Source organism: Odocoileus virginianus, chromosome 24 (assembly GCF_023699985.2).
Source record: "Odocoileus virginianus isolate 20LAN1187 ecotype Illinois chromosome 24, Ovbor_1.2, whole genome shotgun sequence".
Lineage (NCBI taxonomy): Eukaryota > Metazoa > Chordata > Mammalia > Artiodactyla > Cervidae > Odocoileus > Odocoileus virginianus.
The window spans coordinates 8,806,305-9,094,662 of NC_069697.1; the positions used below are offsets into that span (position 1 = coordinate 8,806,305).

General features: G+C 38.0%; 1 protein-coding gene and 1 pseudogene across 1 annotated transcript; one reads left to right on the plus strand and one right to left on the minus strand.

Moving 5' to 3' along the window:
* The first annotated feature begins 55,081 nt into the window (after positions 1-55,081).
* On the plus strand, positions 55,082-223,753 carry OTOGL (otogelin like). Its single transcript, XM_070454260.1, has 58 exons — positions 55,082-55,349; positions 56,336-56,375; positions 57,319-57,367; positions 64,022-64,088; positions 65,751-65,849; positions 69,950-70,104; positions 75,430-75,551; positions 79,103-79,308; positions 85,197-85,324; positions 85,684-85,790; positions 90,979-91,085; positions 91,824-91,949; positions 93,234-93,342; positions 94,426-94,472; positions 94,944-95,089; positions 96,184-96,307; positions 98,760-98,937; positions 103,011-103,135; positions 106,305-106,514; positions 109,636-109,801; positions 110,570-110,644; positions 113,147-113,199; positions 115,035-115,197; positions 128,854-128,961; positions 129,687-129,825; positions 141,004-141,138; positions 146,155-146,304; positions 147,248-147,367; positions 152,492-152,608; positions 153,450-153,606; positions 154,636-154,662; positions 160,370-160,537; positions 164,233-164,511; positions 166,512-166,629; positions 172,579-172,658; positions 173,021-173,062; positions 178,940-179,013; positions 182,493-182,670; positions 183,083-183,225; positions 183,476-183,499; positions 183,592-183,684; positions 189,544-189,733; positions 192,060-192,274; positions 194,983-195,124; positions 197,873-198,058; positions 199,468-199,680; positions 200,128-200,232; positions 200,853-200,960; positions 202,344-202,445; positions 203,293-203,397; positions 203,483-203,523; positions 208,489-208,552; positions 209,728-209,906; positions 210,472-210,576; positions 212,769-212,888; positions 214,274-214,319; positions 221,486-221,565; positions 222,456-223,753. The coding sequence occupies exons 1-58, from the start codon at positions 55,271-55,273 to the stop codon at positions 222,654-222,656; spliced, it is 7,035 nt and encodes a 2,344-aa protein (XP_070310361.1). The 5' UTR covers positions 55,082-55,270; the 3' UTR covers positions 222,657-223,753.
* A 41,939-nt stretch (positions 223,754-265,692) lies between these two features.
* On the minus strand, positions 265,693-266,421 carry LOC110124661 (large ribosomal subunit protein uL30 pseudogene; annotated as a pseudogene).
* Positions 266,422-288,358: the final 21,937 nt, after the last annotated feature.

A 288,358-nucleotide genomic window follows, 5' to 3' on the forward strand; every position in this document is an offset into this window, starting at 1 on the left:
TGAAAAAAATTCCAGAGTGACATTCATGATTTTCACTTCTTGTGAATGTAGAATTACCATTTTAAGGTGATATGAAAACTATTATTTTGAAGTAGTTTGTAAAGTGGACATTCATCACCTTTTTTGTGACATGTCAGTCACAAAACCACAAGCATATTTCATCATTGCTCAAGTACCACTGAAACTGCAGTGTCACAGAAACAGATGGCCTTCTCTAATTATAGAGAAAGTGACTTGCTTAAAGGCAAACAGTCTTCAAATTTACATCTAGCTCCTTTTTATTTAGTGGGTCTCCTTGTAGCTAGAGTGGAATTAACTGTGGTAAATACACACAAAGACACCTGTATTAGTGCCTTTAGAGCTGCCATAACAAAATACCCCAGATGGAGTGGCCGAAGCAACAGAAATTTACTGTCTCTTGTGTTTGGAGGCTGTAAGTCCAAATCAAGTTATGAGCAGGGTCGGTTCCACTTGAGGTCTGTGAGGGAAGGATTTGTTCTAGACCTCTCTTCTTGGCTTATAGATGACTATCTTCCTTATGCATGTCTATCTGTGTCCAGATTTCCCCTTTCATGAGGGCATCAGTCATACTGGATTGGAGTGTACTTTTATGATCTCATTTTAATCTGATTACCTCTTAAAGACCCTATCTCCAAATAAGGTCACATTTTGAGGCACCGAGATTTAAGGGTCTACCGTATCTTTTTTTTTGGGGGGGGGATACAATTCAACCTGTAAGAATACTTCCTCATAAGTAAGGTATATTCCTATGACTCAAGTGCTCCTAAATCCCACTTCAATATAGAGAAATATTAGAGAAAGGCTCGGGAATTTCTTGAGAACTAGATAGAAAGCTTGTTGGTGAGCAGATATAAGGATCTCCTGGTTGGTAGGCAGGCACAGCTCTTTCAAGGAGGAAAATTGATAATAATTGAAAGATGATTATTTGCTCAATGAGTTTGCTTTACTTTTAGAATAAAGATATTATCTTCAAAAAATTAGAGCCTGGATACAACATAATTGTCTACCTATGATTAAAAGCAATAACTTTGATATGGAAAATTTTTTGAGAGGTACTTTTATCTCATTTAAGTATTTGTCTTAACTTTTTATTTTGTTAATTGTAAGTTCCTATTGACAGGGCTTTGTCTTATACTTGAAATGTAGTGAGTTTGTCAAGTGAATGAGTAAACTGATGAGCAAATGACATTGTTATATAGCACTGCATTATCATTTGGGGGAAGAATAAGGAAGAGGAAATAAAAAATGAATAATAGAATCCCATATAAATAGAATTAAAATATCATATAACATTATAACTTAGAGGTTTTGGAGATCTTTGTAAGTGGAAAGTTTATTTCCTCCTTTTATAATGGAGAATTGAGGTTCAAAGATGTCAGTGTTTCTGAGACCAAGTTAGTAACGTGGTGCAGGCATTTTGAAATCAGTTTTTGCTGTTGCTGTGTTTTTTTTTTTAACTGGTAATCATTTATTTTCAAGTTTGTAGGCCAACTGAGGGTTGACTGCTCTCAGCTGGACATGGTTGGTGGTTCTGTTGAGACAGTCTGGGCTTTGCTCACACATCTGGAAGTCAGCTGAGCTAGGCTGCACTTGACTTTGATTTGACTTTGCTCACCGTGTCTCTCATTTTTCTGCTAGCAAACTTGAGTATGTTCTCATGGCAATGACAGAGGAGGAGAAAGCCCAATTGTGCAAGCTCTTTCAAGCTTTTGGTTAAGTCATGTTGCTAATATTCCATTGGTGAAGTCAAAGGGCTGAGCTCAAGGTGAAGGGATGGGATGTATTTCCCCTCTTCAGTGAAAGAAGCTGTGAAGTTACATGGCAAAGGCCGTGGATATGGGGGGTGTTGTGAAGAATTGAGGCTTTAAACTACTGCAAGTGACGAATGTTGGAGAGGGTGAAATAGAGGGTGGGAGTTCGTGACTTTTTTTTTGGCTAAGAATAAGGTACATGCAATCTTGGCTTTACTGCACATTTTTGAGAAAATTTGCTGTCCTCAGTTTCTTTATCTATGAGCAGGGATTAATGATATCTGTTATTATTGGATAATTGTAAAAAGTAAAGAGGAAGCACTTATAAAATATTCATCATGTAGTATATTTTGAACTTATATTAGGTCCCTTCCCTCCTTTTCAGGGTAATTTAGGGGTACATCCCTAAAAACCAAAAAGACCATTACAAAGCAAAAGGCAAATAGACACACAAGGTACCAATGTACAGTAGTGCTTTAATACCGAAGAGGAACAAAACAGGAGAACATTTTCTTGGACTGAAGAAGACATTCAGTGAAGATTAGCAGAGAGGACTGGAGAGGTATTCCAAGGGTTGAGGACGATAAAACAAAATGTGGGGATTATGTCAAAATGAACATATTTCCAAGATGGTCTCACTCCAGTGTTTTCCCCCATGTGGAAGACTAGAGAAAGAGGCCAGTCCCAGGTGGGTCCTTGAAAATGTTTGAAAAAATTCTCTCACTTCCTCTGGTCTGTTCCTTTCCTTTCCTAGGATTTTTTTAGGGATTTGTGAATATGAAGAGAGGACTCAAGGAGGCTGGGTTCCGATGTGCTTTGTTTCTCTCCTGTCTGCTGATCTTTTCTCACTGCTTATTTTAATCCTTGCTAAGAATCAGTGTGGCATTATTTGTTTTTATTTGTAAAGCATTTATTGATGACCGGCTCTGTGCCAGGCCTTGTATCTAATGCTGAGTAGAGGTGATGGAGTAGTGGTGGTGCTGGAGGACATATTTACAGAGATGTCTGAAAATGTAGTGTTGGAGAAGGCTCTTGAGAGTCCCTTGGACTACAAGGAGATCCAACCAGTCCATCCTAAAGGAGATCAGTCCTGGGTGTTCATTGGAAGGACTGATGCTGAAGCTGAAGCTCCAATACTTTGGCCACCTCATGAGAACAGGTGACTCATTGAAAAAGACCCTGATGCTGGGAGGGATTGGGGGCAGGAGGAGAAGGGGACGACACAGGATGAGATGGCTGGATGGCATCACCAACTCAATGGACATGAGTTTGAGTAAACTCCAGGAGTTCGTGATGGACAGGGAGGCCTGGTGTGCTACGATTCATGGGGTTGCAAAGAGTTGGACACGACTGAGTGACTGAACTGAACTGATGAAAATGGTTTCTGCTACCAGGGGCTGCATATTGTCCATTTGCCAGCCCCCCTCCCCCCGCCCCCGATAGTCTCCACTCTTTCCCCTGCACTATCTCTTAAGACTGATGTCCGTTGCTTTCTGGCCTCCAATGGAGTTCAGTCAATAACCTCTTCAGTTAGCAAGAGGTCAGAGACTGGGAGATAAGAGAGTTTGGTTCCTGTTCTACAGGCTTGTCAGTTGGCTTTGGCTACACCCCTAACAGGGCTTCCCTGGTGACCCAGCGGTAAAGAATTCACCTGTGATGAAGGAGACCCAGGAGACATGGGTTCAATCCCTGGGTTGGGAAGATCCCCTGGGGGAGGAAATGGCAACCTTGCTGGGAAAATCCCATGGACAGAGGGCCCTGGTGGGCTACAGTTTATAGGGTCACAAAGAGTCAGACGCAAGTGTAATGACTGAGCACACAACTCCTTAAAGTCAGAGCTCCTGTTCCCTTTCCTAGGAGGTGTGTATCCAGCTTCTCCTGAGTTCTGATAATTGCTCCTTCTTAGCCTTTTAGACCTAAAGCTGGTGATATTACTCAGTGTTACTAACCCTGGGGCGCTTCATCAGTACTTGTTGGTTAATCCACCCACACCTTTGCAGATGCCCCTTCACTAACCTTCTTCACTTCTGATTATGTCAGGGTCCCTCAGAACCCCGACCAATCACCTTTCTACTGTAAAGTCAGTATGAGAGACAGCTGGTGCCAATGTGCTCTTTCCAGAAGGAAGCTTTGCTGAGTTAGTGATATCCTATTTTTAAAAAACATATTTCATACATTTGCCTTTTTGCCTGGAAAATGCTTTCATCAGGGCTATTTGTATTCTCTGAGAGAAGATAGCAGGTACTGTGTCGTATAGTGGCTTTTCGCTTCCCTTCCCCTACCTTTCCTTCCTTCCTTCTTTCTACCCTCCCTTTCTCCATCCTTCCTTTCTTCTTCTGTTTACTTGCTATGTGCAGAAAGATAAAAGAGATGACATTTGAAATCTAAGCAATGTTTGTACAAAACTATAGAGCTGGTGTTTTGTGGAAAAAAGTCATAATTTGGTTCCCATTTTCTATTAGGAAAATTTTAAGTGCTGGTATTTCTATTTATGCATTATACTGTTTATGACATACTTCTAACCTAAATACCTCACTCTCAATGACCTCCTTGCCCCCTTGCAGTCTGTTGCCAAATTTTATATATATATATTACTTCTACAGTATCTCAGGGCTTCCCAGGTGGAGCTAGTGGTAAAGAACCTCCCTGCCAATGCAGGTAGACATAACAGACCTGGATTTGATCCCTGGTTCAGAAAGATCCCCTGGAGGAGAAGATGACAACCCGCTCCAGTATTCTTGCCTTAGAATCCATGGACAGAGGAGCCTGGTGGGCTGTAGTCCACGATATCTTAAGAACTGATTTTCTTTGATTCTATATCTACATTCATCTTAAAATCTTTTTCTATGGTGCATTTGAAATAGACACAAACTTGAATGTATGATGACTTAATTAGGTTTTTTTCTTCATAGCCAAACTCAACTTAGCTCACCAATCCCATGTATTCTAGCAGAAACTCATTCTTAAATTCAAGGGTAATGCAGTTATGCCATATATTCCTGGATGGGGTATCAGACAAGAGCCTCCTCTGGGGTCTGGATTCTGCCTGCATTGTTTCCTGTCTCATCCTCTGATGTTCAGTCACATGGGGCCAGGCTGAGCCATTTGCAGGTCCTCAAACAGTGCTGTCCCTGCCTCTGCTTTCAAACACATGGTTCTTTCAGCTGTGTAAACCATGTTCCCCTTTCTGTCTCATAACTCATCACTGCAAGTGAATGAACAAATATCTAGTCTCTTTATTTGACCTCTCTTTCAGAAAATTCAATAAATACCTAGTTTACAAAAATCCTATGGAAGGGAAGTTATTCCTATTTCAAAGGTGGAGAACCTGATGTTCAGAGATATACTCAGGATCATAAAATTGATAAATATGTGAGTTGTGCAGATGGAATTGAAATTTCTGCTTCTGACTAAATTTTGTGTCTCACTCTCTACTTACCATAACCTATTTATTCATGTAGCAGATATTTGTGGAACTCCTCATAGGTATAAATCACTGGTATACAGGGACAGTTTAAAAATTCTCACAGTTCAGTGGAAATGGTGCATATGTGGAGAGATAAGCCCAACGACTGGAGAATAATTAAATGGCAATAGAATTAGAGGTAGAGAAAAGGAAAAGTGCCCGCCCTCTGGGAAGGTGTGAGAATACCCCCAAGAGAGGTAACATTCCAGTTACTCTTTAAATGTAAGTAAGCCTTTCCTAAGCTGAATGAAATTCAGGCAGATGGTACTTTATTTAAAATTTTGGTAGTTTGTTTATTATGCATTGACTTCCATTTAAGAAAGCATTTACTTATTTGGCTGCATTGGGTCTCACTTGTGGCACACAGGATCTTTGTCGAGGCGGGCTCTTAGTTCTCCAACCAGGTATGAAAACTGAATCCCCTGCCCTGGAATGCGGATTCTCAACCCCTGGACCACCAGGGAAGTTCCTTGACTTAGATTTTTAAAAATATTACATTAAAGTATTTGTCTTGAGTTTTTATTTATTTATTTTCTTGGTGCCCCTTTAAACTTTGTGTTTGAAGTAACTTTTCCAGTGAAAGATGACAGTTTACGTTTGGTAGAGTGAAAAGTGCGGATTGGTATCAGTGATGGGGAGTTGGAGACAGTCCAAAGATAGGGTACCTGCTGGATTGTGAAGTGACTGAGTAACAGATTACAAATTCTGGTTTTGATTTTTTTCAATAGTCATTGGAAGTTTTTGTAAAAATTGAGAGTGGTAAAATCAGATTTAAACTTTGGAAAATATCTTTATAGATTACTCAGTGAAGGGGGCAAGATTTGAACATGGCAATAAATTAACAGTTGGTTTCATTAAATAAGATTAATATTAAAAATCTAAATAAAAGCCTAAAAGATAGTTATGAATTGGGAGTAATATGATCTTATATTGTAATTAAAAATTTCTCTTACTAATTATATAATTAATTCTTTCTTCATGGGATGCTAATTTGTCCAAGATTTTTAAAAGAAAAACCATCTTATCTTCTACTTTTTAATATTTTATTTGACTCTAAACTGTAAAATGATGGCAAACTGCAGCTTTACATCTCCATCCCCTAGTATCTTATCTCATGAACATTGCTTTATGTGTTCTCAAAAAAATCAACAGCATAAACCTCAGAGTTGATATTGTTTAGCATGTGACCACCAAGTGAAACACACATGCATACAAAATAAGTGCAAAAAGCCTGAGCAATTGAAAGTATCTCCCAGTTACTCAGGAGTTGCCTCTCCTAATACTTTACAAACTTTTTCAACCCTAATGAGTAGAAGGCTCCTCCACCACATGCATGTTTAACTAATTTAGTCTAGTTTTTTCATTTGTTGACTTAGCAACAGTCTTTGACTCTGAGAGCTAAAAAAAATACATGCTATAAGCAGTAAATGCTGATTTACCTAACTAAAGACAATTAGTTCAAATATAGGTCAACCAGAGTATGTCATGTTTTATTAAGTTGTGCTGATTTTTTTGAGAGGGTTCTCAGAGTAACTATACAGAAGAATTAAGATAAGAAAATGCTAAGTGATGGCGGCATCTACTGTTCCCAATCAGTTTGCAACATGTCATCAACAAGAGTCATGCAATAAAGGTATGAAGTTAAAAGAATGGAGCAAAGGCTAAGGTAAGTTCTTTCCTGGAAAAATATGAATTACTCTGGAAGGTAATAAGTAACTTTATTTTGGTAGTAACTTCTGGCTGACCTGAAGGATATTGTTTAATAGTTTATTCTAAGTTTTCTTGATAGATTTTCATCATGAACCTCAGTGCTAAGTGCCATGTCTTGGATCTTATCATTTCTTTTTTCAGTGGCCAGAGAAATAGTTGTTGAGAAGCCCCTCTCTAGTTTGGTAAACAGACCATCTTTAAGCAATTAGGAAAATGAATATGTATCTATAGCAGATGTTAGTTTGGCTCTGTGATCATCTTCCCTCCCCTTTTCTCCTTTGTTTTCTTTCACCCTTTTATAGTTTTATATTTTACATTTAGGTCTATGATCCACCTTGAGTTTTTTTTTGTATAAAGTAGAAGTTCAGGTTAAGGTAATTTTTTTTTTTTTTTTTTTGCATATGGATGTCCAGTTGTTTTTGCACCATTTATTGAAAAGAAATCCTTTCTCCATTGAATTGTTTACACATTGCCATATACCAGATGACTATATTTGTGTTTTTTATTCTGTTTCACTGACCTTTGCTCTTTCACCGTTACTCTGTTTTGATCATTGAAGCTTTATATAGTAAGTTTGAGAAATCAGATACTGTGATTCCTCCAACTTTGATCTTCCTTTGGTTTTTAATTGTTTTGGTTATTTTAGTTCTTTTACTTCCTCGAAAGCTTTTAAAATCAGCTTGTTTATATTGTCTGGGAAGAAGAATCATGCTTCTTCTGGGTTTTTAATTGAGATTTTGTTAAATTTAGATCAATAAATAGATCAATTAAGAGAGACTCCTCATCTTAACAGTATTCTGTCTTCTAACACATGGATACTGTGTATCTCCATTTTTTCATATCTTCTTCAATTTCTTTCATCTATGTTTTGAAGTCTTCAGCATATGTATTATGCAAGTATTTATCAGATTTACACCTTAGTATTTCATCTTTGTTGGAGTTGTTATAAACAGTACTTTTTAAAGATTTAGTTTTTATTTGTACATTCATAGTATATAGAAACAGGGATGGGTTTTTATACTGATGTGACACTGCTAAACTCACTCTTAATTCCAGGAGCTTTCTTTAAATATACTTTGGGATTTTCTATGTACAAAATCATGTACTCTGCTAATAGGGGTTGTTTTATCTCTTTCTTTCCAAACTAAGTGCATACCTTTTGTTTTTTCCTCTCCTGCTTTTTTGCTAGGGCTGGAATCTCCAGGAATATTGAAAAGGAATGGTGAGAGCAGATATCTTTGCCTTGTTCCTTCTCTTAGCGCACATTCAGTTTTTTACCACTAAATATTATATTACTTGGTATCTTGCAGATTCCATAATCAGATTAAGAAAGTTTCCTCTATTTCTCCTTTTTAAAGATTTTTAAAAAAATATCATGAATAAATTTTAATTTTGTGGAAGGCTTTCCTGCCTATATTTATATGATTGCATGGTCATTCTTCTTTAGTGTGCTAATAAGATACATTACATTGATTTTTGAATGTTGATCCAGCATTGAATTCCCTGGATAAATCATAGTCATGATGTATTATCTTTTAAAAATATTGCTAGATTCAATTTCCTAAGATATTTATATCTACATTCATGAGGCATATAGTTCTATAATTTTATGTTTTGTACTTTGGTACAAAGAAGAATAACGTGGCCCACTTAAATTAGCTTGAAAGTATTATCTCTACTTTTATTTTCTAGAAATGACTGTGGAGAAATGGTATTATTTATTCCTCAGAGATTTGGCAGAATTTGACAGTGAAACCATTTCTGCTTTGTTGGAATGTTTTTGAATTTTATTTAATAGTTGTATGACTATCCAGGTTAGCTATTTCTTTTTGAGTGAGTTTTAGTATATTTCTTATTTCAAGAAATTATTTTCAAGAATTGGCCCATTTTACCTAAATTGTTAAATTTTAGGACATAAACTTGCTCATAATATTCCTTTACTATTAATATTCTTTGAAGGTCAATGAGGGCTGTATTGAAATCCCTCTTTCATTATTTATATTAATGGTTTGTGTTTCTCTCTTTTATTATTCATCAGTTTGGCTAGTGGTTTATCAATTGCTTTGATTTTTTTCAAAGAGTCATTTTTTTGTCCTATAAATGTCCTGCATTGTTTTTGCTTGTGAATTTCATTGCTTTCTGCTCTTTATCATTTCCTTTCCTCTGCTTGTTTTGCATTTAGTTTGCTCTTCAAGTCTCTTAAGATAGACACTAGACCTTTCTTCTTTTCCAAGATAGGCATCTAATGCTGTAAGTTTTTCTTCAAGAAATGCTTTGATTGAATCGCACAAATTTTGATATATTTATTTATTTATTTTCATTTTTATTTTGTTAAAAATATTTTCTAATCCAACCTCCCTTTGCAGCCTCATCTTCTAACACATCCCTCATGTATTAAATACCTTGTGTTGCAGGTATTTTAGTAAAAAAAATACTTTTAGAACTTTAAAAGTTTTTAAAACTTTTTCTAAAACACTGTTTTGTCAGCTGATGAAGTAGGCACTTTATATACTTGTTTGATTTTATGCTTTTGTTCCTTTGCTTTTGATGTTTCTGTTACTGTGAATATCCTTTTTCTTAGTTCAATCTATCAGTCTTATCCTCCTCAAATGTTATATGCTTTCTCTGATCACTTTCTGGTGAAGCAATATTTCTTTTGAGTTCCTGGAGTATATTATGCCTTGCTTATGTCATTTAATACTTATTTCCTTAGAGTTACCCATTTTCTTTGGCTCCAGATCTGTGGTCCCCAATCTTTTTGGCACTAGGGACTGGTTTCATGGAAGACAGTTATTCCATGGACTGGGGCTGGGCTGGGAATGGTTTCTGGATGATTCAGACACATTAAATTTATTGTGCTCTTTATTTCTAATGTAATACTGCCATTGATCTAACAGGAGGTGCTGGTTCGTGGCCCGTAGGCTGGGAACCCTTGCTCTAGAGGACATTGGTAGCTTTACTCTGAGTGAGGCAAACAGTGGTCAGATAAGACAGTTTTCCAGGTTTTTCTGATTGCAGAATTTCCCTAAATGGTTTCTTTGTGTACTTGATTACTCCTACAGGTGCCGAATACCTAATTATGTGGTGGTGATAGAGGCAGCATCTACTGACTCTTCTTTGCCAGCTAAACTTACACCTAGAATGCAGAAGAATATTTACCCTGTTCTTTGCTCAGGTTCCCAGTGATAAAAAATCTAGAGTGTACACATTTGGCATGTTTGTGAAAAATTATGTGTTGCACCGGTAGTCTGACTCATCCCCATGTACCAAATAAAAATCCATTTTCTTCAAGACTTCTCTTTCTTCCTCTACCACTGCCCTTCCCTCCAACACACTCTGCTTTTGTCCTATTTATTCCTTCTTTTGTCTAGCTCCAAGTCTCTACCTCCCTGCCTGTTCAAGTCACAGCCCTGCTCCCAGGAGTTAACAAGGCCCTTGTCTTATTTCTTTCAAATCATAAACTGCTAAGTCACTTCAGTCGTGTCTGACTCTGTGCGACCCCATCCCTGGGATTCTCCAGGCAAGAACGCTGGAGTGGGTTGCCATTTCCTTCTCCAACGCATAAAAGTGAAAAGTGAAAGTGAAGTCGCTCAGTCGTGTCCGACTCTTCGCGACCCCACGGACTGCAGCCCACCAGGCTCCTCCATCCATGGGATTTTCCAGGCAAGAGGACTGGAGTGGGGTGCTATTGCCTACTCTGAAATCATACACTACTGTATATGAAATAGATAACCAACAAGGATGTAATGTACAGTATAGGGAACTATGCTCAGTATTTCATAATAACCTATAAGAGAAAAGAATCTGAAAAAAAATATGTATGTATGTAAAACTGAAACACTTTGCTTTCCACCTGAAACTAATACAACACTGTAAATCAACTATACTTGAATAAAATAAAAATAAAGCTGGGAAAAAAAAACACCAAATCATATGGATGAAGATTTGGCAATGTGAGTCACTGTTCTTCTTATGACTGGCTCTGGAGAGGTAGATGTTGGCTCAAGAGGTGGGGAAGGGTGGTGGATTGCCTAGTACATTCAGTTCAGTTCAGTCACTCAGTCATGTCCGACTCTTTGAGACCCCATGGACTGCAGGATGCAAGGCTTCCCCGTCTATCACCAACTCCTGGAGCTTGCTCAAACTCATGTCCATTGAGTTGGTGATGCCATCCTGCCATCTCATCCTCTGTCTTCCCCTTCTTCTCCTGCCTTCAATCTTTCCCTGTATCAAGGCCTTTTCTAAGGAATCAGTTCTTCACATCAGGTGGCCAAAGTATTGGAGGTTCAGCTTCAGCATCAGTCCTTCCAATGAATATTCAGGACTGATTTCCTTTAGAATTGAGTGATTTTATCTCCTTGCTGTTCAAGAGACTCTCAAAGTCTATTCCAACACCACAGTTCAAAAGCATCTATTCTTCAGCACTCAGCTTTCTTTATAGTCCAAATTTCACAGCTATACATGACTTCTGGAAAAACCATAGCTTTGATTGGATGGACCTTTGTTGGAAAAATAATGTCTCTGCTTTTTAATATGCTGTCTAGGTTTTTCATAGCTTTTCTTCCAAGAAGCAAGCATCTTTTAATTTCATGGCTGCAGTCACCATCTACAGTGATTTTGGAGCCTAAGAAAATAAAATCTGTCACTGTTTCCACTGTTCCCCCATCTATTCGCCATGAAGAGATGAGACTGGGCACCATGATTGTCATTTTTTGAATGTTGAGTTTTAAGCCAGCTTTTTCACTCTCCTCTTTCGCCTTCATCAAGAGGCTCTTTTGTTCCTCTTCACTTTCTGCTGTAAGGGTAGTGTCATCTACATATCTGAGGTTATTCATATTTCTCCTGGCAGCTTCCTGCTTGTGCTTCATCCAGCCCGGCATTTCACATGATGTACTCTGCATAGAAGTTAAATAAGCAGGGTGACAATATACAGCCTTGACATACTCCTTTCCCAGTTTGGAACCAGTCCATTGTTCATGTCCGGTTCTAACTGTTGCTTCTTGACTTACATACAGGTTTCTCAGGAGGTAGGTAAGGTGGTCTGGTACTCCCATCTCTTGAAGAATTTTTCACAATTTGTTGTGATCCACACAGTTAAAGGCTTTGACATGGTCAATAAAGCAGAAGTAGGTGTTTTCTTGAAACTCTCTTGCTGTTTTGATTATCCAATGGATGTTGGCAATTTGATTTCCTCTGCCTTTTCTAAATCCAGCTTGAACATCTAGAAGTTCTCAGTTCATGTACTGTTAAGCCTAGCTTGGAGAATTTTGATTATTACTTTGCTAGCGTGTGAGATGAGTGCAATTGTGCTGTAGTTTGAACATTCTTTGGCATTGCCTTTCTATGGGATTGGAATGAAAACTGACATTTTCTAGTCCTGTGGCCACTGCTGAGTTTTCCAAATTTGCTGGCATATTGGATGCAGCACTTTCACAGCATCATCTTTTAGGATTTGAAATAGTTCTACTGGAATTCCATCACCTTCACTAGCTGTGTTCTTAGTGATGCTTCCTAAGGCCCACTTGACTTGGCATTCCAGGATGTCTGGCTCTAGGTGAGTGATCATACCATCGTGGTTATCTGGGTCATTAAGATCTTTTTTGTATAGTTCTTCTGTGTATTCTTGCCACCTCTTAATATTTTCTGCTTCTGTTAGGTTTGTACCATTTCTGTCCTTTATTGTGCCCATCTGTGCATGAAATGTTCCCTTGGTATCTCTAATTTTCTTGAAGAGATCTCTAGTCTTTCCCATTCTATTGTTTTCCTCTATTTCTTGCATGGATCATTTAGGAAGGCTTTCTTATTTCTCCTTGCTATTCTTTGGAACTCTGCGTTCAAATGGATATATTTTTCCATTTCTCTTTTGCCTGTCACTTTCTTCTCTCCTCTGCTATTTGTAAGGCCTCATCAGACAACCATTTTGCCTTTCTTTTTGGGGGGATGGTTTTGATCACCGCCTCTTGTACAATGTCATGAACCTCCATCCATAGTTCTTCAGGCACTCTATCAGTTATAATCCCCTGAATCTATTTGTCACTTCCACTGTATTATTGTAAGAGATTTGAATTAGTTCATACCTGAATGGCCTAGTGGTTTCCCCTACTTTCTTCAATTTAAATCTGAATTTGGCAATAAGCAGTTCATGATCTGAGCCACAGTCAGCTCCTGGTCTTGTTTTTGCTGACTGTATAGAGCTTCTCCATCTTCAGCTGCAAAGAATATAATCCATATGATTTGAGTATTGACCATATGGTGATGTCCTTGTGTAGAGTCCTCTCGTGTTTCTGGAAGAGGGTGTTTGCTATTTTCTTGGCAAAATGCTGTTAGTCTTCTACAAGAGTCTTAGAGTCTTAGTTTCTCTGTGCCCTCGGTGAAGCGGGCAGCTGGTTGGGTCTGCACCTGCAGCCCCCGAGCGCCAGTGCCCCCACCGTGGTGCTGCTTGCTGCCTCCCACTGTGCTGCCCCTGGGTCTCTGAGAAGCCCTGGGGCACCGCTCCCCCAGGCAGCAGCTCCAGAAATGCCCTGTGCATCCTGGTGCGTTCTTCAGCTGGGCTACCCAGTTGACACGTGCTAACTGCGCTCACCAGGGGACTGCCCGGGTGGGCCATCTGCCCTGGCTGCCAAGACACTTCTGGGTTCAGTCCACCAGGAAAGCTCTTGGATAAGAATTGGCTCTCCATCTTAGCTCTGTGCATGAAACTCTGTCCCAGATGCAAACCAAGATTCTCAGGAATGGGATTGCTGGATCATATGGCAACTCTATCTGTAAGATATATCAGTAAGATGGTGGAGTAGAAGGATGTGTGCTCATCTTCTCCTGCAAGAACTCCAAAATTGCAACTCACTGCTGAACAACCATCGACAGGAGTCCACCTGGGTCCCACCAAAAAAAGATACCCCACGTCAAAGGGCAAAGGAGACGCCCCAACAAGAAGGTAGGAGAGGCGAAATCGCATTTAGAATCAAAACCCCATACCCGCCAGAGATGTCCAGAGGGTGCAAGCAAAACCTCCTGTGCATCAGGACCCAGAGACTCCACAGAGGTTGAGCCAGACTTGCCTTTTACATTGACTTGCATTTGTTTCTCCCTGGCTTATTTTTTTCTGCCTTCCTTGAGTATTTTCAAAAAGATGTGATCTAACATCATTCATGCTGAGTTCTTATCAATATCTATCTTTTAAGATTTATATACTCTCTTTTATGTATCTCCCAACTCTATTGGCTTAGTCTTGGAAGATACATTATCTAATTACTTTTCTAAATTTCTGTGTTTCTTTTCTCCTACCCATTGACTATAGTGAGCAGAAGCAAAGGCTCTTCATCACATTTGATATTGTTTGTATACACACATATACATTTTTATTCGTGTGTTGCCCACTTATCATTACTTACCATGGTGCTGGACATTTTAATGAATAATATTGAAAATGAATGAGTTCAGTTAAGACACAGTTTAATAAAAAAACAAGTAAAATACCTGGTAAAGTTTCAAAATGAAGAAAATCTAATCAGCTTTGCCAACCTGTTGATGCAAACAATACAGAAGGATGCCTTATTAAAAGTACAAATTTGGCTCCAAATGCATAGAATGCATGAAAGAAGTACAGTACTTATCCAAAATGTTGTAAGTCTATTTTCTATTCACCAAATATATTCTCAGTGGAAATAAAACAAGAAGTATTTAAGTCACTCATATAGATATATATGGTAAAATTAGGTGATATGCAGTGCTTAATTTAATATCTATTTATGAGAATTAAGGCTTTCGAAACACACCTATCATCAAAGTGTTAGAGACAAATTTCTCAGTTTTAGATATGAAGCTCTCAGATGAATCAAGTTGAAAATAAATTGGCATATTAAAATGACTCAGAAAATTATTTAAAACAAAAACTTCTTATTCAGGAAAATGTGCTGAATTGTGTTTTTAAAAGCGAATCCCACCTTTGGATTAATCATGAAAACAACTACTCTCTGAGCAGCTATGGACAGAATTTATAGTACATAAATGTTAAACTGTGAGTGGCTATAAATATATGTTGACAGTTATTCTTTAAAAAAATTAAAAAAAATAAAAGCAAATCAGTGTTGGTCCAAGAAGACTTAACTAAAGTTACTTTGAGCATTGCATTACTCTGTTAGAAGCCTCTCAGATTAAGACTCTTGAGTGAGATTATAGAGCTGAAAGGACTAAGCGTGATTCACATTTTTACTCAGGGGAACTTGTGTGCCTTCATCTAGGAAGGCAAATCCTTCTCTTCATGCATCCTTAGGTTCTGCCCCTAAGTTTTTTTCCACATTGAACACTTCTTTCATACCATGTGTCAGACTGGGTAGATTGGCAACTGCATTTCAGGTGTGGTCCTTGTCTGGGGGTAATGATGGGACCGATATCAAGGTGACTGTTATCCTGGCTTGCTCTTTTAGCTTTTGTCCATACTGAGATGAAGATTGAAGTTTCATTTCAACAACCCAGACATATATATCTATTTTAACAATGGCCAAATGAAGTTGCTTTAAAATAAGACTTTGGAATAATTGAGGTAAATTCTGAAAACACAAAATAAAGCTATAAGTAACTTAAAGATAAGTTTTAAAATAGTAAATATAGGCTTATAAGTGACAAATTACAATCAGTTCAGTTCAGTCATTCAGTCATGTCTGACTCTTTGTGACCTCATGGACACCAGGCTTCCCTGTCCATCACCAACTCCCGGAGCTTACTTAAACTCATGTCCATTGAGTCAGTGATGCCATCCTGCCATCTCATCCTCTGTTGTTCCCTTCTCCTCCTTCCTGCAATCTTTCCCAGCATCAGAGTCTTTTCTAGGGAGTTAGTTCTTTGCATGAGGTGGCCAAAGTATTGGAGTTTCAGCTTCAACATCAGTCCTTCCAATGAATATTCAGGACTGATTTCCTTTAGGATTGACTGGTTTGATTTCTTTGCAGCCCTAGGGAGTCTTAAGAATCTTCTCTAACACCACAGTTCAAAAACATCACTTCTTCAGCACTCAGCTTTCTTTATAGTCCAACTCTCACATCTCTACATGACTACTGGAAAAACCATAGCTTTGACTATATGAATTTTGTTGGCAAAGAAATGTCTCTGCTTTTTATTTTTATTTTTTTTCCCATTTATTTTTATTAGTTGGAGGCTAATTACTTTACAATATTGTAGTGGTTTTAAAAAACTGGAAATAGAACTGCCATATGATCCAGCAATCCCACTCCTGGGCATACACACCGAGGAAACCAGATCTCAAAGAGACACGTGTACCCCAATGTTCATTGCAGCACTGTTTATGTCTCTGCTTTTTAATATGCTGCCTAGGTTGGTCACAGTTTTTCTTCCAAGGAGCAATCATCTTTTAATTTCATGACTGCAGTTACCATCTGCAGTGATTTTGGAGCCCAAGAAAATAAAGTCTGTCACTGTTTCCATTGTTTCCCCATCTATTTGCCATGAAGTGATGGGACCAGATGCCATGGTCTTCATTTTCTGAATGTTGAGTTTTAAGCCAGCCTTTTCACTCTCCTCTTTCACCTTCATCAAGAGGCTCTTTAGTTCCTCTTCGCTTTCTGCCATTAAAATGTTGTCATCTGCATATCTGAGGTTGTTGATATTTCTCCTGGCGATCTTGATTCCAGCTGTGCTTCATACAGCCCAGCATTTCTCATGATGTACTGTGCATATAAGCAGGGTGATATACAGCCTTGACATACTCCTTTCCCAGTTACAATATGTGTACTTAATAATCACTCTTTATTAGAGAAGAGAAAAACATTGGATTGTTTTTAGTTTCCTGCTATTACAAATAAGTCTAACTTCCATCGACATCCATGTGTAAGTTTATGTGTGGATCGATACTTTCATATCTCTTTGGTAAAACCTGTAAATAGAATTTTTCTATCATATAGTAGGTATAAAATACCTTTTAAAGAAATTGTCAAACTTTTTTTCAAAGTAATTGTGCCATTTTACATTTCTAGTACAAGTGTGTGAGAATTCCAGTTGTCCTGGAAATTTTAATGTTAATCTGTCTTCCCCTAGTGACAAATGATGTTGAGCATCTTTTGATGTGCTTATTTGCCATCAACATATCTTCCTTTATCTTTCTTGGTGAACTGTCTGTTTGGTTTTTTACTCCATCTTTAAAAATTGGGTTGTTTGTTTTATTGAGTTATAAGAAATACATATATGTATATATACACACGCATATATGTTTTCATTCTAGATCAATCCTTTATTGGAAAAATGTTTTATCCAAATAGTTTTTGAAGAGTAAAAGTTTCTAAATTTGATGGAATAAAGTGTGATGTTTTTATAGTTTGTGTCTTTTGTATTATATTTAAAAATCTTTGCATAAACAAGGTGATGAAGATCTCTTGAATTTTCTGCTAGAAATTTTTGCTCTTAATTTAAGGTTCATGATCCATTTCAAGTTAATTTTATATAAATTCCCTAACCATGTGGCTATCCAGTTGTCCCAGCACCATTTGTTAGGAAGATTTTCATTTCCCTATTGAATTGCTTTACATTAGTACAGTTGTAGAAAACAAGCTGATCATATATGTACTGATCTATTTCTGTATTCTCTATTTCATTTTTTGAGCTCATTGTCTGTGTTTTCAATAATAGTATGTTGTTATTTATTGTAACTTTATAATAGGCCTTGAAATTGAAAAGATAGATCCCTCAACTACATTTTTTTAATATTCTTTTTTTTTAATTTTGTTGAAGTCTTTGCAGTTTTATTTTATTTATTTATTTTTCCTTTATTTTTTACTAGTTGGAGGCTAATTACTTTACAATATTGTAGTGGTTTTTGCCATACATTGACATGAATCAGCCATGGATTTACATGTGTTCCCCATCCTGAACCCCCCCTCCCACCTCCCTCCCCATCCCATCCCCCTGGGTCATCCTAGTGCCCAGCCCTGAGCACTTGTCTCGTTCATCCAACCTGGACTGGCGATCTGTTTCACACTTGATAATATACATGTTTCAATGCTATTCTCTCAGATCATCCCACCCTCGCCTTCTCCCATAGAGTCCAAAATTCTGTTCTATACACCTGTGTCTCTTTTTCTGTCTTGCATTTAGGGTTACCATTGCCATCTTTCTAAATTCCATATATATGCATTAATATACTGTATTGGTGTTTATCTTTCTGGCGTACTTCACTCTGTATAATGGGCTCCAGTTTCATACATCTCATTAGAGCTGATTCAAATGAATTTTTTTAATGGCTGAGTAATATTCCATGGTGTATATGTACCACAGCTTCCTCATCCATTCGTCTGCTGATGGGCATCTAGGTTGCTTCCATGTGCTGGCTATTATAAACAGTGCTACGATGAACACTGGGGTGCACGTGTCTCTTTCAGATCTGGTTTCCTCGGTGTGTATGCCCAGAAGTGGGATTGCTGGGTCATATGGCAGTTCTATTTCCAGTTTTTTAAGGAATCTCCACACTGTTTTCCATAGTGGCTGTACTAGTTTGCATTCCCACCAACAGTGTAAGAGGGTTCCCTTTTCTCCACACCCTCTCCAGCATTTATTGCTTGTAGACTTTTGGATAGCAGGCATTCTGACTGGCATGTAATGGTACCTCATTGTGGTTTTGATTTGCATTTCTCTGATAATGAATGATGTTGAACATCTTTTCATGTGTTTGTTAGCCATCTGTGTCTTCTTTGGAGAAATGTCTGTTTAGTTCTTTGGCCCATTTTTTGATTGGATCGTTTATTTTTCTGGAATTGAGCTGCAGGAGTTGCTTGTATATTTTTGAGACTAATCCTTTGTCTGTTGCTTCATTTCCTATTATTTTCTCCCATTCGGAAGGCTGTCTTTTCACCTTGCTTATAGTTTCCCTTGTTGTGCAAAAGCTTGTAAGTTTCATTAGGTCCCATTTGTTTATTTTTGCTTTTATTTCCAATATTCTGGGAGGTGGGTCATAGAGGATCCTGCTGTGATTTATGTCGGAGAGTGTTTTGCCAATGTTCTCCTCTAGGAGTTTTATAGTTTCTGGTCTTATATTTATTTATTTAAAAAAAATTTTTAATTGGAGGATAATTTCTTTATAATATTGTGTTAATTTCTGCCATACATCAAAATATGAATCAGCCACAGTTATACACATGGCACCTCCCTCTTGAGTCTCCCTCCCACCTTCCACTCCATCTGGCTTTTTAGACGGACAGAGACAGACGACTATTGACACTTTCGTGATTCTAAAATGACTGAATTGAGTGTCTCAAGTCACACTTGGAGGATAGTCACCAGTTTTTCCTACTGGAGAATCAAAGGGATAAACAAGATGGAACATGAGCATCAGAGAGAGATGAATTTAAAAGGTGGTTACTATTTACTGTGTGACCTTGTACATATTATTAATTTTTCTCAAAGTTTTCTCATCTATAGCATAGGTGATGATGATGGTCTTCATGGGGTACTAGTCTGCTTGGGCTGCTATAGCAAAATACCACAGACTAGGTGGCTTAAAGAACAGAAATTCATTTTCTCACAGTCATTGAGGCTGGAAAGTCTAAGATCATGGTTTTAGCAAATTTGGGTTCTGGTGAGATCTCTCTTCCTGGCTTGTAGATGACTGTCTTCTTGCTGTATCCTCATCTGGCCTTTCCTTTTTTTTTTTTTTTTTTCCATTTATTTTTATTAGTTGGAGGCTAATTACTTTACAATATTGTAGTGGTTTTTGCCATACATTGACATAAATCAGCCATGGATTTACAAGTGTTCCCCATCCCGATCCCCCCTCCTGCCTCCCTCTCCATCCCATCCCTCTGGGTCTTCCCAGTGCACCAGCCCTGAGCACTTGTCTCATGCATCCAACTGGTCTTACATGTAGATCTTTAATCCATTTTGAGTTTATTTTTGTGTATGGTGTTAGAAAGTGTTCTAGTTTCATTCTTTTACAAGTGGTTGACCAGTTTTCCCAGCACCACTTGCTAAAGAGGTTATCTTTTTTCCATTGTATATTCTTGCCTCCTTTGTTGAAGATAAGGTGTCCATAGGTAAGTGGATTTATCTCTGGGCTTTCTATTTTGTTCCATTGATCTATATTTCTGTCTTTGTGCCAGTACCATACTGTCTTGATGACTGTGGCTTTGTAGTAGAGCCTGAAGTCAGGCAGGTTGATTCCTCCAGTTCCTTTCTTCTTTCTCAAGATTGCTTTGGCTATTCAAGGTTTTTTTGTATTTCCATCAAATTGTGAAATTATTTGTTCTAGTTCTGTGAAGAATACCATTGGTAGCTTGATAGAGATTGCATTGAATCTATAGATTGCTTTGGGTAGTATAGTCATTTTCACAATATTGAGTCTTCCAATCCATGAACTCGGTATATTTCTCCATCTATTTGTGTCCTTTTTGATTTCTTTCATCAATGTTTTATAGTTTTCTATATATAGGTGTTTTGTTTCTTTAGGTAGATATGCTCCTAAGTATTTTATTTTTTTGTTGTTGCAATGGTGAATGGTATTGTTTCCTTAATTTCTCTTTCTGTGTTCTCATTTTTAGTGTATAGGAATGCAAGGGATTTCTGTGTATTAATTTTATATCCTGCAACTTTGCTATATTCATTGATTAGCTCTAGTAATTTTCTGGTAGAGTCTTTAGGGTTTTCTATGTAGAGGGTCATGTCATCTGCAAACAGTGAGAGTTCTACTTCTTCTTTTCCTATCTGGATTCCTTTTATTTCTTTTTCTGCTCTGATTGCTGTGGCCAAAACTTCCAAAACTATGTTGAATGGTAGTGGTGAGAGTGGGCACCCTTGTCTTGTTCCTGATTCTAGGGGAAATGCTTTCAATTTTTCACCTTTGAGGATAATGTTTGCTGTGGGTTTGTCATAGATAACTTTTATTATGTTTAACATTCTTTATTAAAATTGTTGTTGGTGGTTCTCTGTCCTTTGAAGTTTTACAGAAATGTCTATGGAGACTTTGTTTGGCATTCCGTTTAATCTATAGGTCAATTTGGGGAAAAATGACATCCAAACAATATTAAGTCTTCTAATCCATGAATATGGTGCATGTCTCCATTTACTTAGGTCTTTTAATTTTTGCAGAATATTTTGAATTTTTAGTGTACAGGGCTTACCCTCATTATGTTTGTTCTTTAAGGTTGCTCTTAAGTTTTGTTAGAATAAATCAGAAAAACTTTTAGTCTGAGGTTAATTTGCTTCACTACCAAAGTAATACTCTTCCGAATACTTTACCCAGTACCCTGTGAATTACAAAGTTTTCCACTATGTCTTATGGGAACTTGAGCTATTCCTAGCCCTAGGTGGGTTGTATTTGTTGTTGTTTTTGCTGGCATCAGGTGGTTTATACTTACATGCATATACTAACCAATACTCAAGTGCATTTTTAAGGGGGGACTTTCTGCAGGTCTTGGGAATGCTCCCCAGTCTTCGGTACTCTGTCTTGCAAACTCTGCCTGTCTCAGCCTGCTGCATCTCTCAACTTGTCCTCTGAACTCAAAGAGATCACCAGTCTTTGCCTGGGATTCCCATCTCTACTCAGACACTAGACTGGGGCAATTGAAATGCTCGATACTGTTTCTCTCAGTGATCACTTTCAGTGTTACCTGACATCCAGTTTCTGAAAACCATTGTTTCATACATTTTGTACAGGTTTTTGGTTGTTTCAGTTGGGAAGTTAAATCTGGTCCCTGTTACTCCAGTTTTGCGAGAAACAGAAGTAATATTACTTCTAAGATATTCCTTCTACCCCTTGTCTTTTAGCATTTGTACATTGAAGAAATTTTTGTTATTTTAATTGGCAGATAATTGCTTTACAAATGTTGTGTTGGTTTCTGCTGTATAACAATGAAAATCAGCTGTGAGTGTACACATAACCTCTTCCTATGAGCTTCCCTCCAACCCACCCCATCCCACCCCCTAAGTCTATCACAGAGCCCGAGCTGAGTTCCCCATACTGTACACCTGCTTCCTGCTCAGTGTCTAGTTTCCACATGGTCGGATACATAAGTCAGTACTGCTCTCTCAATTCGTGCCACCCTGTCCTTCCCCTGTTCATCCGCAAGTCCATTCTCTGTATCTGTGACTCTATTCCTGCCCTACAAAGAGGCATTTGTATGTCTTTATTTTGAAAGTTATATCTCTCTGCCTAGTATGTAAATTATGACTTTTTAATTTTAACTATTGCTTTTGAGGTGGAAGTTTTAGGTCAAACTTGAATCCCAGTAGAGAACTGAGATATAGAAATGGTTGTGCGTTTGAAGGCTTATTAATCACAAAAGGTGGCTTTCTAAGAAGAGTAAAGCAGGTGCGAAGTAGGTCTGAAAATACCCTGAGCCAGCAGGGAAAAGGAGATGGGCTTGGCTTTTACTTTGATTAGGGGGTGGGACTATTCACCCTGGGGCAGGCTTACATGGTTTGAACTTGTGCTGGAGCCAGAGGAGAGCTCTCTTATCAGCTTGCCCACATGCGGTACAGAAGAAGAAGTGGGAGTGGCAAAGCTTGAAAGCTGTCAACACTCAAACATCAGAAATGGAGTCATACTCTTAATTTACAACTCACTCTCATATTTGGCTGATGACTGAAGAGAGTCATGTTTCATTTAATTGAACTTGACCTTTTTAAAGTAAGTCATTATGGCTCTATGTAAGTCTTATAGCCTGAGGTCAGTAAGGGAGGTAAAAGCTTTATTAAATGCCCAGCAAGCGCCCAGCATTGTGATTTTGAGAAGGGAAATGAGTATCTTGATCACTTTCAGTAATGTTTGGAACTCTGATGCAGCTAGGTAGTGAGGCCTTGTACTGTGGCTTTAAGTATTGGCAGAACATGTGAAATTTTAGTTTATATTTTGGGTATATACAAGGCAAGATATTTCCAAAGCTCTTTACTCTAAATAAAGTAAATTAGAGATACCAAGGGAACATTTCATGCAAAAATGGGCTCAATAAAGGACAGAAATGGTATGGACCTAACGGAAGCAGAAGATATTAAGAAGAGGTGGCAAGAAAACACAGAGGAACTGTACAAAGAAGATCTTTACGACCCAGATAATCACAATGGTGTGATCACTCACCTAGAGCCAGACATCCTGGAATGTGAAGTCAAGTGGGTCTTAGAAAGCATCACTACAAACAAAGCTAGAGGATGTGATGGAATTCCAGTTGAGCTATTTCAAATCCTGAAAGATGATGCTGTGAAAGTGCTGCATCCAATATGCCAGGAAATTTGTAAAACTCAGCAGTGGCCACAGGACTGGAAGAGGTCAGTTTTCATTCCAATCCCTAAGAAAGGCAATGCCAAAGAATGCTCAAACTACCACACAATTTCACTCATTTCACACGCTAGTAAAGTAATGCTCAAAATTCTCCAAGCCAGGCTTCAGCAATACGTGAACTGAGAACTTCCAGATGTTCAAGCTGGTTTTAGAAAAGGCAGAGGAACCAGAGATCAAATTGCCAATGTCCGCTGGATCATCGAAAAGGCAAGAGAGTTCCAGAAAAACATCTATTTCTGCTTTATTGACTACACCAAAGCCTTCGACTGTGTGGATCACAATAAACTATGGAAAATTCTGAAGGAGATGGGAATACCAGACCACCTGACCTGCCTCTTGAGAAACCTGTATGCAGGTCAGGAAGCAATAGACTGGTTCCAAATAGGAAAAAGAGTACATCAAGGCTTTATATTGTCACCCTGCTTATTTAACTCATATGCAGCGTACATATGAGAAACGCTGGGCTGGAAGAAGCACAAGCTGGAATCAAGATTGCCGGGAGAAATATCAATAACCTCAGATGTGCAGATGGCACCACCCTTATGGCAGAAAGTGAAGAGGAATTAAAAAGCCTCTTGATGAAAGTGAAAGAGGAGAGTGAAAAAGTTGGCTTAGAGCTCCACATTCATAAAACTAAGATCATGGCATCTGGTCCCATCACTTCATGGCAAATAGATGTTGAAACAGTGGCTGACTTTATTTTTCTGGGCTTCCAAATCACTGCAGATGGTGATTGCAGCCATGAAATTAAAAGACGCATACTCCTTGGAAGGAAAGTTATGACCAACCTAGACAGCATATTGAAAAGCAGAGACATTACTTTGTCAACAAAGGTCTGTCTATTCAAGGCTATGGTTTTTCCAGTGGTCATGTATGGATGTGAGAGTTGGACTATAAAGAAAACTGAGCGCCAAAGAATTGATGCTTTTGAACTGTGGTGTTAGAGAAGACTCTTGAGAGTCCCTTGGACTGCAGGGAGATCCAGCCAGTCCATCCTGAAGGAGATAGGTCCTGGGTGTTCATTGGAAGGACTGATGCTGAAGCTGAAACTCCAATACTTTGGCCACCTGATGCAAAGAGTTGACTCATTGGAAAAGACCCTGATGCTGGGAGGGATTGGGGGCAGGAGGAGAAGGAGACGACAGAGAATGAGATGGTTGGATGGCATCACCGACTCAATGGGCATGAGTTTGAGTGAACTCCGCGAGTTTGTGATGGACAGGGAGGCCTGGCGTGCTGTGATTCATGGGGTCACAAAGAGTTGGACATGACTGAGCGACTGAACTAACTAATTAACTAACTAACTAACCTAGAGTAAGAAATTGTTCTTGCTGGACTAGATGAACAGACTAATGACATTGACTAAACAGGTTTTTTGGGCTTCCCTGGTAGCTCAGATGGTAAAGAGTCTGCCTGCAGTGCAGAAGACGTGGGTTCGATTGCTGGGTCAGGAAGATCCCCTTGAGAAGGAAATGGCAACCTGCTCCAGTATTCTTGCCTGGAAAATCCCATGGATGGAGGAGCCCGGCAGGTCCACGGGGTCACAAAGAGTCGGACACGACTGAGCGAGAAATGTACAAATGGTGCCAAAATTTTTCCAGGGCATCCTGTACATGACGTTTTTGATTGTGTTGGCTTTTGGCTTCCATCCATGCTTTGAGATATCCTAGTTAAAGCAGCAGCCCTTCAGTGAATATTCATCACATGTTGGTATTCATAAAGCACTGTTCATAAATTACAAAAAAACCCACCTCCTTTGCTATTCCCTCAGCTGTTAGAACTGGACATGGAACAATAGACTGGTTCCAAATTGGGAAAGGAGTGTGTCAACGCAGTATATTGTCACCCTGCTTATTTAACTTACATGCAGAGTACATCATGTGAAGTGCCAGGCTGGATGAAGTACAAGCTGGAATCAAGATTGCTGGAAGAAATATCAATAACCTCAGATATGCAGATGACACCACCCTTATGGCAGAAAACGAAGAAGAACTAAAGAGCCTCTTGACAAAGGTGAAAGAAGAGAGTTAAAAAGTTGGCCTAAAACTCACCATGCAGAAAACGAAGATCATGGCATCTGGTCTCATCATTTCATGGCAAATAGATGGGGAAACAATGGAAACAGTGAGATACTTTATTTTCTTGGGCTCCAAAATCACTGCAGATGGTGACTGCAGTCATGAAAATAAAAGACACTTGCTCCTTGGAAGAAAAGCTGTGACCAACCTAGACAGCATATTAAAAAGCAGAGACATTACTTTGCCAACAAAGGTCCATCTAGTCAAAGCTATGGTTTTTCCAGTAGACATATACAAATGTGAGAGTTGGACTATAAAGAAAGCTGAGTGCTGAAGAATTGATGCTTCTGAACTGTGGTGTTGGAGAAGACTCTTGAGAGTCCCTTGGACTGCACAGAGATCCAACCTTTAGTCAATCCTAAAGGAAATCAGTCCTGACTGATGTTGAAGTTGAAACTCCAATACTTTGGCCACCTAATATGAAGAACCGACTCATTGGAAAAGACCTTGATGCTGATAAAGATTTAAGGTGGGAGAAGGGGACGACAGAGAATGAGATGGCTAGATGGCATCACTGATTCTATGGACATGAGTTTGAGTAAACTCCGGGAGTTGGTGATGGACAGGGAGACCTGGTGTACCGCAGCCCATGGGGTCACAAAGAGTCAGACACAGCTGAGCGACTGAACTGAACTGAGTTCCCAAGGGGCTCCTCATATAGCAAAGTGATCTTTGAGAGGGCTGACTTTCTCTGGAAATAAGGCATATTTATATGGCCAAGTACTGAAGGATAAGAGCTGTAGGTAAGACAGCTCCTCCTGGGGGTAAGGCATGCCAGAAAGGCCGGGTTTGTCTCTATCCTGTGGAGACCATTTCTATTTCAGCAGAGAGGCCTTGGGGGCCTCGTTGAGCTTGCAGAGCACTGTATTCATAACCCAAAGCATAATGGGCAGCTGGGTGTGAGGACCATGGTCAAGGCCTGTGAGAGCTTTAGTTTCCAGGATGACCCAGAATTTGGTCAATGACTGTCCCTCTAATGGGACAATCTGATATGGCTGAGGAGGGCAATATTTTACCCCAGAAGTCTGTCGGCAACTTATGGCCATCATGGATGGTCCATAGACTTGAACAGGCAATAGAGGGAGCTGCTAAAGCCTCAATATGGCGGAGTCTCTGGGGGAACACTCAGGAGAGTGCTCTAGTGTTGTCATTTGGGCAGATTCTAGAGCCTTTAGTGTGAGGATGCTCATTCAAGTGGGTCAATTTGGGAAAAACAACATAGATGAGATTAAGAAAGATTTAAGTGAGGAATACCATCAGAACCTAACTAGGCTTAAAAGATGTTGAGCTTGTTTTAGCACGGTGGGTGCCTAGAGGGTTGACAGCTGTTTCTTGACAGTGCTGGGATGGGGTGTTTTTAGGAAAGTGACAGCTGTGGGTACCACAGTGACGACGACTCCTCACATAAGTGACCGACGATAGGTAGTCTGTATACAACAGGAGTGGGCCTGTATAGTCCACAGTGTATCAGCCTTTCTCCTGAGTGCTGTCTAAAATTAGGGCCCACACCTGGTTGAGACACACATCCGGTGGTCAGAGGGTAAGAGTCATTCTCCTGAGTTTAGAGTCAGTCACAACTTATGCTGGAATCAAACTCATGATTCAGTCTGAGATACAGATTTGGTCCAGGACACATGACCCAGGGTCTCTTTAAGGAAGACCCCGAACTTATACTCCTGTCTCTTAAATGCTAGTTTTGACAACTCTCTGCTGAGGTCAGTTAAATCGAGAGGCTCAGCAGGACACGGCAACTGCGGCACAGAGCAGCACAGCTCAAAGTGCAAGCTTGCCAACATGCAGCCGCAAAGCTCAGAGAACATTCTAGAAAGTAGGCAGCAGAGCCAGTTGCTTGATCCAATACATTCCCTTTATGCCAGTTTGCATCAGCATAGGAAAAGAAAAGTAAATAGTACATGGTTACACTGAAACAAAGAGCTCTTGATTTAGTATATCAGTTAAAAAATAACTCTATTACAGTGTGGCTGGTACACGTGGAACTAGGATGAAGGCACAAAAGAGAGTGTAATCATCTTTTCTAGGGTACAGAAGGATTTAAAAAGAAGGGGACACTTGAGTTGGTCTGGAAGGAAGATTAGGAGTTTGCCAGGTGGAAAACTGGGGAAGTAGGGATGGGGTGGATTGGTATTATAAGCTGAAAGAATTGTACCTGCAAAGATGTGCAATAGTACCTTTAAATAATTATAAGAAGCTCAGGATGGTTGAAGCAGACCATTCACAACAGCAGTTAGGCTAAAGCAGAAAATGGAGAGCTTTATGTTTCATTGAAGGAAAATCATGTTAAAATTTGCATTTGGAAGATCAGTACTGCAGCAGTATATGAATGCCTTAGGTGAAATCTCTAGAAGCGGGGAGGCCCAAGGCTATTATTAGCCCATGTGAAACTTCTATGCAAATTAGATAATGGTATCCTGGAACACAGCAAACTGTGGACAATTATTAAAGAGAGGGGAATACCAGACCACCTTACCTGTCTCCTGAGAAACCTGTACTCAGGTCAAGGAGCAACAGTTAGAACCAGACATGCAACAATGGACTGGTTCAAAGTTGGGAAAGGAGTACGTCAAGGCTGTATATTGTCACCCTGCTTATTTCTTATTTAACGTCTATGCAGGGTACATCATGTGAAATGCCAAGCTGGACGACTCACAAGCTGGAATCAAGATTGCCTGGAGAAATATCCACAACCTCAAGTATAGAGTTGACACTACTTTAATGGCAGAAAGTGAAGAGGAACTAAAGAACCTCTTGATGAAGGTGAAAGATGAGTGTGAAAAAGTTGGCTTAAAACTCAACATTCAAAAAACTAAGATCATAGCATCCACTCCCATCACTTCATGGCAAATAGATGGGGAAAAAATGGAAACAGTGACAGATTTTATTTACTTGGGCTTCAAAATCACTGCAGACAATGACTGCAGGCATAAAATTAAAAAACACCTACTCCTTGGAAGAAAAGCTATGACAAAACTGGACAACACATTAAAAGGCAGAGACATCACTTTGCTGACAAAGATCCATCTGGTCGAAGCTATGGTTTTTCCAGTATTCATGTATAAATGTCAGAGTTGGACCATAAAGAAGGCTGAGTGCTAAAGAATTTATACTTTCCATCTATCATGCTGGAGAAGACTCTTGAGAGTCCCTTGGACTGCAAGGATATCAAACCAGTTAATCCTAAAGGAAATCAGTCCTGAATATTCATTGGAAAGACTGATGTTGAAGCTGAAGCTCCAATACTTTGGCCACCTGATGTGAAGAGCTGACTTTTTTGAAAAGACCCTGATGCTGGGAAAGACTGAGGGCAAGAGGAGAAAGGGGTGCCAGAGGATGAGATGGTTGGATGGCATCATATACTCCATAGACATGAGTTTGAGCAAACTCAGGGTCTCTCCCTGAAAGACAGGGAAGCCTGGCGTGCTGCAGTCCATGGGGTTGCAAAGTGTTGGACACAACTTAGTGACTGAACAACAACAATCCTTTCTCAAGGTATCTTATTTGTTAGAAAATTCATATTACCAATTACAGTGGATGTTTTATTGTGAAGTGAAAAACTTTTGTAAAAAAACATATAAATGTATAATGCTCATAAAGTAAATGGTGCCTTTATTAACAATCTCAAGTGTGGTGAATGTGCAGAGCACAAACTGTGCAAGCCTGCATATCTATCATCTGTCAAAGCCAGTAGCAACACCATAAAATGATATAATCCAAGGGCTTGATGATCTATGATTATTCAGACTTGAAATTCTAGATGTAAAATTTGAAAAAGGAGTAGGACTCTTAAGAAGGCTCCTATCCCTTGGGAAATGGGTGGCTAATTGTGTCATCTACTAAAATGAGTAATAAAAAAGGAAACAGGGTGGTAGTTGGAGGAGATATTTTAGGAAATGATTGTTTGGCTTAGTTTTAGATGTACGAAATTTGTAGTGTTTTTGAATTTACCTATAGGCAGTTAGGGACTTCCCAGGTGATGCTAGGGGTAAAGAACCTGCCTGCCAGTGAAGGAGACATAAGAGATGCAGACTTGATCCCTGGTTCAGGAAGATTGCCTGGAGGAGGGCATAGTATGCTCACTTGGAGAATCCCATGGACAGGGGAGCCTGGCAGGCTACAGTTCATAGAGTTGCAGAGTCAGACACAACTGAAATGACTTTGCGCACATGGAGAGGCAGTTAGATATGTTGATTTGGAACTCAAGACAAAAAAAGTAGATTTAAATCACAGATTAAATAGCCACCAACATATTGGCAGTCATAAAAGACATGATAATATGTCATGCTTAATTACAGGAAATTGCATGGCTGAAAGAATCAAAAGTAAGCATGGTTCCATCATCTCTTTCTCCCAGTTTTTTCTGATACTCTCATGGTTCTTGTATGATTTCATCCAGGGAGAAATTGAGTCTCCCAAACAACTGGTATTGGATTTTCATTCTTCTACCCTGATGTGTGGGAACTTGGAGACAGATTTAATTCAGCTTTAGAGAAATGAAGCCCTCTGCCTTTTCTTGAATCTACTAATTCATACTCTCTATGTAGAGGCGACAAAACTTCCTGGTTGAAGACCCTGACTCTGGAGGCCAGTGTTCCTTCAGCATGAGAATGTGGCATCCTAAAGTGGAACACGGCACGTATAGAGAAGAGCCAGCAAAATGGGGATCACACAATGAAAAGGGAACTCGGGATAGAGAAGCAGTGGGTGAGGTGGTTAGGGACCTTGACCCTGAGATCAGATTGCCTGGGTTATAATGCAAGCTCTGCCTCTTACTTGCTATATTCACATGTTAATTCATCTCACTGAGTCAATTTCCTCATCTGTAAGATGGGACAATAATGGAATGACCTCATAGAGTTGTTTTATTAATCATAAGATTCAATGAAGTGATGTGTATAAAACTTTTAATTTAGTTCCTACCACGTTTGTCTTTAGCAAGTGCTAGTGATGTGCATTTTATATAAGGAATTCTGTGCTTGCTGTCGGTGGCTGTGTCTTTACAGTCTGTGTGGAAAATGTAACTATAATTACTTAATTGATCCTTTTTCTAATTTATTCATAAAAGGATTTGATGTGGCATTATCATTAGATACAAATATAAAGAGATCAGAAGAAAAGGACAAGTAAGTTGAGTCATATAGAGCCAAGGAGACACAGAAGCACATGCCATAAAGTCCAATACTATATCTGCAAGTGGCCATAATTCAACTTATCAAAGTAAAAAGAGTGGAGGATAGGTTTTGGGCTGTTCCTTCTTTCCAAGATAGTTCCTGGGGTTATGCCATTTGTATATTTTCACTCTGCACTCCTTGCATCTTGGCAGTAATGTTTCACTCTTCTTAAGAGAAAATGTTTTCAGAAAGTTCTTTTCTCTGGTCTTCCCAGTTTTGATTATGTGTTCTACCATATACCCAACTCAGAAGTAAAACTTTGGGCATATTTTGGCTCCTTTCTCCCTATATCTCCTCCATGTCTTCCTCCTTTGCAGTGCCTCTCCCATCAGATCTCACCTTTCCATTCTCACCGTCATCCCTCTGGTTTATATCTTCATAACTTCCTGGATGTCCTTTATATTATTTCCCTGTTTTTTTCCCCCCCTCCCGTTTGATCTCACCCTATGTTTTATCTCTGTTAAAAACATCCCTACCAGATGTAGCTTCCCCAAACAGCTCTAATGCTATTATCCACTTGCTCAAAAGCTTTGAGTATCACACTCCAAGTAAAAGATAAACACCTGATGTTCAAGGGATGCTCACAGTCTAATCCCACTTTTTATTTCCAGATTTATCTTTTACCATGTTCCAACACATAGCTGTGTTCTAATTACTACCCCGGTGCTTTCTTCTTTCCTTTCCCTGCATGTTAAGAGCAAGGTCTTAATGGTCTCTGTGCTCTGTGAAGCACAGAGTAGAATGCCTTGCTTAAGGTAGAGAGTTCAGCTAAAAGCTGGAGTTTTGTTTTTTGTGAATTCAAAACCCATGGAGTGCTGCCCTCTTTTGGTTACAGTAGCCCAGAGTCCAAACCACCAAATAGGGCATGATGCTGAATGACGCATCTTTTCCTTTCGGTTAGAACCCTCATGGAAACAAATAAGGCAGGGTGAAATAATTCCATCCTCTTCTCTCATTTTATCTAGCTTCACAGATTGTTTGTTTAGGAAGAGAGAAAGAAGATAAAATTCTGTATAGAAAACTTGGACCTCTACTGATTCAAAATCATGTATTATATGTAAACTCAGAGCTGGAATAAAGCCAGTAGTACTTTGAACATTTCCAGAAGTCCAAGAATATTCAGATTTTAACATAGACTTTTATGTAAAGATTAGGGGATAATCAAAGAACATATATTCCCTGAAGACTTTGTAAGGTTAAGGAGAGGCTCTGGATTAAAAGGATACTGAGGCGAGTAGCAAGGTGAGTTTTTCACACTGATACTTAGTGTTTTGTCAAGTAAGAAATAATGTGACCTGCCCTAGAAGATAAACAGTACGTCTCCTTTATTTCTTTAAATTAATTTTTTTCACCGGAGTATAGCTGATTTACAATGTGATAGTCTCTGCTGTCCAGGGAGTCAGTTATGCATATACATACACCCACTCTTGTTTGGATTCTGTTCCCATATAGGTCATTACAGTAGTGAGCAGAGTTCCCTGAGCTATCCAGTAGGTTCTTGTTGATAAAGGTACCTCTGCAGGGCCTTGCTGGGTTCCCAGTTTGTGACCTCACCTGAGACTGTCTCCAAGACCCAGAAGAAGTAGAGAGGGAGAATGACTCCAAGTCTAATAAGAAAGATGGTCATATTTTAAATAAGGGATGACAGGATAATAGATGCACAGGAAAAAGATCCCAAGTGAATAAGGTCTCTTGATTATGATATGAATGTCTAGGGCTCTTAATTTTAGAGCTTTGTAACCATGTCTTTGTTATGAATCAGATTGACCCTCACTAGGTATACAGAATACCAATAGTAGATAAGCATGCACTGTAAAGAACAGGAAATCTCAATTAAGGCAGGCCTTCAGCTTTATCTGAGATGTCAGTAAAACCAAACTTCCTTGGATCTGAAAGGGAAAGGCCTTCTAAAACTGAAACTCAGCGGGTGACAGGATGCTCCACACCTCTCAGAGGAGGATGGAAATGTTGTGGGTTGGTGCCTAATGCAATCTTGGCACCATCTTTGATGAGGAGCTAATGTTAGCAGAAAGATCAGGTGTCAGTCATGACCAGAGTTATTCCTTACTATCTTGAGAAGGTCACCGGATTGCTGCCCCTTCTTTTTTGAAACCTGATCTGGGGACCACAAACAGCCACAATGAGTTGGATCACTGCCACATGTTCTAAATTGGGCTGACAAGGCTGACTCAGTGCCAGGAGCAGACACAGGATGCAGCTTGAAATATTCAGATGGAAAGTGGGTCGGGTTCTTTTTCATTTTTAAGAATGCTATTTGAGGAGATAGGATTGTATAAGAACATCAAAGACTAAATTGTTGATAAATGAGATTTGTCTTACATTTGGGTAGAGGAGGAGATCCACAAAAGTCTGCCCCCTTTCCATGTTAAATTTTAGGTTGTGGATTACTATGCTGTCTTGGGAGGCTGCTGTTTCTTTCCAATGCAGTGGACCTTCTCTTTAACATTGTAAATTTAAAATTTGTTCAAAGGTCTGTAAGAAACAATGGAAAATCCTTCTTGCGAACAAGGATATGTACACAGCCATAAATACAGTTTCTTTTATTTCTGTGTGAATTTTCAAGCAGCACCTCACGAGAGTTGAACTTTTGCTATATAAATAAAGCCATCTGGTGTATCCAAGGAATTTCAGTCTCTAGAGAACAGGATCATAAACAATCGATCCTCCCAGAAATTTCAGTATGTTAGTTTGAGTGATGCTTTCCCACAGCACTACTTTAATCATTTTATTTGGTTTTAATCTTCTAAGGGCTTGATAATTTGGTCTCTCTAATCTAACGTTTTATTGTGGGTATATAAGGAAAAAGTCTGCCCCACCACTTTTGGTAATGTAAAGAAAAATGCATCTTTTCAGGTATTTAATGGATCACAGATACTCAAATTAAGAGAGTTTGGAAGACGGAAGTATATTATTCCATTTTTCTGATGGGAAAATGAGACATAGAAGGGGTAAGTTCAAGGTCTCACGTACCACAACTATTAACTGCTAAACGTGATCCAGATTTTGTGAATCCCAGTTGAATAATCTTTTTTACTTAACACTGTCTTCAACTTGATGTTTATTTTCTTTGAGGGATGAATATCAAGCATGTCTCTTAGTAAAACAAAGAAAATCCAATCTTTGACCAGTTGACCAAATAAGACCCACCAGCTGGGAAACTGGCTGTCTCATAAAAGTGAAATTAGCTTTATTCTGCTTTTCTTTTTTCTTTAACCTCTCCTGCACTCTTTAGTAGAAATTGTTTAGTATTGTTTCATTTCATGGAAGAAATGAATTTCTGGGAGGCTTCTGAAACTAGAATATGTTTGTCTAGAAGACCAAAAGGGATTGATCACAAAAGTCTTATCACTGAATGCTGGCCAGAGAGTGACTGAATCCACAAAGCTGTATTAGAATTTTAAACATGAACACTGCTGCCTGGCCCCACACCCTGAAAGTAACATTTCTTTGGTCAGGGTGGGGCTCTCTAAAATAGTTCTAAACATGCAGGCCAGGTTTGAGAACTACAGTTTGATGCCCCTTATTCCATAGGGACAGTGAGCTTGTGGATTCCAATCTTTCTGCTAGGGTGGTCTTCTGAGGAATAATTTTAAGTGAAGCTAAGAAATCAGACAGCAATATGGAATGAGGCTCCGGAGGGATAGAAAACAGCTGATTGTAGTGAAAAGACTCCCTTAAAACCTGTTTCCACTTTTCCCCTTAGGTTTGACTAGACCTCCAGTAAAGCCTGGGTGGTTGGAAGTATGGAAGGAACATAGATTGACAGGGCCTTCTGACCAGGGCCCCTGCCAGAACTGGCCCCAGGTCCTCCGGCACCATTTTCATAGCAAGTTGAAATACTATGGACTCTACCTTTTAAATTTGGTTGTATAACAATGCTGGGGGCATTCCAGGTGGCTCAGTGGCAGAGAGGCCACCTGCCAAAGCAGGATATGAGTGTTGGATCCCTGGGTTGGGAAGATCCCCTGGAGAAGGAAATGGCAACCCACTCCAGTATTCTTGCCTGGGAAATCCAATGGACTGAGGAGCCTGGCAGGCTACAGTCCATGGGGTTGCAAAGAGTTGGACACGACTGAGCGATTAAACAGCAACAGTGTAACAATGCTGTTGTTTTTATGATTTATTTTGGCACACAATGGCACTAATAGCAAGTATTCACTGAAATTATATTTGGATGTGACTTATGCACACACTATTATCTGCTGAGCTATTTGTTTGGGAACAGAATGTGCCCTGCGTCTTAAGTGACCCATAAAAGAATCTCCCGGGTCCAGTAAAACATATACTTCAACTAGTACAATTTTTAAATACCTTAATGCTTAGAAATAATACAAAGACATTCAAAGGAGTATAAAAAAATAGTTAAAGCTGATGTGTACTTCTTCTTCTGGACAAGAAGATATCAGTGGCATCAGGTCAGTGATTGCAGTTTGGTAAGAAGCTATTCAGGAGTTTATCTAATGCCAAAAGCATGGGCAGAGTGAACCCTTGTAGCTCGGTATCAAGTGTTGTTTAGTGTTAGTATTCTTAGTGGTTCCTCTTTAAGAGCAGTTCTTCCTTTACTTTTCCCAAGCTGGGGCAAAGGGGTCTGGTGAGGCCACGGCAAACTGTGAAAGGACAGCTGTCTACCCGAGGCAGCCAGGTCTCTGCCAGAGACTCTGTGAGCGAACGGACTGCGCTGGGAAGACTGCCCTGGGGGTAGTTTCATCCATAGGCGTGAGACCACTATCTCTTCACTTTTCAGGATAGATTTGTTCTGGCCATAAGACACACTTTAAGTTTATATTTATATTATGGACTTATAAATATTGAATATTGCCAGATACCTGCTACTTTAGAACAAGGCAGGGAAGTGCCAAATGATTTATTTTTTTTAAAAAACCACTCAATGTATTGCTTAATACATTTAAATTTATTCAAATTTAATTCCTATAGATTTGTTCTTTGTTATTTCTCCTTCAAAATGAGAATGCCACATCCAAACAGTTAACCTGTGATTGAGATGGCATATTAAGAACCTTTTTTGACAATTGGTTCTTTAAAGGCTTTGCTATTAAACTAGTTTCTAAAGATTCGTCGTAACACATAACATAAAAGAGTGATGCTCAGGGCCTGCTAATGGGAGTGAGTGGTCCCAGCTCCTCTTCTCACTAGGTCTGTGACATTATCAGCAAATCATCTTGATCTCTGTTCCTAGGGTTATAGAATGCACCGGGACTTCTACACCGGCTTTAAATACTATGGTGCCCTTAACCACTGTTTGCATTTCATTGAAAAAATTCTAAAATGAAATTTCATACAGATTTGCTTTCAAAAAATCCATCTCTGTATAAGTTATTACATTAGTCATCACTTAGAAGAACCACAATTTATACTCAAGAATATGTACCAAATTATTTGTGAAAGAGGTGGCAAGATGGACCCCCACCGACCCTCTGCCCAACCCTCGCTCTTTCCTTCTATGGGAAAGATCAACTCTCCCGGCCTGTGTCTCTTGGGAGTTCCGATACATGATTTTGTCTCTCTTGGATACTCTCAGGACATGGCACGTGGTGAACTTTCTGATGAAACTAGTGTGACGAGTCAGACTCCAGAGCCAGACGTTCTGCTTGCCGATGGCTTCCGTTCTCACAGACCTTGCTTTGCAGCTGGCCCTCCACCTCCAGCAAAGCCTGCGCAGTAACGCAGGGCCCCGGCCTGCATGTCCACTCACTGTGGCCGCACTGGCCTGACCGGGATGGCCTCGGTCCAAGACCAGCCGGTCCCCCGCCTCCCCCACCCACAGAGTTCTCTCTCAGAGCCTTATTCTTAGTCCCTCCTTCTTTGCTGAGCCATATGACCTTACTTTCTCACAGAACTCTATGGGAAAATAGAGGCTACGTGTGTGCTCCACTTGGTTAAAAGTGAATTTCCATGCAGGAAATGTTGCTTTGTCTAAAATAAGGTCCTGGATTTAACATAAAAAGGGAAGTTTCTCCAAGATTCTGTGAAGCATTACCCAACTGAAACTCTTGTCGCTTAAAATAAAAATAGCCTGTTCTCTTAATAGACAGGTCTTTTTGAAGGAAAATGCTGTGTAATCCTATGTGAAAAAGGATATGTATATTTTTGTCCAATGTATTATTACATTTTAAATGAGGGAAACAGCTGTCAAATAAAAAGCTTTGATAATTGATGAAAATAATTAAAACCTAGTAAGTGGCTGTTAGAAATTATGTTTAAAACATTTTAACCATTAAACTCCTAAAAGTAAGCACAGTGAGTATATAGTATATATCAATATTTCATGAATAAAAAGAAAGTTATTACTTTGATAAGCAGTTGAAATTGGAAAAAATGTCCTCTTCACTGTTATACAGTATGGGCTTATTCAATATGATTTTTAAAACATATCTGTTGAGTTTTAGAAAATTTTTGGTAGAGTTATAGCAGCAAGATTTAGAGAATTGGATATCTGTAATGGACCCTCTAACCCCCTTAATCTGGAAAATATAAAATGTCCTCTAGGTGGAGCACCAAGACTTTCCTTTGTTAAGATAAGGAAGTCTTATTTTTGTAAAAGGAACCCCAGGATTTCATATTAAACAGAAAATAAGGAACTTTTTCTTAACTTTGGCATGTATTACCCAGAAAACCTACTATTAGATGAAGGAAATGTTATATTTCAGGCAATTTATCCTTACATGTAAAATGTGTTTGATTTTTAATTCTCCAAGTGAGATCCACTGAGTTCTGGCATGTGCATGAGCCAGAAAAGCTGTACCTGTTCTCTAAAGACTTGAGGGTGAGTGTGAGGGGGGGACGGTGAGGGCTTAGAGCCACAGGGGCCAGGAAATGGCCCTTTACTAGGCAGAAGCATCTCAAAGGTGGCTGCAATGTCTACCTATCTCCAAAGGTCACTGCAATGTCTATTGAAGAAGTAAGCATGAATGTGAAATATAGAAAGGAAGCTAGAAGTCACCTAACGCATTCTTCTCATTTTGCCAAAGAAGAAATTGAGACCTCGAGAAGCAGAAGTCTTTCTTTTAGCCTGATGCAAGCAGATGGGAAAACAATGAAAACAGTAACAGACTTTATTTTCTTGGGCTCCAAAATCATTGCAGATGGTGACTGCAACCATGAAATTAAAAGACATTTGCTCCTTGGAAGAAAAGCTATGACATACCTAGACAGCATATTAAAAAGCAGAGACATTACTTTGCCAACAAAGGTCCATCTAGTCAAAGCTATGTTTTTTCCAGTAGTCATGTATGGATGTGAGAGTTGGACTGTAAATAAAGCTGAGCATCGAAGAACTGATGCTTTTGAACTGTGGTGTTGGAGAAGACTCTTGAGAGTCCCTTGGCCTGCAAGGAGATCCAACCAGTCCATCCTAAAGGAAATCAGTCCTGAATATTCACTGGAAGGACTGCTGCTGAAGCTGAACCTCCAGTACTTTGGCCACCTGATGCGAAGAACTGACTCGTTGGAAAAAGATCCTGATGCTGGGAAAGATTGAAGGTGCGAGGAAAAGGGGATGACAGAGGATGAGATAGTTAGATGGCATCACTGATTCAATGGACAGGAGTTTGAGCAAGCTCCGGGAGTTGGTGATGGATAGGGAAGCCTGGCATGCTGCAGTCCGTGGGGCCGCAGAGTCAGACACAACTGAGCGACTGAACTGAACTGAATTAGTGATATCACAGATAAAATTGAATGAAGCTTTGTGGTTTTAGACTTTTAAAAACACGTTTTCTTCTAAAACACATTTTCCTTTGGGAATTATGTTCCCAGAAGTGTATGGACTCTCACGATGGAAACTGACATGTACCAGGAAATTCCTTCTGTATAGCCATGGTTTAGTCATGTGACCTAATTTTTGAGGAACTTAAATCTTGAGTAGAGTGTTTTGTGTGTGTGTGTGTGTGTTTTTTAAGAAGATAGGAAACAGTGTGAGTTCATTTCTTAGGTAGCCTTATAATCTAATATCCATTTTACTAAGCATGATTCTTTTCTCCCCTAGCTTTACTGAGATATTATTGACTTATCATGTAAGCTTAAGGTGCACAGCATGATGATTTGAAATCCGTATACATTGTGAAATCTAAGCATGATTCTTCAACCTTCCTATTAGTTCTGTGATTTGTCCAATAATCCTTTTGCTTAGGTTGGCCAGAGTTAGTTTCTGATACTTGCAACTAAAGAACCTTGTGATTCCAGCAATTGCCATCTACTCAATAATGAAGCAAGACCTTTTAAATTTAAATCACCCAGCAGAGTTGCCTTAACTACATAATTTAAGAGTATTTAAGACTGATTTGTATAGGAAACATAAAAGCACTCTTATCTAATTGCCTTGACCAGAAACATAATCTGAATATTTTCTTCTAGATCTTTTGAACAATGGTAAAAGTTGAATTCTAGTCATTAACCTGACAACACTACTGCAGTAAATACTTGTTTCCTCAGTAAGACAAGTTTTCCCTTATATACTATTGTACTAGAGAAAGCTCTAAAATTATATTTAAGATAGCATTTACACTCTTTTCTGATGATAAAAGTAATACAGATTTATTTTGCTCAGGCTTTTTCCTAAACTTAAAAATTATGTAAAATGAATATTGCTTCTTTTTCTGTTAGAAATGAGAAAAAAAATTCTCCAAACTGGTAAAGTTGTACAAATAGTAAGCTATAGAAGTATGTGAGTCAGACTAAAATAACAGTGAAATATTATGGCTGTTGAGATATTTTCCTCGTTCAGATTCCTTCTCAAAAGCATTTGGCTTAACCCTGCTATGTCAAAAATGTGTATAAAAACCTCATTTTTCTTTCTAATGTAATTTCTTTTAATATACCCAGCAAATAATCACTCACTTCCACCCCCACCCCCCATTGGCTAGTATCTCAGAATATAATTTTTTAAAAGGAGTTTGATGTTTATAAAAGTTTCTTAGGCTATTATAACTAATCTTTGGAATGATGCAGTATGATATGAGTTATAACCTGACAAGTGTCATGTTTTAACAATGAAATCTGCTGGAAACAGGCCATTCTTATCTTAATGACGTTTTAAGACAATATTTGCAGTTTGGCTCAGGTTGTGAAACAGGGGAGAAGAATGCTGCAAAGCCTGAGAGCAGGCACACTGGCCTGCAAAAGCACACCAGCAGAGGGCTTTTTGGGCTTGCTGCGCGTGCCTAGTTAATGGCACATTTACAGTGCAATTGAAGAAAAATTACCTTATAAAATATAAACTCAGATTAAAGGGAAATCAATTTCCTAGATATAAGCTACCTAATTAGATAGAAAGGCTGGTTGTAGATTGAAATTTATACGATTTATTTCAACCTAATGTTTGACTTTTAATATAACATTTTTTGAAGGTCGCAGTGTGTGTTAATCAGGTAGAAGTGCACATTGTGAGGTCCACTTCTATTAGATTTTCATACAGGTAGTGACTTGCTGTGACTTTAATTGGGCTCCACTGTCGTGGCTCTGGAGCTAGGTCCTACTGACTCATGAAAGACTATTATTAAATTTGCAGGAATTTAATGAGTCAGACATGAAATTAAAAGACACTCACTCCTTGGAAGAAAAGTTATGACAAATCTCGACAGCATATTAAAAAGCAGAGACATCACTTTACTGACAGTGGTCCATGTGGTCAAAGCTATGGTTTTTCCAATAGTTATGTACGGATGTGAGAGTTGAACTGTAAAGAAGGCTGAGCACTGAAGAATTGAAGCTTCTGAAGTGTGGTACTGGAGAAGACTCTTGAGAGTCCCTTGGACTGCAAGGAGATCAAACCAGTCAATCCTAAAGGAAGTCAAACCTGAATATTCACTGAATATTCACCCTCTGCCGACTCACTTTTGAAAGCCAATGTGCCTGCTCTCAGGCTTTGGAGCATTCTTTCCCCCTGTTTCACAACCTGAGCCAAACTGCAAATTTTGTCTTGAAACGTCATTAAGATAAGAATGGCCTATTTCCAGTAGATTTCAATGTTAAAACATGACATGTCTGTTTATAAATCATATCATATTGCATTATTCCAAAATTAGTTATAATAGCCTAAGAATCTTTTATAAACACCAAACTCCTTTAAAAAGTTGTATTCTGAGGTACTAGGGGTGGAAGTGAGTGATTATTTGCTGAGAAGGACTGATGCTGAAGCTGAAATTCCAACACTTGGGCCATCTGATGCGAATAGCTGACTCATTGGAAAAGATTCTGATGCTGGAAAGATTGAACGCAGGAGGAATAGGGGGTGACAGAGGATGAGATGGTTGGATGGCATCACCGACTCGATAGCCATGTGTTTGAGCAAACTCAGGGAGAGAGTGTAAGAGAGGGAAGCCTGGCCTGTTGCAGTCCATGGGGTTGCAGAGTCTGACACAACGTAGCGACATAATGACAAAAATGAGTCAGTTGGTTTCACATTTGTAGCTCAAAACTGGCAACGGTGGGAGTATTTACATGATGGAAATCTTCAAACACTCTAAATCTGGGGCCCTCCTTTCTCCCCAGCTGGTTGATATACATTTACCAGCACATCACGGGATATATTGATTTGAAAAAGGGGGAGATTTTCTCGAGAATCATGCCATCTCATACCATTTTCATGCCCATACATGCCACCACTGTCCAGCTTGGCTGAACGCACAGAAAGTCATTCCTGAAGGTTTGGTTTCAGGGTCCTCAAGTATTGGGAGGTCAGTTTGGCTCTTGCTCCACCATCAAGTAGGTGGGGTCTGGAGATGGCTCTGGAATACCTCTGGGGTTTGGAGGGGAGGGGGCTGGGCGGGTGAGACAGTGAGTGCAGACCTCCGTGTGTCTGTGAGCACTGGACTGCAGCCCCTCTCTCTTCATCCAATGTTTATTTTCTCCCCTCTGATCTTTCGCCGGATGTAGTAGATGAGATTGTCCCAAGTGAGGTTAACCTGTCTTAGCTCTGCCTTGTAAAATGCTGTAACCTTTCTGCTTCACACTTCACATGCCATTTGGCATTGATGTAATCATATTATTTTTAAATGTGGTGGGGCCTCAGTTTTATGAGCACCACACACAGATGTGCAATAAAAAATTAGATTCTTTATTTTTTTCTGTAGCTGACCTTATTATGACCACCATCCAGGGCCTCCGCTTGGTTGGCTTAGGTTAATGTCCTTTAGAATTCCAGTTCCTTCCCCAGCTGGCATCTGGGTGTGGGGTGCACTTGTCTTGGACTGTATTTGGGACACTGACTCTGAGATTTGTGCAGCATTCTCTGAACGAGTGCTGGTCTCTGCTGGGAGTCGCTGGTCTAGACTGCTCAGCAATCTTTGCTAGACAATCAATCTTCTCCCTAGTGTTTTTCCAATGTTTGCAGCTGCTGATGGCGGCTTCTGTAACTCTTGCCTCGTTGCTCGGCTGTTTTCTCTGATGGTACTGGGCTCTACCTCAGCTGTCACTGAATTTGTGGAATATTTTAAAGTCTGAATACTTGGTCATGCAGTCCAACCTGCAGACTTCTACTTCTGAGGTAGTTCAGATAGCTACCGTCTTGAAGGTTCTGAAGTCAGCCTCTCAACAGCCTTCTCCAGCATTCCTGTGGAGGCCTGGTCTCGTCTGTCAAGTGGCATCTATCCAGTGGCTGGGAGACCTCCACTCAGGTCCTCCCTTGACTTATTCCAGCTTGTCGTCTACTTTCAACATGTCATTTGTGGAGCCACCTTCTTTCCTACCATTGATTCTTTCTGCTCCCCACAGTCTTTCTGGATATGCGTGATGACCTGTAACTTCTTCCTCTTGCCACATTGGGAACCCTTTATAAAACTCTATGACCCAGTTCCCCCTGCCCCTCCTCCAAAACTCTATGACCCAGTTCCTTATTCCTGCCTCTTAACATGTAAGAGTGGGAGATAAGTGTCTATACTGTAGAAAATCTCCTTCTTTGTTGGAAAAGCTTGGCTTTTAAATTTATTATCTTTTTGCAGACAAAAATATCCTATTTTGTAGGTTTGAAACTGAATATTATATTTTCCCCCTTTCCCTCTGAATAATATGAAATCCCAAATGCGGATGTATGCCTCCTTCTAACTTGGGAAGGGTCATACACATAAAATTGCAAAAGAGTAAAACATATTATTGATAACATATTTAAAACATTGCCCCCATTATATAATTGTCACTTCACTCACCCTCTGGGTTATACACTTTATGCAAGAAGGCTCTCCTATGGCTCAAGAACAGTTCTCTCCTTTTTTTTTTTTTAATTATAAATTTTTTTTTCTTTTGGCCACGCTGAATGGCTTGTGGGGTCTTGTTTCCCTGCCCAGGGGTTGAGCCTGGGCCCACAGCAGTGAAGGCGCCTAACCACTGGACACCAGGGCACTCCCCAAGAGCTGTTCTCTTTTGAGCAGCCTCTTAGGCTTTGTGTTTTTAGTAACTCCCTCTTTGTGGTTTTATCCCTATCAATTCTTAAAGAAGTAATTGTATCCCTTTAAATAAGCAAACAAGAAACTCTGCATGGGCTTCACATAGGGCCAAACATGCTTTTCCTCTAGTGTTTCCTATCTCTAGTGACATCACCACCCACTCAATCTTGCCAGATAACATCATCCTTTACACCGTCTTTCCTCTCCTGCCCCATGGCTGATTAACTAGCAAATTCTATTTCTCTACTTACAAATGTTTCTCGAATTAATTTCTTTTTCTCACTTCTCACATCTTTCACCCTAGTCCAAATTACTATCATCTCTTAACCATTTCTTAACATTGCTCTCTTGCAGCTGTTTTCCTGCATTTACTTTCATTCCCAATGAATGTAGAGTAATCTTAAAACAAACAGATAAAAAAAATTTATTGTATGCATGTGTGTATATTTTTGTGTATAGATTAATATATGTGCATAAATACATATGTATACATACACATACATATATATAAAATCCTGTTTATGTTACTCCTTTGCTTCAAACTCTCCACTACTTTCTATTCTTCTGAAGATAAAGTTCAAAATTCTTTATTGTTGTTCAGTCACTCAATCGTGTCCAACTCTGCAACCCCATGGACTGCAGCACACCAGGCTTCCCTGTCCTTCACCATCTCCCAGAGTTTGCTCAAACTCATGTCCATTGAGTCGATGATGCTATCTAACCATCTCATGCTCCATCATCCCCTTCTCCTGCCCTCAATCTTTCCCAGCACCAGGGACTTTTCCAGTGACCTGGCTCTTTGCATCAGGTGGCTGAAGTATTGGAGCTTCAGCTTCAGCATCAGTCCTTCCAATGAATAAGTAAGGTTGATTTCTTTTAGGATGGACTGGTTTGATCTCCTTGCTGTCCAAGGGACTCTCAAGAGTTTTCTCCAGCACCACAGTTCGAAAGTGTAAAAATTCTTTCTTCTTCCCAAAGTGCTTGAATGACCTCGCTTTGTGGCTCCCAAATCCCAACCTTGCTTTCTTCTCTCCCTGGCTCACTCTGCTCCAGAGGCACTAAACCTTTTACTTCTTCAAATTTCCTGTTCTCTCTCCTTCTTAAGGCATCTACATAAGCTGTTTTTTTTCTGCTTGGTAAAGCCTTGGTTCTCTCTGGTTAACTCCAGTTCTCAGTTTAAAAGTAGTCTTCTCTTAGAAGTCCCTTCTGACCCTCCCCTTTCCTGCAAGTCTCTTTTCAAGACATCTTGTACTTTCTTTAAGAACACATATTGCAATCAAATAATTTCGTAATTATTTTAATGTTTTTTACCTCACTGAAGAAAGAGACTATCATATTCATTTTTCTGGTTTTTATTTTGCCTAGAATTATAGTGCCCTTTTAATTATAGTGCCCATCAATGAAGAGATGCTTTGAGTGTTTTATTTTTATATGTTTCATCTTCATACTAGCTAACGTAGTGTTTTACCCCGAGTAAGTGTCCTAAAACTTATACCAATGAATAATTATTTTCTCTGTATTTTCCCCTCTGTCTCTTGCTATCTTCTCTTCCATAAGAAAAGGAGAGTTCTTTGTGAGATATTTCTGAAGATCAAAGCAATCAAACTCAAACCAAGAAGTAAGTCAGGTGTTAGATTCTGAAATTTTGAATTCAACTTCATGTAGCAGTTTGCTATCAGAGACTTTTAAAGAAAATGTCCTTTGGACCTTCTGATGGATCTCAGTTGCCTCCAGGAGCAAGTCCCTTATATTTAGCATGGAACATAAGGCCTTCCATGATCTGGACTTTGCCTCCCTTCCTCACCTCATTTTCATCACACTTCATCCTACCCACCAATCCTGCCTCCTAGACCCACGCATCAGGAAAGGGAGATGATCATCAACATCATTATTACTGTCCCCACTAACAATATTTATTAGGAATTAGTTTATATCAAACACTCTGTAGGGCTTGTGGGGACATACAAAGACGTAAGTCAGGATCACAGCTCTCAATCACCTGTTAATCTAATAGAAGTGACAAATATGAAAGATAAATTGCAATATAAATTAGTTGAATAGCAAGTGCCAAATAGTGGTTGACAGCAGGAGTGCAATTTCCTGAGATGCTAACGAGTGCTCTGCTTTGGTTTTATCTTTCTTCAAGTAAATGTGACTCTGGGAGGAGATACTTAACGTTCTGCCCATCTCTTCGAAGAAAAGTCCTATGATTTATCCACTCCTTTGTGTAATCTTCCTTCTTCCTCATCTTCAAAATTATTGTGATCATAATCTGAATTAAGGATACAAAGGAACAGATATTTGTCAGTGACCAGTGGGGCCTCATCCAAGTCTCCTTGAGCCCTTGACTCACTAACTTTACAAACTCCACTTATATGTGGAGAGCAATGCTTGGATTCATTCACATGGTGGAGTTAACATGATCCATTGGATAATGACATGCATTAAAATACAAAAGAAAAGAGCCTTTGAAAACCCTACTTCCCTAAGGGTATTATAGCAGAGGCATGTATTAATTAACAATTAGTTTTGAGACAAGGAGGAAAGGAAGTGATTAAAATGTGTTCCATGCCCTCAAAACCCCACAATAGGTGAGAGAGACCAGTAAATAAATAATAATATATTGTTCTGAGAGCAATGACAGTGGTATGGATGATAGGACTAAGCACCTTATTACTAGAGAAAGGCTACACAGTAGAGGTGATGTTTAAATTTAATCTAGAAGATGAGTGAGAATTAGCTTTGGGAAGTCCCTGGTGGTCCAGTGGTGACGACTCTATAATTTCACTGCCAAGGGCCCAAATTCTCTGGCTGGGGAACTAAGATCCCATAAGCTGTGTGGTGTGGGGGAAAAAAAACTCAAGAATTAACTTTGCTCTACCAGAAAAGAGTGGATATTAGGTCTCCTATGTCTAATCCTGTGTATTTTCCCATCTGTTTTCCCAGAAGGAGTAGTTCTTAGGCATAACCTGTGAAGAAAAGTGAAACTGGATGCTTTCTTCCAGGCCTGGTGAAAGACCACCCTGAAGAGGAAGCCCTCCCAAGTGCTAGCCAAGGACAGACCATATCACCACCTCTAATTGCTCTATTGAAGCACTGAGCTTTTACTAATTCTTCTAAATGATAATATTGTTGCGTAAAACTAACAACCCCAAATCTTATGGCACAGTATGTATTTATTTTTTTGGACCATGTGAATCAGCTCTTTGAGGCCATTTTACACTGGAATCTTCTCTACACAGTTCCTCATTCTCCTTGGACTAGTGGCAACCCAGGACAGATTCTTTGTCTGAGGGATGGTGCAAATGCAAGGGAACAATCCAAAACTCTGAAGCACATGTAACATCTCAGCTGGCGTTATGTCTGCTAACATTATATTGGCCAAAGAGTCATGTGACCAATTCAAGCATCAGTGGCAAGGGGAAATACACTTCTACAACTCCAGTGAGAAGTCCTGCAAAAACACAGAAAAGAGATGACATATGATTCTGTAACTCGGAGAATATGAATGAAGAACTGGAAACAATAATCTACCCAAGGGTGTTCCTACCTGTTGTCTGCATATACCACATAATTTTTAGATGAAAGCCTTCATCTCTAAGCTACAGTGCTGAAAAATGTCTCTCAAATCCCCAGTTTTGTCACAGCTTCCCTGTGTCATTGAAGTTGCCACGACTCCTACCAGTGGAGTACTGTAAAAGAAGTATAACCTAGGGGTTCTCCTGGATCTGACCCTCAGATAGCAGGAGGATAGCTGTATTCAGCACACTGCTTGGTGAAGACTATTTCATGTTGCGTTACTTCTGTTTCTCTTGGAGTTATCACTCATAACTTTCATCTCCCTCTCTTATCTAATGTTTTTCAAGAAGGCTTTTTGGGGAAAATATAACATCTTTGGGTATATGTACATCCTAGTTGAAAGGTCACGCTGACTGCCCCCGCCAAAAAGTCCCAGATAAGTACCGGGGACAGACATCCACCAATCAGCAGCCTGTTGCCAGGCAGACTGATGGACGCGAAGGTGCCAAGACTCCAGCCAATCAAGAAAAACCGACACGGGACAAAAGGCCAATCAGGACCCTAGAGCCTGACTCCAAGCGTATTCGAAAAGGTCCCGCTGCTTCCGTATCCGCCAGGGTATATAGGTGCCGCCTCCCTTCCCGCAGGTTGCAGACTCCCTTTGTCTCTTCACTCACCCTCCCCCGGGAGTTCTGCCCGAGAGCGACCGCCCAATAAAGGCCTTCATCAACGGTCCTTAGAGGTGGCTCTTTCTTCCCGCGGCGTTTTCTAACACTAGTTCTGTAGTTTTTTCCTGTCTAAACAGACAATTTGGGAACCTTGGAATAGTAAACCACACCTAATTTTAGTATCTCTTACAGTTATGGCAGAAAGTGAAGAAGAGCTAAAGAGCCTCTTGATGAAAGTGAAAGAGGAGAGTGAAAAATTTGGCTTAAAGCTCAACATTCAGAAAACTAAGATCATGGCATCCGGTCCTGTCACTTCGTGGAAAATAGATGGAGAAACAGTGGAAACAGGCAGACTTTATCTTTTTGGGCTCCAAAGTCACTGAAGATGGTGACTGCAGCCATGAAATAAAAAGACCCTTACTCCTTGGAAGGAAAGTTATGAACAACCTAGAGAGCATATTAAAAAGCAGAGACACTACTTTGCCAACAAAGGTCCATCTAGTCAAGGCTATGGTTTTTCCAGTGGTCATGTATGGATGTGAGAGTTGGACTATAAAGAAAGCTGAGCGTCAAAGAATTGATGCTTTTGAACTGTGGTGTTGGGGAAGACTCTTGAGAGTCCTTTGGACTGCAAGGAGTTCCAACCAGTCCATCCTAAAGGAAATCAGTCCTTAATATTCGTTGGAAGGATTGATGTTGAAGCTGAAACTCTGATACTTTGGCCACCTGATGCAAAGAACTGACTCACTTGAAAAGACCCTGATGCTGGGAAAGATTGAAGGCAGGAGGAGAAGAGGATGACAGAAGATGAGATGGTTGGATGGCATCACTGACTCAATGGACATAAGTTTGAGTAAACTCTGTGAGTTGGTGATGGACAGGGAGGCCTGATGTGCTGCAGTCCATGGGGTTGCAAAGAGTCAGACACGACTGAGTGATTGAACCGAACTGAACTGAACAGCTGATAGGAGGTCTTTCCCAAGATCTGTAGTTGGCAAGCTAGAGACCTGGGAGGGCCAATGGTATAGTTCTTGTCCAACTCTGAATCCGAAGGCAGAAGAGGACACATGTCCCAGTTCAAAGGAGGCAGGTAGAGACAATGAATCCTTCCTTGCTTGCGTCTTTATTCTGTGCAGTTCTCCAGTGGGCTGGATGAGGCCCACCCTCACTGGGGAGGGCAATCGGCTTTGTTCAGTCTACCAATTCACACGTTAATCTCATCCAGAAATACCTTCACAGACACATTCAAAATACTATTGATATTTAACTGAATATCTGGGCATCCAGTGGTTCTGTCAAGTTAACACATAAAATCAACTATGGTCATCCTCCATTTTCTTAGTGTCTCTGTTTCAGTTATGGATCATTGCATGTCAAGGAATAAAACGCTAACCAAGTTAACTCAAGTAAAAAGGAAGTGATTGGGTAGATGTAGTCATGGAAACTAAAAATGTGAAGCATCCTCACCATCACTTTCTCTGCTTCCTTTGGAACATCTGTTCCATTCTCCTATTTCTTTTTGCACAATAGCTTTCTTTGCTTATTTAACAATATGTACATGACTGGAAAATAGCTGCCATCTCTAATTCTGTGTGACCAAAATGTTCCAGGGCCCACAGCCTTATGACAATATGTGACTTTTGTCTTTATGATTTGTGTTTCAACACCTGAGAAAGAACTGGATCCATTGTAGGACTACCATGTATTATTTTGTTTAACATCCAATGCCTGTCCCTAGTTGGGCTTCCCTGATGGCTCAGAGGTTAAAGTGTTTGGCCAGAGAATGTAAGTGCATGTTAGTTCCTATTGCTGCTGTAACAAATGACCACAGACTTAATGGCTAAAAACAACACAAGTTTGTTATCTTTTGGTTCTGGAGGTCAGAAATCTGAAATGAGTTTCACTGTACTAGAATCAAGATGTTGGCAGAACTGCATTCCTTCTGGAAGCTCTAGGAGAGAATCTTTTCCATTGCCTGCTTCTAGAAGCTCCTTGAAATCCACGGCTTATGGCTGCTTCATCCATCTTTGAATCTCTCTTGCACTCCAATTCTTTTGATTTCTGCTTTCACTGATAAGGACTCAGTGGTTACATTGGGCCCACAGGGAATTAAATTAGTTAACTTAATTTCATCCATAAATCTCTTTTGCAGTGTAAGGCAAAATACACACACTCTGGAAATTAGGACATGGATGTCTTCGGGGAGCCATTATTCCACCTATCATAGTGAGAGTTGCAAAGTTGTGATCCCAATGGAGCAGAAGCTTTGTAGCCTCTGGGAGGAATTCCTCTGCATAAGAAGTGTGGAAAGAGGAGGAAGCAAATTAGCAAATTAAACAACAGACCCATTTCATCTTCCCAAACAAGGGGCTGTTTACTAGCAGGTGATGAGGCTGGCCCTCCACCTCCACTTAATTTTTCCAACCTCTGTTTTGTTCTCCTCCAGGGGATCTGTCAGTGTCTCCATATTTGTAATTCACTTGCATTTCTTTTTTTGGAATAGAATGGACTAGTTTGGTATTTAATCTCCCCAAAGCTAGATTCCCTTTTACAACACAGATGCCTAACCTCCTTAGATTCATGATCAGAAAACACTGAATGTGATGGAGCTGGGTTTGGGAATCTGTGTTTATAATATACTCCCTAGGTGATTCTTGCGTACACCAAAGTTTGAGAACCACCTCTGTATTCTACAGCAAAGTTGATAAACTTATATTGTTAGAAAAGAAGACTGAAAAAAACCTTCCAAGGGAACTAGTATGTTTTCCCTGCAACTTTTGGGAGATAATGATAACAATTTTGCATGTAACTCAGTAAGACTAATTCAGGTTGGGAGCCAGAGAAGAGGTCATGTCAAGATAAAGGGGAAACACTTTTTGGGGCTGATCTGACCTTCATGTGACTCTCAAATCACAATGAAGGGCTTAGGTTTTTTTTTGAGTTATGTTTTCATATTGATTTGTGCTCTGCTGAAAACCACAATGATGCTGTCTCTAAAGGCAGTTTTTCTGTGTTAACCTTGCCAACATAGTAAAGGTAGAAGATGATAAGCTGATGTTTGACTCTCCAGGCTGTAAGTTGCAGTGACTATTGTCATAAATTTTCATCAGGTGACTGAGTTGGAATCTTGGTGTTATATGAAGCCATCCCAACCATGACATTTAAGGATCTGACAGGTTTTGATATATTTTAAATAGTTTGATCCAAGTATAAGATGTTTTGATATGCTTTCTTTATAAGTTTGTAATTGTTTGTTTTGAATAACTTGGATATCATTAATACAAGAGTTAATGAGGTAAATATTTACCTGTGAATCATCAGTTCAGTTCAGTTCAGTTGCTCAGTCGTGTCTGACTCTTTGCGACCCCATGAACCACAGCATGCCAGGCCTCCCTGTCCATCACCAACTCCCAGAGTTCACCCAACCCATGTCCATTGAGTCGGTGATGCCATCCAACCATCTTATCCTCTGTCGTCCCCTGCTCTTCCTGCCCTCAATCTTTCCCAGCATCAGGGTCTTTTCAAGGGAGTCAGCTCTTCACATCAGGTGGCCAAAGTACTGGAGGTTCAGCTTCAGCAACAGTCCTTCCAGCGAATATTCAGGACTGATTTCCTTTAGGATGGACTGGTTGGAACTCCTTGCAGTCCAAGGGACTCTCAAGTCTTCTCCAATACCACAGTTCAAAAGCATCAATTCTTTGACGCTCAGCTTTCTTTATAGTCCAACTCTCACATCCATACATGACCACTGGAAAAACCATAGCCTTGACTAGATGGACCTTTGTTGGCAAAGTAGTGTCTCTGCTTTTTAATATGCTGTCTAGGTTGGTCATAACTTTCCTTCCAAGGAGTAAGTGTCTTTTAATTTCGTGGCTGCAGTCACCATCTGCAGTGATTTTGGAGCCCAGAAAAGTAAAGCCATAGATGGCTCTATACTAAAGTCTAATTCAGTTGAGAATGTATGTTGCAAATATACAGAGTAATAGCCTAGAAAATAAGAGCATATAATTTTTGATTGTTGGTGGTTCTGTTTTTGGCAGTACAGCCGATTAAACGACCTAAAAATTTGTCAGCTATTAAATGCCTGGGCATGCTGAAAAGAAAAATAGTCATCTATTTAAGTGGTTGGATGGAAGTAGGGAATATCACCAGAGGCCAAAAACAAAGCAGAAACTAGATTTGGCATTCCCTTACTTTGAGTCTGGGATCTGAATTTTTACTCAGTACATTGGGAACTCTCAAGTTGAGAAATTTGCATGAAATTCCTTACAGCAATTGGCAGAAGGAGATAGAAGCTCTTTTTTGGAGGAGCACATTTTCACCCTTGGCAGTGAAGAATCATCATAGAACATGTTGTGCCACACATGGACCCCAAATTCAAAATGACAAAAATCTATGAGGTGGTTTACCCTAAGTTTGAGAAGCAAACGTAACCAGGAACAAGGTTAGAAACCTCTTCCTCTTGAGAAATTCAGGTAACTTTATCCCTCAGCAACTGTAAAATATAAATCCAAAATGATCAAAGATTAAAAAAGAATTGAAAACATGAGAAATCAACTTAATTTATATTGTTATATATACATACAGTGCATTGTGTATTACATGATATATTATAAATGCACATGCAATGTGCTATAGTATGTAAGTACTTTAGAAAAAAGAGAACTATAGGAAATACTGGTTTTATATCTTGATGCTTAAATGTTGGCAAGATGAAACTTTAGTTGTAGGAACATTACTTCTTTCAAGATGAAAGATAGTGGCACCATAGCAACTTGAAAAGTGAATGTCCCTATAAAATAATACATTAACTTCTGTGGATGAACTTTAAATTGAAGTTATGGCCAATATAGATCTACTTATGACACACAGTCTGTATTTAGAAAAGCTAAGATAGATGTCATCTGCAAATTAATTTACATGAAATACCAGAAAGTGCCAAGCAACACACCTCTTGAAAGCATAAATAGAACACTGAAAAACTACTTTATAATAAGGCAGTTAAATTCAGAGTGGTTAAAATCACATCAAAGATACAGGATTCTTTTTGCTGCTCAATGATAACATAATTCTGGATAAAATCACTAACCTGAAATGTGTTAGGTTTAGTAAAGCAAGTGAGGAATAATTGCATTTCACTAGTAGAATGTGATATGATGGGAATCAAATGTTATCTATTTTAGATTTGAATTCAATGAATGAAAAATGAGTGCTATACAAATCAGCAAAGAAGTTAATTTTTCTTAAAGATGATAAACTTAATTAAAAATATTCCTCTGTAATTGATGTATAACTGTAAGCTCAACAATTTCCCATACCTGCCAGTTGTTTTTAATGTGATGTGTTGAAGCCAATAGTTTGTCAGGTGTCAACTTTCTAAAGATCATATTCCATGTGGGAAAATGTGCAGTGTTCTTGTAGCAGAAAGGGAACTACTTATCCCATGCATTATGTAGTTGCCTCAGACTTTTTATGAACTTAATATCTCTTCACAAGCAGGCAACTGACTCATTCTTTGCCAGAGTTCCTTTGTCAGGGTAGAATGAAATATAAAAGCTGTCAACTAAATTTTGACAATAATAACTTCAGGTGGCAGCAGTCATAAATTTCTTTTTTGTGTGGTTCTGGGTTTAATCTTTCATCTAAGCTCTCTATTGTAGCTATTCATGGAAGTCTATTTTGCTTATATCATGCAGCCTACCATTTACTGTAATGACTTCATAAAACAGTCATTTGAAAAAGAACTTGGAATTTCTGGTATTGTTTCCTCTGCCATTGTTCATTCTTTCCTAATCTCCCACCTACTCTAAACCTGGATGCAGGAGGAATGGAAAGCCAGCACACACTAAACCTCTAGCTATAAAGGAATGGTCACCCTGAGAAGTCCCACTGTAATTTCTACTGTTTTCTTTACCAGACAAATTAATTTATAGGTTTCAAATATAGAGTTCAAAATAGAATAAGAGTAATAAAAATGCCAGATGATATAGCCTTGGAATTTTCAACTTTAACTTGTGAAAATAGTTGCGATGCTTTTGAATTGGACGTTTAAAGATACTGTATGAAATTTGAGGTGAAAAAGTTGAGAGTTCTTACATTTGAATTAAGTACATAAAGTGTCGAAGTATTATATTAGAAGTAAATACTTTTCTCAGGCTTTATATTGCTGTTACTTATCCTTTCCTCACCAAGTTCTCGTAGTATTTAGAAATAACTGTAAACATTTTCAAAATGTTTCTTTTTTGAACCATGAAATTCAACTTTGGCTGCCATTTTTGATTTGTGAAAAGTTTTAAGTCAAGCAGTTACCAGATTGAGGAAAAAATAATCCTAAAATATGATTTATAGAACCTTCACATTTTAGGTTGATTTTTATAGGAAATTATGAAGCTAAGAGAAACTGTTTTAAATTAAGGAGGGGACTTAGTAATGTGTATTTGTTATATACATTTTCATGCTTTTCAGAAAGAGGTAATAAATATTCTGTTGTAAATAAATTTGGTGCATTGAATTAAAATTTTTTTTGTAGGAAAATTATTGTTCTCTAAACTAATTTCATGCTTTTAAATTTAATTTATTCTGTATTCACATCTTAAGTGTGTAGAATATTAATTTTAATTGTGGTTGAGTAGATACATATTTTTAGACCAATAATTAGAGTGTAACTATAAATAATTAGGCCTATCTGTTTAGAATTATATCAACTTATTGTCTAAGTAGTTTGAGTAATGACCAATAACCTTTTAATAAATATTTATTAAACACATGCTGCACTTTAATTATTTAAACTAATTCATCAAAATTTTAAAATGAGTGTACACATATGTGTGTGTGTGTGTAGGCATAGAGCTACTTATATTTTGAGGGAGTTTATGTGTTTATTCATGCTTAAAATATGAATTTATAGGGAAGCATCTTCTCTTGGCTCATAGAATTAGCAATTATATAGGCAGTGGAAAGGCATTAAAGTCTTGCAAAGCAAGAGTAAAAGATTATTAAGTTTGAGACATAGACAGGAAACTGTTTATATAATAGGTGTTGGGCATGCAATGTATCAGGATATCAAGGATATTTTCACAGAAAAGACCAGGAAGTCACTGCAAAGAAAGTGTCTTGAGTACAGCAAGATATTAAGAACTGCTGTGTGGTTTTGTCTCAAGGTAGTTCTTGCGTGGTTAGAGATTCTCTACTACCGTGTCCCCATCTGCTAAGTGAGTCTGATACTTGTGCAGGTAACTGAGGGGATCTGTTATGGAAATGTGCACTCATTGTACAATCATGGCCTTCACTCGTTTATGGGGCTTAGCTCATTTCTTTGGAGTTCATTGTGAAATATTAGAGCTATTCTCTGATACTAATCCAGGTAATCAGTCACTTCCAGAGAAGAGTACACTTTCTGCTGAATTAAGAAGTCCTTCCTTGTTGTCTAATTGGGTACATGACATAGAGGATGGAAAAACAGTGTGTGAAGGAAGGTTTTCGGGATTAGGTGAGTTACTTTATTTTCTTTTTAAAATCAAATATTAGACTATCATCTTTTTGTATTATTTTCTGCTTCAATTGAAGAATGTTTAACAGAAAGATCTGTGGGCACATGAACAGGTCAACTTAAACTACACTGTAATGAGACTAGAGTTGAAAACATATGCACATAATTTTAGTTTACTTATAAGTCTTAAAGAAAAGTTTATGAGAACATCTAGACATTCAGGGAATGATTGATAGGATTTTATTTCATCTTCCTTCAAAGGACAGTAATTATTTCATGAATAAAACATGGAAGAGATCAACAGTTAGGAATAATGTTTATCTCTTATGACATCAGGAGATAATAGTGTTTTTTGTTTGTTTGATGCTACTGCCTTTAGAAGTCATAAAAGGCTAATAATATAGGCTACGAAGGGTATGATGTGCAGGAGTAGGTAGGGTGTAACTAATACCGGCTCAGGTAAGAAGCTGCCGTGCATTGCTAATGAGAGACTCAGCCAAAGGGTTGCCTGCAAGTTCCAAAGCTTCAGATGCTGTATGTGGTTAGAAAGGCTGGAATTCCTTTCTGAATTCCTTTATTACAAAGCTATATTTATAAGAATTAGAGCACTCTACAAATACTCATACTTCTAAGATGCCATCATAGTAAAGACCAACAATTTAGTTACATTTCAGGGGAAAAGGCTATACTGAAATGAACATTGTGAGAAAACGCAATTTAATGATACCTTGGAGTATATTCTTGCTTCATATACTGCTGTTTTCATTACAAGGTAAGAACTCATATTAAACTTTTACCTTATTTTACTGTTTTTTAGTCTTTCTTGGAAATGGTGGAAACTGCTTCCTCTTATACTGTAAAGCACTTTGAAGTCGTTAGAATGGGTATATACTAAATGATACTCAGATCATTTTATGGGAAAATTTTTAATAATGTAGATAATTTGGAACTTTTAGTTTTAAATTTATGAGTCTCTTTTTTAAATGTTAAAATCATGATTTTATTATGATATAAACTGTACTAGAAGAAGCTCTGATTAAAATATTTGTATAAATTAAATATTTTGAAATTTTATAGTAGACAAGGAGACACTGAGTACTTAAACTTTCTTGATGTCATCAAGTCAAAGAATGGCAAAAGAATGTTTTAAGAAGGATTTAACATTTGAGACTAAGAATTGATTTTCAATTATAGCAAGATATTTATAAATTAATTTTTATAATATATTTTTATGGCAGAAAGCATTTATGTACATTTAGCCGTACATTTATTTAGATTTAATCATTGAAAAAGGCTGTATATTTTGGGACTTGTAGAGGAAGTGGGAAAAATTACTGAAGTGTAAAAAGCTAGCATGGTTACAGACACTATCTTCCAATTTAGTAGTGACTGAAACTCCAAGGAGAAATAGTCTTAGAGTGTTGAGAGTTGGAGGGGACTTTGAAGATGAACTTGGCCCACACCATCATTTTGCGATGTGCTTGCTGAACTTTGGTATTTGCTAAGTGGTAAGATGGGACTAAAGCTTGGATCTCTGTCTTTAAGACTAGTGCTTATTCTACTGTATCATGTCCCGGTATGTACACTGCCCATTCTTTCTGGGTTACTGGTCACCCTGATGGTTCATAAGGAATTTGCTGGTCAAAATCTCAGTCTGTATTTGAGAATTACATTTAAACTTGTTTTATAGTCAGAACACATAGCCAAGATATTTGGATAATTTTTTTCATTCTTATCACATATATTTATCTCTGGCAGGCTGTATTTGTACATCATCCATCTTGACGAGAACATCAAAGTGAGTATTTCTTGTTCTTTATGTCCTCTGAAACATAAAGATAATGGGAATGAGCAAAGCTCAGCAGATTGTGTATCTGGTTTCAAAAAAATTAATGAAATACTTCACAAAACAAGGGCATGAGATGTAGTTCTTTAAACATTTCCACAAATTAAAAATTATTAAGCATTTACTTCCTTATCAATGGAACAAAATTATTTCCTTTTATTTTAATTATAAGAGGAATTTTTGGTGGTATCCAATGACTGTGGATACTAAGCAGACACTATTTTCATTTCAAAAGAAGTTATTAATATATTCAGTAATTTCCTATTGTTATTGTTAGTATGCATCATTGATTAGAAATGTGCAATAGTCTTAACAGATTAAAGCAGTTTTTAATGATAAAAAGAATAAAATGGTTCTAGCAGTCAGTAATGAAAATTATTTTTTGGACTAGACTGATCTGTTTGATGAAAAGCAGAATTCTACCCATTGATTCTGATAATTCAGTTTGGTGTGCTTACTCACAGTAATGTTAATCTGAAGACATGGAAAAGAGAGAGAATTGAGTATTGCATTTGAAAAAAGTGAACCTGCACTTGTCGGATACTTACGAAGTATTTTATGAAGGCATGTGGAGCAATTATCACGCATGTTGGTGCTACAGTGTTACACTATTTTGTTTGTTTCTCTATCTCAAAGTTCCTTCCTAAAATGCAGTTTACATCAGAGACTGAAGAGATCTGGGCACACTCCCGAATTCTGTAAAATGAGACAGCGCCACCACGCAAATCTAACCCCTTCAAAAGGGGGAGGGGGACCTTTTCAGTGTTAAACCAAGAAAGAGCTCTTTGATAAAGTGATGGAAATCGGGAGGAAAACATCAGCTCTCTCTTGGGAAAGGCTTGTTCAGGTTGCCTAGGGGCCTTTGACTATACAAGTTCTTTTTGTTTTCTTCCAGAAACGGGTTTAATGAAAATGGACAGAAAAGAGCTCTTTTAGCAGCCCAGGTAGGTTATGCCTCAGATGGAGAGAGAGGCCGAGAAACAATCCATTCTGCTTTGGGCTGTGCTGTCACTTTAACAATGAGACCTTTGTGGAGGCAAATAAAATGCTGAAAACAAGACAAGAAGGAGGAGGAAGAGGCAAAGTAACTTCTCTAGCGCTGTTCTGCGACCCTCCAGTTGAGGCTTAGTTCACAATTACTTGTCTGTGGTCAAATGCTTTTTTGCTATTCCCCTCAGTTCCCTACTGATAGGCTACCACAATTTATGAGAGATTTAATTTCATTACTTGCCAGAACATTTTAATTGGGTTAAAAATTAAGTACAATATCAGAGGACAATGAAAATAGGACAGATGCGAGCAAACAGGAGCAGAGAAAGGCGTACACGATCTGAGTTAAGTACCACAAAAGGCACCAGAGGTGTCCTAGTGTCCTGACAAACAGGTTTTATACTATCTAATAAATCTAAATTATAGGCACTGATGAAGAAGTAACTTTTCTTTTTTTAGAGGGGTTCAGTAGCACTGAATTTGAGGACACCTTTTTGCTTGGGTCCTTTTATCTAAATGATATTGCATGACATAATCGTAGTATCTTCAAATTATGGTTGGAATGTTTAAATGGGTGGATTTTTAAAAATATTTCTCTGTTAAAGATGGATGGTAAGATAAAGAATCCTAACTCAATAAAGGCATTTCTTTGGAAAGTAATATGACTTGAGTATTTATGTAGCAGACAGCTTATATATTCAAGGTCTTTGTCAAATGCTGAATTGTAATCAATTTCTATTAGCATTTTCTGATGGATGCCTGATTATTTTATATTTAAAGATATAAATATATATAAAATATATCTTTAATATATTTATGTATTAAATATATTATATATTTTATTATATATTGTATATTAAATATATTTAATATATAATTTAACTGAAAGATAATTGAAAAAAAAAGAGATCTGATATGCTGTTGTGACAATTCAGAAGACAGAACTAATTTATCCTCAACAAGAATGACGATCTTTGTACTAGAATAGGCAAAGAATTGTCTATAAAAGGGAAAAACTTTTTTTTTCTTAAAAAGTATTTTGTGTACTTAAGTACTTAATGTATCATGTGATACATTAAAATGGTTTTTCTCTGAGAAATGTTCAGTACATGTTTACCAGTAGACCATGGTAGCCACAAAAAGACATCCACACGACTCAGTAGAAAATTCAATTTGGAGAAAAACTTCATTCTCGTAGAAACTACTAGATTGGAGGACCTGTGAAATACCCCACAGTTGTCATGTTAAGCAACCTATGGATGGGCTTATACTATTGACCATTTTGATGTTTTTAGAATTTGTATAATTTACCCCCCAGAGTTATGTTAATGCCTGCCTTTTGTTAATAAGTGAGAAATGCACTTGTCTTGATTCCTTTTAGAGAGATTGAAGAGCTAGACACTTCTATTTCCTGCAGCTGGAGAACATGCACCAACATTATTTAACATCTGAACACACTTTAAGAGAAGAAATGTTAAAGAAGGTCAATGAGGTTGCAATGATGCCTTGCACAGCTTAGGACTGAAATTTCATCTGTGACAAAGGCCATGCACAGATTCACTTCCCCACTCTAGGAAAACAGACTAATCTGTGCACCTAAGGACTCAGGAATACACTGACAATGAGTTAACAGTGAGCAGAGAAGGGCAGATACGTACTTCTGCCAATGTCCCTATCACTATGCCCTGTCTCTGCACTGTCTCTGTGCTGTCTCTGACTGTCTCTGTGAGTCTCTGTCCTGTCTCTGTGCTGTCTCTGTACCGTCTCTGACCATCTCTCTGCTGTCTCTGTCCTGTCTCTGTACCATCTCTGACTGTCTCTCTGCTGTCTCTGTCCTGTCTCTGTACTGTCTCTGACTGTCTCCGTACCATCTCTGACTGTCTCTGTGCTGTCTCTGACTGTCGTGTCTCTGTCCTGTCTCTGTACCATCTCTGTCCTGTCTCTGTACCATCTCCGTCTGTCTCCAACTGTCTCTGCGCTGTCTCTGACTCTCTCTGCACTGTCTCTGCACTGTCTCTGTCTGTCTCTGTACTGTCTCTGGCCGTCTCTGCACTGTCTCTGTGCTGTCTCTGACCGTCTCTGACTGTCTCTGTACCGTCTCTGACTGTCTCTGACTCTCTCTGTCTCTGTACTGTCTCTGACTGTCTCTGTCCTGTCTATGTCCTGTCTCTGCACTGTCTCTGACTGTCTTTGTACCATCTCTGACTGTCTCTATCCTGTCTCTGACTGTCTCTGTACCATCTCTGACTGTCTCTGTACTGTCTCTGACTGTCTCTGTCTCTGACTGTCTCTGACTGTCTCTGTACCATCTCTGACTGTCTCTGTACCATCTCTGACTGTCTCTGCACTGTCTCTGTGCTGTCTCTGACTGTCTCTGTCCTGTCTCTGACTGTCTCTGTCTCTGTACCATCTCTGACTGTCTCTGACCATCTCTGCACTGTCTCTGACTGTCTCTGTACCATCTCTGACTGTCTCTGTACCGTCTCTGACTGTCTCTGTCCTGTCTCTGACTGTCCTGTCTCTGTCCTGTCTCTGTACCATCTCTGTCCTGTCTCTGTACCATCTCTGCACTGTCTCTGACTGTCTCTGTACCATCTCTGACTGTCTCTGTACCATCTCTGACTGTCTCTGTCCTGTCTCTGACTGTCCTGTCTCTGTCCTGTCTCTGTACCATCTCTGTCCTGTCCTGTCTCTGTACCATCTCTGCACTGTCTCTGACTGTCTCTGTACCATCTCTGACTGTCTCTGTACCTGTCTCTGACTGTCTCTGTCCTGTCTCTGACTGTCCTGTCTCTGTCCTGTCTCTGTACCATCTCTGTCCTGTCTCTGTACCATCTCTGTCTGTCTCTGACTGTCTCTGACCATCTCTGACTGTCTCTGTCCTGTCTCTGACTGTCTCTGTCCTGTCTCTGACTGTCTCTGGCCATCTCTGACTGTCTCTGACTGTCTCTGTACCATCTCTGTCTCTGTACTGTCTCTGACCATCTCTGCACTGTCTCTGACTGTCTCTGTACTATCTCTGACCGTCTCTGGCTGTCTCTGTACCGTCTCTGACTGTCTCTGTACCGTCTTTGACTGTCTCTGACCATCTCTGACTGTCTCTGTCCTGTCTCTGACTGTCTCTGTCTCTGTACCGTCTCTGACTGTCTCTGACCATCTCTGCACTGTCTCTGACTGTCTCTGTACCATCTCTGACTGTCTCTGTACCGTCTCTGACTGTCTCTGTACTGTCTTTGACTGTCTCTGTCCTGTCTCTGACTGTCTCTGCACCGTCTCTGACTGTCTCTGCCTGTCTCTGACCATCTCTGACTGTCTCTGACTGTCTCTGTACCATCTCTGACTGTCTCTGTACCATCTCTGTCTCTGTACTGTCTCTGACCATCTCTGCACTGTCTCTGACTGTCTCTGTACTATCTCTGACCGTCTGTGACTGTCTCTGTACCGTCTCTGACTGTCTCTGTACTGTCTTTGACTGTCTCTGTCCTGTCTCTGACTGTCTCTGACTGTCTCTGACCATCTCTGACTGTCTCTGACTGTCTCTGTACCATCTCTGTCTCTGCACTGTCTCTGACTGTCTCTGTACTATCTCTGACCGTCTCTGACTGTCTCTGTACCGTCTCTGACTGTCTCTGTCCTGTCTCTGACTGTCTCTGACCATCTCTGACTGTCTCTGACTGTCTCTGTACCATCTCTGTCTCTGCACTGTCTCTGACTGTCTCTGTACCATCTCTGACCGTCTCTGACTGTCTCTGCCACTCTCCCTGTGACTGTGTACTGCAGGATTTCTCTGTGCTCTCGCCCTCCTGTGGATCTGTAATCGGCACTGAGAAGGAATGGGCTGTCCTCTTTCGTCAGTTATGTGAATATATGCACCCACAGCTTATAACTTTTATTGCATTTGTGTCACATTTCAGAATTCTTCCCTGAAGGCAGAGGCAGATTGTTTATTAGAGGGCAGGGATAGTTTGCATGTGCTGGAGTGGGGTGAGGGGAGGAAAGGGAGCCCAGGAAGGGAGACAATCCAGCACATCTCTATTAATGAGGGGTCTTCCTGCTTTAAACATCTGGGGCTCAGTCTTGCGGGCATCCCTCCAAGGAACTGTGTAGAGTGTTTTAGAATTGTTTCTCCAAGGAATCGCCTAGCTGGGATGCTTATCCACCCACACCTGCCTCTCACTGGTGGAGGGCAGCTTCTGGGGCACTTAAATCTCCTGAAAGGCATTTCTCCTGTCTGTTCTGCTTGGACTCTACCCTAAGGCAGAGACAAAAAGAAGCTGGTGCTTGAGTTTCAGCATGCTCAAACCCCCAGATGCAGGCAAAGTTCAAGATGGACTAAGAGGATGTGAGGAGGGGCATCAACAGAACGTTTTGTAGTCATGGTTCTAAACAGCTTTGGGAGGCAGATCACTCCCATTTGCGTAAGGTCTATTTTTGGTTCGGTTGGTATTTGTTGACAACTTAAAAGGGGCCGTGCTAGAGATATAACCATGAGCAGCAGTGCTTGTTTTCTAGAAACTCAGAGTCTAGTGGAGGCAGACCTGTAAAGAAGTCCTTCTGTGTGCCTTGTTCATTGAATCGAAGGCACCACCAACTATCTGCTATTGTTTGTATGACATGAAAAATGAAAAAAACCTCCAATTACAAACATAAGATATGCCATTCTGAGTTCAGATCTGTTGTAAAAATAAAAGCTGTGTGTCATGTCTTAGCATTAGTGAAACATTATAATATGATGCCTGGAATGTCGCAGTGAATAGGATATTGTGGTGACCAGGAGGTTGGTGTCCTAGGTAGTCACTGTGGTTTCCATGGAGGAGATTCAGCCTAAGTTGAGTGAAAAACAAATTATATATTTTTGTCTTGGTCTAGTGTTATCAGTGTAGTTACTGTGAACTTTAATCAATTTTTGCTTAATAATATAAGTAGGTAACATATTTACAAAAATTTATTATGAGCCTAGCACCATTCTTGGTGCTTTACTTATCTCATTTCATTCTCACAATTGTGTGAGACAGTTATTGTTATTCCATTTTACAGATTGGGAAACTGAGACTGAGCAGGTTAAGTAATTTGTTCTCATTAATGGGCCTGTATGAGCCAGAGCTGAAGTCAGTGAGACCAGCAAGGATTCGTTGGCACCAATACGAGAAGAGTTTGGTGCCCGGTAATGCTGGAGGTTGTGTTAGGTTTGGGCAGCCCCAGGCAATGTAGCTAAAGAGAGAGTAAGCCTTGTCTTGGGGGAATCCAGGTCATAGACTGTTGTGGGTCTGACTTAGCTTGAAGAGAGAGGAAAGGGCAACAAGAGGAGGCTGAACAGTGAGGACAAAATCTTGGAGGAATGAAAGCAGACCACAGTGAGCCATGATATGGGCCAGAGACTTTAGAAAAGAGCCTTGAAGAGGTGAGTGTGGGTGTCCTTTTGTCTGCCACGGGGCAGCTTTGCCTGTTAAAAGAAAACGTTACCATGTAGAAAGGAGACCAGAATCTGTTGAAAAAGGGCTTTGTACCTGAAATCACATTCTCTATCCTCCTTTCTTCTTATCCTTCACTCTTTCCAGTTTTTCTAACATCCTCTGGTAGTCAATTTAACTATTATGTGGCAAATTTGGGGAATAAGTATTCTTCTGGTGAATGCAAAAATCCTATTGGAAAGGACATATTGCCCCAGATCATACACCAAATTGGCATTAAATTGGAATAAAAAGCCATAATTGATTAGTTTTAATAATCCACAATTATTTACTACTACCCTGTATTAACCTCTCTAAATCTTATAATTTTATCTGAGTTCCTTAGATTAATATACACCTCTTTCTTGCTAACCTTCTATGTGTGAGATGTTATGCTGGAATCTTTATATACATTTATTAAAATTCATTGTTACAGCTACACAGTGAAGTATGTATCATTGTTCCCATTTTACAGACAAGTAAAAGAAGGCGCTAAGCAGTTAAGAAATTTGCCTCAGAGTAAATAGTGGCAGAATCAGGCCTCTAATCCAGAACCTTTTGATTCTATAATTCATGCTCTTAATGAACACCCTGATGTCCTTTGGGCTGTATGAAAAGATGCATTTAACAGCTCTATGAACTTTAGAGTGGCAGCTCTTTGGAGATTCAGGATGTCACGCTCCCACTTCCGCGGCTGAGGCTCCTGTGGACGGTGTCTTGCCCAGATGGGCTGCAGACAGTGGGTACACCTGTCTGTTGGTCCTTCCGTCCTGTGCATTTTCTCCAAACTCATCTGTACTTGGAAATATTTAAAAACTGCTACTTCTGCAGGCAAGGCAGTCAGCTAATGCAAAGATTAGATTCCGACCAGGCTCTTTTCCAAGGAGGGCAGGGAGGCAGAACTGAGGTCAGAGAGGATGAAGGACTTGTCAGATTCAGGAAACAAAACCAAACCTTGAAGTCAAATCTGACTACAACCCAGGAGGAGCCCTTTCTGCCGCTCCAAGATTTTGCCTTAGTAGTCCAAGGAAATATGGAATCAGTCAGGAATCTTTATGATTTCTGTGTTTGTAGCTGTTTTCCAGGTTTTCCAATTTGCATGTTTGTCTTGAATTAAATAATTTAATTCTCTTGAATTCTGATTTCTTTCTTTTAAAGTTTGAAGCAACTTCTCCAAGATACTTCTTCCATGAAGCTATTAATTGGGGTGAGAGCAAAATAAAAGGTCAGTGCTAAATCTGTGGTTTTGTATTTGCTTTCTCAAAAGACCCCTTTGGGGAGTATAGTGAATGAACTCTGTAATTTCCGTATAATGCATGAAGGAAACTGAACTAGGGTGGTAATAGTATTTAGTATTAGTTTAGGTTTACTTCACATACAAATATGAATTATATTTGGAAACAAGCAAGGTTAAACAGACAAAGCTCATAGCTGTATGACCAGGAAAGATATCACTGGATATCAAACTTTTTTTTTTTCCCCTGAATCAATTGATTCTTTGACATTGCTCTTTTCGCTTACCAATTTCTCATTTAGCAGAATGCTAATGGTAGTTTGAAATTCAGTTTGATTTTTTTTTTTTTTTTTTTAAAAACAGGGGTTTCTGACCAGTTTTGTTTTGGTATCTGTTTTCAGGAGAATAAACAGGGTTGTAAATAAATTTTTGAAGGTGATAATTATGTATGCTTATGTAATTACTTTGACATTTATTGATTGGAAAAATACAATATTGTGACCTAAGATAAAATTCGAAGATATATGTATATATGTACCCCCACCAGAAAAAGAGAACTGCATTTAAATTTATGACAAATGTCATTTTTATCTATATTTATGATCAAAATTAAAACAGCTCATTTCTTGTCAGTTAAGATATAATTAGAGAGTTGTATGTCTTTAAAAGTGGAGACATTTTAGATCAATGGATCTTAAGGTGCAAGGATAATAGAGTTTTAAATTCTTGCCTTCTGCAGAGCTGTGGTTAAAATACCACAATTAGACTAGTGCCTTTCATGACCTTACCATACTCCAAAGAGAGCCAGTCTTTAGTAAACACTTGATGGTCACTCAAAGATGTTCTCTAGTTCTCTTGATGTGATGCTTAAATCCTTCCTGTTGAGGTTTGCCAGTGCTTCTTGTCTTCTCCTTATTAGAGGAGGGATTTTCACTGTGATTCATTTGCAGCTTTCAAACTCACTCAGGAGCTCATAGTTTCTTTCTTTCTCTTTCCAACATAATCCTTCGGGGTGATTTTTCTTCCCGTGAAAGAAAAAAAATATTTTTGGTGACAGCCAGCAGCAGCTTTGGCTTCTGCCCCATTAAAATTAGCTATGGGTCAGAAAGGATGCGTCATTTGCAATTAAGCCTGAGGATTAATGCACAACTTCAAATAGAATCTTTAATCGTTCTCTTAAAAAATAAGAATTTCTTTTCTAGTTCTATACTGTGCCTCATCCCTTGAGCTAATGATGGACGTTTGTCTTTAATAACGCCACACTTGCTCCTAGAGAGGTAGCTGATCAGTTGTGCAGCTGGTGCCAAACTCTGTCAAGGGAATCATCTGCAGCCTGTGTGTTTCTGGTTCTCATCATCTGGGACAGGGATTCCTTACATGGGAACTTGACCTTTCAATTGCCTGAAGGAGGCTAACCTTTGCTCTCAGGGTAGTTTGAGATGTGAAAGCCTGTCCTTCTTGTTTCACAGCACACATAATGAAATGAATTAGATAGAGACTTGAGGAGCTTAATTCTTTAGCTTATCAAGGCAGTAGGCCCAGGGCTCTGTTTGAGTTAACAGAGGTTACAGTTAGTCCAAGCTAAATCTTGATAGATTGTGTTTATAAAAACTGATGCATGCCAGAAAATAACTGATTGTTTTTGCACTCCAGGTTCTTGTCCTCATGAATGCCTTAACGGAGCTTTCTGTTCTAAGGCTGGTACATGTGACTGTCAAATATTTCAGGCTCTTGGGACACGGTGCCAGATTGGTAAGTTTCAGGGATACTTATGAGAGAATTATGAGGTGCTACAGAGAGCATGAAGGCATAATTTGCTGTATTAGTGTTCATCCTTTGGGATTTGGGACAATCATATTGTGTATTAACTAGAGTATCCACGATTTATTTCCAGTAATTTTGAAACAATGCGAAAGAAAATGGGTATGCCCTCTTTCACTTCTCATTGAACTCTACTAGTTCAAGTATTTTTTCTGGTTTTAGATTTTTTATTTAATTTTTAAAGTATAGTTGACTTACAGTATTATGTTATTTTTTTCATATTTTTTCTATCATGGTTCAAGGATATTGAGTATAGTTCTCTGTGCTATACAATAGGACCTTTTAGTTTACCCATTCTATATATAATACTTTGCATCTGCTGGTCCCAGACTCTCAATCCAACCCTTTCCCATTCCCAACCACCTTGGCAGTCACAAGTCTGTTCTATAAGTCTATGAATCTATTTCTGTTTTGAAGATAGGTTCATTTGTGTCATAGTTTAGATTCTACATATGAGTGATATCATGTGATATTTGTCTTTCTCTTTCTGATTTACTTTGCTTAGTGTGATAATCTCTGGGTCAATCCATGTAGCTGTAAATAGCATTATTTTATTCTTTTTTTTTATGGCTGAGGAGGATGCCACTGTATGTATTTATCACAACTTTATCCATTCATCTGTCAATGGACGTTTAGGTTGTCTCCATGTCTCGGCTCTTGTGAATAGTGCTGCTGTGAACATAGAAGAGCATGTATCTTTTTGAATTATAGTTTTGTCCAGATATATGCCCAGGAGTGGGCTTTTAGTTTTTTGAGGAACCTCCATACTGTTTTCCATGATGGCTATACCTATTTACTTTCCCACCAATGGAGTAGGAGGGTTCTCTTTTCTCCATGTCCTCTCCTGCATATTTGTTATTTGTAGACTTTTACATGATGGCCATTCTGACCAGTGTGAGATGGTACCTCATTGTAGTTTTGATTTGCATTTCTCTGATAATTAGTGATTTTTGTATGTATTCTTTAGAAAAATGTTTATTTGGGTCTTCTCATTTTTTTAATCATTTTTTTTTTGTTATTGAGCTGTATTGTACATTTGAGCTGATTGTACATTTTTGGAATTAAACTTTTGTTTCTCGCATCACTTGCAAATATTTTCTCTCAGTCCATAAGTTGTCTTTTCTTTCTAAGCTTTCCTTTGCTGTACAAAAGCTTATGTTTGGCTAGGTCCCATTTGTTTGTTTTTTGCTTTAATTTTTGTTGCCTTGGGAGACCGATCTAAGGAAATATTGGTATGATTTATGTAAAATAAAGCTTCGCCTGTGTTCTTCTAGGAGTTTCATGATGTCATATCTTATATGTGAGTCTTTAAGCCATTTTGACTTATTTTTGTAGGTGGTATGGAGTGTTCTAACTTCATAGATTTACATGTGGTTGTCCAGCTTTCCCAACACCACTTGCTGAAGAACCTGTCTTTTCCCCATTGTATATTCTTGCCTCCTTTGATAAAGATTAATTGACCATAGGTGTGTGGGTTTATTTCTGGGCTCTCTATTCTGTTTTATTGATTCATATGTCTGTTTTTATTCCAGCACCACACTGATTTGATTACTGTAGCTTTGTCTGAAGTCTGGGAGGGTTAGGCTTCCTGCTTTGTTATTTTTCCTCAGGATTGCTTTGTCAATCCTGGGACTTTTACGGTTCATATAAATTTGAGGATTATTTTTTCTAGTTCTGTGAAAAATTTCATGAGTAATTTGAGAGGGATTGCATTAAATTGGTATTTCACTTTGGGTAGTATGGCCATTTAACAATATTAATTCTTCCAACCCCAGAGCGTGGGATATTTTTCCATTTCTTTAAATCATCTTCAATTTCCTATATCAGTATCTTATAGTTCTCAGGGTATGAGTCTTAAACTTCCTTGGTCAGGTTTATTCCTAAAGTACTTTTTAAAAATGCGATTCAAGTTTTTTTTTTTCCATTTTAAATTGTATTTGCCTATTAAAACCGGGTTTCCATTCATCTTTCTTTTGTTGTATAAATTAGATTTGTTATTTGGAGCCACTCATTCTTTTTTGACTTTGAATTAATGGAATATTCTGAACATGGGCTTTTCTGGCGGCTCAGACAGTAAAGAATCTGCCTGCAATTCCAGAGATCCAGGTTCGATTCCTGGGTCAGGAAGATTTCCTGGAGAAGGGAATGGCTACTCACTCCAATATTCTTGCCTGGAGAATCCCATGGACAGAGGAGCCTGGAGGGCTACAGTCCATGGGGTCACAAAGAGTTGGATATGACAGCAACTAACACACTTTTTAAAAGAGAGAAATAGTACTGAGAACTCTTCAGAGCAGAGGGTTCTTAAACTTTTTTTTATCCACAGTATCTAATATAGTTCCCTACATCGATAATAAATAATAAAATCCATTTGTTTAATGAGTATTTACTGAGCATCTACTAGATCCCAGGCTGGACACTGGAAACAGTGAATAATACAGATATGTTTCTGCCCTGATGGAGATTACAGTCTAGAGGAGAGGACCAGGATATAAGATAACAGTAATTATATTATGATGTGCTATAAAGTGCAAGATTTTATGAAAATATGCAATAGACATAAGGCATACTATCAGAAAACACTGCCAGAATAATGAATAACTAGCTCTGTATTTTTTCTTGGAAAGGTCTAAGTTGGCCAAAGCTAATCTGTTTACATAAATTACAAAAAGAAAAGATATGATTGTGCCTTCTCTTTATGCTACCTATAGAGTATATTAACATACTATAATGTCTTAATCAATGAATGCTCAGTAAATGTCACTGATTCCCATATTAATTGAGAAAGAAGGGTAGAGAAAATAAAAATGGGCCATCCACAAAGGTGTAAAGGGAGATAGACATGGAGGCAACATGAGATGACTCTGCATGCTGCAAGACAAACACTGCTTACAATGTGACCAGTTTGAGGTCATGAATTCTGAAATTCTTTGGAATTTGGATGACTAATGCTCCCCATTCCCAGGTCCCAGATTTATAAACGTGATTTTTTGGCCAATGGTTAGTTTTCTCTGTGGATCCTGTTATGTTCAAAGAATTGCAGAGACCAGAATATTCTGATGCTGCCAGTGTAAATTTTTAGGATACTTTGTGGTGACATTCCTCTTTTTTAGAGTCATTATATTTGCTTTATCACTGTCACCTTCTTTTACTGTATCATTCTTCCCTCTCTTTCTCTCCTCCAAAGTCTTTGTTTGAAAGCAAAAATTAAGGAAGTTTCTAACATAAATCCTTTCTTCAACTTGAAGACCATGTTTTTCTTCAGGGGAACTTGACAGTTTTGAGAGCTGTTGGTAATTTGATGTTAGGTATTTTTCTCTGTGATATTGTCCACCAAAGAAGTAAGCATTTACTTTAATGAAAATAGAATCACCTACCATGCAGATGGTGACTGCAGCCATGAAATTAAAAGACACTTGCTCCTTGGAAGGAAAGTTATGACCAACCTAGACAGCATATTAAAAAGCAGAGACATTACTTTGCCAACAAAGGTCCGTCTAGTCAAGGCTATGCTTTTTCCAGTGGTCATGTATGGATGTGAGAGTTGGACTGTGAAGAAAGCTGAGCACCGAAGAATTGATGCTTTTGAACTGTGGTGTTGGAGAAGACTCTTGAGAGTCCCTTGGACTGCAAGGAGATCCAACCAGTCCATCCTGAAGGAGATCAGTTCTGGGTGTTCATTGGAAGGACTGATGCTGAAGCTGAAACTTCAATACTTTGGCCACCTCATGCGAAGAGTTGACTCACTGGAAAAGACCCTGATGCTGGGAAGGATTGGGGGCAGGAGGAGAAGGGGACGACAGAGGATGAGATGGCTGGATGGCATCACCGACTCTATGGGCATGAGTTTGAGTAAACTCCGGGAGTTTGTGATGGACAGGGAGGCCTGGCGTGCTGCAATTCATGGGGTTGCAAAGAGTCGGACACGATTGAGCGACTGAACTGAACTGAACTGAACCATGACTGAACTTTGTAAGAAACAGCTATCATTTGTGTTTTATTCTACTGAATATTATCCTCTTTCTTTTCAGTGCCAAACATGGGCAATGGCAGAGATGGGATTTGCAAAACCTGGGGACAATACCACTTTGAAACTTTTGATGGCATCTACTATTATTTCCCGGGAAACTGTTCTTACATTTTTGCAAAGGACTGCGGTAATTTGGAACCTCGGTATACTGTGTGGGTAGGTGATCCTAGGACATAATTAGTTCTTTCTGGCCAAGTCTGTATTTTTAAAGTACTAGACAAATGATGAAAAATATATAGTAATCATAGCATGAATACTTAGAGCTCTTATTAGGGAAGGAGGGGGCTGATTCTGAATGGGATGGGCCAAATCTGTAACTATTATGAGCATGTTTCTATGCAGATGGGGCCTAGGACTGGGAGAAGACTGGTTTGGATCCATAAGGTAGGGACATGTAGGCAATGCAGGAATGTCTGTATCATGGATATTGTAATGTCAACTCCAGTTGATATACTCATTTTTCAATTTTTATTTGATCAATTCAAAAGGAGAGGGTAGCTTCAGGCATCAATCATGCTACTTGTATATGTTTCCTTCTTGGCATTTCCAGTGTGATGGTCATCTGGAGTTTCTTAAAAGACATATCTCAGTGTGAACTGGGGACTGGAGTTTATGAAATGGAATGTATGAATTGCATAAACACAAGCTAGAGGATATGGGGACAGGTAGCTAATTTCTAGGTAGATTTATACTATATGATTGAACTCAGAGTTCTTAGTTGCAGCATTCTTGCTTCAGAAGAATTCATAGGAGAAACATCTCGAAATGTAAGCTTCAGGGAGCCTCTGGCTGATGTAAGGACATCAGGAAGGGACCTTTTTCCCTGCCTGCGTCTTCTGAATTTTCTGATACCTCAAAGCAAAACCAGAAAACTGCAGTGTTGTCCTGTTCTAAAGCTAAAACCCTCCATAGCCATCATTTGTTTGAATCTCTTTTTGAATCTCTCTGACATTTTGGAGTTGCCTAACTCTCCTCCTCTCTTAGATGAGGGAAATATTAAAAATTCAGTCCTGATGCTTTTTAACAGCAACGAATCCCTGTGACCTCAAAAGAAAATGAAGTCTATTGAAAGTTAACTTACGGGACATAAGGGTAAAAAATTGGAGGTCTCTTTAGATAGGGGAGTTAGGGATATGCATTTTTAGTTCATACAGGGCTCCTGTTCTCAGTTCACTGTTGTCCTTTACTCCTCCACTCCGGGAAGGAGTTACTGACTTTATCACTCAAACACCTTCTGACTCTTTCATTGAAATGTTCTTGTCCAGTGTCTGGCCCTTTTGAGGACTGAGGTGTCAACTAGATAATTGGGAGATAACACATAAAGCTCTGTGCTTTCAGAGTTAATAGATATTGTTTCTACTTGGCTCAGTTTGGTGGGTGGAATTTGTTTTCACATCAACAAATCCATTTATTTGAAATGTCATCTTTTCTCTGATTGTAAAGCTGTTCACCTCTTTTGTAGAAAATTGAAAAAATTCAAAGTATAAAAATACTATTAGAATTAGCAGTCAAGACTTACTAGTGCTAATGGCTTCATATATTTCCCTCTAAATTTTTCGTCTGGACTTTATACACACTTATAAAGGTGAAACTTTACTATGTATAATTTTCTTCACCACAATTTCACCTAATATTGTATCAAGAACTATTTTCCATGTCAAATGTTTTTGAGAAACACAAATTTTTTTAGCTGTACTTGTTCCAACTGTGGAGTACTGAAATTAGTTAATTATATTCTGTTTTAGATATTTAGATTTTAAAATATTTCAGTATTTTAAGAGACATGTATTTATAAATATCTTTATGCATATATACTTTTATATTTTTGATTATTTTTCTTTAAATTCAATTTTATTTTTATGAAAATAATACATATATTTAGTTTAAAAGATCTCATCAAGATACATGAAGATGAATAGCCCCTCTTTTTTCACTCCTTGACCCCAGCTAAAATCTGACTCTCCAAAGGCAATTACTTCAACTTTTTAGCTATTTCTTCTTATTTTTACCTAACACATTAAAATGTGCTATTATTTCTTTATTTTTCAAAGTTAGGACTTATTCACTTGTTACTATGGAAAATGGGAAGTCATCTGTCACATCATCCTTCCTGCCTCTACTACACAAACACACACACGCACGCACACATTCACACTTTCCTTTCCTCTTGTTAATGGAATTACATCACTGTTATTGGTTACATCATATGTGGTTTTTACATTATTGTCATTTACATATATTACATATATGAACAACAGCTCTATAAGTATTGTTGAGAGCTGAGCCTAATGTTATTGTGATTTCATTTCTCTTTGTACAATTTTATAGAATTAAGTTATCTCATTTTTTGTTTGCTGCATTTTCTATACTTTAATCATTTTTTTCCTTCAACTCCTCTCAATATGGTCAGATAAATCAGGCAGTCTCGATTTCTCTTTCCTTCCCATGAGTTATCCCTTTCTCAGTTTTTTATCCTCCTGTTCCAATTGGGACTCGTTGCTTTTGAGCCTACTGTACACCTAGCGTTGGGAATTTCTTTTCACATTTTCCTGGTGAGTTTCATTCTTCTCTCTCCTGGATTGGTTTCCCTGTTTCTTGTGCTTAGTCACTCAGGCATGCTTGACTCTCTGCGGCGCTATGGACTGTAGCCTACCAGCCTCCTCTGTCCATGGAATTTTCCAGGCAAGAATACTGGAGCAGGCTGCCATTTCCTACACCAGAGGATCTTCCTGACCCAGGAATAGAACCCACATATGTTACATCTCCTGCATTGACAGGCAGATTCTTTACCCCTAGAGCCACCCTTGTTTCTTAGGTCCTGTGAGATGTCTAGCAATTCTTGAGTTTTTGTTTATAATTGAGACACAGGCTCTGAAAGCTCACTGGATGCTCTGCTCATGTGGGCAGTGCTTGTATGTAGTGCTTTCTGGGTTGAGACACTTGTGTGTGGCCAGTTGAAGGGGCAGGAATCCTTTCCAGTCTTAACCAGTTTAACTCAAACTAGACTCCCCTGACTTCAAGTTCCTGGAAAACAACTTGGGCAATTTAGACTACCTGCTCCTTGGAGTACATGCCTATCTTTTGTAGCAACAATTAAGATGACCTTGATTAGAGAAGGCAAGTGAAATGGATTTGATTAGTGGTTATTCATATCTCAAGAGTGCATAGGAGGTAAATTTTTGAAGTCGGTTATAGTTTGGAAATCACTTTCAGAATTTTAAAATTCAATTCATTCTGATTTCTGATCATTTTGCATATGATCTTTTAAAATTCACCCTCTCTTTACGAAAATTTTTAGTTCTCTTTATCTCCAATATTCTGAGATGTCATGTGAATTGCTTTTTTCCCCCATATATTGTGCTGGGTACTTGATGAGCCCTTTCTAGCATTTCAAACAATTTAGTTTTGGAGTAATATTTATTTCTTAATTTCCTCTCTTTCAGTAATTCTGTAACTCAGATATTGGAGCTCCTGTCCCGAGTGATTCCTTAATTTTCTCATTGATTCATTTCTCTTTCCCATCTTTTTGCTTTTTTGTTTTGATATTTCTTTCCAACTATTAGGTATTTATTTTCCAGAATTCTATTTCAGTTATAAGTTTTTCCTATCATATTATCAATATCCAATCGCTTATTTTTATTCCTTGAATTTCACTTTTAGTTTTCTTGTTTCATGAATGGCATTTTCTCACTTTTCTCCCTGAAGATACCAATTACAGATTTTTGGAAGTTTATTTTTCTGAATTGTTTTTGACTCCTTTAATCTCCTTTTTTTTTTTTTTTGGTTTATTTGGCATCTGCCTTTCATGTTGCAGGCTTTCATCAAATGATCCATGAATGTTTATTCACATTTGAGTATTAGGTTCTAAAAGCTGGTTAGAAGCTCTGAATATGTGGATGGGGACTTTCTTGCCTAGTGGGAACTTGAGCAGGAAACCTCTAGTTTCATTAAATAAGCCCCAGATATTGATATCTGTGGGACTTCCCTGATGGCTTCAATGGTAGAGTCTGCTTGCAATTGGAAAACCCAGGTTCAATCCCTGAGTTGGGGAGATCCCCCGGAGAAGGAAGTGGCTACCCACTCCAGGATTCTTACCTGGAAAATTCCATGGACAGAGGAGCCTGTACAGTCCATGTGATTGCAAAGAGTCAGACATGACTGGGCAACTTTTACTTTCACTTCATTAGTATCTGTGCATCTTTTTCCATTTTGTTTATTCAAGGAAAAGCTTCCACTATCCTGTCTGAGGTCCTATGTCTGGATTCCTGGATACCGAGAACATTTTAGTTATACTTCTACTTTAGACTTTTGCATTTGCTATTCCTTTTGCCTGGAATGGTCTAAATATCCACTCCACATGGCTTGCTCTTGTATTTCCTTCATCTTTATTACTAGAATTTCCTCTTCTCAGTGAGGCTTTTGTTGGCCATTCAACCTAAACTCCCCCCTACCCTGACTGACAACAACCCTTGATACACACACTCTCTGTCTCTTTTCTCCATTTAATATTTCGCCATGTCATTTAGCCGAGTATATATTTCAATTACATGTAATTTTATTTTTTTATTAACTGTTTTCCTCTAATGAAATTTGTTTCATGAGGGCAGGTATTTTTGTCTATTTTGTTTGACTAATATATCTCCAGAATCTAGAACAGTCCTCAGTACATAAGTGATCAGTAAAATTTGCTTATTAATCACTAAATTATATTACATTCTTGCAATTTTAAAATTTTATATTATCATTGGTGATTTTCCTTATCAATTTTATTCTTTGAAAGTTCTTTTCTATCTATGTAGTTATCTATATTTTTTTCAGTTATTTTCTGGTGTCATTATTTGGACCTTTTGAGATTTATGTTGGTGGAGTAAGAGAATCTGATATTCCTCTTCTCCTTTCTTCCTCTCCTCTCTTTTCTTCCTTACTTAAATTGTTTTTTACTGGTAAACTAATTTTCTCATCAAATTTTTGATAATCACTCTTCCCTAAAGTGCCTGCACAATTTTATTTTTAGAGAGTTTTAGTTACTTTTGCAAGCTTTAAACATTACTCTATGTAGAACTCCCTTTGAAACTCTATTTCATGATTTTCTTCTTGAACAGGTAAAAATTATGGACACGAAAATTACAGATGTATTTCTTTGTGGTGCTCTACTGTCTTCCTATCAGAACTATTTTTTTTTCTTCTGATACATATCACATAGTTTTAGACTGTTACATCCTGCATGTGATGATTCAGCTCATTTAAATAAATAAGCTAGAATAACTTGTGCTTTATGAAGTTAATTCTGTTGTCCAATTCCTGAGGTCAATATCTTTTTTTTCTCTTGGAAATCCTAAATGTAGTTATAATTTTGTAAAGGCTCATGGAACTAATGCTTTAAAACTGCAGACATGCGTTGTGGACTTAATAACTCAAATGAAAACATGTATATGTGTTGTTGTTGGTTTCTGTGCTTCCTCTTGTTTTTCTCCCTTGAAGGTTCACAATAGCCCTAAGTGCCTTGGTTCAGTGTATTATTGTTATCGCTCGATCAGCTTGTTCTTTTCAGACCAAGAAGAAATTCGAATTTATGGGCATGAAATAAAAAAGAATGGAATCAGGTAAGATATGATAAATGATATAATGAAAACATCACAGATTAACAGAATTTCTAAATATCTCACTCTGGAACTGAATGTGGAGAGTAGGAAGAGAGGATTTCTTCAGCGGTAACCTTTGAGTTGGGCTTCCCAGGTGGTGCTAGTGGTAAAGAACTCTCCTGCCAATGCAGGAGACATGAGACACAGATTCAATCCCTGGGTTAGGAGGATCTCCTGGAGAAGGAAATGCATGGAGAATTCCATGGACAGAGGAGCATGGTGAACTCTGGTCCATGGGGTCGCAAAGAGTCAAACACAACAACAACCTTTAAGTTACAGCGTTTGCTCTTGTCCTTTAGTTGCTAAGTCAAGTCTTTTGCAACCCCATGGACTATAGCCTACCAGGCTGCTCCATCCATGGAATTTCCCAGGCAGGAATACTGGAGTAGATTGCTATTTCCTTCTCCAAGGATTTTCCTGACCAGGGATTGAACTCATGTTGCCTGCAGTAGCCGGTGGATTTTTTATCACTGAGCCACCAGGGAAGCCCTGAGTTAGAGCATGCAGATGTCAAAATTTCAGTAGCTCCAAAGCTAGCCAGGTAACAAGAAATCTGAACAGTTTAGCTTCCCTAACATTTGTGCAGGATACACATACACCTTTATTGGTAGAAATAAGATTGTTACATCTACTTGTAAGAGAGATTAAGGAAAAAGCCTCATAGTTCAACTCTTAAATTATTTTTTGCTGCCTTTCATAAATCTTTTCTTCTTCTTTTTTAAACAATCAAATTAAAACTGAACCTCTGAAAATCCATTCCAAATTTGTGTAAATGAACTTTAGGTATCACTTAGGATTTTCTGTTAGAGTTACCTGCAATAAATAACTGGTCTTGAATAGATAAGAGAGGGGCTTACTCCTAGAATTGAAACTTTTGGGGAAATGGATGTTAATTTATTTGATAGAAGGTTTTACATTTTAAACTAGAAGAACAGTGTAATAATCTATCTTCCAAGCTTAATAAGCATAGAAATACTCAATTTTAAGTTGCCTCTCAACCCTTGACACATTCTGTTTTCTCTGCTTAATATTTCTCTTTCATGTCATCAAGCATAGTATATATTTTAGTCACATTTTGTCATACATTTTATTAACTGTTTTCCTCTAATAGGGCATATTTTATGATGGCAGGTATTTTTTTTTTCTGTTTTGGCTGACATTACTTTGTCAAGAAAAGTAATTATCTGATAGAACAATTCTATCCATCATTCACAATTCACCAGCAAGTGTCTTAACCATGGGAATTCTTTCTGGTACAATAGCTGTAGCAACCTATGCTTTCTCAATTTAGATTCCTCAAGAGGCAGCAGGTGACAGCAGAAAGGCTTTAGATGAAGCACCAGGGGAGGCAGGCTCTGACCCAGGCTTTGTCATAGTCAAGCAACCCCAAGCAGCCCCTCTTGGGCTTATTTTCTTGATCAGTTGGGTTATGTACTTTTCAATTTCTTATAAAAGAAAGCTTATCCATTTGAATGGGAAAGTAGTATATTTATGTATATATTTCTTGGAGCTCAATTTAAATAGTGGTTCAGGATTTTTATATGGAATTTGGGATAGCATAGCGGGCACCTAAAATTATGGTTTTATAAAACAAAAGTGTCATTCAATTAGATTTTCAAGAATACCAACCCTTTGTTAAAAATAGGAGATCACATTTAAATTTTAAGTTAGAGAAAATATTATTTTGAAGATTTCCATTTGTATAATAAAAAGGAAATGGTTTCCTTATTATTCAGCTAAATTGCTTATAATAATGCTCTTCTTGGCCTAAGACCTATCTCATAGCAGGTGCTAGAGAAATGTTTACCAAAAGGAAATCAAATGCGTGAGACTCTGCACCTCATATTTTACCTTTCTCGATTTCAGTTGCCTCCCCTGTGAAATGAAGGGTTTTGGTACATATGAACCTGTGAATAATTTTCGGAATGAATCTGTGCATTCATTTTAGTTTACATTGTTATTGTTTCCTGCCTGGGTTGCATGGGGTTTTTCTTAAATCTATGGGAGATTATCAAATTTTTAGAATCACCACTCATCTCTACTAGCATCTTTTATGTTATTTTCAAAAATTGTGTACTTAATCAAATTTCCTGTGAAAGAGATCATGTGACAAATGACTAAACCAAGGAATACCCACAACAGAGCAACTCTTGCAGTGAACTCCTCCCTGCAGTGAACATCCCATTGCAATGGAATATCTTTATAAAACATGACTCACTTTTCTCAAGTATAGCTTTTGTAAACTTGCAAACTTAAAAAATATTATTCATACTAACTTCTTCTTCTTATTATTATTCATACTAACTTACCTTCAATTTAAAATGAATTTCTTGTGTTTTTAATTTTAATAAGTATAGATTATGACAGGAAAGTCTTCTTATTTATTCTCCAGTATAAATTTTAGTTATTTTCTTATTCTTAAAATGAAATCTTATGGCTAGATAATTATCTGCAAACATCTTTGTGCAAATGATTACAGACATTTGAATCGTTTCTTTGGGGACTATCCCTTTGTTAACGAGTATTCTTAATCTTATAGTTTTTATTTCATGTAGCCATGTTAACTTCCTGGAGAGGAACTCAATAATTCAAAATTTTTGAGAGAAGTATATGAACTTACCTACTAACCTCTCATTTTACTCACTTTATTGTTTATAATTTTCAGTTAGCATGGCTATTTTAGTAAAAATGATTTTTTTCCTCTCATTTCCTTAATCACTAACACCTGCTCTTTCCTGTAATACTTTCTGATGGACGGAGGACAGTGTTCTTTAAAAAGCATTCTAGGGGACTTACTGTGCTTTAAAGTGCCTAACTGTTTCGTTTTCTTCAGTTCTCTTATGTCTCTCACTTCTCTTGTATGTGTACGTGTTTGTGAAAAGTGGAAAGACTAGACATTGGATCAGGAGTTCAACTATTCAGTGTGACACTTGCTTAAATAGATCAAATTGTATGCAACTTAAAAATTATGAATATAATCCCTATGCAATACTGCATGGAAAGTATCTTTATTCTTAAAGATATACTTTGCAGCATTAAAGCTGTAAATCATAATTAATGATGCCTAGACTTTTTTCATGGGAAAATGGTGATTTGTATCCAGGTGATATTTTGAGGATAGGAGGTCTTAATTCCTTTTAGCCAGTTTTAAAACAAAATTAAACAAAATAACCACTGAAGCAACATGTTTACATACTTTGAGCATTGTTTGTTCTTAGTTTCAAAATTGTTGAGCAGCGTTTTTAGATGATCTTAAACTCTCTTTAAGTATAAAATCTAAATAAGTATGCAGAAATAGGTATAATTTTTCCTGCATTTATTTCAATATTAAAATTTCAAAAATGTTGAGATTTTCTATAGGGTGCTTCCTTGGGAAATCTAATTGCATGGTTTATTCAACAATTTTGAATAATAATTATCTCTTATTTCTCTGTCACTTCAAGAAAGAAATAGATCATCTGTAATTGATGTTTCATCATAATTATTAGATTGCCTGTGTTCTGTTTTTCAAGTTTAACATTGCCTCAGACAATTGGACAGGTTTTCATTGAGAAACTAGCTGACTATATTCTGGTGAAAACAACCTTTGGTTTTTCATTGGCTTGGGATGGAATATCTGGAATTTACTTGAAGCTGTCTGAGGACCATAAAGGGAAATCATGTGGCCTATGTGCAAACTACAATGGCATTCAATCTGATGATTTCATCATTCAGCAAGGTGAGCAGGTGGAGGAGAAGAAATGGGTGGGTACCTCTGAGGTCTTCTCTCTGCACTGATCACTCTGTTTATACACCCAGAAGGGTACAAAACTTGTTCTAGGTTGGGTAAAAAATGGTAGCTATTACTTGCCTGCTTACATGATTTTAAGTGACATTTGAACAGGAAAAGGTTTTTGGTCATTCTTGAAATCCATGAGCTAATTTACATTTGTTAAATTAATATAAGTCAGGTGTTACTCATGTAACGAATACTAAGTGAGCATTTACTTTGTGTCTGGCCCTGTTGTAGGAGCTTGGGATATGTCAGGGAGCAAAGCAAAAACTCCTCCCTTCTTGGTGCTTATATTTTGCCCCATTTGGGGCAAACTTGTCTACTTTTGGGCAAAACATATTTTGCTTCTAGTCTGGATAGGAATAAATTAAATGACTGCCACACAATAGTTTTGTGAATGTAATAAAATGTAAGCAGAATTTATAAAAGTTGAAAAATAACTTGGAAAGGTTTTTTTTTTGATTATGTATGATGATGTACACATCATTCACTCAACTTCATTCTAAGTCATGAAACTAATCTCCGTGAGCTATTAAAAATAGGTTCTGTTTTGGTATGGGTGCTAGTGTGCAGTGGCAACAAAATAAGAGAATAACAGGACTCACTCATGATTTAAGCCGTATATAAATGTGTAATAAAAAAGAATGCTGTGCTTAGTACCAGTGGACCTGGCTTTGAATCTTGTTCTAAGTCTTACAGGTTTTATAACTTGAGGCATCTCAATTAATCTCTCTGATTCTCAGTTTCTTCAGCTGTAAAATAGGAATTAAAATAATTTGTAACTCACAGTGTTATTAATAATCATAACATAGATTCATACTATTTATAGTAATAGTTGATATGAGTACATGGGCTTCCCAGATGGCTCAAGAATCTACCTGCTAAGCCGAGGACATGAGTTTGGTCCCTGGAGCAAGAAGATCCCCTGGAGAAGGAAATGGTAACCCACTCCAATATTCCTGCCTGGGAAATCCCTTGGACATAGGAGCCTGGCAGGCTACAGTCCATGAGGTCAGAAAAAATTGGACATGACTTAGCGACTACACAACAATAACAATATGACCACATAGCTACGTTATCCCTATCTCTTACAACATCATTCATGTAAGTGAAGGTCACTCAGTGATGTCCGACTCTTTGTGACTCCATGGACTATACAGTCCGTGGAATTCTCTAGGCCAGAATACTGGAGTGGGTAGCCTTTCCCATCTCCAGGGGATCTTCCCAACCCAGGAATTGAACCCAGGTCTCCTGCATTGAGGCAGATTCTTTACCAGCTGAGCCATGTAAGGTGGGTGGTATTTTCTTAATTTTACGATGAGGACACAAGGTGATGTGCCCGATGTAACATGGCTTACAAATGGTGCTATCAGAATTGAGTTATAGTTCCAACTCGCTCCCAATGCTATGCCTAGATAAATATGAGAGATATATACTTTAATCTGTAAAAGTGCTATATAATATTTTTTGTTTTACATTATAAAATTAATGAGAAGAGTTGCCCATATGTTGAGTTTTAAGGGAATGAAAGTCCTACTTAGAGTGTGAGTTCTGGAATCAAATTCTGCTTTGCCACTTATTGAACTTTCTAAGTTTAATGGTATACAAGTCGTGTGTACTTCATAGAGTTGCAAGGTTTAAATGAGATAATCCGTGCAAAATATTTAGTATAGTGCCTGGCGTGGCACATTGTTAATTACTGAATTATTTACTATTATTTATTGTTAATTACTGTTAATTATTTACTGTTATTATTAATTATTGTTAATTACTGGCTAATTTATAGCCATCTCCAAGTGCTGTCAATAAGCCTATAATGGAGCCAACAGGAGAATGTTTGACTAAAGACATTGCTTTAAGAGGCCCTTGTTAATATGCTAACATTTTCCTTGTATGGATACTGCTTCATCAGTGTTAGTTTACTAGTAGCTAAAGAGCAGGGCTTCAAGGAGTCAATTTTCTTACATAAAAAATGGAGATAATAATAACCCTGAGGCTTTCCCAGATTGTGAGGATCTAATGAGAAAATGTAAACCAAAGTGTTTAAAAGTGAGTACAATACAAATATGCAGCTTAGAGATCATCCTGAAATGGTGTTTTGCATCCAGTTGGGTATTTGGAAATGAGAGAGTTCGCAAAGTTGGCATGTTGAGACTATATTGGGAAGTAGGGTTTTGGACCCAGGCAGAACCAATCAGATGTTAATTATTGATTTCTTTTTCTTCTGTATCAAAGCTTTATGAGTATTATTGAGAGCTAGAAAAGAGTTAAAGAAGACTGCTATGGGTAACTTCCCCGGGGACGTTTAGGGAGCATGGTACAGAAATTGTGGATGGAAAATAGCGTCTGCTCTTGTTAGAGGCAGAGAGATTCAGATTAGGGTTTGAGTTAAAAGTCAGACAGACTTTGATAACCTGGAACATGGAATGGTTGCTCGCAGTGACATCATTGGGCTGCATGTAAAGGACTGTTAGCAGGTTGTTGTGGGAGGATACCAGAAGGAGGAGATTTGACTGAATTATGGCTGAGCTGGCAGTAGGCAAGAAGGATCCTGGAAAGTATGTGGAAGAGAGATTTCAGCTTTTTCACAATTTTATTTAGTGTGTACTGTCAAGCAGGCTTCCTAGGTGGCCCTAGTGGTAAAGAACCCGCCTGCCAATGCAGGAGATACAGGAGACGCGGGTTCGATCCCTGGGTCGGGAAGATTCCCTGGAGGAGGACATGGCAACCCACTCCAGTACTCTTGCCTAGAGAATCTCATGGACAGAGGAGCCTGGTGGGCTACAGTCCATAGGGTTGCAAAGAGTTGGACATGACTGAAGTGACTTGGCATGCCTGTACATAGTGTAAAGCAGAATGATTTAAAGAACTAACTTACAGTAATTTATAAGGATGTGGCTAGAACCTGCCTTTTGATTTTCTTCCATACTGTAATAATGCAAGAAGATGTCCGCAGTTGAGCTGTGTTACCTTTAGCTTAAAGATGCCTAGTATTCATATATCCCCTCCCTTTTGAACCTTCCTCCCATCTCCCAAATCTATACCTATAGCTGATTCATGTTCAGGTTTGACAGAAAACAAGAAAATTGTGTAAAGCAATTATCCTTCCAAAAAAAATAAATTAAAAAAAAATGCCTAGTATTTCCTTGAAACTAATCAGCAAAGTCTGTACTTTGCTGATTAGATAAATCTTTAGAGGCAGAGCAGTAGTTTGACTGAATGCCACTGAATTCATTGTTTCTTAACAGTGATTAAAATTGTATTTCTCTGTGCATTCCTATGCATTCTTCAGGCATGATTTCACAAAGAAACGAGCCTTTTCAGAATTTCTGTAGATATAGAAAGATTTAAGTTTGTTTTCTAGTTGAGATTCTTATTCCATAATTCATGTCTATAGCTAGCTACACACATCATAGAACCCCTGATTTTCTCTTGTTTTTCCCAGCATAATAATTAATAGTGTCTCTCTTTCACTCTCAGAAGTGTCCCAATATGGACAATAAATTACTTCATTTGTAGCACATTTTATATGAAGCATTTTAGTTTTAGTTTTGCAGGCTCCAGGACCACCAGTTGGTATGAATTTAAAGTCTCATAGTAATGCAGTGCAGTGTAATAAAAACAGCTAAATATGTGGTTAAAAGTTGGAATAAAAATGACCTCTACAGGATTGCCCAGGTTGTTTAGTTACATTAAAATTTGTGTATAAATACGGAAAAAAGTGGGCCTCTAGGAAATATTTTTGATTCGTCAGACCTTTAAAATATGCTGGAGACTTCCCTGGTTGTCCGGTGATTAAGAATCCACTTTGTAAAAAAAAAAAAAGAATCCACCTTGCCGTGCAGAGGCGCAGATTCGATCCCGAGTGGGTGAACTAAGGTCCTCCACGTGGGGCAGCTACGCTGGTGCATCACAACTAGAGTGTCTGTGCACTACAGCGAAAGATCTGCAGGATTCAACAAAGGTCCTGAGTGCAGCACAGAAACCCAGTGCGGCCGAATAAATGAATACATATTTTCAAAAGGACCTTTGAAAGAAAAACTTATGATGGTGCTTTGAAATGAAATGTGACTACAAATGTATTTAAAAGGAACATTAGTTTCCCCTTTTAAAAATTAAGTATGTTAGATCCAACCTATGCTTTGCTGAGTGTGACACATTTCCAACACTATCAGAGAATGAGGTGGACCAAACATCTAGGATTCTAATAATCTATTTAATAAACATAGCAAACTTCCTTGTACTTATTTGTGCCCTTATTTAGCAAATATATTTTGAGCACCCACTCTATACAAGATAGTAATCTAGGGATCTAGCAATAGGATGGCTTAGACAAGCTCTCCCCTTTCATTTAGTGGAAGGCAAAGTAAATAAAGAGACAAATTAAAGCACAATTTTTTGTGAGCAATGGCAGCCTTGGAAAAAAAGGGGGAAAGGAGACTGATAGAACAGTGTTTGTTTAGAGGGTCTAGATCACGTGCCGGAGAAAGCTTCTCTGAGGAGGTCATACTGAATAGAATTCCACGTGAAGTCAGGGAGAGAGCAGAGGGAAGGTTGGGGGGAAGAGTGATATTGAAGGAGGAAATGCAAAAGCGAAAGCAGAAACAGGGTGGGAATGAGCATGAGTGAAGAATGGTGTAAAGCCCGAGTGCTTGGAGTAGGCTGACCAAGAATAGGAGTGGAAGATGTAAGACAGGTGGGGCGGGGTAGAGTGGATGAGGAGGTGGGGAGTCGGGGAAGTGCAGAGGCCAGATAAGAAAGTCTTTCAGGCCCCAGTAAAGTTTGGGATTTTATACCAACAGAGCAAAGCTTTCTTAGGGGTAAACTTCCATGATCTTTCCAACAATTGGTAGTAGTAAGTAGACATCTTCCTATCTGGAAGAAACTGAGAGTAGTGAGCCATTTGACTTGTTATTTTTGATTCTCGTGGTGCAGTAACTTGTGTTGTACGGTAGACCTGTGGCTGTGTGTATCTCAGTGGTGGAGAAGCTAATTCAGACATGAAGGCTAGCTGTTAGATGAAACTTCAAGATGTCATCTTGTTTGGATCTGCTAAGGAATCATGGTTTCAGAGTCAGCCCTTGTCTGAACGTGGGGCAGAATTCATGTTCACGCCAGGCCCTGGACTTGTCCTCGGACGGACAGAAGGCCGAGTGCTCTCAGCGACTGTCCGCTTGTTGCTGCAGTACATTAGCTCCTGAATCTTGCTTCAGAATACTGCCGGGATGGTATCTGGATTCTTCATCTGTCCTGAGCATCTTTAGAAACACTATTCAGTATAGACACATGAAATTAATTCACTTCTTAGTCCCCTCTTCTCCAGCTGTCTTTTCCATTTTTTCATTGTCTGTATGTCCATTCTCTGAAATCTCCATGAGGGCTCTAGGTACCCCTAAATGGAGCTACAATTTTAGTAAGGTTCTGACTAATGTCAAGTAGAATGAAAGGGCTGTCTGAAAATTTTTATGCCAAACATTTACTTATGTTTTTAGTTTTATGCATATTTTCCTACTCTTTGCAGTATACACTGCAGGCTAATTAGTACTTTCCTGGTGTGCACGTGGTGCCACTCACTTTCAACACTCCCACATGCTCCTTCAATGGAGCTTCCTTTTCTACTCCAAGGGTATTAGTGGTATTTGGTACTTAAACTTTTTCAATTTATTTTTATGGATATTATGCTAAAGCAATTCTATAGTCTACTATCATTGGTTATAAAGTTATAAAGTTACTGAGTTTAGCTTTTTGACCAGAAATTTTATGTTGGTGAACTGTGTGTTTGTGGAAAGTGATCCTATTACACATACTTGTGTGTGTGTGTTTGTGTGTAATAGAGGACTATACAGAAGACATTGCTGTGTTTGCAAATAGTTGGTCGGTGCAAACTGCAGATGACACCAAATGTGTACCCACACCCTCAGATTTTCCAAATCCTTGCTCCAGCGGAATGCCAGCATTTGAGGTAAATATGATGTGAAAAACTTTGGCATGTTGGATACAGCACACGTATAACTGTATTTGTATATTTCACACTAAGCATTTTTAGTGTAAATATAACATAATTAAATGCTATTAAATTCCAGAAATGTAATGCAAGAAGAATAAATTTGTGTTTACTTCCAAAATGATGAATGCAATGAGCTTCATAAAAGTGGTGCTCGTTATGAAAATAGTTAGAAAATGTTGTTTAAATTTGTAAGCCTACATACCTTCTCTTTCCTAGTAAGAACAGAGAATCTTGCAAATAGATCAACAGAACGAAATGAGAGTACATGCATATCATTTAGTATGTGCTAGTGACTACCGTCTTTTTCTGCATAGGCAATCTTCTTCAAGTGTCAGATCCTCTTGCAATTTCCCTTTTTGAGCTGCCATGAATATATTGATCCATATTTATATATTGCCAGCTGTGTTAATGATCTTTGCAAGTAAGTGAAATAATTAGTATTTATAATGAAATTCTTTTATCCAAAAAGAAGAGCAAAAGCCATTCTATAACTTTACTATCTCAGCAGTTGGGATGTAGTGGGAAATGTAAAACATAAGCTGTACTAACAGCTATTAAGAATTTACTGGGTCATAGTCACATTGCACTTGAAAATATGTGATGATAATGATGATGATGGTGATAGTTGCTCAGTCATGTCTGACTCTTTGCGACCCCATGGACTGTATAGTCCATGGAATTCTCCAGGCCAGAATACTGGAGTGGGTAGCCTTTCCCTTCTCCAGGGGATCTTCCCAACCCTGGGATCAAACCCAGGTCTCCTGCATTGCAGACAAATTCTTTACCAGCTGAGCCACAAGGGAAGCCCCAAAATATGTGGGTTATTTTCAAATATCTTTTGATATTGATTTCTCACATAATTCCACAGTGATAAGAGAACAGACTCTGTATGATTTCAATACCTTTAGGCCGTGAAAGTTTGGCATCTTGTATTATGTCCCTGGATATGTTCCAGTGTCTCCTAGTTTATAGTCTATGGGAACTTGAATAGAATTTGTATCCTACTTTGTATGAAAATTGTATAATCTTAATTATTTTTCATTGGTTCATGGTGTTTTCCAGGCCTACCATATCCTTCTACTTTTCTGTATATTCATTCTATTAATTTTTGAGAGTTTGATACCGAAACTCCAACTAAAAAAAGAGTATAAACAATAATGAAAATATGAAAAAATGAGACATGAGTTATATTGATGATAAAGTTACAGATTCTGCTAAGAACATTGCCTTATGTATTGCCTATGTGTGTAACTGAAAGAAATGCTAAATATAAACAGAAAATTAGGGAAAATAAACATGTAATATTTTTCACACCAAGGTTACAGGCTCCTGCATTCACTCCTGGGTTAAGAACACCATACAAAGGTGGTTGTCTAGGGAGTAAATTCAGTGAGACTCATCATAGTATGTTCATCAATATAGATTACCATTATTGAAGTCTTTATTTTTTCAAAAATTTAACAAGTAAAAGATGCATGCACACCAGTATTCATAGCAGCACTATTAACAATAGCCAAGATATGGAAACAATTTAAGTGTCCATGAACAGATAAATGGATAAAGAGGATGTGGCATAAGGGGACATATGAATGTATGTGGCAGAGTCATGTTGATATATGGCAAAAACCAACACAATATTGTAAAGCAAATATCCTTGGAGTCAAACTAAATTAAGAAAGAAGATGTGACATATCTATATATACAAATACTACTCAGTCATAAAAAGAATGAAATAATGCCACTTGCAGCAACATGGATGAACCTAGAGATTATCAGGCCAAGTCAGAAAGAGAGAGACAAATACCATATGCTATCACTTATATGTGAAATCTAAAATACTATGCAAGTTAACTTATTTATTAAATAGAAACAGACAATCATAGAAGACAAGCTTATGTTACCAAAGGGGAAGAGCTGTGGGGAGGGATAAATTAGGAGTTTGGGACTAGCAGATACAAACTACTGTATATAAAATAGATAAAGAACAAAGTCCTACTGAATAGAGCAGGGAACTGTATTCAATATCCTGTAATAAAACATAATGGAAAAGAAAATGCAAAAGAATGTGTATATATGTATAACTGAATCACTTTGCTATACACCAGAAACTAACACAACATTGTAAATCAATTATACTTCGATTTGAAAAAAAATTACCAAATGTATGTGATTAGCAGTCTTGAATGTTAGAGAGTATCTCAAGAAATTTTTAATATGCTTTTATTTTTTAAGTATTCCAAGAAGTATAAATGGTATATGGAAACATTGTTATGAAAGACCAGACTAATTTTTGTTTGAATAAAAGAAAATAGGAAATTAAATCCTGGTAGGTTGTTAGGAGGTTTAAGTTTACCAAAGGTGAAAACAAACAGGAAAGTTTGAGGTAGTGTGAAATTATGTTACTTATAATCACTCTGCCTTTAATTCAATTTAACACATATTTCCTGAGTGTCTATTCTGAGCTGAGCATTATGTCACATTATGTCACATCTTGGTGCATTAGAAACAATTTATTATGTTTATTTTTAATTTATTTTATTTTACTTTAAAAATTTTTTGTGAAGTATAATTGATTTACAATATTATATTAGTTTCAGGTATATAACATAGTGATTCCATATGTTTATGGATTATTTTCTATTTAGAGTTATTTTAAAATATTGACTATATTCTCTATGCTGTACATTACATGTTTGTATCTTGTTTATTTTATACCTAGTAGTTTGCACCTCTTAACCCCTATTTTCTCCTATTTTGTCCCACCCCACTCCCTCTCCCTACTAGTTTGATAGCCACTAGTTTTGTTCTCTGTAAGTCTGTTTTTCTTTTGCTATATTCATTCATTTTGTTTTTTAAAAATTTGACCTATAAGTGAAAACACACAGTATTTGCTTTCTTACTAAGCATAATACCCTTCAGGCCCATCCATGTTTCTGCAAATGGCAAAATTGTGTTCCCTGTTTTGACTGTGTAATATTCCATTTATAATATGGTCTTTATCCATTCACCTGTTGATGGACACTTAGGTTGCTTCCATATCTTGGCTGTTACAAGTAACGCTTATGTGCTAAGTCGCTTCAGTCATGTCCGACTCTTTGCGACTCTCTGGACTGAAGCCTGCCAGGTCCTCTGACCATGGGATTCTCCAGGCAAGAATACTGGAATGGGTTGCCGTGCCCTCCTCCAGGGGATCTTCCCAACCCAGGGATCGAACTCATATCTATTATGTCTCCTGTATTGTCAGTTGAGTTCTTTACTACTAACTTCCCTGATGGCTCAGATGTAAAAAAACTGCCTGCAGTACAGAAGATCTGTGTTCAATCCCTGAGTCGGGAAGATCCTTTGGAGAAGGAAGTGGCAACTCACTCCAGTATTCTTGCCAGGAAAATCCCATGGACGAGGAGCCTGGCAGGCTATAGTCCCTGAGGTCACAAAGTCAGACACGACTGAGCAACTAACACTTTCATTTTTAGTGCCTCCTGGGAAGGATGGCAAAACAAATTTGGGGTGTTTACAGAACACAAAAAATGTGGCTGGAGCGTGATGAATGGAAGAGAGAGAGGAGATGAAGTTAGAGAAGTAGGCAGGGTCTAGATCCAGATTACCTAGAGTCTTAGGGCTCATAGTAAGGAGTATGAATTTTTGCTTGATCTTATTTCATATAACCTGACTATTCTCAGGAGAACTGAATTTGCCTTTTGCCTAGTTTCTTAACTTCTGCTTATTCCAGGTAGGTTGACTGTGTTTTAGCCTAGATTATGTCAGAATGTCAGTTAATTTGTTTATAATGTAGTAAATCAAGGGGGGAGGGGGTATTGCAAAGTGAAAACGCAAGGCCCCTTGTTAAAGAAAAAATTGCTAAGCGTTCAAGACAGTGTTAGCAGAGCGTGAAACGAGTGCAGGATCCAGCTGAGCGACAGCCTGTTTGAGGGCAGGGCCTGTGGGGCCGACTGCACAGGCCGCGTTCCCATGAAGCTGGCTCTGATGTTGGTAAATTTTGCTTGAAAAAAATGAATGCCTTCTACTGATGAAAAAATAATGCTGCTGTGAACGTTGATAATAAGCATGTATCTTTTCAAGTCAGTGCTTTTGCTTTCTTCAGATACATACCCAAGAGTGGAACTGCTTGATCGTAGGGTAATTCTATTTTTAGTTTTTTGAGGAAGTTTCATTCTCTTTCCCATAGTGGCTACACCATTTTCCATTCCCACCAGCAGTTCACTTGAGTTCCTTTCTCTCCACCTCTTCACCAGCAATTTGTTTTTTTTTTTTTGACAACAGCCATTCTGACAGGTGTGCAGTGATATCTCTTATTAAAGTTAACATCCAAAATGGAAAAGTAAGCTAATTTTCCTGTCAGTAAATAATCTGTTGCCCAACTGTTGTTTTTATGCAATGCCATATGTAAAGTGCCTAGTACAGTTCCTAGTGTAACATAGACACAATAAACGATTAGAATAATAGTTGCATTATGTTGGAAAACCAATATTCAGTTACTTTATTAGCTTTCAAAGCCTCCCTTAATTGTAGGAAAAATGCATATGTTTAAAGTAAATCATAAATTTAGCATCTTTCTAAGAATTCAACAGTTTTAACTTACCCTGTTTTTCAGAGACTTGTTTGGAGATTTAGAATATTTTCTATGCTTCTGAAGTCTTCAGTCCTTTTTTTTCTTCTAAAGCTTAGTTAATTGGACTAGATAATCTGCACGACTCCAATTACAGTAACACAGGATAAGGGCAATTTGAGATCAGTGGTTTTTACAGTAGAAATACTGAAAATGCTAAGGTTCACAAAATACAACATTCCTAAGGTTGTAAAGATATTTAGCTATTTAGACTTTCAGTTGGGTTGAAAAACAAGCCCACTACCTTATAAACACTGTTGATTTTATAGATGCCTTGTTAATCTGCTTTGGGAGTTGGCTGACCTCTTATATTTGTTTGGGGGAGTTTCTAAGGTGATTATAAAAAAATACTTAGGGATTATTCACTCTTGGCAACATTAGCAAAGTAACTGGCTTTAGTAATTTAAACCTGAAAGAATTAAAAATCTTTTAAATCTCAAATGAAATGCTATTTATTTAATCCTTCACAAGTGCTTATTATTAGTATTGATTTTATTCCAGCATGTAAACTATCAAAAGCATGGTATCTTAGAAATCATTTTCATATTTGATGTTTTTGTTGTGATAGAATTATTAAATAGGATTAATTAATAATAATATTGATAGGATTTATTAAATTTTGAAAGGTCTGGGATGCTTTGTGTGGGAGCAAAATAATAAAAAGATTCTAGAACAAATGTCATAATTAAAATAGAAATCTTTTTCAGTATGGTACTCCTTTGAGTCCAAAGAAAAATGGCCAAATTATTGAAAGACTTAAATGAAACAATTTACTTAGTCTTTACAGTTTACTTTTAAATCTGGGGTCCCATGTTTCTATGTTTTCTGCATTATTATACATTATATACATATACATAAGCTGACATCAACTAATATTAGAATATTCACCACATAGTCAGCATTTCTCCAGAACAAGAGCTCAATGGCATAGTTCCTGTCAATATTTCCTGTATGACTTTTGATCTGTCTTTTCACTTTCCAGAACTCATGATGATGAGACCTATTGTCGAGCGGCCACTGAGTATGCTAGAGCCTGTTCCCATGCGGGCTACCCTATTCAAGATTGGAGAGATGACTTTCCAGCATGCAGTATGTTTCCTTAGTTTCCAGCCATGTCTGTGTACTTCTATTAATTTTAGGCTTATCCTAGTACTCAAAACTTACCCTACTGTTCAAAACTAGTGAACTGCAAAGACTTGTTATTGATGCAATAATATTGGTAAATCTTTGAATACTTTTAAAGCACTCTAATCTTTGTCTTTATCTGACTTTCTTCACTCATTATGATAACCTCTCACATATGTTGCTGCAAATAGCATTATTTCATTCTTTTTATGACTGAGTAATATTCTAAGATAAATACCATACAGATAATGCATACATGTGGAATCTAAAGATAAAAAGAAACAAATGAACTTATTTCCAAAATAGAAAGAGGCTCACAGACACAGAAAACAAACCAAGGGGAGAAGAGAGGTGGGGGGAAAATAAACTAGGAGGCTGAGATTAAAATATACATACTACTAGGTATAAAGTAGATAACCAATAGGGACATACAATATAGTACAGGGAACCATACTCAATATTATGATATAATATATAAGGGAAAATAATCTGAAAAAGAACTTGTATATATAAACTATGTATGACATATATTTTATATATATATATAACTGAATCACTGTGCCGTACACCTGAAACCTACACAATATTGTAAATCAGCTATACTTCAATAAAAAAATCAAAAAAGACAAAAAAAACACTGCAATCTTATTCAAAGAGCGTTGAGTAGCACTGACGTCCTGCTCACCTGTTTGCCCATTTTAGTTGATAAATGTGATGACAGCTTTGTCCACCGGGATTGTATCAGTTGTTGCCCACCAACCTGCACATTTGAGAAGCAGTGTCTAGGGAGCAATCTCCATTGTCTCGATGGATGTTACTGCCCAGATGGTAAGTGCTTCCTGAAAGAAACCGTGTCTGCACTCACTGTGGTTGGTACCCTGTGATCCAAGAGCCATGCCTTAGTGTCCTCTCTTGGGATGTTAGGGCTATTGCAAATTTTCTCCCCTTGTAGGATTTGATCCTTGAAGTGACTACAAGGAATGGATGCTTTGCTTTAATTAAAGGCTTTCATCCCTGGGTCAGGAAGATCCCCTGGAGAAGGAAATGGCAACCCACTCCAGTATTTTTGCCTGGGAAATCCCATGGACAGAGGAACCTGGTGGGCTGCAGTCCATGGGGTCACAAAAGAGTTGGACATGACAGCGACTAGACAACAGCAATGATAATTTATATATTTTCATTTTTTAAAGACAAAATCAAATTCAGAAAAAAGTCTTCATATCTTGGTAGTACAAGATTTTAGTCCTGATGTAGTTTTAAATATTTGTAATTAGAAGTGACATAGCAAATGATAGAGATGGGATTTAAATCTGCAATACAAATTAATAGATATTTATAAGAACATTGAGGATTTACTCAAACCCTTTTATTTTTGCAGATTAAAAAATACAATCCCAGAGATGTTAAGTGTTTTCCTACTGTCGTGTACTTAATATGAGTGAGGACTACTTAAAATCAGGTCTGTTGACCTCAGTCCACTGTTCTGTCAATGCTCCTCAAAGTCCGTTGGACCAGTGCCAGGCCTGAACTGTTTGCTCCCAGTCAATGATGGGATAAGGACTTTGCACCAGAACATAAATCCATGCACCAGAATATAATTCCTTTGACCAGAAAGTCTTACTCTGGAAAATGATCAGCTGAATCAAAGAATGTGCTTAGTAACATTGGTTCAACCACCTTTACTCGTTAGAAAGAAGTAACAAATGTGGTTCTACCATACTAGTGCTTTGCGAAGCATTTTCTGGCTCTGTAGTACCTGTGTGATGATAATGTAAATCTCTCACTTTCACATAAACAGAAATTAAACAGGATAAATTCAATACTTTCTCCCTCCTTTCCTCCCCTCTTCTCTCAAAAGCAAAGAGACATTAGTTGCCCTATTTCTGTGTTGTGAATCTTAACATTTTGATAGCAGGTAATGGGATAAGAAAGTTGAAAACCGCTGAAATAGTAGCTGCTGATTGAGACAGAGCCAGGCTCCTTAAAAGTAATTTGGATTTCTAGCACCAAGTGAAGGCAAGTGTTTGATAAAAGTTGGCCGAATCATTTTATTCAAAGGATATAATTCTTATTATTTCTTATGTGCATTTGATATATATTTTTCTTAAATAGGCCTCATAATGGAAAATGGGACTTGCATCTCCTTGGAAAACTGCCCATGCAATTTTCATGGATTAGCATATTCAGTTGGCTCAAAAATTGAACAAGAATGTACTGAATGGTATGTGATCAATTACAGCTAACTATTTCTGGGTACCTGACTAGGGGACAATTTTACCTTAACATATGTTTAAAGAGATATACTTTTTACAGATTTTTCTTCCAAAAATTCCCAGACTCAGTGTCATTGTATTTAAAGCCTTTACAAGCAACAGTGGAGTAGGAGGGACCATCTATATTTTCTTTTATGATGTAACTTTTCTCACTTCTGTTGGTAACTCTATAAATTTTTATATCCATGTGATGAACTATTGAATAATCACTAATTTGCACATGCTTTTACTCATAGAATTTGACAGTTCTCTTGTCCTTCTGTATTGAGTACTTTAAAAAGTGACTCTTCATATCACCAATTTTGGGCCATGATTAGAGACTTTTCAACATTCTTAAACTAGCTAACTAGTTAGCTACTATAGCCAAAGATTAAATCCCTCCAGGGCAGTCTAAAAGGAAATAGAGGTATAAATGTCATTAGGCGATTTTCCCTTTGCTGTCTGTGTATATAACTGAAATACAGTTGAAAACTAACCCTGTTCTTAGACACTGATTTAAATTCCTGCCTTTCAGAGATTATTTTTTCCTCCAAAATGCATTATCTGTTTGATGGTAGAAGGCAGAATTTGTCTTACAAAGGGGATATCTTTTCTCTCTCTTTAATGTCTGATGATCTTCAAAGCCAACTTTAAAAGTTTTAAGTAGATGCAGTGACTTATTAATCTTAACTCGTTATTTGTATTTCTCTAATGATACAGGTAAATGCTTTATTGTGTGTGGCCTTTCTTTTGGTTTAAGCAGTGAGGGAAGGAAAGAAACAGAAGTTCTCTGCTTAGTACTTTTGTTCTTGACTAATCTGTATTACTGGTGTATCATCTTTATTGACTTTTAAATACGGCATGCAATAAATATTAATTTAGGTGCTGGCCTAAAAGTTCAGTTAATTGAACTTTTGGAGAGCTGTTTTTCAAGTCACATTATTCTGAACCTAAGAAACATGATACATTTGCTACATTAACCAATACATTATTGCAAACATTCATACAGTTTCTCTGTGCAATTAGATTAATATTTTTATCATTTTATTTAGTGTATGTGTTGGTGGAGTTTGGAACTGCACTGAGCATGACTGCCCAGGTAATCTTTTAAAATGTTTTTGAAGAAAATGTCTTGATTTTCTTGAAATTGAGGAGAAAGCTAGCACTGATATTCATAAGGTCTTCTCATATATAACAAGAGATGTAATGCTCTTTAAATCCAGATAGTCAGATGATAAGAGGAAAATTGAATAAATGATAGCTCTGAGCAGACAACTTTGGTAAAAATTTATGAAAATTGTACAAATATTATAAACTCTAAAAAATGTGGAACAGCTATAATTAAATTTAAAATTTAATCAAATAATATAATTTAGCGAGTTTGTCAAACTAGTAAATTTTTAACACTTTAACTATTCTTTTTGATACCTGAATAGTTACTCTAAGTCAGCCTACTGCTTTTTTTTTGACCTACTGCTTTTTAAGAATAAACATAATTTCTTCCTCCTCCTTTTCTCCATTTTTCTTCCTCTTCTCTTCCTCTACCCACCCCTGCTTCTCCTTCTTCTAGTTCAGTGCTCCGTTGTAGGTGATTCTCATTTTACTACTTTTGATGGTCGACATTATTCTTTCATTGGAATGTGCCAATACATCCTTGTAAAAGGAACTGGAAAAGATAAATTCACAATTACTTTACAGAAAGCTCACTGTGAACAGGTAAGCGCATTTCAAAATGACCAGAGGAGTGTTCATTTTTTTTGGCTCAAACTTCTTATCTAGGTTAAAAATAGTAACATGAATAGGTATAGTTGTTTTCCTCAAAAATCAGACACCATTGATCGTTAAGATGCATCATTATTCTGTATACCACAATGAAAAAAACATGTTGATGATTGATCTATGTATGCTATTAACTATATCATGTCTCCTGATTTCAAAGATAGCAAAATATTAAAGTCTTAGATTAAATATTATATATTTATTGCATTTTTTCTTAAAAATGGTGTTTGTATGTACAGATTTTTGAAACATTTCATGCACGACTGCATAATAAGATTTTGTTGCCTCAAAACTGCTATCTTAAAGATGATTTTTGACAGAATTTAACAAGTTTCACATCATTCTAAATAGATATGATGGCTTTTTTTTTTTTTTAGCATGTGGGAATATTTATTTTAGACCTTTTCTTGAAATAAACACATCTATTATTTGTAAACAAAGAGACACAGGTCTTTCATTTCTCTTTCTAAGTCAAGTAGTCACAATTTTGCCAAAATCTTTTATTCTACTTTTATTCCAACATAAAATGGTTGTTTCCAACAAAATTCCAATCTAGTTTATAAGCTTTTTTTAGTTTGATTTTTTTTCTCCTGTGCAGTATGTCAGAGTCTTAATTAGCTTTCTACATGGAATTCTAATTCTCTTGGTTCTTCTCTATACTGAATTTTTTACATCTAAATACCACAGATGAATTTGGAAAGGTACATTATGTCCTATGGAAAACATAATTATTGGCCCTTTATTGAAAACATTTCTATTTAATAACGCATATATATGCATATGATGTATTTAATGTAAAGATATATTTTGTTAGTAATGGGGCTACATGAGATTCACAATAAAATGTGAAACTACTTTATAATATTGCTTATTCTCAAGTCTTCTGTATACCAGAAATCTTTACCTGTGCGCACTCTCTCCTTTCTTCTCTCCTTCATCTTCTCCATTTCTCTCTTCCACTGTCCTTGTCCCTGACTAGGTCTCTCTTTTCCTCTCTCATTCCTTTAATCGATAATTTGATTTTTATGCAGAACCTTGGCTTGGTCTGCCTTCAGTCTGTAAGTCTGATTCTGGAGGATGATTTTAACAAACAAGTGACCGTCAGTAGGGGAGGACAGATCCTCACCAGTCCTAACCAAGGCTTCAACCTGAATGGTAAGAAGCAGTGCTAATGGTATACTTTTCTTACATTAACAATAACAGCAGCACTATCTAAATGGAGTCTTCTTCCATTAACTGACAAACCTAACATTTACTGATGCCTATGTGTTTCCAGGTCCTCAGCCAAACTTAGTGGAGACCACCGCGTTTATGGGGCTTAGTGTTTATCTCAAGGGCACTAGTGTTTATCTCAAGTGTCGTATGGGACAGTGCAGACACAGAATATTTCCATTGTTGCAGAAAGTTCTACTGGGTAATGCTGTGCCTGATATTTTCAGTTTGGATTTGATGCTGAAACAGTGGGAGCCATCTGAAAACCACTGAAAGAGGCTGGGGATCTCAACTGAGAATGGAGACAACTTGAGGTTTGAAGGTTGGCTTCCCTGATAGCTCAGTTGGTAAAGAATCCTCCTGCAATGCAGGAGGTCCTGGTTCAATTCCTGGGCTGGGAAGATCTGCTGGAGAAGGGATAGGCTACCTATTCCAGTATTCTTGGGATTCCCCTGTGGCTCAGCTGGTAAAGAATCTGCCTGCAGTGCGGGAGACCTGGGTTCAATCCCTGGGTTGAGAAGATCTCCTGGAGAAGGGAAAGGCTACCCACTCCAGTATTCTGGCCTGGAGAATTCCATGGACTGTATAGTCCATGGGATCACAAAGAGTCAGACACGACTGAGCAACTTTCACTTCACTTCAAGTGGCCTAGAGTTTGGAAGGGGAAAGATGCAAGTAAATGAACACTTAAAGATATGATAAACTCAAAGATATGCATAGAGACTTTGGGAGTCTAAATGATTAGGTGTATCTCACCCAGCACTGGGTGTGCTGGTGTGGTCAGGAAGTTCTTCTTAAAGAAAGGATATCCAATTGAGCATTTACAGCTGAGGAATTGCCAGGATGAAGGAGATGGGGAAAGTGTTCTAGGCATAGCAAAGAGGAGAACTATGTAGTACGTTAAGGGGAACTTTAATTAGCTTGGCATTGCTACAGCATGAAGAAGTTAAGTATAGAATGTCCAGAGATCAGAATAGGGAAAGAGATGGACATTAGAATGAGGAAGGCCTTATTTTTTTGATTGAAGTATAGTTAATTTACAATATAAGTTTCAGGTATACAACACAGTGCTTCAACATTTTAATAGATCAAAGCCATTCCAAAACAATTGCTGTATTTCCTTTTGCTGTACAGTACATCCTTCTTGCTTATCTATTTTATACATAGTAGCTTATATCTCTTAATCTCATGGGGAAGGCTTTATATACAGGGCATTAATACTTTGTAATTTTCCTAGGAGGCTGTGTTCAGGCCCGAGTTCTAGTGTAGTTACTTATAACAGTCACTTTTGCTTTCAGAAGTACTTGATTTGTATTAAAAATTACACGATCACACTCAGTGTCATCCAAGGGTATTGGTTGAACTTGATATGAAACTGATATACAATTGTTATCATTTGACCTTGTTCGTGTACAAAGATGACAATCTCATATGCTTCAACCAAATAAGCAACTGAGTTTAAATGAGGAGACTGACAGTCTTTTTTTTCTTGGTAGACTACTATAACAATGCTATGGACATGGACTTGAGAAATGTTAGAAAGGAGACATGGAGAATAGTTAGGACGTTATTAGAGTAGGGCATAAGGATTTGAGGAGGAACTTATACAAGGCAGTGACAGTAGAGATGGAAAGAAGAAAACAGATGGAACTCTTATTTAGGAAAAAAAGTGTTATCTACTCGGCGATGGAAGGGCAATAAGAAAAATGATGTGTTCAAAGAATAATGCTCAGATTTCTGGGTTTGGTGACAGACTGATGACAGAAATTGTGACAGGGAGTGCAGGAAGAACTCTTATGGTGGCAAAAGTCAAATTCGATCTTTCTTTTTAAAACTAATTCATTTATTTTAATTGGAAGATAATTACTCCACAATATTGTGATGGTTTTTGCCATGCATCAACATGAATCTTGCACAAGTTTCTCTTCTGTAAAGATATCTCATAAAATGAATGCCTCGCTAGTGCTGTGCCCTCTTTTTCACTGAATGTCTCGAGGGAGTGGGGAATTTTTGAAAAAGTGCCACTTCCTTGTTGAATCGTGACCAATTTGGGGGACATAACACACACACACACACACACACACACACACAAGTAAAGGACCATAGATCCGATTTTAAATGTCTGACTGTCTATCCTCACCCCATATGAGATGCTTGCCAACTGAAATTACATGTAAACCTGACATTCTGTTAAAAATATCTGCTCTCCTCCAGAAAGAAGGACAGAAGGGAAATGGAAGAAAAGAAAGCAGGCACAGGGTGGCAAAAATTGGCCCTGGGGCACAGAGAACTGGGAAGAAGTCTTTTGGAAGCAGATCCCTGATGTTGTACATCAGCATTTCAGAGCATTGCCTGTGAATCTCAGAGCTGATTTATGTATGTTCTTTTCCTGCAGGAATTGTTGAAATTCAGACTCTGTCATCCTTATTTATTCTTCTAAAAACCACATTTGGTTTAAAGATTCTGTTCGCTGTAGATGGGGAAAGAGTTTATATTCAGCTATCTAGTGCGTGGAAAAGAAGAACATTAGGTCTGTGTGGCACATTTAACGGGAACATAAGGGATGATTTTCTGTAAGTATGATCTCTGAACATGACGCGATGACTAGTAATTTAGAGGATATAAATTCTCACATTAAAAATGCTTACTTACCTGATAATAGCTTAGTCATTGCTGTTCCAAGAGCTTGACATGGATCATCATATTTAAATATTGTAGCAACCCCCTAATTGGTAACTCCATTTTATAGATAAAGAAGCTAACTGACACCAAAGTGACAAATAGCTCAAAATCACTTAGCTCAAAAACTCTGAATTTAGTTAGCGAAACTCAGAGCCTGAGGACTACCCATGGAATAACTTCCCACTATTCTCTCCCTGCCACCGATCAAGCTTAACAGTATTTTATTTTTTAAAAACTGCTGCCTTAAAAAAAACTTAATATCATTTGGTGTGAATGACAGTAAATTATACTTTAATAATATTGATATCACTTGGTATGAGTGATATCTCTAAAGCAACATTGTGGCATCTAAGTTAATTGGATTTTGTCATAGTCGGTGTTTTATTAGGGAAAAAAAACAATAAAATACGTTTATATCCCTTGTATTGACAAAGCACTTTCACCTGCATATAGAACAGCCCAGAGTATAGCTTAATATAAATGCTTTGCACACCTGTTATTGTGCTAAGCACTGTGGGAAAATTAAGGTAGTAACATGTGGTCCCCATTCTCAAGGAGCTTATGTTGCAGACTGGGAGGGGACAGCTATCTTTAAGAAATAATTTATTCAGAACTTCCCTGGTGGTCCAGTGGTTAAGACTTCACCTCCCAGTGCAGGGGATGTGGGTTTGATCCTCAAACTGGGAGCTAATATGCCACATCTTCATGGCCAAAAAAACCCAAAACATAAACCAGAAGCAATATCGTAACAAATTCAACCAAGACTTTAAAAAGGTCCAGGTAAAAAAGTTTTTAAAAAAGGAACAATTTGTTCTAGGCAAGGTATTAATCACGCATGCACACACACACACACACACACACACATACACAAACGCATAAATCCTGAGGTAATTTCAAAAAGTTAAGTGCTGACCTGTGTGGTCATGGCTAGTAGCACAGGAGAATTTTAAGTAGGCACGTGTGGATTGGGTAGGCAGGGAACATTTCCTGAAGGAGCCATTTTCCAAATGCCATTTTTAAAAAAGCACTTCTGTATATTCTTCCTGCTTTGGGAATTTCCCTTCCTAATGTTTCTCCTTAACTCCTATTTATTTTTCAAACCAACTCAATCATTATTTGCTTCAAAAAGTGAGTTTATATCCCACCAAAGTTAATTTTGACTCTGTTATCTATGAACATCTGTCATTGATTTGTCTGATTTCTACTTAAAACTGCAAGAGCTTTGAGAATAAAGACCACATCCTTAATAAATTCTTTATTCTTAACTAGCATAGAACCTTATATGCCTTAGACAGTTGAGTTGAATAGAGATAGGACCTTTGATACAGTACCAAGAATAAAAATTGGATCAGCAAAGAGAAAGAGCTTTAACATATTTTTTAAATTTCAAAAGAGAGCTTCTTTTATCTTTTCTCATGTGTAATTTATTTACTTTTAGGTCATTTAGGTTTTTGTTTCATTGATAGGTAGGTCAGAATATTGATATCTTTATCACATTTGTGAAACAGAAATGTATTAAGTGCCTTGGTTAAGATGTACAGAGGCAGCATTAAGCTTTCTTTCTCCTCTTGTTTGTCAGAATGGGTTAGTAGTCAATGTTTAACAGATGGTAGATTTGTCTGCCTCTTTCTAAGGCACCATGTATAAACATTCAGGCTTGATAACAGTGATGGATAATATTTCAGAGATAATTTTCAAACATTGTTTAGTTTTCCAGCATACGCAGTTAAAATTCCTTGCATCACAAAAGTTAATGTGAATCTGCAAACATAATGGAATGTAAAATATTAATTGCTTGAAAGTTTATTTTGTATGCCTTATTTTAGTAAGTTAACCACCGTGAACTGAAAGACTATTTTGTAAAATGAGATGCCATAAATAAATGGGTCTACATTTTAGCTCCTGTTTTTTGGTATTTATTATTTTAAGTGAATTAAGTGAAATAAGAGAGCCAAGCTCTGAGTCAGTTCCTCCTGGGACCCCTGAGTACAGCCGTCACCTTGACCAGTTATTTTATTGTGCTTTGTAGGGTGGAGAGGAGTGGAGAGGCAAAGAAGGAGAAGACCTAGTTCAGGTTATGCCATTTCTGTGAGTCTTTGTGTTCTCGTTGGAACAAAATGAGATTTTGGATTGGGTGTTTGTTATCATTCTATATAGTTTAGAATAGTTTCATTTTGAGGGAAAAGAAAAATAAGGAAAGTGAAGTAGCTCAGTCGTGTCCGACTCTGCGACCCCATGGACTATAGCCTACGAGCTTCCTTCATCCATGGGATTTTCCAGGCAAGAGTACTGGAGTGGGTTGCCACTTCCTTTTCCAGAGGATCTTCCCCACCCAGGGATTGAACCCTTGTCTCCTGAATTGCAAGCAGATGCTTTTGCCATCTGAGTCATGAGGGAAACTAAAAAGAAGGAAAGGATGGATATAAGGAATGGGGATTGGGGAGTGGCTTGTGTGGCTCCCTTTTCTTCTCCTGTCTCAGTCATTGTGGTGAGAAGCTCCATATAGCTTCGTAATGGTGATTGAAATGAATGGTAAGCAAAGTAGTTATGCTTACTAAGAAACTAAAAGGGCCAAGATAAACGCTGGTCTGCTATTTGGCCATGCTGTAGCAATTAATGCAGTTATGGCTTGCATTGGAGAAGGCAATGGCACCCCACTCCGGTACTCTTGCCTGGAAAATCCCATGGACGGAGGAGCTTGGTAGGCTGCAGACCACGGGGTAGCTAAGAGTCAGAAACGACTGAGCGACTTCCCTTTCACTTTTCACTTTCATGCATTGGAGAAGGAAATGGCAACCCACTCCATTATTCTTGCCTGGAGAATCCCAGGGACGGGGGAGCCTGGTGGGCTGCCCTCTATGGGGTTGCACAGACTCAGACACTAGTGAAGCGACTTGGCAGCAACAGCATGGCTTGCATTAATAAAGTTTTGCTTGGTCAGATCTTCCTACAGGAAACCTAGTCCAATCTGATTCTTTAAGTGGTTCTGACAGTATTTGACACAGTTCCAGTAGGGATTATCTCCCAGTATCTATCGTCTGAAGAGTTAATAAATCTTGATGACTGCTGGAGGGGGCGTTTTAGTGTCAGACTCTTAAACATTGTTGTGGTTTATAAGCCTGAAGGGTAGATATTTCTATTCCATTTTGGTTTGTTGATTAAACTTGGATGAAGAGTGCCTTTTATACCACTTCTCCTCAATTTTCATTTGGTTTGTTTGCCCAACTTCACAATGGAACCTCCGTATTTCAGGCCTCATAATGAAGTGTCCCAGAAGCATAGACTATGTATTGTTTAGGACATTTGTCTTTACCTTGGAAAGAATCACGTGAGCTCCCTACCTCCACCTCACTAAACACACTGATGTTTTGGTTGTTTGCATTTTCATTAAATTGGTGTGAATTACATTTGAATCTCCACTCTTCAACACTGAGTGTCACCAGCTGAGTGAACATTAATATTTCTCTAAATTTCTGCTTTTCCTTCTCTCTAAAGTGGGGATAGAGGTGTTTTCTTCACAAGACTTATTGAAAGTGAAAGTGAAGTCGTGTCCGACTCTTTGTGACCCCATGAACTGTAGCCCACCAGGCTCCTCCATCCATGGGATTCTCCAGTCAAGAATACTGGAGTGGGTTGCCATTTCCTTCTCCAGGGGATCTTCCCGACCCAGGGATCGAACCCAGGTCTCCCAGATTGTGGGCAGACGCTTTAACCTCCGAGCCACCAGGGAAGCCCAAAGCTTATTGAAGTGATTATTAAATAAAATTATATATATCCAAGATTTGACATGTTGTAAAGTCTTAATAACAGGAAGCTAAAGCCATGTATATTTAAAAATGTAATAAAACATTTCAAACTCTAAGATATTTCTTGTAGATTAAAAAGTAGTATTCTTTTTTCAATATTTGAAGACTCTGAAGGAAGGAAATAAATGGGAGAGACTAAGAGAATATTTGCTTTCTAGTTCTCCATCAGGCATGATAGAAGGTACCCCACAACTTCATGCAAATGCATGGAGAGTTTCTTCTACTTGTTTTGCACCTGTTCATGTTCCTATGGTGGACCCCTGCAACATTAATCAACAAAACAGTAAGTCTTTCTGCATGTCAACCTAGGAAAAAGTTCTCTTTATTACTATAATTTTGTAAAATTAGCAATTTTAAATTCTCATTTTCTTCATTATGATAAATCAATGCCATTCCTTATGTATATTTGTTTAATACATATGCCTCTTTATGTAATCTAGGTTACTTTAAAAAAAGAACTCCAGAAAATGACTATTTCATTTATTATTTTGCATTCATAAATTTCCTTGTTTTAGGTGCTCAGAAATCCCTCAGTTGTTCTCAAATGTGAGCTAGCATTTTGTGTATTTCAGATTCTTTAAATGCTAAAGAAAAATCTCTGGAGTATTATAATGCTCATATAATCTTGGGATGTTCAGTTTTGGTTCCATAGCGTGACCGTGCGTGTGAATTCTTCTGTTTATTACTGACACATGATGAGTTCCTACTCACAGAACATATTATTGCTTCATAAGCAGGAAGCCAGTGATCCAGAAAAGCTTTGTGCCATCAGGTGTGCAATAATTTGAGACGCTCACACTCCAGTTTCAGTTTACAGTGAATAGTGCAACTCACATGCCAATAATTTGGGGCTGTACTTTTTTTTTTTTTTTTTTTTACTAAAGCAACAGCAGACCATGGGAAAGGCTAGTTTACTATTCAATAAAACAAGGCACTATTTTTGGTAAAATCACTTTGTGAAAAAAGTTGATGTGCATGCTTAAATAGACATTTTTATAATTTAAATTGTTCCTTTAATTATTTTGGCTAGTTTACTGTTATTTTGTGGTGGTTGTTTGGAGGGATTCTGTATATTGTTCTGTGGTCCTTATTATTAACTTGTGATTTTAGTGTCCTGGCAAGAACACAATTTTGTGTGTGTGTGTGGTGGTGGGGGGTGGCGGTGCTCAGTCATGTCCGACTCTTGGCGATCCCATGGACTGTAGCCTGCAAAGCCCTCAGTCCATGGAATTTTTCCAGGCAAGAATACTGGAGTGGTTTGCCATTTCCTACTCTAGGAATTTTCTTTTAGTACTGGATTTTTATCTAGGTCAACTTCTAAACTTAAGAAGTTTGTTAATATCTTGGGTCATTTTTCCTGACTGTAGTAAAAGGAATAGACTCGAGTCTTTTGCTTCCTATGATTTAATGATTTTAACCTCATTTCCATTTAACAACACTTTCCTTCCCATTCTCTCCTCAACGTTTTACTAATAGATTTAGTCCTTCTCATTTCATTTTTCCTGCTCAGTTTGTTTCTAAATTTTTCAGTTCCTTCCTTGATATTTTGATAATTTTATTTTTAATGTTCTTATTAGGATGTATCTTTTATTTATTTATTAAGCTTATCTTTTATTCCATTACTATGTTGCATTGCATTGGTTATTTTTAAATACTAAACTAAACTTCTTTCATAGGATAAACCTTATTTGGTGATGATGAATTAGCATCACCATTAGCATTTTTATGTATTACTAGATTGCTATTATTTTGTTGAAGATATTTTACTTATATTATATTTATTTACATTTTTTTTTTTTAGTGTCTGTGAGATTTGTGGTATCAGGGTTATGCTAGTCTAAAATCAAGTGGCCAGCATATTTGATTGAAATTTTGATTGAATTTACCAATGAGTCTATCTAGACTTCAAGTTTTCTTCGTTAAATTATTTTTGATCTCTTGAAAAAAAAAAAACAGCATGTAAAAGTTGGAGTAGAGTCCAGTTGATAAATTCAGTTTTTCTCTGGTTGTTTCTTTAATGATATCCTTTATTACCTGCTATTTTGCTACATATATATATATTTATCACTTTTGTCCTTATATCATTTGTCTTCTATGACTTATATATTTTCTTCATGCTTGCCTTGAACGTTTTTTTAAATTTCAAATAAGTAAATTAAAAAACATCCCCAAAGAAAGTAAAGTAAACAGACAAAAGTTAATTCTAATGTGGATTCTGAAGGATATTTTTAAACAAGGATTTTCTGAGTCACCCTTTCACTTAATGTCAGTAGGAATATTTTTGATCTACAAATCCTTAGAGCATATAATACAACTAACTCTTTGCTTGGAGATCCTGGTAATTGGAAATGTGCATGCCAGTAGTATAGTCTAAATCATTTATTTTCACATATTATGTGCTTAACAATACAAAAATGTAATACTCAAGTAATTACTCATAATTAGCATGTGTTTCCAATAATATATTTAAAATACTTCACAAAATACGTTCAGCATAATCCCTTAATAATGAAAAAATTCTAAACTCTAGCAGCTCATCTTGTCTCTCAAATACAATGACAGCTCCAAGACTGATTAATTTTTCTTCCATGAGGTAATCAATGCAATCAAGGTCAATTACACCAAGAAATCACACTAGGCTTTTTTCAGAAAGATGAAATCTAGATTGTTTTGTCAAACTTGGTTACTCCCACTGAGAATTATATCTGATCAGTCTTTCTCAAGGGAAAAAATCAACAAATTCAAAATCTGATTACACAGATCCCCTCAAATGACTTGATAGTGATACCTCAGAGCCTTTAGCATATGCTCCATTATCAACTTCTATTAATTATTCATTTATTCACAGATTCATTTATCAAACAGTATTGAGCTCCTAATATTTACCAGACATTGCTCACTGTGCCTTGTGTGGATATCGCATTCAATGATGATGTGGCATCTACCTCATTACCATTTAACTCAGAGACTCCATTGGGCTGAGATGCTTCCCAGTCCTTCCTGGATAATGTATCCTGGGGAGTTGCTGTAACATCCTCAATCTGGCACTACTTTGATTTTGTATGGTTGTCTGGAGATAAACCTAATACTCATCAATTATTTATAGCAAAATTGGGGTGATTTCCCAAGATGATCCACAGGCAATGGGGTAATTGAGGCAACTTCTATCAGTTAACCTTTCTGTTACTCAAGTTATTCAGGTATGACACAATACCTTTTTTTGCTAAAAGAATATTAAATATGGAGTAAGTGCTGTTACCAATATTATTGAAAGCAAACCCCTCCCCCCAAAAAAGGTATAAGCTGAAGATACTGACACTTACTGAATGTGCAGTACAGTGTACTTCTAGGAAAGCAAGATGCCTTGGCTAGTGCTGGAATTTGATACTTAGGGGTATTTGATACTAGCTAGACTAGTAAATGAAATGCTAATGGAGTTCTTTGTCTGTTAGTTGGATATGCAGCACACTGTGATGTTATCCACCAGGAGCTCTTTACTCCTTGCCACATCTACATTAGCCCTGGGCTATACTATCAGCTGTGCCGCCACGATGCGTGCAAGTGTGGAAGCGCCTGTCTGTGCAATGCTCTTGCCCACTATGCCTACCTCTGTGGCCAACGTGGCATTCCCATCGATTTCAGAGCTCAGATTTCATTCTGTGGTGAGTATGATGGCAGTGGCACTGAATAAGATGATCAAATAGCACTTCAGAGATTTTTGCATTTGTAATTGCTGCTATTTTTCAATAAAAAGTAAACATTTGCTTAAGTTATTTGAAATACTAATATAATGTGTCAACATGAAGAAAACGGGGGATTACTTTATTTCTTAAATTTGGAGCTTTGTTAGATAAGACAATAGCTTTTGACTATTTTTACCATAAGCAAAATTAGTGTAGCTATCCTGGCATCTCCTGTATTATGAGCAGATTTCTTCTCATCTAGAAGTTGGCAAATTAAACCCTTGGGCTTCCTGTATTTTGTAAATAAATTTTACTGTCCATATGTTTGCATATTTAGCTACAAGGGCAGAGCTGGGTAGTTGTAACAGAGACTGTATGGCCTGGAAAGTTGAAACTATTCACCATTTCAGTTCAGTTCAGTTGCTCAGTTGTGTCCAACTCTTTGTGACCCCATGGACTGTAGAATGCCAGGCTTCCCTGTCCATCACCAACTCCCAGAGCTTGCTCAAACTCATGTCTTTCGAGTTGGTGATGGCCATCCACCATCTCATCCTCTGTCGTCCGCTTCTCCTCCTGTCTTCAATCTTTCCCAGGATCAGGATCTTTTCAAATGAGTCAGTTCTTGGCATCACGTGGCCAAAGTATTGGAGCTTCAACTTATCCTCAGAACTTCTAATGAATATTCAGGACTATTTCCTTTCAGATTAACTGACTTGATCTCCTTGCAGTCCAAGGGACTCTCAAGAGTCTTCTCCAACACCACAGTTCAAAAGCATCAATTCTTTGGTGCTCAGCTTTCTTTATAGTCCAACTCTTACATCCATACATGACTATTGGAAAAACCAAGGCTTTGACTAGATAGACCTTTGTTGACAAAGTAATGTCTCTGCTTTTTAATATGCTATCTAGGTTTGTCATAACTTTTCTTCCAAGGAGCAAGCGTCTTTTAAGTTCATGACTGCAGTCACCATCTGCAGTGATTTTGGAGCCCCCCAAAATAAAGTCTGTCACTGTTTCCATTGTTTCCCCATCTATTTTTCATGAAGTGATGGGATTGGATGCCTTTATCTTCATTTTTTGAATGTTGAGTTTTAAGCCAACTTTTTCCTCTTTCACTTTCATTAAGAGGCTCTTTTGTGCTTCACTTTCTGCCATAAGGGTGGTGTCATCTGCATATCTGAGGTTATTGATATTTCTCCCAGCAATCTTGATTCCAGCTTGTGCTTCATCCAGCCCAGCATTTCGCATGATGCACTCTGCATAGAAGTTAAATAAGCAGGGTGGCAATATACAACCTTGACATACACCTTTCACTATTTGGAACCAGTCTGTTATTCCATATCCGGTTCTAACTGTTGCTTCTTGACCTGCATACATATTTCTCAGGAGGCAGGTAAGGTGATCTGGTATTCCCATCTCTTTCAGAATTTTCCAGTTTGTTTTGATCAACGTAGTCAAAGGCTTTGGTGTAGTCAATAAAGCAGAAATAGATGTTTTTCTGGAAATCTCTTGCTTTTTCAATGATCCAACAGATATTGGCAATTTGATCTCTGGTCCCTCTGCCTTTTCTAAATCCAGCTTGAACATCTGGAAGTTCACAGTTCATGTACTGTTGAAGCCTGACTTGGAGAATTTTGAGCATTACTTTACTAGTGTGTGAGATGAGTGCAACTGTGTGGTAGTTTGAACATTCTTTGGCATTGCCTTTCTTTGGGACTGGAATGAAAACTGACCTTTTCCAGTCCTGTGGCCACTGAGGAGTTTTCCAAATTTGCTGGCATATTGAGTGCAGCACTTTCACAGCATCATCTTTTAGGATTTGAAATAGCTCAACTGGAATTCCATCACCTCCACTAGCTTTGTTTGTAGTGATGCTTCCTAAGGCCCACTTGACTTTGCATTCCAGGATGTCTCACTCTAGGTTGGTGATCACACCATCGTGATGATCTGGGTCATGAAGAACTTTTTGTATAGTTCTTCTGTGTATTCCTGCCACCTCTTTTTAATCTCTTCTGCTTCTGTTAGGTTCATACCATTTCTGTCCTTTATTGTGCCCATCTTTGCATGAAATGTTCCCTTGGTATCTCTAATTTTCTTGAAGAGATCTCTAGTCTTACCCATTCTGTTGTTTTCCTCTATTTCTTTGCATTGATCACTGAGGAAGGCTTTCTTATCTTTCCTTGCCATTCTTTGGAACCATTTAGCTTGTTCCAAAAAATGTTTGCTGACCTCTGCTATAGGCTATCTTTTCAACTGAGTTAGGTGATTTTTTTGGACATATTAGTTAAGAGCCTACCAGTTCCTTGCCTTGAAAAGGACCAACTTTCATTTTTCATTTCCTTAAAGAGTTAAATATAAGGTCGAAAATCACTGTGACCCACTCTCGCTTTCTCTACTTAAAGTTCTGTATTTTTTTTTTTTTGCCTCTGTCATCCTAAGAAGTTACCTTCCACTCCCCCCTCTTTTTTTTTTCCTCACAAGATCAGTTGTATGATTAACATTATTTCAGTTATTTTACCCAGCATTTCTGAGATGTCTGTGAAAGTGTGTTTTTAGAATATTTTAGTTTGCCTACTGTAATCAATTCAGTTTTTTCTAAAAAGAAATTGGAAGGATTTAGCAAAGGATATAAACATGATTTAAAAGGCAAAAAACAGGATCTGTGAGCATAGATCAATAAAATCAAGTTTCGTGTTGCTTGTAGATGACAAAGTTTACTTAGGATTAAATAGTGTCATAAAGAAGATGGTGCTAACAAAGCAGCAAACAAGTTTAAAATGTGAGGACAGTAGCTTTATGTAGACAGATAAAATACCTTAAATATACTAAGAAAATCGTAGCACAGGCTGTTAAAGAATGTTATGAAATGGCACAGTTAAACATAGTTCACATAGAAATTGTATTCTTCTTTGGTTAAACTTCTGTTGAGGCAAAGAATTGTTTATTTATTTATGTCATAGCAGTCAGTGATGTTCTTGGTTTCTTGACATGGAAGGTCTTCTTTTTTGATGATTTGTGTCTATCATAGACTTATCACCCAGCATACAATGCTTCTGGGTGCTGTGGAGATCTTTCTCAACCGATGCTTCTCCGTCCTCAGGGGTGGTGTGTCAGAAAGGCATGATGTACCATCACTGCGCCTCCTTCTGTCGCCGCTCCTGCCTCTCCCTCTCTTTCCCGGAGCAGTGCAACGATGACTGTGCTGAAGGCTGCAACTGTCCTGAAGGCAAATACTATGAAGACACGCTTAGCTTTTGTGTGCCCATGTACGTCCCAGAAATGTGTTGACAGCATCCAGTTTTTAATCTCTCGTCTCCCTTACAGGATAAATGGGCTGTCATGCCTGCTTCTTTTCTTCCTGTTTTTTTTTTTTTTTTTAAATCTAATCGACTCAGAACCATAAATTTTTTCTACTATTAAATGTCACTTTTTCCATAAAATAAGTGTCATATATGCAAGGATCTGCTTGTGAGTTGCATGAATATTTCTTAATATCCTTACTCTTATTTATTTGTTAACCCTGTATGTGCTCACAAATTGCTACAGAAAGAGCTAAGGAATCTGATGTGTAATCCCAAAATTCATTCCTACGTGGTTTTCCTGTATCAATAATAATAGCAAGGTTTATGCTTCACTGTCATGTGGCAAATTGTAGTAGCAGGATTGTAATGTCTCTCAGCATTCAGAAATTTCTCAAATCTCACATGACATAAAGACTTTGTTGTCTACGTAGGGTTACATGATATATTGGTTGTGTTTCTCTGAAGTGCCTCCAGGGACATTTTTGTGACAAAGACAACATAGTCTTTGTGTGACTAAAACAATACAGCGTATGAGTTTTGGGAAACAAAATCTAAAGCTGCACAAGATTTCACATTTGTTTAACAGAATTGCATGGAATTTTGTGCAGTAATGTCATTGCTAGACTGTACCTTTAAAGTACCAATACTGCATGTGGTCTGCGTGAATTTCAGTGTTGTTTTTTCTTAAATATATGCTATTTTGTTAATTTAACCTTTTTTTCCCCCTTACAGATTTCACTGCCGGTGTCATTACAGAGGCAGTATTTACCAACCTGGAGAGCTCATCCCAACACCCTCAGGCTTATGGTAGATTTCAGTAATGGTGATTGTTCTCGACAAATAACATGGAGTGATAGAACTTCTTAACCAAATCCATAAATTAAAATATGACATCCGTAATCTGAAAAATACAGAACCTTAATGTATAAACTGTTAAACCATATATATTACATTTATATATATTTAACTCAAATATATACATATATACATTAAACCACACACACACACACACACACATATTTCATTTCAGCATGGAATGCCTAAGTCTTGTGCTCATAACTGCAGAAAAGAGCTATGAGTTAAAGTGTCAAACAGTGAAATGGAATGCCTTTGATCAGTTCTCAATAGTTAAGGGTGAGATGGCTCTCACCTTAGTTCTCAAATAATAGTTAAGGGTGAGATGAATGGTCAAACGCTGTAAGTGACTGAGGCATTTTGGTTTTGTGGCTTATCCTCTGGCTCAGAAAATGCAGTTTCAAATTGGAATTCACCATGTCACACTCTGGAGTCAGAATGCTGCATCCCAAAGGACAGCCATTCTAGTGAGAAAATGCTTGTTCATAAGAAAACACTCCTTCGAGTTGTAACCTGTTAAAAATGCAGACGTGTCCATGCAGCCGTCCTCATAGATCTATATCCAACTCCTAACGCCCTTTTAGTTGCAACATAGGAGCCCACAGATAATAACAGACATAAGTGGATAGTAATAATAACCATTGCAATAATCGTATCTGTCCTTTACTGTGCACTTTCTATAGTCCTGGTATCATTCTGGGAGTTTTACATCTATTAAAACAGCCATCACTCTAACCCTAAGAGGCAGGTACGGTTGCTCCAGCCCCCGTGTACACGTGAGGAAATGAGGTACGGACAGTTAAGCACCTTGGTAACAAAGCCAGGATTCATTCTCGGACAGCCTGGCTCTGCAGTGCTTGCTCTGTCTGTTTTGCTTTGCAGCTTATTTTGTATCCATGACAGAATATTGTTTACGCACAATTTGTATTTTCTGTTATGTGCATCTCCCTTCCTTTCCCTCAATTGAGATGCAAAGGCAACCAGCTCTTGGCTCTATCTACAGTAGGTTGCACTATTAGCCATAGTTTCCCAAGCCATAAATCTGGGAGCCGTCTTTGACTCTTTCCTCCTCTTCAACACCCCTACCCAGTATACTCCCAATGACTTTAGATTTTATTTCCTCCATACAGTTGAAATCCATTTCCTCCTTTCTATCACCTCTGTCTTAGCAATATCGCTCAGCATCTCTTCTCTGGACGTTTCTACATGATCTTCTTGTCTTTAGTTTTGTCTCCTTCCATTCTACCAAGATCTTATATTGCTCTTAAACTTAACATAATTGAATTTAAGTAAACTTGGCAAAAACAAAGGAACCTTCCCACCTCAGTGAGAAAAAAATTCCATTTGTCTCATTGTCTCATTTGCCATTCCTCTTAAAAAGCCCGCGTCCCAGAATCAGTGTGATATGAAAGCCCTGGTTCTGTGACCTGAGATCCCTGTGTCCCGGTTCCTCTCTGCCATTCGCAGTGTGAGTCATATTTCTGAGGGTCATCCTAGTGTTAGACGAAGAAGCATATTTTTTGTATGACACGGCCCTTCTCTGTTAGTCAGCTTCTTCATCTGGGCTCAAATATAGAAAGCATGATCTAGTCCAGAGCTGGAGGCAAAACTGTTTATGTTGGGCTTATTGAGAATTAGTGTAAAAATCTTTCTTTATCATGATAACTCCTTAAGGGATTTTCAAGATTCATATTGCCTGAATTTGGTTTTTGCTTTATGCCCTGACTTTGGAACTCAGGTTGTAAGATGTGACTCCACAGTCTCTTCTACATTGCTGCCAGAATGACTTTTCTAGAATTCAAACCAACGATATCACATCTCTGTTTAAGGTCTTTAGTGACTCACTTCGGGGATAAAGTCTTAGTGTCCTAATAGAAGCTGGCCTTTGACACTTTGCTGTAGGCCTCTCCTGTTACGTCCCACATGGCGCTCTTATTGCATAGAAAGCTGTTCCACCCCTATGTGACTTTTTACTACATCTTCACTCAGGGTGACAACATTCCTACTTTATCTATATTGTAACCTCCTTCCTGTCTTCAAAATTTTGCAGACTTTATCTTCTTTCCCTAATGTCAATTGCTAACAGATTTTGAAACATTGTTACATGCTTTACTTGTGTTAATATATCTTAAACATTTGTATGTTGCATGTCACACTGGCTCAATTATTTATTTGTATGTCTTGTCTCCTTCTGGAACATAGTAGGCACTTGGGTAAAGACTGAGAATTTTGGTCTTTGAATTCTCCATGCTAATCACAGTGCCTCACACATATATCTGTGTTTGATAAAAGTGTGTTGAGCTTAAATAGCTCTCTTCAAATCAGTTCTAAACCAATAACTTATTTACAAAAGCTTCTGGGAAAAAATCTTGTCAATTCTTGCATGTTATAGTGTTTTTTAAACAGAAAAATCTTGAGGTTTGTTTCATGAATTAACTATCTGTTTACTTCTAGCCAGTGTTCAAATGGGACCGTGAAATGTGATGAATTAGCAACGCCCTCTACTGGTAAGACCTAGATAGATGTTTTCCTTAGAGAGAAGGAGGCTCTAGCGCTGTCTCTACTCTTAGAGCAGAAGTTTTGAATTCATCACAGGCCTCCTTGCCAATGCACGTGGAGGAATAGCCTTAGGAATGCTTCTCTACGTGGTGCTCTGGTGCTTCCTAATTTTTTCACCTCCGGAATTATAATATTTGTTGGACAGTGTGGGGTGAACATGTAAGGCTGCTTAGGGCAGAGCTGATCAACCCAGGGAGGCTGCCTGATGCTCCCTGTCCCAGCACCACCTCAGGTTCACCAAACGCTTTAGGGATGTGTATCCAGACACCTGTTGGAAGTCACTTGTGCAACAGCAGTTGGGAGACCCTACTCCAGACCAGCAATTCTTAGATTCCGAATGTACACACGAAAAACCTAGGGATCTTGTTAAAACAATGATTCTGATTCAGTAGGTGAGGGTGATGCCTGCAACATTTCTGTTGGTGGCCAAAGTGATGCTAATGCTACTGGGTTCAGGGCTACATTTTAAGTAGCAAAGCTTTAGGACTAGCAGTCATCAGTTAACAATGGTATGTAAAATGACATCGACTCCCATTCTTTTGAAAATATATTATGATTGCATATCATTCCTGAAGACCATATATATTAGGAGACCTTTTATATTATTTATTTTTCACCACCCAGAAAGCCTCAAATTTATGCTCACTGTGGAGAAATTCTAGGCAAATACTAAACAAAGCTACCTTCTGTTGAGTTTAATGGATAGCAAGAGTGTAGGCTGATAAAACCAATTGTGAGCTATTGCTTTGTTATTTATTTGCACAGTTATATGTGCAAATTAATGTGCATATTAATTATATGCCCTTGATTCAATTTATCAGGATTCAGGCTGTCTAGGGCTTATTTACAGGGTATGTTCATGGACTGCACACGTATTTGGGAGCTGCGGGGCCCTCCCCGCCTTGACTCGTCTGCATTGGGTGGCTCAGTATTGAAGGAAAGGAAGCCCAGGTGGCCAGGCTTGTCGCAGAGGAATCCCCAAGTTTCCTTTTGGCCCCACATAAGAGGTGGTAATCCCTCTGAACTCAAAAGCTTTCTGGAACAATATTTAGCCCCTATAATTATGCCCATTTTCTGCACTTCCACATTATAGTGATAGGTGTTTGTCACTCAGTCATGTCTGACCCTTTGTGGCCCCATAGACTGTAGCCTGCCAGGCTCCTCTGTCCATGGAATTCTCCAGGCAAGAATACTGGATAGAATAGAAGGGGGTGGCCATGCTCCCTCCAGGGGATCTTGAGACCCAGGGGCCCCCAAGTTCGATCTTGGGCTCCCTGGGTCTCCTGCATTGCAGGCAGATCCTTTACCCTCTGAACCACCAGGAAGGAGGAACATAAATAGTGGCTCAAGGGTGAAGCAAGATCTAAAAGTATCACGTGTTTGTTGTAAACACATAGCTTTGTAAAAGTTTAAACATATGGTACTGTCAATCCTCAAAAAATGATAATATATATTTAGATTAATCAAAATACCCTGTTTCTTGATCTCAGGAAGGTATATACTAGTTGTTGTTTTCTTATGAAAGGCAGCTTAAGTTTTCAGACTCAAAATAGATCTTGAAAATTTAGGTGATTAAAGGAAATCTGGCTAGAGAATGGTTTAAGCTCATGAACCAAACATCACAGAGTAAAATCAGTTATTACTGGGGTCATCAGTTATTACTGGTAAAATATACTGTGTTCTATAGTTAATTGTGTTTTGATGACAAATGCATGTAAATGTGATTGTGTATATGGAGCAAATACAAAGTTAAACATATTTTGTCTGTGCCTTGTTCCTGAAGTTCACATCTGCCCTGAGGGAAAACAGTATTTCGACTGTAGGTTTCCTGACCCTGAATTACCAGCTGGTGGTATAAATTGTGAAACTACATGTGCAAACTTGGCTATGAACTTCACTTGCGCCCCATCATCACCCTGCATAAGTGGCTGTGTTTGTGCTCCAGGGTAAGCACATTATTTTTCTTGGTAATACAGAATGTTTAGGATTCGATAGAAAGCACAAGAGCACTTAAAAACATTATTTATAGAAATAGCTAAAATTGTGTTCTGCCTGGTGGTTAGCTCTGAACTAGTAACTAGATTACTGCTATAGTTATTTGTCTGTGCTTATGGGACATATCACATATGTGTGAGATGCATGCCACGTGGACCACATGGCTAAATAATGTCACAATGTGTTGTCTACATGATATAAGTAAAGTAATGCAGTGAATTAAGGGGAGAACTCACTTCAGGATGGACTTAGCATTTATCCCTGATCCAACTGTGATTTTGGGAAAATGATAGTGAGCCACTTTGCATTCAAAATACTCGAAGTGCATTTCTTTTGTATATTCTTTTTTAAAAAATTAATTATTTATTTTAATTGGAGGCTAATTACTTTACAGTATTGTAGTGGTTTTTGCCATACATTGACATGAATCAGCCATGGGTGTACATATGTCCCCCCACCCCAAACCCCTCTCCCACATCCCATCCCTCTGGGTTGTCCCAGTGCACGGGCTTAGACTGCCCTGTCTCATGCATTGAACTTGGACTGGTGATCTCTTTCACATATGGTAATATACATGTTTCAATGCTATTCTCTCAAATCATCCCACCCTCACCTTCTCCCACAGAGTTCAAAAGTATGTTCTTTACATCTGTGTCTCTTTTGCTGTCTCACATATAGGGTTAATCATTATCATCTTTCTAAATTCCATATATATGTGTTAATATACTGTATTGGTGTTTTTCTTTCTGACATACTTCACTCTATATAATAGGCTCTAGTTTCATCCACCTCATTAGAACTGATTCAAATGTGTTCTTTTTAATAGCTGAGTAATATTCCATAGTGTATATGTACCATGGCTTTCTAATCCATTCGTCTGCCAATTGACATCTAGGTTGCTTCCATGTCCTGGCTATTGTAAACAGTGTTGTGATGAATATTGGGGTATACATGTCTCTTTTAATTCTGGTTTCCTCTGTGTATGCCCAGCAGTGGGATTGCTGGGTCATATGGCAGTTCTATTTCCAGTTTTTTAAGGAATTTCCACACTGTTCTCTATAGTGGCTGTACTAGTTTGCATTCCCACCAACAATGTAACAGGCTTCCCTTTTCTCTGCACCCTCTCCAGCATTTATTGTTTGTAGACTTTTTGATAGCAGCTATTCTGACTGGTGTGAGATGGTACCTCATTGTGGTTTTGATTTGCATTTCTCTGATAATGAGTGATGTTGAGCATCTTTTCATGTGTTTGTTAGCCATCTGTATGTCTTCTTTGGAGAAATGACTGTTTAGTTCTTTGGCCCATTTTTTGATTGGATCATTTATTTTTCTGGTATTAAGCTGCATGAGCTGCTTGTATATTTTTGAGATTAATTATATGTTAGTTGCTTCATTTGCTATTATTTTCTCCCATTCTGAAAGCTGTCCTTTTCACCTTGCTTATAGTTTACTTTGTCGTGCAAAACCTTTTAAATTTAATTAGGTCCCATTTGTTTATTTTTGCTTCTATTTTGGAATTTTTCCCTTAATTTCTCTTTCTGTTTTCTCATTGTTAGTGTATAGGAATGCAAGGGATTTCTGTGTATTAATTTTATATCCTGCAACTTTACTATATTCATTGATTAGCTCTAGTAATTTTCTGGTGGTGTCTTTAGGGTTTTCTATGTAGAGGATCATGTCATCTGCAAACAGTGAGAGTTTTACTTCTTCTTTTCCAATCTGGATTCCTTTGATTTCTTTTTCTGTTCTGATTGCTGTGGCTAAACCTTCTAAAACTATGCTGAATAGTCGTGGTTAGAGTGGGCACCCTTGTCTTATTCCTGACTTTAGGGGAAATGCTTTCAATTTTTCACCATTGGGGATAATGTTTGCTGTGGGTTTATCATATATGGCTTTTATTACGTTGAGGTATGTTCCTTCTATGCCTGCTTTCTGGAGGGTTTTTATCACAAATGGATGTTGAATTTTATAAAGGCTTTTGCTTCATCTATTGAGATAATCATATGGTTTTTATCTTTCAATTTGTTAATGCGGTGTATCACATTGATTGATATGTGAATAGTGAAGAATCCTTGCATCCCTGGGATAAAGCCCATTTAGTCATGATGCATGATCTTTTTAATATGTTGTTGGATTCTGTTTGCTAGAATTTTATTGAGGATTTTTACATTTATGTTCATCAGTGATATTGGCCTGTAGTTTTCTTTTTTTGTGACATCTTTGTCTGGTTTTGGTATGAGGGTGATGGTGGCTTCATAGAATGAGTTGGAAGTTTACCTTCCTCTGCAATTTTCTGGAAGAGTTTGAGTAGGATTTGTGTTAGTGATTCTCTAAACTTTTGGTAGGATTCACCTGTGAAGCCATCTGGCCCTGGGCTTTTGTCTGTTGGAAGATTTTTTACTACAGTTTCGATTTCCATGCTTATAATGCATCTGTTAAGATTTTCTATTTCTTCCTGTTTCAGTTTTGGAAGGTTATACTTTTCTAAGAATTCATCCATTTCTTCCAAGTTGTACATTTTATTGTCATATAGTAGCTGATAGCAGTCTCTTATGATCTTTTGTATTACTGTGTTGTCTGTTGTGATTTCTCCATTTTCATTTCCAATTTTGTTGATTTGATTCCCCCCCCCCCTTTTTTTGATGAGTCTGGCTAATGGTTTGTCTATTTTATTTATCTTCTCAAAGAACCAGCTTTTAGTTTTGTTGATTTTTGCTATGGTCTCCTTTGTTTCTTTTTCATTTATTTCTGCCCTAATTTTTATGATTTCTTTCCTTCTACTAACCCTGGGGTTCTTCATTTCTTCTTTTTCTAGTTGCTTTCGGTATAAAGTTAGGTTATTTATTTGATTTTTCTCTTGTTTCTTGAGGTAAGCTTGTATTGCTATGAACCTTCCTCTTAGCACTGCTTTTACTGAATCCCATAGGTTTTGGGTTGTTGTGTTTTCATTTTCCTTTGTTTCTATGCATATTTTGATTTCTTTTTTTATTTCTTCTGTGATTTGTTGTTCAGAAGTGTGTTGTTTAGCCTCCATATGTTTGTATTATTAATCCTGTAATTTTTATCCTGTAAGTTCAGTTCAGTTGCTCAGTTGTGTTTGACTCTTATGACCCCATGGACTGCTGCATGCAAGGACTCCTGCCCATCACCAACTTCCAGAGTTTACTCAAACTCATGCCCATGGAGTCAGTGATGCCATCCAACCATCTCATTTTCTGTCATCCCCTTCTCCTCCTGCCTTCAATCTTTCCCAGTATCAGGGTCTTTTCAAATGAGTCAGTTCTTTGCATCAGGTGGCCAAAGTATTGGAGTTTCAGCTTCAACATCAGTCCTTCCAATGAATACTTAGGACTGATCTGCTTTAGGATGGACTGGTTGGATCTCCTTGCAGTCCAAGGGACTCTCAAGAGTCTTTTCCAATAACACAGTTCAAAAGCATCAATTCTTCAGTGCTCAGCTGACTTTACAGTTCAACTCTCACATACATACATGACTACTGGAAAAACCATAGCTTTGTCTAGACCGACCTTTGTTGGCAAAGTAATGTCTCTGCTTTTTAATATGCTGTCTATGTTTGTCATAACTTTTCTTCCAAGGAGCAAGCATCTTTTAATTTCATGGTTGCAGTCAGCGTCTACAGTGATTTTGGTGCCCCCCAAAAGAAAATCTGTCACTGTTTCCATTGTTTCCCCATCTCTTTGCCATGAGCTGATGAGACCAGATGTCATGATCTTCTTTTTCTGAATGTTGAGTTTTGAGTCAACTTTTTCATCTCCTCTTTTACTTACATCAAGAGGCTATTTAGCTCATTTCTTCCATAAGGGTGGTGTCATCTGCATCTCTGAGGTTATTGATATTTCTCCCAGCAATCTTGATTCCAGCTTGTTCTTCATCCAGCCCAGCATTTCTCATGATGTACTCTGCGTATAAGTTAAATAAGCAGGGTGACAATATACAATCTTGATGTACTCCTTTCCAAATTTGGAACCAGTCTGTTGTTCCATGTCTGATTTTAACTGTTGCTTCCTGACCTATATACAGATTTTTCAAGAGGCAGGTCAAGTAGTCTGGTATTCCCATCTCTTGAAGAATTTTCCATAGTTTATTGTTGTCCACACAGTCAAAAGCTTTGGCATAGTCATTAAAGCAGTAGTAGATATTTTTCTGGAACTCTGCTGCTTTTTTGTTGATCCAACAGATGTTGGCAATTTGATCTCTCGTTCCTCTGCCTTTTCTAAATCCAGCCTGAACATCTGGAAGGTCACAGTTCATGTTCTGTTGAAGCCTGGCTTGGAGAATTTTGAGCATTACTTTACTAGTATGTGAGATGAGTGCAATTGTGTGGTGGTTTGAACATTCGTTGGGATTGCCTTTCTTTGGGGTTGGAATGAAAACTGACCTTTTCCAGTCCTGTGGCCACTGCTGAGTTTTCCAAATTTGCTGGCATATTGGATGCAGCACTTTCACAGCATCATCTTTTAGGATTTGAAATAGCTTAACTGGAATTCCATCACCTCCACTAGCTTTGTTCGTAGTGATGTTTCCTAAGGCCCACTTGACTTTGCATTCCAGGGTGTCTCACTCTAGGTTGGTGATCACACCATGATGATGATCTGGGTCATGAAGAACTTTTTGTATAGTTCTTCTGTGTATTCTTGCCGCCTCTTCTTAATCTCTTCTGCTTCTGTTAGGTACATACCATTTCTGTCCTTTATTGTGCCCATCTTTGCATGAAATATTCCCTTTGTATCTCTAATTTTCTTGAAGAGATCTCTAGTCTTTTCCATTCTATTTTCCTCTATTTCTTTGCATTGATCACTGAGGAAGGCTTTCTTATCTCTCCTTGCTATTCGTTGGAACTCTGCATTCAAATGGGAATGTCTTTCCCTTTCTCCTTTGCCTTTCTCTTCTCTATTCACAGCTATTTATAAGGCCTCCCAAGGCAAAAAAATTTTGCCTTTTTGTATTTCTTTTCCTTGGGATGACATCTAATCCTACCACATTGTGATCAGAAAAGATGCTTGAAATGATTTCAGTTTTTTTGAACTTACCAAGGCTGGATTTATGGCCCAGGATGTGGTCCATCCTGGAGAATGCTCCGTGTGCACTTGAGGAAAAGGTGTAATTCATTGTTTTGGGGTGAAACGTCCTATAGATATCAATTAAGTCTAACTGGTCCGTTGTATCATTTAAAGTTTGTGTTTCCTTGCTAATTTTCTGTTTGGATGATCTACCCACAGGTGTGAGTGGGGTATTAAAGTCTCCCACTATTATTGTGCTATTGTTAATTTCCCCTTTCATTCTTGTTAGCATTTGCCTTACATATTGTGGTTCTCCTATGTTGGGTGCATATATATTTATAATTGTTATATCTTCTTGGATTGATCCTTTGATCATTATGTAGTGTCCTTCTTTGTCACTTTTTACAGCCTTTATTTCAAAGTCTATTTTATCTGATGTGAGTATTGCTATTCCTGCTTTCTTTTGATCTCCATTTGCATGAAATATCTTTCCAGCCCTTCACTTTCAGTCTGTATGTGTCCCTTGTTTTCAGGTGGGTCTCTTGTAGACAGCATATATTGGGGTCTTGTTTTTGTATCCATTCAGCCAGTCTTTGTCTTTTGGTTCGGACAGTGAACCCGTTTACATTAAAGGTAATTATTGATAAGTGTGATCCCATTGCCATTTACTTTGTTGTTTTGGGTTTGAGTTTACAAACCTTTTCTGTGTTCCGTGTCTAGAGAAGATCCTTTAGCATTTGTTGAAGAGCTGAATTCTCTCAGCTTTTGTTTGTCTGTAAAGCTTTTGATTTTTCCTTCATATTTGAATGAGATCCTTGATGGGTATAGTAATCTGGGTTGTAGGTTTTTCTTTTTCATCACTTTAAGTATGTCCTGCCATTCTCTTCTGGCCTGAAGAGTTTCTATTGAAAGATCAGCTGTTATCCTTATGGGAATCCCCATGTGTGTTATTTGTTGCTTTTCCCTTGCTGCTTTTAATATTTGCTCTTTGTTTTTGATGTTTGTTAATTTGATTAATATGTGTCTTGGGGTGTTTTGCCTTGGGTTTACCCTGTTTGGGACTCTTTGGGTTTCTTGGACTTGTGTGGCTGTTTCCTTCCCCATTTTAAGTAAGTTTTCAAATATTATCTCCTTAAATACTTTCTCATGGCCTTTCTTTTTGTCTTCTTCTTCTGGAACTCCTATGATTCGAATGTTGGGGTGTTTAACATTGTCCCAGAGGTCTCTGAGATTATCCTCATTTCTTTTAATTCTTTTTCCTCTCTGCTTTGTTTATTTCCACCATTCTATCTTCCACATCACTTATCATATCTTCTGCCTCAGTTATTCTACTGTTGGTTCCCTCCAGAGTGTTTTTGATCTCGTTATTGCATTATTCATTATTGACTGACTCTTTTTTACTTCTTCTATGTCCTTGTTAAACATTTCTTGCATCTTCTCAATCCTTGTCTGCAGACTATTTATCTGTAACTCCATTTTGATTTCAAGATTTTGGATCATTCTTACTATCATTATTCTGAATTCTTTTTCAGGTAGACTCCCTATCTCCTCCTCTTGTTTGGTTTGGGTGGGCACTTATCATGTTCCTTTACCTGTTGGGTATTTCTCTGCCTTTTCATTTTGTTTAGATTGCTGTGTTTGGGGTGGCCTTTCTGTAGGCTGGAAGTTTGTGGTTCCTTTTTATTGTGGAGGTTCCTCCTTGTGGGTGGGGTTGGACCAAGTGGCTTGTCAAGGTTTCCTGGTTAGGGAAGCTTGCATTGGTGTTCTTGTGGGTGGAGTTGGACCTCTTCTCTCTGGAGTGCAATGAAGTGTCTAGTAGAGAGTTTTGGGGTGTCTGTGGGTTTGGCATGACTTTGGGCAGCCTATACTTTAAGGCTCAGGGCTGCCTTGCTGTGTTGCTGGAGAATTAGTGTGGTGTGTCTTGCTCTGGAACTTGTTGGCTCTTGGGTGGAGCTTGGTTTCAGTGTAGATATGGAGGCTTTTGGATGAGCTCTTGTCAGTTAATGTTCCTTGGAATTGGGAGTTCTCTGGTGTTCTCAGGTTTTGGATTTAAGCCTCCTGCCTCTGGTTTTCAGTCTTATTCTTACAGTAGCCTCAAGACTTCTCCATCCATACAGGACAGATGATAAAACATCTAGATTAATGGTGAAAAGATTCTCCACAGTGAGAGACACCCAGAGAAGTTCTCAGAGTTACACGGAGAAGAGAACAAGGGAGAGGGAGATAGAGGTGACCAGGAGGAGCAGAGGGAGAATCAAAAGAGGAGAGAGCAAGCTAGCCAGTAATCGCTTCCCTATGTGCTCTCCACAGTCTGGACCCATCAGAGATGTTCACGGAGTCACATAGAGAAGAGAAGAGCAAGGAAGGAGATAGAGGTGACCAGGAGGAGAAGTTCAGTTCAGTTCAGTTCAGTTGCTCAGTCGTGTCCGACTCTTTGCGACCCCATGAATCACAGCACGCCAGGCCTCCCTGTCCATCACAAACTCCCGGAGTTTACTCAAACTCATGCCCATCGAGTCGGTGATGCCATCCAGCCATCTCATCCTCTGTCGTCCCCTTCTCCTCCTGCCCCCAACCCCTCCCAGCATCAGGGTCTTTTCCAATGAGTCAGCTCTTTGCATGAGGAGGCCAAAGTACTGGAGTTTCAGCTTCAACATCAGTCCTTCCAATGAACACCCAGGACTGATCTCCTTCAGGATGGACTGGCTGGATCTCCTTGCAGTCCAAGGGACTCTCAAGAGTCTTTTCCAATAACACAGCTCAAAAGCATCAATTTTTCGGCCCTCAGCTTTCTTCACAGTCCAACTCTCACATCCATACATGACCACTGGAAAAACCATAGCCTTGACTAGATGGACCTTTGTTGGCAAAGTAATATCTGTTTTTTAATATGCTGTCTAGGTTGGTCATAACTTTCCTTCCAAGGAGAGAGCATCTTTTAATTTCATGGCTGCAGTCACCATCTGCAGTGATTTTGGAGCCCCCCAAAATGAAGTCTGACACTGTTTCCACTGTCTCCCCATCAATTTGCCATGAAGTAATGGGACCAGATGCCATGATCTTAGTTTTCTGAATGTTGAGCTTTAAACCAGTGTTTTCACTCTCCTCTTTCACTTTCATCAAGAGGCTCTTTAGTTCTTCACTTTCTGCCATAAGGGTGGTGCCATCTGCATATCTGAGGTTATTGATATTTCTCCAGGCAATCTTGATTCCAGCTTGTGCTTCTTCCAGCCCAGCGTTTCTCATAATGTACTCTGCATATAAATTAAGAGGGGGAGTCAAAAGGGAAGAGACCAATCTAGCCAGTAATCAGTTCTCTAAGTGTTCTCCACAGCCAGGAACATCCAGAGAGATTCACAGAGTTAAGTAGAGAAGAGAAGTGAGAGGGAGGAGATAGAGGTGACCTGGGGGAAAGTCAAAAGGGGAGAGAGCAATCAAGCCAGTAATCACACCCCTACCTAAGTAAAAATGGATACTGAAGATTAGATTCTTAAAGGTACAAAATTGATACCAAATACCACAAAGGAAAAGATTAAAAATCTAGAGGTTAGACTCTCAAAAATATAATATTAAAAATACAAAGCAAAATCAATCACAAAAAGTATAAAAATATATATATATATGAAATTTGCTTTAAAAATAGGGCCTTTTTTTTTGCAAGGTAATAATAGGTTATAAAAATGAAAACGAGTAGTAAAGAACTTAAAAATTAAAAAAATTTTACAAATAAAAAATGATAATAGTAAAAATATGTCTAGGAATTTCTTTGGATCTATTGTGGGCAGTGTGGGGTCAGTTCAGTTTCAGATAGTTCCTTTTTCTAGCTTGCACTTCTCAAGGTCTATAAGCCCCTTCTAATGCATAGTTAGTGCTAACTACAGGGTTTTAATCTGTTGCACCTGTCACTTCCAGAGCTGTTCCTCTCTTTGCAAGTCTCTTCAGTGTCTAATTTTCCTCTGACACAAGGGGCGGAGGTGGTCAGTAATTGAGGCTCACTTGTTCAGTCGTGCTGTGGGCAGGGAGGGGCGCTGCAAACAAACATCACTGGCGTGTGTGGGGAGTGCTCGCGGTTTATGGACCACACTGGGTTTGCTCCAGCTCACCGCAGCGTGCGCTTGCCGAGTCTACACTGCTCAGGTTCCCGGGTGCTGTGCAGGGGTGCTGTCCAAAGCAGACCCAGCCCTTCATGCACCTCCCAGGTCTAAGCTGCTCAGGTTCAGGTTCTCGGGTCCTTCACAAGGGCACAGACTGGGTTGGGCGTGCGTTTTGTGCCTTTCCCAGGTTTGAGCAGCTCAGGCGACCAGGTGCTTGTGGAGCACCCTGTCCCAGGAGGACCATGCGTCTTAATCACCTCCTGGGTCCTGGCCACTTGGTTTCCTGGGTGCGCTGTGAGAGCGCCGTCTCAGGCGTGCCATGTGTCTCCTCTGCGGAGCTGATCTCAGGTTGCGACCCTCCTGGCAGACCGTCCAGGATCCCAGGAAGACTGGGTTAGCAACTGGGAGCCTGCTCACAGTTTGGTGGAGGAGGCCGGTCTCTGGGCCCGAGATTGCCCCTTGCCTTCCTGCTCTGGCTGTCACACGCCTGCCTCTCTGCTTCGGGCAGAGGGCGTGTGGGGGAGAGGGCTGTATGCAGCCGGCTAACTCTCCTTTGGTATTCGCTCAATCCTTTGTTCTGCGAGTCGGCCAGGCTGCATGTTAGTTTAGAGCCTTTCGCAGGAAAGTTCTCTCTCTGTCTTTTTATCTCTCTGGCTCTCCCACGGTTTGGGTTTCTGTCTCACGTTAGCGCCCCCAGATTGTCCTCAGGGCATTCAGGCCCAGTCGTTGCCCTAAGCACCAGAGATGCCGCCGGTGCCTCCCTGTCCAGTCCCTGCTCATGGGGGGCGGATGCCAGCATCTGCGAGCATCTGCGAGCATCTACTTCTCTGCTGGGAGCTGTGGTTAGGTGCGTATTTTCTGGGTTTTGTGTTTTTTCCACCCCCCACCCCCGTTTATGTTGCCCTCTGAGATTCCAAAACTCCCCACAGACCCGTGGTGAGAGGGTTTACCTGCTATTTGGAAACTTGTCCTCCTTCACGACTCCCTCCCCAGGACGGGTCTCCATCCCTCTCTTTTGTCTGTCTTTTTGTCTTTTATATTTTGTCTTACCTCCTTTTGAAGAGAACGGCCTGCCTTTCTGGGTGCCTGGTATCCTCTGCCAGCATTCAGAAGTTGTTTTGTGGAAGCTGCTTAGCATTCGAATGATCTTTTGATGAATTTGTGTGGGAGGAAGTGGTCTCCCCATCCTATTCCTCTGCTATCTTGGGACTGCCCCTCTTTTGTATATTCTGTTGGCTATTACTGTTTTTTATGTTAAGTTATGTTATTAATACCAGTTTCCTTATCTAATGGATGTTACATAAAGTGGTGTGTTGAGGTTATTTAGGCAGTGGGTAACAGTGGGAGCTCTGGATTCAGACAGACCTATTTCAGATCCCAGCCCTGTCGATACTAGCTGAATGCTTTTTCTGCAAGTTCCTTTAAAGACCCAATTAAGCATTGTGACATGTGATATGTGTGTGTGTGTTTGTACACATTTGTGTATACTCATTAAATATGGGTGACTATTTTATGGCGGCTTCCCTTGTGGTCAGCTGGTAAAGAATCCACCTGCAATACAGGAGACCTGGGTTTGATCCCTGGGTTGGGAAGATCCCCTGGTGAAGGAAAAGGCTACCCACTCCAGTATTCTCCATGGGGTCGCAAAGAGTCGGACACGACTGAGTGACTTTCACTTTCTTTCACTTTTCTTTTATGGCAGCATAATTTACTCTTGCCTTTGTAAATTTGCTTTAGTAGCAGAAATGCCTAGTACTCGTGGAAGGTAAATACAGAATCGGTGGCTCTTCACTTCCTTGCAGGCACACGTGGAATCTGGCCTCAGCGGCCTTCCCTCTTCTGATGATGGAGGGAAGCAGTGCACAGTGGAGGGCCACTTAAGGCAAACAGGTCATGCATTCTTTCTCAATGAACATATTCACACAGAGTGGTTTCTGAGCTCAATTTATATCAGCTGGGAGCAAAGAAGAGCGAGGTTTTTGTGGTCGGTTTCCCAGGAGAGTCACATTTGTCTAAATGGTCCCCATCTGAAATAGGTTGAAGAGAGAAGTAACTTGGGACTGTATCAATCTCTTTATTAAAGAAAGGACACAGAAGGAGTGTGAAAGAATAAAGCCTTGCATGGGAAAATAAAGGCAGGCAGAAATCAGGCCACAGAGCAGACGAGCAAGAAAGGCATTTAGTAAAAAGGACAAAGGAAATAAAATCTTTATTATAGTAAACAAATTGAACCTTACAACATTACTTGATTTATTTGACTTGATTATGACTCAGGGATGCACGGCTGATTAGATAAAACTACATCCTAATTTTGTTTCATATGCTTGTGGTCGATGCTGTTATTTTAGAAAATATCTATTTGCTGTCTTCTTTGACTTTTATTTCAACAATGATTAATTAATTTGCTAGTCAAATCTTATTATAAAAACTTAAAGTAATTTTCTTCCACCTTCTCTTGTTTTATTGAAATAAAATAAAGTTTGAATTGACTAAGAGTCTTCTGACTGGAAATAATTTTGTAACATAGAACTTTCTATTATAAAGTTGCTTATGGTACTATGATTTGGATTGAGTTCCATGTGACTTGAGTGGCTTATTTTAGGACAATAAGCCTGATATCACTTGTTTTTGTGGGGCTTCTTATAGTCTCAGCAGGTTTTCAAGTACAAATGAACCTTAGTTTAGAAATCATACCTTAGTTTAGAAATCACTGTGGATTAAATAAATGTTAAGTAATATAGCAGAAAGAGGCATACAGAACTGGGTTAAAATGCTGACCCTCTTTCTTATTAGCTAAAGTACCTCAGAGTAAATCTTAACCATGTGGAGTCTCAACTTTGTTTTTTTTAAACAAATGTACTATCTACTTCATAGATGGTTGGGTATATGCACCACACCAGGCATATGGTAGGTGCTCAGCAAATGTTTATTTTATGACTAACCCCACTTCCCAAACCTGCTTAGAGCAGACAATTCATAGTGATTTACAACTCTTTTCTTCCAGTTTGCATTAGTTATGAAAAGCTTATCAGTCATCAGCATAACCATTTAAAACCACTGCTTTGGCTGATTGTATGAGAATTGTACTTGCCACATTTAATGTAGTATAATCTATAAAAATACTGAATCACTATGCTGTTACACCAGAAGCTAGCATAATATTACAAATCAAAGGCTAACAGAGCTCTGCCAGGAGAACACACTGGCCATAGCAAACACCCTCTTCCAACAACACAAGAGATGACTCTACACATGGACATCACCAGATGGCCAATAAATCAGCTATACTTCAAATAACAACTGAAGCGAATGATACTTTAAGGAATAAAAGAAATGAGAATTTAAAAAAAAATTGTGGTGCAGTTCAGAGAGGCACTCCTTATCTAAACAATTCAACATCTAATGTTTACAAACTCCCTAATGTGTGGGACCTTTTGTTAAGACATAGGGAAGACAGTGCTAGAACAGACACATGTAAGAAAGCAATAGAATCTACCTTACGGAATTGTCACTAGGATTAGATGAGTCAATGATACATGTAAAGTGAGTGGAACAATGGCTGGGCCATGGTTAGCACTCAAAAATACTAGTTTTTGTTGTTGTTTTCACTATAAGACACTTAATGAATTACTTGCAGTTCATTGGATGAACTCTCCAATAAAGGTTTGTATAGATTGCTACATATAAGGACTGTGGTACATAAAAGAATGCACTAAAAAGATTGCACTAAATTGGATCTTTAGTGATGAGAAGAAATCTTTTAGTTTTCTAGGCAGAAGATACTGTCCTCAGCGAAAGTGACTGAAAGTTTGGGAAGGTTAAGGGGAGAAATTATGGGCTCTAGAGCACTGTTGTCAGAAAGAAAGCAAACTGAATGAGATGATGCATATTTATATAGACAGTTTCACCTCTTCACCTTTACTTAACAACTGTGTCTGCTCTGTGTTGGACATTGGAACACAACCATTGACAGGATATTCATGGTCTTTTGGAGTTAAACTTAGAGTGGGCAACATACACATTGAATAAAGACTCACTTTACTGTGTTAGATGAACTATGAGTGAGGAAGCAGAGAACTAGGGGAACATATGTGATTATTTATATTTGAGAGAGGAGGCAAGAAGTCTGTGTTAATATTTGAAGCAAATATTGAAGAAAGGTAGCCTTACTTCCTCTTTAATTGTCTTTTCAGAATACCTCATGTTACCCAGAAATTTAGGCTCCTGTCTCCCTTTTATTGTACTAAGCGACAGCAAAAATTTGAAAATATTGCATCCAGTCATTTGCCTGGCCTTTATTTCTGTGATGTGAAAGATACTGTGTGGTAAAATAGGGGAGCAAGACTGGATTCGACTCTTTCATGGTTTAGATAGAACACGCTTACAACTGTTGTAACAAATATAGATGGTTTTGAATATGACAAGATTGCTGATTTTTTAAAAAACTGAAATTAGTAGTTGATATTAAATAGCATTTGCTTCTTCTTGAAAGGATGGCAGAGCACAAAGGAAAGTGTTACATTCCTGAAAGCTGTCCCTGTATCTGGAAAGATTGGGAGTACCTCTCAGGGGAAGTGATTGCTACACCATGCTATACCTGGTAATGAGATCTGTTTGTTGCACAACTTCTCTAAGAAATTGTACTAGTTCCAGTCGTCTTGTATTTACTTAATGTGACGAATTTCATCAGAAAGCAAGCCAAATCTGAGTAAATACGATTTTAAAGGCCCTCAGGAGTTGATGAGAAGCTACTACCTACAGAGGGATCATTATTTTTACACCCATTTGTTCGACCAAGAAGTAAAAAATGAACTATGACAATTTGAAAATATAATAGGAAAAGCATATCACTAATTTATAAATAATAAATGTTCCAAAGAGAAGGTCATATTTGATGGAAAGTATTCTGTTTGGAAATAATCCAAAAGAATTCCATAAAATAAAATTAAAATACAGTTTCCTTGAAATGTGGATAAATATTCAAGCTTGTGAATAAGTCCTGTCTGTGACTGAACAACAACAAAAGGTATTGAAATGGACTAAGTAAAGGAGACAGCATTGTAGTCTTTTGGCGACTGGCAGGTGTATGTTTAGTTTTTCGTTCCATCACCCATTTTCAAAGTGACCCAGGCACAATTTCTAGGCTTTTTTGTGATGTCTTAAGACAGAATGATAAATATATGCCTTATCTAGCACTGTAATAAAATGTTATCAGAAAGAATTGGCCATATTTATAAGAACTATTGACTCAGTGAATACCCTTGAATACAAACCTTCCAATATTTAAGCTCCCTGAAAAATACTAATTAGATTATTTTCTAATAGTGTTTGTCGACGAGGAATGTTCAATTGCACATATTATCCATGCCCAGCAGTGTGCACAATATATGGGGACCGGCATTATCATTCTTTTGATGGACTGGAATATGATTATATCAGCGATTGCCAGGTATTTTTGATAAAGGTATGTCACAGTTGTTATGTTGTTTGGTTGCTAAGTCTTATCCGACTCTTTGTCACTCCATGGAGTCTAGCCCGCCAGGCCCCACTGTCCATGCGATTTCCCAGGCAAGAATACTGGAGTAGGTTGCCATTTTCTTCTCCAGGAGATCTTCCCGACCCAGGGTCAAACCCAGGCCTCCTGCATTGCAGTCAGTTTTTTTTACTGCTGAGCCACCTGGGCTGGGAAGCCAATGTCACAATTACTTCTTTTAGTTACAGTTATGTAGAGACAATGTAAAAAACAAGTATGGTAGACCATGACATATCACATCCACATATCTTTAGTAAAGCCTATAAAATTTATAGCAATTTTAAATTAATTTCCTTAACTAATTGTAAAGTTTTACTATTTGTAAGTGATGAGCTGATTTCATAACCTTTCTGTATCTCTGACTTCTCATTTGTAAAATGAGGATAATAATTGTCCCTATCTCCCAGGGGTAGTTCTCAAGATTGAATGAAATAAATATAATAAATAAATGAAATAAATGAAAATAAATGAAATAAATAAATATAGAATTCAAATAAATGAAATGAAATGCATATAGTACTTACTATTAGGTAACTGCTCAGTAAATATCAACTGTTTTTATTTTTATTGGTTTAATTTGGTGAATGTAAATATAGGACATTAAATCATGTATTGGACCATGTATTGTTTATAGTTGTAGCAATTAAAATGACATTATTCTCATTTCTAGACATGCTATTTTGTTGATATGTTTTGGTAAACCCTGGGTTTGGTATATTTGATAGAATCCTTAAAATTTCTCATACCTTTAATGCATTTGGATTTTCTGTATCCCTAAATTTTATTTAGACATCGTTGAGTCCCAGAATTATGTTTCTAAATGAAAAATATAAGTTTTAGGAAGAAGTTGCCCAAGAATAAGCAAAATAACATCTTTTCATCCAGCAAGGTAACCTGTGATTTTCTTGAATGTGTGTTTTCTTCTGGGTAAGGCTTTTATGTTATTAGCATATGTCAAGAAAGTAGGCACATTCCCATTTTCTATTAGTTATTAAACAAACAGTAAATCTATAGCCTTCCAAACTTAAGCAAAGCTCCTGCTATGTTTCAAGGGAAACCATTGAGTTTCCCTTTCAGTACTATTTTTAGCCTCCTTTATGAACAATTTTAAGTTTCTTAAAGTATAAATCCCTGGAAATGGATTTGGCAGTTAGATAATTACAGAAGATGACACGGTGCCTGTAGGGTGTGTGTGTGTGTGTGTGGTTTTGATACATCTTGGAGTACAGGAAAGGCACAGTGATACATATCCATTCTATGAGTATTTGTCCTCTTCAAACAAGTATTATTTTGCAAATAATTTTACATGAGGATTTTCTTACCTCTGGAAGTTTAGTTTGTAAATTGAGAAGCCTGGAAAAGTAAAAAAAACAATTTAGAGATTTGAATGCATAAACTGATACTTTTTTTCCCTCAAAATGCTTCAGACTGATTTTCTACCAAATCCTTGCTTCCCTTGATATTTTCTCTGATATTCCTTAAGAGCCCTCTTCCTTTGCATTTCTGGCTGTCATGCTCTTGTAGTCCTTCACCGTCTCTTCCGGGTTCTCCTTTGTCTCTTTGTTACCTTTTCTTTTTGCATAAGTCCCAGACCTTAGATGACTGAGTTGGCCCCTTCAGGGCAAGGACCAAACCCTAGTCACCATTGTTTTAGCAGTGCTGAGCACCATGCTGGCAACACAGTTGTCCACTGAATGTTTACTGAACTGGATGTCTGTGCTGGGGTCTCTCTCCTTTTCTCCTAATGCTTGTTAAGGTCATCCACCTCTATAATCTTAACCTCACCTACAAGCTGATGAGTTCCAAATTGACATGGACAGCTCTGACCTCACCTTCTAGGCTGCCTTTTGACTCAAGTTCATCCCTATAATAATACATATTTTTCGTTCTGTTAATCTAAGACTCACATTGCTATCATGTCATTGCTTTTTAAGAACTGCAGCTGACTCCCATTTACCAGCTTCCATAAAATCGAACTTCTCAGGATAACCCAAGGGTTTTTCTCAGGGTATTTTTCTGTACCTGATTGCCTCTACTCCCTCAAAGTGACTTTTCTAGTTCATATTTATCTGTTCTGTTCTTACACATCCTATAGTATTTGATAGTCCTCATGTCAAAAGTAAGCAACCCATTATATTCTGATTATTTTATATGTGCTCAATTAGATTGTATATCATTTTATGTCAGAGTTCTCTGTTATACTTCTTTCGAGTTCCTCACTAGGGCTAGCACAATTATGGTTGTATTTTAAGAGCTAAAAAATTACTTGCTCTGTTTTTAACCATTTTTTAGAGGGTAGAATTCAAAAAGTTACACTTAATTAGTAATCTTATATTTGTTATAAATGCATACACATGCCTTGAACATGAAGTATATAGAGCAGTGTTCTTAAACTTTAGTACGTATGCATATAACTTGGAAATCTTGTTAAAATCTAGGTTCTGATTTTATGTGTTTGGAGCAGTATCTTGAAGTCTGCAATTTTAGGTAAACTACTCTGATGTTTCATGTCCATTGTCTACTCTTTGAATAGGAAGAATGTAAAGCATTTCCTTCTTTAAAACACCAATTTTAACCATTTAAAAAATTCTCCTCTTCTTCTGAATAGTAAACTTTGTCACATCTAGAAAAAACAAAGTATCTTTGACAATACTGTATCAAATATGACTATCCATCATTAACGATACTGTGTCAAACATTGAATATATCATTAAGGTTAATTAACGATGCTTTTTGTGGTCTCATTTTAAGTAGCAAAGCAAAAATTCTGCCAAACTTTGTTTTCACTTTGTGTATGGAAAAATTATTTAGAAGTATTTACTAAAAGCATTTTAAACCTTGTCCATGTATTACCATCTTTGTAAACATTTTTCCGTGTGTGGTCTTTGCTCTCACATTATCATTTCATTCATTTAATACACAATTTTCAGGGCCTATTACATGTAAGCTGTGTTAGCAAAGACATTCCTTCTCTGTATATTAGGATAGATTTCTCCAAGAAAATTCTGAAGTTTTGAAAACAGCGATCATACTCTGTATTTCTTTTTTCCTTCCCCTCCATCGTTTTGCAAAATGCTGGGCATTTAGCAAACTCTTAATAACTACTTATTTGATCTGGCTGGCTCTTCCTTAACTCATAATCTGTCTTTGCTGTAGAGAAATCATAGTATTTTCCATTGTATTTTCAAATAATGATTTTTCTTAGTTGAAGTATAATTAATTTACAATATTATGTTAGTTTCAAGTATACAGAAAAGTGATTGTGCAGAAAGTTGAATATTTGTCTCAACTCTGATTCCTGACGAAATTATCTTCTCATGTCTGATGCTGAATGATGATAACAGTCATTTTTATTGGAACTGAATATAAGAGTGCTATTTTATTTGGCAGGTGAGAGCCATTAAAGTTTGGTTTTCAGGCTTTGTAAACTTCATTTCCTCTCATCACTTCAATTTGCTGCTATATTCTTCTGTAAAAATACATACATCATATTAAGTCTCAAGTTTTAATGAGATATGCCTACCTGTAAATGAGAAGGTATGTCGCAGGAAGTATTAGTCCAACATTTGGATAAAATGTTAAATATCTGGGTTAAGATCTATCATTAGGGTTCAAGTGGCAAAAATTAGGTATAAAAAGTATGAAAAATCTAAAGTTTTAAGTTTTAGAATTGTATATGTTTTTTTTCTCTGCTAAAGCAGAATTATTCTTTTTTATTTAATAATCTTTAAAAAAAGAAAATGTGCTTACAAAGAATAATCTTTGAAAATTAAAAAAAGAAAACTTATGTTAGTAATTAATTAGGATTATACTAGTGAATCATTGATTGTATTTTAATGAACATATTATTGAAATTAATAAGCCAGAACCAGAACCCCAGAATGGATGGGGTGGTTTGACCAACATATACTTGACAAGCCAAGAAATATTTTATTTGACCATGGAGTAGATAATGATTTCATACCAAATGCTACCTAATAGTCATGGCTTTGAAATATTATCATGTCAGATAGTAAATTTTACAATGCTTGGAGATGTTCTACTGCAATAGTTTTATAGTTGTTATTATTATTATTATTTTTGCTTATTCCATCTGCTTCTCTTTTTCATGGCAAGGTCTTTTTTTTTTTTTTTTTTGAGAGTCAGCATTTCCTTTGAGAAGGATAGAATGACTGCCAGCAGCATTCATTGACTTGCTGCTTTTTCGGAGGCAGGATCCAGTTCTGGGGATAGCATATTTAATTCCTCCTCCTTTGTCAAGCAGCTCTCTTTCCTCCCTGTCTTGATTACAAATTCTAGGCTTTATCTTTGTCATTTGTAAAGCATTTTTATTTGGTAAAACTTATCATTTACTTTTTTGGGCCCTGTGAAGGATATAGTAATATAATTCATAAAAATTTCGCTTTTATTTGCCAATTGGACTTTTAAAAATTAATACTTACTCAACTTTATCGTAAAGTATAATGTTACTTGACTCTGACATTCAAAGGAATAGTAAACCTGCTTTTTAATCTCTGGATTGTGGAGTCTTAGGAAACTTAGTTCCAAGTGGATACTTACCCTATCTTTGTTTATGTTTATCAAACTGTAAAAATTAAAGTTCTTTGATATTTTATTCATTTTGAGGCTGTTTATGTTATACTGTACTATACTGTAGATAGCGCTTGGAATATGGCCCAGTAGTTTTTACGTGTATTGAAGCGAACCTATGATAAAGTCACCATTGCATTTCCTGAGGTAAGACTTTTTTAAGAGTGAAAAGAGTTGAGAAAGCAAACAGGAACTTGACCTGTGCTATAAGCTCAGAGAAAGAGAACATTGGGTGTTTTCAGCAAAAGTGAGAAATTTAATATTCCAACTCCCAGATTTAAGAATCAAACTTTGCTTCCATTGTGTGTAACCAGCCCCAATCCCTGCTAGTTTTCTTCCTATAACTTGTTCTAGATTTGACTTCTCAATGTGCTGTTCAGTTGATACCTCAAATGTTTGCTGCTCTCCTTAAGTCTCTGAAAACCCTTCTAATATCACTCTCAAATGTATATACATTGCATCATTTTTCATATCATTATTTTTTGTGTGATTTCTATGTGTCAGGACCTATGCTGAAAAGTGAAGGTAAAGGATGTGCAACATAGATATGAGTCTTGCCTCCTCCTTCAAAATTTAGATTGGTGTGAGAGAGTCTAAATCACCAAATCACAGGATTCAGATAAAACTGCAACTGTAAAAGTTAATGATTACATTTGCAAAATCCAGTTGAAACTTTTTAATGTTTATGTTCCTTTTTGGAAGTAGTTCTTGCTTTGTATTCTCTGAGGTATCCCTCCTGCCTCTGCTGGTCTTTGTCTCTGACCCCTCCTCAGTCTCTTCTGGTGGACTCTTTCTTAAAACACTGGGTCTCACAAGTTCCATATTTTCATGTCTGTCTCCTCTATAAGGTTCTTAGTTGCCTGTAATCTCATAATATCTTGAAGGATAGACCTGTATGTATTTGTATATGTGTGTGTGTATTTATCCGTTCATCATCCATCCGTCTCTCTATCTAGGGAAATGAAAACAGAGAGGAAAAGAAGTCAAAGGAAGTCATTACACTCTATTTAGGCAAATATAAAGATCTAGATAGAGCTTTCTCTGTCAAATAAGAGTAAAATGAAAGTTAATGGCACAGTAATTATAAAATAGTGTGGCACTTCAAAGAGAGAGAGAGAGAGAGAGACAGAGAGAGAGAGAGAGAAAGTAGCATGTAAACATTATGTGAAAATTCCACTGTGAATAAAATTCATTTCCCCATAAAATAAAAACATTTTCTGCCTTCCAGAGGTTATGAAAGACATGATGGAATTAACTAATAAAATTTTAAGTGTATATTCAGGGGATATAAGTAAGTGAAAAAGAAAATGATAAAAATAAAGAACAAATTACAGACCAAAACACATTGAGTTTGGTTGAGTTGAGTTGAGATGTAAGCATTTCTTTTAAAAAATAAGCATGTGATCCTTTGCTTACTTTCCCTTCCTTTTGGTTCAAATGTGAGAGATAATCGGCCAGAGTTGTCTTTGTGTGTGTATGTGTGTGTGTGTGAGCGCAATACAGTCCCTTGGCTCATCAAAGAAGGTGCTGCTTTGAGGCCCTTCAGCTGTGGAACGTAACCCATGGCTGCCTGAGGCTGCTGTATCAGCCGTGACTTCCTGTGGTATAGTTACCCTTCACCGGGCTGGGGCTATGACAAGTCTTCAACTGACATGTCAAGTAAAATAATATATTACCTTGAGAGACACTGATGTTTTATAGTTCAGAATCCCTTGGGAGAATATTATCTATCAGTGTTTTCAGTACCTAAGCATAGAAATTCTGAGGAATCCATGTGGCACATGGCTCTTGACCTTTTTACTCTGGTTTTATAATCATTTCTTACTGTGTTGCTTAGCAACTCTAACATTATCTTCAAACCTAATATTAGCTTGAAATATATTAGAAATGGAAATTGGAGAAACATGGCTCATAGGAATTGATATTGTTTCAAGTTACTGTCCACATAATATAATATTACCAGGCAGACCATACAATATAGACTACTTCTTGGCATTTCTGAGTTAATATACAGACTAGAGCTAATACTGAGGCACTTTAATTAATAGTAATAGAAATGTAATTGTAATAGAAATTCTTGCAGCCAGCTTTTCAGATCCCTTAATCTAATAACTCTTGCTGACAAAGGTCTGTCTAGTCAAATCTTGGTTTTTCCAGTAGTCTGTATGGATGTGAGAGTTGAACCATAAAGAAAGCTGAGCACGAAAGAATTGATGCTTTCTAACTGTGGTGTTGGAGAAGACTCTTGGACAGCAAGGAGATCAAACCAGTCCATCCTAAAGGAAATCAGTCCTGAATATTCATTGGAAGGACAGATGCTGAAGCTGAAACTCCAATACTTTGGCCACCAGATGCAAAGAACTGACTCATTGCAAAAGACCCTGATGTTGGGAAAGATTGAAGGCAGGAGGAGAAGGGGATGGCAGTGGATGAAATGATTGGATGGCATCATTGATTCAATGGACATGAGTTTGAGCAAACTCTGGAAGATAGTGTAAGATAGGGAAGCCTGGCATGTTGCAGTCCATAGGTTCACAAAGAGTCAGACATGACTGACTGAATAACCACAGAGAGGAAGAGTAAAACAAAACCCTGACTTATATATTTCTTCTTTGAAAATCATTCATAAGGGCAGAAAAGTATGGCATTATTTTTTTTTACTAATACAATGCCATAATCATCTTAATGACCTTTATTATTCTCCCTTTCAAAATTTAGGCAATACTTTAGAAAAGAATTATTAAGAAGAAAAAGTTCTCAGTTCCTATGAAGTAAGGAAAACTGGGTCACAAAGGCACACATTAATTACTCTGTCAACAGCATTCATTGTAAACCTGTTGTCTAGGCAACATGCTATAGTAATTACTAATAAGACAGAATTTGGCCAAAGCAAGAAATATGTTATGCTAGTATTCATATTGTTGGTGATATAAAAAACTAAGTATGGAGAATTTATATCAAGACCTATATGATTTCCAGACGTTTGAGAGAATTGTCACTTTCCTTTCTATGATATCCCACCTTCCACAAGTTAGTGGAAGGACTCAGAGCAATGGGGCTTTAACTTTCATAGCGATAAGGACCACTTCAAAGATGTAATGAAAACCATGGACTCTCTTCCTAGAATATTATACACACTCAAAACAATCTTTTACAATGAGCTTCCAGGATCTATAGAACTGTTGAAACCAATTCATGAAAATGGGATACAAAATCAGAAACGGTGTTTCCAGAGAGTGAGTTCTTGGTGGATTGGGGAGGGAAGTGGCTGAAGGCAGGTGACGGTGAGGATATGGAGAGCAGGTTGGATTTAGAGTGTGAGAGATTACATAACATTCTCTGAAACTAAACATTCCCTATAACCTACAATTGAATTTTTTCCTCAACCATTTCTAAACTCTTCCTAATTTCTCTAGAAGTGGCATTAAGAAAAAACAGGGTTTTGAACTCTGTTCTTATTTAGCTAAGTGACATTCATTTAATCCTTAACCTCTGTTTCTTTATCTATAAAATGGAGATAATGCATAATTCAAGAACTGTGATAAGACTTAAATGAGATCATGCATGTAAAGTTCAAAGTAAACCCTCATATGCATTATTTTATTTACTAACACAGTATCAAAGTTTTATATTTATTTTGATTTTATCTTCAAGCAAATAATTATTTAGCCAGAGAACTCCTTAAAATACAACAAAGGATATTGTCTAAATGAAAATATCTCTTTTAAAATTTCCTTAAGTGACATACCTTATTGGATGTTTGATGGGAAGGAACTGGTTGATAAATCTGAGCTGTAATAATAAATGAAAAGTGTGAAAAGGCAAAAAGGTGTGATACTGAAAGATGAACTCCCCAGGTCAATAGGTGCCCTGTATGCTACTGGAGAGAAGAGAAGAAATAGCTCCAGCAGGAATGAAAAGGCTAAGCCAAAGTGGAGACAATGCCCAGTTGTGGATGTGTCTGATGGTGAAAATAAAGTCCAATGCTCTAAAGAATGATATTGCATAGGAACCTGGAATGTTAGGTCCATGAATCACAGTAAATTGGATGTGGTCGAACATGAGATGGCAAGAGTGAACACTGACATTTTAGGGATCAGTGAACTAAACTGGAAGGGAATGGGCGAATTTACTCAGAAGACCATTATATCTACTACTGTGGGCAATAATTCCTTAGAAGAAATGGTCTAGCCCTCATAGTCAACAAAGAGTCTGAAATGCAGAACATGCTTGCAATCTCAAAAACAACAGAATGATCTCAGTTTGTTTCCAAGGCAAACCATTGAATATCGTAGTAATCCAAGTATATGCCCCAACCAGTAATGCTAAAAAAGCTGAAGTTTAAAAGTTCTATGAAGACGTACAAGATCTTCTAGATCTAACACCCAAAGATGTCCTTTTCATTATAGGGGATTGGAATGCAAAAGTAGGAAGTCAACAGGTATCTGGAATAACAAGCAAGTTTGGTCTTGAAGTACAAAATGAAGCAGGGCAAAGGCTAATAGAGTTTTGTCAAAGAATGCACTGGTCATAGCAAACACCCTCTTCCAACAACACAAAAGATGACTCTACACATGGACATCACCGGATGGTCAATACCAAAATCAAATTGTATTATATTCTTTGCAGCCAAAGATGGAGAAGCTCTATACAGTCAGCAAAAACAAGACAGGGAACTAACTATGCCTCAGATCGTGAGCTCCTTATTGCAAAATTCAGACTTAAATTGAAGAAAGTGGGGAAAACCACAGAAGGTGAAGTCGCTCAGTCGTGTCTGACTCTGCAACCCTACGGACTGTAGCCTACCAGGCTTTTCCATCCATGGGATTTTCCAGGCAAGAATATTGGAGTGGGTTGCCATTTCCTTCTCCAACTAGGCCATTCAGGTACAACCTAATTCAAATCCATTATGATTATACAGTAACTGACTAATAGATTCAAAGGATTAGATCTGATAGACAGAGTGCCTGAGGAACTATGGACGGAGGTTCATAACATTGTACAGAAGGCAGTGATCAAAACCATCACCAAGAAAAATAGATGCAAAAAGGCAAAATGGTCATCTGAGGAGGCTTTACAAATAGCAGAGTAAAGAAGAAATGCAAGGGAGAAAAGGAAAGATATACCCATCTGAATGCAGAGTTCCAAAGAATAACGAGGAGAGATAAGAAAGCCTTCCTACGTAAACAATGCAAAGAAAACAATAGAATGGGAAAGACTAGAGATCTCCTCAAGAAAATGAGAGATACCAAGGGAACATTTCATGCAAAGATGGGCTCAATAAAGGACAGAAACAGTAGGGAACTAACAGAAGCAGAATATATTAAGAAAAGGTGGCAAGAATACACAGAAGAGCTATACAAAAAAGATCATGACCCAGATAACCACGATGGTGTGATCACTCACTTAGAGCCAGACATCCTGGAATGCGAAGTCAAGTGGGCCTTAAGGAAGCTTCACTACAAACAGAGCTAGTTGAGGTGATGGAATTCCAGCTGAGCTATCTCAAATCCTAAAAGATGCTTCTGTGAAAGTGCTGCACTCACTATGTCAGCAAATTTGGAAAACTCAGCAGTGGCCACACGATTGGAAAAGATCAGTTTTCATTCCAATTCTAAAGAAAAGCAATGCCAAAGAATGTTCAGACAATGGCACACTTTTCTTGGACTCCAAAATCACTGCAGATGGTGACTGCAGCCATGAAATTAAAAAATGCTTGCTCCTTGGAAGAAAAGGTATGTCAAACCTAGACAGCATATTCAAAAGCAGAGACATTACTTTGCCAACAAAGGTCCACATAGTCAAATCTATGGTTTTCCCAATAGCCATTTATGGATATGAGAGTTGGACCAAAAAGAAGGCTGAGTGCTGAAGAAATGATGCTTTCAAACTGTGGTGCTGCAGACAGCTCTTGAGAGTCTCTTGGGCTGCAAGGAGATCAAATCAGTCAATCCTAAAGGAAATCAGTCCTGAAGATTCTTTGGAAGGACTGATGCTGAAGCTGAAGCTCCAATACTTTGGCCACCTGATGTGAAGAGCTGACTCATTAGAAAAGACCCTGATGCTGGGAAAGATTGAAGGCAGGAGGAGAAGGGGACAGCAGAGGATGAGCTGGTTGGATGGCACTGCCAACTCAATGGACATGAGTTTAATCAAGCTCTGGGAGATGGTGAAGGGCAGGGAAGCCTGATGTGCTGCAGTCCATGGGGCTATAAAGAGTCATACATGACTAGCAACTGAACAAGCACAACAAATAATAAAATGGAAAGAAAGATTTCTTGGAACAACATTTTAAAAGGAGATATTATAGATAAAAGTTTAAAGATTGAGTTAACTTGCTATATTTTTATTAAATTCTTTACATTATGAGATAAAAAATGATTTTTATTTTAGGAGTAAGTTGTATTTCATTTTCCTTATAATTCATTATAAATCAGAATACTTTAAGATTTAATGAAAAATAAGTAAAAATTATGTATAATATAGATTTGTATTAATATAATATTTTTGACATTTCAGAGTACAGATGATTCAGATATATCTGTCATTGCCCAGAACAAGAAATGCTTTGACAACGATATTGTTTGTTCTAAAAGTGTTTTGATTTCGGTTGGAGCCACTGAGATTTACCTGAATGATTCTCCTTACAAACAGGTTAGTGAATTAGTTTTTGTAAAATCATTTTAACTTGTCCTGAATATACTGAAAAGAAAATAGAAGCAGTTTGAGGTACTTTTCTTTATAAGTGATTACTAGATTTTAATTTTTTTCTTTGTCATTTTATGTGGCTTCAGTAAATCATACTTGATTTGTCTCTTTTGTTTACACTCCACATCTCCATTTGTCAATTCTTTCCTTGCCATCAGTTACCTGGAGTATTTCAACATTATCCAAGCTAGACCTTATCCAAGCTATCCAAGCTAGACATTATCCAAGCTATCCAAGCTAGCCTCCAGTCTTAGTTTTTCCCCTCTGATCCATCTTGCCAGACTGCGGCCAGGGTGATTTTTCTAAGATGGATATCTCATCTCCTGTCTCCCTTGTGCTTTGAAACTTTCAGATGACCTTCCATTGCCCTTACAAGGCCTCCCCAACCTGGCCATGGCCACCTCTTCTGCCGCGCATCTGGTCAGTCTCTGCTTCAAGCCCATGTTCTAGAAATCGGAGCTTTTATCAGTTCTTCAAATGCTCTGTATTTTTCTCTAACCTCTGACTATTCATGAATGCCATTGCTCCTACCTGGATCAACCTTTCCATTTAACCTACTTTTATGTGACAAGTCTTATCTTATCTCCTTCAAGGAGACCCTCCTCATGTGCTCAAGCTCCCTGTTAGCATGTGCATCACACTTTGGTGAGATTACTTGTGAGGTGGTTTGTCTTTTCTATTTGTCTATGAGTTCTGTGAGAATTGAGACCACTGTTTTCTTTGTTCATTCTTTTATACTTGGAGCCAGTGCAATTTGAAAGAATGAATAAATTTCATTCATTCATTCATTCATTATTCAAAATGTTTACTTTATACCAAAATATGTGTTAATTATTGTGGCCACAACAATGAAAAGACACTGTGCTTTGCTTAAGGTACTTATACTCAGTTGAGGGATCCATTCAAGTAAATGAGGCTGTGTGGTGTGGTATGCGATGGTAGGAGCGTGCTTAGGAAAGCAGGACCATCCCTCAGAAGAAGACCTAAGCAGCTTGGGATGTTGAGGGTAGTTGTAAAGAGCATGGCCTTTGGAGTCAGTCAGTACTCACTTAGAACCCCTATTTTTGTCACCTGCTAACTCCGTCACTTTGGGCAACCCCTCCAAGCGGCAGCTTTCTCATTTGTAAATTAGGGATGATTATGAAACCCACTTCCTAAGTTCATATGAGAGTTAAATGAAAGATGTATTTCAGGAAATTCCTCTCCTCCTCACCTTCATCCTCCTTATTTTTGGAGGCTCAGAAGACATGCTTTGGGGGAAATGATTGGAACTGTCTTTAACGGTTGAGCAGGTATTAGCCAGGTGAGGAGAGGGCATAGAAGGACAGTACAGAGGAACAGTCATGTTGAAAGGAACAGAGTTGAAAGATAAAATGGTATGTTTGGAGAACTCAAGCAGTCTAGTTTGGTGGAGGTAGATGGGGATGGTGGAGGAAGGGTGAGGCAAAGAGATTCGGGGAGGAGTGTCCACACTGACCTTCATGCAGGAAGCTCAGGGACAAGGGCAGTCGATAGGATGGCTGTGTAATGTGTTTGAACTTACTTTACAAGGAAGACATTTTGGAATCAAGCAACATAATTTGACATATGGCCTTTAAAAGTGGCCTATTTCTGAATTTTTAGATGAGCATTTCTTAGTCTGGTTTGCAAAAATTCTGCATTCAAATCATCTCAAATATTAATTATAAGAGCTGGTTCATGAACTCCAACTCAGGTATTAGAATGGCTGAAGCTGATGACAATCAATATTTTAATGGTACCCCAAATTCTTCCATACACTAACATTTGAGAATTGGTGCCCTAGATCAGAGCTCATGTCCTAGTCAGAAATGTTGAGACCAACCAGGCAGTGATCAAGATTTAAGTAAAACAGTATAAGTCATGTTGACATCTTTTTGAAATAATTACTGCAGTTTGGGGTAGCCTTCAACTGGATATTCATTTATTGGTGAAAGTTTTCTCTAAGAAAAAGGATGCGTTTTTAAAAAAAGAAAAAGTGAAAACAGTAAATGTTCTTATAAAGACTGTTTGTCCGACTCTTTGCAACCCCATGGACTGTAGCCTACCAGGCTCCTCTGTCCATGGGATTTTCCAGGCAAGAATGCTGGAGTGGGTTGCCATTTCCTTCTCCAGGGGGTCTTCCGGACCCAGGGATTGAAACCGGGTCTCCTGCATTGCAGGCAGACAGTTTAACCTCTGAGCCACCAAGGAAGTCCAAGAAAAAGGATGTTAAAAAAAAAAAAAAGAAAAACTGAAGATAGTAAATGCTCTTATAAAGACTGTTTGACACATTTTTGAAGTGGTAATTGCAGCTCTGTGTAGCTTTCATCTTGCATTTTTCACCTGAATGGAGCTGTTGATGAATCTCCTTCATATCAGTTGTGAAGTATAAAGGAAGATGAAGAAAAATCATAAAAATAGTTCAACCCTAACAAATCCCTGGTTAATATTTTTTCTTGAACATCAAAAGTGAAAATAAGTACCATTTATTTTATGGCAGATGGATTGCTCATTTAGGGGAAGGGAAAAAAACCTGTTATTTTTTCAATAAATATATAATTCTAGTTTTATCAAGTATGTAGGATATAAATATGAGTTTATTTAAGCTGTATTTTAAAAATTTTAATTCTTCACTTTTATAACTTATTTTCTAACATCACTCGAGTTTATTTACAGTGCTGTAATTCTCCTCTGAAGTGGAGGTCTCTATTTTGGGCAATGCACAATACTTCATTCTTATAAGAAGAAACATCTTTGCTTCCTAATCTGAAAAAAAAAGTACAGTATCTCTTTCTGACCAAAGAGGATTTTTCTCTTGTAGCAAACTGCCCTGTCTAATAAAAATGAAGGATTTAGCTCTATAGGCAAATATAGAGGATGAGCTTTTACATCAGGATAACTAATACAAAGCCAATCTGAAGGAAGTCCAATAATCTTATCCAAAAATTTATTTTATGTTCCAGTGATATGTCAACCAGCCCGAGGGAAGTTTAATAGGAAAATACATGACAAAGTATTTCATGGATTGAAAAGGAGCTATAAGCCACAAGCATTTCACTTACTTCCTTTGATTATTGCTGCTCAGGCTGGAAGCTGGGAACTCTGAGTAGGCCAGTGCAAGAAGGTATTAAAAATATATGAGTTACCCTTGATCTGGAAGGTGCAGATACTGCCATAAACTTGACAAAGTACATCTTTCTAGGAGCTAACATTCACAAAGGGAGGAAGACAGATAATAAAGCCAGATGATAATCAGATGATGAAAAGGTCCTGAAAAGTATAATCAAAATGATAAAAATAGATTCTATGGCAGAGTGATATGGTGGACTGGTATGCTACATTTTGTGGACCTTGTGAAGTGAAAATGTATACCCCCTTGATGAAAACAGGAATTTTTTCCCTTTGTTTTGTAGTCTTTCTTGACTTGCCATAGTGTTTTTTCTTTATTACTTAATGCCTTGCTTACTTGGACACAAGTATACTTCCAGGTTGAACGCAGACCCTTACAGGTACTGAGGACATTGCCCATAACTCCAACTTGGTACTTGGAAGCAGAAAGAAATGAGGTTAGGTAGAGTCCACTAACAAAATGTTTACTGTTCTATACAATATACTGAGCACTTGCAAGTATGATGTTGGTCTAGGAGACTGAAAATTTCTTGTGAATATGAGTTTATGTAATTTACCCTATGAAAGATTTATAAAATGTACACTCTAGTACAGTGTTTCCCAAACTATGCTTTTGTTATTACTTGGGAGAAAAAATAACCAAAGGATTTCATATCTCCTTCACAATTTTAATTTTGCTTCTGGTTAAAAATTTGCTTTATTTGCTTTGATTTAACCATGCATTTTAAAAATTATTATGTGAGTTAATTTCAGTTTAGAGTCAGCATCATCTTTTATAGGGTATAGCTCTTATCCATAAAGAACATTGCATATTCTCACTTTAGGTTGAAGGTACTCTAAATTTTCCCAATAGATTCCATCCTTTCTAGCACACACATTATTTTCCTTTAGTACACAAACATTGTCTGTCACTTTACTGTTAAAAATCCTCTGTTGAGGGCATTTTGCATATGAAATAACAGCCATTGACTGTAATGGGTAACTTGATGGCAAAGAGTATTAGACTATGCTTGTCATGGAATTCATGCTGTAGCTATCTGTGCTTTCTCTAGTTCTGTAAAAATCTTGAACTTCCCGCCCCCCAACCCCAACCTTTATTTAGCCGATTCCCTTTGCTTGCAATGATTTCTTTCCTCATTGTATTTTCCATCCCTGTTTATTTTCCTATTTATGATCTCTTACAGATCAATAATATATGTCCTACCTCTTGCAAGAAGCCTTCCTAAGTTCCTTTGATGGAAATTCATCTCCTCATCCTCCTTACCACCTCTTTCTCTTTCTCTATAGACAGACACACACACATTTTGTGCTTATGTTTTTCAATTATGCAAAGTCATGCATTTTTGGTTGTTGTTGTCTCTGAGTCCTGTCTGACTCTTTGTGGCCCCATGGACTGCAGCACATTAGGCTTCCCTGTCCTTCATTATCTTCTGGAGTTTGCTCAGATTCATGTCCATTGACATTTTTGGTACTCAATCATATTTATTGACCATCAATATAGAGTTGTTGGCTCAGCACGTGTATCCACCTAATGTACTGTATGTCCATGCCTTGTCTGTGCTCTTCTCTATAACTGAAATACATTTTTCTCTTTGCCCATTTATCTATGTTGAGCCTATCTACCAGTTTGTGTCTTGTTATCAACTTTATGTTTTCCTGTTTTATTCATTTGTTTTGTCTTTCATTATAAAATTAGGGAAAGATAGGGCTAAGCAAAAATGCTAGTACATAGATACTTATTGATGGATATTAATTTAATTAATGTTTGCATTTTGGTGAGAAAATAAGAAATTCATTTTTTTTCTTTATTATGTTTTTTCTCTTTTTTTGAAGAAACGATCAGGTTTTTTTCTGGAAAATAAACCAACGTATCAGTTGTGGAAGGCAGGGTACTACATGGTGGTATACTTTCCAGAGAAAGACATCACTGTTCTTTGGGATGAAAAGACAACCATCCATATCAAAGTTGGACCACAGTGGAAGGTAAGTCAACCTACTTTGTAGGTCAATCCAAATGAGATACAAGAAATGAAATTACATTTGACTTTTTAATGTTTTATGGAAATAAAATGATTGATGTTTTCCTTTGAGAAATGTTATATTTTTAGAATAACTAAGTCAGATCCCAGGGAAGAGTAACTTTACCAAGTGTTGCATACCATTCTTTTAAACTTCAACCTTACAGTATCCAGTTTTCCAAAGTTACTTAGTTCAGCTTCTTTTATTCCCACTCCCTACAGCATGGTTATATGATATTGTTTGTAATACAGTTGGATTATTACAATTTACATCCATCTTTTCATCCACTTTCTGGATATTCTTAAGCTTACATACAGTAAAATTCTTTAAAAATGTAAAATAATTTATTTTTATGATTTGCACTTCTATGAATTTTAACACATGCATGGAGTTGTGTATCCACCACCACAGTTCTAGAAAGAACAGATCTTTCAGCTTCCAAGTTTCTTCTGTGTTGCCCTTCTATTGTCAATTGCTACTTCTTACCCTTCACCCTGGGCAACCACTGTATAGTTTTGCCTTTTCTGGATACAGTATAAATGAAATCATGCAATATATAGTTTTTCGGGTCTGGCTTCTTTGACTTGATGGAACACATTCAAGATTCATGCATATTTTTGAATGAATTAATTGTTTGTTCCTGTTTACTGCTGGTTGATACTCTTGTATGGATGTACTAGTTTGTTTTATCCATTAATACTCAGTCTGTTGTTTATCCAGTTGGATACTCAGTCTGGATTGTTTACAGTCCTTTTCAATTTATATTTTACATTGTTTTAATGATTGCTTATTATTAAATATTGTACTAAATATTATTAGAAATTTTTATTGTTAGATGTTTAAAATTTTAGTCCTTAAATGTTGAAATGAATATAGAATATTTCATGGTAATTTTCTTTTACTTTAGAACAAATTATCAGGATTATGTGGAAACTTTGACAAATGTACTTCAAATGATATGACCACATCCAATAACTTAGAAGTGAGAAATGCCCAGGTATTTGGAGATAGTTGGGCATTAGGACAGGTAAGTGGAATACATATTATATTTTAGAACAAAACAAATATTTTCTGGAGTATTTATCCACTAAAACATTTTATTTTTACAGGAAAATTTATTTAGGTAATACTATTTTATGTAATATTTGTGTAGTAATTTATAGTTGACAAACTCAAACTTCTTTTACATTTAATTTCTCATGCAATCCTTGTGACAATCTGGTAATGTAAAGGGTATTGACTGCATATTATAGATGAAGAAATTGAGGCTTAGGAATGTTAAATTACTTATCTACTATTGTGTATCCAGAAAGTCATAGAGACGATGGTCAAATTCTCATCTTCTAATCTCATGATTTTCCTTTCTAATGCTCTTTTAATATATTTGTATTTCTAATGATGTATCTTTTGTCAACTCAAGGTAATGAATAAATAAAGATGAAATTTCTTAACATTTGTTCTCCAGACAAGGCTGTGTGTGGGGTGGGGAGGGGTAAAGAGTGAATTCCTGGCCAACTACCTTAGGGAGCAGTTAGGATGAATTAAGTCAGGCATATTTCTTTTTTGAAGGATTTCCTGAGGCATTATATGCCTCCAGGGGAGGGATGTGTTTGAAGGAATTCCCACATTTACTGACACAGAGCTTATGTTTTTGTGTATCAGTTCTCAAAGAAATAGTTTTCTATAGGATACAATCTGAGAAACGCTGAACTAAGAAAAGTCAAAACGGAAATTTGTTCTACTCTTTTCTTCTTCTTTTTCTTAAACCTATTTTTTCTAATTAAAAATAGAGTCTGCAACTACAATTTCCTGGTTGGTTACTATTTGATTAGTTGTTTTACTATTTTGCCTAGTTTACTAATATATCTAAATCTCTTTAAAAAATTAAAAGGGGATTAGGGTTAAACATTCACCCAATTTAGTAAAATTTAAGCAGTATATTTCATTGTGGTCTACATTAAAAAGTATAAAGATTTTATTTTTTGATATAAAATGAATTAAGGAATACTTAATTTATAATCATACTTAAATATTTATACTGGTCAAAGAATTTTAAACTCATTTATACCTAATGGACAAAGCTGAAAAAAAATTTTTTTCATTCAGTAAGTTCTGTTTAGCACTTAATGTTTTCCAATCGAAATGAACACATAATTTAATTAAAACATAGCCACTGCCCTTGGGAATTTAGTTTAGCAGATGAGGTAGAAAAATTAACAATGGTACTATGAGACAGGTGCTTTGATATAGGTGCAAACAACATGGAGTTTGTGGTCAAAGGAAGATGCCGTTGAGATGATTCTCACAAGACTCACGGGAGCTTTAAAACTGAAGGTGATGGGAAAGAGGGTAGCAGCAAAGGAAGGGGCAGCCCTTTGGAAGGTGTCAGGAAGACTAGAGTGAGTATGGTGCCTGCGTGCTAAGTTGCTTCTGTCGTGTCCGAGTGTGTGTGAGCCCATGGACTCTAGTCCATCAGGCTCCTCTCTCCACGGGATTTTCCAGGGGAGAATGCAGGAGTGAGTTGTCATGCCCGCCTGCAGGGGATTTTCCCGAGCCATGGATTGAACCCATGTCTCTCACGTTTCCTACATTGGCAGGCAGGTTCTCTACCACTGGCGCCACCTGGGAAGCCTGAGCAGAGTGGTGGCTGTTGTTCAGTTGCTCAGTCGTGTCTGACTCTCTGTGACCCCATGGACTGCAGCACGCCAGGCTTCCCTGTCCTTCACCATCTCCTGGAGCCTGCTCAAACTCATGCCCATTGAGTCGGTCATGCCATCTAACTATTTTGTCCTCTGTTGTCCCCTTCTCCTTCTGCTTTCAGCTTCTGATGCTTTCATAGCATCAGGGTCTTTTCTAAAGAGTCAGTTCTTCACATCAGGTGGTCAAAGTATTGGAGCTTCAGCTTCAGCATCAGTCCTTCCAGTGAATATTCAGGGCTGATTTGATCTCCTTGCAGTCCAAGGGACTCTTGAGGGTCTTCTCCAACACCACAGTTCAAAAGCATCTGTTCTTCAGCACTCAGCCTTCTTAATGGTCCAGCTCTCACATCCATACATGACCACTGGAAAAACCATAGCTTTGACTAGACAGAGCTTTGTTGGCAAAGTAATGTCTGTACTTTGCTCTCTAGGTTGGTCATAGCTTTTCTTCCAAGGAGCAAGCATCTTAATTCCATGGATGCAGTCACCATCTGCAGTGATTTTGGAACCCAAGAAAATAAAATCTGTCACTGTTTCCACTGTTTCCCCATCTATTTGCCATGAAGTGATGGGACTGGATGCCATGATCTTCATTTTTTGAATGTTGAGTTTTAAGCCACCCGTTTCACGCTCCTCTTTCACCTTCATCAAGAGGCTGTCTAGTTCCTCTTCGCTTTCTTCCATAAGGATGGTGTCATCTGCATATCTGAGATTATTGACATTTCTCCCCATAATCTTGATTCCAGCTTGTGAGTCATCCAGCCCAGCATTTCATATGATGGACTCTGCATAGAAGTTAAATAAACAGGGTAAAAACGTACAGTCTTGACATACTTGTTTCCCAATTTTGAACCTGTCCATTGTTTCATGTCTGTTTCTGTTTCTTCTTGTTCTGCATACAGATTTCACAGGAGGAAGGTAAGGTGGTCTGGTATCCCCTTCTCTTTAAGAGCTTTCCAGTTTGTTGTGATCCACACAGTCAAAGGCTTTAGGGTAGTCAATGAAGTAGAAGTAGATGTTTTTCTGGAACTCTCTTGCTTTCTCTATGACCCAACTGATGTTGGCAATTTGATCTCTGGTTCCTCTGTCTTTTCTAAATCCAGCTTGAACATCTGGAAGTTCTTGGTTCATGTAATATTGAAGCCTAACTTGGAGAATTTTGAGCATTACTTGTTAGCATATATAATGAAATGCAATTGTGTGGTAGTTTGAACATTTTTTGGCATTTCCCTTCTTTGGGACTGGAATGAAAACTGACCTTTCCAGTCCTGTGGCCACTGCTGTGTTTTCCAAATTTGCTGGCATGTTGAGTGCAGCACTTTCACAGCATCATCTTTTAGGATTTGAAATAGCTCAACTGGAACTCCATCACCTCCACTAGCTTTGTTTGTAGTAATGCTTCCTAAGGCCCACTTGACTTCACATTCCAGGATGTCTGGCTCTAGGTGAGTGATCACACCATCGTGGTTATCTGGGTCATGAAGGTCTTTTTTTGTATAGTTCTTCTGTATATTCTTGCCACCTCTTAATACCTTCTGCTTCTGTTAGGTCCATACTGTTTCTGTTCTTTATTGTGCCCGCCTTTGCATGAAATGTTCCCTTGGTATCTCTCATTTTCTTGAAGAGACCTCTAGTCTTTCCCATTCTATTGTTTCCTCTGTTTTTTTGTATTGATCACTGAGGAAGGCTTTCTTATCTTTCCTTGCTATTCAGATGGGTATGTCTTTCCTTTTCTCCTTTACCTTTAGCTTCTCTTCTCTCCTCTGCTAGCTCTAGGTCTTTCTCAGACAACCATTTTCCCTTTTGAATTTCTTTTTTTTGGGGATGGTTTTGATCACTGCCTCTTATATAGTGTTACAAACCTCTGTCCATAGTTTTTCAGGCACTCTATCAGGTCTAATCCCTTGAATATATTTGTCACTTCCAGTGTATAATCGTTAATGGGTTTGATTTAGGTCAAACCTGAATGGCCTAGTGGTTTTCCCTACTTTCTTTGATTTAAGTCTGAATTTGGCAATAAGGAGTTCATAATCTGGGTATGGTGCCTTACAGGAATTTTATGCAATTCATTATGGCTGTTGTAAATGGTCTGAAGTAGGGAATGGCTGGGATGCAAAATACAGGGCTGCAATATTTGTGTGCTAGGATCTAGACTCGAAGTCTCCTAACTAGCTAGGCTCTTATAATCCAACTAAGAAATGTTACATTTAGAAGATTTAGCAAACTGTCCAAATTTGAGACACACCTGAAACATCAGGCTCTGTTGAAAGGTTTGCAAAATGAAGGATTGAATTGAAGAATTCAAGAAAGTCTCCTATCTTCCTGGATTACTGGTTAGACACTGGTGCCCTTCCACTAGACAGGGCAAAGAGGAAAGTTGGTAGGAGGGAACAGTGGGGACAAGACAATGGTATAAATAAAAGTACAGGTCAGGATATGTTGAGAGAGAAGTGACAGAGATTTTATGTGGAAATGAGATTTTAGAAAAGAGATCTGGGATGGAAATATGGAAATGTCCAAGTTTGGAGATTTCAGAAAAGAGATCTGGGATTCGGCAGTTACTATTATATACAGGGAGCTTCCCTTGTGGCTCAGTTGGTAAAGAATCCGCCCACAATGCAGGAGACGTGGTTCAATTACTGGATTGGGAAGATCCCTTGGAGAAGGGAAAGGCTACCCACTCCAGTTTTCTGGCCTGCAGAATTCCATGGACTGTATAGTCCATGGGGTCACAGAGTCTGCTGAAGGCATGAGAAGTGTATAGAATGAAAAAAATAGAGACTTGAAGGTCAAGCCTTGCAGAGAAGGGAAGTGGAATGAGGAAGGGGAATAGCAGCAAATGGATTAGGAGGAAACCCACCAGAAAATGTTGCCGCCAGAAACACGTGAGCCACGTAAGAAGGGCAAAGTACTACACAGGGTCAGAGATAGGGGGAGATCAGATGAGATGAGACTGAAAAGTTGCCTTTATATTTAGTAAGGAGGAGATCAATGATCACCTTTTCCAGGCCAGTTTGAGGGAGGTGGATTAGAGGAGGCAGAGACCAAATTGCTGAGTATTTGGGAGGTAAGCTGTAGTTGCTTGAGTATATGTGACTCCTCAGAGGATGGCTTGTGATAGAAATGAAAGACGTGCAAGTTAAAAGAAAAAGAATAATTTGCTTATGAAAAATTTTTAGTCATGTAACACTACAGTTGACAGTTTAAAAATTATTTAACGTCACTCTCTAATATTGTCATGGTTTTAATAGTAAATTTAGTTACTTTCAAAAATAATATATGCTATTAACATGAACTGGCTGAGCACAGGTGCTTTCAGTAAAGTCTGTCTAAAAGAATGAGAATATATTAGATATGATTGTTGTGGTTGAAGTCAGATTATGTTACTCTGGTTTCAGCTTCAGAAATTTCCTCATTAAAAACTTTCTTCTCTCCCTTAACTTTTTCCACAGTGCGAAACCCCGGTTGAATCATTTAAACCCTGTGAGGCACATCAAAACAAATTTCCTTATGCCAAGAAAGAATGTTCCATTTTGTACAGTGATGTTTTTGCTCCTTGTCGCAATATGGTAAGTGAGTACTTTATTAAACTTCCTGACTTAAACAAGTACTTCAGTGTCTTAATATTGCGATTAACTGGACAAATTATTTAAATGCCCATTGGTTTTTAGGTATACTACCTAACCCTTATTAGGAAGACCAATTTGGTAATTTGTTTTTCTGTAGAACTGGCACATTAGATGATTTACATTCTTCTTCATGCCATCTTATTAACAGAGTACATTTGTACATATTTGTTAATGGTCTTTTTCAGCTTACAAAACATTTTTATGTTCATTATCAAAGCTATAAATGCTTGGTTTTCTTCAGAGAACAACACCAAATTGCATTTTTCTCCTTAACCCAAAGTATAGTTTAAAATGATTATTAGTGGCACATTTAAAATACTTTTAGAAGCACATCCCAAAGATGGAATGTAATTTATTTAGAAATTAACTTTCTAAATGTCTTTCCAACATAACAATTTTAGGTCCCAATAGAAGTTTTAAAAGTAGTTTAAGATATTATTAAAAACAAAGTACATTTGGAAGCAGAACATTCTTTTAATGCCATGCAAATATGCCAATAATGAAACAATGAGCTTCTACAAAATGTGAATCTGTTGTATTGAAGATATTGAAATTGTATTTGTCAGTCCTATTCCCTGTTTTGCTAGTTCTTTGATCTTACATTTGCCTAATAATTTCTTTTGGGCAAATAGAGGTTTGAGATATTTAGAACTCTCTAGGTGGCAGTGTTAAGCTGATTATAGCAAATTTTGAAAATCTACCAGTTTTCTTTTAGAAGGCTGAATTTTAATCAACTGTAGTAGTACATTTTGAAATTAATTTATCTTTTACTTCATTGCAGATTGATGTCACTTCCTTTGCTAAAAATTGTCATGAAGACACGTGTAACTGTAACCTTGGTGGGGACTGTGAATGTTTATGCACAAGCGTGGCAGCATATGCATACAAGTGTTGTCAGGAAGGGGTTTCTGTTCACTGGAGATCATCTACTGTTTGTTGTGAGTACCCTAATTAGAACATCATCATTAGGTGGGAAGCTTATGAGGAGATTCATGTTGTCTTATCTTAGAAGTGATACCATGGAACTCATGGACGTCAAATTTAAGATGAGTAAATTTTATATTCTTTTGACAAGGTATATAAATTGTAGTATAGCTAAAGGATTTATAAAAGAAACTTTGAAGTAAGTTTTTCTGTTCTGTGTTTGACTTATCACTGTAACATTTGCACTATAAATTATGTACCATCCTTGGAGAAATTGTTTCTCTCTCTCTTATGACTATGAAATTCCACTGTTCTAGTGATGAGAAACATTGTTTTAAAAACATCATTTTGAATTTGTTTTACTCCTATAGGTAGTACATCATCTGATAAACAGTTTATGATTTTAACACTTTCAGTGGACTATAGATTGGCTAATATATTTGCCTACTTATAAAATAATCAGATGGTAACAATAACCCTATATGCAAAACAGAAAAAGAGACTCAGATGAATAGAACAGACTTGTGGACTCTGGGAGAAGGCGAGGGTGGGATGTTTCAAGAGAACAGCATTGAAACATGTATATTATCTAGGGTGAAACAGATCACCAGCCCAGGTTGGATGCATGAGACAAGTGCTCGGGCCTGGTGCACTGGGAAGACCCAGAGGGATCGGGTAGAGAGGGAGGTGGGAGGGGGGACTGGGATGGGGAATACATGTAAATCCATGGCTAATTCATTTCAATGTATGACAAAAACTACTGTAATGATGTAAAGTAATTAGCCTCCAACTAATAAAAATAAATGGAAAAATAAATAAATAAAAAAAATAAATTAAAAAAATTATTAAAAAAAATAATCTTAGGAAATTTAATAAATTATTACACAATACTCTTAAAGAATCCTCTTAGCTCAGAGAAAATTCCCAAATAATGATGTCATTGAGTTATTTCATCTGGTTATTGGTAAATCATATTTTGTACATATTCAAGCTAAGTGGTCAGATTCTTATTTAGTTTAACATTTCTTCTTTTACCCTTTTAGCACTTGATTGTGACTACTACAATGAAGGTATGTGACATATAAAGAATATCAGGATACTATTTTATTAAATGTATCTTTGGATTCACAGTTTTTGAACAACTTTTCTGGGAACAAAGTATGAACAGTTCATAATTTGGCATAGTTAATCCTGGAACAAGGTGGGGTTGAGGGCACTAACCCTCCACAATTGGTCACCCTCATATTCACAGTTCTACATTCTCGGATTCAACTGACCATGGATTGTACTGTTGTTGTTCAGTTGCTTAAATTGTGTCTAACTCTTTTGTGACCCCATGGACTGTAGCCCACCAGGCTCCTCTGTCCATGGAATTTCCCAGGCTAGAATGCTGGCATGGGTTGCCTTTTCCTTCTCTAGAGGATCTTCCAACCCAGGAATCAAATCCACGTCTCCTGCACTGGCAGGCAGATTCTTACCACTGAAGCCACCAGGGAACCCCACAGTGCTATATATTTCCTACTGAAGCAAATCTGCTTAGAAGTGGACTTGCACAGTTCAAATCATGTTGTTTGTGTCAACTGTATGACTCAATGAAAGCCATCGCCTTCTAAAATGTATCTAAATTTCTAAGTATTTGTGTTAAAATTTATTCCCTTGAAAAACAATAGAGTGTTGTAACTAAGTTCTCAGCATCGAGGAAGCTCTTAGTAGTCCTAGAATAACATGAAGGAATGAATGAATGAGTAAAGTTAGCTAATTTTTTTGGTAAAAATGATGAAGGATATACATACCTCTTACCATTATGAATAAAAATGGACATTGAACTCTATTATGCTGTGGAAATTATAGAAAGAAATAATAATATAGAAATTTAGCCGTCATTTTACAGAAAATAATTATTTATATACTATCAGAATGAGAACTTACTGATTTAGTAATAATGAAAGTATCCTAGTCCCCCAGGCATTCAAATTTGCAACAGGAAGTCTAAACGGAGTCAGTTCAGTTCAGTCGCTCAGTCATTTCTGACTCTTCGTGACCCCATGGACTGCAGCACGCCAGGCCTCCCTGTCCATCACCAACTCCCAGAGTTTACTCGAACTAATGTCCATCGAGTTGGTGATGCCATCCAACCATCTCATCCTCTGTTGTCCCCTTCTCCTCCTGCCTTCAGTATTTTCCAGCATCAGGGTCTTTTCCAATGAGTCAATGAGACTAACAGGAAGTGCTGCCTAAAACCAACGCATAGATGTAACAGACTGAGAGTTATATCCTCATTGAAAATGCCAGACATTAGCAGAACCGATGCTGCTTTTTGTCAAACCTATTTGATGAGGAAGGCCTAGTCACTGAAACCTAATTCAGGCAAAAAAAGATGATCCAGGGAGCTGTCTGTTTTATTAGTAACTGGGCAAAAATCCATGATGAATAGGTTAGATTAGCAGTTATAGGAGAGCTGACCCATTACAGAAAAAACACAAACCAAATGAGCCAGGGAGAAATGTCAACTATAAAAGTACAAAGAAAGCCAGAAAATTTTAGTGAAATAGAGATGATATGTTAAAAAGAAAATGGGCGATTTAGTCAGAGGAGCCTGCTGTGCTGTAGTCCACGGAGTCACAAAAAGTCAGACACAACTTAGCGACTGAACAACAAATCCCTAATAATAACAATAGTTTTTGTTGCATTAATGATATTTTTATCATATAAATTAAGCTTCAAAATATGCCTGAAATGCATAACATTATTGTTAGTATCATTATTAACACTTTACAAAGGAAGAAATTGAGCGTAGATGAATGAAATAACTTGGTCCAAGTCATATAGCCAAAATGTGGTAAATGGGTTTATGAACAGTCTAAGTCCAAACCGATGAGCTTCATCTCTGTGCTGCACTGTCTGGTAATGGACAGCACGTCCCAGTCGAGGGAGGCCCACAGCACATCTTTATCATGTGCTCTAACACATCGTGCAGACCGTAATAGGAGAAAATGCGCCAGTAACTCCCTCACTTAGGAATTCCTGCCTCATACAGCTCGGCTGGGAAAAATCTCCATCTGTGCCTTTATACTTCCTGGTGTTCCTTCTGCAGTCTCTTGGAAGCAGAAGCAGAATTTTCTATGAATACTGAATTTCTACCTCTTGCTGCTTCAGACGTACTGCTTTTTGTCAATTAATCTGCTGCATTTCTTTCTTCTAAGGTGTTACAAGATTCTTCAAATCAGTTCTTCTAGTTTCATTTGTTAACACTGTATTGGTACTATTCAGAGGGTGAGCAAGGGACATTTTCTTTCATGAGCGTCAAGAGAGTCTGCTTCCTGTGATCAAAGTAATAGGCAATAGAGTCAACCTGCCAAGGAGAGGAAGAGATTGTGGAAGGAATGCGATGCCTAAGGTGGATAATTGAAGGGGAATGAAGAATTGTGGAAATTGTTGATACTAATAAAAATAAATCATTTAAAATGGTTATCCTTAATTTGTTTCATCTCAATTTCACAGCCATTGTAAAATTACCTAGTCTTTGCCCAGTCATAGCTGGTGTTTTCTCTGGAAACTATGTTATTAAAATACTTAAATTATTCAAAACAAATGCAGAGATAAAAGACTGTGACTCTATAGGAGGAAATGTTTTTAAAAGTAGGAAACTTCAGAGGTTGCTGCTGAGATGAGTTTATAACCCTTCACACAGTGACTTTCTATAATAGTTTCATGTTCATCTTTATGGAATTTGCTAAAACTATAAAGGTTCTGTTGCTGCAAGGAGTAGAAGACTTCAATATTTTGCTAAAAATTGTTACATAAGTTTTTAAGTTCAGAGTGCTTTTATCAGATTGGATATACCGAATACTGTTTAAATAATCAATACAGGAAATGATTGCTTTTAGTATACAGAAATTATAATTCTCCTTACAGAAGATTAGTGATAAAGTCAATGACTTTTGCCCTCAGTTGCTAGTGAAAATGCAGGAAAACAATTCACATGCAAGATATCCATCAACTGGAACTTGATTCAGAAGCTTTCATTTTTTATACAAATGGATTTCTCAGGTGACAATTATCTCTTCACATTGTTGTAGGAAGGCACTTGTCTTGTAGGGGAGAGAATATTTTGTTTAGTGGTCTGTCTCCTTTCTCCTATTCTCCTCTTGGACATCTGTGCCTGAGGGTGCTTGGAGCTCACAAGCTGTATTTGTATATGTCTTCTTCATTTTGAATTGTATTTCATAATTTATACATTTATATACTCATTTGTACATTATTTACATATTCACACAAATCTATGTATTTATAAGTTTATGTATATTTTCTTCTTAAAATCTAAGTTACTTCTGTCTTTCCTAGAGAATGAACTTGTAGGTGGTGGAGATGATGATGTAGTTCTATTTGGATGTTATAGATATTAGCTCCCAGAGAAATTGTGCAGGGTCTACGTTTGTAACAGCTCCTAAAGTCTTCACTGTATCTGATCAGTTCCATCTTGGTGTGGGAGCAAAGATGTTCAAATCTCTATGTGTACTCAAGGTGTCTGAAAGTGAAAGTCGCTCAGTAGTGTCTGACTGTTGCGACCCCATGGACTGTAGCCTGTCAGGCACCTCTGTCCATTGAATTCTCCAGGTAAGAATTCTGAAGTGGGTAGCTATTTCTTTCTCCAAGGGAGCTTCACAACCCAGGGATTGAACCCAGGTCTCCCACACTGTAGGTGTGGACCTACCAACCGTGTCTGGGTCCTTACTAAAGCTCTTGCGTCATGGCTTAGAAGTGTTTCCAGCTCCTCAAAGTTGAAGTGTCTTGTTGATGAGTCAGTGGATGGGACAGTGCTTGAGAATAACTTGTTCTATAACCCCTTCTCCTGGCCCTTGTGATGGAAATTTTGGGTCTTGCTCTCCTTCCTGTTTGGGAGACTTTTAAACCCTCTAATTCAATTATCTTTCCCCTTCTCTTATGCCTGGTCTTGGTCCTGAAAGGGGGAAAACCCAGGTGGTTGATTTCTTTGATTTTTTTCCCTTCCATCTTAAGGATAGGCTGGGAAAGGAAAACTGTCCTTGAGATAAAAAGTGGAGAAAAGAGGAAAAATGAAATTCACTGAGGGCAACCAGATTGATCTTTTATGAAATCACCTACCACACCTATATTAGAATTTTATATAACCTACAACATAAATATCTAAATATAACTGTAAAAAGTACACAGCTAATAATTATGTTGTTAATTTGGATAATTCAGAAGAAACATCAAAATTTTATAGTACCTCACTTTTTTAAAAACATTAAACATCATAGATTGGGTATCTAAATATAACTGTAAAAAGTACACAGCTAATAATTATGTTGTTAATTTGGATAATTCAGAAGAAACATCAAAATTTTATAGTACCTCACTTTTTTTAAAACATTAAACATCATAGATTGGGTTGAAGGTAAACTGACCTTGTTGTCATAAAACAATGCATAAGTTTATTTTGAATATCAGTGAGCTTTTAAAATAAATTATATGCTTTTCTTTATAAGATGAAGTTCTTAGAAATATTAGTTTGAGTTTCAGGTTTAGTTACATACTAACTAGTTTTTGTTTTTTCTTTTACTACAGTATTTTCCACTTTATATGAAATGATTTAATTGCATAGAAATGATAACATACATAAAATTACACTTGACTTCTCTGTTCAGCATCATCTTATTTTCTTCTCTATAGACATACCTCACTGATGAAATTCAATAATTCCCAAAACAGTAAAATATTATATATCATATCTGTGAATTCTGTTTTAATGCAATGAACCTACTAAGGAGAAATGATTTTTAGAAGACTAACAGAATGCCTTCCATTGATAGAACTAAAGTTTATGTATAGTAGAATCTTAAAATATCAAAGTGAAAGGTTGCCTAGACAAACATCTTCATAGAGGTGAGAAAATTTGAGGTCTAGAAATCTTAAGTCAACCTTTATTCATCACTGCTATGTATTTGTGTATATATATAAACACACACACACATTCATGTATATATATATCCTAAAGCTTATATTCTAGGGACCTCCCTGGTGATCCTGTGGTTAAGACTTTGCCTTTCAATGCAGGGGGTGCAGGTTCAATCCCTGGTCAGGAAGCTAAGATCCCACATGCCTTATGGCCCAAAACTCAAAACATAAAAACAACAGAAGCAATATTGTAACAAATTCAATAAAAACTTTAAAAAATGGTCCACATCAAAAGAAATAAATGACATGTTCTAAATACATATGTATATATTCCAGATCAATATAATGCATCCTTTTTAATAATTTTATTTATTTACTCATTTATTTTTGGCTCTGCTGGGTCTTCACTGCTGTGCTGGCTTTTCTCTGGTGGAGAGTGTGAGTGTCTCTCGAGTTGCAATGTGTGGGCTTCTCACTGTGGTGTCACAGGCTCCAGGTGTCACGGGCTTCGGCAGTTGTGGTGTGTGAACTCAGTAATTGTGGCTCCAAGGCTCTAGAGCACAGGTTCGATAGCCGTGGCACATGGGCTTAGTCGCTCTGGGTCATGTGGGATATCCCCAGACTAGGGATTGAACTCGTGGCTTCTGCATTGGCAGACAGATTCTTAACCACTGAGCAACCAGGGAAGCCCTGATATAGTCTTTTTGAAAAGAGTTCAGTTATTTTGTTCATGATAAATGTTTAAATGCTTAATGATTTTGGAGTACTTTTGTTATTAAAATTTATTCCATTGAAATGACAGCTTGAAATGTAAAACTCCTGTGCAAATTTATAATTTTCTCATTTGTTTTTGACTAGGACTTGGAGAAGGACCATATATGCTGGCAAGTTATGGGCAGACTGGCCTTATTCTGGGAGCCAATATGACCAGTGGGAGCATTTTCTCTCTGCCAAGAAGTAGTATTCATGGCAATTTATTTTTTAATTTTATGATCACTCCAGGCCTTTTCAAAGAGAAGGCATCATGTAAGTAGAATTTGCAACAGAAAGTAATGATGTAGTTTTTCACTGACTCTTCATTTATACATGCAGTAAATATTAATTGGGGAATTTAATATGTTTATATCATCTTTCTAGGTGCTCTAAAGGATTCGAAATAAAATAAGACACTGGCACACGAACCAGCTCTCTCTTTTGTATATAAAATCATTTCTCTGTTAATCTATTGGCATATATATAGATGCAATTAGAATTGCAATTATTTGGTTGGGTTTTTGGTCCTTGGTAAAGCACAGCTTCAATTTTCATTCTATTAGTCACAGAATTTAATTTGAAACTTTTGACTATTTTTAATAGTCTGCTGATAATTAACATGTGAAAGATTTTAATGCCAGATTAAAGAAAAGTCATAATTTAATATCAAGGAAGTTAAATTAAGAGCATAAATCAAGTCTAGACAGTCACTGAGACAGACTGTTATCCTTTTTTTTTCCATTTATTTTTATTAGTTGGAGGCTAATTACTTTACAATATTGTAGTGGTTTTTGTCATACATTGACATGAATCAGCCATGGATTTACATGTATTCTCCATCCCGATACCCCCTCCCACCTCCCTCCCCATCCGATCCCTCTGGGTCTTCCCAGTGCACCAGGCCCGAGCACTTGTCTCATGCACCCAACCTGGGCTGGTGATCTGTTTCACCCTAGATAATATACATGTTTCAATGCTGTTCTCTTGAAACATCCCACCCTCGCCTTCTCCCACAGAATCCAAGTCTGTTCTGTACATCTGTGTCTCTTTTTCTGTTTTGCATATAGGGTTATCATTACCATCTTTCTAAATTCCATATACATGTGTTAGTATACTGTAATGGTCTTTATCTTTCTGGCTTACTTCACTCTGTATAATGGGCTCCAGTTTCATCCATCTCATTAGAACTGATTCAAATGAATTCCTTTTAATGGCTGAGTAATATTCCATGGTGTATATGTACCACAGCTTCCTTATCCATTCGTCTGCTGATGGGCATCTAGGTTGCTTCCATGTCCTGGCTATTATAAACAGTGCTGCAATGAACATTGGGGTGCACGTGTCTCTTTCAGATCTGGTTTCCTCGGTGTGTAGGCCCAGAAGTGGGATTGCTGGGTCATATGGCAGTTCTATTTCCAGTTTTTTAAGGAATCGCCACACTGTTCTCCATAGTGGCTATACTAGGTTGCATTCCCACCAACAGTGTAAGAGGGTTCCCTTTTCTCCACACCCTCTCAAGCATTTATTGCTTGTAGACTTTTGGATATCAGTCATCCTGACTGGCGTGTAATGGTACTTCATTGTGGTTTTGATTTGCATTTCTCTGATAATGAGTGGTGTTGAGCATCTTTTCATGTGTTTGTTAGCCATCTGTATGTCTTCCTTGGAGAAATGTCTGTTTAGTTCTTTGGCCCATTTTTTGATTGGGTCATTTATTTTTCTGGAATTGAGCTGGAGGAGTTGCTTGTATATTTTTGAGATTAATCCTTTGTCTGTTGCTTCGTTTGCTATTATTTTCTCCCAATCTAAGGGCTGTCTTTTCACCTTGCTTATAGTTTCCTTTGTTGTGCAAAAGCTTTTAAGTTTCATTAGGTCCCATTTGTTTATTTCTGCTTTTATTTCTAAAATTCTGGGATGTGGGTCATAGAGGATCCTGCTGTGATTTATGTCGGAGAGTGTTTTGCCTATGTTCTCCTCTAGGAGTTTTATAGTTTCTGGTCTTACATTTAGATCTTTAATCCATTTTGAGTTTATTTTTGTGTATGGTGTTAGAAAGTGCTCTAGTTTCATTCTTTTACAAGTGGTTGACCAGTTTTCCCAGCACCACTTGTTAAAGAGGTTGTCTTTTTTCCATTGTATATCCTTGCCTCCTTTGTCGAAGATAAGGTGTCCATAGGTTCATGGATTTATCTCTGGGCTTTCTATTCTGTTCCATTGATCTATCTTTCTGTCTTTGTGCCAGTACCATACTGTCTTGATGACTGTGGCTTTGTAGTATAGTCTGAAGTCAGGCAGCTTGATTCCTTCTGTTCCATTCTTCTTTCTCAAGATTACTTTGGCTATTAGAGGTTTTTTGTATTTCCATACAAATTGTGAAATTATTTGTTCTAGTTCTGTGAAAAATACCGTTGGTAGCTTGATAGAGATTGCATTGAATCTATAGGTTGCTTTGGGTAGTATAGCCATTTTGACAATATTGATTCTTCCAATCCATGAACACGGTATGTTTCTCCATCTGTTTGTGTCCTCTTTGATTTCTTTCATCAGTGTTTTATAGTTTTCTATGTATAAGTCTTTTGTTTCTTTAGGTAGATATACTCCTAAGTATTTTATTCTTTTTGTTGCAATGGTGAATGGTATTGTTTCCTTAATTTCTCTTTCTGTTTTCTCATTCAGACTGTTATCCTTATGTGGCCTTGTCTGTCTTGGTACCTGGGCCCACATTTACTGGCTTGCCCCCGTAGATTTATACTGGTTGTAACCACTTGGCATCAGTTCTAACTGATGATTGGTGTCCCTTTCTGATGCATGATGTTCAGGGTACATTGTTACTATTCTAACCCTGCTTAGAACCATGCATGTTGTGTTCTATCAACATAGGAAATATTTATTGAATGAATGAATCTGACCTAACTTTTACTAATTTTGAGAACTCTCCTGATTTTCCAGTTAAAATAAATTGCTTTATTCTTGTAAAAAGAGCTCCTTTAGTTCTTTTAATCTGTGAAAACACCTATCACAGTCTAAGTTCTCGTTTATGTGTTAGTTATATATTTTTTCTTTTATAATTTTTAAATTCTTCTTTTCATATTCCAGGGCTCAGTAGAAGGGTTTGTAAATTTTAGGACACAATGAATTCTTTTTGAATCATTTATTGGACTTGAGAGAGCTCTTTATTGTATAATTTAAAATAATTAATGTTTTTAATAGAAAAATCCTTAGGTTCAAATTAAGTAAGACCTAAAGAAATTAATGCCTAAGAAATTAAATCTAAGTGCTCAGTTAAGAAACTTATACTGTGGGTTTTATAAATGTAAGAGAAACTTTTAAAACACATAACAAAAAAGCGTGACACTGCTCAAAGGCTTTGTAGTTGTTCATTAGTTTTTTGATCATCTCTAGGGAAATAGACAATAAGGTTGAGTAAATAGTCATTTCTTAATGCAGTAAAATCACTTGAAAGAACATTTGCTCATTAAGAATTCAGTAATATTGAAATGCAGTGACATGTCTAAATTGATCTGTTTCTCTATTTCTTTTTCCTTTCTATCATCCAATTTAGCCATTTGCAGATTTTTCACATTTGAAAATGTTAAAGCTTGCAAGTCAAATGTATGTCCAATTAATTATTCAACTATTTGTATGGAGTTGTACATTCTGGGGTCCCAGGTTGACATTTCTTTTTTTTTTTCTCCATGAACATGATCAATTATTTTAAAAAATAGAACTTATGAAAGACTGTTATTTTTGGAGCTGTCACTCTTATGCATTGCCTTAAAATATTATTTTTGTCCTTTAGAGATCTGTAATTCATTCCTAAAATCTTTGAGAATGGTATTAATTATTCATGACAATTGTACAGTTCTGTTTTTGTCAACGTTATACATGAATTTTACAATGCCAGTGCTGATGATCCACCTTCTCCAGAGAGCCCAGGGAGTTGTCAAACAGACTGCTCTGTTTTCCAGCATTGGCACTTGTTTCTCTGGAATCTGCCGAAAGGCCCAACTACTTTCTCTGGGTCCACGATGATGACGCTCTTCGTTTGAAACTGTGGGAAGCGAATTCAGCCTTTCAGCGGAGAGCCACGTTTTTTCACCATCAGGACCTCTGGATTCCTGGTTACAGTGCTTTTGAGTTATACAACAAGAAAGGCTTTTTCATCATATTGACAGATTCTAGTGCCAAAGCAGCAAAATATGATGACTCTGAAGAATTTAAGCATTTAAGTAGCTTCAGTGTGGAAGGTATGTGTCCTGAGATGTCCATATATTAAGTAGATAATTTAAGGAGTGACAGAAAATATGTTAGATTTTTAACTTAAAAATTATTTTAATGTGTATAATTAGTAGTATGACCTTAGTGAGTTTCTTAACCTCCCTATCCTTAAGTTTACACATCTGTCTCATGGAAGAAATAATACCTACTTTATAGGGTTATTTTGCTATATAAGTTAATGTAGTAAATTGTTTAGAAAAGCCTTAAATGACATTATTTTTTATGATTGCCTCAATTTTTACTTTCAGTGCTGTCTGGGCTTTGGAAATAGAGCTTACCCTTGTCTTCTTCTTGTAGAGTTTTGTATCTACCTTTTCTTTCATAGAAGGCAACTTCTCACTTAGTCTGATTCTTAATGACGAAGACGATGTGTTTATCTCTTTGAATACTTCAAATACTTTGAATGTGTTCTTTGAATACTTCGGAGTCCAATTCTACTGACCTCTAGATTTTTCTGGTTCAGCAGAATCCCCGTCTTATTTCTAGAGATCCTTCCAGTTCTATAGCTATTGAATTTTCTAAATTTCAGAGAGGAATCCTCACTGCCTCACCCAGTGTTAAAAGTCATGCTTTATTTTCAAAACCTAGGAGCTCAATATTTGCCTTGGGTCTCCCAAACTTTTTCATTCTAACCAACTTTTCTAAGTAATTCTAAGAAAGCTAATCATTTGCTTTTTTTTGTTGTGGTTAAATTTCTATAAATCTCTTTGGATGTTAGAAAATTCAAATTGAGCTTCAAATTTTTGCCTATTGAATGGGATTCCTGGTCTCATGAGAAAGAGTCACTGAAGTGTATACAATACTCTGTAGAGTAAGTGTGATGGTTTTACTTGAGTTTTATTAAAAGTTGAATTTTGCAAGCCTCTATTTCCCCTCCATTACACAAATCCACTCCATCATAACCAGACCCAGTGGCTCTACCTGAGCTTTGAACAACTGCAGTCAATGGCATCATCCGAATCTCAGAAACCCATCTTTGTGGGCTTCCCAAACTTAGGAGACACTCTGGGTTTATTCTAGTCTTGGAACCAATCCTCTTTTATGACCCATGATTCTAGTAACCCAGGTTTAACTATTATTTTAATAATGAGATGTATAAGTGCCTTCCCAAAAGCCTCATTTTCCTTCTCAAACCTTGGAATTAAATTCTATATCTTAAGTCCAAGTAACATAACCTGTTTCCTGAACTTTCTGCCTTATGGAGTTCTCTTCTTCAGAGATAATCTTGGACTGCTGCAGAAGGACTGCTCTGTGATGGGGGAAAGGGAAAGTATTAGCTGAGTTTGCAGGAGAAAAAGTGTCCATTAAGGGAAGTTTTTGTAACTACGAGCATGTATTATTAAAATCAATTCATTCATTTGTGTCATCAGATAATACTTACCATGTGCAAGGCAATGAATTAAATTCTGTGGGAAGAACAAAGTTGGAGTGTTCTCCTTAAGCTTCATGTCAGGCAATATGTCTTTGTCTTGCCATTTTCCTAATTGAATTTGGCATGTCACTTGGCTCCTGTTAGCCCCAATTTCCTCATTTATAAAATGGAGATAATATTCACTCAACAGGGTTGTTGCAAGGATAAAATAGAATAACGGACAAAAAGCTGTTTTGTAACAACTTAAATTCCAAATAATTGTGTGCTATTATCATGATACATAGATCAGTGAACACCAACAAAGCATAAATAAAGGAAGATGATTTAGAATTGTCCTTAGTCTCCTCCCACCTCTTGCTTTTTTAAATATTTGGAAGAAGAACTAACATTTTGATGTTCAACCTGAGCATGAAATGCCTTGATCACCAAGCGGTTACACTGTTTCCTGTCCCCTTCCCCACACCTGTGCTGCCCTGTCTTTTCCACAGCATTATAATCAAAAAAGATTCAAACCCTGAAGGGTTTACTATTATAAATCACTACGTTCCAAGCTGCCCATTAAAAGTATACACAATCTAAACTTCATTTTTTCCCCAGAGATCCAGGCAGCAGTGCCCTACAGAAGGATGTGCGAATGGAAATACGAACCTTGTGCCACTCCCTGTTTTAAAACGTGCAGTGACCCTGAAGCTCTCGCGTGTAAATTTCTTCCACCGTAAGTCATGTTTAACCACTAATGAACAGATTAGAATCTGCACTAGCAGATTCTGTTCCCAGTGATTATTTTTTTTAGATTAAACAAATTCTCAAGAATAATTTATTCTAGTTCCTCATTCATGAATTTGTTTCATTTTATTCAAGCAGTAGTTATTGAGAGTCTGCTCTATGCCAGCAATTCTTGTAGCTGCTGGGATACAGTATTGAACAAAGTATTTATCTATCTTTAGCTTAAGCATTTTGCTGCACTGAGGCAAAGAATAAAAATTTAAAATGTAAATATATAATGTGATCTATTGTTTAGATGGATGTATAATGGGCAAAAATAAAGGAAGGGAAAAGGGAGCATAAAACAGGTATGTGTGTTTGCTAATTAATATATGGTGGTCAGGGAAGAACATGTTGACAAGGCAACATCTAGTAAGAGATGTGAAGGAAGTGAGGGAGCTAGCCATGTGGATGTCTGGGGGAAAAGCCTTTCAATCTGAGAAAAGTATGAAGGTCCAGGGTGGGAATATGTCTGGTGTGTTTGGGGATGGGCACAGAGGCTAGTTAATTGGGGCAAAGTGAACAAAACTGAGAGACATAGATGAAGCCGGAAAAAGTGTCTGGCAAATCATCTAGGGCCTTGTAGCCTGTCGTGACAGGACTTTGTCCTTTTCTCTGAGTAGTGTCCTGGTGTGTTTCGGGGCAGCGGAGCGGACACGGTCCTTTCACAAGTTTACACTGGCTGTTGCACTGACTTTGGGGAAAGGAAGAACAAGGGCAGAAGTGGGCAGTGACACAGACAGGACGTGAAGGGAATTTCACTGGGCTGGTAGCCCTGGAGGTTATGGGGGAAGTGAACAGATTCTGCCTGCATCCTGAATTTAAGCCCATAGGGGTATTGATAGATTTAACATCAATTATGAGAGAAAGAGGCTTCTTCAGTGGCTTAGTGGTTAAGAATCCACCTGCGATGCAGGAGATGCGGCTTTGATCTCTGGGTTGGGAAGATCCCCTGAGGAGGGCATGGCAACCCACTCCAGTATTCTTGCCTGGAGAATCCCATGGACCAAGGAGCCTGGTGGGCTGCAGTATACAGGGTCGCGAAGAGTCCGGCACGACTGAAGTGACTGAGCATGCATGCATGCAAATGAGCGAAAGAGGAGGTGAGGACCCAGCTCAGGTCTCAGCATTTCATTGATTTCAGAGTCATATGAAATTGCCATCCTTGTGGTCAAATCTGGTCAAATATCAACAAACTCAAATGATTCAATTTAATGGAAGGACTGAGTTGCCAGTTACCGAGATAAGGAAGATATTAGGAGGAGCAGTTTAGGGAGAAAGTCAGGAAGTTGGTTTCAAGGATTTTAAATTTGAGACTGAAAATTATTCTTTGGATTTGGTAATCTGGAGAATAGGAAGAGGCAAAATAGAGATTGACAGTGTAACAGCTTTTTTTTTGTTTTAAAGCAGTTTTTTGTTGTAAAGGAGAACAGAAAAATGCAACAGTAGTAGGAGGGAATATTTTTAAATGAATCATATTCCATTAGTCATTTATGAGTTTCTGCTCTACAACATATACTGGTACTATAGAAGGTTCTGGCATATGAATAAGTGGGATGCAGTCTCTATTTCAAGGAGCTCAAAGTCTTGAGGAAGAAGACAGGAACACTAGCAGATAACTGACAGTGTGGGGAAAGAGGCCCGGAGGAATAAATGCCACAAGCACAGCACATTGAAGTATTTATATATAACACGACGCTCACTGTGCTAAGTGCTACAAAATGGGCAATCGCATTGTTCCCGTTGTCAGAAGAGAAAACAAACCAAGGCACAGAGAAGTTAAGCAGCTTGCCTCAGACCACACAGCTTTCAGGCAGCTGAGCCAGAGTTTGAATGACATCCTGTCTGGCAACATGTGCTATGGGAACAGAGAGAAGGAAATGATCAGTTCAGTTCAGTTCAGTTCAGTTCACTCGCTCAGTCCTGTTGGACTCTTTGAGACCCCATGAATCACAGCATGCCAGGCTTCCCTGTCCATCACCAACTCCTGGAGTTCACCCAAACCCATGTCCATTGAGTCGGTGATGCCATCCAACCATCTCATCCTCTGTCGTCCCCTTCTCCTCCTGCCTCCAATCCCTCCCAGCATCAGGGTCTTTTCCAATGAGTCAACTCTTGACATCAGGTGGCCAAAGTATTGGAATTTCAACTTTAGCATCAGTCCTTCCAATGAACACCCAGGACTGATCTCCTTCAGGATGGACTGGTTGGATCTCCTTGTAGTCCAAGGGACTCTCAAGAGTCTTCTCCAACACCACAGTTCAAAAGCATCAATTTTTCGGCATTCAGCTTTCTTTATAGTCCAACTCTAACATCCATACATGACCACTGGAAAAACCATAGCCTTGACTAGATGGACCTTTGTTGACAAAGTAATGTTGCTGCTTTTTAATGTTCTGTCTAGGTTACTTTTGTTTATTTTCTTAAAAATGAAAGCAACCAGTTCTTTCTGAAAATAAGCCTTCACCATTCACTTGGACCCTTCACATTCACAAACCTATTTCCTGTCTCTGCTGGGAGCCATTAGCAAGTGGGGAAACAACAGGGCCTTCATATTGAGGAGAGTATGCTGGGGAGGAAGGGATAAAAGAGAGACGAACAAGGCCATCCCTGGAACTGGGAAGGAAATGGAGCTATATTTGAAGTAGCATTTAGCTAGTTCGTTTCTTGTGGCATATACAGTCTCCAGGGTGGTTGAACCCAGACATTCAGTGCTTGCACTGTTTGGTCTATAGTTCCCCCAGAATTTCTGCTTTGGTACGGTTAGAGCGCGGAGCAGAGACTCAGGATGAAACTTCACCCCTGCCAAGCCAGTTCTCATCTCTGTCTTCATCACCGTTTCCTTTCTGCTGCGGCCCTTTTCCTGGCTGAGGCACCTCACTGTGGCTGCTCCTGGTCCTTGCAGTCCTGCGAGGAGACCCAGGCCCTGGGTTGGCATGTCAGCATCGCCCGCACACCTCCTCCAAGTCCCTAGCAGAACCACCACGCTGGTTCTAGAGGATTTCCGTTTCTGGCACATAGCAAGTGTTGAAAATAAAAATATCTAGTGGAAATGAGAACTTTCATAAGAAAATATGCCAACCAGCATAGCCTAGAGCCCATATGTAAGTAGAGCTATTCCTATTACATAATATACCTATTATAAGAACTGTTCTGCATCTGAGGCATGTTTATCAGTCAGAAGTTGACTAAATTACCAGTTGTATGACAGAATAAAGAGAACCCTGCTGTGTGCAACCATGAAGACATTTTAAAGGAACAAGTTACTGGGTTTTGGAAGATATTTTTAAAAGAATAGCTGTGGTTTTGACTTGCATAAAGCAATTGCAAAATAACTGAGTTGCATAAAAAAGTGGTTATTTAATTTGAGGAGAGCCGATTGTCCCTCATATTTTCAGTAATTTAGTAACTTTTTCTTATGTGCTTGACAAAATTTAGAGTAGGATAGGAATATCATATACTGGTTAAAGTTTTATTATTTAAGTTCATTTTATGAAATAAATAACTGGTCTCATAAACTAAGCTGTTCATGTTTTTTAAAAAAATCTGTGAAGAAAGTTTCCCAGAGGCGACCACGCAGTCTCCTGTTATAAGAGAAACTAGCTTTTCTTGGGTTCGATTTCCTTCCATGAACAAGCACCCTCTGGTGGCAACGTGTGCCCAGAGTATCAAGTTAGTTCATATCCACACTGAATTGGAAGGGGGTTGTGTGTATTTTGGGTCCAAACTTTTACTTTATAGTTAAGGCAATTGGAAATATTTTACAATACTGAGAGACTTTCCTGGATGTCCAGTGGTTAAAATTCCACTTTCAATGCAGAGCGCGCCGGTTCAGTCTCTGGTCAAGTAACTAAGATTCCATATGCCGTATAGCCAAAAAATTTTTATTTAAATAAGTAAAATATTAAAAATAGTATTATAGCCTGCTGGTGTATTTTAGAGGCAAACAAGCAAGCCTTTTAAAAACCGTATGTACATTAATTCTCTCTAGTATATGTGAGTCTAAGAACTGGCTGTACTTGAAGAATTGGCTGTATTTCTTTTCAATCAAAACAAATTGGACTCTGAGACCCACTTGAAGGAGAAGGAAGATGTAGTGTCAGTCATCATCTTGGCTTCATTCCCTTAGAGCAGAAGCATTCAGGATGGTCTCATCTGTTTTGGGCTCTTGATTCCCAAATCCATTCTTAAAACTTGGGATTCTTGAAAGTGCAATGTGCCACATAAAAGATCAGATGTTTTGGAGCTTGAAGTTCAGTCTCCTTAGGCTCATATACAACCATCTCCTCTCTGAGCACTGCCGCTATTTCAGACACAGGCCCTGAGGCTCTTGAGAGAACTGTAGCCTCCTGCCATTCCCCCTCTCTGTCCTCCTAGAGCAACCATGTCCTGACTCCATGTCTGCCACCCAGAGATTTCTAATTACATTCCAAAGACCTTAGGGCTTAAGAATGGGCAGAGACAGCCACTGAACATTCTGATTTTGTCCTACCAACATCCTTATGAATATTCAAATAGTGTCTCTATCTTCTTATATCTGAGGTAGTGTAGGAAAATAATAGTATGATGAATATAGAGCAAAATCACAGTAAAGGATTCTTCTGCATTTCCATTAATTTATAGAAATGGCCTTGGTGTGTGCCAAATTTAGGCATATGTTTTGAATGTCCTGTGTTCAGATACTGCCTCAATCATGACTATCTTGTTATCATCCACTAGCTGTGGTTTCATACAATGCAGTATGATGGAATAACAGCAAGTGGAGCCATCCTTAGTGTTCGACAAGGAGAACAGAAGAATTTTAGGAAAACTGTATCTTCAGTTCAGTTCAGTTCAGTTCAGTTGCTCAGTCGTGCCTGACTCTTTGCGACCCCATGAACTGCAACACACCAGTCCTCCCTGTCCATCATCAGCTCCCGGAGTCCACCCAAACTCATGTCCATCGAGTTGGTGATGCCACCAACCATCTCATCCTCTGTCGTCCCCTTCTCCTACTGCCCCCAATCTTGCCCAGTATCAGGGCCTTTTCAGATGAGTCAGCTCTTCACATCAGGTGGCCAAAGTATTGGAATTTCAGCTTCAGCATCAGTCCTTCCAATGAACACCCAGGACTGATCTCCTTTAGGATGGACTGGTTGGATCTCCTTGCAGTCCAAGGGACTCTCAAGAGTCTTCTCCAACACCACAGTTCAAAAGCATCAATTCTTCAGCGCTCAGCTTTCTTTATAGTCCAACTCTTATATCCATACATGACTACTGGAAAAACCATAGCCTTGACTAGATGGACCTTTGTGGACAAAGTAATGTCTCTGCTTTTTAATATGCTGTCTAGGTTGGTTATAACTTTCCTTCCAAGGAGTAAGTGTCTTTTAATTTCATGGCTACAATCACCATCTGCAGTGATTTTGGAGCCCAAAAAATAAGTCAGCCAGTTTCCACTGTTTCCCCATCTATTTCCCATGAAGTGATGGGACCAGATGCCATGATCTTAGTTTTCTGAATGTTGAGCTTTAAGCCAGCATTTTCACTCTCCTCTTTCACTTTCATCAAGAGGCTCTTTAGTTCTTTTTCACTTTCTGCCATAAGGGTGGTGTCATCTGTATATCTGAGGTTATTGATATTTCTCCTGGCAATCTTGATTCCAGCTTGTGCTTCCTCCAGCCCAGCGCTTCTCATGATGTACTCTGCATATAAGTTAAATAAGCGGGGTGACAATATACAGCCTTACTGTACTCCTTTTCCTATTTGGAACCAGTCTATTGTTCCATGTCCAGTTCTAACTGTTGCTTCCTGACCTGCATATAGGTTATATTAGATATATATATATTAGATATCATATGCATATATTAGATGTCTTATATTATATTAAAATTTTTTCTTTAATTTTTTTCATGTGAAGGATTGAAGGATGCTTGCCTTACTGCCCTAAACATATGATCCTTGATGAAGTCACTCTCAAATGTGTCTATCCAGAAGACTGTAAGTATGAATCTTACTTAACTTATTCTGAAAATATTTATATTTTCAGAAAATACTTGAATATAAAAGTATTGAATATAAAATATAAAATACTTGAATATATTTATATGGTGGCAAGTAACTATAAAAACAGACATTTTAGACAAACAATAAACCTTCATAAGATACTCCTTCATTGTCTTTTTCAAAAAAAATTTTTTTTTTGTTCTGAGTTACTTTTAAAACCATGCAAATTTTTCTTCTAACATTCCTCTTGCATCCTCTCTCCCAAACATTTTCTTTATATGACCATTCTTGTATGAACTGTGTGGGCTTCACTTTGAGCAAAACAGACTAAAGAAGAGTATTTTGTTTCTTTGCAGGCATACCTCTGATTCCCACAGAGCCAGCATTAATTTCACCAGGTAAGCCATCTCTTACCCATGTTTACAAGTATTGTAATTTTAGACATTAAATTAGCATTATGTAGTTTAGATCTTTGCACACTTAAATAGCTGCTGGTGTTAGTTATACCCAGCCCACTGGAGAACCCAGCAGTCGCTTTTGTTTCACTAAGTAGCTGTTTACTGGATCAACGAGCCCCATTTTCAGTGGTTTCTGCCTCTGGTCTGTCTCTGTCCCACTTCAATTAGCACAGATAATTAGGATGCCCCTCGCGTTTTTGCCTAGAATTTGTTGCTGTTCAGCTTCTCAGTCATGTCCAACTCTTTGTGACCCCATGGACTTCAGCACGCCAGGCTTCCCCGTCCCTGTCCTTCACCATCTCCCGGAGTTTACTCAAACTCATGTGCATTGAGTCGACGATGCCATCCAACCATCTCATCCTCTGTTGTACCCTTCTCCTGCATTCAGTCTTGCCTAGCATCAGGGTCTTTTCCAGTGTATGAGTTCTTCACATCAGGTGACCAAAGTGTTGGAGCTTCAGCTTCAGCATTGGTCCTTCCAATGAATATTCAGGGTTGATTTCCTTTAGGATGGACTGGTTTGATCTCCAAGGGACTCTCAAGGGTCTGTTCCAATACCGCGTTTCAAAAGCATCAAGTCTTCAGTGTTCAGCCTTCTATATGGTTCAACTCTCACATCCATCCATGATCAGTGGAAAAACCAGAGCTTTGACTAAACAGACCTTGTCAGCAAAGTGAGAGCTCTGCTTTTGAGCATGCTGTCTAGGTTTGTCATAGCTTTTCTTCCAAGGAGCAAATGTCTTTTAATTTTATGACTGCAATCACCATCTGCAGTGATTTTGGAGACCAGGAAAATAAAATCTGCCAATTCCCCACTGTTTACCCATCTATTTGCCATGAAGTGATGGGACCAGATGCCATGATCTTCACTTTTTGAATGTTGAGTTTTAGGCAAGCTTTTTCACACTCCTCTTTCACCTTCATCAAGAGGCTCTTTAGTTCCCCCTCACTTTCCTCCGTTAAAGTAGTATCATCCGAATATCTAAGATTGTTGATTTTTTTCCTGGAAATCTTGATTCCAGGTTATGATTCATCCAGCCCAGCATTTCTATGATGGCTACATATAAGTTAAATAAGCAGGGTGACAGTATACAGGCTTGATGCGCACCTTTCCCAGCTGTGAACCAGTTGGTTGTTCCATGCAAGCTAAGCTGGGCTCAGTTGTGTTTGACACTCTATGACCCTATGGACTATAGCCCACTGGGCGCCTGTCCATGGGATTATCCAGGGAAGAATACTGGAGTGAGTTGCCATTCTCTCCTCCACGGGATCTTCCCAACCCAGGGATTAAACCCTCATCTCTTATGTCTCCTGCAGTGGTGGTGGGTTCTTTACCACTAGCACCACCTGGGAAGCCCATCATTTCCAACTATTGCTTCTTGACCTGCATACAGGTTTCTCAGGAGGCAGGTAGGGTGGTCTCTTATTCCCATGTCTTTAAGAATTTTCCAGTTTGTTGTGATCCACACAGTAAAAAGCTTTAGCATAGTCAGTGAAGCAGAAGTAGATGTTGGCATAAATCCTCTTGGATGAGGTTGCTATTACCCCTTCCATAGAGACTGCAGACTCTAGGACTGGGCTGCCTTAGGCCAAGTAACTAAGGGGCCTCACCCATCAGCAGAAAATTGGATTAAAGATTTACTGAGCATGACCCTGTCCACCAGAGGAAGACCCAGTTTTCCCCACAGCCAGTCCCTCCCATCAGAAGCTTGCATAGGCCTCTCTTATTTTTATCCTTCAGAGGGCAAAGAGAAGAAGCAAGAACTACAATCCCATTTTAGTCTGTAAAAATGTCATGTTCTCTAGAAGTTACAACATCTAATAAACTATGAACCCAGCTTTTAGGACCAAGCAGTAGAAGTTTTTATTCTACCATATTATGGAATGTTGTTAGAATATATAAAATAAGTTATTTATGAAATTTATTTTTAAAAAGTTTTCTCTGATGTCGTTGTGGTAGACTGAATAATGGTCCCCCAAAGATGTCCATGTCATCATCTCCAGAATTTGTGAAAATGGGACCTTGCATGCTGAAGATGTGGTGAAGTTAAGAATTTTGAGATGGGGAAGTTTTCCCGAATTATCTGTATGAGCCCAGTGTAATCACAAAGATCCTTAAAAGAGAAGGAGGACGGTCAGAGTCAGAGGAGATAATGCATGTGAGAAGTCTAAATTAGCAGGGAAGGACAAAGGGAGAAGGGGAAGAAGGGAGAGAGAGAGACTGGGATTTGAAAATATTATTCTGTGGTTTTGAAGATGGAAGAAGAGACCATGATGCATCAGTATATTCATGCAATCCATAGTTGGAAAAGCAAGGAGACAAATTCTTCCATAGAGACTCTAGAAGGAATAGAGCCTTTGCTGATATCTTGATTTTAGGACTTCTTTTTTTTTTTTTTCCAAGTTCGGATCAGGAAATTTATTTATTTATTTATTTATTTATTTCCATTTATTTTTATTAGTTGGAGGCTAATTACTTTACATCATTACAGTAGTTTTTGTCATACATTGAAATGAATTAGCCATGGATTTACATGTATTCCCCATCCCAGCCCCCCCCCCCCACCTCCCTCTCCACCCGATCCCTCTGGGTCTTCCCAGTGCACCAGGCCCGAGCACTTGTCTCATGCACCCAACCTGGGCTGGTGATCTGTTTCACCCTAGATAATATACATGTTTCAATGCTGTTCTCTTGAAACATCCCACCCTCGCCTTCTCCCAGAGTCCACAAGTCTGTTCTATACATCTGAGTCTCTTTTTCTGTTTTGCATATAGGGTTATCATTACCATCTTTCTAAAGTCCATATATATGTGTTAGTATACTGTATTGGTCTTTATCTTTCTGGCTTACTTCGCTCTGTATAATGGGCTCCAGTCTCATCCATCTCATTAGAACTGATTCAAATGAATTCTTTTTAATGGCTGAGTAATATTCCATGGTGTATATGTACCACAGCTTCCTTATCCATTCGTCTGCTGATGGGCATCTGGGTTGCTTCCATGTCCTGGCTATTATAAACAGTGCTGCGATGAACATTGGGGTGCACGTGTCTCTTTCAGATCTGGTTTCCTTGGTGTGTATGCTCAGAAGTGGGATTGCTGGGTCATATGGCAGTTCTATTTCCAGCTTTTTAAGAAATCTCCACACTGTTTTCCATAGTGGCTGTACTAATTTGCATTCCCACTAACAGTGTAAGCGGGTTCCCTTTTCTCCACACCCTCTCCAGCATTTATTGCTTGTAGACTTTTGGATAGCAGCCATCCTGACTGGCGTATAATGGTACCTCATTGTGGTTTTGATTTGCATTTCTCTGATAATGAGTGATGTTGAGGATCTTTTCATGTGTTTGTTAGCCATCTGTATGTCTTCCTTGGAGAACTGTCTGTTGAGTTCTTTGGCCTGTTTTTTGATTGGGTCATTTATTTTTCTGGAGTTGAGCTGGAGGAGTTGCTTGTATATTATTGAGATTAATCCTTTGTCTGTTGCTTCGTTTGCTATTATTTTCTCCCAATCTGAGGGCTGTCTTTTCACCTTGCTTATAGTTTCCTTGGACTTCTGACTTCCAGAACCACAAAATAATAATTTGGTGATGTTTTAAACCACTAGACTTGTAATAATTTGTTTGTAGCAGCCACAGGAAACTAATATGGTCATTTTAGATAGTATCAACAATGGATACTGCAATTATAGCTAGACAAAATTTCAGCCATTCATTTTGGCACAAGGAGTTCATCAAAGCTGTATATTGTCACCCTGCTTATTTAACTTATATGCAGAGTGCATCATGTGAAATACCAGACTGGATGAAGCACAAACTGGAATTGAGATTGCTGTGAGAAATATCAATAACCTCAGATATTTGGATGACACCACTCTTATGGCAGAAAGCAAAGAGGAACTAAAGAACCTCTTGATGAAGGTGAAAGAGGAGAGTGAAAAAGATGGCTTAAAACTCAACATTGAAAAGAACAAGGATCATGACATCTGATCCCATCACTTCATGGCACATAGATGGAGAAACAATGGAAACAGTGACAGACTTTATTTTCTTGGGCTCCAAAATCACTGCAGATGGTGACTGTGTGTGTGTGCACAATTGTGTCCAACTCTTTGCAACCCCGTGGATTGTAGCCTGTCAGGCTCTTCTGTCCATGGAATTTTCCAGGCAATAATTCTGGAGTGGGTTGCCATTTCCTTCTCCAGGATGGTGGCTGCAGCTATGAAGTTAAAAGATAGCTTTGGAAGTTGGTGATGGACAGGGAAGCCTGGCATTCAGAGCTCCATGGGGTCGCAAAGAGTCTGACACTACTGAACGACTGAACTGAACTGCTCCTTGGAAGAAAAGCTATGACAAACCTAGACAGCATATTAAAAAGCAGAGACATTACTTTGCCAAGAAAGATTCCAATAGTCAAAGCTATTGTTTTTCCAGTAGTCGTGTATGGATGTGAGAGTTGGGCCATTAAGAAGGCTGAGTGTGGAAGAATTGATGCTTTCGAACTGTGGTGTTGGAGAAGACTCTTCAGCGGCTAAAAAACAACAGTCCTTCAGACTTTGAATGTTTTGGAGACCTCTTTATTACTAACAAAAAACTTTAGAAGGCATCTTGCAAATAATGTTTCAGTTCAGTTCAGTCACTCAGTCATGACCAACTCTTTGTGACCCCATGGACTGCTGCATGCCAGGCTTCCCTGTCCACCACCAACTCCTGAAGCTTGCTCAAACTCATGTCCATTGAGTTGGCGATGCCATCCAACCATCTCATCCTCTGTCATCCCCTTCTCCTCCCTGCCTTCAATCTTTCCCAGCATCAGGGTATTTTCCAATGAGTTGGCTCTTCGCAACAGGTGGCCAAAGTATTGGAGCTTCAGTTTCAGCATCGGTCCTTCTAACGAATGTTCAGGACTGATTTCCTTTAGAATTGACTGGTGGGATCTCCTTGCAATCCAGGGGACTCTCAAAAGCTTTTTCCAACACCACAGTGCAAAAGCATCAGTTCTTCAGCACTCAGCTTTCTTTATAGTCCAACTGTCACATCCACACATGACTACTGGAAAAACCATAGCTTTGACTAGATGGACATTTGTTGGCAAAGTAATGTCTTTACTTTTCAATATGCTGTCTAGGTTGGTCATAGCTTTTCTTCCAAAGAGCAAGCATCTTTTAATTTCATGGCTGCAGTCACCATCTGCAGTGATTTTGGAGCCCCCAAAAATAAAGTCTCTCACTGTTTCCATTGTTTCCCCATCTATTTGCCATGAAGTGGTGGGACCGGATGCCATGATCTTCATTTTCTGAATGTTTACCAGTCATATTTCCCCTTTCCATGGATACCTTCTTTACCACATCCTCAACTGGGATCTTGATTAGTCCATAGCATCATTTATTCTGCTTGCAAAGAAAACATTCTAGAGATTCACTGGGAAATGAATCAACCTCGCTATGCATTGTAAGAATTCAACAAAATTTGTAACTCCTGAGCAGTCTTTAGTGATACTGTTGGTATTTCTACCAGTTCAAACAAATCTGTTTCACCATCAAGGCAGTGAAGGTGTTTATAGAATGGTGCCTAAAAGCCAGGAATCAGAATTCCCAAGTTCAAATTCTGCCTTTGACACGTACCAGCTTACTTCTCTACAGCTTAGTCTCCTTATCTGTAAAATGACAATAATATTATTATCTACTTCATAGGGTTCTTGTTAGAATTAAGTGAAATAATCTATATAAAATTTCTGATCATGGTGTCTGTCACAAATGAATTTTATACATGATCAATACCACTTCACTAATGTTGGGGACCTCTTTATTTCCTTCAGGTCCAGAAACGATTACTCCATCAGCCTTCACTGCAGTTGACATGCTAACAACAACAACAGGTTTGGAATGTGAGGTATGACTGAGTAATATCTTCAGCTATCTGTCATTTCCTGATTGTGTCTATTAATGTTTCTGTATCACTATACAAATGCTATTAAAATTCTCTTGGTATGCTCTCAAGTCTTTCTTTGTTAAATCAAGTATGCCTTACATTTTAACAATTGTATTTCCTTAACTGTCAGATATTTCTTAATAATTAGATTCTGGTTACACTAAGAAAAATAAAATGATATGCAAATGAAGTCTTAAAGATGATTCCTTAATAACAATAATTTTGTGATAATTAGGTGTAATAATAATTATGTGTGTTAACTTAATTCTCATTTATTGATTTATTACTTAGATAATTTATTCATTTGATAATAATAATTGTGATTATTTAATAATTCTTCAATGATGATAATTCTTTATAATAATAAAGGGTATATTTTGGGTTTCTCTGTAAATTAGGCATTCAAAAATATTTTATCAAGCAGCTACTATATGCCATCTGTTGATCTGTGCACATGTTCAGTCATGTCCGACTCTGTGCAACCCTTTGAACTGTAGCCCACCAGGCTCCTCTGTCCATGGGATTATCCAGGCAAGAATACTAGAGTGGGTTGCAATTTTCTCCTCCAAGGGATCATCCTGACCCAGAGCTCAAACCTGCATCTCCTGTGTCTCCTGCATTGCAGGCAAATTCTTTACCTGCTGAACCACTGGGGCACTGTGCAAAATGACGAGAATATACGAGTAAGCAAAAAAGATAAGGTCATTGAATCCCAGAGCTAGTAATTGTCTTGGCTGATACTTGAGAAATTATCTCCTTACTCCAAATATGCCACTTGTTCTGATAAACCAATTATTTATCCAACTAATATTTATTCAGCACTATTGCTGGCTAGGAGATACTCAGGTACATTACTGCTTTTACAGAGTTTACATTGTGTTGGATTCTAAAGTAGCCAATAAGCAAAATTAATTTGCCAAGTTACATAAAACATTAGAGATTGCTGCTCAGGAGAAAAACAAAACTATTTTCAATGAAATGATTTTCACTGATCCTCATTCATAGAGTAACTGTTACTTTAAAGAAAAAATCTGAAGAAGTTGAGAGCGTGAACCATGCAAAGCAATCCAGGCAGAGGGGTCAGCAAGTGCAAAGGCCCTGAGCTGGGAACGTAGCTAACATCTTAAAACAATGAAGAATAGCAAGGAGGTCATGCAGTAAGTCCAGAGTAAAATAGTAGGAAATAGATTACGTAAGGCCTTGTGGATGATTGTAAAGACTGTGGCTTTCATTCTAACTGACTTAGGAGGAGCAAACAGAGATTTTTGAGCAGAGGAATTGTATGATCTGATTGCTTTCAGAATCATTTCGGCTTCTGGGTTGAGAGTAGGGTGTAAAGAGACAGTAGAACCAGTTACAAGAGGCTATTGCAGAAATTTAGATGAGAGACTGGTGGTGATAGCAGTGAAGATGGTGAGAAATACCTGGATTATGGATCTATTCTGAAGATAGAGGCTATAGAAATTGCTGAAGAATTAGATATGGGGTGTGAATGAAAAGGGGCTTCCCAGGGGGCACCAGTGGTTAAGAACCAATGTGCCAGTGCAGGAGACATAAGAGACCTGGGTTTGATCCCTGGATCAGGAAGATTCCCTGGAGGGGGGTACGGCAACCCACTCCAGTATTCTTGCCTGGAGAATCTCAAGGACCGAGGAACCTGGCAGGTTCCATAGGGTCGCAAAGAATCAGACATAACTGAAGTGACTTAACATGCATGTACACGCTCAAATGAGAAAGAGGCATGCAGAATTCTAAGAGTTTTGCCTTGAACAACTGAAGGATAAAGTTGATATTAATCAGAACGGAGAAATTATGGGACATGAAGGCCTAGGGTGGGTATAGCCAAGAGTTTAGTTTCTCCATGTAAAGGTTAAGATTCCTCTCAGACATCAAAAGGCTATTAATATGTATATACAGATTTGGTGAACACGACTGAAGTGTAGTGCAGAGATCCAGCTAAGCTGAAATTTTCATATTTCTCAGTGGATAAATGTTACTTAATATTGTGGGATTAGATGAGGTCACAAAAGGATTGAGTGCAGTCGCAGAAGAGAAAGGGACCACTGCAACTTCAACAATTGAGAAACAAGGACAAACATGCAAAGGATACCAACCACCGAAGCAGCAGCGAATGGAGGAAGGGGCAGGTGGCCTGAAGCCAAGGGAAGGAAAATAGTAAGCAACACGGAGTAATCAGCTGGACTAAATATGCCAGTAGATCAAATCTGAGCTTAAAGATTCTTTACTAGAGTGGAAGGTATAGATGCTTTAGGTAGTTTAGATGTTGTTTAGGGGTTTTAGTTTCCTTCTAACCACTTTCATTTTCTTGGTTAAATGGAAAAGAAGAGCAATATCTAGGAATTGATACAATTCGTACACAGATAATTTTGCAAGATTGAATTTGAATTTGACTGTTTGCCTACCTTTGGCGTTTAAATTGAGAAGTCCTCACTTAATAATTTTACTATTTAGAAAATTATTTACCTCTTATCCTTGTAATTTGATCATGTATAACATTGGAATGATAGAAACCAATCTACAAAATTTAGGGAGCTTAAATGAAAAGAACTACTTCATTAGTGCATGATATGTAATAGGCGTGAAAGAGGTGTTAATTTTTCTTCCTCCATCCCCTGAGATACAGTGTGAAGTAGTGGTCAACAGCACTGATTTTTCAGAGTAACAATGCCTGAATTTAAGTTCTGATTCACTATCTACTAGCTATGAAACTCGGGAAATTTAGTTTGACCTTAAACCTGATTTTCTATCTATGAAATAGGGACAAATTTTAATACCTACCTCAGCGGGTGTTTTTGTGGAAATAAAATGGACTAATTAGAACAATGCCTGGAGCGTAATAAGTGGTATATTTATCACTGCTACAGTTATTATAATTTATATAGAATATAATTTATAAACTTTGAAAAATCTGCAACTTTATCTAGAAATCTGTAAGCTATATGTGAAAAAATAAATTTTAATGATTCTATTCAGATACTACCGAACTGATATCACATTTGATCTTTAATGAAATATTTGGATAATATTAAGTTGTAATTTTTTAAACTGACATTAACAGAAGTCTTAATCATACTAGCTTTATACAACATAATATGAAAGGTCAACTGCCACTGTTTTAAGTCTGCTTACAGAACACTAATCTAGACAATTTAGGACAAGACTTCAGTTTTCTAGGAAGTTGGGTATGTGGGCAGTTCTGATATTAAATCAATTTTAAGGTAAAGTTAAATGAATCATACTGCTGAGTATTTTAGAGAAGATACCTCAACAAAAGCCACTGTGAAATTTTCATTGTTCGTTTTTCAAAAGATTTTGTATTTAGGAAGTGTATACTATAGACAATGTGAGTGGGAAATTTAAAAATTAAAACATAAGTTGAAAATGGAAAAAAATGCATTAATTTTCTTTTTTATTAACAGCCTCAACAATTTGATCCTGTTTATAATTGTAGCCAATACATATGCCTTAACATGGAATGGAAGCTGTACAACTGGTCTCTTCATTGCCCGAAGGCCTTGGAGATGCCTGACTGTGGTTTCCGGGGGAGACCTGTTCAAGTGAACAGAGATATCTGCTGCCCGGAGTGGGAATGTCCGTGTGAGTGTGCATTTCTTATGTGGCAATCGATTTTATTTATTTATTTTTTCTGATTTTATATAGAGAATTTTTAAAAAAATTTTTTTAGTAGTTAGAGGCTAATTACTTTACAATATTGTAGTGGGTTTTGTCATACATTGACATGAATCAGCCATGGAGTTACATGTGTTCCCCATCCCGATCCCCCCTCCCAGCTCACTCTCCACCCGATCCCTTAATCAGGGAGAGATGATTATTTTTTTGAAGCTATCACTTCATCAAGTCAAAGTTCATTTGACTTATGATTTTGGTTTCCAATAACTTTCAGAGTTGCTTTTTGTCAAACATAATAAAACCAATTTGAAAGATGTTTTTAATACTGTAATACAAATAACAAGTTAATAGACTAAATCTACTCCCTATCGCTTTTTAGGTCGGTGTTCCATGTTGTCAGAACTCAGCATTATTACTTTTGATGGAAATAATGCAGCATTATATAGTATGGCATCTTATATCTTAGTGAGAATTCCTGGGGAAGTTATAGTTGCTCATATTGAAAAATGTTCCATGAATCAGGTAAGTCATAATTTATTCTTGTGTCATTTATTCATGAATCTAGCAGCTGAAGTATGTCACAACATTAGGTATTCCCACAATAAGAAGGGACTCAAGAATTCACTGAGATTTATCTTCTGGTACTTAAAACGTGAATATATTTCAAGTGAATATATTTAGAGGCATATAATATTAATCCAAATAATGTTTTTAAAAATCAAGTAGTGTATGTTTTTAACGTGTTTTTTCTTTATACCTTTCTTTTTTTCAGAATGGAAACTCATTTAAAAAGCTAGTGAGTATTTGCAAAATGTCTAGTAAATTACTGCTGTTTATTGCTAAAATTATGTTTAACTCCATAAAGTTTCAATTTTTTTTCAAATGAAGGCTTCCTCTGGAAGAGTCTCTGGACTTTGTTTTAAAAAGTTAAATTTGACCACATCTCTACATAAAGTACTTGTCAATCGGATAGCAAGAAAGGTAGGAACACAAAGTTAAAACATATCTTCACCTTAGATGAAACTGAGAAATTGTGTAAATATAGTTATTTCCCAAAAGAGGGGAATTAGGCATGCCAGTGTATTTTCATTGCTATGATGTCTAATCATTCTTTTTACGGACAGTATAAAAATGTGTTTCATAATATTATATGTCTCCCACCATAACCTGCCAACTGTTTCAAATGTTTCTGCCTTTGTGAGATTAACCGAAACCACCATGTTAAACATTCTAAAGCTCTCTCGATAATGTGAGTTGCCAAGCTTCCTAATGTTAGAGTTAATGTTAGTGTTTCAAACTAGACAAAGTGGAAATGAGGTGAAAGAGGGGATCATATGGTTGCAAAGAGTAGCAGGCAGCCAAGAATACTAGAATGAAGACCACTGAGAGAACAAATGGAAAGAATAGTTTTGAAGTATTGATGCCGTTGATTGAGAGCTAAAATAAGAAAAGAAAATGAAGGCATAGATAAATTTATTGAAATAAATGGGAGAAGAGCAATGCATCATTAAACAGTTGGAAAGGGAGCCTTTTGATTTTACAGGGAAAACCTTTATCCCAAGGAATTATGCTTACCCAATAGGAGTGTTGAAAGCTGGCTGATTCACTCAGATATATAATGCAGTGCGTGCTCAGTTGTGTCTGACTCTTTGCAACCCTATGGACTGTAGCCCACCAGGCTACTCTGCCCATGGGATTCTCCAGGCAAGAGTATTGGAAAGGGTACCATTTCCTCCTCCAGGGATCATCCCAACCCACAGATCGAGCCCATGTCTCTTGCGTCTCCTGCACTGGCAGGCAGATTCTTTACCACCAGTGCCACCTGGGAAGCCCTCAGATATACATGGTGCTTTCAAAAATAGAAGAAAGTAATATATAAAGATTTAGCTCAAAATAGCTGAGATGTTATGTGTTTTTCAGAAATACTTCTGTTAGCACAGGCCATAGATTCTGAACTGAAAACAGTGTTAAAGCAAATCTATATACAGTAAAATGTCAGAAAGTTTAGGAGCAGTGACCCCATAGGAGACTGACTCAGACTTGCCTATGAATGTCCAGGAGTCTCCGGCAGAGACATGGGTTGGCAGTGGCCTGCTGCAGGGTTGGAGGCACTGAGGTCGGCAACGCATGCAGGGGACCTTCTGAAGGAGGTTGCCGTTATCTTCATTACCTCCACCATAGTTTGGTCTCAGGTCAAACAACAGGGAGGGAACACAGCCCTCCCTGCCCATCAACAGAAAATTGGATTAAAGATTTACTGAGCATGGTCCTGCCCATCAAACAAGACCCAGTTTCCAGTCAGTCTCTCTCATCAGGAAATGTCCATAAACCTCTTATCCTTCTCCATCAGAGGGCAGACAGAATGAAACCACAATCACAGAAAACGAATCAATCTGATCACATGGACCACTGCCTTGTCTAACTCATAGAAACTATGAGCCATGCCATATAAGGCCACCCAAGTCGGACGGGTCATGGTGGAGGGTTCTGACAAAAGGTGGTCCCCTGGAGAAGGGAATGGCAAACCACTTCAGTATTCTTGCCTTGAGAACCCCATGAACAGCATGAAAAGGCAAAAAGATATGACACTGAAAGATGAACTCCCCGGTCGGTAGGTGCCCAGTATGCTACTGGAGGAGAGTAGAGAAATACTCCAGAAAGAATGAAGGGATGGAGCCAAAGCAAAAACAACCCCCACTTGTGGACATGATTAGTGATGAAAGTAAAGTCTGACATTGTAAAGAACAGTCTTAAGTAGGAATCTGGAATGTTAGGTCCATGAATCAAGGCAAATTGGAAGTTGTCAAACAGGAGAATGGCAACAGAGAACATTGACATTTTAGGAATCAGCGAACTAAAATGGACTGGAATTGGTGAATTTAACTCAGATGACCATTGTATCTACTACTGTGGGCAAGAATCCCTTAGAAGAAATGGAGTAGCCATCATAGTCAATAATGAGTCCAAAATGCAAAACATGCGTGCATTCTCAAGAATGACAATGATCTCTGTTTGTTTCCAAGGCAAACCATTCAATATCACGGTAATCCAAGTCTATGCGCCAACCAGTTATGCTAAAAAAGCTGAAGTTGAAAAGTTCTATGACGACATATAAGATCTTCTAGACTAACACCCCCAAAAGATGTCCTTTTCATTATAGGGGACTGGAATGCAAAAGTAGGAAGTCAGGAGGTATCTGGAGTAACAAGCAAGTTTGGTCTTGGAGTACAAAATGAAGCAGGGCAAAGGCTAACAGAGTTTTGTCACTGATTATAGCAAACACCCTCTTGCAACAATACAAGAGAACACTCTACACATGGACATCACCAGATGGTCAATACTGAAATCAGATTGATTATATTCTTTGCAGCCAAAGATGGAGAAGCTCTATACAGTCAGCAAAAACAAATCGGGGAGCTGACTCTGACTCAGATCATGAACTCCTTATTGCAAGATTCAGACTTAAATTGAAGAAAGTAGGGAAAACCATGACACCATTTAGGTACGACCTAAATCAAATCCCTTATGATTATACAGTGGAAGTGACAAATAGATTCAAGGGATTAGATCTGATGGACAGAGTGTCTGAAGAACTGTGGACAGAGGTTCCTGACATTGTACACGAGACAGGGATCAAGACATCCCCAAGAAAAAGAAATGAAAAAAGAAAAATGGTTTTCTGAGGAAGCCTTACAAATAGCTGAGAAAAGAAGAGAAGTGAAAGGCAAAGGAGAAAAGGAAAGATATACCCATTTGAATGCAGAGTTCCAAAGAAGAGCAAGGAGAGATAAGAAAGCCTTCCTCAGTGACCAAAGCAAAAAAATAGAGGAAAACAATTAAATGGGAAAGACTAGAGATCTCTTCTAGAAAATGAGAGATACAAAGGGAACATTTCATGCAAAGATGGGCTCAATAAAGGACAGAAATGGTATGGACTTAACATAAGCAGAAGATATTAAGGAGAAGTGGCAAGAATACACAGAAGAACTATACAAAAAGATTTTCATGACCCAGATAACCGTGATGGTGTGATCACTCACCTAGAGCCAGACATCCTGGAATGCGAAGTCAAGTGGACCTTAGGAAGCATCACTACGAACAAAACTAATGGAGGTGATGTAATGCCAGTTGAGCTACTTCAAATCCTAAAAGATGATGCTGTGAAAGTGCTGCACTCAATATGCCAGAAAATTTGGAAAACTCCGCAGTGGCCACAGGACTGGAAAAGGGTAGCTTTCATTCCAAATCCAAAGAAGGGCAATGCCAAAGAATGTTCAAACTACCACACAATTGCACTCATCTCACACACTAGCAAAGTAATGCTCAAAATTCTCCAAGGCTTCAACAGTATGTGAACCATAAACTTCCAGATGTTCAAGCTGGATTTAGAAAAGGCAGTGGAACCAGAGATCAAATTGCCAACATCTGTTGGATCATCAAAAAAGCAAGAGAGTTCCAAAAAAAAATCTACTTCTGCTTTATTGACTATACCAAAGACTTTGACTGTGTGGATCACAACAAACTGTGGAAAATTCTTAGAGATGGTAATACTGGACCACCTTACCTGCCTGTTGAGAAATCTTTGTGCAGGTCAAGAAGCAACAGTTAGAACTGGACATGGACAACAGACTTGTTCCAAATTGGGAAAGGAGTACATCAAGGCTGTATGTTGTCACCCTGCTTATTTAACTTATATGCAGAGTACATCATGAGAAACACCAGGCTGTATGAGGCACAAGCTGGAATCAAGATTGCTGGGAGAAATATCAATAACCTCAGATGCACAGATCACACCACACTTATGGCAGAAAGCGAAGAAGAACTAAATAGCTTCTTGATGAAAGTGAAAGAGGAGAGTGAAAAAGTTGGCTTAAAACTCAACAGTCAGAAAACTAAGATCATGGCATCTGGTCCCATCACCTCATGGCAAATAGATGGGGAGACAATGGAAACAATGAGAGACTTTATTTTTGGGGCTCCAAAATTACTGCAGATGGTGACTGCAGCCATGAAATTAAAAGGCGCTTGTTCCCTTGGAAGAAAAGCTATGACCAACTTAGATGGCATTTTAAAAAATAGAGACATTACTTTGCCAACAAAGGTCCATGTAGTCAAAGCTATGGTTTTTCCAGTAGTCATGATATATGGATGTGAGAGTTGGACTATAAAGAAAGCTGAACATCAAAGAACATTGAACATTTGAACATTGGTGTTGGAGAACTCGTGAGAGTCCGTTGGACTACTAGGAGATCAAACCAGTCAATCCTAAAGGAAATCTATACTGAATATTCATTGGAAGGACTGATGCTGAAGCTGAAACTCCAATACTTTGGCCATCTGGTGCAAAGAACTGACTCATTGGAAAAGACCCTGATGCTGGGAAAGTTTGAAGGCAGGAGGAGAAGGGGAGGACAGAGGATGAGATGCTTGGATGGCATCACTCACTCTGTGGTCATCCATGAGTTTGAACAAGTTCCGGGAGTTGGTGACAGACAGGGAAGCCTGGTGTCCTCCAGTCCATGGGGTCACAAAGAGTCAGACATGACTGAGCAAATGAACTGAACTGAAATTTGAAATTGAATGCATGACTTTTTTGGATGCTAGAGTATCTATATATATTTCTGACTTTAATAAGGTTGGTGTATAATAGTGGGTAGGAAATAAGCTTAAACCTGGTCAGCACTATGGTTGTGAGCATTTGGGTGGAAGGGCTTATTTTCGGCTTCAGCTGAACTGATGATTGGTCATGTATTCAGTTGAAAACTTTTTAACTTAAAAAATCATTTAGTGAGCTTATGTGATAAAGTGAAACAGTTCCTGATCTCAAGTAACTTGCAGTTGTGTGTGGGGTGCATACATGTAATTTTCTGCCAGTTAAAGGCAGCAGGAGCTAAAATGATAGTGTCATGACCAAGATATCATGGGAACAGAGATAAGGCTCATTTAAATGCCATGTACAGGAGGGTCAAATAGATATTTTTGGAGAAGGTGACACCTAAGATAAATCTTAAAGAATGAGTAGAAATTCAGCAGGCAAAAGATGTTTCAGCTTGAGGGTGGCAATATGAGGAAGATTTAAAGATTAGAAATTGGATGGTTAGTCAGGTATAACTTTGAGAATTTTACTGAGAGTTATATAGCTCATGGTTCATTGTCATCATTGTTATTTAAAACACTTTTCAAAGTAAAATCCTTAGATTGCTTATATTAGTATTACAAAGAAAGCATGTTAAAAATATAAAATCTAGATTCCAGCTGAAACCTGGAAAATCCTAATCTTAAGCCTCACAGATGGTTATGAGCATTATAAGTAGACAAACACTGATTTAGATCAAAGAGAGAACCCAGATTAAAGAAAACCTCCTGATAAAAAACCTTATCTTAAATTTATATTAGGAAGCAATAGTGTAATCAACATATATTGAGGGAAGCCAATTAAAATAGTGTATAACTCAGAAGAAAGTTTGCTTTTGTAGAAAACAAAGGGCAATGTTGTTTAGCCACTGAGCAGCGTCTGACTCTTTTGTGACCCCCAGGACTGTAGCCTGCCGAGATCCTCTGTTTATGGGGTTTTCCAGGCAAGAATACTGCGGTGGGTTACCATTTCCTTCTCCAGGGCATCTTCTCGACCCAGGGATTGAACCCGAGGCTCATGCCACATCCCCTGCATTGGCAGGCGGACTCTTTACAACGGAGCCGCCTGGGAAGCCCCCAGATATTGAATATAACAAGACACAGCCAAAGAGCAACAAAAGGATTTAGGAGAAACTAACAGCAACAGGGTGTATGTTAAAATGTAAGCATTGTTCTAATAGGTGTAAATGCATTATGTAATTTTAGGTAGAAGTGGATTCTGTTGTTGTGCCTTTGCCCTTTTCAAATCAAGATCTGTCCATAGAGGATTCTGGTTCAATGTATGTGATTACTACTCCAGCTGGACTAATCATAAAGTGGACTCATCTTACGGGGATCGTAGACATTCATTTTGGCTCTCAGTTTAACTTGTCATCCTACACAGAAGGACTCTGTGGTGAGCACTGCTTTTCAAATATCTCTTTCTTCTTTTTTTCTGTTCACATTACACGGCTTTGGCCCCTCATTCCCTGCTTTGTTTGGATTGGAGAGATGTTACTAACTCTCAGTACCTCAGTGAATACTGAAGGAAACAGTCTTTCTATAAATGGAAGGGAAGAAGCAAGATAATACTGTTCAACTTAGGTGTTTTTAAGAGATACATGCTTCCCACAATTGCTACAATGCTGTTTGCATTCCTACTATCTCATCTTTATTAAGCATTAATGAAGTGTCAGGCATTATTTTACAAACTTTAACTCATTCGATTCTAGCAGTAGCCCTAATAAAAGTAGGCACCAGTGTTAATTTATAAGTGATAAAAATGAGCCATAGAATAATTAAAAACAACTTTGTGGCTTCGGGTAAAAAAAAAACAAAACTTAACTTTGTTTCTTACTTTTTAAAGTTTGAAATCAAAGAAAGCTGAGGTAAGTCATCTTGAAAAGTATGTTCACAGAACACAATGTTCTGAATATTAGTCCCAGTTTTGTTATGAAGTGTAAAGCCTAGATGTACCTTTACACTTAGGTTTCATATCACAACATATTATATAGATACATAGATACAAGCCAAAGGAAACAAATCAGAAATATCTCTAGGTATGTTAAAAAAAATTCTGACTGGTGTCTGCTAGGCTATCCCCTTTACAGATGTTTAAGTGAACATCAGTTTCCTTATCTTTTAAATGAGAATAGTAAAACCTACCTTCAAGATTGTTGTTAGAATTGAATGTGAAAGTTAATGTTAAACTCTGAAGACATTGTTTAATGCAGTCAATAATATTAGCTTGGCACAAATATACCTATTTTAAGCTCACTAAATATTAATTGAGTAAAACTTTATGAATGAGTTTCTGAGTATCTGACCTTATGTTTGATTCTGACGACTCAAAAGAAATAGACCAGGTCCTTGCTCTCAACAAACTGCCTGAAATACCCAAATTTCGTCTTCAAAAACGTAAAGCCTTTAGTGGAAAGTTTGGCTAAAATGGTTGATAATGTCCTTGCCTGCTTAGAGCATGCCAAGCGTAGCCCAGCCTTCTCTGGTGACTTCAGTTATCATTGTGGATATAGTTATTGAGTATGCATTGTATTGTGTGTACATAAAAATTCAATAGGTATTACTGAATAATAACTCAGAGACATTGGGAATGCATATTTTTTCTGATTTATCACTTCTGTGTGCGGTGACTTCTGTTTGATTTTCATGTCTGTTTTCTTCTTTTACTGTCAGCTCGTGCTTTTATGGAGACAGTATGCTAACTGGAGTCTTAACTAATCACTACAGAGAAGGGGTAGGGTCACCTTTTTGCTAACAAAGGTCACCCTCCAAACTTCCCGACTTCTACAGTGGGAGAGTGGTGGTTTGTTTAAAGAAAAGCAGGGTGCTGGCTGACAGAGTTGTAGCGACCCAAATTGAGCATGGACACCGGAATGGGAGGTCTATACTGACAACTTGTTCTACAAAGAAATGTGAAGTCTCCAGGAGTGGTGGCTGCAGGGGCAATGAAAACGTATTTTTACTAGCAATTACCTTTCCCCAGGAGAGTTTAGATTTTTAACATAGCTGTTTTACAGTATAGTTGACTTAACTTGAGGTATTTTTATTTTTGTTTGTTTGTTTTGGTTATTTATTGATTTATTTTTCACCATATTCAGTCTCCTGTATATTTACAGGTGTGGGGCAACTATGGCAGCAGAAACCCTTATTGATTTTGATATAACTGCTTGAGGATTAAGATTTGATACTTGAAAAAAATGTTTAACTCATATCTTTTATAGCTAGGAGTCCTAGAAATTAAGAAAAAGTTATATCTTAAAGTAGAGTGGAATTCAGGTAAGGTATGATCAGGATCTAGGTTCATTTCTCTCTACTTCCCTTGGCTTTGCACTTGACTAGATAAAAAGTAAGTTATGCCCGCTAGTTTGGGGAATACCTCTTCAGAGTTAAGAACTACTTCTTAAATTAGGAGATAGTGGATAGTGAAAGAGCACTGAGACAGGATCAATCTTCTCTTTCTTCTCCTATGATCTTTTCACAAATCTTGACTTCTAGGATCATGGTTTCTTTCTTGCCTGGTTAAGGAAGCTTTACACTATTTAATCCATGTGTAATTTTTAAAAAAAATCTATTAAAATTAGAGTCGAAGGACATAAATTTGGTACTTGATTCAGTAAATTACTTATTCATTTTAAAGCAGTTATTTGAGTTGATTTATTTCTGCTGGCTATGTTAGGTTAAAGTGAAAAGAATTTTCTTCTAAATGTCACACATCTTTTTAGGAAATTGCAATGAAGATCCAGATGATGATCTAAGGATGCAAAATGGCACAATCATTACAAATATGGAAGACATAGAATTGTTTATTGAGAGCTGGGAAATTGAGAAATCATTTGAAGTAACAACAAGAAGGCCTATGAGAAACTGTACTGAGCATGACTGCAGTCACTGCATTGAGTTATTAAATAGAAGAGTTTTCATCCCATGCCATGATAAAGTAAGCTGAAAGCAACCATAAATCAGAACTGCTGTGTTAGACATGTTGAGAGTAAAAGCCAATAAATTCTTGCTCTTGCCATGATGTTCTTCCACTAAGAATAGTTTATCCCCAGGGGAACTCAAAATCATTTACTGTTTATTGACTTACAGAACAGGAAGAATAACTTAACTTGTCCCCCATGTATTTTTATGAACTGTATCTCCAGCTTTCAAGAAAAATGAAACTTTGTCTTATGAATAAATTCCCATAGAGGAAAGAGATGAATGCTACTTGATAACCCAGCATAAAGCCCAAGACAGTGAGGCTTCAGTCAGCTGTTAGGTGTATGGCCTCTCAGGCGTGTACTTATAATAGAATCTGCCACGTGGTCAATCTAATTGTTCTTTATCAGTCTCTGACTTCCTGACTTTAGGTGACTGGTAGATATTTACACAACCCGTATTGTTTAAAAAAAAGGATCCATTGTTAGAAACAAAGACAAGCAGATACAGCATCTCATGAATCATTAAATGAAACGTTTGTGAGTATCAGGCACCTGCTAGGCGCTGTGATAAACTCCTGTGATGCAAAGATGAGTCAGACCCTCTCCTCGCTCTCCGGAAGTCTGGAAGGAAGGCAAGTCCGTGAACAGATTCATCACAGACACACTGCGGAGATGAATAGGAGCCCACATTAGAAGACCTCCCAGAGTTTCAGACATTTGAATTATTTGGGAGGATGTTTGCCTGGAGAGAAGAGGGAGGAAGGGAGACCAAGGCGAAGAAAACAGTATGACAGGAGCTGGGTTGCTAGAAATGACTGTGTTAGGAAAACAGTGAAGTAGCTTAATGCAAGACTACAGGGAGGAGTCTGGGAAGTAGAGAGAGTGAACTGCCAAGCAGAAGGACTTCACTCTGCAGGATCTTCCATGCTCCTCCACTGATTGTGGATGCCATAGACCTCAGCCTGTCCTATGAGTTTTCTGAGGGGAAAGGCAAAGGATGTGAAGTCATGGGATAAAAATGGTGTATCTTCCCCGGGGCTTCAGTTTTACTCAGAGATTTGCAGGCAAATACATTTTAAATGTTTATGTTTTAAAGTGCATGCATATAAAAATGAAAAAAAATTGCAAATAATTTTAAATTCATTTCAGTGCCATTGTCATCTATCTTTTTAAAGCATAACAACTTTCAAAAATTGCTTTTTTAACCGGGAACTTATAAGAGTGATATTAAATCAGGAGACTTTTCAGCTTGACTATTCAAGACATAGTGAAGCAACACAGGATACCATTTAATCTGTGATAGTCCCAGCTTTCCCTTCAGATCATCCCAGTGAATTTGGCGGCAAAAGAAGTGGTACTGTTTGTTTAGTTTTCCTACTTCTAATATTCATCCTTGTTTGCAAATGTCCACATAGTAGACAGATGATCTTTTGAAAATGGAAACACTGTTGGATTATTTCTCTACCTAAAATCCTTCGGGGTCTTTCACTTACTTTTAGAATACATTCTTAACTTCTCATCAGGGCTTATAATTTCCTTTGTGCTTTGGCCTGCCTTCTTTTCCAGCTTCCTCTTGCGCTACATTTTTCTGGTTGTCGAAGGTCCAGGCATTTCAGCCTCCTTTCGGTTGTTTCACTATTTCAGGATTTTCCTGTGAATGGGCTTTTGTGCCTACAGTGTCCTAAGCTGGAACACTGCTCTCCTCTGACCTCTTTAAGCATGGTGACCCCTCTTGGTTCTATATAGAGGCTTTAACTGTGAGATCCACAAGAACAGGTTTGTTTTAGTCACCTTTATATTACTTACGCATAGCAGGGTGCCTGATATGTAGTTAGGTGCCCAATAAATTGTGGAAGGATGCATAACTGAATGGATGAATGGAGGATACAGGAGAATCAGCTTTTGTGTGTTTAGTAGAGAAAGGATACAATTTTTTCATATTGAACAAATTAAGTTGTGTGGGACTTTAAGGCTAAAATACCCAGAAAAATTTTGAAGCCATTCTAGATCTCAGAAGAGACTAGTTGAATCCAGAGATTGGATTTGGGGAGTTATTAGTATAGGGAGTTTCTAAATAACAATAACTCATGTATGATGTGCCAGGGTCTGTTCTGAACACTTTCCAAATATTAGCTCACAGCAGTCTTAAGTAGTAGTAGGGTTTTTATTAACTCTATTTAACTTATGAAGAAACTGAGGTGAAGATGTAAATGCCCAAGTTGGTGGTAGAAACTGGGGAAGTGGATGAGCCCAGGAAGAACATTTGTAGTGAGTAGACAGGGCTATGGAAGAAAGTGTTAAGTTGCTCAGGCATGTCTGACTCTTTGCAACCTCCATGGATAGTAGCCTGCCAGGTTCCCCTGACCATGGGATTCTCAGGCGAGAATACTGGAGTGGGTTGTCATTTCCTCCTCCAGGGGATCTTTCTGACCCAGGGATCAAACTCGCATCCCCCACACTGCATGGAAAAAGGGTCTAGACAAACATTCAGAATGAGGCAGGAAGAGAAGACAACAATGAACAGTACTTTACCAGCAAAGGTCCATCTAGTCAAAGCCTTGGTTTTTCCAGTGGTCCTCTGTCCATAGTTCTTCAGGCACTCGATCAGATATAATCCCATGAATCTGTTTGTCACTTCCACTGTATAATCCTAAGGGATTTGATTTAGGTCATCAGATACATAAAATAACATAACTTATCCCAGGCCACAATGTGTCTCTAGGTTTCACCACAAGACTTTTGTGAAAAGATGTGGATCAATTATACCTATTTTTGGAACTATGAATGTGATGCCCTTTCTGCATATGTGGCTGTATGCAACAAGTTTGACATTTGTATTCCATGGAGAACACCTGATTACTGCTGTAAGTAGTACACTGCAAACTGTATGTTCCAACAATCAAATAACATTTCAGTTTTCTTGTGTGCCTGTCTTTCTTTTTATTTTCATCACAAAATAAGTTTGTAAGAATAAAATGAATGTAAATGTAACCTATAGTTAGAGGTCATCGCTCCCCCTTAAGCACCTTGTGTTTTTATCCTGGTATAAATTTAAAGTAAGGGGGAGGATCAAGAAGGTGGCGTAGCAAGACCCTGAATTCCCCTCCTCCAACAGACATACCAAAATTACAGTTACTTACAGATGAACTATCTATACGACTGACCTGAAGACTAGCAGAAAAGATATTTCACAGATAAAGAGATAAGAAAAGAACACCACTAGAATGGTGGGAGAGGCAGAGATACAGTATGGTCAGCACCCACACCCCTCGGTCTGTGACCCACGAACAGAAGGTGTACACCACTGTAGACCTCCTTAAGAAGCGAGAAGTCTGATTCCCACATTGGCCTCCCCAGCCTGGAAGTCCTGCACCAGGAAGGTGAGTTCCCAGAACTTCTGGCTTTGAAAACCAGTAGTCCTCTTGCCTAGAAAATCCCATGGATGGATGGAGGAGCCTGGTAGCCTGCGGTCCATGGGGTTGCTAAGAGTCGGACACGACTGAGCGACTTCACTTTCACTTTTCACTTTCATGCATTGGAGGAGGAAATGGCAACCCACTCCACTGTTCCTGCCTGGAGAATCCCAGGGATGGGGGAGCCTGGCGGGCTGCCGTCTATGGGGTCGCACAGAGTCAGACACGACTGAAGCGACAGCAGCAGCAGCAAGGCTTATGCTGGGGAAAGCTGGAGAGCTATAGGAAACAGAGCCTCTGCCCTTAAAGGAAATGCACAAAGTCGCCTGTGCTCCCAGTCCCAGAGCAGAGGAAGTACTCTGAAAGGACCCTGGGTCAGAACGACTTGCTGATCTTGGAGAGCCTCCAGGAGAGGCAGGAGGCACCCAGGACTCCCCTGGGGATAGAGATGCTGCCATCCATTTCGGGAGCTGATTCTGTGATCACACTGGCACTGGCAAAAGACTGTTTTGGAATGCTTCCCTCGTCTGTTAGTTCCAGAAGCTTATCTGCACTCCAGTGAGCCAGACCCAGCCTCAAGCCTTTCAGGATCTGCAGACAGCCATGCAGAACGCCTGCCCCAGTCTCCAGGGTCCCCCAGACACTGTGGCATTGCAGCCTCCTGACCACGGGCCAGCCTGGCCCACCAGGGCACCCACAGTAGCTGGCGCTGCCACCGCTGAGGCGTGCACACGGGCTATGTAGGGGGCGCTCCTAGAGCATATAGCTCTAAAGACCAGAGAGAAGCGTGCCCTGATAACAAAAACCAGAAAAAGACACCAAAGAAAAGAAAATTACAGATCAATATCACTGATGAACATAGATACAAAAGCCCTCAACAAAACATCAGCAAACTGAATTCAGCAAAACATTAAAAGAATCATGCATTCTGATGAAGGGATTTACCCTAGGGATGCCAGTGATGATGCTTCAGCATCTTCAATCAATCATTGTGATAAGCCACATTACCCAACTGAAGAGTAAAAATCATCTCCATAGTTTAAAAAAATGTTTTTGACAAAATTCAACCTCCACTGATGATAAAACTCTCTCAACAAGCCGGGTACAGAGGGAACATAGCTCAACATAATAAAGGCCGTATTTGACAAAACTACAGCCAGCATCATACTCAACAGTGAAATCTTTTCATCTCCCCCTCCCCAGATAGAATAAAATACATAGAAAAAGAATATATTGGAGCCTCTAGTTCCATGATTCCACTTCAGAAATAAGGCAGCTCCTGCTCTCCTCTGTCTAGGCCTCTCCTCTCCCCGCAGGCCCAGTTCTTGTTCAGTTGCTCAGCCGTGTCCGACTCTTTGTGACCCCATGGCCTGCAGCATGCCAGGCTTCCCTGTCCATCACCAACGCCAGGAGCTTGCTCAAACTCATGTCCATGAAGTCGGTGACGCTATCTGACCATCTTGTCCTCTGTCGTCTCCTTCTCCTCCTGCCTTCAATTTTCCCCAGGATCAGGGTATTTTCCCCCAGAGGTAATCACTCTTCAGGAGTAGGGTTGCTTGATTCATTGGGAACATATGACATCTTCAGTATCACTAGATTGTGAAATTATTCTCTGCTAATATCTTACCGGTTTATGCCCCCGCCCTCTGCATGTTCATTTTTTTTATGAGTATGACTTTTTAAGATCACATAAAAGCAACATGAATTCTCTGAAACATCATTTAGAAACTGCTCAGCAACAGTAGTTTCTTTTGACAGTGAAGGATTAAGCCTAAACATGTGGCATTTTTCTTTTTTAGGGCTTGGTTGAGTTGCATAGTTAAAACATATTTCTGTGCTTATTCTGAGTAGACTGCTGGATCTCTTCCCACTGCACAGGGCAGTAACTTCATAATGGTTGACTCTATGTTTATGCCAACTAAACTTGGGCTGCCTATTGGTAGTATTTACTTGATATAAATCAGATGAACTTTCTCCACTGTGACATAATACTAGCTGGATACCTGGAAGATGCTCAAAAATACTCATAGATTGTTTTGTTTCTAATTTATGGTTACATAATGCTGAAAAATGGATTTGGAAGAGGCTGAAAGTGTGCAAAAATTTACTTTCAGAGACAAAACTGACATTTCTTCCTCTTACTAGAATTCAAGTAGGTCACTTTTATCATTACCAAATTCTGTCCTTGGTTATTCATAGCTCTGACTTGTCCAGAGGGGAAGGAATATCAACCCTGTGTGCGACCTTGTGAAGCAAAAACATGTCTGAACAGATGGTTCTATGGACATTCTTCATGTTTGAATTTAAGAGAAGACTGTGTGTGCAAAAATGGAACCATTCTTCACAGGCCAGATTCAACTCAGTGTATTCCAGAGAAAGAATGTGGTAAGCAGAAAAGTGAAACAACACCTTAGGGTCCCAGGAAATAAACAAATAAGACTTTTTAGACTTTTTTTAAATCTTGGAGAAATGTGCTGAGAAGGATTAATCAAAGTTCGCCTAAGTGTTGGAAAGGAAACAAGTATGTTGTTCGATTATAATATGATTTCAATCAAAGTTGCCAAAATTGGGGGATTCAGTGGTAATATATTTTATTTCTACTTATGCCTATAATAACCGGAAAAGAATATGGCAGATTAAGAATGAAGAGAACAGTATGTGGACTCAATTGAAATTCCAGTTATTTCATGTATTAATGATTCTGCTTTACATGAGCCTGAAATTGCGCATCTGCAAAATGTGGAAAGCAATAGGACTTATACCACAAGGTTAGTGTGAGGATACACAAAAAAAATAGAAGGAATTTTGCAACAGTGCCTAGAGAAAAATAAGCACTCAAGAAGTTTCAGAAAGTGCTATTATCTGAGAGAAAATATCCATTATTTCTGCTTTCATTTTCAACCCATTTTATTTTGACACATAGTCTCTAAGGTGGTTGTGAATTTGAAAAAGTGCAAAATTGAGAAAACTGCCATACAGCACTTTTTATCTATCACAAGAATCATTGTTATGGTCAAAAGTAGAGAATAATTAAAGGGAAAGGCAAGTAGAAGCAAAATGCATATAAAGTTTCAGAAACAAGTTTGTATTTGCCTTTGAGAGAATATTTGTGGAAGAATTTGAGAATACATTTTTTTTTAGGGACCTGAGAGATTGGTTTGGTCGTAAAGAAAGAAAAGTTCATTGGAAGCTTGGAATATGGTGGTCACTTCATTTATCTTTATTATCCTTAAAGAACTACTAAAGGGCTATATTTGTTGTTAAGTAAAATGTTCATAATAAAATGAACAGAATCATTAAACAATATTTGCCTGACTGCCTACTTTTCACATTTAGATTTTCAAGCTGAAATATTTTGAATTTTGATATGACAAACATGTTAATATGAGGTAGAGACTACCTTATTTTCTAATACTACTCAGTTTTTGTAGTTAATATTTTAAAGCTAATTTAAATTTATGTTACTGAGTTTGTTTAAGTTAAATAAATTGTACTAGCAAGACTTAAAACGAATACAAAATAATTAACAGATCATCTTATTTGTAGAAGAGGTCACGCAAAATTTACAGATAGTTGTAGAGGGGAAAAATATTTTCCATGGACTACAAAGAGTTCATTAAAGGAAAATGTAAGCTAGTAGTTGATGAACAAAAAGAAGAAGCTGCGAAAAGTTAGGTAACATGACAGGTTATCTGTGCCCCTGGACCAAGTCACAGTCTGAAATCAAAACATCACAGCTTGATTTATTTTCATGCCCAAGTCTTAAGTGATATAACATTGATTGTCTTTTTAAGCATGCACTGACAGTGAAGACCAGCCTCGAACTGCTGGTGAAGTTTGGAATGGGGGCATTGACGAATGTGCCTTGTACAAATGTTTCGCAAATGGAAGCATTATTCCCATAGAACCTGACTGTGATGAACAGCCCTCGCCAATTTGTGAACGAGAAGCTGAAGTCGTCCTGGTCTTTGTTGATAGGTGGACCTGCTGTTCAAAGGAAGTTTGCAGTATGTATGCAGGCTGAAGCCTTATAGCCTATTAATGCCACAAAATATGTTGATATTCTTTGAGAAAAAACAGGGCGTGTATGATGCTTGGTGTTAAAAAAAAATGTACAGGGTTAAAGTAACTATTGCCATAAATTACACTTTCTCAAAGCAACTTTTACCTCATTATAGTTTTGTTGATTTTGCAAATGGACATGCAAAACTCTAGCTATTATAAGTTAATAACATTCTGAAAGACATGACAAGAAAAGGGTCTGGGAGTCTTTGACTTATGATAACCAGGATCAAAGACGATAATCGGTAACCTTAAATCTGCTGCCTTTTCACATATGACCATTCTGTGAGCAGTGTAAAAACATGATAATGAGAATCCTTTTCCTGCTTTAAGTTAGAACCTCAGGATTTTAGTTGTGTACACAATTTTTTTATATCTCTTATTATTTCCAGGATGTGACATGACTTTGTGTGAAACTGCCATTCCAACATGTACAAATAGTCAAAAACTGGTTGTTGGCCATAGCCCCATTTCTTGCTGTCCACAGTACCAATGTGGTGAGTAATGAACTAGGAAAAGTGAGATTCATTGTTCACTCAGAGCAGTGGATTAGATTCTCATTTTTGTGTCTACAAAAAAATTTATCAAACAGATTGTTTGCAGAACTGTCTTGCTAAAGGTAGTTTTTTTTAAACCTATGACTTCTTTGTAAATATGTATATATATGAACTTTAATTATATTTATTATATATATTATATATATGAGTTCACTTTAAAGATCTTAATTTTAGTATAAGTATGTATTTTAAGTGTATACATTTGTATGTTTTAAATATAAAAAATCTGCTATTTCCTATATATTTCTGCTGAGATTTTATAGCAGTATATATACATATATATATATATATATACACAAACACATACATGTATATAGATGATTAATCATGTATATATGATTAAGCTAAAGTATATATATTTTTTAAATGTCTATTTACATATATTTTTATGTAAAATACTTACTTTTATATTAATAACCTGCTATTGCCTATATATTTCTTCTATGATTAAGATTTTTTTAAATGAACTAATTATTACTAAATTCAAAGAGAAATGAACCACACTATTTCATTTATTCATCTTACTCTATATACATTTCCAAATAACTGTGTTTTTGCAGAATGTGACCCATTCAAATGCCCCACAATTTCAATACCAGGATGCAGAGAAGATCAATTCATGATTCAGGTTCAAGAGGAAGAGACTTGCTGCTTTTCTCCTCTCTGTGGTAAGTGTTTTGTGAGATAATTTCTTGGAAGAAGAGGAAAGATCAAAGGAAAATCTCTTATATGATGTGAATTTCGTGGAACTCATGGTAACCAATATTCTGCCAATATACTCATAAAATTCAACTAAATTAGAGTGGTAGAAAAAAAAGATATAGCATTTTAAATGATTATTGACAATTATTACAATTAGTACTACTTTTCCCTATTGACAGAGACTATGGATATAAGTCAAAACCTAATCAGATATAATATAATCAATTAAAAAATAAAGCTACCACATAGTTCTTTTTAGAGAAAAAATTTAGTCCTGACTTTTCTGAAGAACTAAGTAAATAAAGGACTCTACTATGCAGGGTAGCTCTTTAACACTTCATCTGCTGTATAGGATATGTATAAGCACAATGTATAAGCACAGTGATCTCGAAAGAGAAATGAAAGGTGTCTAGAAAATGACTATATTTGGTGCTGTATATTCTGTCTGATGAATTGGGCTTTCAAACATCAACAGTTCTCTCTTTTTCATTTCATTGGGGAATTATCATATCAAAGACTGGGGATTAATGTAGGTTTCAGATGAACCCCTGTGGATCACAGCACTTCTTTGTGTATAATTTAAGTTTCTTTGACTGCAATGTCAACGACTGATTGATTCTGCATAGCCTGCACACAACCAATTATTGGGAGAATTGGGGGATCAAGATTTTGTAGGACTGAGATGAAGCAGAACAGCCAAACCCTGGGAAGGAGAGAAAACAGCTTCTCTAGGTGGCAGTCACTAATGACTGAGCCGGCCACATCAATTTATTTCCTGTCTTGATGTGCATCCGTGACTCAAATGGTATAGCGAGATATTCTGACTCATCCAAAGTGGGTTTTTCCTACACAAAGACTGATAAGAATGAGGCACCTTTATTAAGAGTCACTCCAAGACTGTGTGGTTGGGGCATTTCCTCAAATTCATTGAGAGTTATCATCAAAGTTGGAAGAAGGATACTAAGAGTTCAGAAGAACATGTGCCTACTATATTGTTCATCCATAAATTGGAGTAATCAAGAGTAGTGAATTAAGAAAAGTTAAGTAAATCAATGGTATTTTGATCCTAGTAAGAACAAATTACTCCTGAGACCTCAATGTCCAGTACTCCGGGTAAGATGGTTCTTTTTATATCATGGTGCTTGGGAAGGTATAAAATAATACATTCAGATAGTATTATTTTTATGACCAAATAAGGAGATGTGTTTTTTAAATCCTTATTTTCCTTGTTTCCTGTTAAGTTTTATATAATGTTTTTTATTTTGATTTTATATGTGTACAGTCATTTGAACTTCTAACTAGTTTGTTTTTAGCTCAACCATGACATTACCTTTTTGTTTCATCTTTAGTTTGCAAACCTTGCACTGAACCTATTCCACTGTGTACTGATGGAGAATTTCTCACTGTGGATCTTAATACTACACACTTCTGTTGTCCTCAATATTACTGTGGTAAATATATTTTAATTAATTAAAAATATTTAGATATGTTTGGCATTTAAGAAATCCAGTGCCTCTTTTTACAATTTTTTTAAAGCTAATTTTTATTTGTTCTGTTTGTCTAGTCTTGGCTGCACTTGGCCTTCATTGCTGCCTGCGGGCTTTCTCTAGTTGTGGCGAGCAAGGGCCGCTCCTCACTGCAGTGTCAGGATTCCCACTGGGGTGGCTTCTCCTGTTGGAGAGCATGGACTGTAGGCATGTAGGCTGCATTAGCTGTGGCTCATGGGCTCTAGAGTGTGGGCTCAGTAGTTGTGACGCTCAGGCTTACTTGTCCAATGGCACATGGGATCTTCTCAGACCAGGGACCAAACCCATGTCCGCTGCATTGTCAAGCAGATTCTTAACCACGGGATCACCAGGGAAGGCTCAGGCCAGTGCATGTTAGTTGTATGGTTATATCAGACCTTAGCTGATTTCTAGTATATTAAATATAGAGTGCTTCTTGGACAATTTTGTTACCTTCCCAAAATAGATTAGCTATGAGGTTTCTCCTCATCCTAGACTTTCTAGATTTCCAAGTGATTCCATACCTTTTTCACTTCCTTTATCTTCTTGCCCGCCTGCCATTTCTCAGGGCTCTTGACCAAAGGAGCATGTCCTAGCTGTACTATTGTCGTATCTGCTTTCGAGTCCTTTGTTCTGTCCTTATCGACACATTGCAGTTGGGTGGTGGGCCGGCAGCTCTGGGGAGATCCCAGTACATCAGTAATGGCAGTGGATGATAGCTAGTGAATGATAGCTAATGATAGCTAGCATTTAAATGAAGTTAATCTTTACCTATGTTATTTTTCAAATTTAGTGTGTGAGCCAAATCTTTGTCCTATGCCTCTATTCAGCTGTGCAGAAGATATGAATCTTGTGAAAGAAAATGTATCTGGTCAATGTTGTCCAACATGGCATTGTGGTAACTAATTTTTATATTTTAAAGTCTTATTACATTGTATTAGTATATTATGATCAATATAAATATGTTGATTTTTGCCTTTTAGAATGTAGCTGTGAAAATCTTGTTATGCCAACTTGTGAAGTGGTAAGAGCACATATTTTGACTGAATTTTAATATAATATAAATCAATTTTTTCTTCCTCTATTTCTTTCATTTCTGATTTCTTCCCAGAGTAAATGGAATTATTCCCTTTAAGTTGTAATGAAGTAAATTAAAAGAAATCTGCTTTGATGTAGGGAACAGTCAACACTTTATATTTTATTAGAGATTGAAAGTTCAGTTCAGTTCAGTCACTCAGTTGTGTCCGACTCTTTGTGACCCCATGGATGCCAGGCCTCCCTGTCCATCACCAACTCCCGGAGTTTACTCAAACTCATGTCCATCAGGTCGGTGATGCTATCCAACAATCTTATCCTCTGTCGTCCCCTTCTCCTCCTGCTTTCAATCTTTCCCAGCAGCAGGGTCTTTTCCATTGCATCAGTTCTTCACATCAGGTGGCCAAAGTGTTGGAGTTTCAGCTTCAGCATCAGTCCTTCCAATGAATACTCAGAATTGATTTCCTTTAGGATGGACTGGTTTGATCTCCTTGCAGTCCAAGGACTCTCAAAAGCCTTCTCCAACACCACAGTTCAAAAGCATCAACTCTTTGGCGCTCAGCTTTCTTTATAGTCCAATTCTCACATCCATACATGACTATTGGAAAAACCATAGCTTTGACTAGATGGACATTTGTTGGCAAAGTAATGTCTCTGTTTCTTAATATGCTGTCTAGGTTGGTCATAGCTTTTCTTCCAAGGTGCAAGTGTCTTTTAATTTCATGGCTGCAGTCACCATCTGCAGTGACTTTGGAGCCCCCAAAAATAAAGTCTGCCACTGTTTCCATTGTTTCTCCATCTATTTGCCATGAGGTGATGGGACCAGATGCCATGATCTTAGTTTTCTGAATGTTGAGTTTTAAGCCAACTTTTTCACTCTCCTCTTTCACTTTTATCAGGAGGCAGTTTAGTTCTACTTTGCTTTCTGCCATAAGTGTGGTGTCATCTGCATATCTGAGGTTATTGGTATTTCACCCGGCAATCTTGATTCCAGCTTGTGCTTCATCCAGTTCAGCACTTCACATGATGCACTCTGCATATAAGTTAAATAAGCAGGGTGACAATACAGCCTTGATGTACTCCTTTCCCAATTTGGAACTAGTCTGTTGTTCCATGTCCAGTTCTAACTGTTGCTTCTTGACCTGCACAAAGATTTCTCAGGAGACAGGTAAGGTGGTCTGGTATTCCCATCTCTTGAAGAATTTTCAACAGTTTGTTGTGATCCACACAGTCAAAGGCTTTAGCATAGTCAATAAAACAAAAGTATATGTTTTTCTGGAACTCCTTTGCTTTTTCAATGATCCAGCAGATGTTGGCAATTTGATCTCTGGTTCCTCTGCCTTTTCTAAAGCCAGCTGGTACATCTGAGGTTCACGGTTTACGTACTGTTGAAGCCTGGCTTGGAGAATTTTGAGCATTCCTTTGCTAGCATGTGAGATGAGTGCAATTGTGCAGTAGTTTGAGCATTCTTTGACATTGCCTTTCTTTGGGATTGGAATGAAAACTGCCCTTTTCCAGTCCTGTGGCCACTGCTGAGTTTTCCAGATTTGCTGGCATATTGAGTGCAGCACTTTCATAGCATCATCTTTTAGGATTTGAAATAGCTCAACTGGAATTCCATCACCTCCACTAGCTTTGTTCGTAGTGATGCTTCCCAAGGCCCATTTGACTTCGCATTCCAGGATGTCTGGTTCTTGGTAAGTGATCACACGATCATTTTGTCCATTGGTGCCTGAATCCTCCGGTCTTATGTCTACATAAATTCACTGGTCTAAAATGAAGCATAATATTGAAAATATATTATCTCAATATTGAAAGTGTTCCCAGTGATTTTTAAGAAAGTGTACTAACCATACATTTATTTCAGAGGAGGAGGAGGTATAAATAGGTAACTAGCTGTCTGTACCTTCTTAGGAATTATCTATGAATATGCAAACCTTCTAGGAATTACAAAAATTTAACTTTTAGAAACAGTAGTTATGACTTTGGTATCACTTATTTAACTATTTTAGATGGACACTTATGGATATGGATATGGATATCCATTATATGTATAACCATTATTTCCAAGTATATGGATAACCATTAGATATGACACTTTGCAAGTCTTTTTATTTTTCCTTTAAATATTTACCTCTATGATATGCCTCTAAGGCTTGAGATAGATAGTATATTCCTGGTCTTATCTATCAAAGAAGACATGTTTGGGCTTCCCTCGTAGCTCAGTCAATAAAGAATCTGCCTGTAATACAGGAGACCCGGGTTCAATTCCTGGGTCAGGAAGATCCCCTGGAGAAGGAAATGACAACCCACTCCAGTATTCTCACCTAGAGAATCCCATGGACAGAGGAGCCTGGCAGGCTACAGTCTACAGTGTTTTTTTTAAAGTACCTTGCCTTTGACACTGAAACAAATATTTAATAATATATTTCTTTTTTACTAACAGCTTTATTGAAATATAATTCCCTTACCATACAATTCAGTCATTTAGAGTGTGAAATTAAATGGTTTTTATTTTGCTTACAGATTGTGCAACCATCAGCACAATCATTTATAGAAAAATTTTATTACCCTCTGCCCCAAGAAACTCTGTACCTCTTAGGAGTTACTTGTGTCCCTCAAAACTCCCTCAACCTAGGAAAACACAATATATTCTCTATCTCTATAGATTTTCTTATTCTTAATATTTCATGTAAATGAAATCATATAAGATGTGGTCTTTTGTGATTCCTTTCACTTAGCATAAGGTTGTCAAGATTCATCTGTGTTGTAGTATGTATCAGTACTTCATTTCTTTTTTTACTCTTAAATAATATTCCATTTTATGCATATGACAAGACATTTGTCCAAATAAAATATGTAGTGGACAAGAGCACTTGAAGAGTTCCTTAACATCATTAGCTATTAGTTAGTGACTCAGATGGTAAAGAATTTGCCTATAATGTGGACCGAATTTGATCCCTGAATCCGAAAGATCCCCTGGAGAAGGGAGTGACTACCTACACCGGTATTCTTGCCTGGAGAATTCCATGGACAGAGGAGGCTTGCAGTTCAGTCCGTGGAGTCACAAAGAGTCAGACATGACTGAGTCACTAACCCTTTCACTTTTTCAAATGCAAATCAGAACTACAGGGAGAGATCACTTCACACTCACTAAAATGACAGATATTAATACGTGTTGGCAAGGATGTGGAGAAATTGAAACCTTCATGCTCTGCTGTGGGAATACAAAACTAGCTGCTTTGGAAGACAGCCTGGTAATTACTCAAAAGGTTAAGTATATAGTTACCATATAACTCAGCAATTCCACTCCTAAGTATGAATCCATGAGAAATGAAAACGTACATCCACGCAAACCTTGAATGTTCATAGCAGCACCATTCATAATAGCTAAAAAGTGGAAACATTTTGAGGTGATTTTGCTATGACTGTAAAGGGGAGGGATGCTTGCTTGAGGATTAAAAAAAATACCATCATATTTGATTAATATTAAGTATTGTTAGAACAATAAAGGAGCTATTTCCTCTGATTGACATTGGGTACTTATGAGAATAAAAGTGTAACTAAATCTGTGAGTAGGATCTCAGAGGAAACAAGTTAGGAGGGAAGATGAGGAGATTTAAGCCTAAGCTTGAGCGGACACGGTGGGCATTGTGCTCTAACTATTGAAAAACAGGTAAATGGCTTAAAAGAGTTAGTGAGAGCCTACTTACTTATCTAATCTTTTGGAATAGTTTATGCAGTGGGAGAGCTTGATTTATTACTGTTTTTAACTCTATATTTCTAATATTTTATTTCTAGTCCCACTGGAATTGTATAATGACTAAAAGTATAAAACATCAAATGTGTTAATGTTTATGAAATTACTTTGCAACCCAGAAAGTACTATAAAAAGTAGAATATTACTAATTATGGAGGAAGTGCCTTTTATATATTACTATGAATTTATCTGAGTTATTTTTTGTGTTGATAATCAAATTAGTGTTTATTACTGTCATATGAAAATTAAAGACACCCAGGAAAAGTTGATGTTTAAAATACAATTCTTGAAACTTTAGGCCTGAGTCCCACTTGAGAAGAACCAATACAGTTTTCCTAGTAAAGAAAAGCTTAAGCGTTGGTCATGACAGCAATTTGCTTACTATCTTGCCTGGAAGTTCTCATGGCCAGAGGAGCCTGGTGGGCGATACTCCATGGGGAGCAGAGTCAGACACGACTGGGCAGACAGCAGCACAGAGCAGAGAGAGAGAGATTATAGTGCTTCCTGTACATCAGCTTATGTGAAGCCCTTATATATGTTGATCCATTTGTTCCTTTCAACAGTTCTAAGAGGCAGACAGTATTGTCGCCATTTAGTAAATGAGGAAGGTGAGGAGTCGACTGTTTAGGTAACCTGCCCTCGATCACACAGCTAGTAAGTAGCAGAGCAGGATTGGCAGAAGGTGCTACTGTTCCTGAGCCTGTGTTATTAACCATTCACTCTTCTGCTCTTGTTTCATATGCTATAGCAGCGTTGCTCTCTGCATACATCAGAGTTCTGGACCACCTCTATAGAGCCGATCAAGAACATTTTCCTCAAGAGAAGTTTCTAGGATTAGTAAACGTTTTCTTATCTTGAATTGCCCACTAGAAGATCGGAGTCAAACAGTATAATTTTAAAGTTAGGACAAACCATAAAGATCATCTTATCCATCTCCACTCATTTAATAGCTAAGGAAAGTAAAGTTTAGACGGACTATGTGGTCTATGATCATATTGCTTATTGTGAGTTTTTTCCTTAAATTACTAATTACGCTGGGTTAATCAAAGCTTGTTCCCTATCATATATTTACTATGAAGGTGCTGTGTGGTTGTGGGGTAGGATACTTATTAGATGTTATATTGTGTATTTTTTTCAATGGTAATACAATAAACTATGCTGGTAAGTCATATAATAATAATATCTTTCTAATAGGGAGAATTTACTGCAATAGACTACAACTTTCAGAGTGACTGTGGATGTGTACAGTATCTCTGTGGTAACTATGTCTTTGAAACTTTTAAATGATAATCATATTATTGGTATATTCACTATTAAAATTAAAAATTAAATTAATTTTAATTTTTAAAAAAATAAAAATTAAATTAATTTTAATTTTTAAAAAATTAAAAATTATTTTTGAGATATATTACACATTTTAAGCCATGCCAGTTTTTGAGTATAAAAAGTGTACTTTTTATTTTTTAATTTCCTCTTGTGTAATATTCCTAAATGTTCTGAGAAACTTCATAAGTGAAGTCGCTCAGAAACTTCGTAACAAGACATAAAAATTATTCTTTTTCAGAGGCTTCACAGAATTTAAAGTTGATGCCAAGGTTCTTTTTTTGTGTATATAATTTAATTTAAAAATAGATAACAGCTAAAAGTGAGAGATTTTTGTTCACTCTTGTATTATTTTTGATGTTGACACTGTGTGGCATAAGGTTGATTTTTCTATGAAATAACAAATCTTCATACTAAGTAGGTTAATAGAAAATAAACATTTGTTCAATATCTTGAAACTTTGGCATTTTTATATGAGAGAAGAATTAAACCCAGCATTAGCAAGGCACAAAGAGTTTCTGAGCTGAATTCTTCATTACTATTCTAGCCTACCTAAAGCCACTTTCAAAGATGTGATAGCGTATTAAATCAGCTACCTTCACTGTAAAGGATGACTTATATAATTATATATTTTTGCAGCACAATAAAATCGAAAAATTTTCTCTCAAAATAACAAAAACATGAAACATCATGCAATCCCTTTATGAAGAGGCCTACTGTTATTGATTTATATTTTTGCCTTCATTTATATCCACTCCCCCAAATTGTCATGTTATGTTTCCAGAGGAGGGAATAGCAAGTAGCTTGATGATCACTTTAGGCCAAAATTCTAGAATATGCTATATAGTATAGATTTTAGAGAAAGTTCAAACAGTAAATAGTAGTTGAGTTTATATATAATTTCTTACTGTATGTTAAAGAATAAATGTCACATTCATTATTAAGTGAACTCTTGAGCCATTAACAATATATAAAGTTAAAGATCTTTATTGGTTTTTTTAAAAATTGCACATCACAATAAAAACATAGTCTTAAATAAAAGTTCTATTGATTGATTAATGAAAAAACCTGAATATCATACTTTTTGTTGACTTTTTTATCTTTTCTTAGAAAAGGATGATGTGTGTGTATTTCAAGAAATATCAGTATTGAATCCTGGCCAATCTATGATAAGGTATTTGGAAGGGGATTTTTGTTACATGGTAGAGTGTCTTGAAGAAAAAGATAACCATACAGGCTTCCACACTTTGAACTTTACAATGGTGAATTGTTCAAAAGAATGTGATATTGTAAGTATTTTTTCTAAGTCATTCTGGTACAAGTTAATTAATCTTAAAATGGCAGCTGTAGAATTTGAACAAGTAAATACTCTATAATTTAAAAATATACACTTGAGTAGTGCTTTAAAAATCTATCAATTTGTAATGTATCTATATAATACAGTATCCTTTTCCTGTGTATAACCTTGAATTTCAGGAGTCTTATTTTCTATACAGCTTGTTTGACCTGAGCTTTTTACATCTGCTTGATGAATCTTGGATGTTAACAACTACTTCACCTCCAATACAGCTATATAAAGTTATTTGATATGCCTCAAATTCAACCTTAGAAATGCTTACGGATATTCTAAGAGAGCATAATTTTTAAAATTTATTTTTAGTTGGAGGATAATCACTTTACAATGTTGTGTTGATGCCATGCATCAACATGAATCAACCATAGTATGCATATGTCCTCTTCCTCTTGACCCTCCCTATGAGAGCATCTGTTATAATGGGAAGCACTTTCAGAATTATTTCATTAAAAATATAAGTACTGGTTTTGGCTAATTCAAATTATTATTACTATGCACAGCACCAGGTATATACTCCATCTCCAAGTGATTATGATTGTTGCGGTACCTGCAAAAATATATCCTGCAAATTTCAAATGGAAAATGGAACAACACTTATATATGAGGTATGAATTACCTCGTTCCTAAAATGTATTCCTCTGGAGGGTAGCTCTCCATGCTATTTTCTGAATAAGGTGTTCACATAAATTTGAAAAACCTCTCTTTCACACACACTATTCTCCATACAGTAAGCACACCCATGCAGAGCAACTTGCAACACACAAGACATAGTTGACATTTTAAAGTCCCTGCTTCTTTAGCAGAGATCCTTACTTTCCCCCCAGATGTTAGGAATGGGCTTTGAGAAATGTTGAGTTCTAATAATTAGAACAACGGAAAGGAGTGTTATTTTATTCACTCATTTGAAATGAAGCATTTTAACAAAAGTCTGAAATTCAAGATGTTAGCACTTTATTATTTCAGGTATTGAAGATTTCAGTAGGTAAGAAATAAGAAAAGATTTAAGATATTTGAAAATTTTTTAAAGATTTCATGAGTAATGAATGCTGTATCATACCTTTCCACAATGTAATAATTATTCAGAATTCTTCCATTATCTCATAATAACTCTATGTAGGTTTGCAGACTAACCTACTGTTTCCCTTTTATAGAACAGAAGAAGGGAACCATGTAATTTTAGTACAGTTATTAGTGAGTTCATCGGATTTAGGAGGGTCACAAATTCTGATTATAATTTGCATTACCTGAGGATAGTTCCAATTTATTATTGCTATCCTTAAGTTTTTCCATTAATAGTTTAATTATATGGAGGTCTTATTTATGGTATTCTTAATTACATGGAATTAGCTATATACCCAAAAGAAAAACAGATTTCTCCAATCCTGTGCATTTTACTAAGTAAGAAAAAGTTAACAATTATCTTATTTTATAACAATATAGCGTATGCTTATTGCCCATTTGTTTTATAATTATGTGAAAAATAGTGTTATTGATTTAAATAATGTTGATATTATTTATCTGTTTAATCATAGCAATGTTTCCGCTTCATATTATATTTTTTTAAAGAGGAAGTCTTGAAAAAGCAAGCTTATAAAAATAATGAGAAGACAGGTGTTAGTGAGAGAAATGAATCAGAGGTTACTTGAAAATATACAGTAAATGTGGGGATTTTAGTAAAGAGCAAAATAAACTATAGATGTCACTAATCCAGAAACTATTGGTGTATATAATCAGTATTCACAGTGATAACTCTTACAAATAAATAAAAGATTAAATTATGTTTAGAATATTTATAGTGAACACAAGTAATATAGGTAAATATTCATCAAGATTGTTATAATAACTCTTGGCTCTTTCAAAGATAAGTTTAATTTATCTAGAAATCTAATTCCTATGGAACAACTAATTTTTGATTCCAGATAAATTAGAATGTACTATTTCAATTGAATATTAGAATTAATATTTGATTTTGAATGTTTTATCTTCTTTTAGACCTGGACTTGTAGATCTTTTCCAGTTGAGGTTCATAGAAGATCTGAAGACATTTATAAATTAAAATAGAATCTACAGAAAGGGAAGCTTGTCAGAATTTTTGCTGGTCCACAAGGAATCTTCAAGTCAGAGTTTGACTAACGTTTTAAAATTCGGGTTATGAAAAATATATAGATTAACAATTACAGCCTAATAATTATAGTATAATTTGTTTCAGCTGATTTTATTTGTAAATAGGAATTCTGAAATCAGGAGTTAAATAAACAATTACTATCTTAAAAATTTGTTAAAGAATAGGGATACATTTAAAAATAACCAGAAGGTATAGAAAACTAGAACTATAAGTGAATAATCACTATCATCCAAAGATTTTTAAATTTTTTGGTGAGAAGGGAGTAGAAGAAAAAACAAACACGCCTCAAGTGAGGAGTCATATTAACTAATATGATTGTTGTTTTATAATTAGTGAGGGAATATTAGAGCAAGACCTTTGACACTTGGCCAAATTAGATAATTAATTTTGTAGTAGAAAAAGACGCTGAGTTGCTTCTTTCCTCTCTATTGTTTTCTTCCACATTTACATCTCAGTTATAGTATGAAACCAAACACACCCACCCACCTGCCACGTACACATATTTTTAATCATTTTAGATAGGTTTAGGTCCAGTTCCAGACAGATATTTTATGTCACAAATAGCTCTCTAAATCTTGACTTGACTTTTGATTCAGTAAGATAGGAATCATTATACTTATGAAATATAGCAGATTTTAATAAGCAAACAGAATCTTTCTCTTTTATTTTTAGGAGGGGAGCACCTGGCACTATAACTGCACAACATTTGAATGTGTTAAGACTGATGAAGGGGCAATGATTCTTAACTACAGTATGGTCTGTCCACCTTTTAATGAGACTGAATGCAAAATGGTTTGTACTTTCTTATAGCCAAGAAAATTTAGCATTAAATATAATTTTAAAAATGCACATTAATATGTTTTCCAAGGTCATACATACATGGTTTATTTATTTTGGTAAATGTTTTATTTTCATATATACATAAAAGCTTGCTTATATTTCCTGTTTGACAGTTTGAGTTGTATATGGCACTCCAAATAATTTTGACTCTCCCTGAGTGGACATGATACTATCTCTGGGTTTTTAATATGTAGACCAAAGGATTATTGAAAAATCTTTTGATTAGCCGACTTAGCCTCTCTTTCAATATGGATTAATAAACTAATTGATCTGAACTTGGTCAAGTTTCTCTTACTTAAACACACAGCAGATTTTTTATGTCATTTGCTTTTTAATGCATGCTGGCCTAAGTGAACTTTGTCATAGATTCTCTGAGCATGGGCCGCTGTGAAGCTCAGCTTATGCCAGAGCATAGCTGATCCTTCAGTTTTGCTCTTCCAGTTCCTTATTCTCCCAGAGAAGAGCCCGTTGGGACAGTAGATTTTTGAAAGTCACATAGCTTTTAAAAAAGATTCTTGTAGCCTTAATTATTTAGGAAATAATAATCCCTAATGAAAAGTAAACTTTATTCTATTGTGTGAGGCAGTATTTTTATTTCAGTGTAAAGAAATAGCATGATTTCATTGATTTTTTTCAACATGTGCCCTTTTAAGTGATGATAGTTAGCTAGCTGGCTGAATAACAAGATATAATATGTACCAAGGTAATAGAATTTTAGCTCTTTAAAGAATCTTAGGCATCATCTTATTTCACAAATCCATTTTTCTAGAATAAATTATTCTTTTATTTGAATTACAATTAGTGAGTTACTAAAAGCAATCAGGAAATTATGGTAAGAATTCCAAAAGATAATCAATGAAAATTTCTTAATTTAGCCTTTGGCAAGAGACATTCAGAAGTAGAAGATTTGTTTAAAATAATACAATGTTAGAGAAAAAGAGATATCATTTTAACATTCAGTTATATTCAGGAACTCAGTCTCATTTCAAAAAGTAGTTTATTTCAAGAAGTCTAAAAAACACACTGATCTCTGTTTAGAGTGCCTCTCGACTTGGTAAGAAAATCTTTTGTTGTATTTTAAATGTGTTCTTTTAAGTAAGTTAATCTTTATGCACTCTTTTTTGTATTATTTATGAAGAAATAACAATATTAAAAATTTTAAAATATCTGCTAATTTTAAAAATAAAAATTGTTATTAGGTATAGTTGTTTCAATCCTTTTTCTATAAAAGTCTTTGTGATATTTAGTAAATATATTGAAAAGTTAGTTTTCTGTTTCTAATCTAGGAGGAAATGAACAAACATTGAGTTTTAACACTATTCCTTCTCTCATCCTAGAATGAAGGGATTGTGAAGCTTTATAATGAAGGCTGTTGCAGGATCTGTAAGTGAGGATAAATTATATACATTAATTTGATTAGTTTTAATTGTTCATGATTATGATTTTTCTCATAAGATTCATTTCTTATGTTGCAATGAGGGAAATGTATTTTGTAATGTTTATTATTTAAATTTTTTATGGCAAGTGGTTGATTATTTTGTAATTTAGTCTTTATCTTCTCGAGCATAAATGCAGTTTTTAATTTAGGTGAATTTTAATCTAAATTTAATTTAAATATTAGAAAAGTCTTTCTTGCTGCATTTCTCAAAAGGTATTGCACAGAATTTCAGTAGGGCTTAAGTTTAAAAAGTACTCTATGGTTTCAAGAACTCTATGTGCTTTAAACTACACAAAATTGTTATGAGACTCCAATAAGGACATAGAGAGTATGATATTTTCCAAACCTATTTGAACAAATCTATGGTTCTGTATAATTAATACATTTGAGAAATACCAATTTAGTGAGTTATATTTAAATAATATATATATAAAATATCCCATAAATGTAAATAAACATATTTGTACATAAATTTATATTTATTTGAATTATATGGTTTATTTCATAGTGCTTTATAACACCCTTTGAAGAGTGTTCAAAATAGAGGAAATGGCAAAGTGCAGTCATAAAACAGGAATGAAAGTGATAAAAGAGGATAAGGACATTAAAGGTCATGTTAAAAGTGAAATAGAATAGAGGGGTATTTGTGCAACTTTTATTTGTATGCTTCTGAATTTATTTTTCAACTATTTATGAGTTTATATCCAGATAAAAATATAAATGTTAGAAATTTGGCATAAACAGTAATTTTAATATTGTTTACAGAAGTTTTTGGGAAAAAGACTTCAACAGGATTCAGGTTAATAACGCCATTGTGTAGCATTGGATTCTTAGTCACAAGAATTCTATAACCCCATGTTTATTATTAGAGAAGTGAGTATATTTGTGTTTTCTGAGGGCAGAGAAGGGAATATCTGTTTGACTGACCATATTACTACTATTGATTGTCAGCCACATGCCAACACTCTATTAAACCCATTGCAGATAACACGGCAACCAGTCTTCACCACAGTTCTGGGAAGTATGTGGGGAAATAGGCATGATTTCCCTTACAGCTGAGGAAACAAAGGTTCAGAAAAGTAGATTACACTCATAATCAGTGGTAGACTTAAGTCTCTCCAAGCCCTGACCTCAGGATTGTTCAGTTTGGCCCAGCTCCTTGAAGTTGCAGAATAGTAACAAGCTGCCTCGTTTTCTCCAATCTGCTGTGTAAGAACCTGTGAGGTAGTTTCTGCTTTGGCACTAGAGAACCCCTGTCTGTAGTCTTTGCTTTTGGGTGACCAGGCTTTATCAGAAAGACTGCAGATGTTGGCTATTATCACAGGTACTATGCTAAGCAACATGTGTTTACAATTATAAAGACACTGAGGAATGAACAGAAAATGGCTCTTGGCACAAACAAATTCAATCAGCTAGGATGTCCCAGTTTCACTTATTGAATGAATGAACACAAGCAAAGGTTTGTTGAGCGCCTCTCATGTAGCAGACACTCTTTTAGGTACTGGGACTATGACAGAGGATGAAACGATCTCTGCACGCATAGCGCATGCTATCAAGAAGGGGAGGAAGCAGTAACTGGTAAATGCACACCGTTACGTCCCTGACGAATGGTACAAAGAACAACAGTGCAGAAATCAAGGGATGGAGAGGGAGGGGGATTGGGTAGTTCATTTAAGTGGGCGATTAGAGAATGTGTCTCTGACGAGGTGTCACTTGAGTAGAGACTGAATGTCCTCGGGCGCCAGCCGGGAAGAGTGGAGAGTGTTCACAGTGGAGGAAGTGGCCAAGTGCAGTCACAGGACAGGGGTTAAAGTGACTGAAGAGGTTGCGGACTTATAGGTCATGTTAAAGATGTTTCTTTCTTGACTAGTCTTTCTTTTAAAACTTGTATGACAGTAAGAGTGTTAATGAAGTAACCAGTGCGTGAAAGCATCATAAGACACGAAATAGCTTGCCCTCTGTCACCACCACTGAGTCTCAGGCCATGCTGTCGTTGGAGATACAGGAATGAGAACAACCAAATATAAGAGACTACTGTTGTTCAGTCGCTCTAAACAGCTCATGACTGTTGTTCAGTCATGTTGGACCCTTTGAAACCCCATGAACTGCAGCACACCAGGCTTCCCTGTCCTTCACCATCTCCCGGATCTTGCTCAAACTCATGTCCATTGAGTCAGTGATGCCATCCCACATACATCTCATCCTCTGTCATCCCCTTCTCCTCCTGCCTTCAATCTTTCCCAGCATTAGAGTCTTTTCTAATGAAGTGGCTCGTCACATCAGGTGGCCAAAGTTTTGGAGCTTGAGCTTCAGTGTCAGTCCTTCCAATGAATATTCAAGACTGATTTCCTTTAGGATGGACTGGTTTGATCTTCTTGCAGTCCAAGGGACTCCCAAGAGTTTTCTCTAACACCACAGTTCAAAAGCACCAATTATTCTGTGCTCTGCCTTCTTTATGGTCCAACTTTCACATCCATACATGACCACTGGAAAAACCATAGCCTTGACTAGACTGATATATGTCTCTGCTTTTTAATATGCTGTCTAGGTTTGTCATAGCTTTTCTTCCAAGGAGCAAGTATCTTTTAATTTCATGGCTGCAGTCACTATCTGCAGTGATTTTGGAGCACAAGAAAATAAAGTCTGTCACTCTTTCCCTTGTTTCCCCTTCTGTTTGCCATGAAGTGATGGGACCAGATGCCATGATCTTAGTTTTCTGAATGTTGAGTTTTAGGACAGCTTTTTCACTCTCCTCTTTCACCTTCATCACGAGGCTCTTTCATTCCTCTTTGCTTTCTGCTATAAGGGTGGTGTCATCTGCATATCTGAGGTAATTGATATTTCTCCCAGCAATCTAGATTTCAGTCTGTGCTTCATCCAGCCTGGCATTTCACATGATGTACTCAGATGTAAGTTAAGTAAACAGGGTGATAATCAATACACAGCCTTGATGTATTCCTTTCCCAATTTGGAACCATCCACTGTTCCATATCAACGTCTAGCTGGTGCTTCTTGACCAGCATACAGGTTTCACAGCAGGCAGGGTAAGGTGGTCTGGTATTCTCATCTCTTGAAGAATTTTCCACAGTTTTTGTGATCCACACAGTCTAAGGCTTTAGCATAGTCAGTGAAGCAGAAATATATGTTTCCCTGGAATTCTCTTGTTTTCTCTGTGATCCAGCGGATGTTGGCAATTTGATCTCTGGTTCCTCTGCCTTTTCTAAATCCAGCTGGTACATCTGGAAGTTCTGGGTTCACATACTCTTGAAGCCTGGAATGAAGAACTTTGCTAGCATGTGAAATGGTTGCAATTATTTAGTAGTTTTAACATTCTTTGGCATTGCCCTTCTTTGGGCCTGGAATGAAAACTGACCTGTTCCAGTCCTGTGGCCAGTGCTGAGTTTTCCAAATTTGCTGGCATGTTGAGTGCAGCACTTTCACAGCATCATCTTTTAGGATTTGAAATAGCTCAACTGGAATTCCATCACATCCACTAGCTTTGTTTGTAGTGATGCTTCCTAAGGCCCACTTGACTTTGCATTCCAGGATATCTGGCTCCAGGTGATGATCACACCATCGTGGTTATCTGGGTCATGAAGATCTTTATTGTATAGCTCTTCTTGCCACCTCCCCTTAATATCTTCTGCTTCTGTTAGGTCCATACCATTTGTGTCCTTTACTGTGCCCATCTTTGCATGAAATGTTCCCTTGGTATCTCTAATTTTCTTGAAGAGATCTCTAGTCTTTCCCATTCTGTTGTTTTCCTCTATTTCTTTGCATTGGTCATTTAGGAAGTTCCTTGTGTGCACCAGGACCGAGAGAAAGAAGCAGTGGTCCCCACAAGAGACTGAGCCAGACCTGCCTTTGAGTGTTTGAGTGTCTCCTGCAGAGACACAGCTCAGCAATTACCTGCTGCAGGGACGGGGGCTCTGGCTTCAACAGACCTGGGAGATACTGCATGTGGCAAAAGTCCTCTTGGAGATGGTTGCCATTAGTGCCACTATAGAGCTGCTGAGCAGACGACCCATAAACTGGAGAACAATTACACCAAAAAAGTTCTCACACTGTTGTAAAAGTTGTAGGGCCCACAACAGATTTCCCAACCTGGGGATCTGGCAAAAGGACTGAGAACCTCCAGGGAAACAGACTCTTGGAGGGCACAAACAATCCATTGTGCACACCAGGACCCAAGACAAAGGACCAGTGTCCTCACGAGAGACTGAGCCAGACTTGCCTGTGAGTGCCTGGGAGTCTCCAGCAGAGATGTGGGTTGACAGTGGCCTGCCGTGGGGTCAAGGGTATGGACTACAACAGTCTTAGGAGTAGCAGTGTGCTGGCATAAGTGCTTTTGAAGGAAATCACCCTTACCTCCATTACCCCATCAGCAGAAAATTGGATTAAAGATTTTTTGAGCATAGCCTTGCCCAGAGCAAGACCTAGTTTTCCCCACAGCCAGTCCCTCCCATCAGGAAACTTCCATAAGCCTCTTATCCTCATCCATCAGAGGGCAGACAGAATGAAAATCACAGTCACAGAAAACTAACTGAACTGATCACATGGATCACAGCCTTGTCTAACTCAGGGCAACTATGAATCATGCCATGTAAGGCCATCTAAGATGAACAGGTCATGGTGGAGAGTGGCAAAACGTGGTCCACTGGAGAAGGGAATGGCAAACCACTGCAGCATTCTTGCCTTGAGAGCCCCGTGAACAGCATGAAAAGGCAAAAATAGACTGAGGAGGAGACATAAAGAGACGGGGGGAAAACCAGAGTGTGCTCTTGGAGCCAAGTGCAGAAAGTGTATCCAGGAGGAAAGACTAATGGACTGACATGAACATTGCTGAGAAGGCAAGTAGGAAGAGAATAGACATAACCTTTGAATACAGCAACTGAAGGTCAAGGAGGATAAGAACAGCTTACTTTCAGGCAATCTTGCTACCCATCTATACTTCAACCAGAGTAGCTTAACTTTTATATACTTCACATCTTGGGATTTTATACAGGCATTTATTTTAAATAAAGATTTTGGAACTCAACTCATTTGAAGATTGGAGCTCTAACTCCAGTCTTTTACAAATAAGGAAACTCAGCAGAATGGTTTAATGGCTTTCCTAAAGTGACAAAGCAAATTCTTAATAGTAGCAGGGTGAGATGAGAACCTTGGTTGTTTTGCATCTTGATTCAGGAATTACATCCACTATCATACAGCATTAAATATATATTATTGGGTTTATTATCAAGTGATAATCCATCATGCACACAGAGGCATAATAATACATTATTACTTAATATAGGACAATTTCATTAGAAATTGTGACATCATTTCAGAGCCATAAAATCAAGTATGAGTCATTCATACATTTCAACATGGTTGGTAACAATTCAGTTACATTTATGCATAATTTTACATTAATATCCATTAAGATAAAGTGATCTTAAATCTATCAATTTATATTTTAAAAGAGATTTATATATGTATGTATGCCTTAATTATGTACATGTATATTTACCTATATATAACATGGTTGATTTTTTTATCAGTTCAGTTTAGTTCAGTCACTCAGTCATGTCCGACTCTTTGCGACCCCATGAATCCCAGTACGCCAGGCCTCCCTGTCCATTACCAACTCCCGGAGTTTACTCAAACTCATGTCCATCGAGTCGGTGATGTCATCCAGCCATCTCATCCTCTGTCGTCCCCTTCTCCTCCTGCCCCCAATCCCTCCCAGCGTCAGGGTCTTTTCCATTGAGTCAACTCTTCGCATGAGGTGGCCAAAGTATTGGAGTTTCAGCTTCAGCATCAGTCCTTCCAATGAATACCCAGAACTGATCTCCTTCAGGATGGACTGTCTGGATCTCCTTGCAGTCCAAGGGACTCTCAAGAGTCTTCTCCAGCACCACAGTTCAAAAGCATCAATTCTTCAGTGCTCAGCTTTCTTCACAGTTCAACTCTCACATCCATACATGACCCCTGGAAAAACCATAGCCTTGACTAGATGGACCTTTGTGGACAAAGTAATGTCTCTGCTTTTTAATATGCTGTCTAGGTTGGTCATAGTTTTCCTTCCAAGAAGTAAGCGTCTTTTAATTTCATGGCTGCAATCACCATCTGCAGTGATTTTGGAGCCCCCCGAAAATAAAGTCTGACACTGTTTCCACTGTTTCCCCATCTATTTCCCATGAAGTGATGGGATCAGATACCATGATCTTAGTTTTCTGAATGTTGAGCTTTAAGCCCACTTTTTCACTCTCCTCTTTCACTTTCATCAAGAGGCTTTTTAGTTCCTCTTCACTTTCTGCCATAAGGGTGGTGTGATTGGCATATCTGTGATTGCCATATCAATTGGCATATTGACTTTTCTCCCGGCAATCTTGATTCCAGCTTATGCTTCCTCCAGCCCAGTGTTTCTCATGATGTACTCTGCATATAAGTTAAATAAACAGGGTGACAGTATACAGCCTTGACCTACTCCTTTTCCTATTTGGAACCAGTCTGTTGTTCCATGTCCAGTTCTGTTTCTTCCTGACCTGCATATAGGTTTCTCAAGAGGCAGGTCAGGTGGTCTGGGTTCCCATCTCTTTCAGAATTTTCCACAGTTTATTGTGATCCACACAGTTGAAGGCTTTGGTGTAATCAATAAAGCAGAAATAGATGTTTTTCTGGAACTCTCTTGCTTTTTTGATCATCTTCTGGATTTTGGTAATTTGATCTCTGGTTCCTCTTATGCTCATTCTTGCTCAAGCTGAGTCTTTTGTTTTGTACTTAAGATTTTTTTAATGTATAATATTAAAATATACACTGCACACACAGATTGATGTTAGCATTACTCCATGTGTGGAATATGTTTGATTTATGATTGTGATAATTATTTTAAAACAATAAGGTAAAGAGATATATATATATATAAAGCTAGATAATATGTGAGAAAATCTATTTAGAAATTGAAAATAAATATTGAACATAAACTACATAAACTATCTCATTGTAGAAATATATTTCATATAAATATATCAGTTGTCAATTTTAAATATATTCATGTGTTTAATTGAATTAAGAAACAATTTGACATGAACCTTTGGATGAATAAATACATTCTATGTTTTATCAGGCAAACGAGAAGAAAGAATATGCCAGAAAGTCATTATTAAGTCAATTATAAGGAAACAGGACTGTATAAGTCAAAGCTCTGTAAGTGGATAAATTTAATTTGTTATTACAGGTTCTGTTTTTTCGGAAGTATATGTGTGTCAGCACTGATAAGTTTGTAAGCAAACAAAATGCCAACCGTTAAAATATTTAACTTTGAGATTATTCCTACATTCTAATATTGACGTATTCTGTTTGTGAAGAAGTGTAAATTTATTCTTGGCATAAACAATCAACAGTTCTGAATGATAATTTCAATCCAGAGAGATGGAAATTTAAATCTAAATATACTTGACCATATATTGTCTTAAGTATGCAATTTTAATTAGCAAAAATAATCTTATGTCTAAGCTTGTCCACTTTTACAAGACCTATATGATTCTGTAGTCTACTTAGTTGTGATATGATACAACTTAAATAGAATCATTAGAATTGTGATTAATATATTCCATAGATCTATCTAGTTATGTGTGCATGTTTCATTCTTGGAGTTATGTTAGATTGCCATCTTGGACAATCAATATGCTACTTTCAGTGCAGTTCAGTCGTTCAGTCGTGTCCAACTCTTTGCGACCCCATGGACTGCAGCATGGCAGGCCTCCCTGTCCATCATTAACTCCTGGAGCTTACTCAAACCCATGTCCATTGAGCTGGTGATGCCATCCCGCCGTCGTATCCTATGTTGTCCCCTTCTCCTCCCACCTTCCATCTTTGCCAGCGTCAGGGTCTTTTCAAATGAGTCAGTTCTCATCAGGTGGCCAAAGTATTGGAGTTTCGGCTTCAGCATCAGTCCTTCCAATGAATATTCAGGACTGATTTCTTTAAGATGGACTGGTTGGATCTCCTTGCTGTCCAAGGGACTCTACCTTAGTGGAATCAATATCACTGTTTTAAAAGTTTTAAGACATTTTTCTCATTGTCTCTCCTTACAGATAAACGTTGCATCTTGTGATGGAAAATGCCCATCAGCTACCATATATAACATCAATATTGAGAGCCATCTAAGATTCTGTAAGTGTTGTCGTGAAAACGGGGTGCGCAACTTGACTGTGCCACTCTATTGCTCAGGCAATGGCACTGAAGTCCTGCACACTCTCCAGGAACCTATAGACTGCACATGCCAGTGGAATTAAACTCCTGGATTCTAAGAACTCCATGCAACATCATAAGGTCAAACGGAGTTAACTGTTATCAGCTCTTTTTAAGGCGCCTGGCAGATTTATACTGTTTAATAATAATATGTATTTTTCAGACTATTGGATATGGCAGTTTAACACTTGCTGCAAAATCTATACAATTTCCAAGAAAAATTAGGTTTATTGATTTAGTCTATTTTACAGAATCAAATGAACTTAAGGTGTTCAGCTGAAATTCTGTTATGTATATAACTGCAACATGAAATTATATTCTCGTCTATTATAAAGTTGTTTTGCAGGATTCTTTCAGTTTCACTCAATTTTTTTTTAAGTCTGCCATAGACTTTAAAATTAAGATACTCTTTTATTGCTAGTGTTTATTCTGGCAAATGTAATCAGCTAATAGTGACAATTTTAATTTAGATAGTCATAAAGAGTGGTCTGCTTAGAGACAGATCATAGAACAATAGGATTTTAGATTATTTAAATTCTGAGTGGATATTAAGGATGTAATTGAAAATTTCCCTTAGTTTGCAAGTTTTTCACATAACCAGAGAAGCTGTGTGACTTGTACAAATTCATTTGGTGTAATAATATAATGAATTCATGTTAACAGTTGGATTAAGTCCTCACCTTTTACCTTCTAGTAATGTGTTCTTTTCTTTTGAACAGTGTGGTAAAGTGTGTATCACAGAACCTTTTATTCTTAATGAGTTTGCTTTGCCTAGAATTAAGAATTTTAAATTCAGTGCCTTTAAAAAAGTAAAAATGCCACACGTACATATGTATATACATCCATATAATTGTTACCTGAATAATAAGGAATGGGGAAATATAGCATCAGTTGCTAAATAGTGGAGAGAGATCTTGGGTTTTTGTTTTATTTTTTCCCTATTACAACTGTTTTAAAATAGGTTATTATTATTTAATGTTTAGTTAGCTATTTACTGTCTCATAGATATCTGTTTTTTGAGATGTATTCAATATTTGCCTAACTATTGAAGCTGCATGCTGTTTTTCTGTTTTGTGTTGCTGTTTTGCCAGTGAAGGATGAAATAAAGTTGTTTGAATGTATTAATAATTCTACAATGGAATGCTGTACTCTTTAAATACAGTAGCTTATTTACATTTACAATGAACATATTCTGAGATTTATACAAATCTCCCAATTCTTTGCCACTCATAGTGTATAATTATTTGATTTTCTTCATCTGTAAAAAGGAGAGAACGTGCCACTTAGTATATTTATTGTGAGGATCAAATGAAGTCAAACATCAGTGAGAGAACAGCAAAATTGCAGTGAAAAGCAGATATGGGAGCCCGGTGAACTAGGCTGAGCTAGGCTATTTGGTTCTATTTCAAAATCATGCTACCCAGAAAAATTACAACAGGTTGGATATTTTGGGGCCTCTGAGGTTACTTAGAAATGGATTAAAGAATGAAATGAACATTGCATCTTCAAAGCCCCAGTATCTACTGTATATAAAAATTGATTTTATCTTATTTGTGCGTAATAACACTTGTAAGTATCCTGTCTAAGACATTAACATTTCAATATTCATTGACTCCTATTAACATCTAGACTGAATCAAATGTTTTTGGTTAAAATATGTTAACACTTTGCTTAAAGTGCCTCAAATGAGGCACATAATATTATATATTACATACCATGATTTATTTATTTTCATGTTCTGTTAAATATTTACTATTATATTAAAATACTTAATTATCTTTAAACACATTTGTGGGAAAAAGGGAAACCTTTTCCTAGGACTTCATAAACATTCTAAATACAACAAACATATATTGAGTACCTCCTATATGCCAGGCACTGTTCTAAGCTCTGAGAATATGGGCAATATAAATAGACACAGTGCTTACCCTCATGTCACTTACAGTCTAGTGAAAAAGTAGGTATTGGATAAATAATCATGCCTGTGGAGAAAGTCCATGAAGGAGAACCCAAAATTCTTTGGAATGTAGTTCAAGGTGGCCATCAAATCAGCAAAGGGGGCACAAATAGACTTTCCATAAATGGTGCTGGGACAACTGGATAGTAATCTGAATAAAGAGATGTTAACCCAGGGTTGATGCAGTCTGAGATATAAACTTCTCCATGCAGAACAATATATGTTTTGACTTTTGAACTATATCTGTATCATATATTCCTCATACTTAAGTTAGTTATAAGTATAAAGGATCTTAGAAAAGAACAGTCAGGCAAGGAGACTGAGAAATAATAGTCATAGAGCTTGGAGTTAAGCCCAGAGCCTCAGTGAAGCAGCCACAGAATCCAGGGAAATAGAAGGTTGTGCCAAGGATTGGAGTTATGATCTGTCAAATGTTGATGAAGAGTCATTTGATTTATAGAAATGGAATTCATTTGTGTTTTTTATTACGAACAAAAGCCAAAATGAAGTGGTGTCTTAATTTGGGCTGGTATAATAAAAGAGCATAAACTGAGCAACTTAAAAACAACAGACATTTATTTCTTACAGTTCTAGAGGCTGGGAAGTCCAAGATCAAGGTGCCAGCAGGTTTGGCATCTGGTAATGGTCTGCTTCTTGGTTCAAAGATAGTCTTCTTGCTGTGTCCTTTCAAGACAGAAGGGTAAAAGGATGTTCTGGTCTCTTATAAAAGGACACGAATTCCATTCATGGGGGCTCCCCTCTCATGCTCCATTCACTGCCCAAAGGCTCACCTTCTAATACCATCGTATGAAAGGTTAGTATTTCAACATAGAAATTTTGAGGGAACGTTAACATTCAGCCCATTACAAATGAGTTGAAAGGTGATGCGTAGATGATTAATTGGACTCAGTATGTGCACTGTTCCTGATGTACTCATGCCTAGATTTGGTCAGATGCATGCTTATGTTTCTGCAGCTGCTGGCGCTGAACCCGCTCCCATCTCCATGGTAGTTTCTCCTCCCAGACAGCCTGAGGCTCCTAGGCAGGAACAGCGCAGCACGTGTGCCGTGGGTCCAGACTCACCCATCCGCCTCCTTGCCTCATTCTGACCACTGTCTCAGTCTTCTGGGGAGAAAGGACTGCATCCTTCCCCCAAGCCTGCCATAGGGGATCTGGTTTCTCCCACCACTTATGAGCCTGGAAGAAGCACTACACCCGCTGATCACCCTGAAGAACTGAGAAATGCAGCCTGGAAAAAAAAAAAAGGAGGAATTAATACCCTGCGGGATAAACTTTGAACAATGAAGGACAGGTCCAGGAACCAGAGGTAAATGTCTCACTGTCACTCCTCATCCTCAAAGACTGTTCCAAGATGTGTGGTTCCATTTGGCCTTTCCAGATAGATCTGTGTTTTTTGTAAGCAGTGGCCTGCTCTATAACAATTGAACGTGTATTAGCTTTTGTTCCTCTTCTGTCTCACTCTCCTTAAATCAGTTCCTTGAAGTGTCTTCTTTCACCTCAGTAAATAATAACTGTCAAACAGCTGTCAAACTACATTAAAACTACAAGTTGTCATTTATAGCTCTTTAAATCAAGAGTGTTTGATTTACTGTCATGCTGGAAAGAAGAAGAGTAAACTCTCTTCTATTGTTTGTAGAAAAGACATAAAACATGCATATGAATAATTTCTATTGTTATTTTGCTGGTTTTTCTCCCTGCCTCTCCTGATCTGATATTAAATTAAGCATAATTTTTAATTTCTTTAAGGATTTTTAGTGAAAACAATCTTGAGGAAAAAGAACAAAGCTGGAGTTAGCATGCTGCCTTACTTCAGACTATACTACAAAGCTACAGTAGTTAAAATAATATGGTATTGGCCCAAAAACAAATACATGTATCAGAATAGAGAGCCCAGAAATAAACCCACACACCTATGACCAATTAATTTATGACAAAGGAAGCATTAAGATACAATGGAGAAAAGACGGTCTATTCAATAAATGGTACTGGAAAACTTGGACAGCTACACATAAAAGAATAAAATTAGAACATTTTCACATAGCATATACAAAAATAACCAAAATGGATTAAAGACATAAATGGAAGATCAGAAACCATAAAACTCTTAGAAGAAAATATAGGCAGAACACTCTGACATAAATCATAGCAATATTTTTTTGAATCTGTCTGAGACAGCAAAGGAAACAAAGGCAAAAATAAATGGGACTTAATTAAACTTAAAAGCTTTTACACAGCAAAAGAAAGCATCAGCAAAAGAGACAGACAAGCTACTGAAGGGGAGAAAATATTTGCAAATGATATGACCTATAAGGGGCAGATATAAAACATATAGACAGCTCATTCAATTCAATGTAGAAAAATTAACAACCCAATTTAAAAATAGGCAGAAGACCTGAATAGACACTTTTCCCCCAAGAAGACATACAGAAGGCTAACAGGCAATTAGTCTTGAGAAAAAAATGCTCAACATTGCTGATCATCAGAGAAATGCAAATCAAAACCACAGTTAGGTATCATCTCATACCGGTCAGAATGGTCACAATCAAAAAGTCCACAAATAATAAATGCTGGAGAGGGTGTGGAGAAAAGAGAATCCTCTTACACTGTTGGTGGGAATGCAAACTGGTTTTGCCACTATGGAGAACAGTGTAAGGAGATTCGTTTAAAAATTGGAACTAGAACTGCCATACAACCCAGCAATCCCACTGCTGGGCATTCACATGGAGGATACCAGAATTGAAAGAGACATGCATACCCCAATGTTCATCGCAGCACTGTTTACAATAGCCAGGACATGGAATCAACCTAGGTGCCCATCAGCACATGAATGGATAAGAAAGCTGTGGTACATATACACAGTGGAACACTACTCAGCTATAAAAAGGATGCATTTGAGTCAGTTCTAATGAGGTGGATGAAACTGAAGCCTATTATAAAGAGTGAAGTGAGTCAGAAAAGAAACACCCATACAGTATATTAATGCATATAGATATATACATATGTGGAATTTAGAAAGACGATAATGACAATACTATATGCAAAGCAGCAAGAGAGACACAGATGTAAAAACAGACTTTTGAACTTTGTGGAAGAAGGTGAGGGTGGGATGATTTGAGAGAATATCACTGAAACATGTATATTCAGTTCAGTTCAGTCCCTCAGTCGTGTCTGACTCTTTGCGACCCCACAAACCGCAGCATGCCAGGCCTCCCTGCCCATCACCAACTCCTGGAGTCCACCCAAACCCATGTCCATTGAGTCGGTGATGCCATCCAACCATCTCATCCTCTGTCGTCCCCTTCTCCTCCTGCCCTCAATCTTTCCCAGCATCGGGGTCTTTTCAAATGAGTCAGCTCTTCTCATCAGATGGCCGAAGTAATGGAGTTTCAGCTTCGACATCAGTCCTTCCAATGAACACCCAGGACTGATCTCATTTAGGATGACACTGGTTGGATCTCCTTACAGTCCAAGGGACTCTCAAGAGTCTTCTCCAACACCACAGTTAAGCATCAATTCTTTGGTGCTCAGCTTTCTTTATAGTCCAACTCTCACATCCATATATGACCACTGGAAAAACCACAGCCTTGACTAGACAGACCTTTGTTGGCAAAGTAATGTCTCTGCTTTTTAATATGCTGTCTAGGTTGGTCATAACTTTCCTTCCAAGGAGTAAGGGTCTTTTTATTTCATGGCTGCAGTCACCATCTGCAGTGACTTTGGAGCCCAGAAAAATAAAGTCAGCCACTGTTTCCACTGTTTCCCCATCTATTTCGATGAAGTGATGGGACAAGATGCCATGATCTTTTCTGAATGTTGAGCCTTAAGACAACTTTTTCACTCTCCTCTTTTACTTTCATCAAGAGGCTCTTTAGTTCTTCTTCACTTTCTGCCATAAGGGTGGTGTCATCTGTGTATCTGAGGTTATTATTTCTCCCGTCAATCTTGATTCCAGCTTCTGCTTCTTCCAGCCCAGCGTTTCTCATGATGTACTCTGCATATAAGTTAAATAAGCAGGATGACAATATACAGCCTTGATGTACTCCTTTCCCAATTTGGAACCAACCTATTGTACCATGTCCTGTTCTAACTGTTGCTTCTTGACCTAAATACAGATTTCTCAGGAGGCAGGTAAGGTGGTTTTGTACTCCCACCTCTTAAAGAATTTCCACAGTTTGTTGTGATCCACACAGTCAAAGGCTTTGGCATAGTCAATAAAGCAGAAGTAGATGTTTTTCTGGAACTCTCTTGTTTTTTCAATGATCCTTCGGATGTTGGCAATTTGATCTCTGGTTCCTCTGCCTTTTCTAAATCCAGCTTGAATATCTGGAAGTTCATGATTCACGTACTGCTGAAGCCTGGCTTGGAGAATTTGAGCATTACTTTGCTAATGTGTGAGATGAGTGCAATTATGCAGTAGTTTGAACATTCTTTGGCATTGCCTTTCTTTGGGATTGCAATGAAAGCTACCCTTTTCCAGTCCTGTGGCCACTGCTGAATTCCTAATTTGCTGGAGTATTGAGTGCAGCACTTTCACAGCATCATCTTTTAGGATTTGAAATAGCTCAACTGGCATTCCATCACCTCCACTAGCTTTGTTTGTAGTGATGCTTCCTAAGTCCCACTTGACTTCACATTCCGGGATGTCTGACTCTAGGTGAGTGATCACACCATCGTGATTATCTGGGTCATGAAGATCTTTTTTGTATAGTTCTTCTGTGTATTCTTGCCACCTCTTAATATCTTCTGCTTCTGTTAGGTCCATACCATTTCTGTCCTTTATTGTGCCCATCTTTGCATGAAATGTTCCCTTTGTATCTCTAATTTTCTTGAAGAGATTTCTAGTCTTTCCCATTCTATTGTTTTACTCTATTTCTTTGCATTGATCAGTGAAGGAAGGCTTTCTTATCTCTCTTTGCTATTCTTTGAAACTCTGCATTCAAATGGGTATATCTTTCCTTTTCTCCTTTGCCTTTAGCTTCTGTTCTTTTCTGAGCTATTTGTAAGGCATCCTCAGACAACCAGTTTGCTTTTTGCATTTCTTTTTCTTGGGAATAGTCTTGATCACTGTGTTCTCTACAATGTCATGAACCTCTGTCCACAGTTCTTCAGGCACTCACTCTATCAGATTTATTTATTCCCTTGAATCAATTTGTCATCTCCACTGTATAATTGTAAGGGATTTTATTTAGGTCATACCTGAATGGTCTAGTGGTTTTCCCTACTTTCTTCAACGTAAGTCTGAATTTTGCAATAAGAAGTTCATGCTCTGAGCCACAGTCAGCTTCTGGCCTTATTTTTGCTGACTGTATAGAAACTAATATAATATTGTAAATAAACTATATTTCAATAAAATATAAATTTTATATTCTTAAATTTTTATGCAGTAAAAATTATATAGTATCATATCCATTAAGTAAATATTGCAATTTGTTTAACCAGTTTATAATAGGTACTAAATTTGTTTCTAATTTTCTATATTTTAAATCCTCATGCATGAAGTGGAACTGAGGGATCAAACAGGATCAATGTACTGAAGAATTTTCCACATGTCTTTCCTTATTTGTCTTTCACAATTGCTGAATCAACTTATTCCTCCCACAAGAAGGTTATAAGGCTTTGTTTTTATTAATCCTTTATCATCATCAACACTAGATAGGTACAGAAATAAGTCCTTGTTGATACAGTAAGCAGAAAATGTCCATTCACATTTGTATATATGTTTGCATGTGCTGCTCAATGCAAATATTTTTCTTATTTTATTTCTTGTCTATTTTTTTCCCCCATTTTCTTAGTGGTACTTTCACAGTGTGTATATCAGGACAAATAATTCGACAAGCTTTAATTTACCTGTCCCTATCTTTAAGGTTGTATTATAATTAATATACTCTGGGATTTGGGGTTCCATTTTAAAAAAATTAAGTTTTCATTAATAAAACAAACCTCTTATTCATGTCAGTTTTAAGAGATGAATCTGAATAAGCTACTGAAATATTCTATTCAATGAAGTTGAAAAAAAGAAACAGGCATGTACCCTAAGGCTCTGATACCCAAAAGGAGAACAGAGGCTGTTAATAGGAATTGGGCGGTTACTGAGCTTTTCCTATGCTGTTAATTACCATAGAATGTTTCAAGATTAACATTCACATTACACACACAATAACACTAGTGAAATCTAGATATATCAACAATTTCTTCAAATTAACCTATTGAGAACGTGTGTGGTTACAATACATAGAGTCAAAAATTTTCAAGATCTAGAATAAGTAGGACTCTGATCAGAGGACCTGGAGCCTGAGTGGATTAGGATTCACATTTATGCTACTATTGCCAGGTAGGATCTCTGTCAATTATTTTACATTTTGGTCCCTGTATTAAAGTGCTCATCTAATGGGCGAGGATACGCCGAAATCTGACTCAGGTTCCTCAAGCCGGGTCATGAGCCCTGCATGACAAGAGGCTGTTTCTGCACAGAAGGTGAAATTCCTTTTTCTTTGCACAAAGATGCTGGCCTCTTGCCAAACCAAACACCCATCTTTGGGACTGCATCTTTCCAGAGGGAGGAGCCTGTTTCTAATAACTCCTGAGGTAAGAAAGGGGAGGCATTTTCTAATTCAGCCATCAGACATTGTGCCTTTTTCCAATATACCTGCCATTAGTAGGCAGTTTTTGATAATTTGCACAAAGGTTAGCAACTCTCTGTTCCCAGCTTTCATTTCTTTCTAATTAAGTCTTAACAATGGCTATTTTGTTTGAAATGAAATCTTGCCTCTAGATCTTTGGGGGGAAAAAAATTTCAGAATTTTTGACTAATGACTGCTAATTTGAAGGCTTGAAGTTCTAGCTAAAATATTATATTATTAGTTTATCAAAAATGTTATCTATTACCAGAAAATACAGAGATTAGCAAAGCTTGAGAAGATAAAAGGAAAATTTTGTCTACTGAAAAGTACGGAATTTAAGTTTACTGCCTTCTCAATCAAATTTATTTTGTGTCAAAATTATGTGTCTGTTTCTATTAAAAGTGTAAACACATATAAATACATGTAACCCAATTTAATAGTTCTATATGTGAGTAAACTATAATCCTTACCATCAGTGTCAGTGGCTCCATTATTTAATTCTTATGTTTGATTTATTTCTTGGTTGTTTAATTTAAATCTCCAAGTTATTTTTCTCAAGAAAAGTACATGGATTGTATATCTTCCAAGTTTTTACTCACAGTGTATCATGACAGTTAAGATCTCAGACTCTCAGACCAAGGAAGTACAAATTCAGATACTAACACCTTCTTTTCCTATGATTCTAAGTAAATTTAACAATTTTGCACTTCATATTTTTCAAATTTGTCACTGGGCTAATGTAAGGCTAATGGAACTAATGCTCACATAGCACTTATTATATTTTTAAAAGGATTTGTATATTAGCTGAGTATTAAAGTTAGAGGTTATAGCTTGCTTTCAAAACTATAAGTGTTGTTTTGCTGCATTTAGACATTGAGTGTTGCAAAAGAAACATTTGGTTCTAGCTGATATTTGGTTCCGTTATGTTTCTTTCCCTTTTTCTTTTGAATGATTGCATATTAAAAATTGCCTTCAAGTTTTGCATTTTGATAATGTGAAAATGTGCATAGGCATGGTTCGTTGGTATTCTTTTGGATGTTTTGAAATCCTCCAATCTTCACAGAATCCTTTTCTAAAATTCACAAGAAGTATTTCTTCTACTGCTGGTATATGTTTATTTGTTATGCTTAACTTTAATCTGGTTTTATATTCAGGAATATGAATTATGTGTATGCTGTTTCTCCTTATACTTGTGACATTTCTCTCATATGTCATAATCTGTTTGTGTTTTTGCTCTCCGTAACTGTAGGGGTTTTCAGGCTTTTTTTTTCCATAGTAGTTATTCATACTTGCTATACTTCCATAACCATGGATTATAATTCTATAAATACATTTTTAGTTTCTTTGCATTTATTCTTATCAAATTCCCCTTTTAACCATCTTTAAACTTCAGGTTGTTTTCTATTTATACCACACCATTTTTCCCTCTCAATACTTTTATCTATACTTCTGTGAAAATCATGTCTTTTTGCAAGTTTTAGAGAAAAACCCCAAACTTCCCTGATTTTTTTTTTCCTGAATTTTGCAACAGGGTGCTTGCACTCACCAGTCTGTTCTTCCTGTCATTATTTTTTACCATGATATTCTTTGAATTATTTCTTCATAGGTCTCATAGCTTATTTTCATGTCACTTTTGATGTTTATTAATAAATAAATTATATGGATTGCCCTTTGTTGTTGTTTAGTCACTAAGTCATGTCTGACCCTTGCAACCCCATGGACTGTAGCCCACCAGGCTCCTCTGTCCATGGGATTTTTCCAGGCAAGAATACTCCAGTGGGTTGCCATTTCCTTCTCCAGAGGATCTTCCCAGCCCAGGGATAGAATCTGTGGTTCCTGCATTGGCAGGCAGATTCTTTACCGCTGGATTACCAGGGAAGCCCCATGGATTGCTCTTGGTTACACTCTATTATCACTTGGGGAATAGTGAAAATGTGCTTCTCCTATTTCCAGCTAAATCAAATCCTATTTCACGTCCCATGTTCTAGCTGGTATTTCCTAATATTTCTCAACTGTGCAGAAGTGTCAACTCCCCTTATACACTTTCATGCCTCTCTGATCGCTCAAATTATCAAAGTTCGTGAAAAGCTACAATTTTCTTCTTTCACAACAATTGTTTTTGTTGTTGGCCATCATTCTTCATCTACGCTGTTTATTTTGTGATGGCCACTCATAAAATACAGTGGGATACTGATAGAATCTGTTGTTTCCTGGGAGCTACTGTGTCTGAATAGGTATAGAAAGATCAGAGAAACAGTTAAAGGAAATTTAACTACTTTTGAAAGATGCAGTTTTGTAATAATATGGTTCTTGAACAGGGTTTGGTATTTACAGATCTCAAAACCCTAAGTTTAGGCATAGGAAATGGGAGAGATGTAAGTTATTTCCTTTCCTTTCTCCTGGGAGACATTGGTCTATCTATAATAACAGAATTTCTTCTGAAATCAATTTTGTTCTGTTAAACAATTTCAGTTTGTGAATTTTTGTTTTTATATTTTTGTTTCTGCACTGTTTAGAGAAACATTAGCCAGAGATACATTAAAATGCACCATTTTGAACTTGAAGATCCATTTAAATACTTTTTATAGTGCCCCAAATTTGGAAACACCTTAAATAATCTACAATTTTACATTTGGTTTTTGTTTTATAAGTTATGTGATATCCATAAATTGGATTCTTATGCATAATTCAAGGCTATATTGTCAAAAATTCTTTACTGAAGCAGCATGTTTTATGAGCAAATGCAATATATAAAAGTAGATATTTCAATCTTGCTGAAAAGATATATATGGATTGCACAAACAATATCTTGGGAAGAAACAGATAAATATGTTCAACAGTCGTTATCTTGGGCTGGTGGGATTATGGGTAAATTTATTGAAAATTATGGTAAATTTTCCATGTATACAAAGATATATGCATCTTTTGTATACATCTGCATACCAAAAATGTATATGAAATATATACTTCTCTTTAATAAGCAAGTGTTTCTTTGGGGATTTAAAAAAAACAGATTTATTTTTAAAGGAAAAACTGAAGTCCTTAGAGAAAAAATTTTGGTAGATAGAATGAAAAAATAAAAATTACCCCAAAGAATAAATTTTATTACTTAAAGCAGTGCATAAAGAATTCTACTCATTCTTTGCACTTTTCTTTAGAATTAGGTATTTTGAATAATACAAACCTCAAACAAATATTGTAACACTTAACAGAAGAGAAAAATAGAAAACTGGTGGGTTAAAGGAGTAAAGGAGTCTCTATTCTAATTCATGTGGAATTTGTGGCCCATATTTTAAAAGAATGATGTTTATTTATATTAAAAGAGAAACTCCCACCAGCCTTTGAAGATTTACTAACGTGGTGATTGCTTCTCTTCCCTTAAGAGTTAGAAAACATTGAGGAGGACCATGCCTCTATCATTGTCAAAAAATGACCATGTTCAGCAGCTTGATCTTGGCTGAAATAACAGGCATATCCTATGTGTTTATGTGCCACATGAAACTGGAATAGAATACTGCATTTTCTCCTCATCTGTGATGAACACTTATTTTTTGTGTACTTCCTTTCCTGGATTGGAACTATATATTCTATAATCCATATACAATACTTTTTGCACTCAGATCTTATCACTGATTTTACTTTAGCACAGTACAAACTCAGAAAGCAAACGGCAACTTTACATAAAATGTTTCTAAAATTTTGAAAAGATGTCTTAAGGAAATAAACAGACTGTATTATTAACTTAAAAAACACTTAGCCAAATATGTAATTATTCAATTAGGAGAATAGTACAATAAAGTCAACATTTAGAAAATGATTTCTTAACTTTAGAAAGTACATAGGATATAGATGTATTGTACTTGCGCTAAAGGTAGTACCTAAATATCTGTACTTTTTAAGTTATATTCATTTCCTTGGTCTAGCCACAGCTGCTCTAAGTTATATCAAATAACGCAAAATTAATTATTTAGTCAATGAGCAAGGAGATCCTGAAGCTCTTTTTGTGATTAAGGGTTAGGAGAACAGACCCCGGACTAGACTGTCTGGGTAAATTCCAGTGATGTTACTTACTATCCTGGGAGGAGAAGCTATGGCATGAGTGCCAATCCAGTGGATTCTGTCTAAGAATTTAAGATAACCAGACTCTGAGGTGGGTGAGAGAGAATGAAATGCTGGGACTTGAATGCCTTAATCTCTGCTTCCCTTACTCTGCCAGCTTCATCTCTCCCAGGTGCACCCAAGGTTGTTCCATGTGCAACTTTGATAACTGCATACAGCCTTGACCACGCAGCTTTGGTGAAATGGTCTTTATTATGTTTGTTGACAAAGACAAATGGGCATCTGCCTCTGAGCTCTAGTTAGGAAATCCTGTGCAATGATTGGTCAGGCTTGCTTATCACCCCATCAATTACATTGACCACTGGGTGTGAATTAGCTTTCTATTGCCAAGAAATGAATTACCAGAAATTTTGTGGCTTGAAGCAGAATGTTTATTAACTGACAGTTTCTGAGGGTCAGGAGTCTGGACAGGGTTTTTACCTGGGCATTCTGCTCAGGATCTCAGCAGGCTGAAATTAAGTTGTTAGTTGGAACTGTGATCCATCATGTGAAGTTTGGGGGCCTCTTCTTGCAGGCTCATTCAGGCTGTTGGCAGAATTAAAGTTCCTTGTGATTGCAGAAAACCAAGGCCTGTTTTCTTGCTGGCTGAGGCCTGGGGCACTCTCAGCTATTGGCGGTGATGCTTATGCTCCACCACCTGGCCTTCTCACATCATGGCTGCTTACTTCTTAAGAGCCAGCAGGAGACTCCCTCTTTCGTTCTGCTAAAATCAAGTCATATACAGTAACACAGTCATGGAAGTGACTACTGTTTTTACAGGTCCCATCAACCATCAGGGGCGGGGGGCAGTAGAAGATGTGACTACCTGGGTCTGAGAATATTAGGCATCATCCTAGAATTCTGCTTACAGCAAGGGTTAGAGTATTATGCCTGGACCAGCCAGGATCGGTGGTCATCTCTATGAACTTACAGAGCTCTGTCATCCTCTACCCTCCTATAAAGAGGGACTAATTTATCCGGCTTAGAAGATTTAAGCAAGGATGATTTTATGTTGGTCATTAATTTTTTTCTCAACTTTTTCAAAGTGTAAGGATAATGGACCTTCTCCTTTGGATAAAGCCCTGCAGTAAGTCAGGATTTCATTGTGTGTGTCCTTTCCTTTCCCTCCATCTAAGATACTTTCTTCATCAAAGCTTCTCAGTAAAAGTTTACTGAACTGAATTCATTACATATGTTAAATGTGTTGATAATTTAATTTAGAAATAAATTCCCACCCATCCTGGCATGCTTGCTAACAAATCGAGTAGGAAAGTCAAAAACTTAAAGAGCCAGACCTCTGAACTACTTCACAACCACCCCCATCCTGGAGATGAAGATGCTTGTTGTTCAGTCCCAATTCTCAACATGACATTTTCATTGTTTAGCCCACGCAAATGGATATAGAGAAATATAAATTTTAGTCTTGGATCCTGAAGCGTAGCCAAAAACTCTTTATTGAACATAACATTTTCATTCAAAGAAAATTAATTTGGATTGTTTTGGGTAATTAAATATTTTCATAAAAGATAAAAATAACTACTTTTCACATTGTATAAATGAATATGCTAAAAGAGAATACCATATATTTTAAAGAAATTTTATAAAGTATAAAAGACCAACCCTAGTTTATAGAACTAAAAAGCCAATTTTTTTGGCATCACATTTAAGAAGTCAATTACAGATGAAAAGTGCTACTAATCCATCTTTTATTTTCTTTCTCTTTTAACTCATGCCAGCAAAATAAAGCTTAGGAATTCTATAGTAACAATGTCTTTCCATTAAGTAGTGATAGAAATGTGGCTCACTTTGATTACATATCAGCTTATTAAAAGTGTTATTTTTATGAGAAAGTTTGAATAAAATATCTTCTTTGAAAGAGGAAGTTTTAAAAAATCTGTTAAGAACAGGAGACATGAGATAAGGAAAGACAAAAAATAGTACCAATAGTACTAATTTTTCCAGTTCAGAAGATTTAAAGAAAAAAGTTTTTTTATGTTGATCTTTAATTTTTAAGTACAGTTCCATTTAAATATTAACACAGTACACTTTTCTACACCCTGGAATGGAATAGATTTTGGCCACTTTAAAGGTTAACACATAGTTTAAAAAACAAAATTCAACTGAGCAAATTTTAAAGGTCTTATTGGCTTTATTTATGAATGCAAGGAAGGAGCAGCACCCAATCTAGCAGACAGAAAGGAGCTCCAAGAAGCTATAGAAAATGAAAGATTCTTCTGGACAAAAGGAATCAGGAATAAGGAAGTTATACTAGACAACAAAGCAGATGGTTATGACAAGGTCCTTTTCCTTTAGGTAATGGCAGATTACATAACTAGTGCTGATCAGGTGATTGCTGATTGATGGATTTGAGATTCCATTTCTGGGGAAGCTGAAACCACAATTCAGTATCAACTTGGTGATATGGGGCTTAACATAAGTGACTCCATTTGAGGCCTGTTGTTTTGTTTTTAACAACATTAAGAAAGATTCTCATGAACATTGATTGCAAAGGACTCAGAAAGACAGAGTTCAAGACAAAACCAGAAGTTTACAGGAATATTATAAATCATGCATGAATTTTTTCCAGAGTGTCATGACTCATGTCAAAATTTCTATTTGCTTTTTCTAAAAACATTTTTAATCTTTACAATGTAGTAAATCCCAAGTGTCACCTAGAAAAGGGAGATAGTAGAGTTTCATAATATTACTTCAGCATGTATTTATTCAAAAAATATATACTGAGCATCTACCATGTAAGGTATTATGATTGACTCCATAGATAATACAAAGATCGATGAAATATAAATCTTACCTTCAGGGAGATTATAGTTTGTAGAGGTGCCAAGATATCCACAGATAACTATATAAAAATATAATTCAGTGAATCATCCATTAGAGGCATTAAGTGACAAAGAAGTACAGAGAAGGGGCTAGGACTCTTGTAAAGAGTACCTAGGAAAAGTTTCATGAACAAGGTAAAGTAGAAGGGGAATTTTAAGGGAAAATACAGAGAACTGAAAATGCTTATAAAGTGAACTGAAAATGTTTCTGGAAGACTTCAATGGGCCGAGTAAGGAATGAGGAATGCTGAGGAGCCATCACAGTCATTTTGATAGGAAATTAATATTAGAACTGACTTTTAGGAAGATTAATCTTAAGCAGTTGAAAATGGATTAAAGTAGGGAAAAACTAGAGACAGGAGAATCTGATTTAGATCAATCTAACAAGAAGAGATGAGGGGATGTCAAGTATCTTGATATGATGTTATGATTTATATGATTTATATTGAGAAATATATATTTGGTCTTAGTCCCCATTTCTGGCATAGAGCTCCTAAAACCCTTGGAATTTCCTAAGTAATAAGAGTTTCCCTGGTGGCTCAGATGGGTAAGAATCTCCTTGCAATGCAGGGGAGCTGGGTTCAATCCTTGGGTCAGGAAGATCCCCTGGAGAAGGGAATGGGCTTGGAGAATCCCATAAACAGAGAAGCCTGGCGGGCTATAGTCCATGGGGTAACAAAGAGTCGGATAAGACTGAGCTACTAAAAAGGTAAGAGGCATGTTAAAACTGTTTCTTGTTATGTTAATAAGGTAATTTGCAGACCTAAGAATGGGACTGATTGCCAAAAAATCAGTCATGTGATTAGATGGCTTGCTGACTTTCAAGGCTGCCCCCAACCTCTGGAGAGGGGAGGAGAGCTGGAGGTTAAATCAATTACTGACGGCCAATGATGTAATCAATCATGCCTATGTAATGGAGCCTCCACAAAAACTCCAAAAGACAGGGTTTGCAGAGCTTCTGGATTGGTGAACACTTGGAGATTTGGGGAGAATAGGTGACTCCAAGAGTGCATGGAAGCTCCACACCCATTCCACATGCATCTCTTCAATTTGGTTTCTCCTAAATTATATCCTTTTATAGGCTCAGACGGTAGAGTCTGTCTGCGATGAAGGAGACCCAAGTTTGATCCCTGGGTTGGGAAGATCCCCTGGAGAAGGAAATGGCAACCCATTCCAGTATTCTTAACTGGAAAATCCCATGGATGCAGGAGCCTGCCAGGCTACAGTCCGTAGGGTCGCAAGGAGTCAGACACAACTGAACGACTTTGCTCTCATGTTCAGTAATCTAATGAGTAAACAGGTTTCCTGAGTTCTGGGAGCCCCTCTAGCAAATAAATTGAACTCGAGTAAGGGTCTGTGGCAACCTCCAAACTAGTTGGTTGGTCAGAGCACAGTTAACAACCTGGGCTTGTGACTGCCATCTGGGGGCGGGGGTCAATCTTCTAGGACTGAACCCTCAGCCTATGGAATCTGACGCAATCTCTGGGTAGATAGTGTCAGAATGGGTTGAATTGTAGGACACCCAGCTGGTATCCCAAGGTTTTCTTGGTGTTATGGGGATGTGTGCCCCTCACCCTTGCTAACACACACACACATACACACCTCACATGATGGAATTCAATTCAGGAACCCGAAAGATTAGATGACAGAGAAAGAGGGTCTGGATTTAGATAGTAATAGCGGGAGCCAGGAGGAGTAAGTTTATGCATGGAGTCAGCACACCACACTCAGCAGGTCCTCAGTGGAACTGAAGCTCCATGAAGGAAGGACTAAGCACATCTGCTGCCGGCTCCTCAGTGCTTAGCACTCAGTATTTTCAACTAAATAAATGACCGGAATTTAAACATGAGGAAGGGGAGGGTATCGTGTTTACTTATATATGTGTCATGTTTCCACTGGGGGTGTGGTTAATGCAGATGTATCCAACCAGCTTCTGGTGAAGACTGGTTTCCTTTCATAATAATTATGTAAGATATGTAAGTAAGACCCCAAACAGCATATTTCCCAGTAGGCAATTCATGTTGTAAGATGTTAGTGATCTCCACTATTGCTTAAATCACTTTCATTTGTGTTTCTTTGTCTGGAAAATAAATTTTCCTTGAGAATAAATGCCCTCGAATTGTACTAAATCTACACTTTCCCTTTTCTCAAAAGACCTATAATCTTTTGACTCTTTCACTTAATTTCTCTATACCTAAGTTCCTGAGCCAAATGAAAAGATAAGGCAGGAAAAAGGCCACACTATTTGACAGGATAACCCTTCAGCAAGGAGAGCTTTTTAGGAAAGCCCATTGATTAACTTGCCACCAAGTTTATTGACATAGTAGAGTTGTCAGTTGGTGGTGTTCAGTCACTCAGTCATGTCCAACTCTTTGCGACCCCATGGACTGCAGCACGCCAGGCCTCCCTGTCCATCACCAACTCCTGGAGTTTACTCAAACCCATGTCCATCGAGTCAGTGATGGCATCCAACCATCTGTTTTCCCTTTCTTCTCCTGCATTCAATAGTTCCCAGTATCAGGGTCTTTTCTAATGCATCAGCTCTTCACATCAGGTGGCCAACGTATTGGAGCTTCAGCTTCATCATCAGTCCTTCCAATGAATATTCAGGATTGATTTCTTTTAGAATGGACTGGCTTGATCTCCTTGCAGTCTCCTTGAAGTCTCAAGAGTCTTCTCCAACACCACAGTTCAAAAGCATCAATTCTTCAGTTCTCAGTTTTCTTTATGGTCCAACTCTCACATCCATACATGACTATTGGAAAAACCAAGGCTTTGACTAGATGGACCTTTGTCAGCAAAGCAATGTCTATGCTTTTTAATACACGCCTAGGTTTGTCATAGCTTTTCTTCCAAGGAGCAAGCATCTTTTAATTTCATGGCTGCAGTCACCATCTGCAGTGATTTTGGAGCCCAAGAAAATAAATCTGTCACTCTTTCCCTTGTTTCCCCATCTATTTGCCATGAAGTGATGGGACCTGATGCCATGATCCTAGTTCTCTGAATGTTGAGCCTTAAGCCAGCTTTTTCAGTCTCCTCTTTCACCTTCATCAAGAGGTTCTTTCGTTCCTCTTTGCATTCTGCCATAAGGGTGGTGTCATCTGCATATCTGAGGTTATTGATATTTCTCCCGGCAATCTTGATTCCAGCTTGTGCTTCATCCAACCCACCATTTTTCATGATGTACTCTGCATATAAGTTAAATAAGCAGGGTGACAATATATCGCCTTTAAGTACACCTTTCCCAATTTTGAATCAGTCTGTTGTTCCATGTACGGGTCTAGCTGTTGCTTCTTGACCTGCATACAGGTTTCTCAGGAGGCAGGTGAGGAGGTCTAGTATTCCCATCTGTTTAGAAATCTTTCACAGTTTGTGGTGATCCACATAGTCAAAGACCTAGTGGAGAGACTGATGTAACTACAAAAGGTGATAATGTTTTTGATGGCTGCTTATTTAAAATGCAATTGTTTACCTAGTAAACATGTGACAAAAAACCATATTAAATATATACACTTTATTTAATTCACTTGATGGATTTTTATGTATTTTTTTAGCAATTTTCTGATTTTTATATCCCCCCAAGATTTATAAGTTTAAACTTAAGTTTAAGATGCACAGCAAAATGATTTGATGCATGTATATATTATGAGGTGATTACCACAAGTTTAGTTAATGTCACTGATGGCTCTTTAATTTGATCATATTTCTCAAAGACTAAAAGCTAACTCATTGGCAATGAAATCATTTTGTGATATATTGCCTTGACACTTTCCACTTTTAAAGACTAATTATATGTAGGGCCCCCAGGAATTAAAAAAATAGAAGCATAGTTCACATTTATAATTGCCTGAATTAATACATAGTCTGTGTCATCATGAAGTTCCTAATCTGGCTAAGAACATGAATACATAAAAAGTAAATGTTTATGTTAAAGTGTAAACAAAGTTCTATAGAAAAACACAGATGCAAAGGTTTATGGCCTGTTATTTCACTGAGGGTATAAATTAGGATGCCAAGGAGGAGTGGAAAGAGGTGAAGTGGTTAAGTGAATTTGGCCAGAGGTACTCCTGGTGGCTCAGCAGTAAAGAATCCACCTGCAACACAGGAGATGCAGGTTTGATCCTTGCGTTGGGAAGCTCCCCTGGAGGAGGAAGTGGCAACCTGCTGCAGTATTCTTGCCGGGAACATCCCATGGACAGGGGACCCTGGTGGGTTACAGTCCAAAGGGTCACACTCAGACACGACTGAGCGCCTGAGCATGCACGTTGTAAGAAGCCAAGAGTCAGAAGAGACTTTTAGGTAGGCACCTAAAAGAAGTTTTTACGTATGCTCATGTGTTTATTTCAGAAAGATCACAGTAGGTAACCGTGTGGAGGAAAGACTGGGTATATCAGATAAACAGCTGTCCAAGTATGAGTTTATCTGCCATAATCCCAGTGAACCTCATTAACAGTCACTCTGTTAAGTATTTATACTTTATTAAATACTTTACAAGCTTACTGTTGGCCACAATCAACTTTTTAGAGAGATGTTGTTCAGTCACTCAGCCATGTCCGACTCTGCAACCCCAAGTTCTTCACTGTCTCCAGGGTCCCATGTCCTTCACTATCTCTTGGAGTTTGCTGAGATTCATCGTGGTTGATGCTATCTAACCATCTCATCCTCTGCCACCCGCTTCTCCTTTTGTCTTCAATCTTTCCCAGCATCAAGTTCTTTTCAGAGAGATTACCAGCTGGTAAATGGAGCCATAGGATCTGAACTGAGGTTCAGATATCTTAAATACGGCATATACTTTCCAGGGAGAAAGATAATTTGGTTTTCAATTAAGCCCATGACTGTGGGAATAGAGAGCCAGTTATCAACCTAAACATGTTTTAGAAGAAGACCAAAGGGATTTTTGAGTTCTTGGGTAGTAAGGGAAAGAATCTGAGCATGTAGAGTTGGTGATTTTTTTTTTTTTGGTTGGCTTCCCTCTGCACAGGCAAGGCTGGGAGAAGGAAGATCATGAATTTAGTTTTGGAAAGATGGTTCTGAGTTGCCTATGGTGGACAGCCAGATGTAAATGGTCAATGCAGATCAGTATATATTGTTCTAAAGTGCTGGAAAGAAATAAGATCCAAGATGGAATGACTGGGAGTATGAATATGGCTGAAAATCATAAAAGGGAATGAAATAACTCCAACTCTAGGAAGGTGAGACAGGATGGGAATTGGGTGTGCTGGCACATGCACTTAGACCAACATCTTTTAGAGAAACAGAATATAAAGACACAGCAAGGGTCTAAATTAATTGCATAAATGCAGGAATGGGGCAAATATTAACAATAAGATACAAAAAGGCCACAAATCAACTGCCATTTCTGAGGTGCCAAGAGCAAAACCTGATTTCTGTGTGTGATCCTTGCACACACAACCACCGAGGGTGGGCACAGACCACCAAATCCACCCCTCCATCGGCCCCACCGACCTGCCCTCGCGGCCTTTTATGAAACCGACTCTTCCCACTCCCCCTCCAGGAAGGGGCCAGGGCACCTGTTTCTTGCTCTCACTTCTTGCAGGTGTAGCAAGAATCCCAGTAAAGCCGTGTCTGAATTCTTCATCTGGCCTCTTACCAGTTTCTACTGATTATGAGACAGGCTGGGACCTGAAATCTGGGACCTGAGACCCTTCGTTGCAGTGCTCGCACATGGACAAATGTCTCCTTGTGCAACAAAATACAAAAAAAAAAAAAAAAACCATAAGGAATTAAAAACTGTGTGTACGTGCAGTTGGGAAAAACATCAACAACAAGGTGTATACACACACAGAATTCCACTTCTGAGGACTCAGAAGCAACAGTGGGGGTATCAACAGGGTACTACATGATCACCCAGCAAAGGGAGGAACAGACGACCTCAGCCACCCCTGTCCTGACCCCCAGACCCTCACCCCATGTGGGGAACCAGCTCGCCTGACTTAGGGAGGGAGCAAGCAAGGACACCTGTTACTTGTTTTTGCTCCATCTTGTTGCAACACAGGTGCCAATAAAGCCTTGCCTGAATTTCTTATCTGGCCTTTTAGGAGTTTCTATTGATGAGAAGTCCAAGAACCCTGGCTGGTAACAATTAGAGTTTAAGGACCCTAGTGGTAACAAAGGCATCTTGCTGTGTTTTAGTCACTTTTGAGTCGGACTCTTCGCAACCCTATGGACTGTAGGCCGCCAGGCTCCTCTGTCCCTGGGATGCTCCAGGCAAGAATACTGGAGTGGGTAACCATTCCCTTCTCCAGGTGATCTTCCTGACCCAGGGATGGAACCCGGGTCTCCCACATTGTGGGCAGATTCTTTACTGTCTGAGCCGCCAGGGAAGCCGGAAGACATCACGGCTCAAGACAATTTTTAAGTTGCAAATGTCAAGGGTGACTTGGCTAAGATGATAGAGGAACCAGGAGAGCTACCTGAGAAGCCTCAGGATGGAGGGGGGACACCAACATTGTCAAACGCTGCAAAAACCCAACAAGCAAACAGACCACACAGCTGTTAACAGTGAAGGGAGGTGGCTTCATACAAAGCCCAAGGATGAACTTAAGACTGGGATTTTATTCACAGTCAAGGCCAGTCGACTTGTTTATCCTAAGAGGCCAATGCGTGTTCTCCTTCACCGCCCTGCCCTTTACTCCCTTCTATGCGGGGTAAGTCTCCTTCACAAATCGCTGATTCGGGGGCCTCACTTCCCACTCCTTTCCGCCTCCCCCCACTTGCCACTTCCCTGGAGACCATCCCTTAATTAACCCAGGGAGAGAGGGCGTTGCCCGAGGGAACAGAGTCCACCGGAGCCGCTGCTGGAGAGGCGCGAGGGCTGGCTGAGCGGGCCCGGAGAGAAGCGCTGAGCAGCCGCGAGGTGGGGGCAATGGGCGGCTCCCCATCTCGGGACCCGGCCTCGGGGGCGCAGCGCGCATCGCGCGCAACTTGCAAAGCGCGGGCTACGCGGCGGGGGCTCAAGGTCTGGGTGGCGTCAGGGCTGCGGGCACGCCGGGGCGGCCGCAGGTTCCTCCTCTGAGCACCCATCGCGCTTTGGCCTCCAGGTCTCTGATCTTCCTTTCTCCACCAGTCTAACCATTCTTAAAAGCCCCGTCTTTTCCTTTAAACTCTATTCTGTCCTCCTTTGGTGAGAGGTTCCGGACTGTCGCTGAAACAGCGCGCCTCGGGGCTGCTATTTTTTTCTTCACTTTGGGAGCAACCGCTGAAACTTAAGAGCTGAATTTGAGTGGGGGTGGGGGCTTCTGTCCTGGAGAAGGAAACGGCGACCCCCTCCAGTATTCTGGCCTGGAGAATCCCATGGACAGAGCAGCCTGCTGGGCTACAGTCCACGGGGTCGCAAAGACTCGGACACGACTGAACAACTAACACTGGGCCTTGGGTGGCGGTAAAGAATCTGCCCGCAGTGCAGGAAACCCAGGTTGGACCCCCGGGTCAGGTGGATCCCCTGGAGAAGGGACTGGCAACCCACTCCAGTACTCTTGCCTGGAGAATCCCAGGGACAGAGGAGCCTGGCGGGCTGCAGTCCATGGGCTCGCAAAAGAGTCCGACGTGACGACTAACAGACTTTTGGAATTGAACAGGCAGCTGGGAGCGATATTTGCACTTTGGTGTTTTTGTATAGCACACAAACCTTCGAAATTCTACTTGACTGCTTAGCTCTAGGGGAGAGGGGAGTTAATCCCACAGCCCCGCCGAAGGAACACTTATAACAGGCTGCTGAGAAAAAATGAAGAGGGTTAAAGCTTTGCAGTTTTGTGGATGAGCCTGTGAATTGAATGTTAGGTATTTTTTTTAACCAGACTGCATTTTATCTGAGGCGAACACCTGCTTAAGATTTAAGAACACCTACAGAGGATTTTGTGGGAAGAGACCTGCTGTAAAAAAAAAAAAAAAAAAAAACGGTCTTTACAGAGCTTTAAGATTGATCCTGGGGACCTATTTGCTGTTAATGGTATTTCTCAGTTTTAGACCTGTGTATTTCTTTTTTTTTTTTTTTTTTTAGACCTGTGTATTTCTTTCTTTCTTTTTTTTTTTTTCTTTATATCTCAAGTTGAATGTGAGAGTTAAGTCCCTAGCGATGGCGGTTCCTGGGAAAAATTACACAAGCTTTTTGGATCAATGCATTTTTAAAACAAAAGAAATCGAATACTGAATTGTTTTTCCCATTTAAGTTTCAGTTTCATCCACAGTATTTGAAATATTTTTCAAAAAGATGGTATAATTTTAAAATGTGAGGAATTACTTCCAGCAAAGTAGCAGTGTGTAGGTGTTCTAGATTTTTGTTAATTAAGCTTAAATACTTGCACACAGTGCAATTTAATTTTGTATAATTGCTGATAATTCATTTGATTGTTAACACCTCCTTTGTATTTAATTATGGCAGCTCCTAGAAGAAAATTGTTTGGCTTTTTGTCATTTGTTGAAAAGTATTGATGTATCCAGTTTTATTGGGTGGGCAATATCATGAAGCACTTACTTATCAATGCCTTGATGTTTGGTTGGATGAGCAGTCTAATTCGTAAAGACCTGATTTTAAAGTGATACATACACAGTCTAAGGAATATTCAATAGTTTAGTTTTGAAGCTAAAAATACACACGTTTAATTGAGCTGAATATACTTTTGCAGATGGAGAAATCAATTATTCTACTGCTCTGCATACAATATTTTGTTAAGGTAAGACATTTTTTAATGTAAACTTTTTGGAATAACTAATGGGCAAGAGGTTATTACATTGAGTCTATCTATTTTGGAAAATAGAGTATAAGAGAAATAACACTAAATATCAGATTTAGTACCTAAGAAAAAATATCTTTGCTAGGTTGCTCTGCAAATATATGCATTTTGGTGGCAGCTGTTTTCACTGCTTGCAAATTGTTTGGGGGGATATTCACTGCAGAAGGAGAGATCAGAATTTGGTAAAAGACAAGGTAACAGTGAAACATTTTAAAGTTGTTTTGGTAGGAAGTTTGATGAATATATCATTCTCTTGAGAGTTGAATTCTTATTTGTCATCTAGGGAACATAAAGGTCTCTGAAAATGTGGTCTGGCTGTTTTGCCTCAATTGCTAATATTTTCTTTACCTACAAATGAACCAAGGTTTTAGAATTAGTCAAGTATCTTGCACTCAAACTTAGGTTCCTTCTAAGTATTGTCAAGAATCTGTTACCATCAAGGCACACAGTTTGACATGCTAAGACGGTGTGCTGGGACTTCGTCTCTTTATTCCCGTTGACCCCAGAATCACTGTTTCCTACTGTGCTGTGTGTGTTAGCTGCTCAGTCATGTCCAACTCTTTGCAACCCCGTGGACCGTAGCCGCCAGACACCTCTGTCCATGAAAATTTCCAGGCAAGATCACTGGAGTAGGTTGCCATTTCCTATTCTATGGGATCTTCCTAACCCCAGGATCAAACACGCATCTCTTGCATTAACAGTCGGATTCTTTACTACCAAGCCACCTGGGAAGCCCATGGTGTTTCCTAACAGGCATCTAAAATTTGCCTGCATTTCTTTTACTTTTTGTAGTTGATTTACAGAGCTGTCTTAGTTTCTTCTGTACTGCAAAATGAATTGTTTCTACATACATCCACTCTTCTCTTAAGATTCTTTCTCCGTATAGGCCTTTACAGAGTATTGAGCAGAGTTTCATGTGCTGTATAGTAGGCCCTGATTAGTTACCTCTTTTGTATATAATGATATATATGTCAGTCTCAACCTTCCAATTTATCCCTCCCCAACCTTTCCCCCTTGTAACCATAAACTTATTTTCTGTATCTGACTCTTATTACCGTTTTGTAGATCAGTTCATTTGTATCCTTCTTTTTCTGATTCCACATATAAGCGATTCTCATACGATATTTGTCTCGCTCTGACTTCTATAACTCAGTGTGAAATCTCTAAGTCCGTCCATGTTGCTGCAAATGGCATTATTTTGTTCTTTTTTTCATGTTTACTTAAGTTTTTCCCCAAACTGTGCTTATAAATAGTGTATCCAATGGATGTTATTTAATTCATGTGTAGAAATTAATGTTTCTAAAATATTTTAAAATTATAATTTGGTATAGTCTAGGTTTCATTTTTGTAAATTTGCTTATGAAACAATAACCAAGAATGCATTTTATTTTTTCTTCAGCATTATTTCTCTTTCTCATTTCAGATCTCAAAAAGTTTCCACTATATACCAAAGGATAAACAAACAACAGTTTTTATTGAATGGGATGAATTTCCTAAGGGAGGCAGTCCTGAATTTTATTTTTTAAAATACCAACTTGTTAATAATTTTGCTCAGAAAGTAAGGCATCATTTATTTTATGGTTCTGATAAAAGTGAGCATAGTAAATTTGTTATAACTAAGTGCCACATCATAAATAGGAATTTAATAGTTATTGCAATTTCTTACTTTAATTTTACTAATATATATAATTCTAGCATTTTATGAAATTAATAACTAGATAAAAATAGTATTTGACTATTTCATCATTAGAATCTTTATGAATGTTCCTTTATAGAATTTATATACTACACAGTATTTAAAAAGTAATGTTTTAATGTAAAATTTTATGTAATTTTGCATTTCATATTGGAAAAACTGCTTATGAAGATATACAGCAGCCAAACTTCTAATTATAATGTATCTTACATAGTTAATAAACATTTCTTAGGCAAATGAATCTCCTTATTTACAGAATGTTAAAAAGATTCTTGCAGACCCACAAAAGTTTCCAAAATCAATACTAACACTAGAAGAAAATGAAGATTATCACATTATTATACAGTCTGTAAAATATGGACAAATTTTAAGTGAAAAGTCATTTCAAACTCGTAAGTAGTATGTTTGTATTGTTCAGCTATCTTACCTAATCTTGAAAGGGAAAATGTTTTATTTTCAGATAGTTTGAATTTTACAATGATGAACAGATATGTAATGGTAATCAGAAATCACATCATGATAGTGTTTTGTTTGATTATAATTTAGTTTTCAAAATTTAAAGGAAACTGAAGCTAAAGTAAGAATTCAGTTTTCAGTTTTGGCATTAATGTGTGCCAATATGGTGGCTAGGTATAGTGTAGATTTACATATAATCCAGATTATCCTCAAGTACTATAATGTGGATTGTAATCTGTTGTAATTCATTCATTCTAAATAGAGTACCAGAAACTCCCATATAATCCAGGAAAGATTTTATAGTTAGATCAAGTTTTTCCATCATGGTGAGTCTTCGGTAATTCAACATCCTTTGTGTTTCATTCCGTTTTATTTGAAACTTTGCTAATTATTCTCCCTGATCTTTTAGGTGGAGTATCAGCTAGAAATATTAAAACAGTAGCAACAAGTACGAGTGTTTCTTTTAACTGGAGTGTGCTATCTTCCAATGACATTTTGGTGTCAATATCTTTTAATAATTCTTCACACATTATGCAGAATGTCATGTTTTATGAGTGGGATGATTTGAAACCTGCCACCTTATATGTTTTTACACTTGAATTTAAACAGTTGCATTTGGATTTTATAAATATACTTCAGAGATTGGATATTCAAATTGAAACAGGTATGTAAATATTTATTACTTTATATATTTACTATGTATCTTGTAGATAAATTGGTAGCCTTTAAAAAGTGATTCAGCCAAGTATTAACCAGTGTAAACTACTTGTAAATGAATTAGCTTAGCCCTCTTTCTCTAACTATATTATTCTGATATTTGACTGATTTATTTAACAAGCCGGATTTAGCCGGTAAAGATAATTTTTCTTCCACCACTTCTTTTAAACTGAGCCAAGTGGGTGCTCTTTCCTTTAATTCTGACAATGTTTCGTATAGATTTTCCAGGAGGTACTAGAGGACAGAGGAGCCCGTGTGTTGTAGTTCATGGGGTTGCAAAGAGTTGGACATGACTTAGTGACTGAACAACATATAGATTCCATGAATTTTTAGGTAGCTTCAATATCTCAATGAACGGTCTCATTTTCAGATATTAAATTATCGTTAAAATATAGTATAACATAGGAATATTTCATTAGCACACTCAGAATGCAGTGGACCCTCGTAAATAATAAAAGGTGAAAAGTTACAGCTCAGCAGACTTAGAGCGCTATCTACCAACTCCTCTGGTCTCAAGTTATTTTTCAGAAACGTAGCATCCACTTGGATGCTAGGACATTTAGATAGATTCTAGTCCAGAATGGTATGCTTTATGGTATGTCAATGGATTGTATCTCTAAGAAGGAAATTCTTTTAAGAATCTGTGTCAAATAAATCTCTTTCCTGAAGGAGGAAAAAAGTACATAAATTTTTCATTCTATTTGAAGTTTCTCCATTACTCATCCCCGATCAGACCTGACCTACATTTGAAATACTGCAAGGGGGAGCTGAAGTTGTTCAGTTTTTTGGTGTCTTTCTATTTCCTGTTCCTTCTCACACATGATAGGAAAGGATTTGAAGACAGAGTCCTAAATGGCTAATAGGGGCAATGCACTTTCTGTGATGGGCTAAGAGTCCCATTTCAATACCCTGTATAGGAACCATAAATGAATCACAATATCTTTTATGATAAATTTTGTTAATAAAAAGACAATAAGGTAGTTAAAGCATTTCCTCTCATACTTCTTCCCCAATGAAAACAAGACAACAGTTCAAAATATCCTTTACAGAGTGAACTAAGTCAGAAAAAGAAAAAAATATATATAACACATATATATGAAATCTAGAAAAGTGGTTCTGATGACGAACCTATCTGTAGGGTAGGAATAAAGATGCAGACATAGAGGATGGATTTGTGGACGTGGAGGAGGGAGAGGGTTGGATGAATTGGGAGTAGCACTGACATATATACATGACCATGTGTCAAATAGATAGGGGCAAGCTGTTGTATAGTCCAGGGAGCTCAGTTCAGGGCTCTGCCGTGACCTAGAGGGGTGAGATGAGGGGATGGGAGGGAGCTGTGAGAAGGAGGGGGTGTATGTGTGTGTGTATATGTGTGTATGTATATATATGTGTGTGTGTATATATCTGATTCAGGTTGTTGTACAGTAGAAACTAACAGCGTTGCAAAATAATCATACTCCAATAAAAAAAAAAATCCGTCTTACATCTTCTTCACATGTTGTGTTGGCCACTGATGCTTCATCAGCGTGAACTGAAGAGCAGTTTTTACTCTGAACAGGCTGATATTTTCCTGTCTTTCTGTGGTGTGTAATCTTGGAGAAAGGACTAAACAGCCAGCCATTCCAGTTTTTTTTTTTTTTTTAGAAAGTGAACCCATTTGAAATCAAATGACAAAGAGCAGAATTCATAGCAAGCATGATATCTTGTGTATGTGTGCATGTATGCTGAGTCATATCTGACTCTTTGCGACCCCATGGACCATAGCCTGCCAGGCTCCTCTGTTCCTTGGAATTTCCTAGGCAAGAATACTGGAGCGGGTTGCCATTTCCTACTCCAGGAGAGCCCTCTGAATTAAAAAGAAGCCTGAAATATATTTAAAAAGTTCTCTAGCAGTATAAGAGTAAGGGAAAGGAAGGGTAACCGAAAGTAATTTAGAAAGAAAAACATTTGTGGTTTTGTGTTAAGTTGTAATTGGGCAATAATTCTGTATAATTAATTCTTAAAGCTACTTAAAACTATTTTAGTTGGTAGTAATTCACTTACTACTAGAATAAAGCAGCTTTAGCACTTTTATTGGTTTGGGAGAAATATAGGGAAAGTGCACAGTTAATACTATGAGGTTTTTAGAGTTAACCTCTGTGGATGTTAAGAAATATAATTATGAAATGTTATATTGCTGAATCCATCTTTAACAAAAGCATTTTTCTTTTGGTAGGTTCATGTTCACAAGGATGGGTAGCATTTAAAAATAGCTGTTATAGAATTAGCAAAGAGAGTAAGCCATGGAATATAGCCCAGCAATACTGTAAGCTGTCCTTAACTTCTGCACACCTGGTGGATATAAAAAACGAGGAGGAAAAAAAATTTGTATTTTCACATCTCAGGTCAAAGAATCAAATAATAATATGGACTGGTCTTAACGACTTTAAGGTCAGTAGATATAAAGAATATGTATTGTGATAAAACTGTTTTTACCTATGTTCCTTCATCTATTCCTTCTTACCTTAATTCAATAAATATTTAATGAGTATTTCTTATACTCGAGGGATTCCCTGGTGGCTCAGATAGTAAGGAATACACCTGCAATACTCTGGTTTCCCTTCAGATCGTATAAATCTTTCACCTTTTACTAAAGAATACACCTGCAACCCAGGGAGACCTGGGTTCAATCCCTGGGTTGGGAGATCCCTTGGAGAAGGGAATGGCTTACCCACTCCAGTATTCTGGCCTAGAGAATTCCGTGGACTGTATTTATAGCTTCACAGCAAAATTGAAGGAAAAGACAGATTACCCATGTACCCTCTGCCTCCAGACATACATTGCCTCCCTCATTAGCAGCATCACCACCCAGAATAGTAATCTGTTACAACCCAGGAGCCTGTGTTGATACATCATAATCACTCAAAGCCTAGGGTTTCCATCATGGTTCAGTCTTGGTTTCATTCATTCTATGGGTTTGGACAAATATAATATATATCCATCATTTTAGTATGGTACAGAGTATTTTCATTGTCCTAAAAACCCTCTTTTCCCTGTCTCTTCATTCCTTCCCCACCTCCACATCTCTATTTTGTAGGCATTTATTTATCTAATTTTGCTTTAATTTTGGTTTTTCCCAGACCCCTCTTAAATACGAGTGATCTTATCCATTTCTTACTTTTTCCCACCTGAACCAGTTCTCAGATGTTTAGCTAGCCCACTTTCCTCTTAGATGTCTGAAACTCATATCTGATTTTCTTCTGCTTACTCATCCCTTTTGAACTTTTCTGCAGACAGTTCAATATTGCCAAAACTGACTTGTCACATCCCTCCCATCAAACCTGCTCCACTTCCTCTATTTCTTACCTCTGTGAACAATACAATAATATGAACCTGAAAACTTGGAGGTCTCCATTTTACTTTTTTCACTGTAGACATCCAGGTTTTAGAGTTCAGTTTTACTCAAGAGATACAGAACTCTCTGAAGATTTTAGTCAATACGAGTGAAATAAGGAGTGAGTGACATTTTCCTCCAAACAATCCTAACCCTGTGGAATAGCTCATGAAATCACATTTTGGCTAAAGTTGTGTAGGAAAACTTGAGACCTAACACTATCTTTGTCTAATCTGTGTTTTCTTCTTGGTGTTCCATTTATTTTTATTTCCTGCCACTCTGTTTTCCATGAGATACCCTGATCTCTCATGACCCAAGGCAAATTCTATCAGTTTTGATACCAGTTTTTCTTTGAAACTTTGTGTAAGCTTGGGTGAAACTATTGGCAATCTTTGTATTGGCAATCTTTAACTGCATTTTCATCATTCCCTTAATGAGATTTCTTTATCTTTTAATGGGCAGTGAAGGAAATTCTAATAAAGATTCCTCAAACCACAGTTCATCTTAGAAGTCCCCCTTCCAGTGTGCTAGTCTCTTTCCAGTAGCCCAGTTATATACATTTATTTCTTTCCTGCTTCTAGCATGGTGGTTCTGAACTGTTTAAATTAGAATGCTTTCTTCCAATAGTTATGGTTACTGGTTTTTGTTATGAAGTTAGATCATATGCTCATGAGAGGCAAAGTGAGGCTCTCAAGGCATCCTTGTGGTGGTTATGAATTTTTCTAAAGGGTCTAAGATACAGATTCTGCTTTAAGATACTTAAAAATAATTTGGAAAGTGAATGAAACATCAAAGTAACTATTTAAAAAAACCTTCTTTTGTAATAAAAGCTGAGTCCTATCATATCTCCTAAGTGGTAAGTGTAGTTCTATGTGATTTACTTGTATGGCAGAGGAAATTAGCACACCTGTGGACAGGCATCAGAGTCTGATCTTAACCACTATACGACCTTTCAAGCTGGTCTCTTGAGGTTGACATCAGAGTTAACTTCTGGGTCAGTTCTTGTGGTAGACTGAGGAAGTCATCACCCCTTTAAGTAAACCCATGCTGAGTAAGTGTGAGTTCATTACTGGACATCATAGAAAAAGACTGATTCATCATTACATCCTAGCTTCCAAATGGGATTCGGCCACTCAATAGGAACTTAATGAAAGATTAATTATTTCTATATTCTACTTTTGGAAGGGTTACATAGGTAATTCTCATTGAGTTCTCGGAACAACCTTATGAATAGGCAATGTAATTATTCTCCTTTTATAGATAAGGAAAATGAACTCAGAAATATCCTGGGTCACATACCTAATAAATGGCCACATCCGACCTCAAACCTGTATCTATTTGACCAACACTCGTGCCCTAATCATTTGACCATACTGCCTCTGAGCCTTTGTCTGTTTTCAAAATGGCAGTACAATATATGCAATACAGCAGACTCTAAGGAAGTGATATTCCTCCATTCTACTTGATGGAATTGGAATGTACTGTTTTAAAATCTCTTTAGAATATCTGAAGGGAGCAGGTCTTTTTAGTTTTCATCCATGCCACTAGTTTGGCACTGTGCTTGATGCTGGGGATGATGTCATACTCACAGTATGGACATATAGTCTCAATTTTCATAGAACTCATTGTCTCTAAGAATTATATTTGATTTTGAGGCACTGTCACATGCCTGGTCTTTTAAGCGTTCATACTCTAAACCTGTTGACTGCTTTAGCTTTAGCTCCATTGCACTGGTGAAAGTATTTCATTTCTAAGAGGTTAGTAGTTGTCTGTTACTTAGATAGGAAGTGGCAAAACTGTTGATTAGAATCCAGCTATGTTTTTGTCAAAGCTTCTTTTCCTACTACCCTTTTCAAGGAGAGTAGCCACTACTTAGAGATTTATTACTTGTGAAAGTTGAGGTTGATGATATTCACTACTGACATCCTTACCAGAATGGTAATAGAAACCTCTTCTGATGCTTAAGACTTATTTGATGACTTGAATCAAAATAACCTCTGAATAATAAAGGGTCTGTGCTTGGCATGGTTTTGAGCACTTCACATGCACTGCCTGCAATGCTCACAACAAATTAGATGTAGTTTCTATCATTATACCTATTTTACAGATGAGAAAACAGAGGTTTAATGTGAAAATTTTTTCTCCTGAAGATACAGCTAATGAATGGATGAAAATGAACTCTGCCTCCAGCTCAAAATCTTTATCATGAAGGAAATCTACCTGAAAATATGAAACTGGTTGATGATTTAACAATCTTAGAAAATTTTATAATATAGATATCTAATAAAAATCTTTAAGTACACATATTTGAAATGCGACTTTTCCTTTAAATTGGCTTAATTTGTACATCTTATTACAGAAAGAAGGTCATCTCACATGGACGGATGGATCATCTTTTGACCTTAAGGGAAATGAAATGCTTTCTTTTCCACTACTACCCAAGAATGAAACGGATTGCTACATTTTACAGCAAAACTCAACTGGATCAAACTATTTCTTTACAGGATTTTTCTGTTATGTTCCCTTGCCATATATTTGTGAATATGAATGTAATTATTTTTTTAGTATTTGTCTATTCATGCATGTTATTCTTTTATTACTTTAAAGATAGAATTATAATTTCTAATAAAAATAATTCTCTTGTTTCTTTTAGCACCTTCTCTGCAGGAAAACCTTTTATTCTATGTAAAGGAAGTTGGAACAACTGAAGTTGTGTTTAGTTGGAATAATTTGAGTGCTTGGAATAATTTGAATAAGTGGCTGAAACTTGGATATAAAATTATCATTAAATATTATTTAGATTGTACAGAAGAGCAGCATTTTGAAAGCATGCCCCCAGATACTACAAAGAAAGCAATTACACAATTGTATCCTGGCCGTGTTTACAGATTTTTATTCTCTGCAATAAATGAATGGGAGGCAAAAACTACTTTAAGTCCAGTATTCGTTGTTGAAACACGTAAGTTACAAGACATCTGAAAGTATAATTTTTGAAATATTTAATATCATCATTAGCATGTAATTCCTGAGGGTCTGCTTGCTATTTTCTCATAACATTCTGAGAAATCTCTCTTTAGCTATTTTAAATTACAATGGATCTGTTTATGTGTTTGGCTTTCCTATTAAACTATGCACCCAGAAGGGCAGGAACTGTATTTTATTTACAGTAATTAGACCTGGTTCCAAGTTCATAGTAGATAATAAGTCGGGGGGAAGCTGAATTTTTGATGTGCTAAAGGAGGAGATAAGCAGACATGCATCCTGGATTATAAGGGACTTACAATGGAGAGGATTAGTAAGGAATAAAATTAAGTGCAAACAAAATTGTATAGAAAAATGTAATTACCCAAATTCCCAGTCCACGGTACATTTAATAAATGCTTTTTAAATGCATTAATGTATAAATAAATGCATTTAATAAATTCAGAGGGTGAGTGATAGGGGCAGAATTATGGAAGGGATAGGTTTAGATTCAAACTTTGAGGAAGAAAAGCACATCGTGAGCAAAAGTGTGGTGATGTGAATTTGTAGGAAAAGAACAGTGTGGATCGACTGGAGATCTTCGGGCGTGAGGGTAACAGCGGTCTGAGCAGTAGGTGACATCAGATTTGGGCATGCCAGCAGTCTGTCTTAGATGGTTGGACTTGACCTTAGAAACGAAGGAAATCCATGAAGACTATGGTTTCTAAGTCTTGTTTTACCTTTTCCAAGTACTTTTAATGCATTGTTTTAGTCTGTCTCTCAGTGTTTGGAGTAGCTAGAGAGAAATGAGAAAACTGAACTTCAGAAAGGAGAAGTAAAGTGACTGGACTAACATGGCTTGTTAAACCAGACAGGAATCCAGGCACCCGGATGGTCTTCTTTTAACTGTTGAACTATTGCTTCTAAAGAAAGAATCAAAAAGAATGTGTGTGCATGTCTGTGTGTTTGGAGGGTTGGGAACGGATACAGGTTTGAGGCTGATAATGTGCAAGGTGCTGTTTTAGGAACACTAATATGGAGGGATTAACTGGGAAAATAACTGGCACCAGATGAAACAATTTGGAGTTGGGAAATATTTCTGTAAGAGGATGAATGCCTGAGTTCCGGTGATGTTAGGGATGAAGAATAAATAATATGAAGTCCCTGCCCTCTTGTCTGACAAGGCAAAAGTGAATGACACATATAACATATGATGACCGAGTGCCAGAGTATCATTTTGGTGATGCTTGTAATAAAATTGAACAGGAGTGTGTGTCAAACACTTTGACAAGTGCTTTACCCTCCATATTTTATTTAATCTTCATAATTACTACTATAATTCCCATTTTATATTAACAAAAACCTGAGGTTCAGAAAGAATAAGTAATTCACTCAGGAAGTTGGAGATATAAATTGGAAGGGTCAGGGCTCAAATCTAATTTTCCTTTTCTCTCCAAATTTAGAGTATCATGGAAGTACTGAGAGCTAAGAGGTAACTCTGCCAAACCGTATTACTAGTATAATGCCTTTTTTTTTTGTTTGTTTGTTTCTTCTCATCTACTAGGTCCATTATCACCTCAAAACGTCACAGTTACTCATGTGACCCCAACGGAAATATTTTTACACTGGGATGCTCCAGATCCTGTATCTTTTGACCATTATTTTGTGGTTATGTTGGATCCTGAAAATGCTAAATCAGAAGAAGTGTTTGTTGAAAAACCCAACACATCCACAACAATTGGAAATCTCAAATCTTTCCATCATTATCTGATCTATCTATTCAGTGTGGCAGAAAGAGGAACTCTAAGCTACTTTGAGAAACCTGTTTCAGCCATTACAGGTATGGGCACATTTTGCATTTTGATCAGTACAAATTCAGCATACTTTGGAATACTGTTTTGCGGAAATTTAATTGTGTTGATCCTTCATAGGTACAAAATGATCACAGTTGAACATTTGTCTAGATGTTGAATCATGATTCTAAGCATGGATTCCAAATACTAAATTAATTTAGATTTACATGAACTCCTTAAATATCTGCAATTTTCCTACCAGAGTTCCTGGAAGGAATATTTCTTATCATAGCCTTTGTTGGGAAATAAATTATCCTAGAAGATGAAGATTAGTCACCCAGTTCTCTTTGATAGCTTCAGACCCAACAAGTCTGCACATGTAAGCATGATCTTTTGCTACGCAATGCTATGCATTGACCTCTAGGGAGCAGTGTCACACCAGGACTTTTGGCAAATACGTTTCTAAACTCCACTCAGCATAGCAGTTTTTGAATGATTGTCTAGAACATAATCATTAAAATAACCTATCTTTTAATTAAGCATTCTATTTACCCCCTAAAGTCAGTCTTTTTTGAAAGGAGAAAACTCAATTCATGAAAGTACATAACTTAGCACGCTGTACTGTTTGTGCATGTGTGGTTAACACGTTTACATGCAAGGTTCTTTGAAATTTCACCAGCTAAAGTTTAAACACACGAGCACTGAGGGAAAACCTTCACGTGCACCGCCACAGATTGATTAACCTTCTCATACGTGGGAATACTTAGGATTCTTGGAAGAAGACAATGATGATTATTGGTAAAACAAATAAAAAAATACATCATTTCATGCTTACTGAATGCAAATACTTAAGACACATGCATTCAGTGTTGCAAATCCTAATCAGAAGTATTTTTCCAGTTGGATACTAGAGAGCAGATGTTTTCTTATCTCCAAGTTCAGACAAAACATGTCAATTGATACATGCTTGATTGAGTTCCTGACACTTTAGGAAGATGCTTTCATTTTTAACTGACAGGCAGACTAGGAGGATTTCTCACAGATTCATTAATTTTTAAATCACATTAAAGTCTTCTGTGGGATGTACCTATTTGTGAAGTCGAGGGACAGGAGAAAGGTACATGTGAGTCTGCACATTTAATTGTGTCACTTGCTATGTATGTTGACTATAAACTGACATAGCAGTGAGTGTTTAAGGATTTAGTAATCCAGTGCTCTTTTACTTTGCTATGGATGAAGCAATATTCCTTTTTGTTTCATTCATTATTTACTCAATAGATTATGTTTTAGTGTCAGGAATTGCATTGGAGACTAGAAATGCAAAGATGAATAAGACTAGGATTTATCTTCAGAGGGCTTACATATTAATGGAATGAGACAAATTTTTAAAAATAATGATTCTGTATTATAACTGCTATGAAGGCTTATGCTCTTGATACTATAGGAGCATAGAGAGGAATCAGTTAACTCAGGCCGGGGTACAAGGATAGCCGTGAGAATCTTTGTGGAGGAGTGATACCCTGAGTCATGAGGGGAGGTAAGAGTGAGCCAAGCAGGAACGGGGGTACAGAAGGATGCTGCAAGGGGGGGCAAACAGCATGTGAATAGACAGAGAGGACCGAAGCAGAGGCATCCACCTAGCTACCCCTGGGAAAGCCAGAGAAGGCTTTTTGAAGACTGACAACTGAACATTAGGAAATGATGAGTAGATTGGCATGGCTGAAGTACAGGGGGGCATATAGTGAGGGTCTAGAAAATGTAAGCTAGGCATTCAACAGGAAGAGACTTGATGGTGTACATTTTATTCACTAAAATTTAACTGTTTTGGGTTAATGGAGTCTTTGAAAATGTAGAAAAAATAATGGGCTTTCTCCCATAAAAATGCATGGGCGTGTATAGAAAATTCTTTGAGTAACTATAGGACAATAACAAACTCCTAAGTTTTGTAGGTGTGTGTGTAAGAAAAAGTATCTGAAGTTGTTTCACCATGGAATCTTTTGAACAGTTTTCTAATGGAACTATTCTGACATTTCCTGATAATTTTATATAATCGATTTCAACACCTAGAGTCAAACTAGCTTCAGTTTTGTGAAATGAAGTTATGAAATGAATAGACCCAGAATATTTTCTTAAGAAATTAAAATGTAGTGTTTGATTTGGTTGATTAGGAAATGAACTTCAAAACATATGAAAAATCAACTTATAGTTTCTGAAAACAAAGTGATTATGAAAATCATGGAGAGTTCTTTTTTACATTTTTTTTAATTGAAGGATAATTGTTTTACAGAATTTTGTTGTTTTCTGTCAAACATCAACATGAATCAGCCATAGGTGTACATATAACCCCTCCCTCCTAAATCTCCCTCCCATCTCCCTCCCCACCCCACCCCTCTAGGTTGATACAGAGCCCCTGTTTGAGTTTCCTGAGACATACAGCAAATTCCTATTGGCTCTCTAGTTTACATATGGTAATGTTGGTTTCCATGTTACTCTCCCATACATCTCATCCTCTCCTCCCCTCTTCCCACGTCCATAAGTCTGTTCTCTATGTCTGTTTCTCCATTGTTACCTTGCAAATAAATTTATCAGTACCACATTCCTAGATTCCATATATATGTGTTAGTATATGGTATTTATCTTCTCTTTCTGACTTACTTCTCTCTGTATAGTAGTCTCTAGGTTCATCCACATCATTAGAACGGACTCAAATGTGTTCCTTTTTATGGCTGAGTAATATTCCATTGTGTATGTGTACCACAAATTCTTTACCCATTCATCTGTTGATGGACATCTAGATTGCTTCCATGTTCTAGCTATTGTAAATAGTGTTACAATGAACATTGCAGTAGATGTGTCTTATTCAATTTTGGTTTCCTCAGCGTATATGCCTAGGAGTGGGATTGCTGGGTCAGATGGTGGTTTTATTCCTAGTTTTTTAAGGAATCTCCATATCGTCTTCCATAGTGGCGGCATCAATGCCTTTTCTCCACACCCTCTCCAGCATTTATTGTTTGTAGACTTTTTGATGATGGCCATTCTGACTGGTGTGAGGTGATATCTCATTGTAGTTTTGATTTGCATTTCTCTAGTAATGAGCAATATTGAGCATCTTTTCCTGTGTTTATTAGCCATCTGTCTGTTTTCTTTGGAGAAATGTCTGTTTAGGTCTTTTTCCCACTTTTTGATTGGGTTGTTTGTTTTTCTGGTATTGAGTTGTTTGAGCTGCTTTTACATTTTGGAAATTAATCCTTCATCAGTTGTTGCATTTGCTATTATTTTCTCCCATTCTGAGGGTTGTCTTTTGACCTTATTTATAGTTTCCTTTGCTGTGAAAAGGCTTTTAAGTTTAACTAGGTCCCACTTGTTTACTTTTGTTTTTATTTCCATTACTCTAGGAGATGGGTCATAGAGGATCTTGCTTTGATTTATGTTGTTGAGTGTTCTGCCTATGTTTTCCTCTAAAAGTTTTATAGTTTCTGGTCTTACATTTAGGTCTTTAATCCATTTTTAGTTTACCTTTGTGTATGGTGTTAGAAAGTGTTCTATTTCATTCTTTTACATGTAGCTGTCCAATTTTCCCAGCACCATTTATTGAAAAGGCTATCTTTGCCCCATTGTATATTCTTGCCTCCTTTGTCAAAAATAAGGTACCCATAGGTGCATGGGCTTATTTCTGGACTTTCTATTTGTTCCATTGGTCTATATTTCTGTTTTTGTGTCAGTACTGCACTGTCTTGATGAATGTAGCTTTGTAGTATAATCTGAAGTCAGGAAGGTTGATTCCTCCAGCTTCATTCTTTCTCAAGACTGCCTTGGCTATTTGGGGTCTTTTGTGTATGAATTGTGAGATTTTTTGTTCTAGTTCTGTAAAGAATGCCATTGGTAATTTGATAGGGATCACATTGAATCTGTAGATTGCACTTAATAGTATTGTCATTTTCACAATATTGATACTTCCTACCCAGGAACATGGAATATCTCTCCATCTGTTTATGTCATCTTTGATTTCTTTCATCAGTGTCTTATAATTTTCTGTATACAGTTCTTTTGTTTCCTTAAGTAGGTCTATTCCTATATGTTTTATTCTTTTAGTTGCAATGGTAAATGGGATTGGAAAATCACGGAGAATTCTTTAAAGATTATTTAAGGTAAAGCTTCTCTGATAGCTCAGTTGGTGAAGAATCTGCCTGCAGTGCAGGAGACCTGGGTTCAATCCCTGGGTTGAGAAGATTCCCTGGAGAAGGAAATGGCAACCCACTCCAGTAGTCTCGCCTGGAAAATCCTATGTACAGAGGAGCCTGGTGGGCTACAGTGCATAGGGTTGCAAGAGTCAGGCACAACTTAGCAATTAAACCACCAAGCCAAGGTAAAGCTATTGAACAGTTTAAAATTGCACAATTATCCTTACAAACATGAACTAATTATTGATCATTGTGCCTGAGAACTACCAAAAGTTTAGGGGAGGCTTGTAACATGAGACAATGAGATTAAAAAGAAGGCATTATAATTTCCAGAGAATAGTAGTGAAAATTGTAAGGCATGATATTCAAATAAATTGTGTAAGAAGATAAACTAGTATCTTTTGTTTGGTTATTACAAAAAAAATCAAGAACATTCTCCAATACTTGAATAGTAATAGCAAAGACACATTTTTCTCTAAAATTTAGTCCTTTTCAAGACATGGTGACATGAAGATTTATTTATTTTAAACATGAATTAATACTAAATTGAGATATTTTTACTCAACTGCATGAGTAGTAACAGACAATAAACTAAAATTTATGTATTTATGTATTTCTCAAAGGTATTAATCCACCTCAGAAAATTTGTGTAAAACCTGAAGATGTGGATGAAGACAGTATAATTCTCCAGTGGGAACCCCCACAAGATGGCCATGAGGTCTACATTCAAATCAAATCCATATCAGATACACAAGAAATCAGGAAGCTTTTTGTAAAGGATGCTAATAGATTCAAGGTTGATCACTTAATCCCTGGAATGACATATGACATTGGAATGGCAACAGTAATGAATGGGAATTTGAGTGAGCTGGTAACTATTCAACAAACTCTAAGTGAGAATCAGATACTTTTCATTTCTTAACAGATATTTGCTGATTTGGGGTTACTACAAAATAGTTTCTGATAGATTTCTCTGGTAGCAGGTTTTACCTTTTTAAATAGATTGTTTGTGTATTTCAGGATCTGGAGCAATTTCCATCCATTGTATCTTGCAAATGTCTTATGCTTGTATAAAGGCAGCACTGTTTATGTTTAGGAACTTCATCCCAAAGTCACACTATCTAGGTTTGAGTCTGAGTTCAGCTATTTGACTAACCCTGGGCAATGCATTCAACCTGTTTATGCCTCAGTTTCCAAATTTGTAAAGTGAAAGAAAATAATAGCATAGGTTTCATGAGTTGTCCTGAGAATAACTGATTTAATAAATATAAGGACATAGATCAATGCCTGACATATAGGCATTGTTTGTAATTTTTATTGTATCCACAGAGGCATGCTGTAGCATAGCAGAAGGAAGTATTGATAGTGTATAAAAGGTTTAGGACCAAAAAATTTTTCATTTCTCAAACAAAATTAATTCAATGAACAATAATGATTAAAAATGTCATAAGGAAGAAGAAAGAAAAGGAAAAATGAATACATTAAATAATCATATTTATAAATTGTAATAAACCTTAAGGAAAGCAGAAAAATTATGTCAATGAGAGTGTTAATTGGAAAAAAAAAAAAAAGCACAACATAAGATCAGTGAGTTGCAGTTTTATTCAGGGATCTTACTCAGGACTGTTGCCTGGGAGACAGCCTCTTAGAGAGCTTTGAGGAACTTGTTCCAAAGAGGCAGGGGGAGAGGCCAGTATACAGGTGATTTTGGCTAGGGTACCTATGCAATCGAGGATATGTCATAGTGGAAGATTACTACTAGTCACAAGGAACAGATATCTCAGTTAATGATTTTAGTGCTTTTCCAAGTATGGGGAAGATGTAAGAATATGGGGTCATTAAAATTTTTCCTGAAGCATATCCAGCTGTTTAAGGGCCTGTTTTCACAAAGCATAGTTTGCTTCATTCTGTTCTTCATCCTGAATTCCTTCCAGGGTGTGTTGTAGGTCAGCAACGGCAGTGGCTAATAATTTACTGTTCCCTTGCTGGAAGAGTGTGGCAGTGACACACCTTGTTTACAAGAGTAATTGAACAGGGATGGAGATGCTACTGTAGATGGACTATAATAGGAGTTACATTTGATGGAGGCTTAAATGATAAGAAGGAGCCAGAGAAGAACAAGATGGTGGAAGGGTACTTTAGAAATGAACAGCCGTCATGAAGAATGTAAGACAAGGACAAACTTGGTGTCTGAGAACAAAAAGACCAAGATGAGGGATAGGGGCAGCAGGAAATGATACTGAATGAGGATTCAGGGGTCAGAGCACAGGGAGGCTGCAGGCTGTGCTTCTGAGCCTGTTCTGAGGGCGGTGGAGTCCTGGAGAGGTTTATGCAGGAGAGGTGACAAGGTGAGGTCACCTCATCACAGAAACGTCCTTCCTGATACGGGCAAAGAATGGACCTGGGAAACTGGTTCCAGGGTGTTGTAGAGTCTAGGCAGAAGATGACGGGTGAGCAAGATCGGGAAGTGCAGCTGGAAAGTAGTGGCCACATTTTATTATATGAAAGTCCAAGCTTTCATGCTGGACTGCTTATGATGAGTAAGCGAAAGTCACTCAGTCATGTCAGACTCTTTGCCTCCCCGTGGATGGTAGCCCGCCAGGCTCCTCTATCCTTGGAATTCTCCAGGCAAGAATATTGGAGTAGGTAGCCATTCCCTTCTCCAGGGGATCCTCCCAACCTAGAGGTCGGACCCTGATCTCCTGCATTGCAGGTGGATTCTTTACCGTGAGTTAGCAGGGAAGCCCCTGATGGTGAGGAGAGAAAGGGAGAAGCTGGGGTTTGACTTGACTAATTTAGGTGAATAGTGATGACTGTGAGGAAGGAAAGATCACTGGACCTCACAGGCCTTTTAGCTAACCGTAAGGGTAGCCTGGTGGGAAAAATGAATTAATTAAAAAACATTATGTGTTAGCAGTGTCTACATTCAACCAGCATCAAATCTTCCCGTTTTATCTTTCAAAGACTAAACTGAAATTTATTTCCATAGTTCCATACTTAAATTTTTGAGAAAAACTACCTAAAGATAATTATAATAGAAAACAATTATGAAAAAAAATACAATTTGATAATTAAGCAAGATACATTGCTAAAAAATCTATTGTATATCTACTAAACAACCCAACATAAATTTGTGTGCAGAATGGAAGTATGAAACTAAAATGTGTAGATGGGTAATGAACTGTAGTCTTAGAGCCACCAGTCATTACCAGAATGGGGTTAGGTTTTCCGCATATTGTCTCTGGGCCTAAGTTTTTGCTCCATAAGATTTAGATCACTGAATATGTTTTTAAACTGATTTTCACCTGTAAAGTCCTATTCTTCTTTGACTCTAGGGAACTTAGCATATTTCAACCCATTTACCATCTAAAAACAAATCTTACCATCCTTTCTAGGTAGTCAGTTCCTTTGAAATCTTATTCATCTATCCCTCTTCAGGTACAAACATAGATCCAGACTCTGCTTAATTCAGAAATTATTGGTAAAGTCAGTATCTAACATGAATGCTGAAACATGTATTAACACATATAAATCTGAGGAAGGATAATAGAATTTTAGGGCTTAAAGTTCTGTTTAACTTAAAGTTTTTTTTTGGAACTGTTTTATTTATTTTTTTCAATTTGTTTCAACTGTTTATTAACAGACCAGATTACAAAAATAATCCTGGTAGATACCTTAGTTCATCCTTCTAATAAGCCTGTTGATCTGGTCTTCCCTGTTGCCAGCATCTCCACCTTCTACAAAATGGGTGGTCTTTTTCTTCATTCCACCTCGTGGAGAAGACAATTTAAAGGGCCACAGGAAGTTGTTCGCTTCTTTGAAACGTTTTCCAACAGTATAGATCTCATGAGTCAGATCTTCCATGCAGATGAGTCCGTATTTCCCAAGAGATCGAGCAATCAATGCGTTGTCTGTCAGGGCAATTCTCTTTTTGTTGATTTTGCCATAACCACGCTTGTAGATCAATTCATTAACAGACTTCAGATTTGGGTACCCCCATGCAATGTATGGCTCCACAATTTTCAGCATGTTAATTGATGCTTTGTTGAGCTTCACAAAGGTGCCATTGAAGATCTGCCGGAGGCGAAGGAGCTACAGCACCTTTCGAACCTTTGGGCTCACACCGTTGATACTTCTGATCCTGATGACAAATGCCAATTTGGGTTCCGCGGGTACATAGAAGTTGCCGGCTTTTCATGCCATCCTAGCCATTCGAATTTCAGTTCTGTGCATCTGCCTGTATTCCTTGTGGTAATGCTTAGCTTTTTCATAAATAAGCTTCCTCCTTGCCTTTCGAAGCATCTTTTGGGCAAACTTCTTTCTCAGGTGCTTGATCTTAAGCTCTGAGAAATTCTTTTGCTTTTTCTTAAGGGTTTCTGGCACAGCAGGAATCTTCTTTTTCTTCTCTCTGCACTCTCCTTGGTTCCAGCCAGGAAAGAGCTGAACTGTTTTCAAGTTCAAAAACAGAGATCTTCTGGCCAGTGCAGCAAGGCTATACCATTCTTCTGATCATTGTGCAAGGCACCTCTATAATTTCCCTCTAGCTTGGAGCCGTGTCTGTTACTCCAGAGTGTCACGAAGCAGATCTACTCATTGATTCATATGAAAGGCCATCATGTTTGGAAACACCCATCAGTTGCTCATGGTGTCTATATTTTCTCTCCTTCTGGTGAATTTTCCCTAGTTCCTTCAAGTACTCCACTCTTTCTTTCTTTTTTTAAAAAAGCGTTGTTTATTTTTGGCTGTCCTGGGTCTTCACTGCTGGGCACGCTTTTCTTTGGCTGTGATGGGTGGGGACGGCTGTCTGGCTGCAGTGCGCGGCTTCTCGTTGTGATGCCTTCTCTTGGTGAGGAGCACCGGCTCTGGGGTGCTCAGGCTTCAGCAGTTGTGGTTCCCCAGCTCTAGAGCAAGCCCCAATACCTGTGCAGCACAGGCTTAGCTGCTCCATGGCCTGTGAGATCTTCTCAGTCTAGGGATCGATCCCTTGTCTCCTGCCTTTGCAGGAGGATTCTTTACCTCTGAGCCACCAGGGGAGCCCTCCACTATTTCTTATAATCCAGTCAGTCTTTCTATCCAGTTCTTAAACTTTATCATCACTTTTTACATCACCTGATTATTTATCATTCATCATTTTCACTTGTGTCAAGATGATTAAGCAAATATTAGCTTATCCCAAGGTGCTGCATAGGTAGACATTCTCTCCTTGTATTCATTTAACAAATAATTACTGATGATTATCCTTCATTGGATTGGCCAAAAATTTTCGTTTGGGTATTTTCAATCTTATGGAAAAGCCCAAATGAACTTTTTGGCCAACACAATATTATGTCCTATTTTTCTTTCTTCCATACACTTTGAGGCAGTCAAGCATAGAGGGACTTTTACCTTTTAATGAGCTTCTACATGTTACAAACATGTAGGAAAAAAAATTAACTTGCACATTCCTTTTTCCTTTGAACCTTCTCTCTCCATCTGGCTGTGTTATCTCGAAAGAAACTATTGATAATGAAACTTGATCTCCAGTTATTAGCGTGCACCTGATCTATAAAATGTGCCCTTTGGGAGAAGGTGGCGCTTATGACAACAGAACCTTGGAACCAGATTACCTGGGTTAGAGCCACAGCTCCACAGTGACCAGTTTCTGTCCTTTGGAAAGCCATTCAGTCTTTCTGGTCCTCAGTTTTCTTCTCCCTAAAACGGGAGTGATGATAATCTTACCTACATTATGCAGTTAATATAATTTAAAGGCTCAGACCCCAAGCAAACACTGAGAGTCTTGGTGATTGTTATCATTCTTATCTCTCTGCAGGGGTAGGGTGGCACTGAGGAGCTTTGGCCATCTGTAATGGGAAGTAAAGTTGTTCTAGCTGTTTGTGTGTCTCTTTTTGTCAGAGGAATTAATGAACCCGTTTTTCTTGACAGAAGGAGAGCTGTAAGAGAGCTCGTGTTTGAGTTTTCTTGTTTTCCTCTCACAAAAGAATAAATTTTAAGATAGACTGGGCATCCCTGCAGCTCAGTCTAACCAACCTATAATAAAAGCCTTTGAATTTGGCCTAGTTTAATTTATCTCATTTTGAAAGAGCCTCATACAGCCCTCAGGCTGCCACTTCCTCTGAAAAAGATATTGCAGGAAAATAGTTAAGGCCGGAGGTCCTGGTCACAGAGGTGGAGACTCGTTGGAGTCCACTGGAAACGGCAGTGCCTTTCTTTTTCTTTTTTTGAAGTGTAACCTTCTCCCACTTGAGGTTTCAGAAGTTTGCGGTATAGTTCTGAAGAGAAGGAGTAACTTTATCCGGTTCTACACCTTTCCAGCCTTGGTGCCTCTCTGCTTTAGCATACCGCTCGTTAATACTGTTGGCTACATCTGCCTGGACAGGTGGAATTGATGTAAAGCTTCACATTCACCTGCTGGAGGGAATGTTCTCAGCTGTCTACTTTCAGAGCCTGGAGTAAACTATGCCTGTTTAAAGCAATGACTCTCCCTAGAAAATGTTTTCATTTTCTATGTTTCCATTTCACCGAGAAGGTGGAGATGATTGTTTCCATGAGTATGTCAGTCAGTCGTTTCCAAACCCCAGATGTTTAATTTCTGTTCAGAGTATCTTTAGACGTGTTCACGGGTCATTCCATAGATTCAGATGGGCTGGTTACTTGTAGGATATCATGCCAGTCTTAGAAAAGTCCTACTTACTGTGGGAGCTTTCCAAGCTGTATGGAATTTAGAGATGTTAGCAATGATGTTAGCAAGATGTTAGCAATGACAGAAGGAGGAAAGGAAATACAACTGGAAAAAGAAACACATTGTAAAAGTGCCTTGAAATCCAGTAATATACTACATAGAGTGAGTATGGTTAGCATAGTGAACATTGCCTGATGACCACCAAGAACAGAACAGGAAAGTTCTATTATTACAGCAGAGTGAATCAATGGAGATGGTGCGCAGAGTTTATGTTCTATATTTCTAATTATAGATGTGTGTTTAAATCCTTTTAGACTGTACTGTCTCTGGGTAAAGTCACATATTTAACAGTGACTTAGAACAAGTTCCATTGGATCAAACAAGATGTCACCAAAAAAAAAACAAAAAAAAACTGAAAAGAGAAGGCCATCTACTTATTCTCTGCAGAGGAAAAACAAAAACTTTTTTATGATGTATATTTGAGAAGATATCTGTTTGGAAGAAAGACAGACCTAAGCATATACTGGACAGTATCCCAATAATCTAAAACTGGACAGTATCTCAATAATCTAAAGATAGAATTGAAATTAAAATTGATCTGAGGAAAAAATGGTGTGGATAGAAATAATCTAAAATTTTAATCTGCTCTAAGTAGCACAATAAAGCTCTTTAATAGACGTCAGGGAGAAAATAAAACGTGAATGAATCCTTCCACCAAATGTTTGCCAGAACCACATTCCTAAAAATGAAATGTCTGCTCAAAATCCCTGTGCAGACAGACTAGTCTTTACCAGTCTGGCTCAGCTGGTAAAGAATCCGCCTGCAATGCAGGAGACTGGGGTTCAATCCCTGGGTTGGGAAGATCCCCTGGAGAAGGGAAAGGCTCCCCACTCCAGTATTCTGGCCTGGAGAATCCATGGACGGTATAGTTCATGGGGTCGCAAAGAGTCGGACGCGACTGAGTCGCTTTCACCAGAGCGTGGCAGGCAAGGCCTCTGGTGGGCCGGGACCAGCCTCGGACCACGGCCGCCCCTGTTGTTCAAACACGCCCTGTGCTTGAGCCACCCTGAGCTCTGAGCAGTTCAGAAGAAACCAGGGCACAGCGTGAGTAAGAAACTTGCTGAAGACTGGTAACTGGAAACTAGTTGCCAACGACTAGTGACTAGTAACTTGCCCCGCTAGTAAAGAGCTTGGCGTTCCCTGGACACGCGAGGACGCCCAGTTTTTCCAGGCCGTGCTGATCTTTTCTCTTGGTCTGGGCTTCCCTCCTGACTGCCTCTCTGCCCTGCACATTCTTTCTGGGAGACTTGCTCTGTCCTGTAAGACAGATGCGACATTGTCCTCAACTCTGGAAAGCGTCCCCAGTGTTACTTCTGCTAGAATTCTCTCTCTCTTCTCAACAGCCTTTTGTTCATGTCCCTCTAACCATGGAGGGACTCTAGTTAGAGATCTGCTCAATTTTTTTTTTTAAATAATGACAAATTTCATTATATTTGGATGATTCTTTTAGAACTGGACAAGCACCATCCTAAGGATGAAACTAAATGTATGAATCACATAACACACAAATAAATGGTATACTTAGGCATCATCTGTAGGTACATAGGAGCACGCAAGTTCCGAGTTTGAGAATTTTATGAAAGCAGGAATCTGGCCTTATTTACTTTCTTTGAGCATTCCTTCTGGTATGTAGGTTTTCAAAAGTATTTTCTTAATAAATAGATAAGGTAAAAAACAGGTAGATCTCAGGTTTTTATGTTTTTTAGACTATTAATGAGAATAAAAAAAATGAAAGTTAATTAGGCCCTTTCAATAATATATGTATATATGATCTGTCAATCTGTCAGAATGTCCTCTTTGTTTCTCTGTCCAACACTAACCTAGTAAATGTAAGTTGAATATATAAGCATTTAGTTGTTTTACAAATTCTAGAACATGTTAGAGAAAGTTTTAAGACCATACTAATTATAAGTATCTCTTTTTATCTTTCAGAGCCCAAACCAGTTCAAATTGTTATTCCTTATGAAAGCCATAGTACCTCTATAATCTTGTTTGTTCAGATGCCTAATATTGGAGTGTTTGATGGTGTACATATTGCAAGTGACCGAGGCCCAAATGTAACCAGGCTTTTGAAACAAGACAACAAAATAACTGTTGACAATTTAACCCCAGGCACAGAATATAATTTCTTTGTTTCTACCATCAGTGGGACTAAATTAAGTAATATGTATTATGTACCTGCAGTAAGAACATGTAAGTATTTTAGGACTTGCCTAAGGTGCTTCTCGATTTTGATTTTGTGTGCCATTTCAAATTAGTACTCTGTGTTCGCTGTAATGCAATCAGTTTCAAAGATCCTTTAAAACAAACACAAAACCTCATTACTGAGCCTGATCTGTAATTGCCTAGTATACAGATAGAGCTGACCTTGTTTAAAATTGAGAAGTCGTGAAGTTTTTGTCTATTACTAAAAACCACATGTGCATATTAATTGGAACTTTCAATGACTTAATCCAAGAGTGAGGACATTATGAAAACTAGACCATCCTTTGTGAGTCTGGGAGCCCTGATGGTGTCTCATAAAGCACATGATAAGTGTGCATTTATTATGTACACTTATCACGTACACTCCCTATGCTGCCATTTGTCTGGAAAAACCTAGTGCATATTTTCTTCATCTCTTTGGATATTTTAAATTATTATGTATAATATGTGTACATACCAATACTTTACATTTTGAGATTCACATTGATTTTGATTTAAGTCACTCAAAAATTCTACAGATGTTAATTTTGAACATTTGGAATACTTGACATTTGACCCCGCCGTAGTCTAATCTTGGGACCAAGCCTGCTCAGGCTCCAGGGATGGGATGGCAGCCCAGGTCAGGGAGGTTGAAGGGATAAACATGGCTTTTTTCCTTTTCTTTAATTTTATGCTGACAGTGTGATGGAGTATTGTCGATTTGCAATATTGTTCTTGTTTTCAGTGTACAGCCTCCTGGTTCAGTGATGATATGTATGGGTATATCATAGCTATTCTCTTTTGGATTCTTTTGCCTTGGAAGTTATTGCAGAAGCTGGAGCAAAGTTCCAAGTGCTGAACATTACTTCTTTGTGGATGGATGGATGATGGATGGGTGGAAGGAACAAAAATAATCCTTGCGGAGTGTATATTACAGATACAGCTCTCTGTGTATACATTAGTCCACACACACCTTCTAATTCGTTCTTGGCCCTTCAGTTTTTTTTTTTTTTTTGAACTGTATGTTTGAATTCTCAGAGTTTCTTTTTGTGTCATAAATTAGTTCATTTGTATCTTTTTTTGTTTGTTAGTTTTGCCTAGAGGGGATGTTATATGCTATTGTCTTTCTCTGTGTGGCTGACTTCACTTAGTGTCATCCTCCAAGGTCCATCCCTGTGGCTACCAGTGGCATAATTTCATATGTTTATTATGGCTGAGTAATATTCCATTGTATACACACACCACATCTTTAATCTTGAATGGGGTGGTGGGCATTTTGCTGGTTCTATGTTTTGGCTGTTGTAAGTAGTGCTATAGTGAATGTTGCGGTGTATGTGTCTTATTGAATTATGGTTTTCTCGGGATATAGTCCTAGGTGTGGGAATGTCAAATTCTAGGCTTAGCTCTCTCTTTTTTTTTCCTGGCATTTGGAGACTGTCTGTTATAGTGATGGTGCCAATTTATATACCCACCAACAGTGTATGTGGGTTCCCGTTCCTCCAGGCTGTCTCCTTCATTTATTGTTTGTAGACTTATGAGAATGGCTATTCTGTCTGGTGGGATTTGATTTCTCACTGTAATTTTGATTGGTATCCCTGTAATAATTAGGGATGCTGAGCATTTTGTCCTTTGGTAGTTTGGATTGTTTTTCTTTTTTCCTTAAATGGAGTGAGGAAATTTTACCTGTTGCAACTGGCTTTGTAAAAGTCGGTAGTGTTTGGAATTTATTTCTGTAATATCTGCCCCAGGACACTTCCTGAGGGCAGCTGTCGTTAGCAGCCACCCAAGGCCCTGTGAAGTGGAGGTGTTAGTCTCTTAGATGTGTCCCACTCTTTGCGACCCTATGGATTGTAGCCTGCCAGGCTCCCCTGTCCATGAAATTCTCCAGGCAAGAGTACTGGAGTGGGTTGTTGTTCCCTTCTCCAGGGGATCTTCCCAACGGAGGGATCAAACTCCTGGTCTCCTGAATTGCAGCCAGATTCTTTATCATCTGAGCCTCCAGGGATTGGAGGTTCCAGTGAGCACTTGTGGTCATGTTGTAGTTACAGAGAGTGTCCACAAGGCGGCTGCATAGCCTCAGGGAAAACCCTGGGCTGTAAATTGGAGCAAATACCCAAGGACTTGTGTCTCACTGCTTCCTTCTAAAGCTTCAGCCCCTTATGCGGACTAATCCCAACCTGGACCGCTTCACCCTGCAGAGGATGCTTAGGCGCCTGAGCTTAGGAGGTTCCACTCTCAGGAAGGAAGCTTGAGCTGGGAACCCAAGCACCAAGAGATGTGGAGGCGAGGTGACTTTTCCAAGGTCCCCAAGGCCAGAGGGTCAGGTCACCATCCTTGGGTGCGCTATGGACTCTGGTCCCCGCCAGAGCAAACCATCCAGGTTTAAGAGAAGACTGAATTAAAGGCACCCTGCCTGACTGTCTTGACCTCCCCACAGTCCAGCCTTGGGACCCAAGCCTGCTCAGGCTCCAGCGATAGGATAGCAGCCCAAGTCAGGGAGGTCAGAGGGGAGAAACTAGGCATGGCTTTTTTTTCTTTTCCTTCTCTTTAATTTCAGGCTGATGGTATGTTGGAGTGTAGTTATTTCTAATGTGCTTCTTGTTCAGTTACGGTCTGTGAACCAGGCCAGTTCATGTGTATGAACACATGCAAACCCCAGACCTACTTATTTGGATTCTGTTGCCATAGAGATTATTGCAGAAGATCCAGCAGAGTTCCCTGTGCTGAGCATCAGGTCCTTGGGGATAGAAGGAGTGACGAGAATCCTTGTGGATTATCTATTATTGACACGGATTTCCGTGTGTATGTTAGTCGTGCGTGCACGTGTGTGTGCGTGCTCACTTGCTTCCACCGTGTCCAACTCTTTGCGACCCTGTGGCTGTGGCCCTCCAGGCCCCTCTGTCCATGGGATTCTCCAGGCAAGAATACTGGAGTGGGTTGCCATGCCCTCCTCCAGGGGATCTTCCCGGCCCAGGGAACGAACCCACATCTCCTGCTTTGGCACTTGGATTCTTTACCACTGAGCCACTGGTGGCCTCCATATGTTAGTCCTGACCTCCTAATTCACCCTGGCCCTTTACTTTTTTTTGAATCCTATGTTGAATTCTCAGAATCTCTTAAAATTAGTTTGTTTGTATCTCCTTTTCCATTTTGCCTAGATGGGACGTCATGTGTCTTCCTCTGTGTGGCTGACTTCTCTTAGTGTCATCCTCCAAGGTCCATCCCTGTGGCTACCAGTGGCATAATTTCATGTGTTTTTTTATGGCTGAGTAATATTCCATTGTATGCACACACCACATCTTTGCACTTGAATGGGTTGGTGGGCGTTTTGCTGGTTCTGTGTTTTGGCTGTCGTAAGTAGTGCTGTGGTGAATGTTGGGGTGCATGTGTCTTTTTCAACTATGGTTTTCTTGGGATATAGATCCAGGTGTAGGAATGTCACATCCTAGGCTTAGCTTTTGTTCTTTACAGTGACTGTGCCCAATATATATTCCCATGGACACTGTATATGCGTCCCTTTCCTCCAGGGCTTCCGTGGTGGCTCAGTGGTAAAGAATCCATCTGCTGATACAGGAGACACAGGTTTGATACCTGGGTGGGGAAGATCCCCTGGAAGAGCAAATGGCAACCCACTCCAGTATTTTTATCTGGAAAATCCCATGGACAGAGGAGCCTGGTGGGCTATGGTTCATAAGGTCTCAAAGAGTTGGCAATGACAGCACACACATGCGTCCACTTGATGTAGAAATTGATGGCAAGTAGTAATAAATGCCATACAAAAACTGCATGGTGTCCTGAAATCATTATGTTTCTGACTACAAATGTAAATAAGTGTCAATGTTCTTAATGATTTGCTCTTCCTGATTACATGTCTTCACATGTCTTATTATACCATATTGTATTATGTATCTTTCCCCCCAATTTATAATCCTTCCATTATTGTTTAAACTCATTTTTCCACAAAATAATCTCAAACTGATGTCATAAGTCATGTTATTCTAATAGCATTTTAACATATCTATAATCAGCTCAGATATATGTTTATATTTTGCTTGTAATTTTTATGTACTTTTTATATTCTCTGCCTCTTATATTATGAATCATTGTGGGCAACATTCTGTTTTACAGTTCTTGTCTTTAAAAATAAGTAATACTTGATCTTCTAACTATATCAATATCATTATATCAGTAGCAGAAATACCAGTATATAAGACAATACTCTAAAGCTGACATTTTTCAGTTTTTTAAAAATAATTGTTCTCCTTTGTGCTAGATGAAATCTTTAAATTGGGAAAATGAAACACTAAAACTCACCAGATAAAATTTGTTTTTAACTTCAGCCAATATTTGGTACAAAGGAATTCTTTTGCTTCTTTGTCTAGCCTTCATATTTCTGTCTCTGCTGTGTTTTAGTAATTTCAGAAAGCTTTCATTTCATTTTTCCCCTTTGAATGTTGTGCCTTTGCTCCTATGAATTTGCTCTCACTAGTTTTTGCTGTAGCATCAGAGTTAGCTGCATGTAATGGTGTATCCAGTGACTGAGTACAATTGATTATCATATTTTATAAGCTAATATATGTATAAACAACTTTTTAACTAGGCTAGAGATAATTCATTAATAAACTGCACTGTCCTTTTTTGGTGTGTTGTGCTTTTTGCTCTCTTTGAAGGGACAAATAAAAGAGAAAACTGGTTAGAAAACATCCAGGAGCAATTTAGTGTTTTATGTGTTTTGCGTAGGTCTGGAAGCACCATCAAATATCCATGAGGGCAAAGTTACAGACTCTTCCATTGAAATTCTCTGGAATCGAGCTGATGGGAATTTTCAGCATTATGAAATCACATGCGTAAACTGTGCTGATGCTTTCATGGTACGTTATAAGGGACTCTCGGAGGAGTTAAACTTTCATGCTGAAACCAAGGTTACTCACGCTTACATCAGATCAGATGGTCTGGTGTGCCAGTCCATGGGGTCACAGAGTTGGACATGACAACACATGTTGGATAGTAAAATTAAATAACCCCCAGTCTTTTCTCTTTTTCGCTTGTGTTTGATTGTGGAATGTTTCTTCAATGAACACTTGGAAAGTTATTCTTTTGGATTGTCAGGTCCAGAAGGTATCTCAAGAAGCTGCAGTCTTCTCTAACCTGGATCCTGCCACGGTGTACACCTTTTCAATTCGCACTGAAAAAGAAGGTTTTAAAGACAGTTCTCCCTACATAAAAGAAATACAGACAGGTACAGCTTGTGTAAGCATTTTTGATATTAGTTTAATGCTCCACTTTTCAAAAATACTTTATTAATGTAATCAGAAGGATTCCATAAAAATGCTTTTTTTATATATTATTTTCTTTTTTAAAGGAAAATTTATTTAGCCAGGTTTCATTGACTTGTAACATTTTATAAGTTTCAATGTTCAAATATTCATTTGGTTCTTATAGAGAAGAATTAGTAAACAGTTTATTCTTTACAAATTTTCTTTATGGGCAGGCAGTATTGCCTCTTGTCTGTTTTTTACTTCCCCTTGCATGAATTAGCACAGCCTCTTCTGTTATGTGTATTTCCAGACAATAGAGTTGCTAACTGCCTGGGTTCTGGCCAGTCTCCCTTTGTGATTTAATGTTTCCAGTGTTCAGTTAGACAGACAATGGAGTATGCTGTTTCGCCAGTGTTAGCAACTCATTCCCAATGGCAGATGGTGACTTATTCCATGGTAGTCATGTGAAATAAAGGGTAATTGGAAAGGGTGCATGCAAAATGTGCACATTTTCAAATCTAGGTGAAGTGAAATTGTCAACTGTTCTGCTAAAATAACTATTTCAGCTATTCTTGACACTGATGGCATGGGAAGATTGATTTACATATTTAGAAGCTGGTCAGGTCTGGTGTTCTTTTATTGTACTAATAAAGAACGGAAATGAGAGAGAATATCTTGGCAGTTTTTTTTTTACTTTCCCACACATGGAAGAATTTTAAGGGAGAAATAAAATATATATTATATACTATATTAACATTTTTCTTCAGAGAAATAAGGAAAGTATTTCATATTTAGATGGCAATGAACTTTCCTGTTGACTGACCTTATTACTATTTGGTATTTAACTAGAATGATGCTTTGAAAATCTTTATAAACATTTCTGAGGTTGGTGGTTACACTAAACCAAGATATCACCTCTTTCTACATTATAGAGGCAGGGTAAATACTGCATACAACACTGCTGGGTACATATAAGTTATGTTTCAAAGTTTAAAATGATTCTAGCTGTTTTGTTTTTTTTTCACTCTCTTGACTTTTAATTTCTCATATCTACCATGAGGAATAAAAGGAATATCTTGGTTACCCTCAGAGTTTGCAGAGTCAAAGAAATCCAAAGCAGTTTTAAAATAGGTGCTTTCTATGGTAGAAAATGTTATTTGATGTGTATGTTTTACATGATATAGCCCCAAGTGCGGTTGAATTTATGAATCATAGTAGGAATTCAAATGCAGTAACCATTAGTTGGCCTTCAGCCAGAAGTCTTCTGGATGGATATATTATTTCAATATCCAGTGAAAGCTTAATGAAAGAAGAAATCCTGCCTTCTACAAACAGGTATGAAAACATTAAAAAGAGATTATGTTAAGTTACATGAAACACAAGATTAACATTTTATATGTGCTTTTAGAAAGCTGTTTTAATAGTGTAGTATAAACAGAAATTATAAGAGTTTGCAGGACAACTTTTTGGACTGTAGTGTGATCAGCATAACTGAATCTGATGTACAGTGCCAAATTATGTATGTGGATAGATAGTAATGAATTAATTCGGGATATCATTATGCTTGTATGCATGACATATACACTTTTTGACTTAAATTTCTCTACTTAAGAAGCTATGATTTCCAAATAGCCATTTGTGTTTAAGCATAGGAAATTGTGTCCATAACAGAAAAAAAATACATAAAATTCCAAATGTTTCTGAGCTGAATATTTAATGGGTGATTTTTCTCTAATGTGTAGGACATTCACATTTAACAGACTTTCTCCGGGGACTGATTTTTTAATTAGCATTATGGCTACTAAGGGACTAAAGAGAAGCCATCCTACTGTCCTAATGGTTAGCACTTGTAAGTTCACTTTATATTTAATTAACTTTTCATGGGTTAAGGGAAAATAAGGGAAATTGCTGTGTTTAAGGTCAGTAACTAGTTATGTGTGTGTGCAAGCTCAGTCGTGTCTGACTCTGCGATCCCATGGGCTCTCATGAGCCCACCAGGCTCTCATCCATGGAATTTTCCAGGCAAGAATACTGAAGTGGGTTGCCATTTCCTTCTCCAGGGGGTCTTCCCAATCCAGGAATCAAACCTATGGCTCTTGCATCTCCTGTATTGGCAGACAGATTCTTTACCACTGGCACCACCTGGGAAGCCCCAGTATCTAGTTAACCATCAATTAAAATAGAATCAGTTTACGATGCTATGGCTTGAAGAGATGGGGCATTTCACTTACGCAGAGAATGCCTGAATTATAGTCCTTTCTCTGTCATTTATTGTGACCTTGGGCAAAACTATGCAGTTCTCACCTAAACAATGAGAATAATTATTCTTGCCTGGGTATAAACTCTTGTTACTAAAATCAAATGCAAAGCTTTTTGTGAAAAGTTCAGAGTACTCTAAAACCGTAAGGTATTGTCATCATGAAATACTTAATATTTTTCTAATATTCTGACTATATCTATTAACTATATCATTTTATGAAAAATGAAACTCTGAAACTAGAAAGAATAGATGATGGCTTTTCAATTGCATTTATTGGGTTCAGTTTGCATCCTCTGACCTCGTTAGCATTGCTTACGTGTCTGCCTGCCCTGAACACATGCGGATGTTCCGAAGCGCCCTGTTACTTGTGGGTCACAGTCACACGAATGTGTGCTCAAGTACCCATGCCCAAGTGTGACAGGAGGCTCCATATCAAGGTTTGAGGTGTGGAGGAAGGGAAAGCACTGGAAAATGCAGCAATAAGCAATTCTGGAAAACAAACTAAAAAAGTCTGAGCACTTACGGTACCCCAGCATGGTGACTGTGCTGTGCTAAGTCGCTTCAGTCGTGTCTGACTGTGCACCCCTATGAACTGTAGGCTGCCAGTTTCCCTGTCCGTGGGATTCTCCAGGCAAGAATACTGGCACAGATTGCCCTTCCCTTCTCCAGAGGGTCTCCCTGACCCAGGGACCGAACCGGCATGTCTTACATCTAACCTGCATTGGTAGGCGGGTTCTTTACCACTAGTGCTACCCGGGAAGCCCAGGTGCTTAAGTCACTGTGTTCAATCTCCCTGCGTGACCTAAACTGTAGGTTAGGGCTCAGAGGTGTGAGATTTAACCCGGGTGTCTAACTCGCAGACTGAGATGACACTCTGCTGCCTCTCACAAAGATCATCCTAAAACATCAGAGATAGATGAGAAAAGGCATTTTTTTAAAAAAGCCTTTGTGTCGTTTTGTCTCAGGGAAAGCATCTTAGGTCGCTGCCTAGATTTGTTTGTGTTATTATCATTGTCCCTGTCGTCATCGCCATCGTCATCCTTGCCATCACTCTGGTTATCAGGGTGCTTGTTTTTTGTCGGGGGCTTTGCTATGCACTTTCTGGGCTATTTGTCACTTAGTTCTCAGTCATGACCTTCACAACCTTCGTTCTACCAATCATGATAAGATGCATTTTTCTTTTTTTACAGATGAGGAAACTGAGGTTTAGAGAATTTCAGTAGCTTCTATAGGATGATAGAGCTTCGAACCCGCATTTCCCTGACATTACATTCCGTCCTTGTAACCACTCTGCTTTCGTGGAAAGGCCACTGTGACATAGGAAGGACTCTGACCCTCCCATTCCTGGCTCTTCGGCTTTGTATCACTATCTGTATCACTATTGGACCTCAAGCTCACTGTTTCTACCCTGGGATTAACAGTACATTCTGCGTTTTAAGAGGGTTTTCCTTTGTCTATGTTTTCCCAAACAAACCTGGCAAACTTCCCCCCGTCTCCACACTCTCTCCACTTTATAATTTGACTTTTGTCTTCCACTGTCAATTAGTATTTTTTGGCCTTTTTATGCCTCTCCTTTTTTGCAAGCGACCTCAAATCCATTTGGAAGCAGATGAAATATTAATAATTATATGAAATAAACCTAGATATATCATGGGAATATGGGGGGATGGTAAGTGGTTATTAATAATTCCAGCTGAAAGGGAAAATGCATAAAAGAAAAATAGAATAAAAAAGGATTGTAAATCAGTGACAGGTTTAAATTTACCATTGATTGAATTCATATGAACTTAAATATATAAGTAAGGAAAAAAATTCCTATAAAATTTGAATTTTAGAGGTGAGATTATTCCAATAAAATTTTAGCATTATATTTCTTCCAGTTAAGGAAAGAAATGCCATGCTTCCATTTGAAATATAAATTAAAAATAGGGATGTAATACTGGTTTGAAAGGTAAGTTTCTAGAACCTCCTCTAAATGTTTAAAGGAAAAAGGAGTTTGGAAACTTAAGGGGGTTAGATATATCTCTTAATTTATGCAGTGCATAAAATTCTCAGTTAAAATTCTCACTTCTAATAATTTCATACTGAATTCTATGAGAAAAATAAATATGAAATCCATATAATTTTATTGTGAAAAAAGGCTTTCTAGAAAATGTTTTCCTCTTCCACCATTGTAGAGATGAGGGGACTGAGACTCTCACATAGCGCTAAAGCTGACTAGAGAAACCTAATTATCCTGCCTCTCTCCCATAGTGCGAGGGCCAGTATAGATAACACGAAGATAGAAATGTTTGCTTGTTTCTTTGTTTTTAAGATTTCTTTTCATATTTCATTTCTTGTCCTAGATCCAGACCCACCGTCAGATTTACTGATTTTGGGGCAGGAAGAAAACACAATATATTTGTCCTGGAAACTCCCACAAGGAGGTTTTGAGAAGTTTCAGGTAAAGCTGCTGTTATGCAACCTTGATGTTTTTTGAAGTCTTTAGTTCACTCTTTTTTGTCCTTCATTTTACATTAATAACTTAAGAAATTATGATGCCTCTCCTTTACTGTAAGATTTTCCTCCAAAATAAGTTTTCTATTTGTTGCTTTATAAATACAAAATTATCATGGGAGTTTTTCAAATTTGAGTAAAAGCTGGTGCTTGACTTTAAGTGTTCGGGTTTTCCAATGTAGACAGACGCGTGCACGTGTAGTACAAAGCCATGAATAAAGAAGTGAGGGTGCTGAAGTACAGAGCTTCTGTGACAGCATGGGTCACAGCAAAGATTCCAGAAGTTAAAGCTGGGTGATGTGCCCCGTCTTCCTTTCAGCTCCATCCTGCAGATTTAGTTGAGTGGAGACTTGCAGCCCAGAGGGTAGGAGAGAAAGAGCTACAGAGAAGCTCCTTTTTAATTGTCTGTGATATAAATGCATGCATTTTTTGATGCTCTTTGTTATTAATAATGTAACCTGGCGTCAAGTGAGGATATATTATATACACCCTACATCCTGCATTGTATGGTTTTCAGAGTGAGTAAGCTTCTGGAGATAGCATTTTTTGTTTGTTTTAAAATTATTTATCTATTTAAAGAATTATTTATTTGACTGCGCCAGGTCTTCAGTCTTCATTATGGCATGTGGGATCTTTAGATGCAGCTTGTGAACTCTTAGCTGCAGCATGTGAATTCTTGTTGCACCATGTGGAATCCAGTCCCCTGACCACGGATTAAACCCAGCCCCCACCTTGAACTGGGGGCTCAGTGTCTTAGCCACCAGACCACCAGGGAAATCCTTGGGGATAGCACTGTTGCTTTGTAATCTATGGGGGCAAACAAGTTTTCCACACTTTCATAGTAGTAGGAGATGGTGATTTTAGTTATAAAGAACAAAAAACAACCTAAAATAGTTAAGAAATAAACATTTATCGTATTAATGAAAGAGTGCCTCATGGAGACAAAGGCAAGGACTACAACTGGGTGTTTGGAAAAATCAGAATCAGATATTTAAGACCATTGAGATCACAGGGATTGTTTTCTTAATGTCTGTCTACTTCCTTCTGCTCATTAGCCTTAGTTTATTTTTACTTATTTTTCCTGGTGACCAACTTTCTCTGCTAAGCAATCCATGTGATGAGTGGAAGGATGCCATGTACAACTTCTAAGTGTAAATGGTACATTATGAGCCACAGAAAAGACAGATGCTCCCTAAATTCCCAAGGAAGGGACTGTGATTACTCCAAATATTAGACACCCAGTCCAGTTTCAGTCAACTGTTGTTGCGGGCCCCATGTCATGTGAAAATGGTGGCTCTGGATCTGTGGATGGTGGGGGTTATAGAGTCATTAGAATTTGAACAACAAGAGGTGTTTCCTGAAAGTAAAAAGCAATATAGAATTTAATAATTTATAGAATCAATACATCTAAAAGGAACCAGAGCAGTAAAATTGCCAGACACTTGAAATGAACTAATTAGTACATCTGAGTTTCATATCCAAGTATGAATTTCTTAACAATTACAGTTCATACCGAGAAACAAGATAATAGTTATTATATGATAGACATAAAAAGAATCCACATTTATTTATTTATAGTAGCTGGTACTAATGGAGAAGGCAACGGCACCCCACTCCAGTCCTCTTGCCTGGAAAATCCCATGGATGGAGGAGCCTGGTGGGCTGCAGTCCATGGGGTCGCTGAGAGTCAGGCCCAACTGGGCGACTTCACTTTCCCTTTTCACTTTCATGCATTGGAGAAGGAAATGACAACCCACTCCAGTGTTCTTGCCTGGAGAATCCCAGGGGCAGGGGAGCCTGGTGGGCTGCTGTCTGTGGGGTCGCACAGAGTCGGCCACGACTGAAGCGACTTAGCAGCAGCAGCAGCTGGTACTAAAGACAGAGGGTTGTGTAGAGGGCAGAATAAATGACCTTCGAAAGATCCAGCCTAATTTACAGAACCTGAAATATGTTATATTACATGGTAAAGGGGAAGCAGATGGAATTAAATTGGCTAATTAGCAGGTTTTAAAATAGATTATAGAGAGTCTGGATCCAGATGGTGGAGTAGGAAGACCCTGAGCTCACCTCCTCCCATAGACACACGAAAACTACAACTACATATAGAATAACTATCTCTGAGAGTCACGTAATGACTCGCAGAACAGATTTTCTACAATTAAGGATGTAAAGAGTAGGCTACATTGAGATGAGTAGGAGGGGCAGAGATGCAGTCTAGCTAGAACCCAGACACCCTGCGTGGTAACCCCCAAGTGGGGGGGTACTGTCCCAACCAGAGAGGTCCCCCTTGAGGAGTGCGGGGCCTGAACCCCATGGAGGCCTCCCCAGCCTGCGGGACCTGCATGGGTAGAAGAGCCACATGACATCTGGCTTTGAAAACCAGCAGGGCTTATATCTGGGAAATCGAGAAAGCTGTGGATTATCGAGACGCTCCTGTTGAAGAGCTCTCATACAAACTCACTGATTCTGAGTCCCAGGGAAGAGGCAGTAGCTTGAAAAACAGCTGGGTCATAAGAGAAGATTCATTGACTAGGCTGTGTGCCGGAAGGGTAGGGATCTGGTGGAACTTTCATTGGGATCGGAAGTACTGGTAGGTGCAGCTTTTTTTTTTCTAAACTCTCCGTCCACCTAGCTGGGCAGGCGCTGGCAGACACCACTTCTATCACTCTCTGTCAACCTAACCAACACCATGTGCTCTGTCCCGTATTCCCTGAGGGTCAGTCCTGCCCGTCCATCCACCGTGGCTAGATTCTCCAAAGTGACTCCTAACCTGTTCCAGATAGCAGGTGGATTTGGACGGCCCCAGTGCCCCTCCCAAGCAACCCCCGCCTGGGGGTCGGTTCTGTACAACAGTATACTTGCGGCAGCTGCAGCTGGGCCTCACAGCTGGCCACACTGGGGACTGGTCCCACCCCCTGGTGGACCTGCAGAGGGCATGACCCAACCACAAAGGAGGGCACACGCAGCTCACATGGAGATACTCAGGCGCATCTGGCTCTGGTGACCGGGGAGGACTGTGCCACTGAGCGTCACGGAAAACCTTCCCAATAAAGCCACTCTTCAAGACTGGGAGATGTAACTGCTGTATCTGAGTGCTGTTGTTTAGTCCCTGAGTCGTGTCCAGCTCTTTGCTACCCCATGAACTGCAGCACACCAGACTTCCCTGTCCTTTACTGTCTCCCGAAGTTTGCCCAAACTCATGTCCACTGAGTCAGTGATACCATCCAACCGTCTCATCCTCTGTTGCCCTCTTCTCCTCTTGCCCTCAATCTTTCCCAGATCAGGGTCTTTTCCAGTGAGTGGGCTCTTGGCTCCAGGTAGCCAAAGTATTAGAGCTTCAGCATCAGTCTTTCCAATGAATATTTAGAGTTGATTTCCTTTAGGATTGACTGGTTTGATCTTTTTGCTGGCCAAGGAATTCTCAAGAGTCTCTTCTCTAGCACCACAATTCAGAAGCATCAATTCTTCGATACTTCGAAAGCATCAATTCTATTTGTTAGGTAAAGCTAATAAATAGAAACAAACACAGTTAGGAAAACTTGAGGGACAATGGCAAACCTTTCAAATGAAGGAACAAGACAAGACTTCAGAAAAATAATGAAATGGAGACAAACAATTTAACAAAAGGGTGTTGAAAGTAGCAGTCATAAAGATGTGCACTGAACTGAGGAGAAGAACTGATGGCTACAGTGATAACTTGAACAAAGAGGTAGAAAATATAAAGAAGAACTTGTAAGAATTAAAGACTGCAATAACTGAAATTTAAAATATACTGGAGAGAATCAAACAGTGCATTAGAGGATACAGAAGAATGGATCAGCAGTCTGAAAGACAGGGTAGCAGAAATCACCCAGTCAGGACATAAAAGGAATTTTAAAAAATGAGGGTAACTTAAGGAATGTCTGCAACGACATTAAGCATACCAATATTTATTTGTTTCAAGGGGTCCCAGTGGGAGAAAGTTCGTTCCAGTAGACCTATTTGAAGAAATTAGGGCTGAGAAAAATTTTAACCTGGTAAAGGAACCACGTCCAGAAAACACAGATACCCAGACAAGACGAACTCGAAGAGACTCACATCAAGACACATTATAATTAGCATGTCAGAAGTTAGAAATTTAAAAGCAGCACGAGAAAAACTTAAAAGGGAACCCTCCTTTCAACTGATTAATTTTTAGCAGAAACTTTATAGCCCAAAAGGGACTGGCATGATATATTAAAATTACTGAAAGGAAAAAAGAAAAACCTTACAACCAATAATACATTATTTGGCAAGGTTATGAATCAGAAATTAGGAAAGATAAAAAGTTTCCCAAACGAGCAAAAGCTAAAGAAATTTATCACCGCTAAGTAGCCTTACAGACTTTAGTGGTGATCCAGTGGTTTAAGAATCTGCTTGCCAATGCAGGGGACGTGGGTTTGATCCCTGGTCCAGGAAGATTCCATATGCCTTGAGGCAATTAAGCCTCTCCCTTGTCACACAGCCATTGAGTGCTCTTTCTTAAAAATATTAATAAAATAAAATATCATTCTTTTGCTTAAGAGTTTCGTTTCCTTACCATGGCTTACTATGCTCTGCCTGTCCCTGGTGACCCCACTAAAGCTCCTCCGTTCTCTCCCATCTTAGGAAAGGACCGTGTCCTAAAATCACTTGCTCAGTTAGTTTTGATTCTTCCCATTCCTTCATCCCTCAGTCTATCAGTGGGTTCTTCCACTTCTACTTCTGAAATGGATCCTTAATGTGTCCAGCTCTCTTTATCTCCACTATACCCCCCTTGTCCTCATTTCTTAACTGAGACCAACAGCCTTGGTGACAGGTGACAGTCTCTTACCTCCTGTTGTTTTTCTTTTTCTTTTAAGATGTGTGTGGGTGAGTGCTCAGTCATGTTTGACTCCATGGACTGTAGCCTGCCCGGCTCCCCTGTCCAAGGGATCCTCTAGGCAAGAATACTGGAGTGGGTTGCCATATCCTTCTCCAGGAGATCTCTCCAACCCAGGGATCGAACCCATATCACTTGGGTCTCCTGCACTGGCAGGTGGACTCTTTACCACTCCTACACCTGGGAAGCCCCCCACCTTTAAAAAAATAATTAATTAATTTTAATTGGAGGCTAATTACTTTATAATATTGTAGTGGTTTTTGCCATACATTGACATGAATCGGCCATGGGTATACATGTGTTCCCCATCCTGAACCCCCCTCCCACATCCCTCCCCATCCCATCCCTCAGGATAATCCCAGTGCACCAGCCCTGAGCACTAGTGATCTATCCTGTAGAATGTTCCTTGTCCACTTGAGAAAAAGGTGAAATTCATTGTTTTGGGGTGAAATGTCCTACAGATATCAACTAGGTCTAACTGGTCCATTGGATCATTTAAAGTTTGTGTTGCCTTGCTAATTTTCTGTTTGGGTGATCTATCCATAGGTGTGAGTGGGGTATTAAAGTCTCCCACTATTACTGTGTTACTGTTTATTTCCCCTTTCATACTTATCATTTGCCTTACATATTGCGGTGCTCTTATGTTGGGTGCATATATGTTTATAATTATTATATCTTCTTCTTGGATTGATCCTTTGATCATTATGTAGTGACCTTCTTTGTCTCTTTTCACAGCCTTCATTTGAAAGTCCATTTTATCTGATAGGAGTATTGCGATTCCTGCTTTCTTTTGGTCTCTGTTTGCATGAAATACCTTTTTCCAGCCCTTCACTTTCAGTCTGTATGTGTCCCTTATTTTGAGGTGGGTCTCTTGTAGACAGCATATATAGGGGTCTTGTTTTTGTATCCATTCAGCCAGTTTTTGTCTTTTGGTTGGGGCATTCAACCCATTTACATTTAATGTAATTATTGATAAGTGTGATCCCACTGTCATTTACTTTGTTGTTTTGGGTTCGAGTTTATACACCCTTTCTGTGTTTCCTGTCTAGAGAAGATCCTTTATATTTGTTGGGGAGCTGGTTTGGTGTTGCTGAATTCTCTCAGCTTTTGCTTGTCTGTAAAGCTTTTGATTTCTCCTTCATATTTGAATGATATCCTTGCTGGGTACAGTAATCTGGGTTGTAGGGTTTTCTCTTTCATCACTTTAAGTATGCCCTGACATTTCCTTCTGGCCTGAAGAGTTTCTATTGAAAGATCAGCTGTTATCCTTATGGGAATCCCCTTGTGTGTTATTTGTTGTTCTTCCCTTGCTGCTTTTATTTGTTCTTTGTGTTTGATCTTCGTTAGTTTGATTAATATGTGTCTTGGGATGTTTTGCCTTGGGTTTATCCTGTTTGGGACTCTCTGGGTTTCTTGGACTTGGGTGGCTATTTCCTTACCCATTTTAGGGAAGTTTTCAAATATTGTCTCCTCAAGTGTTTTCTCATGGCCTTTCTTCTTGTCTTCTTCTTCTGGGACTCCTATGATTCGAATGTTGGGACGTTTGACATTGTCCCAGAAATCTCTGAGGTTGTCCTCGTTTCTTTTAATTCTTTTTTCCTCTGTGCTTCATTTGCTTCCACCATTCTATCTTCCACATCACTTATCATATCTTCTGCCTCAGTTATTCTACTGTTGGTTCCCTTCAGAGCACTTTTCTTCTCGGTTATTGCATTATTCATTATTGACTGACTCTTTTTTATTTCTTCTAGGTCCTTGTTAAACATTTCTTGCATCTTCTCAATCCTTGTCTGCAGACTATTTATCTGTAACTCCATTTTGTTTTCAAGATTTTGGATCATTTTTACTATCATTATTCTGAATTCTTTTTCAGGTAGACTCCCTATCTTCTCCTCTTTGTTTGGTTTAGGTGGGCACTTATCATGTTCCTTTACCTGTTGGGTATTTCTCTGCCTTTTCATTTTGCTTAGATTGCTGTGTTTTGGGTGGCCTTTCTGTAGGCTGGAAGTTTGTGGTTCCTCTTTATTGTGGAGGTTCTTCCCTGTGGGTGGGGTTGGACAAGTGGCTTGTCAAAGTTTCCTGGTTAGGGAAGCTTGCATCAGTGTTCTGGTGGGTGGAGCTGGATCTCTCCTCTCTGGAGTGCAATGAAGTGTCCAGTAGTGAGTTTTGAGGTGTCTATGGGTTTGGTGTGACTTTGGGCCGCCTGTATATTAATGCTCAGGGCTATGTTCCTGTGTTGCTGGAGAATTTGCGTGGTATGTCTTGCTCTGGAACTTGTTGGCTCTTGGGTGGAGCTTGGTCTCAGTGTAGATATGGAGGCTTTTGGATGAGCTCTTGTTGATTAATGTTCCCAGGAGTCAGGAATTTTCTGCTGTTCTCGGGTTTTGGATTTAAGCCTCCTGCCTCTGATTTTCAGTCTTATTCTGACAGTAGCCTCAAGACTTCTCCATCCATACAGCAC

Bases quoted from the DNA above. Each gene is read 5' to 3' on its own strand.
- OTOGL (XM_070454260.1), top strand. From the start codon at position 55,271: ATGAACATTGTGAGAAAACGCAATTTAATGATACCTTGGAGTATATTC. The intron at 85,791-90,978 runs GTAAGTGAAATA...TTCACTTTCCAG, and splicing joins TGTGTTAATGATCTTTGCAA to AACTCATGATGATGAGACCT. The intron at 160,538-164,232 runs GTAAGTAGAATT...TCTGTTTTCCAG, and splicing joins TTTCAAAGAGAAGGCATCAT to CATTGGCACTTGTTTCTCTG.